The following is a 246,818-nucleotide window of genomic DNA, read 5'->3' as shown; positions in this document are numbered from 1 at the left end:
ATGGGACACAATTGGTCCGTCAAATTGTTTCAGGCATTTTACTGGTCCTTGTCTTCAGAAGGGTTGAGAAACACTGATTTAACAAAAACAGTAGAACTTTCTCTCTCTCTCTCTTTCGATTAATTCAAATTTTGGATAATTCAAATATATATCGAACTACCCCCCTTTTGAGTTTTCTATCCAATTTAATGTTATAATTCCTTGTTTAATTCGAACTTTTTCAATTTCTTTTGAACAATTCGAAGTTAGAGGGAAAAAAATCACGATTTTTATAAAAGCAAATTTAGTTTAGAAAAATTCTACAAGAAGTCACAGACTGTTTTTCTCTATCAAGTTGTTAAACAACAAAATTTTAAAGACTAAAAAAGTTTGAAAATTCTGTTTTTCTCTACTCTTTTCTTTCTTTGATAATTTAATGTGAATTTAAACATTGTTCACCTGGAATGCATCGAGACGGTGTACCACTTGACCCTACTGTGCAAACTGTTGCCGATTAGCAATATCTATTTTAAATGTGTTTCTTTTCTGTATATGTTTGAGACATTCATTATTTACTTTTTTTTTTAATTTTCGTTCAAAAACCATTCATATACAAATACAAATACAAAGGCCACAACAAACAAATTGTCCAGCAAGGTGGTTGAAAAAAGATTCCCATAAAAAATATGGATGCCAAATATAACCAAAATACAGTTACCCGATATAAAAGCATATTATCTCGAAAGAAAAAAACTAATAATTAAAAATGTATAATAAATACACTGCCCATAAAAAAGATTGTGGTTGTCTTATCTAAATATGGATAGCTTCTTGATTTATCCCACTGTGTCCGTCGTACTTGTTTTTAAATGTGTCAATTGTGTTAGAATTAATGACACCTCGGAGGTAAGTTATTCCATTTATTAACAACCCTATTAGAGAAAAACCCCCTGCGACACTAAAGCCTGCAGTTGTCCCTTACAAATCGATACTTCCTGGGGGAGGGGTTAGAACCCAAAAACCACCCCCCTCCCGCCCCCACTGCGTACGCCAATGCTTGTGTCACCTTGTCGAAGGAGTTGATTCACGGTGTAGTAATAACTCATGGTCCATCCTATCCATCTCGTTGAAAATTTTTAATACTTCGATCATATTATAATATTGTAAAAATATAATGGTACAGGTAGAACAAAAATTTGAACACAGACGCAGAAAATTTTATAATATTCGAAAATTGCAAAATTCGAAAACGTGTTTTTTGGAAAATTTGCTTGCACCGACTCCTCTTAAACTAAGATGGAACAAGATTTATATTATACTACAGTTAAAGTCATCAAATTGTCTTTCTAATTAGATACCTACCTAACTAGCTGGACTAACCCCTCCCTGTTGAAAGTTTGGAGAGATGCAAAAAAACCACAAGCAATCACAGCATGCAGAACCACCACTGTCGCTACCTAGTCGACCATTCGTGAACTACGAACTAAAAGTAATTCCGAATTTTTTTTTCTATAGTATTTAGAGTATGTCTTATCGTTTTGGGGCAAAGAAAGATCCCAGTTATTTTTTTGCCGTGGAATAATGGCGTAACATTTTGCTATTTTCTCCATTTGTTGTTCCTCGTTTATTATTCGATTCTGATTCCCTACACCAGGGGTCCTTAATCTATGACGTCGAGACCCAAACATGGGTCGCAGGGGCTTCTAACATGTGTGGGTCGCACAAATTCATTTGAAATTCGTTTATAAATCCTTTATTGATATTATCCTTTTATTATACTTCTGGTTTCAAGAGCATCTTAACGGATTCAACGGACCGGACTGGAAGCCAGACAATTTTTTTCTCGGCGGGGAAGAGATCTTTTCAATTATGATTTGGTGTAAGGATTTCATCCTGAATTTAAGGGGAAATTCGGAATTTAAATATGCATAGCATTAATTGCAAAATGCATTGAAATGCTGGAAAATATCCAAATTAAATAACGAACACATTAAACGAAAGTTATTGAAAATTTAGAATCGATGAGAATTTTAAATTTATAAAAGAAATATAGAGGGTTTGCGCTAATAAATAACATAATTTTCAAAATTGATATTTTCGAAACTATTATACATAATATAATCTGCGATACATAAAAATAAAGAATAACATTCAATGTTGTTTTCAACTTCTCCCAATAGATGGCAGCACTTCCTTAGAGCGCAACGACTGAAATTTATTGAATCACTCTGTTTTTCTTTTTTTTTCAGTTACAAATTTCGAAATGCACGTTGCACAGAAGCAGCGGAAATAACCCTTTGAATATTCTAATACACAAAAAAAAAAATTTTTTTTTTCTCAATGTCACCATTTGTAATTTCTAAAACCGCGTTCTACGGAAGTGCTGCCACCTATTGAGCAAAGTTGAAAGAAAATTTTGAATGTTTTATTTTTATGTATCACAGATTATATTATGTGTAATGGTTTTGAAAATATGAATTTTTAAAATCATGTCATTCATTTCTGCAAACACTATAATTCCAGAATTAATGAAAAAATTTCATTAATTAATATAAAAATATATAATTCCAGAAAAAAGGGTGGAATTAAAAATACTTAATTCCAGAAATGTTTAAAATGTTGGGATTAATGTGAAGAAAATGACAGAATTAATGAAAAAGTCCAGAATTGACGTAAAATTCTGGAATAAGTGAAAAAATGCCAGAGTTAATGAAATAAATACATAATTGAGGAATTAATGGAAAATGCCGAAATTAGTGTAAAGTTCAGGGAATTAATGAAAAAGGCCGAAATTAACGAAAAAATGTTGGAACTAATGATTGAAGAATTAGTAAAAGAAACAAATAATTCCAAAATAGATAATTGCAAAAATTCAGAATTGGCGAAAGAAATGAAAAAATAAAATTAATGGGGAATAAATTAATTCCAGAATTAATGAAGGGAATAATTGAAAATAATTGAGAAAAATGATTCCAGAGCAAGTGAACATTTTCATTAATTTTGGGGGATTAATTAATTAATTCCATCAAATCCCTGTTCGATTCGGGGCTCAGAAACAGTTGGCCGGCGCTGACTGGTTTCGCAAATTTTGGAATTAATCATTCTGTTATTGAGGAATGCCTATTAGGCTATTATAAATTGGAAATGGATCCATGGGTTGCAAAGTTGATCGTGTTGCTGAAAGGTTATCCCCGGCCTGAAAGCTATGAGCATATATTTTATTTCTTTCAAGTTCCTCGAATTTTCTTGTTGGATCTCTTTGAAATTCGGTCTTTGATATGGTATATTTTGTTAGGCTGACAAGTTTTGGGGAAATCGATCCTCTCTTTGAAGAGTAGAGATCTGATCTGTATCCTGTACGTTTGCGTGAGTATACAGAGATTACTCATCCAAAAAGCACATCACCGATAGGTCTATTATTGATTCTATTTTGCACTTTGAAAGTGTGAATTTTTCTACGGAATCCCATGAAAAGATCTATATCTGCTCTTACTATGAATATTATTTTGCTTTCTTGTTATGTCTTGGAATCTTTTGAAATTTAAATCACCGTTCCGGTTATTACATGGGAAACGGGAGCAAGATAAAAAGAGATATGATGGTCTGACGCTGGACGAGGCTTGAGAACCACACACCCACGTAAGTATTCAAACGGGAACCTCTAACATATGGGGGAGCAGCATGTACGAAAGCAGCCAAGTTTTCCACGGGGGCCCATAGCGCCCCGTCCCACAGCGCAGAAACCCAATCAATTCTCCCATCGCATCAGCCACAATGCCCACCCGAAAAGCACGAGAAGGGCCAGAGGTATCGGGGGTTTTTAACAATCAGGGCGATAGCTGAATGCCTGACGAAGGTGGACGATGAAGGTGGTAACACTTAATGTTGGATGATGGCGGACGACGCTGAATGCTGGATGATGGCGGACGACGCTGAATGCTGGACGATGGTGGACAATACTAAATGCTGGACGATGGTGGACGATATTATATGCTGGACGATGGTGGACGATATTATATGCTGGACGATACTAAATGCTGGACGATATTATATGCTGGACGATACTAAACGCTGGACGATGGTGGACGATACTAAATGCTGGACGATGATGGACGATACTAAATGCTGGACGATGATGGACGATGCTGAATGCTGGACAATACTGAATAATGTGTAATGGTGGACGTTGCTAAATGATGGGCGATGGTGGACGATGCCGAATACTAGATGATGATGGACGATTGGACGATGCCGAAAGCTGGACAATGCTGGTTGCCGACATTCACGCCAGGAAAAATTATCATTGACAGTCTTATAAAACTTGTGGCCATTCCAGTATTACGTAAGCAGATTTTCAGCGATTTTTGACCCCCCCCCCCTTGTCAGCAAAAGTCAGCAAAACACTGCCCCCCCCCCGTCAGCAAAATTTCGTCAGCAGCTTAGAATATTTCATATCTTCAAAAAGGGGTGGTTGATGACGTGAGCAATCTTCAAATCCTCTCCCCCCTCGATGCTGACGTAACACTTCAAGGACTGTCAAGACTTGTCCTTTCTTCATCATATCAAGAACCATCGAGATTTTTTTTTTCCCGTAACCAGTCAAGTCTTGTGCTCCATCATGGCGAGTGCTGTTGAAACTTCTCTTCGGCAACTGTGAAAATGCCATTTGTTTTGAGAGTACCACAAGAACATTTTAACGCGTTGCCAGCCACCTGTCAGTTTAATCTGGACTTTAATCAATGGAAAGTATCGTTGAAACTTTTTCCCCCTTTACCATCTGTCGACGTGGACCTCTAGAAGAATTTGTCGATGGAGTTCCGGATCACGTATAAACGAAGTTCACAGTCCTAGATGTATACCAGGAAAGAAAAAGAGGAATTTAGCTTCTCACAATTGGTCGCATTGAGCCGATACCTCACTTATAGAAAAGTACTTGGCGAAGTTGTTGAATACACATATTCAAAACTGACAAAAGGTGTGAGCGATTTATTATACGAGATCTATTTAATTTGAGATCTATTTAATTTGAGATCTATTCTTGATTTTTATATCTCTTTTTTGAGAGTTTATCGGGCAGTCTTTGAGAGTATATTTTGACATAAAATGAATTATTTTCTTTGAGAAACGAATTTACCTGTATTTTTTTATCTCTGAAACTCTATTTTTTTCCAGCGGCTACACACGTGGTCAGCTCTAACTGTTGTCTAACTTTAAATTTTAATGGAAACCCCAATTTATTGCGAATAATCCGCGGCTGCATAAAGTTCAGATATAAGAATTTCACCACTTTGGAAAAAGATTGTTCATCATAAAATCCGCATATGTAAATATCATCCACCAGCAATGAAATTTTAGAGGATGTAAAAAGTTTTTGGTCATATCTTTATAGAGAAAATTTTTGATTTTTTCGACTGGAATTTGAATTTATTTTGTTTAGAAATCATTACTACTTTATAAACAAGATATACAGAAGACTGGATGTTGTGAAGATATTTATTATTTGAGATGTTAATTTTTTAATTTTTTTTTTAAGGAAGGAAAAAAACTCATCTCTGCCTCTACCGGGACCCTCGATTGCCGGACGAGTGCTCTGACCACTAAGCTACAGAGGAGATAGAGATTTTCCTTCGCTAGAGCGTATATGTGCCGAACGGAACCGTGCAATGGACGGTGAACCGATCAGCTAATAGCTCATGGACGACGAGCCACCACATGATCTTCTGTATATCTTGTATTAACAAGTGGAGAGCGACATTCATGTCATATAGTTTATAAACGTTTCTATTAATACAATATTTCACTTTCAACCTCTCGGTGCAAAAAAGTGCAGAAGACAGGCAGTGCGGTATTTTAATCTACATCAAGAAATTCAGAGATTTTTCTAACGTATAAAAATTTATCGATTTTTATAAGTTAGAAAAACGTATAAAAATCGTTTATACGTTTATTATGGTAAAAGAAAAGTGAAGAATTTATTACCATATTATCAAAAAAGAAAATTGTTTCATCTATACGCAAGATTTTTCAGTTTCACAGCATAGGCGTAGATAAAGTGGGTGGGGGGGGGGGAGGGCAGCGTCAAAGGTGGAGTCGGCTGATCTAATGTATAAATGTATATATGGATTGACTTCATTATACATCGTGCCCCCCGAGCAATAATGACCGTGCCCCCCCCCCAGACTTCCAAGTCTATCTCCGCCTATGTTTCACAGTATGAAAGTCAGCGAGCTATTACAAAATCCCCGCTCTTTGTGGCGCTTTTGCTATCCCTTAACAATCATTACGTGCTAATTCGTCTAGTTGAACTAAGAATGTGACGTTTGTGATAACGCTTCCGGATCACCCTGTGTACATTCTTTAGCGGTTTTAAATCCCTCCTTTCACGCCATTTTCAATCTTATAAAAAAGGTAAAATAAGAAAAATAAAAAACACTGATTAATTATATACAACGCAACATGATAATTACGTGTATTATGAATAAATAGCCTAGGTTATATTTAGAATCCTCTCGCCCTATATACTGACATAAAAAACATTTTTCATACCTCAATATCATCCAACACCGACTTGACGAAGCACAAAAACAGCAAGAAAACAAGGCGTTTAAAACATGATTTTTTTTCTTGCAAAAAACTAAGAAACTTGACGATTGCTGTCACTAATAATGAATATAACATGACAAAAAACATGAATTTTTTTTTTCCTTCCACGCTTTTACAATTCGGAAGCATCCAAAAAATAATAATAAGTGTTCCTTGGAGAATTTTAGACCTTAAAGGATCCGATCCAGACAAGATACAAATTATGATTGATTACCTCCGGTTTACTGCCCGCGTTGTCAATAAACATTTCTCTTATATTACCTTCAATGGTGACTTTTTTCTTATAATAATGATTTTTTTATTATTATTATTTATTTCGCAAGAAATCACTGAACCATTCAAGAAAAACTTTCTTCAAGAATGTTTTCCTTTTTTCTTCCTTTCAGTTTAGAAAGTTCTAGAGCAGGAATTCCGGTGTATGTGGAGCGCTTTTGTCAACCACGTTGAAGATCATAGTGATTACGGTGTTATTATGGAAGGAGGAATTTCTCTTAAAACTGGATGGAGGTTTCTGGATTTCAGTTTCAGGATAAAAAATGGGACATATTCGCAAAGAAAATACATGCATTCAACATGAAATAAAAGCAGTACTATTACCGGGAACTGCCTGATATTATATTTGTGATATTCATTACAGCAGTGTTTTTCAACCGCCGGTACGTGGGAATTTCCAGGACCATATTCACTTAATTCACAAAGTCACTGAATAATCTCACATTTAATCAAATATTATATCGTATCTTTATTTGTTTTTATTTCTGCGGCCGTCAGCACAGAGGTCTACGAATTATTTCTCCTTTTGAAAGCAAAAATTTTTGCCCCATTCAATTATTTTTTGCCGGTCGATATAAATTATTTCTCATAATCATTAATTTTTTTAAGATGCTCAAATTATTCCTCCAATTTAATAATTTTTTTGCCGGTTGTTTGATTAACCCTTTAAGAGGTTTTTAAAATTTTCCTGATCCTCATTACAACTGCCACAATTGTTTTGTCGATTGGGCGTGAGCTGATAAATGTCGCCCCCCCCCCAAGCACAGAAAATAATAATAAAAAAGCAAGAGGAAAAAACTATTGTTTTCTATTATTTATGCTGTACACAATAAGCCTACACTACCTAAAAGGGGGGGAAAAAAACATAGTCTCTTTTCTCTTCTGCTATCGGACGCGGAACAAAAGCTGGCTCCGTCCAACTGGCTGCTGATTGACAGGATGGAGGGGGGAAGGGCAACATGTTATCAGGGAAAGACTGTTGCACAAAGATAGCTGAGCTCGTCAATGCCAGAATAAGAGCGTTTTAAGAACCCGAGATACCTCGGGATTGCCAACATAAAGCAGATCAAGTTAGACCAAATATCTCAGGATTGCCATTGTAAAAAATAATAAAATTCTGTAAGTTGTTCTACCCTGTAAAGGGGTCATTCAAGTATTGCGTCAGCATCGGGGGGGGGGGGGTTTGGATTTGCTGACTTTTGATGACAAGGCGGGAGGGAGGGGTTGGAGGTTGCTTACGTCACCAACCACCCTTTTTGAAGGTATGAAATATTCTAAGCTGCTGACGAAATTTTTCTGACAAGGGGGAGGGGGTCAAAAATGGCTAAAAATCTGCTTACGTAATACTTGAATGGCCCCAAAGTAGTAATACACAGAAAGTGACTTTACGGCATTTCCATTGATACTTTGAAAGGGTAGATAGTGCAAAATACCGATGTTACAAAACATTCTTGAATTATCAAAACTGGTTAGATATTTAAATATGCATTGAAGATAATATTGAGTGGAATATAAAAAATATCGCTGTAGCAATTTTGAAATCTCTTAAAAATATATCGTTATAGAGGGATTTATCGTAGTAAAGGATATCGTTTGCATCGGGAAGAGTTCAACATTAAACTACAGGCGATTCCAAATACGATTTGAAAAAAAAATATCGTTGTGGCGAGGTTTCACCGTATTTTACTATCCATCAACGGACTCTCCTCATTAGCGGATTTTTTTTTTCGTTTACATGGGTGTTCATTATCGAGAGGTTCTACTGTAAATGCGATTTTGGAAAATGAAAACAGTAGAAAAATGCTTCTGCAAAATGTCTTTTTGACAAAAATCCTTTAACGCCAATAAGATAACCGCTTTTTTATGTTGCCTTTTGAATGAAAAATACCGAAGCGAGTGAGAGCAAGGTGAATATGCTCCCTTTTCGTGGAAACGACAGACTTTTTACATTGTAATTTCTACCAGAAATACTCCCACTTGAATAAACCCTGTTGCATAATCCCACATAGCTCATCTCAAAGATTCAGAAACTGTCAAAAAGTGCATTTCAAAAAGAAAAAGACAGGAATGCTCCCGTTTTTCAAAAAAAACACCTCTCGACTTAACCCCTTTTAAAATTCCATATCTCTTTTTTTTTGTATGAAGTAGCCATCTTGAGGTGCAAAATAAAAGGGATAGGAATATAGGCTTATTCCACTAAGAAAAATCAGCTTTATAAAAAAATACCCGGACACGCCATCTTTAAAATAAAAGGATTTGAAGAAGACGATATAAGTCGTCAATGCCGGTGAGAAGCTTAATATTGGTTTTATTGTGAAAGAACCAATTCATGTGTTGCGGGAGGGACGTAGACTGGGTTGAAGGGGTGAAGAGAAGAGCTACGCTTGCTCTTGCTGGTACACAAGTCTTGAGATATTTTTATTGACTTGATTTCTTGAATATGTTCACATTGGAGGAAAGCTGGTGTGTCGGAGCAGCACCTCCTAGAGATAGAAGGCATCTGAACTGTTTGCTATAAATGCCATTCAGACTACCTAGCAAGTTTGCCACATTTTGAAACACAGCATCATATTTCGTTTGTTTTTATTTTGGCATAGAATCTTCTTGATTGGCTCACAAATACCGCATAGTGATTGGATGTGGGGCACATAAATCGCCAATTCTGAGCCCGATCATTTCTTTTCCTCACAACGATGATACAGGGAATTCCCCCCCCCCGAATATTCCGAGGGAACATGGACTACTTACTGTTGTCACAAGCAGACTGCGGAGGCCTTCTATCTCTAGGAGGTGTTGGTCGGAGGGACATGATAGAAGCGTTTAAATTTTTCAGCGAGATGGATAGGATGAATCACGAGTCAATGAATTGCTTCGCAAAGGGGCACCAGTGTCGTTCAGTATGAGACAACTCCTGGTTGTAGTTTCGCAAGGAATTTTTTCTTATGGAATTGTTGATAAATGAAACAACTTACCTTCGGGGATCGTGAATTCTTAACACAATCGATAGGTTTATAAAAGAAGCACTATAAACATATTGGGGTGAATCGAGAGGCTATCTATACTGCAACCACAATGTTTTTTTGTGGGCAGTGAATTATGTTTTATCAGGTGTATATAGTTTTTAGCACTTCTAATTGGGCTGCTGTAGTTTAGGAATGTATGAAATCCATATTTGTTATGGACATCTTTTTTCTCAGCCACCTCGTTGGGCATTTTGTTTGTTGTGGTCGTGTATTTATATTTATTCATCGAGATTCATCGATACTTGGTTCCAATGTGGGCACACGAGTCCGGCTTGATACTTGTATGGAAACATCTTGGACGGATAGAAAGAAAACATGAATATGAACTTTTAGCGAGTCGCAGGAGATATAAAAAAAAAAGAACAAAAGATGAAAGCAGACGAACATTCTTTCCTGATTTTTGGTATTTGTTGTCCGTGTCTGACAGTTGGAGAGCAGCGGCATCGGGATTCGTCGTATATCTTTAGCTCGTTGTCGAGTAAACGATATAAGAAGTGAAATACGGTCACAGCTGTAGATGGCAGGCTCAAGATTATACTCCTCTAAACACATTCCAATCCTTTTCTTTCTCTCCTCCTTTTATCTTGTTTTTTTTTTACGTCTAATGCCTTTGTATTTTTACCCCCTTCTCTGAAGAATTGGACATTGGACATACAGTTACTGTCCGATTCCAATATTTTTTGTTCTAAATGGAGTGTCTTCAACGCATGGCCCTCGGGCCAACCACCGGCGGAAAGGTATATATCAGGGCACTTCACCCTTTCGGACATTACGGGCCAAATTGAACTTTCCACGAAGCTCGCGAGACAGCACGTCATACCACTGTATTGTCAGTTATTAAACAGGGTTTGCCACATTTTTATTGACCACTTTTATTTGCTCTGAACTCATTTCTTTCATTAAATTTGAATTTTCATTCATTTTTCAATAACTTATTTTCAGTAATTAATTCCTTATTAAAATCAGAAAATTTGTCCGATAATTCTGAAATTATTCTTTTTCATTAATATTAAAATTTTCATTGATAACGAAGTTATTTCTTTCAAAAATTTAAAAATTTTTTCATTTTCAACAATTCAGGAATTACTCTCAATAATTCTTTCAGTAATTCTGTAACTATTCTTTTTTTAAAATTACATAATAATGACGAATAATTACACATAGTCACCGAATTCGTTTTGATGGTCCTTTCAATGTATCAAATGCACCACTGCTATTGAATCTGGAAAATACCTCACAGTTCTAAATACAGCAGATTCGAGTAGTCATATAGCTCGAACATTTTTTTTGTTTTTTTTGGAATTTAATAATTTTTCTAAAATAGTCATTTTCTAAAAATCTTCGGTGGGCCACAGCAAAAGGCTCGGAGGGCCACATTTCGTCCATGGACTATGGGTAGAAGACCCCTGGTATATATAGTTACAGAAATGTTTAAGAAAAATTAAAAATAAAATTATAATTGCAGAATTCGTGTGTGTGTGTGTTCGTGTGCGATAAAATTTCATAATGAATAATTCACAATTCATAAACAAAGACGTAATTCTAAAATTACTTTCAGTAGAAAAATTCAGCATTAATGGAGAAAAATGTATTTATAATGGGAAATATGTAACTGCAGAAATATTAGAATGTATTTGCACTATAAATTTGATAAACTCTCTAGTGGATGTTTAAAATTTATATATATATATATCTAACTACAATCAAATTAAGTATTCGCTAAATATAATTACATAATAATTACAATTCAATGATCAACTAATGAATTAATGAACGATCAAAATTAATAAATTTAATCCGAACAGTAAAAGCCGGTTTTCAATTTTGCCATCATGAACTTATTAGTTCCGGACGCTCATTAATTAATAATCATAATACATTAATAATTAGCTGAACGTCTATTAACACGTTTTAATATGAATACTTTTGTGATATTCTTTGATACGTGTACTATTCAACCCCTAGTCAGAGGGGTTCGAGGAGTCAACCCCCAACAATGAATGCGGCGAGATGAGTGCACGGGGGCACCCCGTAAGGGAGTGGCCACAGCTCTCACTATAATGATTATATTTATATTTATCAAGTGCTCGCTTAATCTTAACTCTCGGTCGCTCAGTGGAAAAAGTATGTCTGTTCACTTCAAACGTAGTGGTCATAATGAAGCTGAGAGCCTACGTGTGATACGAATGCAACGTCCTGATTGGACGCTTGCGAAAGGGAGCTACCCACCCCGACGTTTGAAGTGAACAGACGTGCTTTTTCCGCTGAGCAACTGAGAATTAAGATTTGGTATTCAACCCAAGTGGGATACTTGGTCAGCGTGTGATGAGTGGTTAAATATTTTTTCCTGTGAAGACGACACCCATTGGTGTCGGAATATTATTAACATTGGTGCGCAATATTATTGCGCGAATTTGATCAACTCTTCCATAATGATTAATAGTAACAATAACTTTATATAGTTGCAAAAGCTCCGTTGAATTTAGTATTCTAAAAAGTGGAAAGTATTCGTTTTAGAAAATATCGGGAGAAATTAATATAATATTTGTTCTTGTGTGCATCATTTTTTTTTCATGTTGAAATATTTTTTTCCATGTTAAATTTTTTTCATGTTCAATAAATTTAATTTATGTGAATTAACTTTTTTCGTGCAAGCAATACATTTGTTATGAATGCAAATTCTTTTTATCAAAGTGGATATAATCAAAACCGAAGTCTCTTAAAGGAAATAATTTCACAATCGGTGAAAAACATTATTTTGCCAGATTTGGGAGAAGAAATAATTTTCTGCGGAAATTATATTTCAGTTGAATATGGATTTTGTTCCCATGAGAAATTATTTTCTCTAGAAAATATTAATTTTTTTCACAAATTTTGAAATCATTTTTTCTATGAAATATTCATTTTTTTCATGAAATTTGAAATTTGTTTTCTTTTGATAAATAGGGAAAAAAATATAAATGTCATTAATTCAAAAATTATTTTTTCAATGATTAGGATTTTCATTAATTAAAAATAATTACTTTTAGTTAAATAGGAATTTTTATTGAATTTGAAATTATTTTTTTCATTGATTGTGGATTTCATTGATTCTTGAATTATTTTTTTATCAAATACGTATTTTCATTCTTCCTTAATTACATTTATTATTTATGAATTTTCATCAGCTCTTAATAATAATAAGTAATTACTTTGAAAAAACCAACTTTAGAATTTAAGAAAGGAAAAAATTTGTAAGTAATCAAGTAAACAACGTTTTAATTAATAGAATAAATAATTTAACAATGAATGAAGGAAATAATTTTGTAATTAATGGAGGAAATGAAATATTTCGCAATTAATGGAAATTTATAATTAAAAGGAAAAATAATGCCAGAATTTGTGAAAGAATTAAATTTAAAAATAATTTTTTTGTGTAAAAAAGTTCATGATTTATGAAAGAAATATTTTTTTAATAGGAGACCTTATGTTTGAAATAGATTAGAAAATTCAAAAAAAAATTTTAAAGAAAAAAATTTAAAGATATTTGGAAACAAATCATAAAATCTCAAATAATCATGAAATTACAAATCACCGTAAAAAAATTACAAATTATCATAAAATCACAAAATTACAATTCGAAAATGAAATTGAACTTATAAAAATTCGATGACATTATGAAATAACTAAAAAAAAACTAACTAACTAATGAGAGAAATTAAATGAAAAGAAACTTTCACTATCTTTCGAAATTTTTGGTCAATTTTAGGAAATGTTCCGTATAATTTCAAAGATATTTTTTCCTTGTGAACTGGAAAAATTAATACGATATTATATAGTGCCCTGCCATCTAGTGGCCGTAAAGCAAACATGAGAAGAAACCGGGTACGGTTTATCACTGGTTTTGAAAGATGATTTATTGAGTTCGATTTTCAAAGATAATAATTATCTCGAAGTTAAAAAAAATATATGTAACCTATCTATATGCAAGTAGTACTGTATTTTATAATTTAATTCATCCTGCCTATAAATATTATTGCGATTATTTTTATTTATTCGTTCATTTCTCTCTCTCCTTTCTACAAATATACTAAAAAGTAATTATGCATTTCATCCACATAAATGCCTTCCCACCTCCATTATTGTGACTTTTGTGTATGTCTATTAATAATTGTATTTGTGTCATTATTTTGATATTATATATTTGAAAATATATGATTTACATAAAAAAAGACTTGTTAAATACTTGTTATATTATTTTTCCTGTAATTGTATTTTTTAGTTTCTGTAATTTTGTTTCGAGGTACAACATTACATGCTTCAAATCGCAATACCCTTGGTGTAAATTGGAGCATTTTTGCCTTTTGAAAATACATACAGTAAAACCTCGTTAAGTCGTCACTCCGGTTAAGTCGTCGTTTTTCTTCAGGCCCTCTTCTAGCTTGCATAGACAGCAATGTTATTAAACTCCCGTTTATTCGTCACTAATTTCGGTTAACTCGTCACTATGAAAAAGTTTGGGAGAGAGGAACAGATTATTTTTATGGCTTCTGATTAAAAAAAAAAGCTTGTTAACAGGTTAGCAGCATTGTTACATGCGTATAAGTCACCATAAAAGCCTATGCACCAACACGGAACAGTTTAAGTAATGAAAGTTACGCTGGAGAACAGTTATCCATTTGCCGACTAAGGTTTTTGAAACATTAGGGACTATTCCAGCTAGACCTGATTTCTCTATGGACCCTACTAATTTAGGGCTTCAAATTTTAACCAAATATTTTTGTTGAAAACCCAGACATTATTTCCGAAGCTGAGGTCTTCTAATGTTTACTTTCCCTGCCCAGGGCTCCCCAGAAGTCAAAAGTGGGTCTTGCGTTCGAGATTACCTTGTATCGTGAACTACTGATGAAGAATTGAAACACTAAAATCAAATTTCATGTTCATGTAAAATTAATGTGCAATAGTTATGCGGTGAAGAAAAGCTAACTATTCTAACACAGTTGCTGTGATTAATCTAAATTAAAAATTACTAGTATTAAATCAAAGTGTACCAGAGTACATTTTACCACAATAAGTCAAGAAATAAGAGATTAAAAAAAAATAAAAATATTATTTTTTTCTTTTGAAATCTATAAAGTTTGTTAATATTATATTTATTTTTATTCATATTTTAATAAATGTCATAATACTTTAAATTTATACGATTTTTACAATATTTCGCATTGAAATTGACGACACTTCGCTTAAGTCGTCATAATTTTTCGATAACATGAGGTGACGACTTATCGAGGTTTTACTGTATTTCATTATTACAGGAAGATAGAAAAACAGTTAAAAATTTATGATTACTCATACAGTATATACGGGGTGATTATAAAAAAACTATCCCGACATATGGGCCCCTAACTATCATACCATTCACAGAAACTGAATGAAATTTTGGCATAAGGTATTTTGAGGTATGCGCTCAAGAATGATATGAAAAACAACAGTGTCACTCAAACAGTTACGGTTACAGTGAGAAAATTTCGAAAATATCAAATGGCAACACCAAGTTTTTTGTATCGGAATGCGATCTCCATACTGAAAAACATTAAATAGCGTTGGAATGGCACCTGTAGCACGAAAATCCCCGGAGCTAGGCAAGGAAAAAGTAAAAAGGCCGTGCACCAGAGCATTAATGTTCGTTTCATTCGTCACACCGTTTCTTCGGCTGAGATCCCAGCCTGATTAGTCCTCCACAGCGTCATGTGGGAAATTTGTGAAACATAATAAAATGCTTTATTTTATGCTGCTTCTCTGTCCTTATTGGTTGTCCTCACTTTTGGCCTATCTACCGCCGGTGATTTTCATGCTACAGTTGCCGTTCGAACGCTATTTAGGGTTTTTCACAATGGAGATCACATTCCAATACAAAAAACTTGGTGTTGCCATTTGATATTTTCGAAATTTTCTCACTGTAACCGTAACTGTTAGAGTGACACTGTTGTTTTCCATATCATTCTTGAGCGCATACATCAAAATACCTTATGCCAAAATTTAATTCAGTTTCTGTGAATGGTATGATAGTTAGGGGCCCATATGTCGGGATAGTTTTTTTATAATCACCCTGTAGATACTAAAAATGAATTTAGTGAAATTTTACGGTAAAGGAGTTGAATGACGTAATTAATTCAAACAGGCGAAATGAAACCTTCTCTTTCTCCCCATATCATGGCTCAACGCAAAAATCTAAATAAAAATCGGTTTTCCCAACATTAAAAGTCTCCTATGCATAATATTAGATGAATAGATTTCATTATATTTGTTATGGGCATCTTTTTCTCATCTACATCGTTGGGCATTTTGCCTGTTGTGGCGTTGTATTTGTATTTGAATGCAATTACGAGGCGAATAAGATATGCAGTAATATATTATTCTTGACATTCATAATAAAGGGGAAAAAACCTACTTGTCCCCTGAATATGAACCAACGCTCCATGAAGCGAATTCAAGCTGAGTTGAAATGTATTTCAAATTTCCTATAGTGATCCGATTACTCTTCTCCATGTCAAGCACGACACATAATGAAACTTCCTTTTTCCTCATCCCAAATATTGGATAAAATGCAAAATACAGGTGAAATTGGCTAATCCGAAGTTTCAGATTACTTGAATTTCAGAAATTCCCGTCTATTTTTATATCCCCCCAGTTTTATATTCAATTTAATATTGAAAAATTACCTGTTTGAGATTCGAATTTTTTTCTTCTTAATGTTTTGCATGATTCGAAGTTTGATTCAGATACGCCATGTGCAAAGTGTCTCTTTTCTCAGAGTTACTGGTTAACTTTTAGTCACCTTTTTCGTTATTCCGTGGTTTATCTGTGTTTTTCAGAATAATATGTAGCCTTATAACTCATAGTTATTAAAAATTTACAATCAACAAAATCTCAATTTTTTTTTGTTTTGACTCAAAGGCCGGAATTCCACTAAAAAAGTTTGATAAAAGATTTTTTTACAAAACTTTAAAAAACAATAAACCTATCGGTCACATCCGACTGGAATGTAATTAATGCGCGTATTAGTTGCATTTTTAAAGTTTTATAAAAGAACATCTATAAAACTTTTTTTTTTATTTACACGCACTGGTTTTTGTTGTTCTCGCTGCAACTGGTAATTTATTGGACCTTGGATGTGTGACGTTACCTGCCAACGCCCTGCAAATGCAAATGTTGCTGGCATCGGGAAATACGGAAATTCTTGTGTGCGGTAATCTTTAAAAGCCGGAGTGTGTGCTGAGAAATCGCAGTTAGTGAAATCAGTTGGAGATACATGTCTCTTTAGCATTATTGCTCGCTCATTTTGTAACATGAAATGTAGCTTGCATGATAATTTTTTTTTTACTCACGGATACGGACTACGTCCACGACATGAATTTTTACATAAAAATTTGAATTTAAGATAAGTGTTTAAATATTTCCTAAACACACATAATTATGTTAAAATAAAACCAATGTTACAATCAATTGTTTTAATGAAGAATTAATTCCATGAACTACGCTGCATATGGAAAAGAAAAGTAACAAATTTTACTGCACCTACTGTGAAAGTCTCGGAAGGAAGCGTTGCGATCTGGAGTTTTTTCAACTATGTTAAAAGAAAATATAATAATATATATATAATAAGAAGTGAATATTTTTTGGCATACATAGCAGTGATGTATTCACTTATGAAAGGATCATTTCTTCCTTCGAGAAGAAAATGCGACTCCAGAATGAAAATGTCGGAGTACAGAATATTTGTTTAAATTTATGTAAAATCAGTTGAAAAAAACATAAATGGCACAATAAAATTTCAAAAATTTTATCACTTCACCATAATTTTAATCACACATATGCATGAAAGATTATTTCAGTGGAACAATTTTATGTAGCTACAGCCCCCTCATATCTTCAGGCCAATTATGGTAGAGAAGAAAAGAAGAAAGGGAAGGAAGAGAAATGGCAAAAGAAAGGCAAGAAGGTGGCCATGCTTGGCTGAAGTGTCACCAAATTCCCCCATGTGCGGAAATGGACTATGCGAATCTGTCACAAAAAAATCTTTTTTTCTTCGTACCAGCTTAGTTGTGATTTCTGTGCTGGCTTTGCCTGGATGAGTCTGAAAAAGATGATTATTCTCCTCAAACTTTGCTTTTGTGGTCAGGAGATCGATATTTGTGAATTAGTCATTTACCATTGGCTGAATGAGTGACTGGAATATTGAAAATGACAAAAAATGTGCTGTGCTGCGAAATAACTTTTCTTACTGATGATAACTTCACATATTGTAAATATGTTTTAGAATATAAGTCGCGTATCTAGATGTTAAACACAGGAAATAAAAATTGAGTTGAAATACAATTTTAAGGTATGCAAATACGTTGAAAACGTCATTTTGGAAGAAAATATAGATTTTTATCTATTTATTTATTTTTATGAAAGCTCTGTTTGTTGTGATTCCAAAACAGTTGATCAATTCTGTCGCACCACGGCCATTTTTTTCACGCGAGGGTTAATTAGACCGGGACCTACAATTTATTGCCTATTCCAAAGGGCAACCTTTTATATATACTCACCGAAAGGTTGATGCGCTAACCTCCCGGGTGTGGGACTCGCTACGGTAGCGATATTTTTCTGTGGGTCATATATGTCGCCGTTTCTGTTATAGCCCTGTGTCAGGATAGTTTTCTGACAAGGACGAGCCGTGTATCACGCTCGCGACACCTCTGAACATCTTTGGTACTTTGGCCGGGTTTTCGCTAGGAGTAGAATTTCTACGTCATGTGCAGCGTGAAAATGCTGATTGGTTAAAAACTTGAAATTCAGGTTTCTTCACCAATCAGTGTTTTCACGCTGCACGCGCCGTAGTAACATCCTCCTAGGCCAACCAGGCTTTTGAGTGAGTATCTTATCGGCCTGAGCTACCGCGTTCGATTCCGAAACAGGCCTAGTTTTGTTAATATGGCGCTTAGAATCGAAGAAGTTACGTTTTCATACACAAGAGTAATGCGTGAATACAAAACTTGAAATGTGTTTGACGGAGAATGCTATTTTTGACATTTTACTTGAGTTAGGAATATATTAATTTTTCTATAATTATTATGTAATTAAATTAACAATTATAATAATTATATATATATAGTTAATAATATATTTATAATAGTCAAAATAATAACAAAAAAATAAGCCTCCAGCCACCTCGTTGGGCATTGTGCCTATTGTGGCGTTGTTTTTGTATAAGAATACCTTAAATTAGGAAAATATTGGGTTTTTTCATTTTTTTGTTCCCATGTACACTTCATATATACTTCTTTTACTTGAGTTTGAACCATAATTAATAAAAATCTATTTATTATATCATTACGAAATTTTTTGATATAATATTCTGATATATATTTTTGAGGCTATGAACCAAAAAATCCAAGATCCATCACATATATTTGTCTGATTACAGTGTTTTATAGACAATATGTAGGATGAAATTTCAAAAAATTCAGACGTACATAAACAGATTTGAGTGTAACTTATCAGCGTACCCATACAATCCTATAAATTTTATTTCAGAACCTGCATCATTACCAGCTGAATGTACTGTGGAAATAACAAAGCATTCCATTCGTAGAATTTTTTTGTAATCGCGTTTTTTGAATATTACACGAATTTTGCTTGAAGGAATTTGACATGAAAATGCTTTTTTCGTAGAAAATGGCATACGTAGCCCAAAATTTATTATTGTTTTCAGCATTTCGAAATATTTTCTATCAAAAAAATGTCCATTAAAGTTCTCTTTAGAACCATTTTATAGAAAAGTGCTTTCGAACGGATACCTTAAATTAGGAAAATAGTGGGACTTTTTCCATCTTTGTTCCCATATACACTTTATTCTCTCAAAAATAATTGCCAAGATATTTTCGATGTGTCTGTCACCTTTATATGTTTAAAACATTTTGTTTTTCATTCTAAGTTCTTGTTTACTAATACAAATACAAATACAACACCACAACAGGCAAATTGCCCAACGAGATGGCTGACTTAAGAACATCATGGATCCCCGAGCCCTTTTTTACCCTACCTACGAGCCCTACCTACTACTGCTACACCACACATGCACCCCGCCCACAACCCCCCGCGGAACCCCCAACGAATCATACATGCGGGAATGTGCGTGTGCGTGTAGTGAAACCTGACGTGAAGTTTTGTTGTTTCTCTGTAATGCTTGTTATGTGTAGTGCTGCCATCTGCCACCAGTTTTTCAAACTATGAGTGAAGTGTTATGATTGAATGAATTTTCGTTGTAGGACTGTTGCTCTCTGTGGCGAGACTTTTTAACGGGGAGATCGGTTCGCATTTGCGCCTTGAAGTTGGGAACCACAGAAAACCAACTTCAGCCGACCACCACTGTGGGGTTCGAACCCGGATCCTCGCATCACGAGTCCGGCACTACTACCAACGGTTGAGAAATTTTCTTGGATATAGACTTTCTTCGCTACGCTATTCTTTGAGACAAAAATTCCTGACAATGACTCAATTTACTGGAGGTTTCTTTTTTGTGATCAGAATATCCAATTTCGTTGCTGACACGTCAGAGGAATGCATGTTGGAAGTGTAATGCGAATTGCAATTTTTTAAGAGTTTTTTCAGCACGGCTTAGAACGTATATCATTTCCATTGCATGTCACGCGGAAACAAGACTCGTGTTTCATTGTTGTCGCGAATCATTGTTCCTTACCCCACGTATTCAACACACACACACACGCGCGCGCGCGCACACACACACACACATACACGCATATACACACGCGGAAATATTTTCATTGAATTGATGAAGTCACGTCAGTGTATCACGGAAGAGAGAAAGTTTTACCAGCTGTGGATCTAGATGTAAATAGAAAAATTAGTGATATACGGAGTGTCGTGTAAGTCCTAATTCGATCATTATCTCATCAACTGCTCGTAGTAGAGGAATGATTCCAATTTAGAAAATGCTCAAAATGTGTTCAGGAATGATTCTGTACCAGTTACAAGAGTGAAAATAATGCAGTGTGCCATAAAATAAAATAACTAAATTTTTTTACGGTTCCCCCCTGCCCTTGAACTCCCAATAAAAAAAAATGTTGCTCTGTCTCTCCAGAGGACAGTAAAAATATTCATGTTTCAATATTCGCTGAGATATTTGAATTCAAGAATCGGAGAAGAGCTGGGAAAGAACAGCATAAAACTAATGGAAAACCCTCCTTTCTCCTAATTTATGATGTTCTTTCCTAACTTTTCTCCGATTTTCGAATATAAATATTCAGCAAATATTGTACTTAGAAACATGGAATTTTTTTTGTCCTCATGAGACAGGGAAACAACTTTCTTATTAGAAAATGGAAGACCGAAAAAATACACTATGCAATGCATAATGCATCGTTTCAACAACCCAATCATCACCATACACAATGCACGATGACCGTGACCGCAGTTGGTAGGCGTTTCAGATTCTAAGAATCCTCCTCTCTGTGTCATCATTGGTGTGGTACTGTATTACATCAACAATGAGATAGCACCACAATGCTATAACGGACATTGCCACTAGAGAATTTACGATGCATCGTTTCAACAAATCACTCACCACCGTATACAATTTACGATGCATCATTTCAACAAGCCAATCAATATCGTGCACACTTTACGATGCATCCATCGTTTCAGCAAGCAATGATCATCTTGCACAATTCATGATGCATCCATCGTTTCAGCAAGCAATGATCATCTTGCACAATTCATGATGCATCATTTCAAGAAGCTAATCATTGTAATACTCTGTATGATGCCAATAAGAAGCCATCTTGTAAATCATCGTTAATGGAAATTTTAGAAAAATCAATCGCTGTCACAAGCGAAGCTCCATTCAAAAACGTTAACCATCATTGGCATGCCAAGGCAAAGTTCAGATAGACCAATTCAATCATCGCTTCTAGGCCTTTTGGACTACGCTAATCAATTCGCCATTCAATACGCATGCTTGCAATGAAAAAGCCATACATATGCTCACAAATACATCATAAATGCTGTCGAAAACTTTGTTGTTGTTGGGAATAATTATATCGCGGGACAACACAGAGCGAAAACTTTAATATCACGAACGGTATTTGAAAAGATTTGTTTTATATGGTATATGACACACACAAAGTTGCACGGCACTCATATACGCTTGCCAGATATCAGGAATTTCTGCAGCTCGCGGGAGATAAATTTGCGTGTGTATAAGGGTGACCATAAGACCCGCACTTTACGGGACATTCCCGTATATATAGCTTTAATCATTCCAACTTTTTTTATAAAATATCCTGTTTTTTTTCTTCACTTGCAACATGTTTTGCTTGAATTTTTGAAATTAATAATCAAAATTATTTTCACGATTTATGAATTTAATCTTGATAATTCAACCACAACTAATTATAATCCTATAAGTATACTCATCTCATATAATTGTCAAACAACTATTTTTATTTGGTGAATTACAGTTTTACCCATTAAACTCGTAGTAGCCCTCTATTTCCTGGCTTTGGCAGTTTTTCAGCAATTTCAGAGATAGATGACAATTTTACTTACTTCTGACAATTTTTTTGGCTGTAATTGAAGACTTTGCTTGCTTCTAACATTTTTTGGCGATAATTGGCGACTTTGCTCACTTTTGAAATTTTTTTTCAGATAAATGGAAACATTTCCGTATGGAGCCGTTCAAGTATTACGTAAGCAAATTTTTAGCCATTTTTGACCCCTCCTTGTCAGCAAAATTTCATCATCAGCTCTCCCCTCTGAATACTAACTCATATTTTCATAAAGGGTGGTTGATGACGTAAGCATTATCCAACCCCCCCCCCCTCCTTGTCATCAAAAGTCAGCAAATCTGAATCCCTCTTCCCTCCCATCGATGATGACGTAATACTTGAATGACCCCTATGAACCCGGATTTCTATCCGCATTTTTAGAAAGGATATATGGTCATTTAAGACATTTATCGTGTTGTGTGTATTGAGATACTTGATATTTTTCTACGGAAACACTTTCTCTTGCCGAATAGAACCACTTGGCGGACTAAATTTGACCCGCGAACCGGAGGGTTGTGCACAGTGACGTATTTTTATTGGGGGGGGGGGGGCTTAGCGTTGTATAGCCCGGGTGGCAAATTTGAGGAATGATCAGCCAAGAAAATTAGTAGAATGGGAGAAGGGTGGCTAAATGTGTACAGTCGAATTCCGTTATAACGAACTCCAAGAGACAGGAGAAATCACTTCGTTAGAACGAAATTTCGTTATAAAGGAATTCCAGGTTATTGCATTGTTTCTATGTATCTCTTATCTGGGAGATCAGAAACATGTTCGTTAAAATGAGATTTTCGCTATAATGGTATTCATTAAAACAGGATTCGACTGTATATATAGCTCTCAATAAATCCACCTCTACCTAGACAGCTATGGGCTAGATCAGTGAGGGACTTAGAAAGTGATCTAGGGAGTTTGCAGGCACATGAGTGAGCAAAAGAGTGACTTCAAGCGTGCGCAAGCGTTCGAATGGCCAAAAGGAATGACCTATAGAGCGAGGGACCAGGCCAGAGAGTGAAGAGACCTAGAATGCGTGCAAACATGTTAATGACCAAAAGAGTGACCTAGAATACGTGCAAACATGTTAATGACCAAAAGAGTGACCTAGAATGCGTGCAAACATGTTAATGACCAAAAGAGTCATCTAGAGCGTGTGCAAACATGTTAATGACCAAAAGAGTCATCTAGAGCGTGTGCAAACATGTTAATGACCAAAAGAGTCATCTAGAGCGTGTGCAATCGAGTGAATTGCCTAAACCGTGAACTAGAGTGCGTGCAAGTACATGAATGACCAAAAGAATGACCTAGAGCATGTTCAAAGTCGCAAATGATGCAAACAGTGGCCCAGCAAGTAACCATGTCAGTGAGCAATCAAACGAGTGAGCTAGAGCGTGTGCAAGCATGTGAGTGAGCAAAACAATGGTTACAAGCATATGAATTACTAAAAGAGTGACTAAAATTCGCGTAGCCCGCAGGCGGAAAAAAAACCATAAATGCACCTCTGGTTGCGCACCCCTCTTTTCCACCAAGGCCCACGTCTCCTGAGACGAACCAGCTTATATCCCCTAGGGGGGCAGAGCTGGGGCCATGGTTGGTCTGGAGGCTCCTGGTTCACGCTATAATTCATTGTTATCTCGATACCATTCAATATGGAATTCACAATTCTTTTATACTTAGAACTTGACCTTTAAGGTCAAAATCGTAATCAATATCTCAGTTAGGATAGATTCAAATGCTTCTGGAACCATTGGACAATTTTCCTACTGTTCGAAAGCCCGATGTCGTATAAAATCTTGAATGGGAGAACAACTACCATGCCAAACTCGGTCAGTTTTCCCGTCCGTTCGCGAAATTTCATTGTCGTGTTGCAAGTCCATTCTCTCTTTTCACCGTCCACAGTATCACAATCCCTCTATGTGTGTGCTCATTCTTTTTTATTCTCATTATTTAGTTTCTCGTGTCGGTTCAAGGACACCATGACGCACGTCCTAAGCAAACAACTTCCTGCAGATTGTGCCTGCGAAGAGCGATTTCATAGCTTTATTTTCTACTTAACGCGTATCCACAAGTGTAACAAGCTCATTATACACTCATTTTTCACTGCGTATCTACCTCAGAAAAAAGTGCAAAAAATAGAAAAACAAATGTCATGAAATGGATTATAATATTCGCCGTCGTTCTGACGTTGATAGCATGTCCGACTACGTGAGTATTAAAACTAAAATTTTTGGTGCTTTTTTAATAAGTAATTATTAGAGCCCGGATTATACGAGCTAAAAGAAAAAAAGTGGTAAAATATGCATTAAGAAAAGCTGAAATATGCGCACAAAAAATTAAGATAAATCTCCATTTAAAAATGCCGAAATATATGAAATCCAAAATATGTGCTGAAAATGGAAACAAATCCACGTAGTAATGCTAAAGTATGCGATTAAGTATGAAAAAATATACGCGAAAAGTATGAAAAATATGTATTTAAAAGTGTGAAAAATGAAAATTGTTGAAATATGCATTAAAAATGCTGAAATATGCCTTTAAAAATTCCGAAATAGGCATTAAATGTAAAATTTGCTTTAAAAATTCTTCAATATTTCCCATGGCTATATTGAAAAGTACACGTTAAGTGAAAAAAAGATGCATTTGGAAATGCTGAAGCTTCCGTAAATAGGATAAATATTAAAAAAAAAGACGAAAATTTTTGAAAAGTTGAATTATAAACGAAAAATATGCACAAAAATGAAAAATATGCACAAAAATGAAAAACATACGCATATAATAGCATGAATATAAATTAACAACAATAATGGGCAGAGTACCAATCCGTGAGGGGTACCCGAGCTAACATTCAGATATGGTTAAGGATAATAGCATGTAAACATGATATCATTTCATGAGATCGTTACAGAGTGTTCATTTAATGAGAGGTATCACGGCATTGGTGTGATGGTCTATTTAATTGCAGGTATCATAAAATTATTAGTGAGTATCCTTTTATTTATATGTGCAATGAAATAGTTAGTGAGGGTCCGTTTAATCAGATGTATCACGGAATCAGTAGAGAGTGTCTGTTTAATTGCGAGCATCACGGAAATGCCGTTATAATTAGTGGCATCATGAATTTCTTACTGAGTGTCCGTTCAATCAGAGGTGTCGAGGAATCATTAGAGAGTGTCCGATGTCACAGGTGTCATGAAATGATAAGACAAACATGAGAGAAAAAAAATTCTGAAGGAGGGGGTGATGTAATAAAAATTTAGGGAAACTATGATTTTTAACGGAAGGTGGTGTCGTGAAACATTAACGTGTTTAATTCATGATACCATTAATGAGAGTCATCACAAAATCATTAGCGAGTGTACGTTTAATGACAGGTATCACGAAGTCATTAGAGAGTGTCCGTTTAGTGAAAGATGTCACGAAATGATTCACGAGTTTCCGTTCAATGAGAGATATCATGAAATAATTAGTGAAAGTTCGTGTAATCTTTCAGCATGAAATTGTTATCAAGTGTCCGTTTAATGAGAAAAGTATCACCAGATCATTAGCAAGTGTTCATTTAATGAGAAATTTCACGAAATCATTACCAAGTACCTGTTTAATAACAAGTATCACAAAATCATTAGTGAGGGTCTGGTAATGAGAGGTATCATGACACAAATATTTTGTTAATCATACTTAACTAATTTTTATGTAATTTCTAGAAAGTGAAACGGTTTTTGATTTAAAAACGACTATATATATGTTATCAGTAATTTTAATATTCTGTTTTTATACAGTATGTTAAAATTCCAGTAAATACAATTTATTAAAAATAATATATATATTGAAATTAATTTTTAAACTATTGTTCATGAATTTGGAAATATTAGTGTTTATTGAAATCGATTTTCATAAATTCAATTTGGAATATACATATATTATGTAATTATTTTATTTATTTCGCTAATCATTTCACTCGCCTCAAAACAACACGACATACAGTCGACTCGACGCTCGTTATGGAGACTGCCCCCCCGTTATAGCGACCATCCCATTACAACGACCGGTAGGATAAGTCGCAAATGTTTTCTTAGAACGACAATCATGTATGTTTTACTTTCGATATACGTCGCCCCCAATATAACGTCCGTTTTTGACGGGACGAAGGGGGTCGTTATATCGAGCGTCGACTTTATTTCTCTATTGGTACAAATTTTAGTTATTTTTATGAATAAAATAAAATTTTAAAAACAGCAAACAATGAATAAAATGTGTAATTAAGTGTATTTTGGAAATGGAATAGTCTAGTAGAATTTTAATATTTTTTAATGTTTGAGATTTCCTATATTACGTAACCTTCATATACGTGTCCTTCATATATTACGTAATTAGAGGATGCAGAACGCAAATTCTTTTTAAAAATTTTGAATTTTCTGTTACAGCAGAACCTCTCGATAACGGACACCCATGGGGCGAAAAAATTTTGTCTGTTAGGGGCCGTTCAAGTGTTACGTGAGCAAATTTTTAGCCATTTTTGACCCCCTATCTGTCAGCAAAAGTCAACAAAACTCTGACCCCCTCCCCCTTGTCAGCAAAATTTCGTCAGCACTGCCCCCTACCTCCTAACGCATATTGGTGGGGTCAGAAACGTACGCGGGAAGGGGAGGGGCATAGGCTCCTCCCCTCCCCCAGACGAAAAAAAAATATTTTTTTAAAAATTAAAATTTCGAAAGAAAATACCTTTATATGTTATTATAATCGATTTCTGTTAATTTCAATGCTATTTGAAAGGTAAGAGCTCAAAATTTCTCTTTAAGAAATTTATTGCGACCCACCCTTTAAGCCATATATAGTAAACCCTTGGCCCGCAGACCAAATGTGGCCCTGAAGGTTATCTGATGTGGCTTGACCCGCCCAAACCTAATTTTGTAAAAATGAACTGAGCGGCACATTTACAAATCGCTTCAATGACAAGTGGCATAATTCCAGAGCATCTAAGTGGCCCGGGGCACATTTTCAGAGCATTTAAGTGGCCCGGGGCACATTTTCAGATCACTAAAGTAGGCCTCGAATGTCACTTTCACATTCAAAGATCACTGAAGTAGGCCTCGAAGGTCACTTTCACATTCAAAGATCACTTAAGTAACCCGCGACACAGTTCCAGAACACTTAAACGATCCGTGGCACATTTAGAGATCCCTTGAGTGACATGCGGCACAGTTTTAGAGCACTTAAGCGGCCCCCACAGTGCGGTTCTACATCACTCAAGTTACCCGCGGAACATTCCCAGATCACTCAATTGATTTGTGGCATAATTACGGATCACTCGAGTGATGCTTGGCACAGTTCCAGAGAACTTAAGCGGCCCAAATACATTTCCAGAGCACTTAAGCGGCTGGGACGCATTTCCAGAGCACCTGAAGGATCCGTGGCACATTTATAGATCACTGAAGTGGCTCTATATGGGACGTATCAATAGGAAGATTGTTAGTTCAGGTGCCCAATAACTATCGAAAGGTTTTTTTTTTTTTCGATTTTGGCGCACCGAATAAGATGCCATTAAGAATATTTCATGTTTCCGTGAAGGGGGTGGTCGATGACGTAAGCATCATCCAAACCCTCCCCCTCCCCCCCCTGTCACCAAAAGTCAGCAAATCGGAACCCCCCCCCCCACCATCGATGCTGACGTAATGACCCCTTAACGGGGAGTGTCCGCTAATCAGGAGATACGATATACAGTGAAGCCTCGTTTATTTGACTTTCACATTTATACAACGTTTGTCTTCGATCGCAATCGGGGTTCCCATATGTTCTAATGTTAAAATGTACGTATATGCTACTGTGTTTACAAATGATGCACCGGTGGTTATACCAATCGTCTCGATACAGAAAGTTTGCTTGAATTTACAGCATTTATCATTTTTTACCGGTGATTATGTATAATTCCCAAATAAAGTTGGAAAGTCTGATAAATATGAAAAAAAAAATTATAATCTTTCTTCTCTTCATTAAACCAATTACTTATTTTTAAGTATACAGGGCACGTGCACTTCACACATATTTCGGAATAAAATTAAAATAAAGTGAACTTTCACATAACGACATTATCAGTCTTGTAATGTTGGCTTTCTTCACACATTACCATTCGAATTCACCATATTGGACCATGGTAATTAAGTTCAGTTAATTAAGTGATTAATTGACGATTTATCATATTTATCAACACGATAATGGGATTAAACATAATCTTTTTTGAATATGATTGATTCTCGATTTACGACCAAAAGTTCATAAATCAGTGTTAGGTAAAAAAATTGAGTTTGCCTGATTTTACTGTCCCTAACGGGAGGTTAAATACCTGAAAGCCCTATTCCGCAGCACCGGGGTTCGGAAAAGTGTCCGTAAACAGCAGGTGCCCGTTAACGAGGGGTGTCCGTTATGGGAGGTTACACTATACTGTATATTCATGAAGAAGAAATATTTTCTGATTAAAAAGATAAATAAATAAAATCACGCAATAATAAGTGAAGAATTTGAGAAAACTGAAAATAATAAATCTGTGTTGAAAAATTTGAAACCAAAACCTAATTCAAAACAAATTAAATTGAAGCAGTAAAAAGTAGAATTTTTTTATGAAAGCAACAAATGAAACATTAAATGAAACCCCCCCCCCTCCCCGAAAAATAATTAAAAAAACTAAAAACCATAAAAAAATGAAAAGTTAATAAATATTTATGGGAAAATTAAGAAATTAGAAAAGAATATAGATATGCTAAAAAACAAAAATTCAGAAATTTCACAGAATTTCAATCGATGGGGAAGAAAATATCGCTTCGAAATTTTACGAAATAAATAAAAGTAATATTATGTTTATTTTCTCTGTGTTTTTATTCTTTTCAAATTGAATTTTTTTAATTTTTATTCCATCTCACGAAATTTAATCGTTAAGTTCATTTGGAATATGGTGAAATATTGAAAACACCACGCATCTTTTTTTTGTCTATTTCAGTTATGCTAGAGGTGGCCGCGGTGGAGGGGGCCGCGGTGGTGGGGGCCGCGGCCGCGGTTCCAGTAGCCGTGGCTCCAGCAGCCGGGGCTCTTCTTCGTCCTCAACGGCAAACAGAGGAACGCAATACGATCGAAGTCGATCCGGCAACAGTGGCAATTCCCAACCCGCTCAGGCAAAACCAATTGACCTACCGAAACTCCCTCCTATCGCCAAACCGAAACCTTCGGCTCCTGAACTTCCGGTGCAGCCCTCGGCCCCGAGACTACCACCGATAAACGCCCCGAACCAACAGCCTGCTTACAATCCAAATTTCAAATCCCAGAATCCTCCGCCGTACCCAGGATCGGCAACTAACTTGGGACAGCCACCAGCCTATCCGGGTCCCAACAGCCCTCCGGCGTATCCGGGAGGAGTGAATCAAAGACCACCACCGTATGATTTCAATCAAGCCAGACCAGCAGGTGGGGCCCCGTATCCTCAGCAACCTGGCTCAGTCAATGCTCCATACCCAAGGCAACCTGGAAGTGCACCATACCCGCAACAACCTGGTTCCGTCAACGCTCCGTATCCGAGACAACCTGGAAGTGCACCGTACCCCCAGCAACCTGGTTCCGTCAACGCTCCGTACCCGAGGCAGCCTGGTTCAGTGAATGCTCCGTATCCTCGTCAACCAGGAAGTGCACCGTACCCTCAACAGCCGGGGATGAATTACGCACCACCTCCGGCTTACACTCAGTACAGCAGTATGCCGATAGGCGGTAATGTCTATGCAAAACCTTACAAGAAGAAAGGCTTTCTGGGACAGATCATGTCCTCTGGCGGTGGTGGCTATGGAAGTTACAAAGCTCCGAAATATGGAGGTGGAATGGGAGGATACGGCGGTGGTAGATCGGGCATGTCCCCAGCGATGTACCCGATACTACCGATGACGATGGCACACAAGAGAAAGAGGCCAAGCTTGTTGCCAGCGGTCGCTGGAGCATCTTTGTTATTGTTCCCGATGATGTATTTCCACCATCATCGCCACGGCTACTGGGGTTCTAATTATGGACCTTACTATGGCATCGAGCACGAGAGCTATCGTAAGTTATGTGAAATTCAGTGTTATATATTGTCCCTAATTATATACATATCTCGGCATCAGGGTTTGACAAATCTTTTAAAAAAATTTAAATGTCCAGTCGGGCGTGTGACTAGAAACAATACATGCCCGCAATGAATTATTTTACATGCCGGAAAATATCACTAAATATCATTACTAGCTTTTCATTGTAAAAACTTTACTCATTGTTCAAAAGAACGAACAAAATAGCTTCGTGTAATAGCTAGTCACACAACTCCCTTCACACAAAAAATTATCATAATGAATAAATCATGATAGAATCTGCCTTATCACTACTAACGAGTTGGGTTGGAAATAAAGGTGCCATCTATAGGTGGCCGCATCAAGTTACGTAGGGAAAACATCTTATCTATAAGATGCTTCCTCCGGGTTCGAACCTGGGACGACTACATTCATGATGGTACACGAGCACCTTACCGCTATGCCATTCGGGATACGCTCTAGAATTGGACTTGGGCGGGTGCGAGGGACGCAGTAGCAGCAGACCGAAAATTACAGGGCGCGTATCAATAATTAAAAAACCCTATTTCAAAGCTGCCTATAGTCGAAACCAGTCATCAGAAAATTGTGAAATTTTATGATTTGATAAAATTCCCATCACTTTCTGAAATCAAAAGGATGGGAATGATTGCTTTTTCACCGAAAATAAAACGTTCCAAATTATTTTTTAGAAGTTATTCTGCTAATTTTTTCTTGGACATTCATTCCTCGAATTTTCTGCCTCTCTGAATGTTCCGCCCTGGACTATAGAACACCAAGCTTTGGTTGCTGACTGACATTGTTCCTTGCATTATGGGTCAATCTTTCGGTCACTCACATACTTACACACACTCTAGGTCAATCTTTATGTTGCTCAATGACATGGTTCCTTGCATTATGGGCCACTCTTTCGATCATTTACACTTTTACGCATTCTTTGTATCATTTTTTGGTCATTCACATGCCTACACACGCTGTAGGTCATTCCCTGACCCAGGGCCGTCATTTCAACTTTTTCCGGGGGGGGGGGGTGAAGCACATGTACTCAATGTATGTATATATACATTTGTGTATATATATACCATTTTTAGTGTATTTTCAAAAGCCAGGAGTGGGGCAACGGTCCCCCCTGCCATCCCCCTAAATGACGGGCCTGCCCTGACCTGTTACTTCACTCTGTAGGTCGTTCATTTGGCAATCACGTGCTTGCCCACACTCTAGGTCACTCACTGACTTGGTCTTTCGCTCTATAGGTGATTTTTTGGTCATTCATATGCCTGAGTCACTGATTTACACACTCACGTGTTTGCAAACCCTCTAGGTCACTTTTTTTTTATCCCTCACTGATCTAATCCCTAGCTTTGTGGGCAGATGCGGATTTATTGAGGATTATACAAGTTTTTTTGCCACCCTTCTCCAACTATACTAATTTTCTTGGACACTCATCCCTCAAATTTGCTGTTTCTCGCAACTATTTTTTTAAATTTTTTCTTGATTTGTATCCTAAACACTACCTTTATACGAAATTACATGTTTTTAAGGGCCACTAGAACTGCCTAGGACTTTTGATGATGGTCAGTCAGTGTCAAATAACGGAACTTGGAATTCGAATTTTCCAAAAACTACTAATGATAAAAAAATTAAATTCAGAGATGAAATTGAAATTGTAAAATACTCTGAATATACCAAGTTTCAAGTTTCTGATCAACTTCAGTACAAAGATATGAGGGTCTAAAAAGTATCTGAGTTGCTTTCAGAAAATGATGTTACGGCCGCGCTTGTTTTGCTCGACTTTACGGGGACACTGCCACCCCCCCCCCCAAGATTAAAGACTGATAATGTTGTTATAAATGTTTTTTCATGCATATTTTAATTTAATTTTTACTGCAAAATACACTCAGTGGCCGAAAAATTAGGAACACCCCTCACACAAACTTTGACTCTTCCGTGTTGCACGTGAGCTGAAGCTATAAACCGAATTTGCCTATAAAAAGCTTTCTCCTGGTCAAAAGCACTAGTTAGCATTGCACTTTGTCTGTTCATGGGGGAAAAACAAGAGATTTGAGTTAAGAGATTTGACGTTGATGGCAAGATCAGTGTTATCAATTACTTATCCGTGGAGAAGCCAGCACGAAGCCATGAATCCAGCATGCCTTATGACAACTATTCAAGCGGCGGAATCACGGTCTGGGGCGCATTTTCCTGGTGTATTCTTGGTCCTTTTTTTTCCATTGGAAACACGAATCCGTCAACGCCAGCGCCTACCTCCACATTATTACACCCGGTTGCACCTACTTACATGCACCCGTTTATGGCCATAATGTTTCCTGATGATGATGAATATTTTTCCAGCAGGACAATGCATCCTCCCACGGTGCAGGAATTATCTCAGATTGGTTTGAGGAACATGATTCATTGAAGCAATAGTTTCAACTGCTTCAATGTAACCCCCCCCCTCCCCACCCTCTCAGTCAACCGATCTCAACCCAATTGAGCATTTTTGAAACGTCTGTTAAAAGCTTCGAAACACCATCTTCTAATCGGCGAGAATTGAGTACTGCCATTTCGTTATCACGGGTTAATATTCCCCCTCAACGGTTTCAGCAACTTGCAGAGTCCATGCCTAGAAGAATATCTGGTGTCACGAAAGCCAGAGGAGGTTTCACACGGTATTAGTCTTAAGTAGCAGGGTGTTCGTAATTTTTTAGCCACTGGGTGTATAATTAGTTCACATATCATGTACAGGTAAAAATAATGAATTGGTTTAATGAAAAGAAGAAAGGCTATAAACTTTTCCACGTTTGTCAGACTTTCAACTTTATTTGGGAAATTAAATTTTATTACAGCAGTATATGTTTCACATGACCACTACTAAACACTATCACACATTGTACAACACATTATGTCTTATCCCCTGTGCTGGTGGTCACGTGGAACACATGCTGCTGCAATAAACGATTTGGAGGCATTCTGTTCGTTATTTGCATATTTTTTCTTTGATTTGTGTACGTCAGCGCCAACTATCGGCTGTTTTTTTAGGTTTTTTTTCTCCTGTCTTAAAAAAAAACATTCCCGTGACCTAGCTATGCTAACCCTGCAAACCGTTTTTTATTTCGGTTATTTTTCCGGTTTTTATGACTTTTTAAAGTTTATAATTCTTGCCCACACTGTATTAAAATATATATTAACCAATTGCGGCCGAAGCTAAACGTCATGATAATGTGAAATTCATATAAACGTGATTTCACTGCATATCGCCCAAAATGAATGGGTATAATGTTCCTGCCTATTTTTTGGTGGTGGTAGTGGGGGGGGGGTGTGCAAAATACAGCCTGAATGGATGCTTATCTGTATCACGATATCACGATGTAAGTGCAAAATCATGAGTTGCTTTTCGTGATTTAATAATATAAATAAATAAAATTTATTCATTGTTATCGTGAGACTATATAATATTTACTTTTTTTTTTCTCAGGCGGAAGATGTGCCAAACCCTTGACGCCAACAAATGGGCTGATCGAGTGCAATAGTACACAACGAGGAGCGTGAGTATTCATCACTTAAGGCAATGGTACCCCCTAGCTGAGTGCCGCGGCGTCCTGGGGTGCTAGGTGCGCCGCGACGTCACTCACAGGTCCCACAAAGTTGAATTACTAATCCAATGGTATGACAGGGCCTTAAAACATGTACTTATTTTCAACACTATACGTATATTGTTTGAAAATTTACTCCTCCAATCTAACCGTACTACGACTTTCTGTCTTTTAAACCAATCACAAGTCCGGTTTATCGCCATGGGCAATTTGCTAGTGATTGAGTTGTGTCGTCGGAAGTGTGAGTGTGCGTACGCGTAGGTCTGAGGGCTTATCTAGTGTTGTGTCTGATTTCTCAGTGAAGCCATCTATATTACAAATTCTGAGTTAAGTGAAATGTTTGAATATTTGTACGTTATAGGTCCAGTGCTTTCTGAGGCGAGGCTTTATAACTGGGAGATCGGCTCGCATTCGTGTTTACCGTACTGCGACTCTTAGGTAAGCCTGACTTGAGGCACCGTGGAAAAAATATTGTTTCACTTCAGCTGCCGTGAACTGAAAATGTTAAGGAACCGCTGGCTCAAGGCGCCCTTGATGACAAGATCCGATTCATTGGACATAAACAATGGCGAAATTGCACCAAGATGAGGATAGAATCCGCCGTCATCGGTAGCGAAGAATATCGCCCGAGACTTCAATAATATTAGAGACTAGCTCTAATACTCGGCACTGCACCGGTTTTCCCCACGTACTGAGAGCATTGAGGAAGTGGTAAATCATTACAAAGACATATACAGGGTGGGAAAAACGTCCGTAGAAATTTTAAAAATTCATAAAAACCGGAAAAATAACCGAAATAAAAAACGGTTTGCAGGGTTAGCATCGCTAGGTCACGGGAATGTTTCTAACATGGGAAAAAATAACGCAAGAAACAGCCGATAGGACGTACACAAATCAAAGAAAAGATACTCAAATTACGAACAGAACGCCTACAAATCGTTTATTACAGTAGCATGTGTTCCCCATGACCACCACCACAGGGGTAACATATTGCAGGCGAGTCACAAATCCAGCAACGGCAGAGTGCAGCAGGTCCAGTGTACACATACTGCTGTAATAAACGATTTGGGGGCATTCTGTTCGTTATTTGCGTATCTTTTCTTCGACTTGTGTACGTTAGTGCCACCAATCGGCTATTTTTTTTAGTTATTTTTCCTCGTCTTAAAAAAATTCTCGTGACCTAGTGATGCTATAAACCCGCAAACCGTTTTTTATTTCGGTTATTTTTCCGGTTTTTATGACTTTTTAAATTTCTTACGGACTTTTTGTCCACCCTGTACATGCCTGAAACGCATTGCTAGGGAACCACGTTAACCAAAGCAAACATTCCAAAAGCCATTGTTGTGGCTCAGGAATCATTGTTGCTCGACAGTTTTTTTTTCCCATTTCGCACATTTCCCTGCTACGATGAACTTTAACAGTAGCCTATCGTTCAAGTCGGTTGCTGTTTAGTATGTATACATGCAGAATTTTGCGACTATCCGCTTAAAATTGTAGGTTTGTAGAGAGAACATAGACACACACAGACACACACACACATTCGGAGACAGAAAATAAATTTTATTTACAGGATGGTTATAAATAAACTGACATTACTCCGACCTATATATATACGCAGCACCACATGTGACTGACGTATTTAGTTGAAACTTGGTATGCACATTGTTTGAACAGTGGGAAAAAGTTAACTGCGATAAAAAAAAAAAAAGCGCGGCTTTTTCACCTGGTTGTCAAAAATTGAACTATTTTTTATTGACTGGTTCTTTTCTCCCATGGTTCATATATTCTATTTGCCATGTTTCGTCAAACTACCTCCATCAGAATGGGTGCTACATACGTCTCAGTATCGTCAGTTTATTTATAACCACACTGTATATAGATACCAGGACTCCCGCTGCCGATAGCTAGTGTACCAAATCGTGATGAAATGTTTTATTTTTCGAGTTAATAAAAGATGTTTTTCGCATGAATATAGACTACCCCCTAGGTGCCTATAAATTGAGAAACCTCATCGTGCTCCATCTTATAGCGGCACAAAAGCAGTCTTTTGTTCAAAGTGAGTTGTAGTCGTTGAAAAAAAATCAGGATAGGGAACACCGATCGGCGATAGCGATAATTTTGAAGTCACTTTTATTTCCAAAATGGCAGATGAGTCAACCCTGGGTGTCAAGGAGCCTAGACTGCCCTAGCTCCAATGTCGCTAGGAAAGACTACAGTCGGTATATGCCATAGTTTTCCAACCTTTCTCGTACCATCACCCTCTTCTTCAGAAATTTTTTTCTCCCATCGCTCCCCAACGCCTTCTAACCCATAGGATCCTATGTTATACCCATAGCTTCTACCCCCCCCCCCCGGAACTTTCCATCGCTCCCAAGGGGGTGTTAACGCCCACGTTGGGAATCACTGGTATATGCCAACCTCACTAAGTAACATGCCAATTTAGCTATTATTTCCTCCCATTTGGCTTCAGCTTTTTGTTGTTTTTCCCGTCCGTATAGCCTGTGATGTGCAAAAACTTACATGTACCAGGAAGGCGTAAAAATGATTTTGAGTACGAATATCACGAATATTTCGACACTGAACTTTTATTTATTTTTTTCCCTCGCCAACAGCAAATGCAGAGCATCATGTAAAGAAGGATATCATTTCGTCGATAACTCGACTTTCAGAGAGAACGAATGTTGGCACATTGGAGGAGTTTGGCGGCCTACACGGAATTTCCCGGTCTGTGAACGTAAGTATCGGAATTTTCCAATTAAATCCTCATGAGGTAAAACAAATATCGACATGCGTGTTCGGGTACTATGTTCAAACTTCTTTTTTTAATTTTACAGCCATTTGCAATAGCACGTGCCAAAACGGTGGGAAATGCGTCGGTGCTAACGTTTGTTCCTGTTCGCCGTCCTATAGAGGCGATGTATGCCAACATCGTGAGTATCATCGCTAACCCAGAAATCAAATTACTAGTTGAATCTTTTGGAATAAGTGTCTCTTATTTCTCTCCTAATGCAACGCACCATGTCAAGGTATTTCTGGCGTTGGCGTAAGTCAATGCTCTACTGCCATTTCCTTCTCAGCCCATTTTGGGTTCTGTTTCAGACAGTTTGAAAGAGCTAGAGAGTTCCTGCGAGGAAATGTTCCGTGAGAAGCTTCTAGCCATTTCAGTCGCAGAATATATGACAGTCTTTAGTTTCTGTTTGGCAGGGGGAAATGTCCAGCATTAATCTGTTCGTGCATATCTAAAGAAACTTGTACTCTCCACTTGGTTTCTATAGCGTAGTTGGTAGAGCACTCGTTCGACATACGAGGGACCCGAGTCCCGGCAGAGACAAAAATTTTTCCAAAAATCAACAACATCTCTACATGAAATCGTCCTAAAAGCCAGTTTTCACACACACACTACATCTTGTAGTTTACGTAATCCTACCCTTGTTCTGTACATTGGTACTTGAGCAGTATTTTTCCAGTATCCTGCTACATTTATCGCACCTGTAGCAATTCTAGATTATTTTTCTCTACTACAGTAAAACCACTCTTTTACGGACACCAAAGGGACAAAAAAATCTGTCCATAAAAGAGGGATGACCGTTTGTCAAGGGTTTGAAATGAATACTTTGCTTATAAAATGGGAAATTATTCTTTTTCCGTAAAATAAAGGTGACCACAGCAGGGAGGGAGGTGACCGTTAAGACGGGTTTTAATGTACTAAACAAATTCCTGAAGAGCTTTCTGGCTTGGTTCCCTGAAAGGAATATTTCAAGTGCACGATGTTCATTGGATTAATTATACTGAGTTATAAACGGAGTATTCCACAATTACTGCCAAAATTAAAGTGGTGATAGTGCCCGTGAAGACAAATTTTTTGCAATGGAACCAATGATCGCAAAATTTATATGGATAATGCTTGCATTACCCCACTTCAGAATTCGTCAAAATATGACAACCTTACTCATACCATGAGAAACAACGGGGGGGGGGGTTTCTAATCACGGGTGAGGGCAAACACTTAGGGAAGAATATGGTCGCTTCATCTTTCAAATCTTTCAGATTGTGTGTGAGGGATATTTTTGCCCTCTTAAATCCCGCAGTCTGTTTTTCTCTTTCTCTTCTTTTTTGCGTGTTTACCTGCGCTGACCAAAAAAGTTGTTTGCGACTTCGGTTCATACTGCAAACTTTGTTTTGGCGTGTACTATCACTCTCTTATTTTGACAGAAGAGTTCCTGGATGCCCTGTATATATCACTCCGTCCCGAATTTCACTGTTGATGTTTTGGTAAGGCTCGGTGGCTGCGACTTTACCACACACCAACTCCGGTCATATCACCATACAACTATTTTCTACCGAACGATGTGTACTAGACTTGAAGGCACCGTTTATCGGTGGTCGACTCAGGCTCATTGGGGAAAAGAACTTGTTATTTGTGTTCTAACCCAGAATCAAACCTGCAGGCTCTAGGGATGGAACTTTGCAATCACGGAAGTCAGGAAAGGTAAGACAAGTGTCATTTTTTAATGTAAATTTTCACTCTGTCGTATCATCTCTTCTTCCTCACGCCATCGAAATTGACCACCGATGATCAGAGCTATGTCGACGTCTTCCCCACGTTCAAAGGCCTCTCAAACTTCAGAATTTATTACCGGGTAAATTGCGTTCCAAGCAAGTAGTCTAACATTTTTAAGCTTTCTCCGGGGTGAGCTAAACACTAACGTAGAATCTGACGAATTTTTCAGAAATGTCCTTAAGACAGCGGTTCTCAACCGGTGCTCCGCGGAGCCGTAAGGGCTCCTTGTGCAACCCTCAGGGGCTCCGCGGTGACTGGAGGAAAATAAAATGAATCAGTAAATTTGATAGATAAGTAAATAAGAGAGGCCTACAAGATTCTGCCATAAAAATTATGTACATAAAAGAGCTCCTCGAGTCAAATAGGGCTCCGCCATAGTAATTATATGCTTAAAAGGGCTCCGCGAGTCAAAAAGTTTGAGAACCGCTGTCGTAAGGCATTCGAATTTTTTCCCTCATCTGTACGAAATATCCTAAAATAATCCATTTACTCAGACGCATAGGTATTTAACAACATCATTTGGCTCCGTTGCATGGCAGGGGAATATACAGCAAAGAAATTACCCTGAGCCATCGTAACAGCATCATAGGCCTTGAAAATGACTATTAATTTATGTAGTCTCTAGAAAATTGTAACTAGATCTCACTGAGTCATCTACAAAGGCTAGCAGAGATCTTGATCTCACTATCATGAGGATCCCCTTGCCTGGGGGGGGGAGGGGGCATTATATTCAATGACAGAACAACATTGCCACCGATATTAAAACAAAAACAACCCTCGCAATAAGCATATATTTATTTCGAAACTTGGAAATTAATAAATCTTTTATTTTATGTGCATTAATGATGGTTGCCTTGGAAAGAAATGTTCATGCAGAACTACATTAAAATCTTGAATAGAAATGTCCTTTTTTTTCTCCTTCTTGAAAATTCAGATTTCTTGAACTGCGACGTCCGTAAATTGGCTGGAGAAAACAGCAATAGTATCGGTTGGTCTTGCAGCCATTTGAAAAACGAAACCATGTGCAAGATCAGGTGCCGTGAAGACCTTGCACATTTCTTGGAAGAGCCCAAAGACGTCAGAAGTTATCATTGTACAATAGAAGGTCGATGGACCCCGGAAACGGTGCCACCCTGCATTTCTGGTAAGTACGCAATAATTCGAGTTTAAGAACCACGCCACTACGTATTCCTCTCACACCACATAATTTAACTGTTTCCTTTCACAGATGAAGTCAAAGATATCGTCTCTTCCGTCGCCTCTGACATCAAAAAAGATCTCGAACCAAAAGACGAATGAAGGGTCATCATCATGCATCTGATGACTGTGTTTATTCTATTTTCATGCAGAGAAAATAAGATATTTTTATGTTGGATTGTACATGATCAACGTGCGCGCAATATCACGCGCACTCACTTGGATAATAAAAAGAAAATTCTTGAATATCGCAATGTTTTATCGATTAACACAGCGGTTCCCAAATATTCTCAGTTTGGATCCCCGGGAATCTTGGTGTCTGCCATGGATCCCCGAAAATACTGGTGTCTACCATGCACTCCCGATTTATAACAGTACAAACTACAGCCATCTATCAATGAGAATGTTCTCGAACAATAAAGGACATCTCATCCAGGACTAGTATAAATGATGGGACAGCAAGTCAATTTACTGGGCAGCAAAAGAACTAAAACCACATTTTATACCCTTATCAACAGCTGTCGCCACAAGTACATTTTTTTTTCAGATCATGACGATATCACTGCTGCAGTCTACCAACGCTTGAAAACCATGCTTCTGCGCACTAATTTAACTATATTTTTCTTTTTAAGTAATTTAATTTATACAGTTGTATAACTTTTTTTCAAGTTAGAATTTATATTTTTTGTTAATTCTACAATTGGGCCGTTGACCTCTGGAGTCCAGACTCCCCTCTTTGGGAACCGCTGGCTTAACATGATCATCAACCCTTCTCTTTTAATTATTCGATCTCCTGATATAGAACACTGACGTGAATATATTCACTCAAATGTTAGTAATACTCCTTGAATATGCGATGTCAATCAACACATCCCCAATACGAACACTGCTCCCGAGCAACAGCTTGAGGATTATGCCAAAGTTAACACACACATGCTACGAACTTCAGTCACCGTTCTTAGATGCTGTGGGAGTCCTCTGGTAGCTATACTCTATACAGTTTAGGCGATTTCCGTGCTAAACTTTTGCTGCGAGACCATTTTAATATTTAATCACGGCATGATATATGTATCATTGCTGTACACCATTGATGTGCGACAGCAGAATCGATAACGCTATGAGTTTTAAAATGGCGACAATAGCTATAGGTTCATCCAGTGGGAAAGAGTCCTGAATGAACCGAACAATCCAGCGGTACATAAGAAGACTAATAACTTGGACGTCGCTGCACTCGTCCTGAGTCCATCTCCGCCATTGGACGTTCTGCTACCAGGTGACGCCGGCAACGTGTAGATGATCGTCCGGGGTTTGCTGACGCTTGTAACTACACTCGTCGACGTCGAGGTCCCGACTTCCATCACATCGAATGACGTCGATACATCATCCTCAGTCGATGTCGACGTTGTCGTCATCGGAGTCGTCAGTGGTGGGAGCGGAGGTGCTATCGGGCACTTATAAGACATCCTGGAAAGTAAAACACCACCATGGTTAGACATTCAAATACAAATACCAACACAAACACTCAGAACAGGCAAGTTGCCCAATGAGGTGGCAGAAAAAAAAAAAAACGTTTAGGATGCAAGAAACCCTTGTTTGCATATCACGACGAAGGGCTTTAATGTTTTGTCTCGACTCTGTATACGGTAGCGAATAAAAAGTGTATCAAACTCACGGGTAGAAAGTGCTGCTGCAAGTACTGACGAGATACGACAGTGAGTGGTCAAGCAGAGCGTGGACCTTCATGCCACAGAACCTTAGCAGAGGCGCACTGACGCAGCTCTTGAATTGACCATAGGCGCTGTTGTAAATGAGAAAATAACCATAATGATACAAATTAGGATTACAAGCTCCTAGGTGAACCCTACATGCATATACACAATACAGGATGTAAAAGAAATAAGCACGTTTACAATTTTATAGGAAAATAAATGTTAAAAAAATACACCAATCTGCAAACTGAACCATCTTTAAAGACCGTAAGCTTTAAACTTGTGCTATTTTTTTTTTTTTATGAAAACAAATACCAACACGAAGGCCACAAAAGGCAAATTACCCAATGAAGTAATTGGGAAAAGATGCCCATGAAAAATATAGATGCCAAATGTAACCAAAATACAGCAGCCCAATATAGAAGCATATATCACGAAAATAATAATAACAATAATATAATACACTGCCCACGAAAAAGATTATGGTTGTCTCATTCTAAGTATGGATAGCTTCTCAATTTACCCCAATATGTTTATCGTACTTCCTTTTAAACGTATCTATCGTGTTATAGAATTCACGACCCCTGAAGGAAAGCTATTCCATTTATTTGCAAACCTACATACCACAACCTGGAATTGTCCCTCACTAAACGATATCGGTGGGCCCTTGTCGAAGCAGTTGATTCAATGTATTAATAACCCGTGGTTCATCCTATCCATCCCGTTGAAAATTTTAAACATTTCGATCATGACACATATGTTCCTCCAATGCAAACATATGTAAGAAATTAAGTATCCCTTCATATCTCAAGCGTTGTGTGTTAATAAGAGCATGCGTAGCTCTTCTCTGCATCCCCTCAGTCAAGTCTATGTCCCTCTGTAGGTATGGTCTCTCTAAAATCTTACTATGCATTTCTAGGGGTAAACAAGCGTCCTATACACTTCAAGGGAAAAAATAAATTGTTTAGAGTAAGTTTGAAGCTTTGTTCCTTTTTCACAAGCTCAAAATGTTTTTTGGTTCACCAGTAACCTAAGAACCCGTTAAGCATACACAACACAGATATCCTAAGCTTCTTAATCGGTATTCGACTCTTTCTGGAAGTTCTTTGTATTCTTTACTGTAATTACAGTACATGTGACACATCGTATTCCCCCACGCTAATTAACATTTTAGCATTACAAAATTAGGGACATAAAGCTCCTTGATAGGGCAAGATCCGGGAAATAAGCTGGTTGTGGAAGTATCGGCATGTGATGTTTTTTGACAGATAATCTGTGACACCCCACCGAGAGACCTTTGAGCCGACGTGTTATCACGATGAAGCACCCACGACTTGGCCTTCCAATGATATGGTCGCTTGCGTATCGCAGAATCATGCAGACGTTGAAGGACTCACGGGTCCCTCCTGGTGGTTACCAGTCACACAGTGGTGGATTAAAGTCGGTCCAGGCCCCGGGCGCAAAAGAAAATATTGAGAACCCTTAAATTAGAAAAAAGTGTGAAGCTGTGGTTTTTTGGAGCCCTTTTAGAAGTCGGGGCCCCAGTTTAAAAAACTTGAATAATTTAACCCCAATAACGTTATCGGTTACATTCAAGAAAATGCAACCGATAGACTTAGTGGTTGAATTTTTCAAGTTTTATAAAAGAAGTTTTATGAAACTTTTATAATAGTGTAATACCGGACTAAGATGCGTTTACATTTTTGTAAAATTCTTGTCAGTGAGAAAAGTTTTTCTTCTGTCATTTTCAATATTCCAGCCAATGGTGAATGACCAATTCAAAATATCGATTCTCTCCTCACCACAGAAGCAAACTGACATGGAAATCATATTCACCTGATTATTCAGGCCAAGCAAACACAGAAATAACAATTTTTACCCAAGGACAAAGAAAATAATATTTTTGTTACATAGTAATCTTCAAAAATTAGGATATACTCAAACTGTACTGAAGAAAAATGAACACAGCCACAATCGAATTTGATTATGGATAAGCTGGTGTTGAGAAACATCATCAGGGATCGAGCACGTGTGTAATTAAGTGAGACTTAATATTTTAGAAAATTGATACCTTCGACATATTTTCCACTCGAGGTCTCAATTTCCTAATAAATTTCCGATCCGTGGAGGAAAAAAAAATCCTAATGACCACGGACACGAGCCTGATTTGCATAATTCACCAGAGGTTAGACAGTTTGCATGTTATTTTTTTTTCTCCACATAGTTATCGATTATGGATCAGAAGCGACGAGAGTAGTTTTTGTGGTTAAGTGCTAATAACCTTCTTAATTAAATAGTTAAAGACTCAGGGATGTAAGTCATCTATTCGTATTTCAGGGGGGAAATTCAATTAATTTCCAAAAATACCATCATGAGACTCGTTAAAATGATAATTATGCAAAAAAAATTGACGGTTTGATATTTCTTTATTAAGATGATTGTTTTAAAAATTCACGTAAATTGTTATATTTGTTTATGTAATAATAACTAGTAATAAACATAATATATCAACTGCGAAAGCCCGAAAATGTCCCCCTTCATGAATTGGAAGCCCATGTTCCGGTCAATGCCCGAAATTTGAGCTTTCGCCGGACCCTATATGTCGATCCCTATACACACTTATATATGGATCACTAAGATATCGATTACTGAGATTTCTTTGACTATTAGGGTTGCCATAGCTAAGTATAACTAATTATGCTTAGATATGGCCAATTATAAATGGTCATAATTAGGACACAAAAAATTCTCGAACATGGCGGTGCCCCCAAATCATAGGGACCACTATATATATGTATATATATGGGGCCAGCGAAAGCACAAATTTCGGACATAGGCTGGATCAACTGGGCCGGCCAGTTTGCGAAATGGCCAACTTCGGATTTGGCATATATATTTTACATATATAATTAATTATGGACATTTTTTTAGCGAATACACTTTGAATTTTGATATTATTATGCAAAAAATGAATTTATTTTATTTTATCAATGAATTAAACTATACTTTGAGAATTTTTTTATAATATAACTGGGACGGTAATTGGTTATTATGCATAATTACCGGTTATTGTGCATACTTACCTTACGTCTTGGTAAGTCTTTTATCTGTGATTATGGCTAATAAACCAATGTCGTAGGTAAATTTGATAAACACTTAAAATTTATCGCTTTTATCTGTGATTATGCATAATACCCTTGTGTGATTGATGAATTTTATAAATATTAAAAAAATTCAAAATAAGTCATGCGTGATGAATATTGTCGGACCACGATATAATGATACAATATACATGTGTGAATATCATGTATAGTGCATCGGATAGTCCGATTTATCATGTTTACCAACGACGCGACACTTGGGTATTTTGCGTAATCGCCGGTTAAAGTGATAATGTTAGGGAAATTTATCAAACTTACCAAAATACCCAGAGATTGCTATACATAATAACCCGTTATTATGTATAAATTGGATTTATCCCATTATTCAACATTGGTAAAATTTATGAAATTGTTTTATTAGGCCAACAAATTAATTTAAAATGTAAAGATGGAAAATTTTATTATTTTCCAATCTTAAATTTAGCCGAATTATTATTACTTTAATAAATTAATGACATTCACATAACAAAATCCAGATTTAAAAAAATTAATAAAAAAAAATCTCACTTTTAAATTTTAAACTAATTTTTGTATAAAAACATTTTATAAAATTGTATTATAAGTTTTTTTTGTCTTGTAATATTATTTAAAAAAATAATAATGTATACTTCAAAAATAAGTTTAATAATTTCATTGCGAGAAAATATTCATTATATTTTTAATTACATTATTTTTAATTATCTATTTATATGAAAAATATATTCACAATGAGAAACATATTTTTCTGAAAAAATGGTTTATAATTTTTCTTAGATACTGCACTGTTTATAAATTCCAGATAAACTTCATAAAACTAACATGTTGAATCTATATTTATTTCCACTCACTGATAATATTATTAATACTGTATTTCAATTTAACATATATATAATATATAAATAGTTAATATATAATGAAACATAATACCAGCTATATATATACTGTATATAGAATTTATATTCATATTCAAATGAATTTTTAGTCAACTTTTCTATTCATAATTAAAATGTTAAAAAAAGTTTATAATTAAACAAAATTTAACTCGAAGAATATGAATTTTAAAAAATGTAATGCAAAACAGTTTCCTTCCATGTAATTATTTCAAATAATAATAATTGATTTTTATGATTGTGAATTAAAAATTCATTCATTACAATATAATTTTTAATTTAATTTTTTTGTAGTATATTTCTGATAGCATGTATTTTAGTTCAGAAAAAAAACAATTGTTGAAAAAATTCAATAAAAGAAATTGGTAAAATCCGAACCAAAAAACAGGAATTTATTTTTCTAAAATCATCACTTTTTTCTCCAAATTATTATTTTTAAAATTCCTTCTCATACAACTCGGTTTTGCAAGATTCATCGAAAGACTGGTTATTTGTGGAGATGAAGATTACAAGGAAGAAAATTCACCACTGCCCCCACGGGGACTCGAGCCCCGGTCACTCGCTTACCGGACGAGTGCTCTACCGTCTAAGCTATGGCAGCAGATAGAATATTTCAACCTTGGAGCGTATGTATACGTTGAAGGGCACCATACATGGACGGCGTCAACAATCAACTAATAGCTCGAGAATGACAAAGGCCAACCAGGTGGCCATATAGATATGCATATAGAAACGTCCTCTCCACTTGTCAATACAAGATTCATCGAAGGACTGGTTATTTGTGGAGATGAAGATTACAAGTAAGAAAATTCATCACTGCCCCCACGGGGACTCGAACCCCGGACGAGTTGATTTTTGACGCCGTCCATGTACGGTGCCTTTCAACGTATATGTACGCTCCAAGGTTGAAATATTCTATCTGCTGCCATAGCTTAGTTGGTAGAGCACTCGTCCGGCAAGCGAGAGACCGGGGTTCGAGTCCTCGAGGAGGCAGTGATGAATTTTCTTCCTTGTAATCTTCATCTCCACAAATAACCAGTCTTTCGATGAATCTTGTATTGACAAGTGGAGAGGACGTTTCTATATGCAACTCGGTTTTGTTTAAAAAAATTATTTCGGTGAATATTTTATGAAGAAAATATCAAGATTTAATATCTTAAACTTTTTTTTGAAAAATTACTAAAAATTAATTGTTTTTTTTCCAATTGTTTGGTAAATTGACAGACGAGACGATAAATGAATGGTAATTATTATTATTTTTTTTTTTTACAAGCTGAGTGAAGATTAGTGACCACAAAATACAAAATGGCCACAATCAACGGCACTAGAAACAGGCTTGTGATTATCTTCTTCCTTTAGGAAGAAAGCCTATGGCTATTGTAGATAATGGCAAAACTGCATTAAGAGTTCACTTTCAACTAACTTTCAAGCGACTTTGAGATGATGGAGAGCAACAGATTTTTTCTGGCTTTTCTGCCGAGTTGAACACGAAAAGAAAAGTCATCCTGTCTCTGCCAAATTCGAACCCAAGCCCTCCTGCTTACCGGACACAAATTTACACCACTAGAGGCACAATTTCTTCCATTTATTCTAGAACAATTTCTTTCATTTATTCCAGAACAATTTCTTTGATTTATTCTAGATCAATTTCTTTGATTTATTCTAGAACAATTTCTTTCATTTATTCTAGAACAATTTCTTTCATTTATTCTAGATCAATTTCTTTCATTTATTCTAGAACAATTTCTTTCATTTATTCTAGAACAATTTCTCTCATTTATTCTAGAACAATTTCTCTCATTTATTCTAGAACAATTTCTTTCATTTATTCTAGAACAATTTCTTTCATTTATTCTAGAACAATTTCTTTCATTTATTCTAGATCAATTTCTCTCATTTATTCTAGATCAATTTCTTTCATTTATTCTAGAACAATTTCTCTCATTTATTCTAGATCAATTTCTTTCATTTATTCTAGAACAATTTCTTTCATTTATTCTAGAACAATTTCTTTCATTTATTCTAGAACAATTTCTTTCATTTATTCTAGAACAATTTCTCTCATTTATTCTAGAACAACTTCTCTCATTTACTCTAGAACAATTTCTCAATCAATTTCTAGATCAATTTCTCAATCAATTTCTAGATCAATTTCTTTCATTTATTCTAGAAACATTTCTCTCATTTATTCTAGAACAATTTCTTTCATTTATTCTAGAACAATTTCTTTCATTTATTCTAGAACAATTTCTTTCATTTATTCTAGAACAATTTCTCTCATTTATTCTAGAACAACTTCTCTCATTTACTCTAGAACAATTTCTCAATCAATTTCTAGATCAATTTCTCAATCAATTTCTAGATCAATTTCTCAATCAATTTCTAGATCAATTTCTCAATCAATTTCTAGATCAATTTCTTTCATTTATTCTAGAAACATTTCTCTCATTTATTCTAGAACAATTTCTTTCATTTATTCTAGAAACATTTCTCTCATTTATTCTAGAACAATTTCTTTCATTTATTCTAGAAACATTTCTCTCATTTATTCTAGAACAACTTCTTTCATTTAATCTAGAATCATTTCTTCTATTTATTCTCGAATTATTTCTTCCCTTTATTCCAAAATTAATTTTGATTGTTTCATTCAATTTTCTAAAAATGATCGGTGGGACGTGACAAAAAACTTCCTGGGTGAAATGTGGCCGGTGAGCCATGCGTTGATGACCCCTGCCATAAGATAATGGTTTGTAATAGATAATAATGATGACAAGCTCTGGAAGAGGCATCAAAAGATGGAACAGACTAACAAAAGACTATGCACTAAGGAAACAGTAAATTAATTAAATTTTTCTCTTGGTAAAAATTGTAAAGACGCAGTGGAAAAAGTTTAAGCTTTTTTTAGAATCGGAATAATAAACTTTGCTTACCAGCATATGTGCGTCTCATCCGCGGCTCGATTGGCCACTTGAGTGATCAACCTCCTGTAATAGAAGCCGCAACTGTCCACCGAGACCCGACGGAAACAGTGGGCACTCGAGAGATAATCTAAGACAAAGACAATCATAATTACTCAATATTATTAATGAAACACATGTACTGTAATGAGGCTTACCGATATGGAGGTACGGGTTTTTCAAGAAGGGCCTCCCACCCCACCCCAACCTTGAAATGATATAGCTTCGAAACAGTGACAGATAGAATGTAGTACATTTGATGGGCAGGCCTAGAATTTTAAATACACCGGTTTGCTAAATTAATTGCAGTTTTAACTTATAGATGCACCCAATCGTTCTTTTTGCAAGGCATCTTTTGGGGGAAGAAGGGGGTATTTGAAGGTCATTGTTTACAGCAAGAAATTTCAGACGCTGTATCAGATTAAAAAGTTCACTTATGAGGCACCCAAGTCGCGGCTTTGAACTTCACTCCCAATTTTTGTCATGTCATTGCCAAGCACACACAAGGCGATCACTACGAATCCATCGTTTTGCGATTTGGCCTGTGTTTATGAAGGGCGGTATCACCCCTGTTTAAAATACGTCAAGATTGTGGAGTCATCTATTAGCCAACGTTATAACGTTTTCCGTGAACCGGCAAGAGATGTCAAGAAAAGAAGCTCTTTATGTGAAATACGTTGAGAAAAGCGTGATTGTGGATCTAAGCAGAATTGCTCATAAAACAAGAATTATCCCGAAGACTAATGTTCATATGTGGCCTACATGATAAGACCTGGCAAAATGATTTATAAGAGTAGTCCCCCAAGTACTCAAATATGTAAGCTGTTACTTCCAGGTAATTACGATTCCTCAGAACAATACTCTCCTCAGGGGCCTGTAATGTTGAGACGATCCTTCATGAAACCTTCCCAAAAGTGGAGATCACTAGATTCTGGCCCAAAAAGTCGAGTTTTCTAACAAAGATAGACTTTTTCAGTAAAATTTTGGTTCACCCTGTATTTAATGAAACAAAAATATTATAATAATTAGTAGAAGGGGTCTCGCTCCTGTATGAGGGTGTGGGGGTCCTGTATAAGACAGCTGGGAGGCACGAGGAGGTCTAAACGAGATGTGGAGGACATGGGCGGAAGAGGTTAAGAAACATTTATACATGTATATACAGCATATAATATATTAATTTACCTTTCTGGTGCCTATCTGAGCTGCATATGGCATGGACCGTATCGATGGAATGACTGACGGCCTTGTTGAACTTCGACCTCTGGTCTTGAGTCGAACATGATGACATGTACCGCCTGACGCAGTCTACAAAATGACTCCATGTCCTGTGCAATTAGATCGTCGAAAAAATTGAAATTAAATTGAGTTTGGACATACAGCAATGTTTTTACTTTTAATTAAAACAAACAACAAGTTGCATGATACAAATACAAAATTTAATATACAAATACAAACATAAATTACACAAAGAAAACTACACAAAATACACATATATTACATGTACTATGTAGCCCTAAGGGACGATAACGTAGCCATATGAAAAACTGGAGATATTCTAAGAACTTCATTAAATTTGTCTATATTCTATCGCATAGGAAGTTATTCAATTTTTCAGATATTACATGTCAAAAAAAAAAAAACCATTGACAAGAAAACCCGATGACCAACAAGTGATACTACTTAACCAAATACCAAATCTAGCCATATCGCTTTATTGCAATTTACTGCCGTTAATGAGATGGGTTGGTAAAGAAGGCACTGTGAATCGGTGGTCGCCTCAAGCTCGTGTTGAAAAAATATCTCATCCATATCTTACCGCGGGTACAGCAACCTTCATGATGGTAAATGAGCATCTTACCACGCCACTCGATTCGAGCGCTCGACGAGTTATACTACCGCATCTAGATTTACACTGTAATGCAGTGGTTCTCAAAGCGTTCATCGCGGCTTCTAGGGTCGCAAAGCTCGGTCAGGGGCGTCGCCAAGAGTTGGCGTATCGATTTGTGCCCGTTTAGTACTGTGGGATGATTGTTGTCTAGACTTTTCTGGGAAGCCGCGGATAAACAATGACAAGGCCAAAGGTGTCGCGTGTGGAAAAAAATTGAGAACCACTGCAGAGTGATGTCTAAACGATTTTGCCCAACGGGACCCAGGGCTCTATATCCAACATGCGGGAGACGCTATATTATTCGGGAAATTTTCTCATTCTGAAAATAAATGTGAATAACGTTACAATTCGATAGTATTTTTCATCAAACATGAATTTTCATTAATTATGATAAATTATTTTTTATAATAAATGTGAATATTCATAAACCCAGGAATATTTCTCTATCAAATATGAAACTCCATCAATTCTGAAATTATTTCATCATAAAGTACGAAAATCTTCGTTCATTCTAAAAATATTTCTTCCGAAAATTCCGGAAATATTCTTCATTAATTCTGGAAATATTTTTCATTAATTCTGGAAATATTTTTCATTAATTCTGAAAATATTTCTTCCAATAACTATGGACATATTTTTAATAATTATTGAAATATTTCTCATTAATTCTAAAAATAAGTTTCGATGATTCTAAAAATAAGTTTCGATGATTCTGAAAATCATTTTAAATAGATCTTGAATATTTCATTAAATCTGAAAATGTTTCATTAAATGTGAAAATGTTTCATTAAATGTGAAAATGTTTCATAAAATGTGAAAATGTTTCATAAAATGTGAAAATGTTTCATAAAATGTGAAAATGTTTCATAAAATGTGAAAATGTTTCATAAAATGTGAAAATGTTTCATTAAATGTGAAAATATTTTTCATTAAATGTGAAAATGTTTCATTAAATGGGAAAATATTTTTCATTAAATGTGAAAATGTTTTTCATTAAATGTGAAAATGTTTCATTAAATCTGAAAATGTTTCATTAAATCTGAAAATGTTTCATTAAATCTGAAAATGTTTCATTAAATGGGAAAATATTTTTCATTAAATGTGAAAATATTTTTCATTAATTCTGAAAGCGTTACTTCCAATTATTTTGAAAATATTTTAATAGTTCTAAAAAAAAATTGTAATTCTGAAAATATTTTTCATTAGCTACGAATTCTCATGAATTGCGAGATAATTTTTCCCACAAATTTCGAAATTATTTCTCATCAAATCTGAAATTATTTCTCATCAAATCTGAAATTATTTCTCATCAAATCTGAAATTATTTCTCATCAAATCTGAAATTATTTCTCATCAAATCTGAAATTATTCCTCTCATTAGATCTGAATTTTTTTTTTTTTCTGAAAGTAATTTGGAAATTATTTCTTCCACTGCTTTTGGAATACAGAGCTTTCTTTCCCAGCATTTCTATGAATTCTGTAGTTGTGTAACAATTTTCATCGGCCGGTCACTGCAAAAAAGCTTCACGTCTTGCTATATGGCTTGCGGGTCATGCGTCGAAGACCCCTGGCATAAACTACTGCATGAAAAGATCTAAGATGGAATGCTTTTACTAAAAAAACCGTTTACGAAAATTGTCTTCTTTACCGATATCTGTCAACCAAACCGAACGATCCATGTGAATTAATTTCTTGTTATAGCATGTCCAACCAGAATCCAGAACCAACTCACCCCCCTCCCCCCCGTGCTATTTGTAATTAAATTGGCATTAAACCCACTTATCGCTGACATCAATAAGATTATATGGGATATTCAACGGCTATTTTATTATGCTTTTTTTGGAAATCAAGTACTCAAACCACCAGCCGGAATTGTTCCAGAATGGATTAGGGGCGGATCTCGGGGCTTAGGCCACTATAATAGAAGTTGGTTTCTCGAATTCCGCTTGACAGATTTCATTGTGAGAGAAGAGACTAGATTGGCAAAGCTGTATAATATCTCTGTTAGTTATCAACTTGCTCACCTTGAAGTGACAAACCGCACACAATAGATATGTTTTATCATTTTAGATATAACCATGGTCACATGAAGAAGAGATGTGTGTGACAGAGATAGCCAGTTCTCACTAAAGTCGGTCACCACCCATCTCTAGCATCATGTGTCCATCTCAAGGTCTTCTCATTAATAGCCTCATTCATCTACATTTGGCCTGATAGATAAACGACAGATACTGGTTGAATTTATCCATGCAGAATTTGGTCAATTGGGCAGTTGGAAAAATTCATCGTCAACTTACTTGCACATGGTATCGACGTCTTCTAGCGAAGTCGGGAACATGTACCTGACGTCGTTCAGCATCGGCCTGACCATTTTGGTGCAGCCGTAGATCTTGTATTGACAAGTGCTTCTGCTCATCGTCATCAGGTCATCGGCAAAACTCGATTCCGCTATGAGTGTAATCATGGTCACTGATGGTGGGAAAAAATAATGTCATTGAAAATGAAAGTGCAAAAAGAAGCTCTTGTTTTGTCTAATATTATCATGACAGTTCTATTTTTCATTCAGTTATCGCTTCATCTCGTCTTATCCTAACGTCATACATGATCAAATTAACATTTTTTTCTTATTCGCCCATCATATTTCTCCATATTACACAGTTCATTTTTCTTCACTACCATTTTAACTATTGTTAAACCAATTCAGACATTTCACATTAGTTGCAATAGCTGAGAAGATTTTCCATAATCTCATAATAGTAGCCTGAAATTCAGGTACTTGGAACTAAATTGCCAAGAAACATAAGAACAAAGTGTTCAGTCAACTAACTATAAGTTTTAGTTCAGGAAACCCCGAAAAATTTATCTACATATTTTTAAAACACGTAGAGTAAAATGATTGATACATAGTGAAAAATAATAAACCAATGAAATCTGAATGTATTAAAAAATTTAAATCCTAGTTTCAAATAACTAACTTGATTTATAATTACTTAACTTGTGTATTCGTGTATGGTAACCGTCTGCGGTGACTAGTGAGAAAGGATCTCGGGTTTTCAATTTAATCCCGAAGTATTATCATGCTTTAATGGGTCCATTTTCACTATTATGATTAGAAAATTCCCTTTTACAACTTTATTTTAAGCATCTTTACTTTGGAATAAATTTAACATATTTCACACATTTATTCACATGATATTTGTACATGTTCAGAAAAATATGTAGAATAAAGGAAATACATATAAAGCTCTAAATACCAAATTATATTAATCACGTATGCAAGAAAAAGGTGTTTTACTGAAATAAAAACTGACATTTTGAAAACGAGCAAAATAAAGATGAAATATGCATTTTTAATCATTCACATCTTTAGTTAAAATTATACAGCACATGATTTTTTCATGATCACCACACACAAATCCTCGACACTTCGTACATTTAAAACTATATTTTTTGTCATTTTTTGGACGCGTGAGTCACCTCCCTTGTCTCGGTATGCGTTCAAATTTTGCTAATCATGATCAATTTTTGAATCTGCTTTAAGCAGTTGTATTGAGCTGCCGGGCTCATGATATCAAAAATCTTCATTCACAAAGAGTTGGCAAGTTTTTGAACTTTAAGCAACAGAATCTTCAAGAAAAGTTCATCCCTCTCATCATCATCTCCACTTCCATTCTACTCTAATATCATCTGAGGATACAGTATTTTCTTATAACTATCTTCCACGCCGTACCACAATAAAGTTTATTTTCGATGAGCGTGCTGCTCTTCGAATTCTAACACGCAGATCATACATCCCGTTTTTACAGGACACGAGCATTACCTTGGTTCCTACAAAATTTTGCTCGACTGTCTTATTTCCAAAAAAAAAATTCAGTTTAAAATCCAAAACAGTTTGTCACTCATTCGAATTCTACATTGTTTTTATTTATGAGTCACAAATTCTCAATTATCGCGATGCAAGATTGTGCATATACGTACATCTGTAAAAGTTCATCGCACCTGTGAACCATGTTGGGCATAGGCAGCGGAACCTAAGGGGTACTTAGGCTACCCCCTCTCCTCTACAAAACACTTTCTATGAGAGCTTAGCCAAGTATTCATATATAACAATGCAATGGGGTTTTTTCTTCAATGCATGTACCCCATGCGAACGATCCTAAATCTCGTACTCGTGGGACATCCAGCAACTGTGCCCAAAGATGAAAAAAACGAACAGAAACACGTTGAATTGTAGTTAACACATAATTGTTATTTTAAGAATGCCTATCATACTAAATTTTGGTTTAGCAGCCTACAAGACCATCATTCATAAAAAAAGAATTGTTTAAAAGTTGGAGAGCTTCGATTGTGGAAAATAGATTTTCTTTTATTTAAAAAAGAAGAAGCAAAAAGCGTTCGTGTGTCACTAGTGATGCAATGGCATTAAACTAGAATTCGACTAGAAAAATTATGTGAACACTACCATGAGTGACATTAAATGTAAAACAGGGTATTAAATCTACTCACACGGCAAAATGTTATAAGTCACGATTTCGAAATTTCACGAAGGCAAATTTCTGTGGTGTTAGGTCAGAACATGATAACTCAAAAATCACATTTTTGAGATATAAGCATTTTCATTATCATTTGAAAATCAGAAATAAAGCATACACACGAATACAAATGAAAATATCATACGTCAGAATGTTGTTTAGCCGTACGCACGTATTTGTGCATTTATCTCACTTCTAATTAGTTATAATTAGCAAGACTTAAACTAGATCAAAAAGACAATTTTTTGGGGTATCATGGTCTGACCAAACACCATAGATTTGTGAAAAATATTTTGCCAAAATGCGATACCGTTGCTTTTTCATTTATTACAATTTGTCTCCATTTTTGCCTGCTAAACTGAAAGAGAAAGACAAAATTTTGACGTATGGGACTCCGGAATGCAAACAGCTCAATCTGAGCACACAAATACATACACGTAAATGTAACACGGGATGAAAATTTGTGTGCAAACGTGCAAATTTTACAACGCAGACAATAAAAAAAGAGCACGTGCAATCACCCTATCTTTTTTTCAACTGAGAGCGAATCATTTTTGACGGAGGATTAGCTGGCCACTCTGTTCATTTCTCTACCCCTCCGATTGCACAGTTTTCGTGGGGCGAAATTTCATGATAGTAAATCCTGAGATTAAACGGTTTTGCTGCGCTATTTTAGAAAAACGAACAGTACTTACCATGTACCAGAAACTGGACGATCCATTTCCGTATCATCTTTTTCACAAACTCAAATTATCACTATATACAATCGGGCACAAGATTAAAATTTCAATCATCATAAGAACTGATCGTTGCAGACACGTGAAGACAACCGAGGACATATCCCTGTCGCTGCTAAACTTCTTCGTAGGATGATCCTCACAGCCGTTCAAACTAATCAGGCGATTTATTAACATCATCCAATAACACCACGAAGTTATGGATGAAACAGTTATATATAATCTAGAGATTGATAAACGTCTGGAGACACTTCTCCGTCGAAGAGGACGATATCAAGACGCCTCTCAAAAATCCTAGGAGACCATTGCCTTCGTCGATCCCTTTCTCGTCGAGCAACTACCAGATCTAGAATCGGAAGCAATTCTGATCCGTTGTTCAATCCAGAAGAATCATTTCCCGGACCATGTACAACACCGTCTATCTCACTACTGTCAGTGTACCTAACTGCTAGGGTACAGATGTCGATACACCACTGAATAGAGGTAAAAAAAACAAAAAAACATGCTAGTAATTGTGGTTTCAATTCCGGCCGGAAATCCTATACAATGGCCATTTATTTTTCTCTTCTCTGCCTCTCCCGTGTTCGGACAATGGCTTGAAAAAACTTCCGTGGATGTGAGATGAGGCTTTTTTTTTTTAACCACAAAGAGATGGATAATCATCATCATCATCATTGGTATGCATATAACAGAGAAGGCTCGATGTGATTAACGTTCTCAGACACTTCCCTTTGAAACAGGTCCCGATAAAACACGAATCGCATCTACAACTAGTGAATTTGCAAGATGGTTTCCGGTTTGCTCTTTTATCATTATTACTATTATCATCCGGGAGAATTCGTTTTTACATACAGTAGGTTTCGATTCTCACTCCTTGGGAGAAAATGAAATATGACTGCCAATGGCCTTTGTACAAATATGACAGTGATTTAAGAGAGTAATATGCTCACCTGTATATTTACCTTTTCTGTAGTGATTTATTCATTTGAATCTGCTACTTGTGACTGTAGGAGAGATTAAGGTTAGATCAGTGACATTTAGAAGTCATGTGAACCTTGGTTTTGTGGGCTGAGGTCAAAGACTCGTTGCATTTCATTCAAACGAATGGATGATAATTTGGAATCTAAAATACAGTTGGCCCCGCTTAATCGGATAACGTATAAACGGATACCCCTCTTAAACAGACAAAATCCTCTGGCACCGAAATTTCTCCTGCAGAGACAATGTTAAAATTACCAGCTAAATATGATAATTTCAACGATTATGCTTCATACGTCAACTATTAATACACATAATTAGAGCACGGAAGCCCAAGTAAAATGTCATAAATGCCTTTTTTACATTTTTTACCTTTTTTTTTTTTAAACTTTTTTTGGGAAAATTTTTAAATTTTTCCTGCCGTAAACGCCTATTTCAATTTTTTTTCATATTTATTCGTTAATTTTTTTTAGGATCCATATTCTGTGGAACTTAGATATTTTTTAGCATTGAGAACTTCAAAATAATGTTTTTATAATCTTAAACCCTTGGGATTGCTTCTTATCAGTATGCCCTGCCCCAGCGGCCTCATTTGAACACAAATAAGTATAAATTCTTGAGAGACAGAAAAATTGGCGTAAAAGTGATAAAGAACTTTCATCTTTCAGATAGAGTGGCAATCAACATACAACCGAATTCGCATCAATACATTAAGAGTTCTTGATGAAAGCAACCCATTGTATAAGAAAAGCTGAGAATAAATTAGAAAAGCTTGTGTCTCCACATGCTTCGCATAACATGTCTTGTTCACTCACTGCATAGCATTGTAGATGAATAGCTGATCGATTACTGTCTCAATGGTCCATGGCTCACATCAGCACCACCTATAGAATAAGGCCTCCGCACGAAGCTTGTGACGTCAATGAGGAAGGCTATTTCTCCTATTGACTTGGATATACTGCAATGGAAGGTAAAGATATTGCATGCGTCGGCCTGCGATATCCAATGGGAATAGGTGAAATGACCTTCTTCAGTGACGTGACGAGCTTCGTGGGGAGGCCTTGTTCTATAGGTGGTGTTGCTCAGACAAGGTGGGGTAGGAACTGGCAGGGCCCTTGGATCAATTTTTTGATTTCATTTTACTGAACCATAAATGCGCTGTAAACAATCATGACATTTTTTTTTTGGATATTCAAAAATCATCTCCAGAATTTGAGAAATATTTTTTCTAAAATCGATTCAAACCGATCGAATACAAAGATCGGTATTTGAAAATTTCAAGAAAAATATGTTTTTATTACGGAAATGTTTTTTAAATAATTTTGTGTAAAAACGTTATACATAGTTTTGATACAATTATTTTTCAATTTCAGCTAACACTATTTTGTTCGTCAGAAAGTTACATATCAAGTGTTGAATCGAAATCGATTAAATCAAACAGCTACCTAACCTTGAAGAACCACAAACTACACTTTTTTTGGCGTAATAATGTCAACTTAGCTGTAAATGCAGTTATTATAATCTATGATAGAATCAGTAGATTGGTGCAGTCAATTTTTAGCTATTATTCGGACCCTTAATATTAATATCGGATCTTTTAGTTACATTTTCTTTATCTTCTATTAATTGCAAATATATTTTTTAGTGCCACACATAATGTTTTTATTGAGTAAAACATTTGGAATTAATGGAAAATATGTTACTAGGATAAGATAACTACATTTGAAAGTAGGTACTGGCCTTCAAGAGTATTCAAGTTGTTTTCAATACGTGCATTCAAATATTTCATTCTTGCTTTCTACTGACGCAGTAGAGGCCACCAACTTTCTTAATGAAGAATAAAAATCTTATGTATTGTGTGATCATTGTAACTAAATACAATTTTCATTCCATTTTTGATGTCTGATTTAGTTGAGAACCTTTATTAATATTGATCCTTCATCTGAGTTTTCAATATTCAAACTATAGTAAAAATGACAATTGAATTATTCCCCGCGTAATGATATTGCGAGCTGGAATCGTTGATATCCGATTAAGTGGAGCCGACTGTACATGCTAAGCTGCAACCTCGTATGAGTTCGGAATGGATTGAGTCTGACGTCTGAGAGATCCTGAGTTTATCATTGTGTTTGAAGTATGACGAGCTTTCTTTGGAAAAATTAATAAGAGGACTATACCGGGGTGTTTCTGCCAAGATGGCAAGACGCTTTGTCGTCTTGTAATGTAAAGTTAGTTGAATACCAAAGCCCTCCATTTGTGAACACTAGGAATTAAAAAGTTTTTTATAATGTCCATGTAGACCATAGTTTCCCAACTTTTTCTGTCCCACATCTCCCCCTTCTTCAGAATTTTTTTTTCTCCCATCGCTCCCCCAACGCAATCTAACCTATAGGATCCTATGTTATACCCGTAGCTTCTACCGCCCCCTGGAACATTCCATCGCCCCCAAGGGGCGTTGACGACCACATTGGGAATCACTGATGTAGACTGCTGACACACATCCCAGTACATTTCACGATCCACAATTTTCTCTAATCCGTTAGCTGTCACGCATGCCCAAACGTTAAAAGGAAGATGACGAACCAAACATTAGTTTATTTTCTTATCAATGCATTGAGCTCTTCTTCTTCAGATGAATTTGTTGTAACCATCTCCAGCTTTAAAGTTATTTCTTGCGTCGTAAGCAATTTTACATAGTTTAGTTTTGAAGTTTTGTGCCATGGGGGAAAAAATATTTTTTTTTTGTGAATGAAAAGCTCGATTTATGCTTGCAAACATTGAATTAAGTGCTCAGAAAATAAATATTTTCAATGTGGCATTTCGCTGAAAATACCTTTGTATCATTGTATGTTGCAGTTTTTTTTTTTTTTTGTTCTGAATATGAGGGATAGATTATTATTTTGAGTATAATCAATCAATAAAACGACAAATATCAGTGATAACTGAAAAAACAAATAGAAAATTAATTTTGTCTTTAAACTGCAGAGAATTGCAAGAAAATTAAAAAAAACCGTGATAATCATGTTAAAATGATTTTAAAATTACCGAATGCTATTATTATTCGTTCATACTTCTCAGCATGTGTGGATCTATATCGTTAATGTGGATCAAAAATAATTCTTAAAAAATATGCACTAGTTTTTGAGATATTTTTTCCAGTTAAATTCACTATATGGACCACTGTGCGGCGGGTCTTACAATTCGATATACAATGGAACTTCGCTTAACGAGCGGTTCGGTTAACAAACAATTCGCATAACGAGCAAGAACTTCGATTGGAACTTGATTCGAAAAACCAGCGATTATTCACGTTACGACCAAAAATTTTGAACTTCGTTTATTTATTTCACGTTGTCGCAACTGAGTTGATGGTTTTTCGCTTTTGTTGTCCACACACGTGCTGTGAAATTGTGTGTAATATTCTCCCCTACAGTCTCAGGTCAGCGTGTCTAACTCGAAAAAAATGAACTCCCGTACGAATGTCGCTGTTTACGATATGAAACTAGATGTAGCATCGTAACCACGCGTATGTGCAATTAAAGAATTTTTGCTATTAATTGTGCTTGGAGAAAACTGTGGGCTGATTGCATTATTGAACGTGTCTTTGAGGGGGGCTTGCGCATGGACAAGGAGAGATTGTGTCCTTGGGGAAGACCATGGGACTGGAGGTTCATGAGCCCCTCATTCAAGATTTAGTGGAAGAACATGGTCATATCCACAGGCGAACTGATAAATGTTAACGGGGAATTCTGTGCAAAACTTTGTAGAAGAGAACCGACCCAAATAAAGCTGTAACAGTGCGATTTCTCATTTCCGAAAAAAAGAGAGAAAAAGCAAGTGACATAGATAGGGTTCCTTTTTAAAGTCACACAAAAATAACACAGAAGAAGTGAGTCCCCTAACTTCTTATTTAGAGTAAGTTAATATGCAAACATTATCGTATTGTATGTTTATTTATGGCGGTGATTCCCAACGTGGGCGTAGGCGATGGAAAGTTCCAGGGGGCGATGGAAGCTACGGGATATAACATAGGATCCTATGGGTTATATTGCGTTTGGGGGGGGGCGATGGGAGAAAAAAATTTCTGAAGAAGGGGGCGATGGGACGAAAAAGGTTGGGAAATTATGATTTATGGCATTATTATATTTATTTTATTTTATTGTATTATTTGTTATATTATTATTGAATGAATGACGTTTTTATTAGCCATTTTCAAGTGAATGAATAATTCTGGAACGAATTATCCAAGTTACCATTATTTTCTTTGAAGAAATTTGATTCGAATAACGAGCAGTTCGGATAACGAAAACGTTGTGCGAAACGGATTAAGCTCGTTAACCGAAATTCCGCTGTATACATCAAGTTTATAGGAATTTTAATAGTAGTGCCACGTCAAGCACATATTGATCATCAAACGACAGGTGCACCACAAGTGTTTGAACGAATGATAGTGAAGACGGTTTCGTTTTTATTGCGTGAGAGAGTCTGGCTCTGATTTCTTCTCTCGCATTTCTTTGCGCTAATTCTTAGTCTAATTAATATCACAGGTGCAAGGAGAAAATGTCCGTCTGAATTTCGTTTGTAACACGTACAACATGAAAACACACCCGATATACCAAATGCAACATCAGGACTTATTCCCATCAACACGGGATTCACGCTCTATGGTTTCCCCGTAGGAAGCCCGTTACGCGCATACGTGATAAGCATACTCATTATCACCCTAAATTAGTGGAATGGACGGACGAAAAAACGGAAGGGTGACAGTATTTGTAGCCAGTTTAAAAAAAAGTTGACATAGTGTGTGTAAAACTATGTCAAATGCTGCATTCATTATCAAATTGGTGCATTATGGTGAGAACGTTTTATTCAGTGAATTCTTCGATGTTTCCATAGCGTGAAATGTACCGAAAAGTTTCGTAAAGAGACCGAGCACCTCATCGGATCGGTGGTTTGGCTGACTATGATCTCTCTCTCCGTTAGCTCAAATAATTTGCGAATCGAACACATTCAATCAGAAAAAGTATTCAAATAACGCGCCCATTTTATATATGCCATTCATTTTTCTAGGGGCTATATACAGGGTGCGTAGCTACCAGCGCGCACCGCATTTTACTGGTGAACCGTTGATCTTAGAGGCTTACTTCCAATCATAAAATGTACCCAAATATGCATCCGAATATTTTTTGTTGCCATGAGGAAAGACATGGTGATAACTTTGCGATTGGGTTATGGGTTTACGTAAACTTTAAAGTGCTAAAAATCACAGGGTGCCCGTATAAAAAATTATCACTTTATTTTAATAACTATACAACCCCTTGCAACATGAACGATTTATCTGAGGTCTACTCGTTATTTGGACACTTTTTCTAATTGCAAGTGTGCCTCTAGGACCATCGATTCGCCAGTATAATGCTGCGAGTGCTGGTAGCTATGCACCCTGTACATTCTCGTACTAAGACGCAAATTTCATTTTTCATACGGCTGTCCCAGTCCTCTAATTACCAATGAAAAGCTAACTCTTCTTCTTCTTCTTAACCAAACATGCACCTCGTACACATTCCTCTGAGCAATTTTTAACGAATCGGTACATGCCGAAATGTGTATTCTGAGTGAATTTGTATGCATGGTCCTGACGTATTTCTGTTGTTATACTTATGTTTGTTACATGTTATTGCTACTGCTGCCATCTCTGTAGCTGACTCTACTGAGCTCCCAAAAAAAATAATAATGCATTGTTTTTTTTTTATTAGATTCACATGCACCTCGTCCGCATCCCTCTGCGGAGTTTCTAACGAATTGGCATGTGTTGGAATGTGCGTGTACGTGTTGCCAACCTAACGTGATGTCTGTTTTGTGCACTGCATGTTATGTGTAGTGTTGCCATCTGCCGTAAATTTTTCTATATATGAGTGAAGTGTAATGATTGAGAAACTGTATCCTTTTAGGCCTGCTGCTCTATGTGGCGAGACTTTTTAAAAGATAGCGAATGCGATAGCCCAGGTCGATAAGGTACTCGCCTAAAGTACCTAAGGATGTCTAGAGGTGTCGCGAGTTCGATACCCGGTTCGTCCTTGTCAAAAAACTTTTCTAACTGTGCAACTTTTCTAAGGGTGCAACAGACACGGCGACATGACCACAGAAAAAATTGCTACCGCAGGGAGTCCCCGATTGTGGGATTAGCGCACCAACCTCTCGATGAGTATAAAAAAACAAGCCTGCCGTTCGGAATCAGCAATAAATTGTAGGTTTCGGTCTAATTAGCCCTCTTGTGCAGAAAATGACCGTTGTGCGACAAAAATGATCAAATGAGAAATCGTCTCGCATTCGGGTCTCGAAGTTGGGAACCACAGACAAACAACTTCTGCCAACCACCACTGTGGTGACACCGGGGTTTGAACCCGAGTCCTCGCGGGGCGAGTACATCACTATGGTCACTCTACCACCACAGCGGCTTCAGATGAGACTGGGCAAGATTTTCTAACTGGAGGTTGGAAATCAGGAGGGACCATTTTAAAATTAAAATTTTGTATTTCAGTAATAGCCACTGTGATGGTCGAGTGGTCCTAGTGACGGACTCGCATCTCGAGGATCCGGGTTCGAACCTCGCCGCAGTGGTGGTCGGCGTGAAGTTGGTTGCCTGTGGTTCCCAACTTCCAGGCGCAAATGTGAGTCGATCTCCCCATTGTCTCGCAACAGGCCGACAACGACACAATGATTCAATCATTACACTTCACATATAGTTAGAAAAAAACTGGTGGCAGATGGCAGCACTACACATAACAAGCATTACACGGAAACAAATTTCACGTCAAGTTTCACTACACGTACATTCCAACATGTACCAATTCATTAGACCAGCGGTCCTCAACCTTTTTTGACGCGCGGAGCCCTTTTCAGTATATGATTTTTATATCGGAGCCCTGTTTGAGTCGAGGAGCCATTTTTTTATATAAGTTTTATGGTGGTACACTGTAGGCCTCTTTTTTTTTCATTTATCTCTCTCTATCTCAAATTTACTTATTTATTTTATTTTCCTTGAGTCGCCTAGGAAGTGCACACGGAGCACCGGTTGAGAACCGCTGCATTAGAGGTTCCGCAGAGGAACATGGACGAGGTACATGTATGATTTAGTACATAGGCGGAGATCGGGGGAACACGGTCATTATTGCTGGGGGGGGGCGGTTGATGACGATGTCAATTCATATATGCATATATACATTAGATCAGTCGACTTCACCTTTGACGCCCAACCCCCCCCCCCCCACCCCCCACCCGTATCTCCGCCCATGGTTTAGTAGTAGTAGTACATATAACGGCTCCTAGCAAAATAAAATGACATTTTTTTCCCACTTAAAATGAAAGAAAGTCATTGTTTTCCAGCCAAGCAAGTAAAAAAAAGAACTTTTTCTACGACAAATTTCCATCGATGTCGATCTAAATATAGATGGTGTGGGAAGTTGTACATCACTGTGTACAGCACTGCGTGTTGAACATATATAGGGCGTGGGACGCGGCACAAAACCGATGAAAATTTGTTATTGGGAAAACGGCAACTAGTGATATTTGATTTGTCAAGCAGTTATAATGACATACTCGTTTGGAAGTGTTGTTGAAAAACACACAAACAATGATCGGACATATCCTTATAATTCTAGAAAAAAGGAAATTCGATGAATCCCATCACTATTATAATCATCGATACATGTTATAAAAGAACACGGAAATCCTGTTCAAAGATGAGAGCCGAAAATAGCTTTTTTTGTTTTTGTTTTTGTTTCCCTCAGCGTTAATTACATTTCCGTGGACGCCCTTAATTAACTTCCCATCAATTACTCATCCGTAAATCACGATTTTTGAGTGATATAATCATATCCATATAGCTGAGTGTTAAACCTTATGAAAAAGGCTTTCATTTGATATACAACACGTACGGTTTCTAATTAATACTGTTTAGAGAAAAAAAAGTTTCAAATTTCAATTTTTCCAAAAATTTAAAATTCAAAATGTTTTAGAAGAAAGTTTATTTGGGGTACGGTAATTAAGATTTTAGATATCCATGTAGTCGTTATATTCTCATCTGATTATATTATAATTGTTTTCTACATTTTTACCTCCAAATATATATTTGATTTTTATTTAAAAATTAAATTTGAAAAAAAAAAATCCTCTTTGAAAATCTGTGGTGTATACCGGATAGAAATTGAAAAAAAAATTGAAATTAAATTTATTTTCTTGCTTAAAATACGCATAGAGTAGATCGAATTTGAACATTTTCAAAAGAAAATTGAAATTTAAATTTGTAAATTGATTGATGTAAAACTAATTAAATTTTTAAAGAAATATTACAGTGTTTCATATTCAATGAAAATTTTTTATTACATAAGATTTCGGAATGAAATTTTATTTCTGCGTTTAGAATATGTAGGCCTAACGAAAAATTTTTTTCAGACAATTAAAATTTTAACGAAGAAATTAATTGATACAAAAATAATTTTAATTTAATTTTAGTTTATAATTGTAAAAATAACTAGATATATAATCTCATAATCAAATTTAGAATAAAATTTCAAAAATTTTAATTAAAAAAATTCAATTAGACTTAATTTAGAAACTTAATAAAATTTAATTTTTTAATTTGTTTTTCCAAGATATTTGAAATTTTAATAAGGATAATTTAAGAAAATAAATTGAAGAATTATAAATTTTTTTTAAAGCTTGCAAATGAAATCATATTAGTTACATTTTCAAAATAAGTCTCAGCAAAGGAAAATTTTAAAATTTAAGTTTTTTAAAAACACTTGATATTTTAATTGAAAAATTAATAAATTTTTTTTCCCATTGTATGATTCGATATATCGAATGAAAACTCTTTTCAGGAATTCTTTTCAGACCACATTGCTTTTTATTTTCAATATAGATATTAAGAAAATTAAATTTAAAATATTCTATTTTTCTGTTTGCAAAATGTAAATTTTCATTGTAAATTAATTTAATTTTTTGTTCAGACTCCGTGTGACGTTACACATGAAATTCGAAACACTTTATTAGCATGAAAATCTGATCAAGTTAATTTCTGCGTTCGAAATAGCTCTCTAAAAAATTATAGTTCTATAGCTCTATAAAATTAATTATAGCTCTATAAAAAAACTCGATATTTCTTTCAAAAGCAAATTTAGAATTTAAAAAAAAAATTTTTTTTAATAATATGCGTAATTCATAAATTTTTACAAATAATATTTTTTTTTCATTGAAAATCTATGCATTTGCTATGTGGGGAAAAAATTGCATTTCAGTAGTAAATTCACAAATTGTTCCGAGTTTTCTTTGGTTCTTCCTTTCCAATGTTAGTGTTTTTCTTCAGGGAAGTGTGTCAACAATTTTTTTTACATCGTTTATACATTTTTCGAGCACCTAACATGATAGAGGACGGCTATTAGAAATGACCATATTGACCTAAACGAATTTTCGAAAAAATGACCAGTCAGGAAAGATCCGAATTCATGTCCATTCATTGTCCTAATGTCATTAGTGAAGTTTTTCCCGACAGAAAAGGATTCATTTGGCCTCTCCTAGATTAAGGGATCTCACACCTTTTAAAATGGTGAAAGACATGCTCTAGTACAGTGCAGTTCTCAACCTTTTTGACTCGCGGAGCTCTTTTAGGTAAAAAAAATTCTATGGCGGAGCCTCGTAGGCCCAGTTTTTAATTATTCATTAAAGTTACTGATTTATTTTTACTATTTAAAAATATTTACAACTATTTTGAAAATTTTACTGTTTTTTTTTTTTTTGATTTCCTCGAGCAGCCGCGGAGCTTCTGGAGAGTGCACAAGGAGCCCCAAGGGCTCCGCGGAGCACCGGTTGAGAACCGCTGCTGTAGTATAAATGTTCTCAACCCGACCATATAACCCTCTTGCGGTCCTATTATATTTCAAGGGGGGGGGGGCACGGGTGAAAATCAGATGAAACAGGAGCATCCAAGAGAAGTGGTGAAGGGCTGTCTTAAAAGCATCAAGTGCTCCCGGGCCAAGAGGTTCTTTTTGAGGCTGTTATGTTGAATTGTCAAAATCCATCATAACATTACATTAACTTAATCTTAAAATAGTTTTAATTGTACAGAAAAGAAAAGATTATTATATTGAATAGATTTTTGCCTTATGTTTTATTTGTACAGTGGAATCTTGCATAATTAATCATTTGATTGTACCTATATTTAATTGTATATATTATGGTACATATAATAATAATAATAATAGTGGAAAGCAAAATCTATTCTATAGAAAGTTTAGGCCTTAAGATACAGTTGTACACGATACTGCTGCCTTGGGGCCCCAGATGAGCAACACGGGTCGAATTACAAAGGGTTGTAAGAGAGTGAAGGAGATGGTCATCGAGCCATATAAGGTAATGTTTGTTTTTCAGGGGGTGTGATTAGGGGTCCTTGGCGAGAAGAATTTCTCCGAAGGTCTTAACGGTCCCCTTAAGATTTTCCCCTTTCTCTGTTGTACCTCAATTCCCCCTCTCTCTCCCTTCTCCGCCAACTGTAAATTAAAACGCCGAATAATTCCCTTCAAGACCTGTACTCAGTACATTGATCGCCAAGGGGCCTTTTTTACATACCCTCTGGGAAAATTTGCTAGGAGTCTCTTGAGATAATTTCTACGCTACTGGCGGGTGAGAGTTTTTCTCTCGCTTGTAATTTCAGTGAGAATCACAACGATGCAACTCTTGATACTTTTCATACTATGAGCGATTTGTATGTTCGTTCGCTGATAATTCGAATTATAAATGTGCTAGTTGATTATTTTTACCTACCGGAAATGTACGTTGTACACGTTTTCGCTCTCCGGTGTCGCGAAAACAGTATGATGTGAAATATCGTAAAATAGTGAAATGTGTACATTGCGGAGCGACCACATGACAGATGACAACTTCCCGAGGGTTCGTCCACGGGCCAGCACCCTGGCTTCTAATAGAGACCCACCACGAATTCACTGTGAACGACCACCGGCGTAAAGACAGAGGGCTTCTTACAAATGTGGAATTCATTTCCCGCTCAGCTGCCATCTCGCCCTACATTCACTCCAAATTCGTCTATCGACTGGTCACCGTCTTCATTATGGACAAACCTCCATGTTACCCTCTTCGAGCTTCAAACATAGTCTGCATAAATAGACATGGAATCTTCTGCGGGTCGTCATCTCTTCGAGAGGGATTGATTGCTCATCCGTTAACGACGGACTCTTACAGAACGATAATATGTAAGTTTTTATCTAAATCATTGTAAAGCTATGTTTTTTTTTGTCTCGGAAAATCTAACCTTCATTTGGTAGATGTTTACATTTATCTGTATAATCCTTTTAATTGTTAAAAGGTAGCTACCCACCCCTATTATTATTTTTAATTGTTAAAATTAAATATTTTCTTTTCCTTAAAATTTGACTCTGATTTACTTGTTCACGAAAGTGTTGTGTTGTTTTCTTTCATCTTATGATTGCTTAACCCCTTGTCTTGATCCTGTAATATTTATTCGAACCTGGGTGAATGGATTCCAATTTTCTATCAAAGAAAAATAAAAATTAAAGAAGAAAAGGATCAAGACAAGGCCCTACCAGAAAAATTCTAGAAATTTTATTTAGATCTCATTTTCGTGAGGCCTGTCTACTCTTGAGGCCCCAGGGTCGTGCCCGGGTGGGCCCATGCGTTAAGACGGCACTGGTGAAGGGAGCCACTGAGAGTTGTGAAGAAATAAAAAGCTTTCAAGTGAAATATGTTGGGAAAAATATGACTGTACTGTTTCACAATTGAGCAGAGTAGTCCATGCCATCTTGACACACGGGGCCTATATAGGCATAGCCCGGGTTCTCATATTGGGGCCCTATTCAATGACAGATCTGGGATACTATGATTTTTGAATGTAAAAATGTAAGCTGTTGCTTCCAGCTAAGTACGGGAGTCCCAGCATATCAGTTTGCCCAGGGACCAATGATGTTGAGACAGCCATGCATGAAATATCCCACAAGAAGTATAAGTTCACTGAAATCTCCAGCCCAGGGTGGGTTCAAACCCACAATAATTCGTCGGGAGAGGCGATTGTGTACATTCCTTGAATCCCCCCGTATTTTAAAAGGCCTATTTTCCCCCCATATAATTCAGCTCTTGAGAGAAATGGTCATCACTCCCACCCCCCTCCCCCATTCTCCCTCTGGGTCCGTGCCTGGTCCAAGGTTCCAGCGAACGAGCTTATTTAGAATATTTTGGGGTTCATTATAAATATAGTTTTGACTAAATTCAATTCAATAAGTAGAAACGATCTCGCTCCGACAGGGTGAGTGACCCTGGGTGAGCCGAGGGAGTCCACGAGACGAAAATATGGCCTAAAGGCTGTGGAGTTGAGAACCACTGCCCTAGTGGAAATATCATTAATACTATTTAACCTAATTTATTAATTAAAACTAAATTTATAGCATACAGAAATTTTATAATTAAGTTTTTTCTCTGGGACCCTGGGCTAGGCACGTATCCAGAAATTGGGTGATCATCTTTCTCAAGAGAAGAATTACGTGGGAAAAATATGTCTGTGTAAAATACGGGACGATCCAACGAACCAACAAAATAAATCAAACCTCCCGACGCATCAACCTGAGTCCAGACTACCCTGGGCATGTGTGGTGTAGCAGTAGTAGGTAGGGACTCCAAAAAATGGCTCGGGGATCCATGATGTTCTTAAGTCAGCCACCTCGTTGGGCAATTTGCCTGTTGTGGCGTTGTATTTGAGTGTGAGTGAGTGAGTGAATGAATGAGTGAAATCGGCCTATATAGGTAGCTCATTCTATCACTCACTGAGTTGCTCCTTTGTTTCTCACACACTCGGTCACTCACTAGGCCACTCACTTAAGGCCCGTTTACACGAGGCAAGTGCTTTAGTTGGCAACTTAATTTTAACTTACCGATTCTTCTTGAAAGTGTCCACACGTAAGTGGCAAGTAGATGCTCATTGGATAATTTTTACGGAGGCGAGCGCAATTAGCGCATGCGCGCTTCAGTCTACTCAAATCCACGGAGAGAGAGAGAAACGCAACGTTAGGGAGTATAATAGTAATAATCTTTTATTTATCTGACATTCAGAGATGTGCTTTTTTTTAAAGCTCATAGCTTTCGTAACGATGGATGAAGATGATCAGGTAGAACTTACGAATACTGTGATCAGAGCCACATTATATAAATATTTTTAAAGAAGAATATAAATTTATTCACTTTCACTTTTACTCAAGAGGGGTATAGTTATGTGGTACACATTGAGGACGATGTATAATTCTGACTCCAATTGAAGAAACGGTTGATAATATTTAAGTTCATTTAATTTAAAAAAAAAACTATTTACATAGGTTAACAATATTAATTCCACATAATAAAAAAGGAGAAACTATATCACTTGCGCGAGAGCAACACACTGAGCAAGAAATAGGTCACGCAAGGAAAACAGTTCGCTTGTCCCCTTTTTTCGCCTCTGCCACCCACGTATCAGGAGGTGCACGTAAGGGGGGCGAGAGATGACGCCACAGGGGAAAAAAGAATACACAGCATATTATAAACTTATGTAAGTCATCGAGAAGAAATATAAGATTTCTCTATTTCTCCTCTAAGTTGTAAATATCGATTATATGATATTTCAATCGAAGTTAAAGAGGAGATAAATTATGAATTACGTAAGCCGAAAATACGGGAGAAGATTCTTGGCATTCGTAGGAATTTCTAAGGGTTAAAAATTAAATAATAAAAATTCATTAAACGTAAAAAATATTTCCAAATTTTCGAAATTATTATTTTTTAAATTTAATCTATAGAGATTATATCTTTATGTTAAATATTTGTGATCACGTATTTTTACAACAGATGGCAGCAAATTCGTTCTGGACGAGAGAAATATTCGAAACCCCCCCTCCAGTTTTTATTATACGTTGCCGTTGCTAGTAGATGCAAAGTACCGAGCACTAAGCTCTCGTCTTCTTCGTCTTGGTTTCTCTACTTAGGTAGAGATATTGATCAGTCAATGGCAAAATGGTTGCTTAAAAACAACCATCAGTACATTTTTTTTTTAATTATATATAACCCTTTATATATAAAATATTCTCACTAATACAAAACAATATCGATATATTGTTAACAATTTTAAGGGGTTAGTTTTTATTATATAAATCCTCCACACCTGATATATATTTTTGAACCTTCAATTTTTTTCAACTCCTGACATCACGTCGACAGAATATTCCATAGCATTTTCCAACATCGAATAATTTTTAGCTTGTTTGTTAAGGTAATTTTAATTTCAATAGTTCAACAAACATTCATGGCGAAGATATTTTTCAACAAACTTGAAGCTTGTGTCCTCTGGCCACCTCACCATCCAATATTTCCGCGGAATTCTAGCGAAACTTCAGGAGACGACGGAGCATGAACAGGTTCACGCTTTAGATCAAAATAAACTCCTCCGTGAGAGAGCAAAATGACCCCTCCAGCGCGACAGGTCATGCCCACTAGCGCATGCGCATAGGTCTACTTAACCGGAAAAAATAGAACCGTTCTTATCTCACTTACCAACTAAATCACTTGTGCACTTGCCAACTAAAGCCGTGTAAACGGCCCTTATCGTCTGCATACATTGTATCGTACTTGGCAACTAAAAATTAAGTTACCAACTAAAGCACTTGCCTCGTGTAAACGAGCCTTTACTCCTTAGGTCATTCCCTTACTCATCACAAGTCACTCTCTCACAATGTCACTCGATCACTCTCTCAGTAAGCCAGCCGGTCACACACTTGATCTTCAGGTCACTCACTTAATCATTAGGTTGCTCACTTACTTCCTAATTCACTAGGTCACTCAATTTGTCATTCACTCACTAGGTGATTAACCATTCTATCATCAACTCACTAGGGTGCTCACTCTGTTAGACACTCAATCACCTTCTTTTTATTATTTAAAAATATTTATAATTATTTTTTTTCGAAATTTACTGGGTTTTTTTTTAATTTTCCTCGACTGGCCGCGGAGCCCCTTCGGAGTGCACACGGAGCACCGGTTGAGAACTGCTGCTTCAAATAAAGCATTGAAGTTTGGCCTAATCTAAGAGAAAAGGAAAAATATGCAGTAAAGAGAGCTAAAAAATACGTGCAAAAAATGAAGAGCATATGCATCCTCAGAAGTACAAAAATATGCCCTAAAATGAACAATACTCAATAGTCAGATATTTCCTTGAAGAAATTTAATGAAACTCGAAAAGGGAATAAGAAGTTAAAAAATAATATCCAAAACATCAGTACAAAGCAATTAATAGAAAAAATGATGAAAATATGCACTTATTTCAAGATTTTGGTGATTTCAATGCATTTATATGCACTAACTATTAAAAAATGCTAAAATTGCGCAATTCCCAATGGATATTTTTTTTAAATTTTTTACCCATCTTTTTCAGTTTTATAGAAATTTCATCATTTTTGAATGCATTTTGTTTTTCATTTCACGTATATTTTTTAGCATATTTATACTTGTCCTTTAGAGCATATTGAAGAATTTTTAGGGCATATATTGAAGAATTTTTAGGGCATATATTTTTAATTTTATGCATATTTTATCACAATTTTCATAAACTTTTTGTTTCATTTTATCGAAACTTTTTTAAAAGCATATTTTTTTTAATTTTTTCCATATTCGTTTCATTTTTAGTGTCATACTTCGCCATTTTATGATAAACAAAAAAATGGGTTTTTGTTTCCATTTTTCGCTCATATTTTTGATTTCATGATATATCTCCGCATGTTTCTGCGTTTTTTAGTGCGTATTTTGCGACTTTTTAAGTGGATGCATATAATCCAGGCTCTACTGATGACTAATGAAATCAACAACTGCAGTGTTATCTAACGCTGAAATCAGGAACGTGATTTCCTCAAATCAGATAATTTTCTGTTAGTTTGTGCTGCCATCTGTGTGCGTGTCTCTGAATATCTAGCCACCCGCCTAAAACTATTATTTTCTTTTTCGCTCACTAGATGACAGTAAAAGTTAGTCAGTCTGCGTACACAGAAAAAATAATCCAGTATTTTTACAATTTAGGGCAATTTTATTTTACTAAGTTTTGAAATTCCACCAGTTTTTAACCCCTTTATTTCAGGAAGGGCACCAAAAATGCAAATCGATTTTCTTAGTTTGTTGCTGTGCATTATATTAGTGGTGCTTGAACTTTTAGGAGCACGATCCCCTTTTGACCGGAAAATTTATCGGCAACCCCTAAATTGGGCTCATCATATGTCCCAGTTTTGCGGTACATTCCGCTTTTTTGCGAATAAATGTGCTGTCCCGAAAGCACTTTTCGGAAACTCTTGTTTCGATTTTAATCAGGCGATATTGATCATCGAGTGTACTTATTACTTATCTAGTGTAGAATCATTTTGAAATCCGATGATTCTTTCTTAATCACTCTGTATTCAAAAATCGAGGACCATACACCTCGCTACACTTCCATCTTGCAGAAGATATACTAAGTACTACATCAAAAAACAATGTAACTATTTACACGATATTTGACAAGTTGATAACACTTGAATCATTATATTTAAAAAAATAATTGTTCAATAAAACGTAGACACATTTTCCCCCGTATATTCACATATTACTTATCATTCTATTCTATGTTTTTAATTTTTAAGACATTTACAATTTTGAAATCGGGCGATTCTCTCTAAGTCACCTGTAAAAGATATTGATATTGTCCACCGGCTAACAGAAGCACGAATGTACAAATTTTCGTTTTTTTTTAATCACCTTGTTTTGCTATCTAAGATGTGCCAACCCTATGTGTATTCCTTTTGTAATTGTACACGTTACAGATCATTTTAGGAAAATAACGTCCGTAGAGTAAACATTGAAACGTCATTTCCCACGTTATTTTTTTGCACATTCGTGATTCTGGCGTGACAGAGCCGATATATTGATTATTGTACAAGTAGAATTTGATAAAATTACGTTGTATGATAAAAGGTAATTAGTTTAGTTGAATACATTCTTTAGTTCTGACATTTTTAAATAAAAATGAATTTCTTATTTGGAAGTTTTTATTTTGGAGAATCTCTCGCGACCCACTGTATTATATCAATAAAAGAGGTAAACAATCTCTAAAAGAGGTAAACAATCTCTAAAAGAGGTAAACAAACTCTGTTCGGGATTCATCAAAAAGAAAACCCTTTTTTTTGGAAAATACAGTTCAAAATGTAATCATCATTGAACTGATTCCGTGGGTACCGGAATCAGTTTTACGCCTGAAAAAATAGAGTGTGGCCTTTCTTTCTGTCATTAAAAAAAATAACAGTGCTACATTAACCGGGGAAAAAACATTGTTCCTAATCATTTTTCACAAGACTTCGAGGTTGCAATTTACACGTATTTACAAGCAAATCAGAGAGCTAACAACTTTCTCGCAAAGTTTAAACACGACTGACTGTTCATCGAATCTCTAAAATCTCTCCTGGAGCCTGCCATCTTGTGAGCGCCACACTATTTATAACCCTGGTAGAAACTTTGAGAAAAAGTACATTCCACAAATTTCTATTTCCTAGTAAAAGGTTTGTGGTGCCACTGTCTGGGGGTAGATCTCTCTGGAATTTTCTCTACACACCCTTGCGCTTAACTGAAACCGGTATCATCTGTTGTTGCCATCGGATTTCAATATTTGAGATCCATAGAATGAATTGCGCCATCTATCGCCTGTAGTTCGTAACAATACTTAAGGCATCAAACGAAAAGGGGCACCACGAAAGAAATCTAATAATTTTTCCCCTTGAAAACTCCCCATCTCGTTGGAGAGGGGTGCAAAGTGCTCATAAGGTGAATGTAATTCCATCCGGTGGTGCTCCCATTAGCCGTAGTAGCCTGTGGCATGGACATTTCTAGATGTAACTGCCCCGGAGCGAGGCAACTTCGACTGTCCCTCGCAGTATCAATTGCATGCCTTCCTGGGAACGTCTGAACTGTCATGATGTTTTCCCAGGGAGCAGAACCGCAGTTTGTCTTTTCGGAGCTTTTTTCTTCGAGCCCCTCCTGATAGAGTTATTAAGCATAAGTGAAAATGTTTTGCCCCCCCCCCATTCGACTCCCGGCGATAGGCAGTGCCCCGGTTGCCCCAGCCTAATTACGGCCCTGCTAGGAAGCTTGAGAACTTTTTTCAAAATTTTGTAATACTGCCATCTGTGAATCATTCTCTCATATATTCCAGAAGACGGATATACAATATATGAATTCTAAATTTTGACAATCTTTTCTACTGAACTTCCGGGAAAAAAGGTAAGACGTCTCTCTGACTTTTCCCTCCAATCTAATTACTCATTTAGTACAGCACCGACATTAGAGATATTTTGTTTCATGAACAGAGTTCATGCATAAAAACATCATGTAAGAGAACAAAGGTCCGAAAATTTAGGATGTAGGCTACGTTGCTCGGTTGTTCATTCTCTGTTCAGGGGCAGTTGAATTTTCTCTCTTTCTAAAACACAGGGTGATTATAAAAAAACTATCCCGACATATGGGCCTATATCTATCATACCAGTCACAGAAACTGAATGAAATTTTGGCATAAGGTATTTTGAGGTATGCGCTCAAGAATGATATGGAAAACAACAGTGTCAATCTAACAGTTACGGTGACAGTGAGAAAATTTCGAAAATATCAAATGGCAACACCAAGTTTTTTGTATTGGAATGTGATCCATTGTGAAACACACGCATGTATAGAAGACTAATCAAATTTTACCTTCTTTCAATTACAGTACCGACATTGAACTCACCCCCTCCCCTCACTAACACCCTCTTTCGTAATCTACATTATGAGATATACTTATACAACTTACTCATCACAACTTACGTTGCTGAAATTTCTTATTACAGTATATACATAGATATATTCACCTTGTGCGTTTTACTTTGATGCAATTTCGGCTCTCTACCTCATTTATTTCATTATTGAATTGTTTTTATAATTTCACTAACACTGTTTGCTTCAAAATGTTTAATAATTTATTTTTTATTGATTTATCTTTCAAACACACGCAGTTATTCATTCTAATATTAAATATTCAACAGTTTCTTTTCACTAACATCCAGTAAGAGCCATCATTGTTGGCTCCGTGGATATGTATAATCTATTTTCCTGAAAAGAAATAAGAAATTAATAAAAAATAAAGATATTCAAGAATTTTCCAGAATCCGTGAATCGAACTTATCGGCATTCCGGAAAATACCGATATTTTCAGCATGCTTGTCTGCCTCACTGTTTCCCAGCATGCCAGCTAGTGTGTGTGTGTGTGTGGGGGGGGGGGAAGGGGTACGACAATTATTTTACTAAAAGTTTTTCTCACTAATTGAATTCAATTACTGTGGCCCGTTTTTGATCGTTAAATTTCTTCCTTAGTACATTATTGTGCAAATAAATAGTATGCTAGGTTGTTTGACCTCAAGACCTGTCAGACCTTTCTATTGTGTGGACAATGGTGCTATTGGAAGATCCGTAGCCAGAAATTTCTTGTGGGTTGGGAGAAGGGAACTGACAGTGCAGTACTTAGTCAAAAGATTCCACAATATATAAGTAAAATTCTGGCATTTAGGGGGATGACTGGCAGTGGGGGTGGAGCTGGGAGTGCAGTGAGTGCTCGAGTACCTACAGTATTCTGTACCACTGATCTGAGCACCCCCAAAATTCATTCAGGGATCAATAGTTTCCATGTAAAGCTCAAGTCAAACACCCACGGTTTCGTAACTCTCCCGACGTATCTAATGGCTGGGCTACCAGATCACTCTCTTAGATGGGGAAAAAGAAGTCAGTCAGTTGGATGTTTCGTTTGTACAATGAGCACTCATTTTATAAGAAGTGAGATAAATGACCAAAAGATACAATAAAAAAATTGTGTTTTATTTTTAAATTTAAATGTACTTTTTTCTCGTTCAATATTGAGGCATTGTGCTTGATGAGTACGTACAAGCTTATTCATGTCCTGTCACATAAGTGTGAGGAATTGATAGATGAGCTGCACATTTTCTTTTTTTTTGTACAGAATGCTTAATCATAAGCCGTGGCTCAGCTTTTACAGCACAATACTTTTTTACTGGATTTTCACCCGTGGCCCCTTAGCATATTCTAGGGTTACTGTGTGGACATCATTCTGGGATCTCATCACGAGCATCCAGGTTTGTACCTCACTGGCGGCAGAGTAGTGGTCTACTGAAGTTCGTTTTCTGCGGTTTTTCAACTTATAAAAGCATTGTCGAACGGTTACAGCAGCGGGTCTCATCCTTTTTGGACTCGCGGAGTCCTTTTCAGTATATAATTTCTATGGCGGAGTCCTGTTTCACTCGAGGAGCTCTTTTTGCATATAATCTTTATGGTAGAACCTTGTAGGCCTCTTATTTTTTATTTATCTATCAAAGTTACTGATTTGTTTTATTTTCCTCGAGTCAACTCACCGCATAAAAAGTGTACACGGAGCACCGGTTGAGAATCGCTGGGTTACAGATTTATCCTGCTTAAAAGTACGAATTTACTTATGACCGGTCAACAATGTGATAACATGCTTATATTTATTTCCACTTCCAACTGCTTTTTTTAAAAATTCTCATTATAACCGATTAAATTAAAAAAAAAAAAGCCACACACGAGTGCCCTTGCCTTATTTATTTTTTTAGAGCATTGCTCAGCGAAGCGATGAACAATGATATAAAAATGTATATATTTGTATAAGTACCGGTACTGGCTGAAAATTATCAACTAAGCAATGAAATGTTGCAGAGATTGAATACATGCGTGGATTTAGGTATTGCAAACGAGCCGCATTCTCGATTTCACTGAACATTATCATGGCATAGTTTGCAAAGCTAATAGAATTTCATACATGTTATGTACGGCTTACCACAAATGTGATGCGCATACGTTCCCATATGCTTTCTGTGTGTACGTTCGCCCAACTCTGGTTCAGAAGTATGGGCTAATCCGGGGGGTATAATGTCTTCATTAGACCTACATGATAAAATTCTGGCACACTATAATTTTCGAAAGTATGTAAATATGTAAGCTGTTACCATGGCCCCCACTAGGGGTGGGCTGGCAAGGTTCCAGCCCTGGGGGCCGGGACGATTTTCATTTTTTTTTTTCACGCTGTAATACATCATAAGAGGGCCCGCGAAAGTCTGGTCCGGGGGCCCCGAAAAAGATCCCAGCCTAGGGCCCTACTCCAGGATGTGGGGGCCATGGCTGTTACTTCCATCCAAATACTGCCCCCCCCCCCCGAATATCACTTTGCACGCGGGAGGGGGTGGGTTGGCGTGATCTTGGAATCACTGCCCAGCGTATAACCTTCACAAGAGGGAAGCTCGCTGGACAGTCTTGACAGACACTATGACATACTTTGTTTATAAAATTTTCGCTTTCACTATAATTTTTAAAAAAAAAGAAAATAGTTTGTATACTTAGAAATGGTTTCCTCTGCTGGGTTGGAGGCCCAGGCAAAAGCGAGGGCCAAAAAAGAAGTGAGAAGAAAACGTGGTCCAAAGAGGGTTACAGGGGGGAGGGTAAAGGAGTTAAGAAACATTGGTATCAATTATGCTCTGCCTAAATAAACATGATACTGTATTTTTTTGGTTTTCTGATGTAGGGCTTTCCAATCACATCGGGTAATTGAGGTTCTGCCGTATCCTACTTGAGTAGTGATAAAGAGGTAAAGATAAAAAAAATGGAAAATAAAATTAAAAAATTTCGCCTAAACTGTAAAAAGTAAAAATCACTGGGAAGCCAGGATGTAACACTTCAGGGGGGGGGGGGATCTTGTTTAACTCTATCTTGCATTCAGTGTTTCGCAGTCAATGAGATGTAATACGATGTAATTTTCATGCCAAAATAAAAGTGAATGCCAGTACATATCCTACAATCAAGCGATAAGAATTTCTATAATAAGCTAAAAAAGTGCTTTTTAGGTGGGGCATTTGTTGCTGAACAGCAGCCTTCTTTATACTTTCTGAAAGTTCCTCTTCGTTTACAAAAGGATTAAGGCTTCTTTGAACTGACTATTCAAGAGCTGCTTGTCAAACGTCTGAATCTGCTAAGTTAATTGAAAACTTTCCCCTCCCGCCGAAGAGGCAGAAGCCATTTTGCAGTTTTCAACGCCCAGCGCTGTTGCGAGTACAATGATTATTTTGTGGAGAAAGGAGAGGGGCGTATGCTAAGCCAGCTTAGTGATTCTTTATGGGGGTTAAACAAGGCAGTATATTTACGGCCAGGACCATTTGGAAGTCGAAAAGTTCACACGTAAAAATACGGCCTGGACCATTTGGAAGTCATTAACTTCACACGTACATATATATACACGCAGGACCGTCAGTCGGTTAAAGTTATATGTGTCGTTTGAATATCTTCGTTAAGGATTACAACCAGAAGGATTTGACGACGACCATAATGCTTATGTGTGACGCGAACACTCGATTTCTTTAGGCCTCACAAGAAGCACCTCGTTGTCACGGTTAGGTACGCGGCCTTGACTGTCATGACGCTAGGTACGCGGTCTCTCTCGACCTTTTCACACCTTGGCGATGACGAGCTCACCAAGTGTACATGAGTGAGCTCGCCGCTGGTGTACGTGGCTGTCCTCTTGTGCTGAGGCGGTCACTGTAACCGGTGCTTTCTGGTTTATAGTTGTTATGATTGTAATGTATATTTTGTAATGTATATTTTGTAATGTATATTTTGTAATGTATATTTTGTAATGTATATTTTGTAATGTATGCTTTTTTATGAATAAATTGCCAGAGGTATCCAGTCCGTGTGGACAAGAACCGATATTGCCATATGGCGATGTGGCCTGGGTATCTTTCGGTTTGACGGTGCTTTCTGGTTCTCACCGCGCCTGTACAAAGGCCCTGGCGTTGAATCAACGACGATAGTGCGCCCTCAATTGGTAGAAGGTTGGCAACCCCTATTTGGTGCGTTGACATATAGTCTCATCAATTGTTGAAAATTTGAGGGCGATGTATTAAGTAGAATGACGTTCTGCCAACAAAAGGTACCGCGCGGTCTTTGCAGCGACCACACACATGTTCTTGGGGGAGGTGTATGAGCCGATTTTGCGATCAGGGTCGAGTACGAAAAATTAGAAAAAAAACCCGCAAATTCATACCTGTGATGGCAATGTCATGGTCAATAACATCAACATATGTCATGGAAGAGGATTTTTTTAACATATAAAAAAACACAACACTAAAAAAATGTAATAGAGAATTTTTAATTTGAAATGGCTTCTGCTCTGATAAAGTAACTATTTTATTTTTATAATTCAATTCCATTGAAATACAAACTGTTTATTTTTTCCGACATCGATAGAGTTTCATCTGCATTTTCTTTCAAATAATTTCTAAGGGAAAAAAAGTGAATATTTCCAATATTTGTGCGTTTTTTCCTTCATTTTTAGTCTCAAAATTCAAAGAACTTTGGTCTGAAAAGAATGAAACTAGCTGTATTATCATCGCTGTGAAAAAAGATTTCCCATCCACAAACTTTTTTTTTCTTTTCGTTGCGTGTTGCAGTTTCAACAATTTTCTTTTTTCCCCCTCTGATATTTCTTACGAATCCCTGCGTATTACTTATACCCTGTGTATACTTTCAGGAGAAGCCCTGAACGAAAAAAAGGAAAGAAGTAGGAAGTATTCGTGGGGGGTGAATCTGCTCCTGGTTTGAAAACTGTTTTTCCAGAGGGTTGTCAAGGCGTCCGCTTGAGTTATGACGCGTCACTTGCAATTTCCGAGAACTTTTATGATGCGGATCTAAAAACGTCAAATACAAGAAGGGAATTTCTTTTCCAAAAGAACGTGTCATCTCCCCAAAAATATACGTTTGCCACCATCTTTCTCTCCCTCGAATGCCAAACACAAGCGATGGACTAGGAATTTCTTTTTGATGTTTCTTTGGCGTCGTATATGGACTGTCTGTAATCATCTGTTTTCCAGCTTTGAAGATGGATCCGGTTTTCACGCGAGTGTTAACATTATGATACGTTCATAAGCATTACCTTGGGGAAGTTCTAATATGTGCAGTGTTTGCCAATACGCAAAATTTAATTGTAATCCTCCAGATTTTGTTCAAGAGTAAAAATATTCCTTCAAATTTTAAGTAGGAATTTTTTCTTAATAGAATTACTTCTGTTTTTTGTTAAAAATAATAATACCCCTCTTTTTTACAAAATGACGCCTTAAAATTTTGGAGAGGAGTGATTACTCTTCAAAATTATTTCTGCGGATAACACTACATGTGTATAGAGTGACCATATGAGCCGCATTTTACTGTTATTTTGGCCGTTTTAAACGGAAATGAATTTTTTATGCAAATTGCCAGCAGAAAAGTGAAAGTCATTAACCTTTGTGTAATCGCCGACAAATACGAAAATAAGGACGATGCCGGATATGACCATTCTACCGACACTCAAGTGATTTATTTATTGCTTGTTTCTGGGTACTCATCAGACAAGACGAGCCTCAACGAAACGGATTTCAATAGTTTGTGATCATATGATCTATCAGGATTTTTACTGGTTTATAGAAAAACTTCCACGAAATCATTTAGGAGGATAATAGAGATGATAAGGCCGGTATTCATCGACATGGTTTAAACTATAGTCACACTTTCTTGATAAGAGATCGACACGGATTGGTTAGATTCAGATTTTTAACCAATCTATATTGGTCCCCTAACCAAAAGATTGCGATTGCAGCTGTAACAATGTAGGTGAATACGGCCCTATGGCACACACATGATACAGTTGATCCCGATAGCCTAGCTTTAAGAAATAACATCTTTCCTTAACATATAATTTTTTTGAATCGAATGTATCCAACACATCTACTGTTAATAAATATCAACCACTAGACATATAATTTCTTATTGAATGAAACATTTGAAATTGAATGGAAAATAAGTTGCTGTTAAGATTTAAAAAGAAATTGGCATCCAAGTGTTCAAGTTGTCACCTACACGTACATTTAATTACTTTATTTTTGTTCCCTGTTGAGTCAATAGAGGACGCTAACTTTCCTATTAAACATTAAAAATATTAAGTATTGTGATCATTGCAATTAAATACAATTTTTAATTTTTCATGTCTGATTTATTCGGGAAGCTTTTTTAATATTGATCCTTCATCAGTCTTCAATATACAAACTACACCACTGTTGTAAGGTAACGGATTCCCCCCCCCCCGCATAATTGGGTAACTCACTTAATCTTGTGCTGGCATTGTTGATATCCGATTAAGCGGGGAACGATTGTACATGTTTATTTCTTAAAAAAAAAAAAAAAAAAAAAAATTCAAACTCAGCGCATTATCAGCCAGGACGGAACTCATAGGACGAACCCACGATGTATTTTCAGACAAATGGGGGACATTTTGGATGAGTCATAATGCATTTAAATTATCGAATATGACATCCTTATTTTAATCCCAATTAAAATCAGTCTTTGATAGTGGAAAATCGAAAAAAGTCGATCTTTCACTGCTAGCTCACACCATATAAGAGTCGTATTATTGGTCACGATGGAGGAGTATATTCCTATTTCTCCTTTGGGAAATACGGAATAAGATTCAGCCTAAAAAAAGGAACGAAATTTAAAGCAGAGATAAAAAGAAAGAGAGAGATACTTTCAGATCTCAGATAGGAAATTGCGATTTCTTAGAAACAAAAACTCAGCCTTTACGAATTTCCTCCCCGAAGTAATTTTTTTTTTCTATTTGATTGCACAGGATTAATTCGCTTTAGTTTAAAAGAAGAGCCTCTCATTGAAATAAGGCAGATCATTAGCTCATGGAGCACTTAAATCACAAGTCACATACGGTTCTCTCCCACAGAATTTCAAGGTGGTTTTGTAAGGATTCGCGGAGAAGCACTTTTTATCTCCCATCAAATTGAGGATTTGTTTCAAAAGTTACGGCTTCTCCAACGAGAATCACGGTCTTAAAAAAAAAAAGAAGAAATGGACTGAACACAAAAAAACCCTCCCCATAGGAACGTCTGAGTTTCCGGTGGCTGTGACGGTCTCTATATCAAGCTAATTACTATCTACTTCGAATGAAATACTTCCATGGAATTCGGAATTAAACTTGGAAACGATGAAAAAATAAATAAATTAGCGAAATTGTGGATTCCAGAGAAACCTTGTTATTTAGTTCAGTTCTTTCACCATGTTATGTTTTGCAACTGCTGCAATAAAATGAGTGCATTGAAATATCAGCGAAATGTCATTCTGGGAATAAAATTGTTGGTGATACAGTGGTTCTCGACCGGTGCTCCGCGGAGCCCTAAGGGCTCCCTGTGAACTTCCAGGGGCTCCGCGGCAACTGGAGGTAAAAAAAAAAAAAAACAGTAAATTTGAAAAAAATAATAATTATTAATATTTTTGAATGATAAAAATAAGTCAGTAACTTTGATGAATGAATAAAAAATATCCCTACGGGGCTTCGCCATAGAAATTATATACTGGGAAGAGCTCCGTGGGTCAAAAAAGTTTGAAAACCGCTGGAACAGAACATCTCTAAGCTGAACACTTCTGCCATTTTTTTTTTTTTTAGTTGAAGACTTTAACATTTCAAGGAAACCACTATTTTCTGGATATTATGCTGAAGGTGATCTCGTAAAGGAAAGTCATCTGTTCTCCGCCGGAACTAGAATACAGGCCCTTTTGCAAACTGAGTAAACATGTTGCTACCAGCTATACCACAGGAGACACGATCCTGCCTTCACGCACTGTGGCGTCCGACGAGGTAGGTGAGGAATTAATAGTCTTTCTTTACTTCTATCTCTCTCTATCTCCCTTTTATCTCTTATATTTCCTGGAGACCATTTGCCGACAAGTTGAGATTACTACTGCCTCTATTTCAGCTCCTCACGCCACACTGCGCGAAATAAGGAAGGTGGGGTAATGACCTCCAGTGGTGTAGATGGTAGCATGGTTGCCCGGTTCGGAATAATGCCTTGGTTCAAATCCCGACGGAGACCAGGTGACTTTTATTTCCTAGTTCACCTCAGCATAATATCTAGAGAATATTTGTTTCCTTGGTGCATTCTGCTGAGAAAAAAACCATCTAATTCACTTTGACGCTTGTTTTTTTGTTTCACCCAAATTCCATTTCTATTACATCAGTCATTTTCTGTTTTTATACTACGTTTTCCCGATGTATGTAGGTATCCAATGCGGTTTTTAGTCTTCTGGGAAGTGGAAACAAAGTTGGCACCTGATGGTCGTTTATTAAGATAGGTAATGAAAATGTAAAACAGTTTTCAAACATTTCTATAAGTTTGCAGTGTTGAACAGACTATCTGTTTTGATTGCTGTTGGCCGGGAAACTTTCCTTCAATGCTTCTTCTACTACGTTTTCGTTGCTTTGAGTCTTCAGTTTCCCGCTTAAGCATCCACAGCAATAGCTATAACAATCTTTTCTCAAAAAGTAGAGCCAATATGACAGAATCAATGACAGATTCGGACTCACACCCCAATATCACCCTAAAATCACTGAATTATTTTTGGCAATGAAATTCACTATATTTGTTTATAACGCAGTTTCAATGTGGTTCGTATGCTACTTATATATTACCATTGAAATATAAATTGCACTTTACCCTAAAAATTAGACGTGCTAGATTTTTTAATTATTTTCCCAGTAATTAGCATCCAGAAAACTGTAGGAAACACTAATTGTTTTTAATAATATTTTCATCATCGTGTTATTAATACGACGTCAATCGACTGCTTCGACAAGGGAACATTAGTATCGTTTAGTAACCCGAGGGAGGATATAAATAAGATATTTTCCCTAATGAGCTTGAGGCAACCACCGATAGACGGCGCCTTCATTTCAAACCCATCTCATTAATAACTGTAAACCGTAATATAGCGATATGTGCCACAGCTGGTGTTTGGTGTAATAGTATCGTTTAGTGAGGGACCATCTCATGATGGGGTGTCGCAGGGAGTTTTCTCTAATAGGATTGTTAATAAACGGAATTGCTTACATCCGAGGGTCGTGAATTCTAACACAATTGATACGTTTAAAAAGAAGACGATAATAATAATTTTGTCCCTTATGTTTTTTAGTATTGATTATTTTCAAGATATTTTTATTTTCATTGGGCTCACTGTATTTTAGTTATATAATTTGAAATATTTTATATATCCATATTTTTTATGGGCACCCCCACCTGATTGGACAATTTACTTGTGGCCATTTTTTTTTTTTGGAAAGGATAAATGCTTCCTTCTGGGAACCCCGTTAGGTGAATCATATTCACCAGATAGGGGAAAATATTCCAAAGTTATCAATCGGTTATTGTTATCAGAAAACCTCAGTCTGGATATATTATTTCCAATGTATTTTAGAAGGACATCAGTCCTGGACTCGTGCCCTATACACGTTGTTTTCCGGAAATTAGATTTTGTGGACTCGTACCCTTTTCGAAATCACCGATTCAATTGCTCAGTAGGGCCCCGTTCTAACGAAAATAACTTGTTACAGGTTCGGAGAATATGCATAATATTTTTTCCCTATTATCATCAACAAATTTTGAGTACAGGTATTGCTTAAAATGACGTGGAAGTCACATATTGCAGAAAATATCATCAAGTATAAGTATTCATTTGGAGACTAATCAGTATTAGCAGATGCTTCCATTCCAACACACACGTAATGGACCAATGGTAAAGCACCGAACTCAGTCGTTATCCGTGTCGTTAACATGACCGGTATTTTTGTGAGCAGCATCTTTATCAAACCTATACAACAAACTTAATACCTCCGGTACGTATAGGCACAAGTGACAATTTACCTCGGCTTACGACACCCAGATGGTAGAGATCGTAGATGAAAAACGGGCACGTTCCTGAATCTTGATGCTGAGTATGAGGGGAATAAGGAAATGATTGCCGAAAAAACGGGACACACAGAGAGAGAGAGAGAGAGAGAGGAGTACGATGGAGAACATGGTGGCATCTGTGTCCAAGAGATTAGCGAGTGGATTCCCGCTAGTCGAAGTATCTACGGGCATTGGGAAAAAGAAAGGATTCTGGAACGTGTCATGGGTCACAAACTCCGGTATTCAAACCTTTTCCTATCACCTCCCCCTCCCCCCCCCGGATAGCTTATAATTTCTCCTCATACGAGGTACATGAAAGGGGGTTATCCGCTAATTGCTCAGTCGAAATAATATACAGAGATTTCCATTATTTTTGGAAATTTATGTGCATGCATACCAGTGAATTGTATTTTTTGAAAATTTAATGTTTCCGGTTGTATATTTTGTATATATATATTCTATAGCTAATCACGTTATAATTAATGCATATTATTCCGCATCCCCTGTACAAGTGAATTTACAGGAGATGTTGACTCAACTTTCCTAAGATTTGGAAATTGAATATCTCAGTCAATATTGCACTAACAAACGTCTAAGTTCTTTTGTTGTTGGCCTCAGGAAAGAAAGTGAAACAACTTTCTGATTCGGGTTTTGAGGACAGGGTGTCTGTATAAAAAGTAAACATTTTTATTTCGATAACTAAGCAACATGAATGACTTATGTGAGTTCTGTACGTTATTCGGATAATTCTTTATAATTGGAAGTAGGCCTCTAAGATCAACGGTTCGCCAGTAAAATGCTGCACAAGGGGAATTACGTGATAACCTTGAAAAATTATGCAGCTAATGCCACAACCATGATCACAGAAAGCAGTAATGCTATTTATCAGTATGGGGAAAGTATTCAGTATAAAGGCAAGGGAATGAATGGCATGGCAGTGAAGAAGGACTAATGTGCGATATGAAAGCCAACCTTCCCGTTAAAAAGTCTCACCACAGAGATCAACAGGCCTACAACGCGGTGCAATTAATCAGTAATTACTGGAGCCTAAAAAAAGTGGTGAAATATGCTCTAAAAATATGGAGATATGCACTTAAAAATGTGAGAATAAGCACTAAAAGTGGTGAAATGTGCACTAAAAAGTGGTGAAATGTGCACTAAAAAGTGAGGAAATGTGCACTGAAAAGTGAGGAAATGTGCTCTAAAAATATGGAGATATGCACTTAAAAATGTGAGAATAAGCACTAAAAGTGGTGAAATGTGCACTAAAAAGTGGTGAAATGTGCACTAAAAAGTGGTGAAATGTGCACTAAAAAGTGCTGAAAAATTCACTAAAAAGTGGTGAAATGTGCACTAAAAAGTGAGGAAATGTGCTCTAAAAATATGCAGATATGCATTTAAAAATGCCAGAATGTGCATTAAAAAGTTGTGAAATATGCACTAAAAAGTTGTTAAATATGCACTAAAAAGTTGTGAAATATGCTCTAAAAGTATGCACTTAAAAATGCCAAAACATGCGTATAAACCTCAAAATATATGCACTGACAAAGTTAATTCCAAAAATATGCATTCAAAAAATCACCATACAAAAAAAAAATGTTTTTTCAAACGGATATGCTATATATTTTTTAGTGTGCATATTCATTCACAAAAAATATACCACATATGTGTATACTGTATAATCAAATACCTTCTACAAATCTTTTATTCAGACATTTTTAATTTCTAGTTTGTTGTACCTGCTCAGCAACGAAATACAATAACAAAATAATTCCAACACCATTTCTAAAAAATAATTCAACATTTTTGACAAACATCTAGGACTAGCTTGACAATAAAATGGTTGATATTTGGAAAATACAGAATTACATACATCTCCAATTAATTCACTAAATATTATGAGTAATATTTAGAGCAAAAATACCTGCACAAATCATGAGCAAGAATTCTAAAAAAAAGTGATTCGGCTTAACGAAACCTTCAAAAATATGCACTTATTCTGAAAATTATTTGATTTTTACGCATTCGTATTTATTAATGCTAAAAAAAAAGCCAAAATATGCAAAAAGATATAATCCGTGGCTCCAATCATTGCACTTCACTCATGATTAAAAAAATTGACAGCAGACGGCAGCACTACGCATAACAACAACTGCACAGAAACAAACTTCACAACACGCATACATATGTTCCGGCATATACCGAGTCTTTAGAAATTACGTAGAGCTATCTATACGAGATGCATGTAGTACGTAGTAGAGAGATGCATGTAGTACGTAGTAGAGAGATGCATGTAGTACGTAGTAGAGAAGGAGGACAGGATTTTCGAAAGATGTCTTGGGTTGAATATGTTGCTGGCCCCTATCACCTATAGTCCCCCCTAAGGAGTACTTATTTTATCCACGGACCGAAATACCTCATCACGCATTCCCGTGCGATTACTGATCACAAACACGCATTTTGTTATTTTGGTGCCGGAATATTTCATACGTGACCTCAATCAGGGGACAATCGATCTCCATCCATCACTGATCTTGAATCCCCTTAAGAACTATTCAGTTTAAATACTTGACAAGGAAAAACTGATCATGATTTTCTAAATTTTATAAAATAAATATCACAAAACTACGATTTTTGTTTAACAGGAAAAATACATACGGTATAATTCATAAATAATTCAACAAACTCTTTAAACTATAATCAAATGCAGAACGGAGAAGAAAATATCCAATATGCTTCCCAACAACTGTAAACATATTAACAAAATTCAATATAAATATGAAATTTGCGTCAGGCCGGGATTACACTATAAAAGTTTGACAAAATTGCTTTTATGAAACTTGAAAAATCCAAGCAATAAGATCATCAGTTAAATTTGCTCGAATGTAACCAATATGCTTATCAGTTGGATTTTTCAAGTTTTATAAAATAACTTTTATGAAACTTTTATAGTGTAATACCGGCCTCAGAGAATGTTTCGAATGAGACGGAATAATTTCTTAATGTGTTTTTTCCTGCAAATCTTTCATGCGTCATCGCGACCGAAGTTTCGATTTTATGCTGGCGCCATCTATTGTCTATAAACTTAGGCACCTTTATTTCTATTTTCGACGGTGTCTTTTTTCATTGATTTCCTGCAATGAAAAAAAACACACACACAAAAAAGAAAAAATTCACAAAAAATGCAAAATTTTTAGGTTCAGCAAATCTGAGTCTGCGTGCGTGCTTACACACACAGACTCAGATTTGCTAAACCTAAAAATTTTCTGATTGGGTCATTAGACCTGCCATAAAATGATATCTATATGGGTATCGTATAGAAATCGTACTATATGATACCCTATGCTTACCAACGACTCGACACTTGGATATTATGCATAATCGCTAGTAAAAGTGATAATTATTTAAGTATTTATTAAATTTACCAACGACGCTTCTGTACTATGCATTATTGCTGGTAAAGGTGATAAAGATAGGTAAATTTATCCAACTTACGAAAATGGACGGCGAGATAATGCATAATAACCGGTTATTATGTACAAAAACCGGATTTATCACAGTTTCCGCAACATACATTTTTGATCGATCATATCTTATTTTAAAAAATTATCAACTTTATTCACGATGATCATCACATAATGGCATCTTCACATTTCTTTATTTTGCATAGCCTATGATACATTGTTACATTTCATTTTTCTAGCCCAAAAAGGGCACAAGAGAAAATCTAAAGTATATTCTATTATACCTTATTAAAATCATTCGCTTAGCGCACTGATGTGATCAGCTGAGCCTCACTCAGCGAGGACCCTCGTTCCACCATACAACCTTTCAAAATTGAATTTCTAACTAATTTGTACATGCATGAACGTGTTGTGTTCGTGTATATGCGAGACCCAAAAGTATCTATGTTGCCTGAGAAATGCTTGCTTCGTGTTCTTGCTGTTGTTTCCATCAGTCTTTATGTATCTACAAGCATCGTGTTGAAGGTGTGGTTGCTCTCTGCGGAGAGAAGAATGAACAATTTGGCGAGATTTACCTAGAAATGTTGATTTTCATTTTTGCATAAGATAATGACTGCTCATGCTATTTAGAGGCGAAAAATGAAATAATGAATGATAAATGAGGGACTAGTTGCACATAATTTTCGTAACAATTAGGAATTCCATTCGATTCTCGTCTCTCAACTCATTTCTGTGTGTGTGACAAGTCTATAACGAATTGCCAGCCATTGCGTTCCTTGAAACTGCATGTGCTTTCGTAGATGTCTTACGGACATTAATCAATGTGATACTCATGTCGCAAGCGACATAAGTTGAGTAACAGATCACTGAGAGGTTTTTGGGGGAGATCAATGAATTTTGCGATTTGCATCTAAATTTTTTCCCCCGATCCAATTAATAAGTCTCGTGGTTCGCACAAAGCTCCACAACTTTCTTTTTATTGAGGGGGAGAAGTTGCTTAGCAGCAGCTTTTTTTTATTCCTTTAAAAAAACGTGAAAACCGGAGCGAATTTCCTTTTTACAGATCGTAAAAAAACAGGAAAGGATGGGTAAAAGGGTTGATAACCTCGCTTATTTCGTTCGAATTCCACCATTTTTCTTTTGCTAAGTTTTCGACCTACCCCTCAAATTCTCTCTCGCTCTCTTCGATTCTGATATTACGGAGTTGAGGTCGTAAAATTTTACAACTAGGTTTGCGAATTTCCTTTTTGCTATATAAATATATGTATAAAAATCTCTAAATTTTGAACCTGGTATCGTAAATATCAAAGTCCCCCCCCCCCCCAGTTTCATTCTTTCCTAAACACATCATGAGGTGAAATTTCTGGTCGGACTCAAAAATTGGCTTCGCACAAAAATAATAAAACTACCAAATTGCAAGTATTGCTGTATGAATCGGGAAACTTATCTTTGTTTAATTCATGCATTCAATATCTATTTTTTTTGGTATACATTTGTGTTTTGTCTTTTATTTGAAGGTATTTTTGGAATTTATATTGCAGACCCTCTAATACTATTCATCATCATAACCATTTTCAATCCCCTGCTGGATGAAGATCTTTAAATTTTTCCATTTTACTCTGTCTGAAGCCTGAAGTTTTTGCCATCCAGTTGACTACAGCCACTTTTCTGATCTCGTCGATCCATCTTGCGTGGAGACGCCTTCTCCGACGTTTAACTCCACGGGAGTACCAATCTAGAATACTCGTGGCCCATCTGTTGTCCTTTCATTTTGCAATATGTCCAGCTCTTTTCCATTTTAAACGTTTAATTGTTTCTATGATATCTATCATACACCTTAGTGTGGCTTCTTATCCAAGTGATTTGTTTTCTGTCTCTCCTTGTGATTCCTAAAATACATCTTTCTATGCTCCTTTGTGCTGTCTAGCTTGTGAGTGCCCATGTTTCAGCTCCGTATGTCAGTGCTGTTAGCACACACCCTGGTTAAATACTTTTATTTTCAACTATAATGGCGCGTGGCTCTTCAGAATTAGGCAGTTTTTGTTAAAAGTGCTCCATCCGATCCTGATTCTTTTATTTCATGAATGATTTCGTTGTTTATGGTGATTTTTTTGTAACGGGTATACATAGCTTTCTACTTCTTGTATATCTGTGTTGTTGAGCAGGATTGTCTTCTTCAAAGCAAAGGAGTTTATTTTAATTCATTTTATTAAGCTTCTTCATTTTATTAATTTCATTTTATTTTAATATATGACATCCATATTTTTATGGGCATCTTTTTCTCAGCCACCTCGTTGGGCATTTTGCCTGTTGTGGCGTTGTATTTGTATTTGTATAACATAACTTTAGTCTTTTGCAGGTTAATTTTCAAGTCTACCTGAATACTTGCCTTTGCCAGTTCTTGTATCGTTTCTTCTCGTTCATAATTCTTTTAAAACAGCGGATAATAACATTATTTATTTATTTCAAGCAATACGACAGAAACCAAAGCAAAACTCCGTTAATTCTGATATCTAGAGATCTGTAGGCCCTCACCAGTGGTTCTTAAAATTTATAGCATACCCTGGAAATGCACAAGAAGCTATCGTATGCCTAAAAATTCGTTGAAAGCACGCGTAAACCTTGAAATGTGAAGTTGGCTTACCCTTGATGCGAAAAATACTTGGTAAGCAAAGGAAAAAAAATGTTTCACGTTTTTAAAAAAAATTAAGGCGTATTCCAGTGGTTTTATCTTGGTCGCATCTTGGGGCCAGTCGCACAGATATACAGGAGTAGTGTTGCTGAGGGTATCGTCCCGAGAGATTGGAAACTGGCTAACGTTGTTCCGATATTTAAGAAGGGTAGTAGAGAAGTGGTGTCTAATTATCGTCCAGTGAGTTTGACGAGCTCCCTCTCGAAAATTTTGGAAATTATCATCAAAAGGCAGTTTGTGAAGTGGATAGACGAGAATAATGTATTGTCGGATAATCAGCATGGGTTCAGGAAGGGGAAGTCATGTGTAACTAACCTCCTTTGCTTCTATGATTACGTGACTAAGGCTTTGGGTAAGAGCAAAAATGTCGACGTTGTTTACCTTGATTTCCAGAAGGCATTCGATCGGGTACAACATGGCAAACTCTTGAAGCGTTTACACGAGATTGGAATAGGGGGCAACTTGCTGAATTGGATAGAATCGTGGTTAAGAGATAGGTCGCAACGAGTTATGGTGAACGGGGAATTCTCTGGTTGGACAGACGTCACAAGTGGAGTTCCCCAGGGAAGTGTCCTTGGCCCCATACTTTTTTCACTTTTTATCGACAAACTCGATCAGGGTATCGATGGAATTACTAGCAAATTCGCAGATGATGTGAAGCTAATGGGGGTAATCGGAAATGAAAGCGATAGGGAGTTGCTCCAGACCAACTTAAACAAGATTGCAGCATGGGCAAATAAATGGAGCATGACGTTTAGCGTAGATAAGTGCATGGTCGCTCATTTTGGTTCGAACAACCCACGGTTCTCTTACGAGTTGAATGGTGTCACTATCCCGGATGCAACTAGAGTCACCGATTTGGGAATTCTCATTGACGAGCGACTTAAGTTTTCTGAACATTGTTCAGCGGTTGTCAAAAAAGCGAATAGAATGCTTGGTCTCATTTTCAAAAAGGTCTCTTCGCGTTCTCCTAAAGTCATTCTTCCGCTTTTTCGAGGCTTAGTTCGTCCTGGACTGGAGTATGCGGTAAGGTTTTGGAGACCATACCTACAGAGGGACATAGACTTGATTGAAGGGGTGCAGAGAAGAGCTACGCGTGTCCTTATTGGCACACAGGGCTTGAGTTATGAAGAGAGACTTCATTTTTTGAATATGTTTACATTGGATGAACGCAGGTGTCGAGGAGATATGATCGAAGTGTTCAAAATTTTCAATGGGATGGATAGGATGGACCATGAACTTTTAGTACACCGCCAATCAACCGCTTTTACAAGGGGAGACCAGTATCGATTGGTGAGGGACAATGCAAGGTTATGGTGTCGCAGGGAATTTTTCTCTAATAGGGTTGTTAATAAATGGAATAGCTTACCCCCGGAGGTAGTAAATTGTAACACAATTGACACGTTTAAAAAGAAATACGATAAACATGTTGGGGTAAATCGAGAAGCTATCCATTCTTAGAATAAGACAACCATAAGTATTCTTTATGGGCATTGTATAATATTTTATCATGTGTATATATTGTTTATAATTTGTGTTAATTGCATTTTTAATGGGGTTGCTGTATTTTTGAAACATATGACATCCATATTTTTATGGGCATCTTTTTATCAGCCACCTCGTTGGGCATTTTGCCTGTTGTGGCGTTGTATTTGTATTTGTATTTGTATTTGTATTTAAGTATTTCTAGCTTCAAGTACTCACTGTAAATGCGTAGCTTTGCTTACCTCTAGAGCTCAACTGTGCAAACATCTGTTTATGCCTAAAAATTCATAGAACGTGTTGCGTACTTACCCTTAGAAATTCGTTAGCTTGCTTTCTTCTAGAAATTTGTAGATTCGCTTACCCCTAGAAATTTGTAGGCTTGCTTACTTCTATGAAATTACAGAAGGCGTGCGCACTCGTAGAAACTTGTAGGCTTGCTCAGTACTGGAAATTCGTGAAAGGTTTGAGAGTACACCTTGAAACGAGTAGACAAGCATACATCCCAAATCTAGGAATACGTCCAAGTCCACAGACACTCCACTAATCAAAATTCCTAAAGGTCTGTGCATCTAACTATTGATTTCCTACTTGCCTAGCTTTGAATATCCCCTTCTCCGGAAATATAAAGGACATTTTCGTAGCTGCTCACAGCTGGCCCGTGTACACTTGGGCATGCAGAGGAGTGCTTAGCTCTTGAAATGCGAAGGTTCTTTGCCCCTGTACATTCTCACGAGCTTGTATATCCCCAGAAAAGCGTTAAAGTCTTGGAGTGCGCATGATGCCAGCGTATCATTAGAGATGCAAATGAAATTTGCGTACCACGTGTTATGCCCAAACTAATGTTTTACTCTCGTTTAATTGATTTATTCGTTTACCTCATCACCGCTTAATAGCATGCCATGTACCTCTCAGGGATTCGCGTGCATCAATGTGTGAACCGCTGCCTATATGAAGGCCACCTCCTGCGAGTGTTTTAACAATTGTTTATTTTGGAATTACTTGTACAGACAAATAGATCATCATCACAATAGATAATCACACGATAAATCATCTGTTTCCTATGGTTTCTTAAATCAAGTGACGCAAATACGAACTTTCTCAAAAATACAAATTCTTCTCTTAATACAACTAAAATAGTAAGCAAATAATTTCACTTATAAAAGTGAACAATTTTGTTTAAAAAAAACTTCATCACCGTTATTCGAACTTCGAGGTTGCTTTCAAATTAAAGGGACAGTTTCTTGTTCGCTAATTTAAAACGGAGACTAAATTTTTCAAACACTGTATACGTATTTCTTTTTCTTGTTTTGCGTGTATTTAAAAATACTACACACCTCTCTCTCTCTCTCTTCCTCTATGTATTTTTAGCAATTAAATTTTCGCTGCTTGTTTACTAGAAAAATGATGAAAAAAAATATATTCGTTGCTTCATGAATCGACGAAATCTAAAAAAAAAATTCTAATAAACAAGACTTGGTTTTATTAAAATATTTTTTTTTTCCTCTCGTGTTTTCCTCGTTCTTATAAAATATTTGCATATTCTTTATTTTCCTTAAAGTAAAATTTTCACTTTTCATCGTAATTGTATAACAGTTTCTACATCCGAAACAAATTTTATAGACAGTTATACATATTTATTTAAGAAAAAAAATGTTTTTTTTTGAGTTACGCAAACTTAATAAAATTTACAGAACCGAAGCGATATTTCAACATGTTGATCAAAATTCATGATTTGCATATTGGTATATTTAAAAAAAAAATTTCTTCAAGCAACCATTTCATAAACTTTATGAAACTTGGTTCGTCGGTAGATTGGTATTTTGTGATTTTAGAATTGCAAATGAGAAACGAGTTTCCGATTAAAAAAAGCGTCAAACGAGCTTCAGATCAGAGCAATATTACGAAATAAATTCATGATTCATTAACTAAGATCAGATTTGGGCACTTTTTATAAGTTTCAAGTAGCAAAAAACTACTGGATATCTATCGAGGAATCACCAGCATGATTTCCATTATAGCATGGCTTACATAACGCACTTCTTATGAATCTAAAGTCTGTATGACAACGCTTCAGGTAAAGTAAAATTCAGGTGATATCTATTCTGATTTTAAAAAAGTGTTTGATAGTCTCGGTCATAAGCGTGGTAAGTATTCAAGTTGTCATCAGTACGTAAATTTGATTATCTTATTTTTGTTCTTTGTTGAGCCAATAGAGGTCGCTAACTTTTCTTGTGAAGAGAAAAAAATAATCTCAAGTATTGTGACCATTTTAATTAAATGTAATTTTCATTTTATGCTTGATGTCTGATTTATTCGAAAGGCTTTATTAATATTGATCCTTCATCAGTCTTAACACATCAAACTATACAAAGGTTGTAAAATGGCAACTGAATTGTTCCCCACACAATCGGATATTGTGCGCTGGAATCGTTGATATCCGATTAAGCGGGGAGAACTGATAAAATACTAAGCGCTATAATGTGTGTGTGGAATATAAAGTGTTTCTTTCAACTGAAATAAAAATAAACACAAAAATATATTGTTGAAAATTCTCTGCTGAAGTTGGAATTCCAGAAAGAAAGTAATTGAATGGACGCTTAATTAGCCGCAAGAGCTAAAAGTTGAATTCAAAGCTGTATAACTTGTGGTTTTATTAAATAGAATTATCGCGTTAATGCTATTTCATGTTCTGCTTGTGTTGACAATTTAGACTTACACCGCAGTCGATCTGGCATGATCACGTGTTGAAATTTATTACCATCGTAATTTTTTATCTGCTTTCATGTATGTTGTCATTACATGCATGCAGGCATCGAGACAACCACCGTTTGGACAAGGGAACGTTCTTTGCTTCACGGAGGACGATGACACCCGAGCCAAGTGCGATGATACCTTACCGCATGATAAATGATTGGCGACCATTAAAACGACTGCGACGACGACGTTTGTAGACGACACGGACACGTTTCACTCGGTGATAAATTGATATTTAACTCTGTTTGTCATCGAGAGAGCGTCAAGGTTGCCGGCAGCGGCTTAATTCTCGCCCCCCTGCCGCAAAAATTACTGGCGAACGAGTTCAGCAGGAAAATAATAAGCGAGTTTACGGTGGCGACAAGAAAGACTTTTAAATGACTTATATTTCCTGTCATTTCTCTCCTTCTCTTGGAACCTTATCGTCACAAGGAAGACACTAGTTGGTGGATCGATTCACCATCTCCGTCAGTTGTTTCACGCCATTAGTGCTACTAGTTGCTACAGATATGAATGAAGTGAGGCCTCTTCTATTTCTTTTTTAAAGGGAAACGGGTCGTTGGAGTGAGAATGGCAGAGCACAAACGCATTATCTTGCTGTGCAATTTACTTTCAAAACTCACAGGATGAGGAGGAATAACATACAATGTGTGTGTGTGATTAAGAGTTTTTTTTCTCCTCTTAAAGTCTCTGTTTATAGCTCCCTGTATATTCTCGGATTTCCAAGTAGTAGACAGAGAGAGAAGAGGGTCGTTGATGGTTCACCTTTTCCCATAAGGCCAGCTTTCACCTTGGCGACACCCACTCTTTTCCAAGGTTTTGCTTCTTTCTCTAACCGCAAAATTGTCAGGGAATGACACCATTCCATTTACGAGAAGTTTTCTCACCGCAGAAGAGTGAAGTGATCCACTTTAAGTAATAAAATAAGTGTCTTCTCGGGGGCTGATGTCTTTTGTTTTTTTGCTATTGTGGATGGATTTACTCTTGAAGGTTAGTAAAATCTCTCGAGAGAGACTGCAGACAACGTTTTCATTCTCTTCCCATTTAGTAATTTTCTTCGTGAATTACGATGGGTGCAGTATTGACCAGAGTGTCTGGTCGCTGTGGAGTGTCTCCATTGCAGCAATCAATTTCTTATTTGCAGCAAAATGTTTAGGAAATCACAGAATAAAAGCTACCTTCCATCAGTCTTCTATCTTCTGGCAGATCTGTTCGTTGGTATGTGTGGTGAGCACAACTGCATATAAGATGTCCTCTCCACTTGTTAATACAGTCCACGCGCTGCGCTTTATGTGATCACATCGGGACTCGGTTTTTTTTGTAACAATAACCGAAAGATAACCTTAAACTAAAATGCATGAAAAATGCGCTAAAATTACTGAAAACCATGGAAAAATATTGAAATTGCTGGAAATCATGCAAAATGTCCGGAAATTACTGGAAATCGTGAAAATAGCGAAATATGCAAAATGCATAAGTAATTCAAAATCATATAAAACCTAGCTCTATTAATAACGGATATGAATTTTCTCGATTATAAATCCCGATTTGGAGACACGGTATCGAAAAGTGAAAATAGAGAGGAAAATCGTGAATATACTTATGCACCAATTAAATATCCCAAAGAAATGGTTTTCATTCTCTGTGAAATGCTTTATTCATGATTCATAACGCGTCCATTCGAATCGAAGCTAATTCAAAATGTGACGCTCGCCAAACTCGATCCATTTTCAAAAGACATTCCGGGAGATAAAACTCCCGCCGACGGTTTCCGATAAAACTCAAACTTGAAAGGCATCTGTGTGTGATTTTCAATACGGTTCGTTCATCCACCGAACGTCAACGTTCGTGAAAATTGAAGAAGCGAAAGAGAGAGAGAGAGAGACTTGATCAATTTTGACGTTTCCAGTTGCGTTTCGGAGAAACGCTGTGAATGAAACGTTATCGGCGAGTGAACGGATAGCGTCAATGGCGAGAATAATATCTTGATCAGTGGAGCATGGATGGGACAGAAACGATAAAATTACACTATTGACAATAAGTTTTTGACCAGAAAGGATCGGAAATGAATTGCATTGGTTTCAAATACTGATGTCTCATGATCCAAAGACACAACGTAGCGTTCAATCATTTAAATAAAGAGGGTTTAAAAGAAAAATATATCGTGGCAGGGGCTGTGTCATAGATACGGCCGCAAGTTTCGATGTGAATACGTTATTTGTGTTTTGAATCTCGTGGTAGTTACTGATATAATGTAGTTGGAATCATTGGATTTGCCTTTTGAAATAGCTGACATACGATATCACTGACTTTTATTTACATTGCGAAAGTTGCTAGGTATAGCGTAAAACAATTTCGTTACGAATGCGGACTGCGAACCTGTGGGTGATCAGACCGCAAGACGTATTAACATCCATATCGTGTCATCGGATTTGTCTATGGAATACACAAGGTGTCCTGTATATTCCAGAGGTAAAGTGCTAACGTGTTATTTATCGCATTAGCCATCAGTAGAAATTTAAGAAATTCTCAAAAGACGTTCAAAAATTACCCTGTAACAGTTTTGATAGTGGAAATAGAGAGTGTAACAAAAGAAATCTAAATTTTTATACGGTCCCCCTGTTCTTTAACTTCCAATTGAAAAGTTGTTGCCCTGCCTCTTCTGAGGCCAACAAACAAATTTAAAAGTTTCTAAGTGCAATATTCGCTGAGATATTCGAATCGAAAACGCCGAGAATTCAAAAAGTTGAGAAAAGACAGCATAAATGAGGGAAAGGAGCTTTGAGTGTGTCCGTCATTTTTTTGCTGTTCTCTCACAATTTTTCTCCGATTAATGAATTCAAATATACCAGCGAATATTGCACTTAGAAACGTGGAAGTCTTTCTGTTGGCATCAGGAGAGACAGGGTTACACTTTTTTGATTGTAAACCAGAGGACAAGGGGATCGTATAAAAATTTAGATTTTTTTAACGCACTATTTCCACTCTCAAAACTGGTACAGGGTAATTTTTGAACACCTTTTGAGTATTTTTTTAATTTGGAATCATACCTCTACGACGCGTAGTTGATGAGATAGAGGCCGCATTAGCACTTACACGACAACCCCTGTGTAATAAACGATACCATTGTCTTCTATTTGTGTTGCGAACCTCCCGAGATATAGCTTGAAACAGTTTCTGTCACGAAAACGGGCTGCAAGGCTAGTGCCGAGATTGGAAGAAGGTATTGAAACTAGATTGGTAGTATTGGATTTGTGTTGACGAAATACACCCGCGATCTTGAAAAAAACATTCATATATAATGAATTCTTCCAGAGATATATGAGCGTTTACAAATGATTTCGGTACGCAAATTTTTGCGAATGCACTCGGATGATTTAAAAGACATGTTCACGTCAAAAAAATAACTACATTAAGGCATGGTTTAGTTCGGCACTTTAATTCGGTGTAATTAACATACCTATCTTATACTATATATCTCCGAACTCAAAAATACTGTCATTATGTAAAGCAGTGGCGCATATAAGGGAAGCAATGACGTTTGGATTACGGGCACGAAGGGAACTCTCTCTGAGAATGAGGCCAGATTTCTGCCATTTATGTATAGGCCTAATTATTGAAAGAGGAAAAATTAAAGAGCAGGAATTGTTTTATTCATTTCAAACTAAACTGAAGGCATTATGCAAATGGGAACAAGGAACGACCGAATTACTTTCGAGGGTAAACGTGACGCTTCATCGTGGGCGATTTACAATGAATGGCGATCACTTATTAACGTAGTTTTTATTAGGTTGCGTGTACGAGTGCCGCGCAACATCAGAAATCCCGGGCTATCTGATTTACGGACGCACTTATGATGGCATTGGTCTCTAATTTAGAAAAAATAATTTTGTTAATAACGGATTGTTCAACAGGAATTACTGATTTTGTAGAACCCTGGGTTGCGGAATCGATCATTTTGCTTATTTTGGGTCACGGCGGAAAAAAAGTTATGAGCAACTGCTCTACATCAATAAATATTCCAAAAAAATCATATTCGTTACAAATTAGTTTTTCAAATATTTATTGCTTTACAAAGGTTTTCAACAGCTGGCTGGTGCGAAGATATTTAGGAAAGAGAGGAAATTCAACTGTCCCTGCGGGGAATCGAATCCACGTCCTTTCACTTTCCGGGTGAACGTACTAGACTACAGAGGCAAAGAATATCGCAATCTCTCCTTGGAACTCGTATGCACTGAACGGGACCGTACATGGATGGTCGGACACAATCCAGGTCAAAAGTCACAATTGCTGACGACGTGATATCTTTCCTAAATATATCTTTGCATCAGCCAGCTGTTAAAAACCTTTGTATGTTTAGTATGGATAGCGGGCAATGTGTGTGTGTGGACGTCATGCTCGGATATGTCGCCATCTGGTAGCATCGTCAGCAATTGTGTGATTGCAATTGATCAGCAATTGTGTGATTGCAATTGATCAGCAATTGTGTGATTGCAATTGATCAGCAATTGTGTGATTGCAATTGATCAGCAATTGTGTGATTGCAATTGATCAGCAATTGTGTGATTGCAATTGATCAGCAATTGTGTGATTGCAATTGATCAGCAATTGTGTGATTGCAATTGATCAGCAATTGTGTGATTGCAATTGATCAGCAATTGTGTGATTGCAATTGTGTGATTGCAATTGTGTGATTGCAATTGATCAGCAATTGTGTGATTGCAATTGTGTGATTGCAATTGTGTGATTGCAATTGTGTGATTGCAATTGATCAGCAATTGTGTGATTGCAATTGATCAGCAATTGTGTGATTGCAATTGTGTGATTGCAATTGATCAGCAATTGTGTGATTGCAATTGATCAGCAATTGTGTGATTGCAATTGATCAGCAATTGTGTGATTGCAATTGTGTGATTGCAATTGATCAGCAATTGTGTGATTGCAATTGATCAGCAATTGTGTGATTGCAATTGATCAGCAATTGTGTGATTGCAATTGATCAGCAATTGTGTGATTGCAATTGATCAGCAATTGTGTGATTGCAATTGATCAGCAATTGTGTGATTGCAATTGATCAGCAATTGTGTGATTGCAATTGATCAGCAATTGTGTGATTGCAATTGATCAGCAATTGTGTGATTGCAATTGATCAGCAATTGTGTGATTGCAATTGATCAGCAATTGTGTCCGACCGGTCAAGCGCCCAGTTGCGGCCCGGTTCAGTGTGAACTCAACGGTCCCGTTCAGTGCACTGTATATTATCAGCACTAAGAAATTCAGATGGCTTTTTTAATTCCGTGGTTTATGCGCTGAAAAATCAGGTGTATAAATTAGTTTTAAGTGTGTATCGACACATTATTTATGTTGTGAAAGTCGAAAATAAATTTCTTTAATTTTGAAAATTTTCTTACCGCCTCAGTTAAGGCCGGTAGCTCCCACACGCGGATGGGTTTAAGGTTTCGTCAATGAATTCTGAATCACGCAGTATTTGTCATGCTATTCCTTGAGAAACGAAAAGATTTCGCGCGCGGTGCTTGGCACAATTGCACTTACAAATTAAAAATGTCATGATACCACTCGGAATGAGAGGCCGATATTGTTACCGTTATAGCCTCGCCGAAAGTTAAGCCTAATAATCTCGATAGAAATCATAAAGCAAGTGAAAAGTTTTATATTTCAGGCTACTGGTTTCATCTTGAGAGGATTTTGTTTTTTTACTGGCAGTGAAGAGTTCAAGGGTTACTGCCTTAACCATTATAAAGGCCTCCATAACCCAAAGGTCCTCCGCCTCATCATTGGAGTATGAGGCTCCTAAAGGGGGGTTTATTCCATATCGTACTCAGAAGAAGGACAGCTTATACCCTTCTTGAATGTAGTAGAAAGTATTTAACTCTCTCGAAGTGACACCCGGAAAGTCACACAATGACAATAGTGTCCTCCCCACTAAAATAAGACGGCTTTGGTTCTTTGATATTTCTACGGTAGGTGATGGGATCACTTGTACTTGACATCAGACACGTGTCACTTACCATCAAGTCGTACTAGTCACTGAAATGAAAATATATAGACACAGATCTTCATTCCTTACTTATATTCATTCTCAAATTATTATTATTATTTTTTGTGTGTGTAAATCGGAATTTCTTTGATGTTCTCTTCAAGATTCTTCGACTGATTTTCCCGTCAGTTGAAGAGAACATCAAAGAAATTCTCTTGTCTCAGATTTCAATCTCACAACGTAAAGAAAATCCTTCATCGAGAAAGAGACAGATTTTTATTCACATTCACAAAATATTACAAAATCGTGCGAAAACACAAAGAGAAAACAAAAATCATCTCGATTATTATAGAAATAGGCTCTCGTGTATAATAGGCTTTTATGTAAAGATATTTATATTTCGCAATATGTATTTCATCAAACACATGAGCTTACAAATAATATTTCAATGACGAAACAAAGTATGTACATTGAAATCGAAATAAAATATGTATAATATATCAATATAAATTTCATGTGATATTACAAGCTCATCGGAAATGTCTTATAGATAAGTAGAAAAAAAAACTTAAGAAAAGCTTGAAGATCTGGCACCAAAAAACAGACTAGTTATTTTTATTTTCTCATTGGTTTTTTTGCCTCTGTCTGAGCCTTTAATTGTGTATTACATAAAGCCGAGACGATTCTAGAATTGGGAAAACATGCTAGGAAAAGGTCAAGCGAGGAAAATCTGGAAATACTGGGAATGAATGGTATTTTATACGAAGCAATTTTGAGTAAAAATGAGGGTAATACGGGCATGATAAGATTCAGTGATTTTTGCTGAGCCCTGTATAATAAATGCTGAAAAACAGATAATGTTAAGAAATTACTTTGAAGGTTGTTAAAAGGAAAAAAAATATCTTACTTTTTCCGTCTCTGATGGTAATATGGCCAATTTATTGTATTTCTTTTTCATTTCGAATGGAAATTGAAATTTGATGCTCTTGCGCTGTATGTTTAGACACAGGACCTAATTCTTTTTTGCTTGGGTGATGCGTAGTTTCCCGACCAATTCGCCATATTGCGCCAGAATCGAGGCGCAATTTTAGAACCGCCCGATTGGTGTAGATGCTCTTCTTCCACTCTGAAGGTTGCCGGCAAGGTCCACGGGTTCGAATCCGGACAAAGAACATTAGAAACAAGTTCTTTACCTACCGAGCCTGGGGGAAACTACCAATAGATGGCGCTTTCATTTTCGACCAAAATTCCACTTTTTGGAAATTGCCGTATCGTGATAAATGACCGGAGTTTGTGTGCGGTAAAAGTAGAAGTGTGTCAATCGGAAAGTCGCGTTGTTATTTTTTTACGGCACATTCGTATTTCCTCTCAGGTTATGAAGTTATTTAGTTTCGTGTCATATGTAGTATTTAATGCTTCTTCAACAACGTTTTTTGTGATTTCACAATGTATAAAATTCTGTCTGTAATGTAGGTTTCTTTGGAATATTTGACAAGTCAGTTTTATGGCTTGGTATGCTATATTCACGTGCAATATCATGTGCAAATATCAAATGATGTTTGTCAGACGTTTCACGTGATCAGGTCTCTATTCCACCCCCGATCATCAATTTAGTATATTGATTAAGGTGGAAAAAATTATACGTTCAAAATGCCCCTTTTAGTTAACTTGAAGTTTTTTAATTTTGGATTCACAATTTTAATTTTAGTTGAAGTAAGTGAGCTTACGAAACTTATTTTCTGAACGAAGTCTATTTCTTTTTGTATTTAATTTTCAATTTCCAATTAAATGTTTGTTCAGTTGAGTAACATTTTAAAATTAATAAATTCTCGAAAAAATTCTTGTTGATTTGCTGAGTGCGTCAAGTCTTTGTCGGACATATTAGCTTCTCATATATGTAAGATGGTCAAGAGGCAGGCACTTTGAAAAAAACGATTTTTTCGTACTTTCCATTGAGATATACAGTGGATAACTTTTTCTTCTTTTAACAGCATTTCAAAGTATTTTTTTACATTACATGTTTCGCCGAATTTACTAGACAGGCCTCAGTAAAAATCATTGACGCTAAGCATGACCATATTATCCTCACTTGCCTTAGATTTTTTTTATAAGATCCCTACTTGGCCATATTCCCAACAGGAGAAGACAATATGGCCAATGACGTCCTCAGTGTACTTATCTCAGCAAATCAACAGGTATTTTCCGAGAACATATTTACTTAAAAATGTTATTTAACTAAGCAACATTTCAATTGAAAATTAAAAACAAAAATACTTATAGAAAATATATTTTGTAATCTTTAGCTATAAAGTTAAAATAATGAATTGGAAAGCTTTTAAAGGAATAAAGCGAAACATTTCGTTGAGATAAATTATTTTTCGTCTTTCTTAGTGAATAGAAATTGGAGTGAGGGCGGCCTTAGAGACCTGGTCACAAGGTATTTCCGACAAAAAAGAAAAATTTATACTCGCACATAATATATGCAGATATAGCAAACCCGGCCATAAAATCAACCTGTTAGGTACTCTATAGAATCCTGAACGATAGACAGAATTTTTTATACAGATTGAAGTTATGATGAATGCTGTTGAAAAAGCATTCAAAACTGCACATGTTATGATTAACGAACTACTACTATTCTCCTAAGCCGTGTAATAATGGAACCTGAGAAGAAATACCAAATCTATCACCTAAGAATAGACGGAATGGGGAATAGATGCTGCAGGTGTCTGGGGGGGGGGATATGATCTAAGTGTTTAAAATTGTCAACCCATCAGTAAAAATCGTCAATCAACTACTTCGACATAGAGACATCAGCATCGGTTGGAAAGGGACAATCCTAGGCTGTGGTGTCGTAGGGAGTGTTTCCTCTAATACGGTCATGAATAAATGGAGTTGCTTACCTCCGGTGGACGTGAATTTTAATACAATTGACGCGTTTAAAAGGAATGCGATAAAAATAATGGGAAAAATCGAGAAGCTATCCATACTTAGTATGTAACAACCACAATCTTTTTCATGGGCAGTGTATTATGAATTATTAGTTATTAGCTTTTTCTTTCTTGACGCATGCTTTTAAATTGGGTTGATTTATTTTCGTTATATTTAGCATCCATAGTTGTATAGGCATCTTTTTTCAGCCACCTGGATTGGCAGTTTGCCAGTTGTGGCCTTTGTATTTGTACAAAACAACAGCGTGTGATTTCTTGAATGAAACTTCCGACATAATATGGTGAGTTGGAGCGAAACTACGCATCACCCAACAGAAAAAAAAATTGCCATGTGTCCAACCAAATCGCTACAAAGCAAAAGAACATCAAATTTTGAATTCCGTTCAAAAATAAATAAATAAATACAGAAAATTAGCCATATTACCATCGGACACCATACCTATTAAATACTACGCTTTAAAAGTCTCGTTGCCTCCATAGGAATGTTCATGTAAACAATCCATTTCGCATGAAGGAAAGATAATAGTAAATTTAATGTAATTTGATAGTTTCAAGTAAATCGGAAAAAAAAATTAACTTGCTCTGAAGAAAAAAGGGAAGAAGATAATCATTTGAAAACACACAGAATATTATTAACGAGGGAATATAAAAACAATTCTGGTAACAAATACAGAATATCCAGCTGGGAAAATTCAAATAATCGTTCAATACAATGGGAAAATTCAAATAATCGTTCAATACAATGGGAAAATTCAAATAATCGTTCAATACAATGGGAAAATTCAAATAATCGTTCAATACAATGGGAAAATTCAAATACGTTGCACACAGGGCCGCAAATAGATATTTCGTCAACATTGAAAAGCTTGGATTTTGGCGTCCCGTGTAATGTGTACGAGTAGAAGGAACAGTTAAAGGGTGAAATTTGCGCTTCCTCTTTCCGCTCGGGGCACTAGTCCACCGCCCCAGTTGCGGCCCTGGTTACTCATTACATTTCGCGATCATTATAAATCGGAGATCTTGATCAAATGGCTATATCAATAAGTATTAAATTATAGAAATTAATGAAAAATCCCTTGAGGCATTTTGAACTACATGCAGAACCAATTGAATAAACATCGTTGACAATTTGTCAACATCGAATACATATAAAATATTTTCGATATTTATCTCAATGAATTTCAACTCATTTCTAGCAAACAAATATTTGCATTTTTTTCATCACGATTCTATTCGAATTGATTCAAAAATTGGGTTATTTGAAATTTTTCAATTAGGCTAAATATAATTTCAAGTTATCAACTGAATGGAATAGTAAAATCAGTGGGAAATCACGGTGTAAACACGTTATTACTTGAATTATACAGGGCGATTACTTAATTCCCCTTGTTGCATTTTGCTTGTAAAATGTTTATCTTTAAAGGATACTTCCAATTAGGAAAATTATCCAAATAACGTGTAGAACTCAGATCCGCCATTCATGTTGCAATTGGTTGTAGTTATTTGAATATAGAAATTAACTTTTTATACTTACGAAAATTATGCAAGTAGTCATTTTTTTTATCACGTATTATGTCAGTTTTCACCTTTAAATAATCATTAATCCGTTTCTCTGTAAATCTCACCAAATTGGCGACAAACTTGGTAAGTCTGGTGATAACGATGATTTGGCGAAGTCATAGCGCCAAGACAAGTGTAAAGATCATGCGAGAAGTGTCGAGATTATTCTAAAAGCTTTTGTTAATCGCTGAAAGTTTTCGTAACGCCCACTCCGCGGAACTAGAAGCAGATTATAGAATTTTATTCTGAAGACGAATTCTCTTATATTTGTAGGTGGGGTTTCACATCACTGCTCGTCAGAGACATTACCCGAAACTATAAGGACACACTGTCTTCAAAAATCCAACTATAAAGCAGTTGCCCCGTCTCTCTTGGGGTCTAAAATAGTTCCTCGTTTCTAAGTGCAATATTCGCTGAGATATTTGATTTCAAAAATCTGAGCAAAGTCGAGAAAGACCAGCAAAAAGTTACGGATACTTACTTTCTTCCTTTCACATTTGTGCTGATCTTTCCCAAGTCTTCGTTAGAAACGTAGATTACGAGACACAATTTTGTATTGCAACAGTATATAAAAACAGTATTTGGAACCGAGTACAATAATAAAAAAAAAGAGAAATGATGCGCGATAATTACATTATATTCAGCTCCACAATAATTAACTTAATTCTGAACTTTATTCGAAAATACACAAACGAAAATATACATTTGAACACATATCTAATAAATATAATAACACTGTTGCTAAAAAATATTTAGCAACTAGTTCTTTTAGTCCTGCTGGAAGGACTGATGTCCCTTGAGGCTATGTCAAAGTGTTTGTTTGTATCGTGTGTGCACGTATTTGTTCATTTATATATTGGAATTTGTGTATTAAATACTTTCACTTGTGTAATATATGTTTGTATATGTTTGTATTAGCCACTTGTGCAGTTGTTTGCACACACGTAGTTATGCACAGAGAGTTCAGTTTTTTCAATATGTTTACATTTGATGAACGCAGGTGTCGAGGAGATATGATCGAAGGATTCAAAATTTGCAACGGGATGGATAGGATGGACCATGGATTATCAATACGCCGTCAATCAACTGCTTTCACAAGGGGATATCAGTACCGATTGGTAAAGCGCAATTCTAGGTTATGGTCACAGGGAATTTTTCTCTAATAGGGTCGTCAATAAATGGAATAGTTTACACCCGGGGGTAGTGAATTCTAACGCAATTGACACGTTTAAAATGAAATACGATAAACATGTTGGGGTAAATCGAGAAGCTATCCACATACTTAGAATTAGACAACCATAAGTATATTCTTTTATGGGCTTTGTATAATATCTTATCATGTATATATATTTGTAATTGCATTTTTAATATGCTGTATTTTAGTAATATATGACATCCATACTTGTTATGGGCATCTTTTTCTCAGCCACCTCGTTGGGAATCTTTCCTGTTGTGGCTTTGTTTTTGTATTTGTGAAATAATAATAATAATAAAACTTCCTATAATTTCTGATTTCAAATATCTTAGCGGATATTGCACTTAAAAACGCGAAATTTTATTTGTAAGTAAGCCTCAGGAGAAACAGCGCAACAAATTTATAATTGAAAGTTAGAGGACAGGGTGTCCGTATAAGAAGTTATTTTTATTTTATTTTAATAACTACACAACCCCTTGCAACATAAATGACGTATATCTGAGTTCTACCGGTTATTTGGACGTTTTTCTCTAATTTGAAGTACCCCTCTAGGATCGACGGTTCGACAATAAAATGTGGTGCGTGCTGTTAGCTATGCACACTGTAAATCAGGAATGGTATATGTGTGTGGTTGATAAGATATGAAGGCAAATGATATTTACACTCTCATACACGAGATTTAAATGGGGAAAAATATAAATAAATTAATGAAAATGAAACATTGAAATAATTGAAGATAGAATCTATGTCTATATATACGAGAGGTGTATTTACAACATTTACATTTTAAAAGTGGTTTGAACAAAACAAAAATTTAAGTTTTTTACGAAATAGTTCTTCTCTCTCACAAACACATTTTGTTTTTCTTGGGTGGCAACACATTGCAGCTCAACATCAAAGATGCATGTTGGAGCCTTGAGGAATGAGGGCGGATACGTAAGTAGGTTTTTTTTCTCGAACCCTTGTGTTCAGGAGATTCACCTAGAAATGATAGAAATAAACGATAGTTATTTTGATTTGACACAATAAAACATTTACTGTAATATATATGGAATTTTGAGTCTAAAGTATTTCGATGAATTTTCAAATGTCCCACAACATGTTGTAATGGATTTTTTACATGCTTTTAATATACAGGGTGATCATAAAATACATTTTACTATATACGAGTCCCTGGCGGCCGCGAAAATAAATGAATTCGAATGAAATTCTAGGTATAGGTGTTTGAGAGTATGCGCTAGAGAATGAGCAGAGAAACAAAAACTACTCTCGCGGCTACGGTTGTAGCAACGAAATTTCGATAAATTCAAATAGCAGCACTCCTTTATGCATTGCAAAATGATCAGTGCTGCAAAAACCCGTTAATGTCGTTGAAACTGTAACTGTAGCGCCATAAACGCCGGAGGAGAACGCAGACGAAGAAAGAAGATTTCACGAAGGAGCTGATGCTTTTTTATACCGTTCGGTCGGGACTTTCTGCAGATATTACCGAGTTGCCCGACTGAGCGGTTAGTGCACCGACCACCCTTCGTGAGACCTTCCATTGTCTGCGTCTCACGCCAGCTTTTATATTTCTATACCGCTGGGTGTCTCAAACTTGTTTTCAAATGCGAAAATTCCCAATTCATGGCTCATCTGCGGCTCCGCGGAATAGTTCAGTAGATATTTTCACTCATAAAAGAACAACGTCAAAGCCTAAAAATATGCACAAATCAATATCTTCAGCTCCTCAGGACGCCCTTAGGAGCCCGCGAAACACAATTTGAGAAACACTATGCTACAGGTACCGTTTGAACAAATACAAATACAAAGGCCAGGCCACAACAGACAAATTACCCAACGAGGTGGCTGAAAAAAAAATGCCTATGAATAATACGGATGTCCATAGACATATAATCAAAATACAGCAACCCAATGTAAAGCGTATATCATGAAAGAAAATACAAACGATTAATACTATACAGCAGCGGTTCTCAACCAGTGCTCCGCGGCAACTCGAGGAAAATAAATTTACGCCATTCAATAATAATGCCCCGATAATTTTGCAATGCACAAAAGGGAATGTTGATATTGGAATTTTTTCGAAATTTTGTTGCCTTAACCGAACAGCGGGAAATAGCGGTTTTCGTTTATCATCATTATGGAGCGCATACTCTGAAACACCTATATTTCCAATGCCAGTAGTTGATTTCTGCGAGAGAATTTAGAATGAAGAGTTATTTTAGGGTGACTATCAGTCATGTTTTAATTCGAATGAACACAAAACACACAAAAAAGTTCGATTTGCATTAAAAATGGAATCGGTTAAATGAATCAATTTGAAGCTGACTTGTAGCCCCAAAAATTGATGACACGAAATTCTCTTTAAAGATAATCTTAAAAAATTTACAGAATATTTTCGATAGTTGCCACGAGGTGTTTAGGCTTTTGACACATATTATTCTTTCTGTTTTTTACCGTCGAGAAATAGTGAAAGCTGCCGATGTCATTAAATCTCGGTTTCGGGGGGGGGGGTGAAGGAAAGAAATAATGCTTCTAAGAGCCGTGTTTTCATTGGTTGTGGAACATGCGGCTTGAACGTATTTTCTTAAAAGAAAGAAATTCCAAGCTGTGGGATACGGCACTTGATGCGAAGGTCCATCGATCAAAATCAAAGAGATTTAACCATGTATTTGTCTCGGATTGCGTTTGACAGATTTTTAGTTGCCGATTCCTTTTTTTGAGCCTTTGAGATTTCACTCTGGAGGGGAAAAAAAAATATCCTCCTACAATTGTTGTTTGTATATAGTGAGGAATGGTTTCGTGTTTTGACGCCTTTTCTTCTACTGCTTTGTAAATATTCTTAGATTTTAGACTCGATGAAATGCCTTTGAAATGGTTTTGGAGTAAGATATAGTGTCGTTGAGCCTCAAACACATAAATGAACATAGCATTTTTAACCCTCTACGGTTCCGTATGTATAAGATTTGTTCGAAAGGTATTCTGATTGTAATTGTTCATGTCTCGAACAAGTTACCACAATTTAATACCTTGGCATATACATTGATCGCAATCTTAAATTGAAGAGTCATGCCAAAATTATATAAGTTTTACTATCTCAAACCTTACTTGAATCAGTCGTTTTTACTAACTCTTCATTAGTTATTGTTTCATTCACTCCCAGGGCCGTCTTAAGAGCATCATGAGCCCCCGGGTGAAGTGATTTTTTTGATGCCCTATTAGGAAAATTCTTGAAAAATTAAGCCAGATCTCATTTCTGTGTCCCCTTTTATTTTGAGGCCCCCGGGTCTGTCTGGGGGTTCTGACTACTTTTCAACCCTGTACCCTATAATCAGCCTCCATAAGAGAATAATTAGAATAATCACAAATGATTTTACTACACCATCACACAATACAACTTCATTAATATCTTGGAATACTCTCTTACATTACGTCAATTGTATTCTTATAAATCTATTCTCATTTTCAAAAGTAAATTCTCCTTGCCTTTAAATACATCTCGATCTTCAAATAGAGTAAATAATATGTATTCACTTCCGTTACCTCTTAAAACACTTTTGAAGAAACATTTTACTTATCCCAAAATTCTACAATACATTACCACCAGAAATCACTCGCAATACTAATTTATCATCCTTTCAAAAATTTGTCAAGCAATACATGTTCTCACTTGATGGTGTAGAAAATTTGTTTTAGTGTTTTTCTGTTGCTCATGTAATTCCTAAATAACGCAAAAGTTTAATTTAATTACATGCTGCATCTAGTTTTTTTCGCCTTTGATTCCAACATCCAAAAAACAACATATTTTCATATGCAGAATGTAGAATTGCTTTTAAATTGCACTCTCTTCTGTTGCCATCAATTTTTATTTTAGTTTGAATAATTTGAATTTTTTAGTTGAATATTCTGTTTTTCATACTAATTTTTACTGGCATTTACCAGAATGAGTCATTCTTTGGATTGAATAAATGGTAAATTTTCCTAATTTTGTTTTTGTACTGTTATATGATGACAGTGAAATTGATTTGATCACCCGACGATACTTTTTCATGCGTGAACGAATAAAGCTTTGGAGGCAGGGTTTGGTGCACGTATTCAGGTAATCCGTGTGCATATGCTTGATATTTTTTTCTGCCTGCAGAGGCTAACAGTCGCCGGCAGACAGCCGATGAATGAGCACCGTTGCATTTTAAATTACGGTACTGCATTAATCGTGGTAGATCTGCTGATTGCCACACAGAATCTCTTGTAGGTAGTACTCCTTGGGAATGGTTGTGCCGTGCGGTGCATACTGGTTATGAATCCCACCACCGGAGTCATAGAAGACGGCCGAGATGAATCTGACATTGCATCTCCTGAAGATCGAATTGTCGGTCAAAAGGAAATGAACGGATTCAATACTAATGCTCGCCTCATCTGGAAGTTCTCTGATCATTATTAGACGATCCTGAATCACTACAGACCTCACTTACTCATAACGATCTCCTTTTTGACGGCCTACCAGCAAGAGTTCACTCAATTGATCTGCGGCAATCGTAGAGGCGGTTGCGTTACTCCTTCATTGGTGCAGTGCCTAATTCTTCACCTCAACAGAAAGTCTGGTGAAACTATCGGGTTGTTTATTTCCCTGCCATTTTGTCAAAAACGACATGCGATGGCGCTTATACTTCCTCACTCATCGACTGTCTGCCAGCAGCAGGAAAAAATTCAAGCATGCACACTGGGATTGTCTAGATACGTCCAACAACCCCCCTCTCCCATCCTACCCAGCTTCATTGGTACAGGCCTGAAAACGTATGGTCAGGTAGTGTTTGGAGAAACCTCGTATCTTAATATACATGGTAAAAAAAACTCATACCAATTCCGTTTGTCAATTTTTTGGTATTTTTAAAAAAGTATATATTTTTTATTGCCATTTCAATACAAAATACGGCTAAATAAGTGCAGTACTTTTTAATCTAGAAAGAGTTGATTTCTTGTCGGTGTCAATTTTTGATAGCTGCTGAAGTTTTACGTATTCGAAGATTTATAAAACCGTAACAAATTCAGGAGATAGGAAATGAAATTCATGGATAAACAACTGTTATCTACTTTTAGACAACAGCGAAACAAAGGAAAACACTATTTTTCCAAGGATGATGTCACTCTCCGTTATCCATACGAAGGTTTCCAACAGCTGGTTGATGCGAAGATGAGTTTAGGAAAGAAAGGAAGTTCAACTGCTATTGCGGGTAACCGAACCCACGTCCTCTCACATGCCGGGTGAGCGCCCTAGACCCCTAGATTACAAAGGGGACGAATCTCACTCTTTCCTAAGAGCCCGTGTGCGTTGAACGGCACCGTACATGGCTTTCGTAGTGTAATGATCTAGTGCGCTCGCCCGGAAAGTGAAAGGACGTGTGTTCCATTCTCCGCAAGGGCGGTTGAACATTCTTTCCTACTTCATCTTCGCACACTTCAATCATATCACCCCGACACTTGCATTCCCTCAATGTAAACATATTCAAGAGATCACGTCTTTCTTCATAGCTCAAGCCTTGTCTGCCAACAAGAGCACGCGTAGGAGGTTAGAAAGTAATTTGTAACCGGTTGCTTTGACATGTTATCTCTCAACATCTCAACGGAGCAACTAAAAATGAAAACAGAATCGATACCTCATGTGTATACTGTACGGTATTTGTACAGCGAACAAAATATTAACGGAATCGACTGAAAATTCCGGAATCAAGGGGGAAAAAAACCATAAATTCCCAAAGAATTTTCCTGTTTGTATTGCCAACCATTTCTTTTTCGCAGCCGTTTATTCCTTAGAATAGTGCCGTAGCAGATTGTATCGACATTTCCATCCATAAAACCTTCCCTTCTTTTTTCAGAAAGCCCTGTTATATCGACTGGTGTTAGCTCGACGTCGACCTCTCCGGTCGATATATTGCATTAACTGCTCAATCAGTTCGTATCAATGAGTCGTTTTGTGTATTTCTGCTCCTAAACCTTAGATTCGATTGGGCTTATTAGATAACTCTATCTCTATTTTTGCCGTGTTTCTCTATCGATTGGTGCATACTTTCTTATATATTTATATAATTTAGCAATTGAGAAAGAATTTTATTAAATTAAGGGTACTTTATAACCTAAATAACGCAGCCTTTTTGTATCGCTTTCATTTGATTATGCAATTTCTCTTCGAGACTATCACGTAGGAATCGGAAATCGATGTCTCAATGCGTCTATGTGGTGTCTCAGCATATACAAAATTTATTATTTAGCCCCAATGAAACGCCTGAAATGTGTGTCGTAATGTCTGAATACTGAACGTACATGTCTAAGTATCAATTACGTTTATCTGACATTTATTTTATTAGCTTACTTCTCAACATTTTTGTACGCTTGCAATAAACCGGCTCCTTGATTGAGTAGGATAAACTATCAAGGCCTTCAATCTGGTTCGGGGTCAGATACAACACCAACTCCGGCCATATAATGCAATTTACTGCCATTAATGAGATGGATTGGAAATGAAGGCTCAAGCTCTCTTTGAACCTGGGACCGTGACAGCAATCTTCGCGGTGGTAGACGAGCATCTTACCACCACGTCACTCGGGCTTTGAGATCAGCTATCATCATTGGATTAAACTTAAAGAAATTTAGTGTAGACATTCCCGGACTTGCCAACAGGATACGTACAAGATTTTGTACGTATACAATCATACCTCAATATAACGAACTCTTGGTAAGTTTCTTTATACCGTCGAATATGCATAATACACAAGTGCCATTGGAAAATTGTACGGGAACTTTAATTATAATCACCCCATCTTTCGGAAGATAAATGTGTGTTAAAGAAATGTCCTGTCCTGCCTGCTTAAAAAACACATTATCTTAGGAAGTAAAGAAGTATTTTCAAGTACTTAATGATTCCAAGTGCCATATCCTGAAAATGGCACATAAGTGTTGTCTTATCAGTGGATCCGGAACGAAAATAAGTTTTTTTGTTCTTTTCTTTTCTTTAGCGTAAAATAAATATTCTTACCAGCATATGATGCATTAAGTAGAAGAGAATATACTCTTGCAAATACATTTTCATAATGGAAGTAACGTTTTGAACATTACTAAAACAATATTAACAGACTAAAATAAACATAACAAACTAAAACAATGATTATCGGAATAATAATGCGTCACATTGTGATCAAGGTTAAAGTGTTAAAACTCATATTATACCACAATATAATTTTCTTTTTCAAATGAAATTGTTTTTTCTATATCAACTATCGATCGAAATTCCCATCGCTTGAGTCATCTAATATAATTTATTATTCAAACTTATAATTGAACATGATATATCTTTGTGGGGGAGACGTATTATTTTGAACGTTCTGATATCGTTCCCACGTTTGATGGATTGGATATGCCTTTTCTTGTGTACGCCTCTGAGTACAGTATGGATGTAGACAGAACCTTCGAAATGCCCTGTACATATAGACTTTTAAACCATACTTATGGTAAAATGTATGCAATTATTGTAACATAAGGTGGTGGAGAAAAATTTCAAGGCCAGCCGAAAAATCGCCATATCTCGGAAACTCCTGGATGTAAATATATGAAAATTTTAGATCAATAATTAAATGTTAAGGTAAAAGTTTTCCCAGTGAAAATAATTTTGATCAGTCATGTAATACTATAGAAAAAAAATTGCCTAAGTGATGGTCAACAACCTGGGAATAACGATAAGCGTGCTCTTAAACCGGGAGGGGGGGGGGAAATTGATCCTTTTTTCTCATGTTGGCGTAACAGCCGAGACTGTTTTGATCAGTCGTGCACTGTGGAACGGAATTTTTTTCTGACAGTGTCAAGATGGAAGAAACAACATATTTATTGAATATTGGAAACGGCAAAATACTTGCTCTCACAGAGAAACTCCGGCGCCTTGCCATGAAATTTCGAGAAGAATTGAAAGATTGAAGACTCTTTTTAGTTAAAGTTTCATGGGCCGGAGAAATTACGGATTGAAAGATTGCACTAGGAGGCTTCTTTCTCTTACCATTCGTCGGGAAAAGATTCAGTTTTTTTACGTGAAAAAAAAACACTCGGTGTAATTTAGAAGAAATAAAACTTGCCTTGAACACATGGAACTGTGCCTAATGTGAAAAAAAAAATTCAAATGTCTGGTATGCAAAACCGAGAATTACAAATTCCCCTTATGAAACATGACGGATAAAAGCGACGTCAATTGGTCAAACAACATGTATTTTTTTGTGCCAAGTGTGGGATTGAGGATATTGTCTTTGATCAGAAGCAATTCAGATGGACTCATATTACTAACGCATGCAATGACAGAGCCGTATTTTCGAAACACGGGCACATCAAGACAGTTCAAGCAGAATTTATATTTTCTGAGGCCCGTCTCTTATTTATGCCTTAAATTCCGAATAATAATAGCTTATAAAGAAAAAAAAAGGCATTTCTTTCTCGATTAAAACAAAATTTTCCCACATAATTTTGAATTGTTCTTATATTTTGTTGTAGGATTTTCCTTTTACCAATTATTTATAATTTTATTTATTATTTCTGTTTACTAATTATTTATTAAACCATAATTTAAACTTTTTTTTCTGGACTAGTGCAGAACTCATCAAAATTATTTCCACTGGAAAAAAATTTAGTCCCACGTGTAATTATCACTAAAATTTTCATATATTTACATCCACACGTTTTCGAGATATGGCGATTTTCAGTTGCCCTAAAACTTTTTTGCACCACCTTGGAAAATCTTGAAAACACGGAGAAATAACAATGCTTACGCATGTACGTAATTATTTCCAGACAAACGGAGCCTCGTGTCACCTCCAGTAAATGCAGTTATGGCCAATGCAGGTTAGGCATAAGAACAGCTCGAATATGATCACGATACTGTGTGAAGGAGATGCCAAATGGTTCGACCTTGACGTTGACGTGGCGTCGTTTTGCACTGCAGCGTGTTTCTCACCTGTAACGAGAAAATGAATAGTATATACACTTGTATGTATTTAAAAGAAGACATCATTGTCATCATGTCAGCAAAATATATAATACGAGGAAGACGAGAAAACACACATTTAGTAAATACTACATCTGCTCGTATGTTCGAATACGATCTCAAGGTCGCAGCGAAAAGTTTTCTTCTATCAATTTTCTTTCTAAGAAAGCATTTTGATGGAAATTTGTTTCTACCTGAATGTAAATTCATTAGGGCTGGTCCGATTAATTGATTTATCGGGTCGGATAATCGAAATTGTTAATCCCAGTTAACAGATTTTACTGACGCTGCATTTGCGCAACGTTTTGAGGCCCATGAATTGGTAATGAATTGGACATGAATTGGAGGAGCGGTCAGAAATGGGTTAACATTTTTAGCTGAGTTAATCGTCTCTTTAATCCGATTAAAATTTGCGTACAAAAGTTTGTAATTTCCTTGATTTATCTAACGAAACCGATTAGATGCCTAAAATTATATGTACCTATGTATACCATTTTAGATAAGTGACCATATTAAACATATGAATCGATATTTTGATAACATTTTTCTGCATTGTGGGGGGAGGGAACACAAGTCGATTCACGAAAACAGATGATTTCAGTTTCAAATTCAGTTCGATGGAAGTTTGAGAAGACAATACCAAAATTTACTGTCTCCACTATTAACAGTAGTTTTCCTATTCTTGGAGAGAAGCACCTGCTTCTCTCCTCAAAATGAACCATTTGGGTGGAGTTCCTAGAAAAAAATGAAAGAGAAATATTGAAGAAATGTTTAATCGCCATGTATTAGTAAAATGAACCTCAGACTTAGAAAAATTAACCCCAGTATCAAGGAAACAGTTATTATCCGAATATGATGCTGAGGTGAACTCGGAAAGAAAAGTCATCACGCCTCCGCCGGGATTCAAACCCAGGCCCTCTTGCATACCAGGCACAAGCACCATCTGCACCACTACACCACTGGAGACCTGACCCTGCCTTCCTTATTCCACGCACTGTAGCGTGAGACGCTGAAGTAGAGGCAGTATCCTCAACTTCAGGAGATGGTCCCCGGGGGGGGACGGTTTAGATTGAGATAGATGGCTTTTTTCTGATATCTGTTTCCTTGATATCTCGGGCTGAGAAAAAAGCCATCTATATCTCTCTCTAACCCTAGTGTTTTTGAATTCTGATTTTCGAAATTTTTATAAATTTTTTTTTCAAACTTTAAAAATTCATAATATTCTATCGAATGATCAGATATTGAAGTTCGAGGTTCATTTTACTAACACATGCAGTATAAATATTTCTAAAAATTTCAGGCGTCGAAAATGGCTAAAAATTTGCTTACGTAATACTTGAACGGCCCCAATTCATAAAATGACTAGTTGTATTACACGTTTCTGACTGAATCGTTGTTCTTACTGTATTTTACTGTCTCCATCGGTAACACCTTCGTCAAGAAACTACCATATTTGCATCCTTCATTGAAGCGCGTAACAGTTTTGATGGAATTTTAAAATGACAGAAAAAAATCTTGTCCTGTTTTTTTGACCAACATGTGATCTAATTCGAAAGACAGGGTAAAAAAAAAACGATCGCGCATTAAAACGCTATGCACCTCCTCTCCAAATTTTTCACTAAACAGAGAAGGGAAAACAAATTACCAAATTTTGGGGAAAAAGTGTTGATTTGTTTGAAAAAATTTCAAATAGATCTCATTTGGCAAACACTTGACAAATTTAGTGTTAATTTTGTCAATATAATGGACACATAATTACACGTAATCTACATGTAATAACAAGGTTATAATATCACACTACATTAAGAGAAAAGTGCCAATCGTGAAAGCAGACGGATGGAATTGGCTTCTATCGGGATTGAATGCTTCAGTTCCTTTTCAAGAAATGACAACCCGCTGCTGGTGGAAAAATTTGCTTCCGTTGGGTGTTTACGCGTAACTACCCGTTAGAATAATGACAAGTTACTGAATTTCAAAACGTTATAACTCCCTCAATATTCGTCCGATCCTAAAACAGTAAACACTTTTCTGTATCAGTTTCTCACAAAGAATTTTGTATGTAATTATTGGGTGGTCGATGGTTACCACCCTGTATACCAAGTTCCAATGAAATAAATCCACCACAACGGGCGTACAACGGTCACATAGGTCGGATTATAATCCAAATAACACTACTGAGCTTAATTAATCGATGTAGCTCCCGTTATGGCGCTAAAGGAAGGTAACTGCGATAAAAACGCCAATTTTTCACCTGGTGGTAAAAAATTTAACTATAATTGAATCTTTCTGTTCTTGGTCTATGTATGCAAATTATCAAGTTTCATAAAAAAGTACAACCATCAGAAGGGGTGCTGCATACGTCTGAGCAGTGTCAGTTTGTTTACAACAACCCTGTATTGACGGTTCATCGGCAGATCCACGCGATGTCCCGGAACTAATCCGCGTTGAATCAAAATACCAATGAAGCATAAAATAATGAAAACGAAATTAATCATTTCATGAACCATATAACATTACCAGCATCGCTCTCACGCAACCGTATAATCATGCAACAAAGCCGACATGTTTGTATATTTTTTTTGGTTGCGGAGCTTATGAAAAGCGTTCGCTTCGGTCTTGGGTTCAGTGGGACGGAAATTCAGCAACGCGACGATGTGTGAAATAAATTTTCTTAAAAGGGGGAAAAATGAAATTTTTTCAAAAAAAAAAAATTTCATTGAAGGAACAAGTAGAAAATGTGTGATAGAAAAGAGTAGGAAAGAGCAATATCCCCAACCCCACCCTCCATCGCAATAGCGGCGACTGCTGTTACTCAATTCGATCTCGCATCGCTGGTTTGAGTTTTCTGATTCGGTTTTATTGAAAACGTCTAACCAATGGGAATATTATTATTTTTTCCTCTCTTCGCGAAAGAGCCGGGGATTTTGATTGGTTGCTGAAAAAAGAATGAGGAGAGAGGGATTGAGATGAAAGAAGATATTATCAATCGAAACTGAGTTTTTGTTCATGTTGGGAATCAAAAGGAACGAAAAAACAACAACAACAAACCAATAAAAACTTATTAAGTAGATAAATTATTTTCGCACCAGGTAATTTTTTGCACACGTGGCTTAATTGGACTGGGACCTACAATTTATTGTCGATTCCGAACGGCAGCTTTTTTTCAATCATACTTACCTAGAGGTGCGTGGGCTAACCCCTATACTACTAAACCATACATGTACCTCGTCCTTTTTAGCCTAATGTACGTGTGGTGAAACCTGACGTGAAAGTTTATTTCTGTGTAATGCTTTTTATGTGTAGTGCTGCCATCTACCACCAGTTTTTCTAACTATGATTGAAGTGCAACGATTGAATAATTGTATCGTTGTAGACCTGTTGCTCTCTGTGGTGGACCTTTTCAATGGGGAGATCGGCTCGCATTTGCGCCTGGAAGTTGGGAACCACAGGGAATCCTGCAGTAGCTACATTTTTGTGTGATCGTGTCGAAGTTTCTCGGTCCGTGAGTCTGGAAAGTTTCTGACAAGGACAAATTGGGTATCGAACTCGCGACCCCTGTAAACATCTTTTGGTATGTAAAGTATTCTTTATGAGCATTGTATAATATTTCATCATGTAATATATATTGTTTGTAATTGCATTTTTAATTGGGTTCCTGTATTTTTGAAATATATGATATCTATATTTGTTACGGGTATCTTTTTCTCAGCCACCTCGTTGGGCATTTTGCCTGTGATGGCCTTGTATTTGTACTTTAGGCGAGTATCTTATCGAACTAGGCTACCGCGTTCAAAACTTACGAATCGATTTTACTCAAAAAATCAATTTTTTTTTCCTCCTTCTGTGATTGTTTCACGTTGGGACAATTACTTATACAAGTTACTGCGATAGCCCGAAATGCGGCCAGTTCGCGAAATCACCAAGAGGTTCGATTTTTAGAAATGATTTGGGCTTTGGCCGGCCGACTAGCAGAAAGGTTATAGATCCCAGACTAAAAATCGATGTGCTGATGTTAGACGGTCTGTTAGGCAACACATCCATTTTTTTCATCGCCAATGTTTCACACTTGGCTATGTATAGTAGCTGAATTAGACTAGCACCATATGACAATGGTTTTTTTTCTATTGAATTTTAAGGAAAAAAATATCGCAGTGTGATAAAGATAATGATGGGTTGCCATAGCTAACGTCGACATAATTATTATGAAATGTTATGCCCACTTGGTGATGCGGCTTAAAGTCCTACCATCCCGCCACTCGGGACATAATCTGGGGTCTGACAATCAACGTTACAACAGGAATCTCCCTCAGTTAAGTTAATAGTACAATTTCTTAAAAGGGGTCAATTTTCAGAATAAAATTTTATAATGACCCAGAATCATATCTTTTATTATCCGAACTCTGGCTAGGGATCCCCCCTGACCTGGATGGCCAAATTGAAATGATCACCACAATTATAAGATTTTATTCATGCCCAAAGGTATGGATGAAGGCGGAAACACACCACACTGACGTGACGAGTAACTAGCCAAGTCAGATGGCAAGGGATCATATCAGACATTATATGGCGTGTACACTGGTCTGATGTTTTAACTGATGCATTAACGCGTGGTGACGAATTTGTGGAATGTTATTCGTGGAAATCCTGTGACGTACATATTATATGACGTAGAAATTCCTACGTCACAGAATTTCCATGAATCAGAATTTACATCGTGTTTGGCATGACGGGAATTCACGTCATGTCAGTGTAGTGTGTTTCATCCTTTAGACCCATATAACATCACGCGACAGCATAACAGGCCATTACCTTTCAAGACGTGTACGAAAATGCTAGCGGAATCCGTATTAGACGGACAGCAAGAATAATTTCCAGAATCTTCAGGTCTGGCTTCCTTGATGTAGAGCTTGCTCAGAGCAGTGTCCTCGGCAGCTTTCTGGAGGCTTATCAGACCAGTGGATTGGTCGTAGTTGATCATCCTCTCGTTGTGATACCAGAACACGAAAGCTGGTGGTTCCGGGCAGTCCGTGATGACGCAGGTCAGGTTCAGTTCACTACCAACGGACACATAGAAATTTGGTGACCCTATGATGCTGACCTTGGGTACTGAAAAATTAACGAAAATTAGTAAAAAAATCAAACTTTGCAAGTTATTCTACTATGAAAACTTTAAATGGATTTCTTAGATTTGATTTCTGTATAGTGATCAAATAAGACTTACCTAGGATTTTAAGATTAACGTAATGGCTGACCGGTGGATCCGAACTGATCTGGCACTCATACACCCCTTCGTCAGCTTGCTGGGGGTATTTTATCTGCAGTGTCCAGTCTGACGAATACTCGTTATAGTTTGTTTGGAATCTATTGTCTTTGGTGTAAGTATAAGAGCCTACGGTCAGTAAATGGAAATCCCGCAGTCTAATCCACGATACCTGCGCCAAAATAGTAAAATAGGCCATAGTTATAAACAATCTATGTAAAGCTCACAATTTGATCTTATAGAATTAGAATTATAGTAAAAGTCTGCTATAACGAATAACGGATTATAACGAGAATCTAGCTATAACGAGTGATTTTCAAGTGATTGTCAAATTGCTAATGTTAAAGATACAAAAAGTATTTAGTTATAGTGAGTTGAAAATTATGAAGAATTTTTCATTTAGTCAAAATATTTCTCAAAATACTAGTTTCTGCTTCTCTATCTTTCAAAGCTGAATGAACATCATGACTCTTATCATGGCACATGCTTCTCGTAAAAATCAATCTGAGGTACTTCCATCAAAGAAAAGACAGATTGTTTTTAACCCCTTCTCCAGTTTTTGGACTTGCCCACTATGCATATGGGATATGATATGATGTTATTCGAATTTGTCACTTCCAGTGACTAATCCCGATCGTCTACTCTATGCGACTTGACACGATAAACAAATCGCTCGCAGTTTTCTGTATTCACTAGACTGATCCCGTATGAGACTGTCGCCTACACTATGAACATCTTGAGCGAGTAATTCCCGGCGACAGCAACAGATGACCGACCAAATCCGATTTCAGTGGGATATTACGCGTCCTGCCTCACCTGCGCAGGCACAGTATGGTTGTTTACTGTTTTTCACTTCACGTGCTCCGTTTTTTTTCTTTCTTCGATCTCTCTCTCTCAGTCCTTTTCCACGTGAACATTGAAGCTGACAAACTGATAATTGCTATTCATTGTGGTTGTGAAGATAAGTAATAATCGAAAAAATGTCATTGTTCATTTGTTAACAACACAAACGCTTTCTCCGAGTTTGCGTCAGATGTGTCATTTAACTATAGACTTCATAAATTACAGGTCTTCGGGGGGATCTATTTCTCAAAAATTATAATTTTTCAATACTTTGTACGAATGAACTTGTCTGCACAAAGTGCAATCTCGCACTGAACACCGTGAAAAGGTTGCTTTCAGTGGACGACGTCAGAACCCCCCTCCCCAATCGTCTGATTTAACGTCGGCTGTTGTCGCTTCTAGTGGACGACCAGCCTAAGTTTGACCACGGAAATAGAACTTGCAGTGTTGAATTGTTCCCGAATGACTGAAAAATTCGTGCTAAGGAAACATTTCCAATAATCGGAAAGATGGCAAATCGACGAAGCCACGGAATTAAGCAATAATTTATGTAATAACTAAGACTTTTAAGGCCGGTCATCCACTGGAAGCGAAAACACGCGGCAAGCTACGCGTGCGACAACAGCCGATGTTGAGTCAGAGGACTGGGGACGTCTGACGCCGTCCACTGAAAGCGCCTTTTACACGCTATTCAATTCACGACTGCACTCCGTGCAGACGAGCGTGTTTGGTGATAATAATTTGAGGATATATTGAAAAACTAAAATTTTTGAGAAATTTATGACCATTGTTTTTATGGTATATGGAACTTAAGGTATAAGGATTTGTGTCTATGTACGAGACTTCAATGAGACATTCGTCACAAACTCGGAGAAGGCGTTCATGTTGTGAATAAATACATTTTTGTAACTAATCGGTTGCTATTTACCATCGCAACCCATGAATGACCATTATCTAATTTTCAGCTTCTATGTTCACGCGTGGAGAGAGAGAGAAAGAGACCATAGAGTAGATAAAAAACGGAGTTAGTGGCGTGAAAAAGAGTAAACACAGCGATGCTGCGCTGCGCCTGCGTAGATGAGGAAAAACGAGTAAAATTATTTAACATTACTTATTTAACTATACCGATTAACATTTATTTCTGATTTGGTCGGTTGTCTGCTGCCGTCGCTGGAAGTTACTCGCTGTACATAATTCTAGTGTATGGACTACGTTCTGCTAGTTTCTGTACAATGGGATCAGCCTTGAGAATAGTGACCGGGTGGAGTGGTGGTAAGAATCTCGTCTACCACTGTGGGGGTTGTCGTCACGGTCCCAGGTCCGAATTCGGAGAAGAATATAGATGAGATATTTTTCCCTAACCAGCTCGAGGTGACCACCGAAAGATGCCACCTTTATCCCTAACCTACCTCATTAATGTTAGTAAATTGCGATGTTGCGATATAGCCCAGAGTTTGTGTTTGGTAAAGTAGTAGGTACTACCCTTGCGAATATACTACTGGGTGCGACTTGTTTATGGCTTCAAGGATGACCGGCGTGATTGTTAAGTCGGTCGACTAAATCGCTTTGTTCAGACTAAATTCTATGCAAAAATGTCTTGGAGAATTAACTGCTGTGAGACCATGACTGTTTTTTCATTTTCATCACTGGAGTTCTGTTCATTCAGGACAGAGCGGGGACCATATTCAAGTCAGGTGGTTATTATACATATTAACACTGGTTAACATGCATATTTACCAATCGTCTTGGTAAGTTTCTTTATACCGTCGAATATGCATAATACACAAGTGCCATTGGAAAATTTGATAAATATTTGAATTTTATAGCATTTATGCCTAATTATGCATAATACCCTAATGAAATTGTTGAATATGATAAATATGCAAAAAGAAAAATCCAAATGAGTAGTACGTGCTATCTAGAATATAGTCGGACCCCGATATAATAACATATTTTGTATCATGTGTAGTATAGAATATCGTATGATTTAACATGTTTACCAACGACGCGACGCTTGAGTACTATGCATAATCGCCGGTTAAAGATATAAATTCAGGAGAAATTCATCAAACTTATTAAAATTCTCACCGATTATGCATAATAACCGGATTTATCCCATTTACCGTAACATATTCAAATATAAATGAATACTGTGAGCGAAGGCAAATCTCATAATTACTCATCACCAGTCATTCCACGGAATTGAGGGGATCTCCGCAGTACACCATAAGCGGCGAGCCCCGGCAATTATCGCGCTACAGCCCCTGTCATTATCCCCTCTTTATAACTCGACGCCCATCAACGAGAAATTGATCACATGTACAGCAGCGGTAATGATCGGAACCAAATGAGAACAATTTCGGGACACCGGGAGCAGGTTGGATGTATGGAGAAGAGCAAAAATATATCGCTCTCATGCTGTCCATACCCATCATTCGCCTAGTAAAACCCGATTCGGCCTAACTCATATCTTTCTCCCCCTGGTATATATCGATGAGATAAGGCTCTACTTTTCCTCATCCTCCCTTTCTGAATATTGAGCTAATCGCGCCTTCCATCATGTTGAAATGACAGCATTTGAGTAACACAAGAAAGGCGTGGCCAAACCAGAATCCTTATGACATAAAATTTCTCGGCACTCAAAACACTTTATGGCTTCTCCTCCTGTTTTTCTCTCTCTCCCCCTTTTCTCCCAATCTGGGGAAAGCTATTCCTCATTTATTATTATTATTTTTTTTTCCATTTTATTTTTAATTTTCCGGAAAATAAATGGTATTCCAGAGAAGACATCAGTGTGTGTGTGTGTGCGTACAGCTACATCCACACTGTACACCAGACGCATTCTTGCCTCAGAGGCATTGTAATAAGCGCAACTTCCGAAAATTCGCAATTTTGTGAAAAGTTTTCGAGGTTAATGGTTGTAATAAAACAGTGGATGAAGTCACGGAATTCGGCTGTAATGAGAAGGAAATTACTCTTGAAGCTTCGTACTGATGTTATCGTCGAAGTTGATTGCGACCAATTTACTTTTGCTACTCACTCAATTTCCTCTTTTTTTTTTAAATTTTATTTTAGGATATTTCCCCCATCAAAAAATGGAAATTTTATTTTTAAATATATATAATATATATATATATATATATATATTTTTTTTTTTTTTTGGAAAATAACAACTTATTTCGTTTGTGGAAAGGTAAACATGTTTTCTCTGTGCTAAGAATTTTAAATTTTTGGTGAAAATTTTTTGGTAAATAATTTTCCGAATATATTCTCATTTGTATTAGAAAAGTTGGAATTCATTTGAAAAAAGAAGAAGAAATACAGTCGAATTCCGTTATAACGAACTCCAAGAGACCGGAGAAATCACTTCGTTATAACGAAGTTTCGTCTCTGCATTTTTCCTGTGTAAACTTATTTGGAGGATTAGAAATGTGTTCTTTAAAATGAGAATTTCGCTATAACGGTATTCGTTAAAACGGGATTCGACTGTAATTTAAAAATTTGTAAATACTGGTTAGATTGGCATATATAGTATTTAATTGAAGATTTCGTTAAGAACAATGGACTGTGGGGTTTTACGCTATATCCACGAAGTCACGGTCTTCTGTTAAATTAGAATATAATTACAGAACTCCAACCGGACAGACTGGAGTTATATAAATGTGGGGTGACCAAATGTCCCGGTTTTTCGAGATTAAATTCACTGTCCCAAAAAAGGCTTCCGAGACGCTCATTTGTCCCGGTTTTTTCTTTGTTCAATCAAAGTTCGAATGAAATGGAATTATTTTCAAGTGCAGTCAGTCCCGCTTAATTGGATAACGGATAAAATCCTCTGCAACTAAAATTTCTCTCCATAAAGACATTGTTAAAGTTCTCCGCTTACTAGAATATCAACTTTTCCCCGCTTAAACGAATACGTTATTGCAAAAAAATCTCGTTTAACGAACAATTTTCTAATCCCCTTAGGTACGTTTGCATAGGGACAATGCTAAAACCTGGAATTACTTTATAACGAAATTTCGTTATAACAAAGTGATTTCTACGGTCTCTTGGAGTTCGTTATAATGGGATTCGACTGTATTACGATTCACACGATAACTTTAAATGTATGTTAACCGCAACGTACGTAATATTTTTATTAGATAAAACATTTGGAAATTATGAGAAATACATTGCTAATTAAGACTTATAAAAAATGTAGACTCCGGAGCTTGGAGTATGTACATTTAATGAATTAATTTTATTTTTGTTCTCTGAAGGGCCAAAAGAGGGCGCTAACATTTTCAATGGAAGAAAAAATCAAAAAATCTTGAAATTAGAAAAAAATGATCGCGGAAAGAAAATTTCTGTCTGTGCAAGTAATTAAAAGTTTTGGATGCAATACAAAATAAAAATCCACCCCCTTCAAAGCTGTAAGCCTTTCAATCCCGTATATACGGGACATCCGACATTGATAACCCTATTCTGACGTTTTACTTATTCTGCCACCTTTGTGTAGATTCAGTATGATATTTTCGTAATACATTATAGGTTTGCAATTTTATACTGTAATGGCCCCCAAAAAGGCTTTTCTAAAATGTCCCGGTTTTTAATTAGGATTTCCGGGATTTGTCCCGGTTTCTCAGGTACCTCATCTGCCAACTCTATATAAATGCTCACTCCACACCTCCAACCATACCATCAAAAACACCCTCTAGGCTAAATTCTTCTATGTCAATCTTGATTGGAGGAAACAGCATCACTGCACAGTGAGAGAGTTCTAAGATTTTTGAATATGAAATACCACAGAGCGAATATTGCATTTGGAAACTGATTTTTATTTCGTTGGCCTCAGGAGAGACAGGGAGACAACTTTCTAATTGGAAGTTAGGAAACAGGGGACAGTATAAAAATTTAGATATTTTTTTTTATTTCACTACACGTTGTATTTTCACTCTTATCTATTACTCGTTGGCAATGAAAAATTAGATTTGGCTCCTACCAGACCGTCTTACATCAGCACATCGAACTTTGGCCATGAGGCAAACATAAGTTATAAGTCATATATGTTAAACCATATGTTTTCATTCATGTGTACGAAAAATTCCATCCATATATATATCATCAGCGATAGCATTCAGTTGAATAAATATCTGGCAGGATCTGGTCAATGCTGACAATCTGAGTCTTACCTATCAGATTTTCTTTTATGGATATTTTACTACTAAAGCCAGAAGTGCGGCTACTTGCGAATGGGCCAGCCTAAGCCCGAATCATTTCTACAAATCGGGCTTTGGCTAAAATTCTCAGCAATTCGAAAAGTAGCCGCACTTCTGACTTAATAATATATCCATAAAAGAAAATGTGATAGGTAAGATTCAGATTGTCAGCGTTGACCAGATCCTGCCAAATATATATTCAACTGAATGCTATCGATATACAGTCGAATCCCGTTTTAACGAATATCGTTATAGCGAAAATCTCGTTTTAACGATTACCTTTCTAATCCCCCAGATAATTTTACATAGGAACAATGCAAAAACCATGAATTCCTTTATAACGAAGTGATTTCTCCGGTCTCTTGTATTTCGTTATAACGGGATTCAATTGTATATGCATGAACGTTTTCGTACACATAATGAAAACATATGATTTAACTTGGATAAGCTCTTATACATGGCTCACGGAAATTCCAGCAGAAATAGAAGAAAAGAAGTAAATTGAAGTAAAAATATCGAAGCAAACAAAATTTCGAAGTAAGAAAAAAAAAAAGGAATGAAATAAATGGCGCAGAAACATTGGAAATCCTAAAAAAGAATAAAAGTGGATTCAGCCGGGCAAAGTAAATAGGATTTTAATCCCTAAATAAAGCAATGATTTCGTCGATATTTTTAGGAAACGCCAGACATTTTATAGGTTCCAATATTTAATATATTTGAACCATTTTAAAATCGTTTTGATGGATATAAAGAAATAAAATTTAGTCTGCAATTTGTGTTTTGATTTTTCGTGATTTATATCGACCATTGAATTCACGTTGGATGGCTTCAAATAGCTTCCGTCAATTCAAAGACACATTACCTGAAAGCAGATGGATTAGGACTGCCTGTTTCATTTGAACCGGAACCTTTTCTCTACCAGTCTAATTGACCACATGGGAAATGACCAGATGGTCATCACAAGACTCGGGGACAAACAATCAGATTTGGATAACCAACAATAACATGGGGATGAAACTTTTGTGGCCATATTTATGACTGCACGTCTTGTCTAAACAAAACTAAACAAACCGCAAACCACCGGGTTCTGCCGCACCAGCGATATCTTGCCGGGAAAACTCCAGCTGGCAGGTCTAACAGGCCTGTTACGGTACAGTTATTCAATCATCACACATAACACTCTACATAACAAGCATCACAAAAAAACGTACATTACGTCGGGTTCGCAACACGTACATCCCGGCATGTACCAATTGCTTAGAAATTCCGTAGAGGAATGTGTACGAGGTGCATGTGCGGTTAAGTAGTAGTCTAACCGGGTAAGCAAGGAAATTGGAAGAGGAAGAGGAAAGAATATAATAATAATAACAAGCAATAATATTAAAATAATAATGCAGGGCTAGTTGTGGGATCTTGACCTCTTTCCTTGTGCTGCTCCGGTGGGCTTTTAACCTCTTTTCTCTTTTCACCGAGTGGTATAAGCGGATCGTAGGCTCTCGATCTCTTTTGTTGTTCTGTCGTGTAGGCTCGTTGCCTGTTTTGTCGGGGTTAAATGGCGGGCAACGTGCCTGTTTTCTCTGTGATCCTGTTAGTGGGAATCTGCCTCTTTTTCCATTTTCTACAGGGTGGGGTATATAACTTCCAATTAGAAAGTTTTTGCCCTGTCTTTTTTTAGTTAAAAAAAAAGAAATCCCACGCTTTTAACTACAATATTCACTGACATATTCGAATTCAAAAACCGAAAGAAAAACATAGATGGGGTGAGTGTTGTTAGTTAGTTTATGCTGTTCGTTCCCATTCTCTCTCTAGTTTCTCAATTCAAATATCTCAGCGCATATTGTAGTTAAAATCCATGGATTTTTTTTTTTTTTTTTTTTGATGGAGTCAGAAAAGACCGAGCGAAAACTTTCTAATTGGAAGTTAGTCAACAGAGAGAGACCGTACGAAAAATTAGATTTTTTATTTTGTGACTATGTATTTTCATTCTCAAAACTAATACAGGTTGATTTCTGAACACTTTTTTAAATCCGAACCATACCGTTACGACGAACGGTTGGTGAGATAAATGCCAAATTAGGACTTACAGGACACCTTCTATAGCCCTGGCGTACGGCCTAGTCATTGATTCTCCACTGAACAGATCCGAGCACCGTTTCTCCCACGATAAGTGAAGCCAACCACGGACATCTCCGAAAACTCGCTCGATCATACACGCCCAGTCTTAAAATCATCACCATAATTAATAAAAATAACAAAACTTGGTCTAAACCAAATTAAAAACTGAGTAAAAATAATTAATTAATTAAAACTTTAAGATGTTCATTTCTTATCCCGGAGCGTATAAAAAACGCAGAGAATTACGCAAAATAATATATATATATAATCTTTTTAAATGTAGTTTCAAGTTCATGAAATGAAATCTCTTGAGGAGAACTTATAAAATTATAAAAAAAACTAAATGAAATAAAACTCAACACGTAACGTATATTTTTCTTCGAACTTCTTCAAAGTTTTCTTTTATAAATATCAAAAGACAGAAGCAGCAAAAACAAAAACCGTATTTTCTTACGATATTTTTCGTAATTGTTCCTACAACGACGAAGCGCTGCTTGCTCTTGAGAGCTTTCAAGTTCGTGTGTTTTCTTTATTTTTTTCATGTTTTTTAATGCACATATATTTCTCATTTATTACTATTATTATTTTCTTTATAAAGCTATCTTCTTTTCCCATTAAGAAGATTCTTCTTTTTCCTGGAACGTCTCCAAATGAACTTCCATGCCTCTCTTGTTTCTTGTTTTTGATTTTATTTTGCAAACGTATATGAAGTTAAAGTCGTATTTCAAACTTGGCTAAGAGACGTAGTGTTGCTTATTTGAACTTCAATTGTCTTCCAGGGACATTGAAAATCTTGGCTGAGTGTCATAAACGCCAGAGAGAGAGAGAAAAGGGAGAGATAGAAAGAAACAAAATGGAAAGAAGTATAATTGAAAGTATCCGTGTATACGAGTGACTATAATAGCTTCTGAATTTAGCTTCCCCGATACAATGAAAGTTACATTCAGTTTCATTTTTATGAATTCTATTATTCAAGGAAAACATGTTTTGTTGCCAATATGTAATGAAGTCAACATTGTTTGCAATATTTTTTGTTGTATCGAGGACATGGATTTATAAATGATTTAAAAAATGTTGATGATATCCATTTCATTTATTTTTCTCTTTTTTTTTAAATCAAAATGTCGCTGTAGCAGAATGTTGTATACAGGAGTGATTCCATTATTCTTCATGCCCTATGAAGGCCAAGAAAATAAATTATAATTTCACAGAGATATTTGATTCAAAAATTGGGAAAGAACAGCACCCAGGTCTTTGACCACTTGCTTATATTTCTCCGTTGAGACAGAGTGGCGGGCTATGTCCCGGTTAGGAGGAGCAAAAGGACAGCATAAATAGTGGGAAGAAGCGTTGTTCGTTAGTTTTTGCTGTTCTTTCTCAACTGACAGTTGTCGGAGTTGTACATACAGTTCAAATTAACCAATGTGTGTGCGTGGAGACTCAGAATTTACCCAATAAAAAATCCAAGAATTGATGAAAATTCAGAATTAGTCAAAGAAAAAAAAATCCCGGAACTGATGATTATCAAAAATTAATCGTAGAATTATTGAAAGAGTTCAGAGGAATTTATTTTATTCAAATTCTCAGAATTTAGTTTTGATAATTGCTTTTTTAATTAGGAGGTTGCTGTATTTTAGAAATATGACATACATATTTATCATGAGCATCTTTTTCTCAGCCAATTTGTTGGGTATTATGCCTGTTGTGACTTTGTATTTGTGTCAAACCCAGAATTGATGAAAATTCAGAATTAATCAAAGAAAATATCTGAGAACTGATGAAAATTCAGAATTAATCAAAGAAAATATCTGAGAACGGATGAAAATTCATTCAATTGAAGAAATTACAGAATTTTTGAAGAATCAGAATTAATCAAAGGAAAAATTACAGAATTGATGAAGATTCAGAATTACTGAATGAGAAAATGCTAGAATTGATGAAGATTCAGAATTACTGAATGAGAAAATGCTAGAATTGATGAAGATTCAGAATTACTGAATGAGAAAATGCTAGAATTGATGAAGATTCAGAATTACTGAATGAGAAAATGCTAGAATCGATTAAAGTTCAGAATTACTCAATGACAAAATGCTCTAGAATCGATTAAAATGCAGAATTAATCAAACGAAAAATCGCAGGACTTTGGTGAAGAATCCGAATTAATCAAAGAAAAAAAAATCACAGAATTGACGAAAATTCGGTATTAATGAAAGAAAAATCCCAAATCTGATGAGAATTCGGAATAAATGGGAGAAGTAATTACAAAATTGATGAGGCAAGTAATTTGGTGCAGAATTGATGAAAATTCCAAAACCGAACCAGTTAGAGCTCAGACATTTCATTTACTACAAGAAAAAATAATGTATTCTCTCTGTCTCGATATTTTTGCATACTTTTTCCACTTCTATTACATAAGTGCGAGGCGTAAGGGCGACTCTACTTCCCGGCGTATTTAGAAAATAAAACCCCTAAAAAGTAAACGTAAAAAATCGGTTCATGCGAGGGATGGCAAATCCTGTCACGTGCTTGAATTGTTATCTGTATAAACTTTTCCCAAGCAGCCTTGTAGCCGCCTGTGCACACATCACACACACACTAAACATATCGGTGTTAGATTCTAAATATATCCGTGGACGCGTTGGGTCAGTACACTTTGACGAAGCTCAAGAGGAGGAAAAGAGTGTTGGGATTTTCAGAGGAGAGAGAGAGAAAGAGAGAGAGCAGCAGCGTGGAAAAATGTACCGCTGTGTTGACACTCACCGAGAAGGTTCTTAGGCAGCAGCAGCAGCGAGTTTCTATTTTTGAGTAGCGCAAATTCCAAGCGGTGGGGGTTCCCGAGGAAAGCATACCACGCTTCTTAACATTCACCAAGCTCCGGTGATGTCTTTGTGCTCTCTTTGTTTTCACGTCATCCTTCTCCATCCCCCCAACTTCATTTTTTTTTTGTTCCTCACAAATTTTGTGGTAGAAAATCTCAGAACACACAAAGAAAGCCATTGTTTTCGAAAGGAAGCTTCCGTGTAAAATTGTTATTAAAAATCCCTTTCATGTTACTAAAAACCGCTTCCTTAATTTTATAGCGCTTAAATTCCCCGGCTCTATTCCGTTCGTTGATAGAGATTAGTTATATAAAACATTTCGTTTGAAACTAGCAAAAATACCCGGCGCGTTGCCCGGGCTTTCCCGCTGCTGGTTGGTTTGTGGCTGTGTGTACGAGTGCGAAAAAAAATATTTGGATACAAGAATCAACCCCTTATAAGAATCAAAATGGCTGAACCGAACGTGATTCTTATAATTCGTCTGACTCATGATTCGTCTGTGACTCTACAACTCTTATCCCTTTGAAGTTGCTTTTACCGCCTTGGCTCAGTGGGCGTGGTCTTGGATCAGGTGTGTGACGTCTCATACAAATACAAATACAAATACAACGCCACAACAGGCAAATTGCCCAACGAGGTGGCCGACCTAAGAACATCATGGATCCCCGAGCCCCTACCTACTACTGCTACACCACACATGCACCCCCCCCCCCCCCCGCGGAACCCCCCAACGAATCGGTAAGCTGCTTTAATAAATTTTAACTAATGCGCGACCTTGAAATCTCGGGATAGCCAATAGCAATTAACTGGCTCTATCAGGGCGATCACGTCAGCTGGTGCTGGCTTCGGCGCGTCATGAGACAGCCCTTATCTGTTGTTAGAAACACCAAAGTGAAAATTCAAAATGTCATTGTTGAGACCATTATTACCTGATAGGTCTTCGCCCATTTCAGGCATTTGCCCGGCTCTGAGGAACTTTTTAAAGTAGCCTATCTTTCGATTCGGTTCCTGTTTGGTATTAATGCAAAATTTGGTTCGGTCTGAAACACCGATCCAAATTTGTAGTGACAGTAGTTTGTGACCTATCAACAATGTGTATATAGAGAGCCGACACACACCCAGAGAAAATTAATTTTATATGTAAGTAGAATTGAAACCACTTCGAATTGAAAATGGCATATTGTGTGCCTGCGGCATTTTAAAAATGTCATTTAACTCATATTTATAATTCCCTTTTCAGGGAAAATGATGATTCTCATTTAAGCAGGAACCGAACTGTTTCAAGCTCTTATTTAGCGACAAATACAGTCAAACTCAGTTATAATCACATCGAGGATTCCGTGAAATTTCGTTGTTGTAACCGAGGTAGACGTTTTCAAAACCCATTTTTGACAAAAAATATAAACAAATGCTGAAGTTGGAATTCCATCGTAATTAGAGTGACCATATCCGATCGAGGAAAATAGGAATCATGAGAGAATATAGGGTATCACCAATTCTTCCCAAATTATGTATATTTGTCACTGCCAACGGACGAAGTATTGGTTACTTCGCGCAGTGGCCAGCCAAATTTACCAAGCCAAAAATCTCAGAAGTGACAAAGTGTAAAAGTGTTGTTCGAAATTCCGGCTTTCGCCGGCCGCTATATATATATGTCATTCCGTATATATCACTATATGTGTATCACTAAGATATTTTGGTTATATTTGACATCCATATCAAGCGAAAATAAAAAAAAAACAACAACGCGATACACAGGTAGAGTTCTTAAGCCTTATTTTTACGTTCAAATGGAGATAATCTTTAGAATACAAACTGAAATTGGCGTTACACATTCGAATCGAAGATAAATACTTCAACCTCCGAAAAAAACAAACTTAAATGACCAGTATTCAAATTTGAAAGTTAAGTAACATGTTACATTCAAATCATTTATTCAAAGAATTAGTTTTTGTTGGTTTCAAGCAAAAAAAACAACACCAAACTTTTATTTGTATTCTTTTTCTACTCCGCCAAGTTTTAGAGATTATTCTAAGCACTATGCCATTTCAGTTGGGGGAGGGGGGGGAGAGGAGAATAATAACAATAATGAAACAAACGGGAAAAAAAACGGGATCCATCCGTTTTCGTAGCGTTACTCCGAGGGCCATTATGTTTAATTGGACTCGAGTGTCCCTAAAGCTGAAGTTTAAGAGAAAGGGTCCCGTAATTTCATGGCAGAATGCAACTTGAACATCTTGCTTTGTGATTCCACTGGAGGTTTTAAGCCTTTTCCTCTCTTTTATATTTTTCCTCCGGCTCTTCCACCTCCAGGATGGTACGTACTATTCTTTTTATTCTCGAGTATTCAGCGTCTAATGGCTCTCGAATGTAAGACAGTGGACTATTATCTCGAACTTTTACTACTCTTCTATTCTGCTTTCTTTTGCCCCTTCTATAGACATTTTAGTTAGTTTTTTTTTGTCATTGGAATTCAGCTCTTGGATTTCGTCAGTGAGCTTCTAGAATTTACGAATTAATCCAGGTTATAAACACAGTGGGATCCTGGAAATTTACCCCTAACATTTGCCCCCCCCCGACACTTCGCTCATGACATTCCGCATCTTAAAATTTGCATTTCGCCCCGGACGTTTGATCACCGATGCTTTCTCCCCGATATCTCACTCGTAGCATCTCGCCATGGACAGGGCCAAGTGAGTGTGTGATTGACCGTATGAGTGACGGAGTGGGTGAATGACTGTTTGAGTGATCACACGATTGACCAAGTGAGTGTGTGAGTAACCGTATCTTACTGTGACAAAATGAGTGGGTGAGTGGTCATATGAATCATATTTAAGTCAATTGAAAAAAAACGCATTTCAATAATTCAAACTTCTGCGCAAAACACATCGACATGCTTTTCACAAACACACATGTTCTGCAACATGTTTTTCTTTTCTATATTCGAAGAAAACCCTCCTGAAAACGCCGGATTATTGCACGGACCACATTGATTAGCGCACGACCGAAATGTGAGTGCACGGCTGGAATGCGAATGCACGCTCGTGAATGCGAGTCAGTCATCCCTTTAGTTGTTAAGGGATGACCTGCTCGCATTCACGCTTCAAAGTTGGAAAATCGTAGAAAACCAACTTCAACCGGTCACCACTATACTGCAAATAGGGTTCGAACCTCGATCCTCAAGATAACAGAACAGCGTATGGAGTGATATAATGTAAGTTGGATCTCAACGGAACTCAGAAAAGTATCCTCTAACGGGTGAACGTCCGTTGTAAGAAGTTCCACCTGTATAAGGAAATACAGAAAATTATTCATATATACAGTCGAATCCCGTTATAACGAACTCCAAGAGACCGGAGAAATCACTTCGTTATAAAGAAATTTCGTTACAAAGGAATTCAAGGTTTTTGCATTGTTCCTATGTAAACTCTTATCTAGGGGATTAGAAAGGCATTCGTTAAAACGAGATTTTCGCTATAACGTTATTCGTTAAAACGGGATTCAACTGTACTACGAAGTGCTCGCAATTATTTTCTCGCTCGTCCCGTGTCTGGTAAGGGCAGCCCTGCTTATAACAAAGTAATTATCCTCAAGACTGATTATGGACACCTACTTAAGAAATGTGTGGTCTTCGAGCCCGGTGACACATCGGCAATGATATCTAGATGATAACGGGAATGTTATACTCATGTTAGAGTATCCTCGACTGTCACAGAAATACCCTAGAGATGATGATAACATCGGGACAAGAACTACCAGGAAAAAAAAATGGAGCTTATGCTCAAATGCGTTCTTTGTTGAAGTCTTAAGAGAATAGGAGGTGTGTGCTTCCGCGATGGCAATCCATCACGAAGAGGTGTCATGCACCCGTCTGGTTCCTCTACTGGAAGCTCAAGATATGAGACATGATGGGAAGAGGGGAAAAAAGAACCACAAGATGTCGAGGATATTTTTTTTTTTTTGGCCGGAACATATTTGAAGTGTCATAACTTAGCCTCATTCCCGAAGCTATTTTTTTCGTTGTCCAAAATCAGAATCGAATGACCAGTTTCTAATAAAGAAGTGTAGGCAGGATCATCAATTCATCTGAATTGTATACGAAAGGATTGGGATGGAGGAAAGTCATTCGATTTAAGGTACTCTTCATACAGGGTGTCCTATAAGTGCTAATGCAACCTTTTATTAAACTAATCATGCATCGTAGATTCCGATTTTAAAAAAATGCTCAAAAGACGTTGAAAATTACTCTATACTAGTTTTGAGAGTGAGATCGCAGTGTATAACGAAATAAAAGAAATCCGAATTTTTATAGTCCCCCTGTACTCTAACTTGCAACTGAAAAGTTATTGCCTTGTCTCTCCTGATGCCAAAAAAAAATCCAAGTTTCCAAGTGCAATATTCACTGAGATATTCGCATCCAAAAATCGGAGAAAAGTTGGGAAAGGATGGACTAATTCAGGGAAGTAAGCGTTGTCCATTAGATTTTGCTGTTTTTTTCATAACTTTTCTCCGGTATTTGAATGCAAATATCTCAGCGAACATCGCACTTGGAAACTTGGAATTTTTTTTTTGTTTCGGGACTATTGAACTTTCTAATTAGAAATTAGAGGACACGGGGGAACCATATAAAAATTTAGATTTCTTATTTTGTTGCACACTGTATTTTCACTCTCGAAACTGGTGCATGGTAATTTCTGAGCATTTTTTAAATTAAAACTATACCTCTACGACGGACGGTTGATGGGATAAAGTCCGTATTGTCACTTACAGAATACCCAGTATATAAATGCGGGTGTACCGTTTTTTACCCGTTCGAATTTGTTGCAATGCATAGAATCCCCCCCGCAAGAGGAAAGCTCTTTGAACTCTTCGCCAGGAGTCCAGAGGTCGACCTTATTTATATAAAGTGACTATTAATCGGAAAAAAAGGAAACAACAATTCAATGAGTAGCTGGGGGGGGGGGGTCTTGTTCCTGGAATGTAATTTAGGCGTGGCTGGATACGGCAAAAAGGCTCATGAGAAGAAATTACGTTTCTTAGGAGGGTCATGCGCACAAATATGTCAAAAAATATTGCTTTATATATGGGATTCCCAACGTGGGCGTTAACGCACCCTGGGGGTGGTAGAAGCTCTCTACGGGTATAACATAAGATCCTATGGGTTGGATTGCGTTGGGAGAAAAAAATTTCTGAAGAAGGGGTCGATGCGACAAAAAAGGTTGGGAAATTATGCTTTATATGATTTACTATGGAAAGGCTTCTTCGAAAAAATTGGATTGAATGTCACAAAGGAGAGCGCCATTAGTACTAAGCCATACATGAACCCCTTCCACATTCCTCTGCGGAACGTCTAACGATTTGGTACATGTTGAAATGTGCATGTCCGTGTTGTGAACCTAATGAGGAGTTTGTTACCGTGTGATGCTTGTTACGTATACTGCTGCCATCTTACATCAATTTTTCTAAATATGAACGGAAGTGTGATGATTGAATAATTCGCTCTAACTCAGTAAAAACGCTACTGACAACTGAAGTCATCTCGAGTTTTGTTCTATTTTTGGACATTGATCCCTTCCACTGATGAGGCGCGTCGTCATCATCACCACAATCGTAGTGAATTACCTGTCTTTCTTGAGAACCCACCGTTAGGTCTTCGGCTGCTCGATCCACGATGCAATGAAGATACGTTGTCTGGCCTATCTGCGTCGTCACGTTCCTGACCGTGGCCGGCTCGACAGCGAAGTTGTTACCGTCCAGCAGCGACGACGGCAAGACCGCGGACAGTCCCGACGTCTTCGAAAATGCGAAGATTCCTCTTTGGAGTAATATCGGAGGTATGGATGGCCTTTCCTTGCTCTGTTTCACTGTGACTCCTAGAGTGAAAAGATAAAGAAACACGTTTTCAATATTTAAGGATCATCAACTCTTGAGTTACACAGACGGTAATTATTTGACTGAAGTTGGTTTTCATTAGGGCTGGTTCGATTAATCGATTAATCGGTGCGGTTAATCGATTAGAAGTTTGTGAATTGAGTTGATTTGATCGAAAAATTTGAAAAAAAAAACCAATTAGATATTTTACAAATTACGTTCTTATACATAACATTTGGGATAAGTGAAAATACCAAAAAATATTCGAAACAATATTTTGATCAAACAGTGATTTTCGACAGGTCGATTCAACGGAAACTGATGATTTCATGAACCTGAGTTCCCGCAATGCGAGTCCGTAACTCTGACCAATCGACCAATATTATATATTGTATGTAATATATCTTTCTCAAACTCAGTAAATAGTTAGACTCCCCGGAGGCACCCGAGGCCCCAGGGACAATGTGATTATATCACCGAGTGTGACAGAGCCTGGGTGTCTCTCGGTTCCTATCACTATCACCAATCGACCACGACAGCGGCTATTTGCGTAACCTTCGGCGCTGTTCTAGATTTGTTTGCAAATCAATGGAGGGGCCCACATTATCCTAAAGCTCGGACGCCCTTGATTTAAGGAACCCTTGGCACATTTCCAGAGTACTTAAGCGGTCCGCTGTGCATTACCAGATCACTCAAGTGGTCCGCGACGGTCTTTCAAACCAATGAAGTTGCCCGCACTCTCCACTAGAAGTTGTACAACCCTTGTTTTAAACAACTTACGAATTTATGGGACACCCTTTATATTTTTGCAGCATGGCCGGATCAACGACACCGGTGCCACATGCGAAGATGCTAATCATTCGGCTGAACGTATGAAGATCGTCCTGATAAGATGTTAGTTATCTAATTGATAATAAAAACAGACCCTTTACAAACCTTTTAAAATAAAACACACTACGGTCTTTATTTCTGCGAAGAATTCCATGAACTAATCTAATTAATCCAGATGGCGTTGACTTTTCCCATGACATTATAGTCACCCAGAAAAACCGCGAACTATATATGATGCAAGTATGATGTCCCGTTTTTTTCACCTTGAACCTCATTTCCAAAGTCAATAGGATAACATCAATTTTTATGATAAGGAATCGTCTTTAATGAATCGACCGCAGAGAAGCTTCTTTTAGATGGGGAACTGAAGAACTGCTCTTATTATACACGTGCTTCCGAATTTACAGCAGCAGTAGCAGCTGTTACATACGCGGACTTCATTTTCGGGTAATTTAGTTCCAGTCGCACCACAAAGCTGTAGCTGTTTGTTGTAAGTAACTCGAAACTGTCCTACTCGTAATGCGATATTCAATGATAATGTACGTGACAGTGATGATGATGTGTCGTTTACAATCTGTCATGTTACCCGTCAAGGAGCTGTGAAGTGAATTCAAAGAAGACGTGTTTTTTTCAACCTTTATCTCATTAACAAGCTATTAGTGTAACCTTCGTAAGGGGAAAAACCCATATATGGGTACTGATGGCTTTCCCAAATTTCCTCTGATTTTGAATTTAAATATTTCAGTGAATATTGCATTTACAAAAAGTGATTTTTTTTTTCTTTTGTTGTCATCAGGAATCATGGGCGGTGATACGGGGTGGGGGGCATTGCCATCTACTCCAGCGTCGAAGGTGGAGCCTACTGAACTAATGTATATATATGAATTGACATCATCATGCCCCCCCCCCCTTAGAATTTCACGTCTATCTCGGCCTATGTCAGCAGATCCAGGACAACAACTCGATAATTGGATTTTTGAGCACAGGGTGTCCGTATAAAACGTTAGTTTTTATTATTTTAATGAATGGCCTTTACAAGGTGTCTTGTGAGTTCTAATTCAGTCTTTATCTCATCGAACGTCCGTCTAAGGCCGAGATTACACTATAAAAGTTTTGTAAAAGCTCTTTGATAAAATGTATTTTCACTCTCAAAACTAGCACAGGGTAATTCCTGAACGGCTTGTGAGCAGTTTTTATTTTTCCAAATTGAAACGATACATCTACGACGAACGGTTGATGCGATAAAAGCCGCAATAGAACATACAGGACACCTCGTATAACCCCCTCACAACATGAATGACGTTTTTGTATGTTCTACACGTTATTTGTATAATTTTTCTAATTGGAAGTATGCCTTAGTATCAACGGTTCACCAGTAAAATGCGGCAGGGGGGAAATTAATTAATCACCCTGTGTAAAAAAAAACTCTAGTGCCGATTGGGAGATTAACCTGGTATTACGAATTTCGCATTAAGCTTTATCTTCTCTTACACATGTTTATGCACAGAAATAGCTCCCAAGGGTCTCCGAAAATACACTAGAAAATTCACGGTGAGGTAATTGAATGACCCGAAGGCAACGTTCTACTTTCATCGAACCATCAAGACATCCCTAATGTTTTCTCCTCGAACATTCTCGTCATCCTTTGAATATTGGGTTTTCCTCGCTGGTATTCGAACCCCTTCATAAAAGTTCCATTCACCTCCGAAAATAGCCTTTTTATTCATTCGTTATTTTTTTTTCCGCCCGTAATAAGGGCAAAGTATTAAATTTTAATCATGCCTCTTCTTTATCCGACATTTAATGGCTGGAGAAACAAAACCGTTATTTCGAGGTAAAAAAACGCTCTTTCCCTCCGCGTATGTAAAAAAGTTTATACAATCATTGAAGGTAGATTTCAAAACACCTTCCATGTAGTCAAACTCGGTTATAACGACATTGAAGATTCCATGAAATTCGGTCATTATAACAGAGGTTGACGTTTTCAAGACCGTGATTTACGAGTAATATGATTATTTGCTATCAAATACTATGTATATCATAAATATTACAATATATATTATATATTGGCGTCGCTTTTTCATGAAAATTAGGACGAGAATGTTGGCGAGAAAAATGCCACGGGAAATTGGGTATATTATACCCACTCATAAATAGGGCCAGGATTTCTATGCCTCTGCATATTGTTTAATGCATTTCGCATATTTCGATATTTTTACGCTAATAGAGCATTTTTTTTTCATGATTTTCAGCCATTTTAAGCCATTTTTTCATGATCTACAGAGTTTAGGGCGTATTTTTGTATTTTGGAGCAATATTTTACGTATATCAGCTTAACAATAATATAAAGAGGGGATTTTTTCCCGCTCAAGCTCTCTGCTCCCTAGCTTCATTTCCCGCAACTTCCCGCAATAATTCGAAATTTTACTTGTATTTGAGACATAGTTTTTGGCAATGACTGGTGATTTTACGGTGATATTAACAGCTATATTGGTAATTTTATGTGCGTACATTTGACATTATTTTTTTTTACGATGATTGCCGATTTCCTGTAGTTTCCCGTATTATTCTCGAGAAAATATGGTCAGTCTCTTTATAAAAGCATATTTTTAGTATTTTTCAGGGCATAAATCTGTGGTGTTAGGTCAGAAAATAAAACTCCAAAATCACAATTTTGAGGTATAAGTACTTTAATTGTCACTCAAATATCAAAAATAAAGCATACACACAAATAAAATATCATATATCAGCATATTGTTTAACCGTACGCACGTATTTGTGTGCATTTATCTCACTTGTAATTAGCTATAATTAGCAAGACTTACTTTTAGATCAAAAAGCCATATTTTGGAGGTATCATGTTCTGACCAAACACCACCGAAATACATTTTTTATTGAGCCCTAGAAATCCTACCCCTACTCATGAATATGGGAAACCAGTTCTCACTAAAAAATGCTGCCAGTAGCCAGCGAAATCGCCAAATAATGCTTAAACATTTGTCGAGTGATACAGCAGTCTACTAAAATATATTTCTTGGGAAAAAATGAACGTGGCAAATATATGGGAGATGAATATGTTCATATCCATTTTAATATAATTTATAAATTATGCATATTACCTTCACCTCAATGCTACTGAAAATTAAGCATTAAAGTAAACTTCAATGCAAAAACTGGAGAAAAAATGGATATTTTTAAAGTGAGGAAGATTAAAATACGGGAATGTTCATGATAAAGTTATAGCGTCAAACATGCAATACATCATTTTTTCAACGCTAGGTATAAATAGAAAAACAGACAAATACCGGCTCAATGTGCTGATCTATATATTTAGGATTTTATTGGCAAACGCTATAGAAACGCGGAACAAAAATCACGGAAAAATGTGTCGTTATATCCGGTGTCTGATTTTTCATAGAAGTTATAAGCAAGGCTCATTTGCACTATTATGTATAGGAAACAGCTCGCTATGTCATTTTCTATGAAAAAGTCATTTTTATGTCAGGTTTTAAGCAACATTCATGTAACACTGTATTTGTAACATGATTGCAAAATATGCTATGAATGGAACGTTTTGTTTTATTTTATCTCAATTTTTCTTCATTAAAATATATACAAATTTTCTTTAAATCCGAAATCATTTTTCCTTCGAGTATGCATATTCTATAATTCTGAAATTGTTTTCTTCATTGAATATGAATTTTCATTAATTCTTAAATTACCATTTTTTCATTGAATACTAATTTTCAATAATTCTGAAATGGCTTTTTCATTGAATATGAAAATTTTCATTAATTCATAAATTATCAGTTTTTTATTGAATATCAATTTTCAATAATTCTGAAATGTTTTTTTTTTTCATTGAATGTGAGTTTTCATTAATTTCTTAATAATAATTTTTTCTCATTGAATATGAATTTTGAATAATTCTGAAATGTTTTTTCATTGAATTTGAATTTTGAATAATTCTGAAATGTTTTTTCATTGAATATGAATTTTCAATAATTCTGAAAGGTTTTTTCATTGAATTTGAATTTTCATTAGTTGTTAAATTATTATTTTTTCATTAAATATGAATTTCCATTGATAAACATTTACTCAATTTTTTTCTCACCAAGTATGGAAATTCAAATTGCTTTTTCAGTTATTTTTTCATCAAATATGAATTTTCATAAATCCTGATATTACTCCCTTTAAAAATCATATTGGGCCCCACGTTGAGCATCACAGTTACACTTGCCTTCAATTACCGAGCTCATTCAGTAAAAGGTAGAAAAGAGAGATTGTGCCGCGGAGCATTTTTTTTTTTTGGTCCCTCACGAATGGTATCTGGCGTCCATTGGCGACAGATGCAGACCGCCAAAAGAGTTCGAGATTGCTATTTTTTAAACGCATGCGTGGTTGGCGACTGCTGCAATGCGAAGTTCCTCGGGACGATTCCCGATGTGTTTTCGCAAAGGGCTATGCATAAAGATGGGTTCCCTTGCTTTGCCTTTCGCATTTCTACTTCAATATGCCCGTCAAATACGAACGCAGCTGCGTCCCTCATATTCACTCCGAACAAAGAGACAATAACTATACATATTTTCAATGCATAGAACTCTATTTATTCTCGAACACAAACGCATCAGAAAAGTTCTTATTTCTCTTTTGGCGCTTCTTTTCTTCAACGAAGTTCGGGTTCTTGGGAATAATAACATGAATAAGGAAATGAGATTCTTTGAAAACCGAATGAAAATATATATTACACAATGCGTTGAGTTTTTATTGTGTTCAGGAAAATATGTCTGTTTGATTTTGTCCAGAGGGTATATATTCCAAACGTCATTTTATAACTATACTTACATCCTATATTTGTAATGACGAATGTAAATTTGAATCGTCTCACCTCATGGAATTTTCTTTTTATCATTCCAAGAAAGATCAATAACATTTCTTTCATGAGTAAAATGCAAATATTTTTTACGTGTTACTGAATCCAAAAAAAAAAAAGAAGCAATATTATTTTCAGGATGCAGCTGATATTATGAGTTACGTTAGATTTTTAGAATTGGGGGAATCCGGTATAAATTTTATGTTGAATATTTTTATTCAATTTGTGTTTGGAAAAATACATAAATCGATTTTTTTTAAGGAATTATTTTTGCATTATTTAGCACGTACGTAAATGTATTTTTAACTTCGCGGCGGTGTAAAATTTTTAGAGAAGATTATCACTTTTCAGATTTTGAGTATAATTTTTGTGTGGGTCTTTTGTAAAATCCACCGAAAATTTTCATTCTTAACGTCACCTGGCGGATGAATTTGTGACTTTTTTTTAATCACAAATAAACCTGTACTTAGTTTATTTCAAATAGGCATTAATTTGTTTCATTCGTTTATAAAGATGTTTTAAAACTTTAAAGAAAAATTAATGTTTTCGTAATTTGAAAAATTTCATAAAGATTAGGTACAGCGAACAGATACTTTCTGGATATTACGCTGAAGCGAACTTGGAAAGACAAATCACCTGATATCCGTCGTGACTTCAACCCAGGTCCTCTAGGACAGTGTTTCTTAACCTTTTTCAGCTCATGGCCCCCTATGGATCACATTTTTCTCTCGTGGCTCCCCTGTGCTATCCAGGGTCCCCTCTACCCTCATCCAAGAATGAGATACTTTCTATTTTTTTTATTATGAATGAAATTTTAATAAATCAGATCAATCTCTGGAATCCTGGCTAGGGACGGATTCAAATGGTGGATTATCATCTCTCCCAGGAGTCAAATTATACTGCAAAAAACGGCCTGTGTAAAATACGGGACGATCCAATGAATATGCACGATAAATTGACCCCTCAACACATCAACCGTTGCTCTGGCGGTCCTCCATACTTAGCTGGAAGTAACAGCTTACATATGAAAAACATAGTACTAGATCCCATATATAGTGCAGTCCCCCTCCCTTCATTATAGACATGAAAACCTGAAGGGTTAAGATGCTCCTGGTTGTATGGACGGATCTGATGAATTCTGAAAGTAGTAATATTTTTCAACCATGTTTCACTTTTAAAGCTTTTCTCTTGACAGCTCTCTATGACTCCCTTCACCACCTGTCGTGGATCACCTTACTTCTGATTTTCTCCCGTGGCCCCCTTAGAACATCCCAGGGCCGCAAGGGGGCCATATGGCCCCAGGTTGAGAACCACTGCTCTAGGATACCGGGTCAGCATACTACCACTTGCACCACTGGAGACACAACCCTACCTTCATTATATATTATGTACAGTAGTGGGAAAAAGCCCAAGATATGCATGTGTAATAAAATTGGAAGATTAATTTAATGTTAGACAGTATATGTTTCTCAGCCACCTCGTTCGAATTTTGCCTGTTGTGGCGTGGTATTTGTATATAAGTAAAATATCCTGTTTTATATAGAAAAACATTATATTTAACCCGTTATTCGACCACATTGCTCCCGAGTGACGGCAGTTTTTTATAGTTTTCAAATAAAGGCCTTGTATATTTTAGCTCGTTTCGACATTGCTGCTTCTAAGCAACTGCTAAACATTCGATTTTCACTTTTGAGCTGTTCATGAAGTTTCAATGATTACCAGCGGAAAGGCTCAGAGGTACACGTCTCCTATTTATTGGCAAGCAAAGCAAAAACTATTTTTACTCGCATTTTGGAGGGAAATACCATTTCTGGAGGAGACATATTGTTATGTATTCTTCAACGATGGTAGGAAAATAAGTTGGCAAACAACTTTAGATATTTTTGTATTTTCCAAATCTATGTAAATCGTATTAATACAGTGTATTCCCCGAAGTCAGAATCACATTTCTTTTTTTTATTGGCCAAAATTTTTCTTTTTCATATTATAGTATTCAGGGTCTCACCTCATTTGCTTAATATAACCTCTCAAAATTTCTATCCTCTAGATCTTGAATGCTTACCAATTAATGCGTTGAAAATAATTTTAAAATTTAGCAGAAATTTGAAAAAAATTTAGATAAAACTGCATAATGAAAAATGTTTTGAAAAAAATAAAATCTTAAAAAATAACTCAATTATGTAAAAACTGCAAAAGTTACGAAAAATTGAAAAATATGGAAAAAAATTATGATAAGAATAAATGCAATGTTCACAGAAAAAATGAATTTTGAGAAATCTGAAAAAATAAAATATTGAAAAATCTAGAAGAAATTAATAAAATATTGAAAAATCTAGAAGAAATTAATAAAATATTGAAAAATCTAGAAGAAATTAATAAAATATTGAAAAATCTAGAAGAAATTAATAAAATATTGAAAAATGTAGAAGAAATTTATGAAATATTGAAAAATCTAGAAGAAATTAATAAAATATTGAAAAATCTAGAAGAAATTTATGAAATATTGAAAAATCTAGAAGAAATTTATGAAATATTGAAAAATCTAGAAATTAAGAATTATGAAGAAACTGAAAAATTTGAAAAAAAATTTGAAAAAGATGGGAAAATCTGAAAAAAATTTAGCAACAGTCAAACTGTAAAAATTCTAGAAATTTATAAAAAAATCGAAAAATTAAAAAAAAAAGTATTGTGAAAGTTTTATAAAAAAAAAAAATTGAGAGAATATATTGGAAAAACTAGTAAAAATCGTAATTTTTAAACAGAAAAATTGACTATTCCGATGCAGAAATTCAACAAAAACCTAATAATTTCATGTAAAAATCTAAAAAGGGAGGAGTAGTACAGCCAGTTGTATCATCTTAGGATAACTTTCTACGTATATATGGGCTGTGAATCACACAAATGAAAAAGAAAACCACCTTGACGCAACTAGTAATTTTCTTTTCATTCTCTCATTCCCAGAAACCACTCCAACACGAATAATATACCAGGTAACTATTTATTATCATCGCATAATATCCCGCGACGCCGAAGAGATCATCACCTACACACACACACACACGCTCATCCGCGAGATGATTCACTCTTTTTCGGGATTACGTAATTTTTACGTGACTAAACAAGCTCAGTCACTCTCATTTTGTACTTATATGTGATATCCTTGTCTATAAACCTGTCAACATCTTTACCTCGATCACACGAATACGACCGTTTCCTGAGGTGGAAAAGGACCACCGCCCCTCTCTTAACACTGTATGCACACTCACTCACATCTAAAATTAAGGGCGGAGCGTGTGGCCGATCTCCAAAGGTTCCCAAGGGAGGAATGAACATCAGTGAATCAGTTCCCTCGACCACAAGGGAAAATAAAAAGCACGAAAAGAGAAGAAAACCGGAACCGTATGATATCATGGAATTGGGAAACAACTGCTGGAATAGAAATAATAATAAATATACTCGAGTATATAACAATAGATGCAATCTATACCGTACTTATTTGCTGGCCGTGTTTATCATGTTTATGGCTTTTGAAATGTCAGTTTCTGGTTGAGACTTTGAATAATAATAATTTAGGGCACACGCGGGTGATAAGAACTATGACGCATGCATGTTGTGTGAGTAACTATATTGCCGAATGTACTGTCGAATATATTTGGTAGTTTGAGGATAGAAAGAATGTGTTTTTTATTAGTTACTTCGAAATAATTGGAGAAATAAATTGCTAAAATTGCAGTCTCTCTACATTGGACGATTCTAGGTAGAACCGGCCATAATCTTATAACAAAGAACATCCCCAATACTTTAACATCTCTATTACTTGGACAGATTTTGATGGAACCATAGGTGTCCAAATTATGCAGGTTTTACTTTACTTTCACTTTTAAACAGAAACCTCTCAACATCTTCTCAACTTCTCAGAAAGAGGGCCTGGGCCCATAATACCAGATCCCAGAATGGACGGGTATTAGGGGAAATGTGCATTTTACTGACCTTAGGAGTTGTGAAATAAAGGCAAAAAAAAAAGAATTCGGGTTCTCTCTTGTCCAGGGCCTGGAGCACCCCAACACCCTTTCACCCTCGTAGTTTCCGCGAATTTCTCGGAGAAGGGATTTTGGGGTAAACAAATTTCAACTCTCTATGTTAAAGATCTGTGATTAATTATGGAAATGCAACCCTAGAAGGAAAGGAAATATGAAGGCTCATCAATGAGAGCTGTAATGTGGTCAAATTGTCTGTCAGAATTAAGAACGTTGAAAAAAATCTTGCCCCAAAAAAACGGGACAGTTTGTTTATAAGCGGGCATGTTTGTTGAATAAACAATGGTGTTCGGATTTGGACTTTTAAAAAGTCAGGTTTTTCAATGAGTCCTATAAGCTAAAGCCCTCTCAGCCTTCCACCAGGGTCATCTTTAGCGGCAGTGGGGAGGCCCGATCCTCCCCTGATCACAGTAGAATACATTTGCGCTCGTCGTGAAATTCCTGAAGTAGATAGTCATATAAAGATATTAGAGATATTATCAGCAGGTGATAAAGTATTAGCTATGGGAGAGCGTAATCAATCATCGAAGATGGACCGGACCCTGAACTACCGAAAAGTGTCTGCTACGTGGGTTCCTAGTGTCATTCTTCTACACGACAATATACGGCATAACATTCCTACATTAACATCTGAGAAGCTATTGGTGGTGCACTGGCCCTCGTGTGGAACGCTCTCCCTACAGTATGGATTTCTTCCCCCTGCAAGTCCCTAGAGTTCACCTCATGGTGTACAATCTGCATTATACTCACGGGCGGATCAAAGAAAATTGAGAGAGTGCCACCTCTATCACTTATCAGTACGAGGCCGTCCTGCCTGTCTCGCCTAGCCAGTTACTTCTGGCAGGATTTACAGCGTCCGGTTGACTATATTTATTTCATCTGGATCAAGGGTGCACAAAATCTACCCCGTGAGCCAAATGCTGGCCTGTCAACGAGTGCCATATGGCCGCAAAAGTTGTTTTAGAAGAAAATTAACAATACGTACAAAACACGATAAATACCTTAGCTGAACATATTTATTTCATAAAAATAAGGAGCATCGCCAAATAAGTTTTCAAGTTAAGTAAAGGTGAAAATTAAAACCTAAAAAAATTATCAAAGGCAAGTAAAGTAATCGTTTACTGCCAAAAAATTTGTTAAAGACAATTAAAGTTGCCAGTTCAGCCAAGAAAAATGTCAAAGGCAGGTAAAAATTACCAATTACAGCCGAAAAAAGTTGTAAAAGGCAAGTAAAGTCACCAACTGTCTTTCAGATTGCTGAAAAATCACCAGTCACTGAAAATGATGGGCTTGACAAATATGTGAGATGAAGATACTTGTATGAATATAATTGATTATGATAGAGCCATAATTATCATAATATAATTCATGTCATGAAAATTAACTTAACTCTTGATTATGTTGAATGAAATTGAATTCTTATATGTGAATCACGCATCTAGATGCGCATTGGTGAGCACTGACCACTCGTACTGCAATTACCACCAAAAATTTATTAGCACATCCTTCAAGTATCCTAGGATAAATAGTATCCTGGTGCTTTGTTAGCACACTCTGATTCCTCAAGGCCAGACATTTTTAAGAAAGCGATGCCGTGATAATCCTTTTACGAAAAATTGAAGTTATTCTCAACCGCACAATCATAACATTCTTGTTGAGACATTTTGGCTGAATCATCACAATCTGATTCCTCAAGGCCAGACAAATAGATTTTTACGCTATGCACATCCATTTGTTTCGAATTCAAAACGAGACCCACTAGATCGTAACTCATTGGAATAACTATAAATCAAAGGCTTCTTTTGATCGCCCACTTTATTTTTTTCCTCTCTCAATGTCGAAGCATTAACGATGGCAACGCTCCAAGACACTTAGCGGAAATCCAACATCCCGCCAGAAATCTCGTGGTATAATGTCTTAGGGCCACTGCCACCTTTCTCTGTCCCTGATGCAAACCGGTGTCTTGTTATTTTTAGTTAGTGAGAGACCCATTTAGAAAACGGGACAGATTGAAGGAAGTGAGTTGTTTAGGCAGAGGACACGGGGTGCTAAAAGAAGAAGAAGAGTGCAAAAAACTCTTGAGATTTCTTTACAGGTGCTCGTTTAGAACCACTGCTGGTAATTTTTCAAAGAATAAGCACATGAAATATGTTCTATAAAATAAGTTTTTCTCTCTCTCCCTTTATAATAAATTCGGTGAATCAAATATGCGAGAAAAATTACACACTTTTTCTCGAATCTTTTGCTCTTTAATGATTTGTTAGTGTATGTTTCTTGGAATAAGCTCTCACTGGGCCGGAAAGTACAGGGTGGGCGAGAAGTCCTGGATACATTAATTAATAACAAATCAACCAATTGACATAAAAAGGTACGCAGTTTGCCCCAATATACTTATCTTGGACTAGAGTTTCTTTTATGATAAATTGAAGAAAAGTTCGAATTTCACTCACAAGTGGCACTCTAAGACGAAAAAATCGACGTGACAAGTAAAATGCAACATAAATAATTAATGTTCATGACAATTTGCGTTACATAAAACTTACATATTTCAACACGAGCACCCTTACATCTGTTTAGATGTAGCCCGAGCTAGTGCGCTCATATAGAAGTATGGTAGTTTTATGTAACGCAAATTGCCATAAACATTAATTATGCAATTTGACTCCCTTTGCCTTCGGCAGGGATTACTATGAAAGTTTTATGAAACTTATTTTTTAAATCTTGAAAAATGCAACCAATAAGCGTACCGATTATATTCCAGCGAAAATGTAATCAATAGGCTTATTAGTTGCAGTTTTTTTCAAGTGTTGTAAAATTTTACAAAGCTTTTATGACGTAATCCCGTCGTAATACACAAGTATCGTTGGTAAATTTGTTTAGATACCCGAAGAGCATTTTAGAAACTTTTACTCGCGATCATGCATAATAACCAAAAGCTGTTGGTAAAATTGATAAATGCTTGAAATTCATCGACTTTGTATGTGATTATGCATAATACCCTAGATAAATTGGTGAACTTGATAAATATGAAAATAAAATCCAAATTAGTCTAAGATGTGCGATGAATATAGTCTAACCCTGATATAATGATAACAAATTTTACGATCCCACCCCGATGCAATGCGCTTTTTATGAATTATCATGTATAGTATATGATATAGTAGAATTTATCATGTTTACCAACGACGCGACACTTGGGTATTATGCATAATCACCGGTAAAAGTGATCCATTTAATGAAATCTATCAAGTTTACCAACAACGCTTTTGTACTACGGATAATTGCCGGTAAAAGTGATGGATTTAGGGAAATTTACCAAAATGCTCGGTATTTATGCATATTAATAGCATTTATCACATTTTTCATAACATTACATACTAATCATGTTTGTCATTATTTTGATGATTTTTTAAATTCCTATACCGTATGTAATTTATATTAATACACAATACTCATTATTTTTCAATTTTTTATTTTATATTTTTGTCTTTGTAATTTTAGTTTGTTTCTATGTACAAGGGTAACTTTTTTCACCTTTTAACATTTTAGCCGACTCTTAAATCCATATCTGTTATTGTTATACTAGAACAGAAAGGTAATTTACATATCACCCGACGTATCTTACAGTATACAAAAATGAATTTAGTGGAATTTTACGGTAAAAATCTGACTTGGAAATTTTAAAAAAAAAAATAACATTCCTCTCCTAGTTATAAAACATTGACATTTTCTGCGGGATTAAAGTCTATTTATTATCCCAGAGGCTAAGTTTAGTTTTCCAATGAATTTTAAATGATTCATACTTCCTATGCATATACTATAAATACACTCTTCATTAAGTTTTAAAAAAATATATCATACATATTTCAGATTTTTAACCACGAAAGTTACATATTTGCTTTATATTTCTCGAATGTTATTACAAAAATGGAAACACGCAGTTTTGTTTCGCAAGTGAGTTCAATTTCGTGCAAATTATTCAAGAAAATTTTAGAAAGAGACGAAAAAATGAGCACAAGTATTTGTATATGTACACACACATATACTCACAAAATTAGAAGATTATTGTTTCCTCCTCTTGTTGAGAGTAAAAGGAGAAAAATCGAACGTCTTGTTAAAGTATACAGCCGGAAGCACTTCAAAAGTGTATGCCAATGATACAAGTTGGGAATTCTAGGCTAAGGATGGAGGAAAAGAGCACCGGTTCATGGATTGAGCAAACAGAAGATGTAGTTTGTTGTTTGTCGGGGGGGGATGGGGCTGTAAAGAGTTGGTAGTAACCAAGCAATATGACCCAGGGGCTGGCTCATTTGTGTGGATGTGGGTTTTCCAGAGGTCCCTTAACACAATTCATTCGCAGGTTGAATTAGGCAACGTGACCGGAGGACATGCCATAAATTATTCCTCTAGGTCTCATCGACGAAATTGATAAGGAATTTGCCAGTATAAATGTTACGAAAAATGTGATAAATCGGTTATTATGCATACTTACCAATCGCCTTTGTAAGTTTGATGAATACTAAAAATTATCAATTTTATCGGAGATTATGCATAATGACCAAGTGTCATTGGTAAATTTGATAAATACTTGAAATATCGCGCTTATCTGTGATTATGCGTAATATCCTTGTGTAATTGGTGAATTTAATATATACGGAAATAAATAACTCGGATGAGTCTAGAATGTGGGCTGAATATAGTCACACCCAGTATAATGATAACGTATTTTACGATCGTACCCCGATATAATGATACAACACATAAATGAATTGTCATGTGTAGTACATCATATAGTACGATTTATCATGTTTACTAACGGCGTTAGGCATGGGTGTTATACATAATATCCGGTAAAACTGATAACATTTTTTAGTTCTTGTTAAATTTACCAACGAAGCTTGGATACTATGCATGATCACCGATACATGATCAATTTAGGGAAATTCATCAAATTTACCAACAACGTTTGTGTTCTATGCGTAATCGCCAATAAAAGTGGTAAAATTTAGTGAAATTTATCAAAATGATCGGTGATTATGCATAATAAGCGGATTTATCACATTTACCGTAACATATACACAAATATTTCAACACACTCAATATTTACACTTCACAAAAACCGGAATTATAAAATTGAGTAAGTCATATATCGCTTCAGCTTAATTGTTTTCCGTAGTTTCAAAGAGTTTAGTTGATATCCAATAATCATGAAAAGGACTAGGATGCTAGCTTTTATGCTAATTAAGCTAGATAGATTCAATAACAGCGTTTTCGTGGTGGCGTTTGTTAGAGAATTTTCACTCGAGAAGAGAATCAATGTTTCACTAGAGTCTCGTACATTTTAATTTATGGCCTGGAACCAGTTTGATATAAAATCGATTATTTGCTTTGTTTCATGAGTTGTTTTTTTTTGTGTTCATTCGGCATTGAAATTTTTGAGGGCTGAGTCGCTGCTGAGAGCTGGGATGGAAATATCTCTGCATAAACGAGATACATCGTGTGTGGTGGCATAATGTTTCAAATAAATCGAATAAAGCGCTAGATAGAATGCTAATTAAAGTTTTTAATTTGAGTAGGATAATTTTGAATAGTGTTCCTGATAATGCCTCTCGCAAGCACTCGGGATGTCAAAGCACGAAGCAATTGAAAGGGCAACACAGATTTATTTTCCAGAAAAGTTATGTACTCGTATTCATATAACAGGTATGTGTCAATAAATGTGTATTATCAGTGATTTGCCAATACACGTTAGACAAAGAGCCCCTGAGAGTTAGCTTCTCACTAATGCACACAAGAGCGTTTTTTCTCAGTACTACTCAGTTTCGCTTTGGGGGTGCTTTTATGCAGGGTAAGAAAATTCGTGGAACTTTTCCACTGCATATACTCGCCAGGTCCTAATTTCTTTATACAAATTTCTCTTTGCGATATGACCTCGCCAAATCATTTCAGTTGTCGCCAAACTCGCCATGCTTATCGCCAATTTGGTGAGATTTGCAGAGAAATGCGTTAATATGAATTTTACAGAAGATAATGATTATTTACAGGCGATAAATGACATACAACATAAAATACATAAAAATACATAAAGGATAAATTAAGTCTATTTACACATAATCTTCGTAACAATAGGGCATATTTTGAAACTAAAATTAAATGGGAGTAAAATGTTATTTGAAATAAAGCGATGCAATTTTTTTTTTTTACTTCTTTAATGTCTTCACAATATTTTTGAGCCCTCCCAATATTTTGAATAACTTCACGACCTCGTAAATTGCACTTGATATTAATTCTAATTTTATAATGCACAAGTCAGTTTTGAATCCTCTGTCTACGAACGTATTCAAATGTACGACCTGTCAGCAAAAACAAGCATGGAAAAAGAAAATTTCGAGTTTTCTCGAAATCCAAAAGGAGAAAAAGAAAATTTCGAGTGAAAAACGCGTTTTTATCTATTCACACACACAAAAGACACTCAAGGTTACATTCTCAACTCAAATCAGAGCAAATACTTGGCAAGGAAAAGAATGTGTGTGTGGCATTCGTATTTCTTCCTTAGAACTCCCGACGTAATATTACGTCAGAAACACTGGAAGGTTTTATAGATGCTAGAAAATTGTAAAAATTTAACGAAATCTTAACCAAATTATATCTGTATTATGCACCCTATTTATTGGCCCATAGGCTACGACGGCTACGTTTCAAAAACAACTTCTATATTCTGATGGCCAGTTTCTGATACAAAAAATAAAAATATTAAGTAATTTACCATGATTATCTTCGTATATCATTTAAATATTAATAAAAATTAAATCTCAAACTATTTAGAGGCGGTTCTGAGCTTTAGAAATTATTTTCTTACATATATCTGTCTAATCTGTTAGACAGATCACAGCGTCACACTCGTGTCAGGGCTGGCCCAATAGCCATTTGAAAATATTTACTTCTTTTATTTGCCTTCCCTTGATGCAAACGAGCACCAGCGGCATAGGTTGGCTACACTCTGGCACTGCTTATCCCAATTTTCCTTATCCAATATTTGCTTCCAGAACACCAATTCGTGTTGTAACTGTTGACTTTTGTCGACCAATGTGTGACTAGGTGGATTGTAAGATCGGGAAGGATGTTGGCACCTTTGACTTGGGTTGGAAGCTGGAAGGTACTGGTCTTTCTGTTCCCACCCCGAAATTTGGCGAACGTTGTCAAAAGTGGTGTGACGTATAATATTTCCGTAGACAGATGTGGTTTTTAAGCTGCGGCGATACATACGTTTAACAATAATTCCCTGACGCCCCCCCCCCCCCAGTTTTTTAGATAACGGTGATTAAACTCATGTGATAGGTCAAGGACTGTGATATAATATATACAGGGTGCATAGGAAAGCCCCTTTGCTGCAAATTACTAGCCAACTGTTGATCCTAGAGGTATACGTCTGATTAGAAAAAGTATCTAGGTTACGCGTCGACCTCAGATGTGTTACTTATGTTGCAAAGGGTTGTATAGTTATTAAAATTAAAAAGTATATACATTATTTTGCATTTGGCCACCCTGTTCTAAAAGCCCTACTTAAGTAAGAAAGTTATTGCACTGTCTCTCTGTTAGTGCACAAAAAATAAGAGCGTTTGTAATTCCGAATTTCTAATTGATATATTCTCTCAGATACTGTATTTGAATTCGAAAATCGGAGGGAAGTTGGAGAAGAACGGAATATATACGGGAAAAAAGCATGGCCCGTTAGTTTTTGCTGTCCTTTCCCATCTTTTCTCTAATTTTTTCAATTCAAATACAGTATCTCAGTGAATATTCAACTTATAAACGTTGAAATTTTTTGTTAGCCTCAGGGAAGACAGGACAACAACTTTCTCTCTAATTAGGATTTTTAGGACAGGGTGACAAAATAAAAAGTTAATTTAGCAGAAACAATAATAAATGAAAAAATGATGATGAATAAATAAAAACAGTAATGAATAAATAAAAACAGTAATGAATAAATAAAAACAGCAATGAATAAATAAAAACAGTAATGAATAAAAGGAATTAGATTGCAATGAATAAAAGGAATTGGATTGTAATGAATGAAATAATCAAAAGTTGTGAAAAATAAAATATAAATAAAAATAATAATTAATAAAATAAATAAAAACAGTAATGAATGAAATAAACAAAAATAGCAATGAATGAAATAAATAAAAATACTAATAAATAAAATGAATTAAAATTGTGAGTAATAAAATAATAATGAAGAAAAAGTAATTAAATCGTAATGAATAAAATAAATAAAATTTGTGGTGAATAAAGTAAACAAAAGTTGTGACGAATAAAGTAAACAAAAGTTGTGACGAATAAAATAGTAATTAAAAGAAGGAATTAAATTGTAATGAATAAAACAAATAAAAATACAGTAAAACCTCTCTTTTGCGGACACGGACGGGACAAAAAATACTCGACCGTAAAACAAGGGGGGTGACCGTTAATCAGAAGTTTGAAATACATACTTTTATTATACAACTGGAAATTATTATTTTGCCGTAAAAGAGGGGTGACTGCATCTGAGGGGTGTCCGTTAAGCGGAGGGTTTTACTGTAGCAATATTTTAAAATAAATTTTTCAACGTTATTTCTAAGCATCCATTCCGAAAACGCATATTTAAATGACAACTTGCCAAAAAACAAAAAAAACCGGCGAATTCAGTAGACCATCCAACATGCACAATGCAGGGAAAAAATAATCAATTTATACCGTATACTGTAAAGGTTAGCGATCGAAGTTAACGTTATTATTGGATAATGGAAATATTAATGATAATAGGAACGGAAATTCCTGTTGATGGGAAAATCACATTTTTCATCGTCCACGTGTGGGAAATATTTCCTTTTTATTTTCGCGACACTATTATGTATTATAATTTTTTTGCTTTTTGTCAGTATTCTGATGAATGCACGGTCATTAAGAAGAGAGAGGATTTTATTATATACTTGTGTCTATTTTTTATATTTTTTTCTACTCTTTTTGCCGTAATTTTCCTCTTTTATTTTTCGGTTGGAAATCATGAAACAAACGATGAAGCTTTCCAAAATAACGTGGAAAAAAAAAAAAAGGGCTTTTCTTTTTTTCCCATCTTTCCTGTTCATTTTCTACCATTGTCTGAGGTTTTGGTTTTATTTTCTATGTTTTATGTGACAGAGTGAGGAATTCTATTCAAACGTATATATATGTACCTTGATGAGGTATTGTGTTGTTCCAGAGGTTCTCTCATACCAATAACGTTGGTAGCAACTTTATTTTTCCAACGGCGACGACGTTTCTCTCTTGAATTGAATGGTAAAAACACATTTTTTTTTTCTTTCTGTCCCTATCCCTTTGATGGAAAGACAAGTGCTTTCAAACAAGCGCCTTTAACAAGCATCGTTTTAATTCTTTCATTCGATATTTTTTTTTTTTTATGCTGGCGAATTGCAGTATGGTTTGCAAGATGTTATTGGATACGCTGAAGAATGAAATTCAGGAAATATAAAACTCGAGAGAGTCGTTCACAAATGATGTGCGAATTCGATGTTTTTCACGTGATTTGGAATATTATGAATTTGAGTAGTTTTCAATGCAGTGAGTAACACGGTCATAACGATCTCGTTTTTGACGACAACTTGGCTTTAACTTATATGTTCTAATGAATCTTGCTTATAATGTCGATGAAAAAGCAATGGATTCGGATATAATGATGTATTGTTTCGTCCATTTTGCTTCCGTTTCGTCACGTTTATCCAAAATATTCTTAGAGTTAGAGCTTATCACGTTGGGGGGAATGTTGTTCGTTTTTCTATTGATGCCTATGTCGAAAAAATATAGTCGAATACAATTATAACATACACCGTGGATCTAACATAAAGTTTTGTAGTCCCTGATCTTTAGCCCATTTACTGCCATGTATTTTTATCTCTGTTATTACGTACCCCGCTTAAAACATACACTGCGGATATAACGTACCAAAAAACACTTGGAAAATAATTCGGATATAACATTTAACAACAACCTGGAAAAATGAATACTAAAACAGACTTATTTGTGTAACATGTATGCAGATTATATCTTGATGGTTTTTTTTTTACAGAAAGCCGCGGGGATTTTTATAAAAACAGAAGATTTACTGTTGAAGTGATTATATTAAATGTAAATAATTTCATTAACACCGTAGTTGTGGTCTACAGATAAAAATCGCCACCAGTAAGTAACTAACAAATCATAGCTATTCTAATATTAAAAATATCATGTGTTATTAAAAACCAATTATAACTTTCTATGCATTTCTGTGAAAACAGCATGGATTATGCGCTCAAAATTGTCGAATGTTTACTTTTTTCTGTAACTTTTGGACCACTTGGTAGACGGCAGTGATAAATGGATGTTGTGATCGGTAAAAGCAGAACAACCGCACTGTTTTAACCCTTTTACCATCACAGACGTAGTATTGCGTCCAAATTCCAGTGGGATAAATTCAATCCAGCTGACTGCTTCTTCATCCCCTACTTTCCTCATCGCTAAGCTTTTTAGTAAAATCCTATGAAACGAAGTTAAATGTGTATGTCCCCTGTTCTCTCCAGCTTCGCCCCACCTCGCCCCTCCTCCACATATCTCTTTCTCAGAACTAATCTTTTAATTACAGGCAAATCCCTTTACAACGAACTCCAAGAGACCGGAGAAATCACTTCGTTCTAACAAAATTTCGTTATATAGGAATTCCAGGTTTTTGCATTGTTCCAATGTAAACTTATCTGGGAGATTAGCAAAATGTTCGTTAAAATGAGATTTCTTTGGCTATAAGGTATTCGTTAAAAGGGATACGACTGTATATACTGTACATAAAAGTGAGAAAAATAAAAGGAGTTGAGGGCGAAAAAGCAATGTACTGTACACATGTCTTATCTCTTTATAACTCATTTATATAATTATCTATTGTCTGTACTGTTCCCCCCACCTACCTATATCTGTTTTTATATTCCTTTCTTTCCCTTTCTTCCTTTTTTTAACGTGCGAACGAGGCTACCATATTTATCGCCAATACGTCAAATACAGATCATTCAAATTTACCGCCACAGCTTGTACGCGAAGGGGTTAAGAACATCGAATCTCTACCAATTGGAAGACTATGCAAAAGCACGTTCATTGACAAGTACAATTCATGAACACGTGTTGCTTATTTTTTTTTTAAGTTATTGTATAAATGCTAACAGCTTTGAATGAATATCATTAGCATATATACAAATAATACCAGTGAAATCAATTGAATTAAGAAGTAAATGTATGCATAGAGTCTATGTATCCTGTGTAAACTGCACTTCAATAAATGTCCTAAATTCCTCAGGAGATATCTACCAAAACAATATCCATGCCATATTAAATTTAATTATGTGCTGCACAAGCTTATTTCGTCCGGGATATTCTCAATGATGCACTTTATGCATTTGTTGCATACATACTGCTATTACTATTTTATGCATGCATAGGTACTGCTATACATGTTAATTTCAAGACATCGCTTATATCATACACGTTGGTTACAACATACACTTCTCGAATCACCTGGGGGTAAGTTATAAGCGAACTCTACTGCAATCACAGTGAAACTTCACTATAGCGATACTCGATATAACGATAAATCATTTTAGAACGAATTTTATTAATGTAATTAATCATTAGAACGATATTTTATTTTTCAGATCTTGTTTGGAATCGCTTATAGTGTAATGTTAAAATTTCCTCGACATAACGATATATCCTTTACTACGATAAACCACTTCTATAACGACAAACGACATTTTTTGAACAGAATTCGAAACCGATATATACAACAACATATATTTTATTTAATATTTCGCTCGAAAAATATCCAATATATTTTTTCAACTCGTCACATATTTTAGTTCTTCCGGAGACGTCTAATAATATCGGTATTCGGTCTCACCTAATCACCGAAAGTGCGCGGCATCACTACTTTTTTTGCGATACAATCAAAGTGTATTGCAATAAACCGTTTTATGGGGGCAATACATCCAGCAGAATTTAGTTTATCAACTAATGAATCATATTTTAACTCAAATGCACATTTTTTGTGGTAATAACATCGCTGATTTTGAAAAGATGCCAACAGCAGCATAAACTTGATGGCACGTGATGATAATGCTGTCTCTCGATATAACGATAATTCCCCCTACAACGATATTTCTTCTTGGTCCACAGAATATCGTTATATCTAACTAGCACTGTATTTATATGACATGTTTGACACTGTGACTTGATCATAGATGTGATCCCGCCAATTTTTTTGAATTTCGCCCATTCAAAACAAAATTACTCGGTTTCGTGTACTCAGGCGGGACAATATTTGTTAGCAATGATGGAAGACTGCAGGGGTAAAGGGTGCTCTTGCTCGTTAGGCCATCCTCTGAACAGTTCTGTCAACGTTAAGACTGATATGAGAAGCATTTAGCAACTCCTCGGGAAAACAAGGAGGGTTGGGATGGTGTCAAAAATGAGCCGTGGCGCCACAGGTTTTATCTGTCACAGGAGAGGACATTTCGGCGCCACCGGAGGAGTTACAGTTAGTACATGATGGGGCACCCCCCATAATAGTAGCATTAGTAAGATGACTGTTCATATCACGCCCTTCCCGTTTTAGTTAAATGAACCACCGTTCCAGTGTTCCGGAAACATACCATTCCGCCCATTTCTACCCTGTTTCTACTAATTCTTTTTGCTGCAGTTAATCAGCGAATGGATGTAATCTTGATTGAAACGCACGGGGACTCGCGGTGTCCGATGTTTACAAATATTTAGTGTGCTTTTTTTTTTTTTTTTTGCATATTTCCTGTCTTAGGAATGTTCCTACCTCAATTTTCTGAAGGGAAACTGATGAGTGTAATTATTAACTGATTTCTACCTTATCTTTGATGCCATGCTGGAATAGTTGTAATTTGGTTTCGCCCTTTCGTACTTTCTTGCGAATCTAATTTCGCCACAGAAATGAGTTGAATGAGATCAAACATGTTTAGGTTAATGTGGGTTGCCACAACTATTTCCTAAAAAATATCTGTCTGATTTACGTAAACATGTTTTACTAAATGCTAAAGAGCATGAAGTTTCTACATCTGCCAATTTAGGGCGGGTCCCAGTGTGTTGCTCCAGCCACCAGCAGTGGAATGTTTACCTAAGAGTGTTTGTTTGGTATCTAATATTGAAATCACATCGGCTATTAACTTAATCAACCACTTGCACATACTTAGTTCTTTTATTTACAACAATCACGCATTTATAAAGCAACATACCTTATAATTTGATTGTATGGGAATTGCATCGTTCCAATCAATCGAATTCCATTTCCAAATTCTTACGGAATGCTTTTGGCTCAGACGAAGTTGGCCGCGGAAAAATAGAAGAATGACTTTTTAGGGGAGGGCGAATGAAGTGAATTTAAGAATGAGTCCGATCATTCCATCCGATTTCTTAAACTTCACGGAACACTGTTCAGATAATCTAAGCCATTTTTCTATGGTCAGTAATTACTAGAGCTGGGATTTTTATGACCTAGAAACCGACAGAATATGTTTCATAAAAAACTCATTCCTGCCCAAAAAGAACTTAAAATATGCTTTTATATAAAGAAGCTGGCTATATTTGCTCGAGTAAAATACAGGAAACTACAAGAAATCACGGATCATTATCAAAAATGATGCCAAAGGTACATAAACAAAATTGTCAATAGTTGCTAATATCAACAATCGTTGCAAAAAAATGATATCAAAGGTAAGTAAAATTGGCAATTTTTGGTAAAATTGCCTACTGCAGGAAATGAAGAGCGTGAGGGAAAATCCCGTTTTCTTGTTAAAATTTGCAAAATAATGCTCCAAAATATGAAAAATGCCTGAAAGTCCGAAGATCAGGGAAAAATGCCCCATAATTAATGAAAATTAAGGAAAAAAAGCCTTAAAATTAATGCAGATCATGAAAAATAGCGAAATATACAAATTGCCTAAAAAATATGAGAAGTCATAGAATTTAAAGCAAAAATAATATAGACTATAAGAACAATAATCATATTATTTCATCATTCTCAAACTAATTTTTTTCTTTAAACAATATAATGATCCAGAATATAATCTCCAAAGCAGAGAAGACCGGACGATTCAATTCGGTTCTTTCCAAGAAAGGTTCTGACGTCACGCAAACAGAGAAAAGCTCTTATTGAATTCCATACATTTATTCAGCCTTCCACCTGAATTCTAACCGCTCTCGATATAAAAGGTACAAATACCCTTTCAATAAAAAGCATAAATTTAATTTCACGTAAACAGCTACGTTCATCATAATTCTCCACCCCCAAAAAATACATATCAAGGATTTCAGATGTATCTGGAACTAATGACAGATACAATCAACCCGATGATGAATCCCTGTTTTACTACGAACCATCCCTTATAATAACATCATATCCAATATTAAATATGATACATCATAAATCACCAATCCTCCTCCCAAAAGACAAGAAACTCTAAATTAATTAAATGAAAACGTTTATGTCTAGCGTTTTTTGACATTTCATTTAATTGAGATTTCTTAAATAAAGGGGGAAAAACAGGTAAATTCAATTCCCAACGAATATAAATTCTTTGAGAGATTCTTTTATGGAAACAATTATCAAGAAATTAATTAAAGAAACCAGTACAATATAATTTTTTTTTTTGCCCAACAAATTTTCTTACATACTCTTTATTCTTCTCAATTTGTTATTGGAGTGGCGCATTGATTATAATTTATCAACATTTTAATCCGAAATACACAAAAAAGGATAAAAAAAAATTATCCCGGTGATGCATTTGGATCTAATTGAATTCCTCTCCTATCACAGATCCAAAAAATACTAATTCCAATACTCCGATTGATTTGAGACATTTTAAACCCCCGAAAAGAAATAAAAAAAAGCGAGAGATTAGCATTTTCCACTAATATGTCTTCACGGAAAAAAGCAATTTCCGAAGGTCCTTCTTCCCGTTACCCAGGGCATAATTTTCTAGTAATGATGATTTCCCCCCCACCCCGTGCTCTCTCCTTCTCTATCTCTCTCTTTCCGTATTTTCCCAGTTATCATTATGGTTTTGTTAATTAGATGAAAATGGAAGATTCACTATACATCGGGGGGTATTCCTCGTTCGTGATATACCCCTAATTGTATACTCGGTAGAAAGTAGGTGCGGTAGGAGGAAATGCTCAATTCCTGATAATCTTGGTAATATACACACACACACAACACAGATTGGGATTGCGTTAAAATCGACTTGGGGAAAGGAAAGGGTTTTTTTTTTAATAATAATGCCTGCTAAGAGTCGACAGTAATTTTCCGTGAGATCTAATCGGGAGGAAAAATGCTAATGAGAAAAATCAGGAGAGATGGATAGATTGTGTTCTATCGGTGGCACTATTAGGTATGTGTATGTGCCTCTCTCTCTCTCTCTAGCTTTCACCGATACTTGAAATTGGGCGAATTCAAAAGATAGGTTCCGGGGGAAATGAGCGATGTCAGGATTGAGAAAGTGGTAGTGGAACGTAGAGCAAGGTTAATTGTCCCATTCCGTGTTTTATATTACGTTGGAAACGTAGTGATTTTCCAGCAGAATTGATGAGCACTAAATAAATAAAGAAAGAAAGGAAAAAGTGAATTAAAATGTAGGAATCTGGCGAAGGAAAAATGATGGTGAATGGGTAGGAGAAAGAGAGAGAGAGAGAGCTTCAAAATGATTGATAGGAAACTGTTAAATTGAGGAAAGTCTTGCTCCTGTGTGTGTGAGAGTGAGTTAATGAGATTTTATGTTTTCTTTTTATTTCTTACTTACTCTCCTCTCTTTCTTCTACCTTTTTTTCTGTGATTGATTATCGTTAGTGTTGTTTTCGGGCGACTAAGCGACAGAACTAAAGTGAGAATATTTCGGACAACATACTGCTCTAGTGAGTATGTATGTAGGGTATGAATATACGTGCATGAATATATCGATCGCCGGTTGGTCCGAGAGACGTGAGGATAATTCATAATGAATGTTACGTTAAATTTCCGTGATGTTACAGTATGGTACTTTTCCAAGAGGGGAAATGATTACGAGTCGGATGTGAGTAGTGGTGTTTTGGGTCGTTCTGGCTGCACCGCACCAAAAATTGTCCCGTTCTGGCTGCACCCTCACAAAAATTGTCCCGTTCTGGCTTCAAATAAAACACGAAAACCACAACTAAACACAACTTTACAAGTTTTAAAGATAGAAAACATTGATTTTTTTATATATGTAAACGAGTAGGCTTGCATTTTTATAAATTATTAGATAATGAAATTTGTTAGATAATAATATTTTAATATTTCTAAAGACTAAAAATTGTATAGAGACAAAAAAAAAAAAACTTACTGTTCATTGTTTCTGTTATCCATTGTTTTCTTTTTTCAGGTGATTTTATTTTTATCACTATGTATGCTAGTACGAGCATAAAAATATTCAATGTCTTTTTTATGCGCGCACTAACATGAAAAGTGATAATTTTATCTTCTTTATTTATTCTTTAGCTTTTCTAATAAAAATACCAGGTACTGAAAAAGTTGCTATAAAACACAAACTATTGATTACATAAAAATTATTTTTATTTAATCTAATTGTTCAATCTAAACTGTCCGAAAAATTAAATGCTTTGTTAGATTTAAAAACGCCGATTAATTCATTTCAACAAATTTTGTCATGTTTTTAGATCTTACGTTTTTTAAATCTGGTTTTTTTTTTTTTTTGCGGCCTCCAACCTCCCCGAATAGCCGCACCCTAACCAACCAGGTTTTTGAAAACAAGGTAAAATATACCTAAAATTTTGTATTTTTTAAAATTTTGTTGTCATTAATTTAAGATTTAGGAGGGGTTCACTTGATAACACTCTACGGAGCTAGAAAAACCCTCCTCTAAAAACTAGCTTGAAGTGTTATCAGTTCACTAAACAGAATAAAATTCATTTTTTTATTTTTATGTGTCCAAATGCAAAATTTTCTAAGATATTAAAAAAAAGTAAGATTTATCAGTGAATGGGTATAATATGTTATCTTATTTTCTTTCAGTGTGTATAAAATATGCTTCTTGGTTTTAATAAAGTGCTGTGTACGTTTAAATAATTATTCATTGTATAAAACTTTTTTATATGTGTTTAAATCATAAGTTTTGAGAATACTTTTTTTAAATTCCTTTCCTAACTGGTTTAAAGGACCGCCTAAATGTTTAAGCATCTTTTTTCCAAGTTTATAATATGTAGCTGAGCAATCCAGTGAAAATCACATTGAATTGATTTTCGTTAGGTTTTCGTGTTTTGTCTATTTATATATATATATATATTTTTTTTTTTTGCGGCCTCCAACCTCCCCGAATAGCCGCACCCTAACCAACCAGGTTTTTGAAAACAAGGTAAAATATACCTAAAATTTTAAGTTTTTTTTTAAATTTTGTTGTCATTAATTTAAGATTTAGGAGGGGTTCACTTAATAACACGCTATGAAGCTAGAAAACCCCTCCTCTAAAAACTAGCTTGAAGTGTTATCAGTTCACTAAACAGAATAAAATTCATTTTTTTATTTTTATGTGTCCAAATGCAAAATTTTCTAAGATATTAAAAAAAAGTAAGATTTATCAGTGAATGGGTATAATATGTTATCTTATTTTCTTTCAGTGTGTATAAAATATGCTTCTTGGTTTTAATAAAGTGCTGTGTACGTTTAAATAATTATTCATTGTATAAAACTTTTTTATATGTGTTTAAATCATAAGTTTTGAGAATAATTTTTTTAAATTCCTTTCCTAACTGGTTTAAAGGACCGCCTAAATGTTTAAGCATCTTTTTTCCAAGTTATCAAGTATGTTTATAATATGTAGCTGAGCAATCCAGTGAAAATCACATTGAATTGATTTTCGTTAGGTTTTCGTGTTTTGTCTATTTATATATATATTTTTTTTTTGCGGCCTCCAACCTCCCCGAATAGCCGCACCCTAACCAACCAGGTTTTTGAAAACAAGGTAAAATATACCTAAAATTTTAAGTTTTTTTTTAAATTTTGTTGTCATTAATTTAAGATTTAGGAGGGGTTCACTTAATAACACGCTATGAAGCTAGAAAAACCCTCCTCTAAAAACTAGCTTGAAGTGTTATCAGCACGCTAAACAGAATAAAATTCATTTTTTTATTTTTATGTGTCCAAATGCAAAATTTTCTAAGATATTAAAAAAAAGTAAGATTTATCAGTGAATGGGTATAATATGTTATCTTATTTTCTTTCAGTGTGTATAAAATATGCTTCTTGGTTTTAATAAAGTGCTGTGTACGTTTAAATAATTATTCATTGTATAAAACTTTTTTATATGTGTTTAAATCATAAGTTTTGAGAATAATTTTTTTAAATTCCTTTCCTAACTGGTTTAAAGGACCGCCTAAATGTTTAAGCATCTTTTTTCCAAGTTATCAAGTATGTTTATAATATGTAGCTGAGCAATCCAGTGAAAATCACATTGAATTGATTTTCGTTAGGTTTTCGTGTTTTGTCTATTTATATATATATTTTTTTTTTGCGGCCTCCAACCTCCCCGAATAGCCGCACCCTAACCAACCAGGTTTTTGAAAACAAGGTAAAATATACCTAAAATTTTAAGTTTTTTTTTAAATTTTGTTGTCATTAATTTAAGATTTAGGAGGGGTTCACTTAATAACACGCTATGAAGCTAGAAAAACCCTCCTCTAAAAACTAGCTTGAAGTGTTATCAGCACGCTAAACAGAATAAAATTCATTTTTTTATTTTTATGTGTCCAAATGCAAAATTTTCTAAGTTATTAAAAAAGTAAGATTTATCAGTAAATGGGTTTAATGTTATCTTATTTTCTTTCAGTGTGTATAAAATATGTTTCTTGGATTTAATAAAGTGTTGTGTATGTTTTAATAGTTTTTCATCGTATAAAACTTCTTTATACGTAGTTAAATCATAAGTGTTGAGAACACTTTTTTTAATTCCTTTCCCGGCTAGTTTAGAAGACATCCCAAATGTGTAAGCATAAAGTTTTGGCTTCAATGAGCAAAATTCTTTAATAGGCTCCCCACATGTTTCATCTTTTAGATACCCTAATCTGTTTTTATTATCGATATTGTAGAAACGGCTATCAGAAGAATAATTACTGAAATCGAGAACATGACTGAAATCTTTTTTTAATTTTTCGTAAACATTCGACGCTTGGATATTTAAGACTAGGTTATCAGTGTCTGTGTAAATAAGCGTGCATTTGTTCTCCCCGAAATATGATTGAAAATTATAATAAAGATCAAACATTTTTTCTTTAGCTAATTCTAGTATAGTGAAACCTATGAAAATTGGTTTATTTAAAACAACTTTTTTTTTTCTATTTTTAAATAAAACTAAGTTTTCGTTGAGAATTTCAAAATATTCCATAGTTGGGTTCGCTAAATGTTTTTGGGTTTGACTTTTAGTTAGAGCACATTTAATGTCCGTTTTATTTCGTACGTTTTGGCAAGTTTTGCCAAAGAATGCATTATTCATTAGTTTATAGAATAATCGATCAAAATCATTTGTTGCTGATTTTCTTTGTGAATTATTAAAAAGCACATAGGGTTCTAAAAAAGGTTCCTGACGAAAACTCAGTATTTTATGTATTTTTATCAGTTGAAGCCCCATTTTGAGATAAAATTTTAGTAGTCTATAATGACAGGTATATAGATGCTTATCATATAAAGTGTTTATTAATTTTTTTACGTTGGAATTGTATTTTATATTTAGATTAGCCAGTAAGTCTTTTTGGTAAGGTGATAACATTTCCTCGTTAATAACTAGATGTTCAGGAGCTAGGGGGAACGAATTGTGTTTATCATGTAATTTTCTACTATATTTCAAATCTACTTGTAAAATATATCCAGTTTCACTATTATCAGGTACATTTAAAATATTGAATTTGTTAATTTCTTCATCACTCAACCAACGGAAATTACCTATTGGTAAACATTGAGTTTGACAGTAACCATAGAGATTATTTACGTCTAGAGAAAGTATGTATCTCTGTTTCTTACTCGGGTCAAAACCATATATTTCTGGGTTATTAGCTTTTACATGGCGATGGTTATTAAAACACATCCCACCTCTCATGGCATCTTCTATGAAAGTGTACATCTGTATTTCTGGTAAAAGTTCAATACGAGCCATCGTGTATTTCAGTCCAGCTACCCATGTGAGGTGAGGTGTTGATAAGAACTTCGTTACTTCTAGACCGTAAAATCGATATATAATCGTTCTAAAATGCTCAAATACATCACTCAAAAGTAGCACATCCGTGATTTGATAGAGCTTAAGGTAATCACTGAATGTCGAACATTTAAAATTATTCCAAATTAATTTAGCATGACTATATTCATCGTCACTTATTTCAGAGTTTGTTAGTAAATTGAAAAAAAATTTTTTATCGGGTAAACGCGAGTATTTTAATTTTTTTTCATCATCGAAGAAAGAATAGGGAAAAACTCCTTTTTTTCTTAGTAAAAATTTATTTTTGGATGTGAAAATTGAATTGAAGAGAGGAAATTCAGTATTGATATCAGCTAGTTGTTCTAATGAGCTCTGAAGAAATTTATACGAATCCAGTATCAGAATCTCATCTAACTGAATGGACGTGAATCGCTCCGAACTACTGGGTATAATTCTTATATTTTTAAAAAACTCCTTGGTTAGAGCATTGATTATTAAATTAGAATCATATCCTGTGAAATTGTGGATAAATAAAGGTAAAAAGAATTTTTTTTTTCTGTTTAAATTGCAGGAGTTGTGGGCAAAACCCATGAACTCACCTGTTGCATGACAATGATCCTTGACGACTGTATCATTATCACCGAAACACTGTCTGCAAATGTGGCAGAACTCTTTGTTAATATTATTTATACTATGTTTATCAAGTGGTTCTATTTCATGAAGCTCGTTAATAAGCTGTTTTTTTAATGTTTTAATTGTTTTTAAAAAAACCTCAACAGCATCTAACCCGCAATAATAATTTAAAAATATTATTTGTTTCTTTTTAACAACAGCGATAGCATAACTAATCGGTACATGTTTTTCTATAACAACAGAATTGTCACTTATAATTATAGTTTTTTTTCTTGTTATAGCTTCAAAATCCGCATACATACAGATAGGGTGTTTGACTGTTTTTATATAATCTTCGAAACTTGTCATTAAATTTTTAGGCAAACTCACGGGGACAATGTCATAGCAAAGTTGTTCGTGTCTTATGAGAGATTCTCTTCTTTTGAAGCCAAGTAGGCATGAACTGCAATAGTGATGTTTACCGTTACTGTTTATGAGTCTGTTGATATTTGTGATTAAAAAATAATGACCCTTAAATAAAAGTAAATTTATTTTTTTTTGTTCCCTTGTTGTTTTTCCTATGTAAAGAGGTGTTACAGATTTTTTTTTATATTTAAAAACATTAATTATTAGATTGTTTGATTTTTCGAAAATGTGTATATTATTAATATCCATAGGGAAATCTTGTTCATTAAATTTCAAGTATTTGAAAAATTTAAAATAAGAAGTTTTTTTACTTCTTACATTTTTTTTGGGGGGGAAGAGAGCTGCTAATACAGCAAACAGAAAACATTTCTGGTCATTAATATTTTTAATTTCAAGTAAACATTTTTTATTTTTTAAATATTTTGGTAACGATACAAATTCACATCCACCCGTCAGAGGTTTATATCGACCTAAACTTAGATCTATAAAATTAATGTTTTCTATAACCCACCCACTACCATTTCTAACAAAATTATCTATTCTATCGAGAATATTAACTAAGGCATCATTCAAAATATCATCTAAATTATTTGAACATATTATTTTAAGAACTTTTGATGCGAAGTAAAATTTGGTTCTTGATATATTACGATATTCATCGTATTTAAAAAAGGATATTTCCAAGCAAATTATGATCTTAATATATGTTTTATGAAATTTTAAAATCAAATTTTTAATCTGGCCCTTTGTTTTTGATAATAATTTATAAGGATCACGTATGGTTGTTACCGCTCGATATGTTTTGATAAAGTTATTGAAAGCTGTTTGTTTTAATGCAAACATTTTGACCACATAATTTTTTTTTAAATATTAGTATTATATTATACGCAAAATATTATTTAATAATATAAAAATTTAGTATTCTTTTATTTTTTTTTATAATGAGTTTGGACACATAAAAGCTAAAAAAAATGATAGAATTTCTGATACCAAAATACTATTTAGAAGTATAAAAATCTAATCTCTTGGCAACGGGGGTAAAATCTGCTAATCAATCATTCAATATAAAATTTTAATTCTTTCTTTTTTAAAAAACCACCACCACCACGATAAAACCTATTTCATACATACTTATATATACATTTAATACACCCTTTTTTTATATTTATACGATAAAATACTTTTTTTTTCCTTTTTTTCACATTTTTTTTGTATATATTTTATAATTTTTTAACATTTTTTTTGTATATATTTTATAATTTTTTAAAATTTTTTTTTGTATATATTTTATAATTTTTTAACATTTTTTTTTGTATATATTTTATAATTTTTTTACATTTTTATATAGATAGTTTATATTTTTTTTAACATTTCATATATATATTTCATAGTTTTTTTATATATTTTTATTGTCTTTTTATTCTAGAAGCTAAAAAACGCTTCATTTAAAAAATATGAATCTTGGCTAACAACACAGGAAGATTATTTTTACTTTAAATGCTCAGCCATGCAATCAAGAGCCTTTCGCAAAGAGTCTAATTGCGTTACAGGAACATTAAATCTATTTTTTATCTCGCCGTCTATTGATCTCGATATGTTTATGTAAGTGTTGTTCCTATATATTTTGTTTTCAATAACTATGCCATTACCTACATAAATAGAATAAGTCCTGGTTTTGCTCTTCTTTATGTGATCATCCTCCAATACGAGATCATATTTTTTTTTGGTTTTGCTAATCCGACGTTCTGTTTCTGATTGGCTATTATTGTCCTCGTCGTCGTCAGATGAAATGTTTGCACTTTTACGTTTTTTTGTTTTTAATGAGTCTTCATTTCTAAATTTTTTATCTACAAAACAAAAAAAAAGAAATCGCCCCCTGTGAATATATAAAAAAACGCGATATAAAAATCTTATTAAGAAATCAATGTTCTTGAATTTTATTATTTAAAATCATAGCGCGAATAAAATAAGAGCTAAGTTGTTCTTTACACGAGAATAAAAAAAATTTCTTTGTAAAAACTTACCAGGAGTAGCCATCTCGTCTTCCGAGCTTTTCGTTTGTGTAATGTGAAATGGTAAGCGATGCACTGGTTTTTATTTTAGATTCAAGGTCAACTCACGCGATTAATCATTCCTGTTAAAACACGATATAGCATACCACAAAAATAAACATGGTTTATATGACATTGTGATGCGTGAAAGACCTGAAGAGAGGGGGTGGTGGAATGTTATGGTTTTCCCCATAATTTAACTTCGGTTTTAAGATAAGGGAGTAGAGGAAGCAATTATTCATAGCTAAGCCAAGAATTATAATTTGATCGTAACCTTCAAGAAAAAAGGAAGATGATTACCGAATATGTGTTACGGAAACAATCATATTGTTTCTGATTTTCATTCACGATTTGACCTTCAAGAAATGAAAAGTGACCATTATAATGTATTAACATTTGTAAAACTTTTTTTTATTTCCGGGATGGTTTTTACGTTTCTAATTTATTATTTAGCGTTTCGCGAGGTTAAGGTAATTACAGTGTAATTTGTTTAACAGCCTTGAATTTTTTATATCCATGAATAAAAAAAACCAACAAACAAAAACTCGAGATATTTATTCTTAAATTAAAATATTTTTTTTATTATTCTTACAAGTTAGATACAATATCATTGTAACATATACACACTGCATACACAATCAATATAATCTTACATATCAATGTTATAATGACAATATGTAATTTTTTTTTTACAAAGATATACTCGAGAGTTGTAAAACACGAATACTAGCAGATTGTTTAATTAATGAAAAGATTTTGTTTTTTCACAAAAACACTGTGAATTTCTGTCACCACGGAATCCACCGATAACAGTTTAAAGTATGCTATTTTAACAGAATTAGTTATCAACGGTAGATCAAAGTCAGTTTCTAAAACACAGTTAACGCATTCCGAAATGCTGTTGTAGAAATTATCGCAAAATATATGTGGAACCCATAGTCCAGCTTCTAGTTTTAAAATGCAAAAACCATATAGTTCATCATCCATCAACGATGTTGGAATGCACTCATCGTGAAGTTTGGCCAGAATTTTCTTGTTATTCATTACTTTGAAATATTTTAGTTCCAATGGACAGCTATCGGGGTAATCAAGGGATACACTCATCGCACTTTTTATGGCTTGAATCATATCCGAGAATAATAAAGGTGTAGGGTGAGATGGTTTTTCGTTCGAGCGAACATAAACGTAACCATATTTCTGGTCCATCTTCAGAGCGTAGAATGATGAAAATTGAGATGTTCTAGCGTTTATATAATCACATTTACAAAATTTTAATTGGTGTATTAAAGCAAGCTCACGCAGTACTGTATGACATCATTTTGGGGGATACGGGAAAACTGTAGCATTTGTTTAGCAGCAAAAGAACACATTAACTTCTCGTTCTTTTCTTTATTGTTCGTCAATTCATTCAGTCTCTTGCCTCGCACGATATGTGTAAGGAAATACAAACAGAAAATGCCACATGATTTTGAGAACGGTGATTGGTACACAGTTTCATTATATTCAGTAACTTTTGAATTTCTACGAATAAATCGTAAGATATACACGTTTCTGCATTTCATTCCGTAACTATCAAAGTAATAACATTTTTCTTTATCAAAAAAAATAGCGATCCAATGAGAACCGGGCTTATTTTTGGTGTCTATATTTACAATATACGCTTTATGCTTCCTTTTCCTTTTTAGCGGAAGTTGATCGCAAGCAAAAACCCCTGCAAACACTGGTGATAGTAAACTATCACCGTGAGCGATTTGAAATAGATCGTTAGAATTCATATTTAGAAATCGGTGTAAATGCTTCTAGATTTATCGATTTGTATCGTTTTTGGGACTTGAGAATAAACAATCAATGTCATCGTCTCTGTTAAAGCTTCTGAAAATTTAATTTCGATAGATAGATTGGAGGTTTCAGGAGTGGAAATCCAATCACCTTCGCTTGAAAAGTCTGGAGTTAAATCCCATGCTATCAAGTAAAAACCGTTAGGATAATCTTCGTAGCTTATTGGGATATCAGTAGAACTGGAAAATTTGTTCAGGTCTGTGAATAATGACATATAATTTCTAACGTAGGATGTTGCAGAAGGAGTGTATGGGTTTGATGGATACGTCATGCCATCTTTTCTTAGACATATATAATTTATGTTCGAATGCCTGAAATTGAATGGATTTTTTCTTTCATCACCACTGAAATTTTTGTTTGGTACTAGACCGAGAATCAGTCTACTGGGAATTTCACTCAAGAAAGCATTTGATATAACATGGCTTTGCAAACCTGCAGAAAGGGTAAAGCTTCGAATCTCACTGTGTTTAATCTGAAGCTGTATATTCCCTAATTCCAATGCTTTAGCATGTCCTAGAAGAACAGATGGAGCTATTTGTACTTTTCGAACGTACAAACTAGCCTCTGTGATTAGCAGCTGTGTGTCTGTTACATCACTCATTAGAACAAACGAATTTTTAGCGCGTTCTAGCTTTATGGTAAGGTCAACTCCATTCAATAAAAGTTTTGATTGGTTGGCTAAATCAAAATGTAATGGACCTATTAAATCCATCTCTCGTGAGGCTTTGCAACGTTCATGACGTTGTTTTAGACCGGAGTTTAAAGAGTTCAGAGGGGCATGGTCATCCATTTTGCCAGCAGTGTCAATGTAAAACAGCGAACTAGTCAAATGAGTTTTTTGTGCTGCACTCGAGGTGAACAAAAGTGATTCAATATATGCCTTGTATGCATAATTAGCGTAGTTGCTTATTGGTTTATCATTCAAAAATACTTGCAACGAAGAAAAACACGTATTCAAAATATAATTTATTGGTGTAGATTTAGAAGTTTCGGGTAAATCTGTCCCATCTTGTTTCACGATTTTAGCTTTCAAATGCAAATAAATATTCGAAGGGTCTATGTATTTCTCAGTGTTACTCCCACTAACTAAAAACTCGATTGGACCTTTTTGTGAGATACTTGCGATTGGTTTTACTTCTACAAAAGTAGAATCATCCACAGCCACTTGAATGAAGGGTTTTTCAAAAATATCTAATTCTGATTTCAAACACGGACAACCTTTTTGTTCCATATTGGAAATAAATGTGATGATATTTTGTTTTAATCATCTATTTTTATAACTTAAGAAAATAAATCTTTTCGCTTTTTCTTGGTTAATTTTTTTTTTGTGATTCTGCGTCGTTTTCGACCTGAACCTTTTTGGATCTTATCAATAACATCACTGGTTATTGAATCACGCATTTGCGTCAATCTGGATTTAGCAGCTGTTTTAAAATCCTGACCACTTATTACATCATTTGCAACGTTAGCAGATGTTTTCAAAATCTGTCGACCCAAATATCGACCACCTTTGGCTAGAAATGGAGTAACATATCTAAATATATTAGAAAAAAAACCATTTCCTCGTTGAATTAACCTGCCTTGAAAATATGGTAAGCCTCCTCCTGTTTGCTGATTGATATAGTAATTGCAACACGCTCGCGCGCACAACATAGTGACAATACTAGATGCTTGTCACTATAATAAGAATCTGAAGAAAAAGGTAGTCTCTTTTATATCTCCATGAAAGATAAGACTAAAAAAACTTTTCCTGAGTGGAAACGAATTTTCGAACCAGATGAATCACGCAAAACAACCTCAATCGATTCGATAAAATTCCTCGATACGGAGCAATATAATGGACTTGGAAAGCTTAGTATAACCTGTTCATTATCTTTTTCTTTTAAGACAGGTATAATTTTAAGTAGTGGGGCCATGGTATTACCAATTAACTGACTGGAAATGATGTCTGTATAGATAAATATTTCTGAAACCCCAGCAAACAACTCGATTTCATGTTTTGAATGATATATACCATGTGGATAGTTTAGTTTTTCATACCCCAGAATATCTGCTAGTTCCTTAGAAAGATTTAACTCATGGTTCTGTGGTACAATTATTCTCGACATACCTTTTTTTAGCATTTGAAAATTAATTTTTTCAAAATGAGGTGTTAGTTGTTCACCTTTCGCATACAAACCAGGAGGCAGAGAAAAATTTTCGGTTTTTTGAACATCTATTTTACGTTTGAATGCCACTTCAGCTATTTCAAAAAAATCTGAATCATTGACATTTACAGAGTTTTTATCATAAACACTTGCTGTGACACCGTGAGAAAATTTTGTAACTTCTCTTTTCAGATTCATCATAGCTGAAAAAGATGCAGCATCCTTTTTATTGATAATCAATTCAAAACCTTCAGAGACTCTAATTTGAACGTATTTCTCAGTTTTATCGAGTGAAAATTCAACTGCATTTGTACCTGTAATCAACTTGATATTCTCATTTAAACCCGAAAAAAATGATAAATGAGAAAACTCATCTTTGACTGGTTTAACTGGAATCATATAGTTCGGGATATCAAAACTTCGTTTATCTACTAGTGTAAAGTATTGTTTACTTAAGTCCCTTTTACTAGGTGACCATGAAAACGTATTGTGTGTTGTCGAAGTTAGAACTTTATCCTCCTGAGGTAAACCCAAAATAGCCATCAACTCAGATGCGTTTCTATCAAATTTAATTTCGTATTCAGTAGGAATAATAATTGTTACTTCTTTTTTTTTCTTTTTCACATTAAATGATATCATATTAGTATTAGCGGTGTGTAATATATTTTTATTAATATTCTCACTAAGTGTAGCAGTGTCATCTCCGGATAAAAATATTTTATATTCTCTAATGCCTGTATCATCAATCTGTTCAAAAAATGTTACTTGATATTTGGAGTTATCATCAGTAATGTTATACCATGTTTTAGGAATTATAATGTCTGTTAATGCGCATTTCCAATTTCCCTCAAGAAGCAACGGATTGAATAATTTTGTGATGAAATGACTCTGCGTATTTTCTGGAAACAAATCATTATTAGCGTTACTCGCGAGCGTTACGAAAAACTGATTCTTCATGTTTTTAAATCCGGTTCCCGTATCCATTCATTAAATTTCGAGCTGTACCCTAAAAATTTCACGTAGAATTCTTTGTTTTTACCAACTTTACGGGTTTTCAATATCTTTTCAATCTTCCAATATGCACTATCAAGCGGTTTTATAACCTTTTGTAATTCGAATTCGTTAAAGCGTCCAATAAGCGGTTCTTTTTTCAAATCAATCAAATCATAAGTTGGTGGTTGAGTTTTATACCGTGCTTTGATGAGAAAAATTTCTTGTGTCCAATTAGGTAGATAAGATTTATGGAAGACTTTCCTGGTTTTTGAAATTCTTACTTGGTCGTTTATTTTGAACTTGAATCTGACATTGTGGCTAGAGCCGTATAGTCTTTCAAAAATTTCTGAATGGTGAATTTTCTTAATTTTTGATGGGGCAAAACCAGTACTACGGTTAACCGAATCGTTGATTGATCTAACTAGCGCAGGTAAAAAGTGAATGTATTTATATTTCGAGGTGTGAGTGAATAGCCTATATATCTTGTCTTTAATTTGACGGATTTTTCGTTCAGCTAGCGCAGCTTTAAAAACTGATTGTGTTGAGTAATGTTCGATATTATTATCCCGAAAGAAAGTCTGTAGTTTTCTGTTGAAAAACTCGGAACCGCGATCGGTATGGAGTTTTTTACACTTTTCTTGTTTGAAAAGCGCTTTGAAAGCATGCAAAACTTGGTCCTGTGATTTGTTTTTGAGGGGGTGAACGAAAAGTTTCCTTCGAAACACATCAACAACAACTAACAAATATTTTACCCCTTTATTGTATCGTGAATATTTCTTCATGTCCATCAAATCGGCTTGCCACAACTCATTAGGCCCTAAAGCTATTGTGGGTCGAGTTGGAAATTTGTATCTGACAGGTTTATGAAGCGTATAAGTGTCCTGACGCATTAGCCAATCTTTCGCTAACCGCTCAGAAATATTCGCTTTTTTTGCTAACTTCTTCACACCACCAAAAGAAGCAGGATTTTCCAAATCGTAGTAAATATCCCCTAATAATTCAGCCATTGAGCACCAGGTTCGTGCGTTCTACTTCGTTTACGTGCACTTCTCTTAGGTTCTTTTTTTTTAAATGGTACTCGCACTGGAGTGAAGTAGCCTTCAGGTAAATTCACCGAACTTATATTGCGTTCATCCGGAGAACTTTTCTTCTTTGGTGTTAGCAGACTTTCCTGGGCCAGTGAAGGAGAGTCTTGTGCAAAAGTTCTTTTAACCATATCATTTTGTATCCATTCGAATGGTATTCCAGTTTTAATCAATTTCATAAAAAACAATGGAAAAGCACTGGGGATTTCAGCTGATCTTCTATTTCTGAGTATAAAACTGAATATATCGATGATATGCGTACCTGGCAAAGATTTCCCGTCTATTAATAATTGTCCTTGTTCATTCCAGGATAGGTTAGCTTGCATCATTTTATCTATAAGTGGAAGAACATACTTCCTTGTTGTTTGTGGAATTGAAAGATATATCTGCTTAATTATCGGATCTTCGTCCACTTTTTTAGGTGATTCGATAACTGTTTCAGTTACATCAATCGATTCCTCAGGTTTTTGGATTGAAACTCTGACAGGGTCGTACGGAGTATGAACCAGTTTTTTGTATTTAGAAACGAGATTATTAAGTATTTTCACTTTGACGTCATCAGACATGTTGTTGGTATTCAAAAGATTTCCGATCTCATTTTCGGTTTGTGACTCCTCAGATATTCTCATTCGCCGAGGTAACAAATATTCTTCTGGAACTAAGGCCATTTTTTTAGCCATTTTTAACGCTGGAAAAGACTGCCTATTGCGCTGATCACAGAAGGAATAAGATATGGTAGAAACGCTCCACCTGTTTGATTAGATAATATCCGTTTCTTGACGTGGTTTGAGACCTTCTTGTCAGCAAGCTTTCTAATCACTGTCTTATATTTCTTAAGTTTAGAAACATTACAGTTCAGGTCCTTGTTATGTAGGGCATTATAGCATACTTCACATATAGAATGCAATTGGGATGGACTAACATTTTTCAGAACAGCACGACGTTGAAGTGGGGTTGCTTTTTGTAAGAAAGCAAGCATATGGTAATTTTTACGTATTGACTTCATTTTGTTGGAACAAAAACACAGTAGACACCTTCTGCGTCCGAGAAACACGAATCTCTCAAACGAAGCGCTTTGTTGCTTAACGGATGACAATCAACCAGCAAATAAGCATACGGTTTCTCAGTGCTTTTTTTATAAGCATCGATGAAGTATTTCGACTGACCCGGGAACATCTGACGAGCCAAACACTGAATTTGACTGCAATCCCTGTTGTTCCCAAATAAAATAAGATAATGAGTATTAAGGGAAATATTTCGAAAAATTTTATTTTTAGGAAACAGATTTTGAGTTAAAAGTATAACACTTTTATTGCCGTGATGAGATGTTACTGTAAATAAACGTGATACTTCATCATTTAAAGATTCTAATAAATCATCAAGAACCACGACATCATAAAAATCATCAAATGCTTCAGGTATGCCTTGGTAAAAATCTATTTTTGATTCTTCTATAAACCATGGCTGGAACATTGAATAACACCATAAGATATTGTTAATATCTCTCCCATAAAGATTACACTTTAATAACTTTCTGACTAAAGTTGTTTTGCCACTTAATGTGGGTCCAACAACTAGTGTAGTGGATGGGAAACGAAAATGATAAAGATCATTCATCACTACATCTTGACTGGCAAAGTTTTGAGAATTCATCTCTATTCAACTGCACACCGACAAAATATGGAGCTAGCTTCCCTTGATTGTTTTTAAAGAAATGTCTGATATCAAAAACACTTTTATTATCCTTTAAGCAAACATGAAAAAAGTAACTTCTTCCAAGATAAACCGATTCAAAACAAGATGAATTAGTGAGATTGGGCGTTAAAGCTTCTTTATCATGATTAGTGGTAAACAATATCAAGAGGAAAAAAAATAGCAGGCAAATAATGCTTATTACATAAAAAGAAATAAATCTTGTATGCCGGTTTTGAAAAGAGAGCATCGTTTTAAATAGCAACCTTGAATGCCGTGTGACAAGCTTACAATTGCGTTATCTTAAAGAAAAGTTTTCTTTTATTCAGGTTAACAACAAAGCAGGTATATTATAATGAGATACGGAAAAACAACCTTGAGAGGGAGAGATTTTAAGTAATCGGACTTGTGATTTTTGGGTGTGGGGATTTTCGTGTTTTATTTGAAGCCAGAACGGGACAATTTTTGTGAGGGTGCAGCCAGAACGGGACAATTTTTGGTGCGGTGCAGCCAGAACGACCCAAAACACCACTACTGATGTGGATGCCTTGCTCCTTTACTTACGAAGTTAAAACAGGGAGGTCGTATAGAATATGATGCCGATATACAAGTTGCTTATGGTCGCAAAAATCTACAAATGCAAATGAAGTTCGAGGTACAGTCAACGTTCGTTTTACGAACTTAATTAGTTCCTGAAGTGCGTTTCTAAACCGAATTGTTCGCAAACGCAATACTTTTTCTGGTAGGAATCAATGCAAAATGAACTAATCCGTTCCTGGCACTACGGAGATTCATAGCGTGGACTTTAAACAACAGCTCCAATGCATATAACCAATAGTTATCATTAAACCCACACCGAAATGTTGCTATAATTCGAAGGAGATGAAATGCAAACGGAATGAAAACGATGCCAAGTCGGAAATCTGGGTTCGTGAATATGTATCATCTATAATCTCAGTTTCAAATCCCTCAAAACCTCCACTTCCAACACTATCTGGTGGCGGAATGCACTCGAAGCCAAATTGATGGTTTTAAAAGACACTCGCTGCCAAGATTTGGAGATGAGGCCTGTGCAATGTACGATTATAAAATAATGTTTCTAGAAACTAACTGACTGTTATGTCAGATATTATTGCAAAAAAATCGTTGAAAAATTTATTTTCTCCAGAGTTTCATGAAGTTTGAAACAACCTGCTGATCCATGGGCTAGAAAAGATTCCTCAACCAAATTTTTTCGAAAAAAATTGTAATCTCAATCCTCTGAAATATGCTTTCTCCGGGATTTAGACCATGTTGCGTGCTCGTAAACCAAGATTAGTTCATAAACCCAGTTGTTCGCAAACCGAGACGTTCGTAAACGATGGATTGACTGTATAGATGTTTCAGCGTATACACTCAAAAATGAAGAGAAAAAAAATTGTACTTAGGTCTAGTGAAAAACTCCCCGAATGGCGTTGGAACGGTAACCGTAGTACCATAAATGCTGGTGCAAGACGCAGACAAAAAAGACCTCAACAAGAGATTGGTGCACTAACCTTTCGCCGAGGAACTTCCGACGGCAGTAATGTGTTGTAAATTGTTGTATTGGTGTTTTCCACGCCATCTTTTGTCAGCGTTCAGCACTATCTCAGTTATAAGACGAATTCATGCGCTCCCGGCCAAAGATATATATCATAATGATGCTATAACTATGCTTCACTTAAACGCGTGTCTCACATATGCGTGGGTTTCTTTGTCCCGTGTACCGACGTATAAGCGAGAGATCACTGTATATCGACTCTCTCACATAATGAGATTAAATCTAATGACTTAGAATCATTGTGTTTATAGGAATATGCATTTAATCAACGCATTGAATTCATTTGCAGCAGCACGAACTACAATTTCACGTTTTTCACTCTATTCAATGACATTAATTTTTGCTATAAGTGTTATATCGGACCACTGGAAGAATATGACTCACGAAAGAAAGAATCATGTTACTGTTTAATTTAAATAATATTTAATCAAACAAAAAAAAATCATGAAAACAATTTCCATTTCGAACACAAATATCAAATTATTCAAATAATTATCGATGCAAAAATTTCAAGTAACATAGGAAGGAAACAATATATTGTATAAATTTAAATTTCAGTAATAAATCTGAATTCGATGTTGGAATTGAGTGACGTTGAAGAAGGAAAAAAAATCTCATTGGATGCTAAATTACCTTATCGCCATAAAAAGTTTCCCAATTCTATTTCCCATATCACAATTTAAACTGAGGTATATACAGTATAAGAACCTCTTTCCTGCCTTTTTGTCCATCCACTTTGTGTCGGATTTCCCCCAACGTCCGATGGTAATTACAATGTCTGCAAAACAACCACTTAAAAGCTACCTCGTTTTTTCTAACCTTTTTCTTAACTTGCACTCGTCAATCTGCCTTGAATTTTTCAAAAAATTCCAAAAAGTAAAGTTTTGAGGGGTACCAATCCCCTTTTTCCCATTGGTAGTCCGGTTTAAAAGGAAGATCCTTCTATTGGGTGATGAGGATTACGTAGCTACAAATTAGTATTAAAATTAACATCATTGGTCAGATTCACCCACTACGATCTTTGAAGCGTATGGGAGGAAACGATTTTTTCTGTGGGGTTTGCACAAAAAAAGAGAAGGAAAAGAAAAGAAGAGGGACAAAGAAAAAGTCAGAAAAGACACGTATTCCCACGGAAGGGATGCGCAAAATAGATGAAATAAAACTATAAAGTCAATTGCCTGCAGGTGGCAATACAATGGTCAAGGGATAGGCTTCAGTATTAGGGAGAGAGAGAGAAGAAAAGAAGAATACAGAGGGGTTATTAGGCAATCTTTGAAGGTGCCCTTTAAGAAAGTGGCCATAAAATTAAGGAGTGTTGATGAGGGAGGCAAAAGAGGTATAGTGCATGTTTTGTACATTTAAATGGCTATAAAAGCCACTTTTCCTTTTCTCTTTATTATTATTATATTGGACAGGAAATAGAAACCCTCTCGCATCTAATATGGTAGCGATGGCTATCGACGCAAGGGCGTAGCGAGAGGGGGGACTTGCATGGGGGAGGGGGTCTGGTGCCCCCTCGAAATGTGAGAAAATGACCGAAAAAAGGAAAAAAGATAGCCAAATCTATTGTTCTATCACTTTGGTCCCCCCCCCCGAAATGAAAGTGTCCCCACCCCCGAACGAAATGTCTGTCTACGCCCCTGTATGGACGCCATAGCACTTAGTGACAGAGAGCGAAGATTTTTTTTATCAGTGCCGGCCTTATAAAACAGCTTAGAATCATGCGTGAAATATACTAGCACAACCAGCAATACGTGATTTCAGATTCTGAACGGACATCAGAGTGTTGCCAAACATTAACAAACTTTAACTCGAAATTTCATTCAAAAGTATCGAAGTATGAAAAATTTCATCAAATATTAAAAGTTGTGGTGCCATCTAGTGAGCACAATTCGAACAAAAACTACAATTATTGGTGTCCGTACAAGGGTTTTAGTCCGATGGTAGGAGTAATGAATGGTATTCGTGGCCGTATCTGAGGATTAACCGTGAAAAAGTTGTTCGAAATACATTATGCAAACAAGCTTTTGGCAGAAATGTTTATTTACGCAAATTAGGGGTACCGCATCTGAGGGGTGATCATTGAGAGGAGGGGGTGCTTCATGTGGAACGTAAGTGAAACTATTTACGGTTTCTGAATCAGAAACGTAAATTACGTTTCTAGTAAAAAGCAACATACTTCAAGGATTTACGGAAAAGAAAAACTAGTTCGATAACCCTCCAACGTTCAGATACAAATTTGGTGGTTCCACGTCATTTTTGCATTTTGGCGATTTTCCATTTTCCCAATGTGTCAGAATATCGCCCCCACACACACATAAACAGTACTGGCGTTATATTTCTTCTTTGCTTCCACTGATTCAAAAAAATCAGTAAGAACGTCATCTCGCATCATCAGATGAGGTAGACGCACCGCATCACAGAAGTTAGGGCTTCCGGAATCTTAGACCAACTTACCTGCCATATTTGTACGGAGTGTGACGTCAGTATTATCGCTACAGCGGGTCTTTATTCCCTGTGTCGCTTTTTTTTAACGATTAGACGTCACTTTGAACAGAAATCTGGTTTCGCCACTCTAAGATGGGTGGATTATGATCCAGACGTCTCAAGATAGATTGATTGATTAATGACCGCTCACACCCAGAGCTGTCGTCTCAAGATAGAGGACGAGGACGATGAATACGCTCGGTAATCAAGGCTCTTTAACAGAAAACATTACGGGCTATTGTGAAAGGGGAGTGGACTTGAAGCAAAATGGTACTAGAAACTGTGCGAGTGTTAACGAACAATGTTTATTATTTTGCTCATTTGAAACATTTAAAATAGGACATTTCTGTACTATTTGTTTCACGAGGTGACTTCAACTATTTTTTCTCGGAACCATTTCAGTAGATCTACGTACGTTAGTCAAATATTAAATATCACTCTGTACTATATTTGAGAGTGAAAATACATTGCCAACATATAATGAAATATAAAGTTATATACGGTCCGCCGTCCTCCAATTCCCAATTAAAATGTTGTTACCCTATCTCTTCTGAAACAAAACAAAAAAAAATCTATGTTGCCATATTGCAACATTTTCTGAGAAATTTGAAATGAAAAGTCTCTAAGAAAAGTAAAAAATTAACAGCATAAACTAATGCGGACAATACTTCTTTCTCTGGTTTATGCTGTTCTTCCCCAAATTTTGTCCGATTTCTAGTTCAAATATCTTAATGAATATTGCACTTTGAAAGTGGAATATTTTTCGATGGGCTCAGGAGAGACATGACAACTTTGTAATTGGAAAAATATAGAACAGGGGAGCATATGGAAATTTAGATTTTAATTTTTTGTGACGCACTCCATTTTCACTCTCAAAACTAGTGCAGGCTTATTTCCAAACATAATCTGAAAATTTTTTTAAGTATTTAGTATTTATTTATTTATTTATCACACAACCCAGTAGGCAGATGCACTTACACTGAAGGTGGAACCCCACCTCTACTGTGAACGGTCGATGAGATAAAGGCAGCGTTAAGACTTACCTGACACCCTGTATGGCTATAAGGAATTCTATGCCAAGTTCGGAACTTCTGGATCCTTCCTTCACCAAAAATTGAACAAGTTTAAATAACATATGTAGTTTTGATGTTTAGTGTAGATTAGTTTTTGATCGGAAAAGGGCCCACCGTTCGTGTCTCAATGAAGAAATTTTAGAAGGTGGTCAAAGACCAGTTCCCTCCCTGCTGGGAAAATTCTCAGAACCAATGGATGTTCCCGTAATCGATGAACAATTATAAAACTCATTTTCAAAACGCAGTGAATATAAACGGTTTCATGATTAAGAAAAAGATGATCATCAAAAAATATAACTTATGAGAACAGTCTTTTTTTCCAATGAATTTTCAACATTTCAGACTTTCTACAGTCATCCTTTATTGTGCAGGGGATTATAATTCACTTTCTTTTGATGATAGGATTGAGTCAGAGATTTCTTTCTTATTGAGTCGAACGATCTTCTCTCTCCAGAAACTCATCCCAAAACTTTAAATCGTTGCGAAGTAAGAGGATTAAAGGGAGGGTGAGAGGATTTCAATAGTTCCAGATTCTGTGATGCGATCCATCCTCACCGTCCATCCAAACCCCTTCGTCATACAGATGTGCTTCTGTGGTACGGAGTTCTTTGATTTTACAGGGGCACCTTATCCACCCGCCCTCACTCGTCCTAAGATCCTCGTGACACAAGACGTTTAATTAAAAGATAACTTTTCCCGGTGAGTTATTCTTCCTCCCGAAATCGCGACTGTTTGCCCAACCGTAAACGTTTTCCCGTACTGAGTAAATAATAGTGGCGATAAAAGTCCCGAAATATTTACATATTTAAAGTGGCTGAGTTTCTGCTTTGGAGTTAGTCCGGCGTGACTGGTGTGTGTATGTATGTACGTAAAGAGTGTGTGTGTGTGCAAAAGGAACGATGGTGGGTTGTTGGTTGTCTGAGAAGTTCGGCTCCAATGTACCACCGAAGGCAAATTACAAGAAAGCAAATATTTGAATGGGAAATTTTCCTCGGGAGAAAATAGAGAGAGAGAGAGAGAGAGAGAGAGAGGAATGCAATTGTATGGTTCGAGTGGTAAGCACATGGAGTCATGGAGATTTGCTTTGGTGACGGGAGATGGTGGCGGGTCGTTGTGTTAAGAGAACGAAGAAGAGATGTATATATAGTACCTCGAGTAGTGTTCTGCTCAGTGGAATTCTGTTAGCGGTTGGATTCGGTTCCGTAGGCCGGTGTGTTGCCTTTTGCAAATGAATAAACATTGACTTAACCCTTTTAAATGTCTAGGAACATCACTCATTAGCGAAGCAGATTCTTAAGTATTTTCCAAGTACGTCTCATATAAGCGGGCATTTTCCCAGCGACGTTTCTCAAGCAGTAGTGCAACTGTAATGATGATTATGAGAGCATAAGCTTCAGTAATATTTCTGCGATTATTTATGCAAGCATGAGGGGAAGGCTCCTGACCGCATGTGATCATTGCCAAGAACTAAAATGTTATTCGGATTGCTTTGCGTGTCTTTATACTAGTAATTCAGTTCTTCTTGAAGCAGAAGTCTTCAAGTTTTCTGAGCGGATCAATTTAAAAACTTCCATGAAGCAGGTGGTCCATCCTTCATTCATTGAAATCGAGCACAACTCCGACCTAACGCCACAGGCAATTTACTGCCTATTTACTGTACTTGGGCCTGAAGTGTTAGTGTATTCCCCCCCCCCCTCAAATTTCCTAGATCTCCTGGGACCCGAAACCCCTTTATATATAAAGTGTAAGGCCACGAAAATGACTATATACAAATCATGTCAATAAACACGTTTTGTACCCAGATGCATCGCGACGTTTGACCAATCGTGGCACTGCCTTGAAAGTTCAGCCGGTTCTAGAGCAGTTGCCTACTTGGTATGCAGCTGTGGTTGTCGAGTGGTCGTAGTGACGGACTCGCGTTGCGAGGTCCCGGGTTCGAATCCCACCGTCACCACATTGGTGGTCGGCTGAAGTTGGTTTTCTGGTTTTCTGTGGTTCCCAACTTCAAGATGCGAGCCGATCTCCCCTTCAAAAAGTCTCGCCACAGAGGTTATATCCCCATAACCAGAAGTCTGCCGGTGTAAAATCTGGAGACCGAGGAGGCCGTGGGAATCTGTAACGCATGCTAATGATTTTGTCTTCACCGAACGTCTGTATCAGGAATACCTTAACCGGAGTAGCAGTGTGACTAGTCGCTAAATCTTGCATAAATGTGACGGTAGAAAGCGCATCTCTTTTACGCAAACATGGCACGACCTTCTCGCGTAGAAGCGTTAAATTACGCTAAGCATTCACCGTAGCCGTTTTCCGCCCATTTACTGTGCACTGCGTTTCAAAGGAGAATCCTATGATGAACGAACCTGTAAACACACACCACAGTCACTTTTGGGGAATACAACAGTTTCTGCGTGTACTAAAGTGGATCAGACGTCGCCCAGATTCGACAGTTATGGGTATTAACGTTGTCATGAAGCGAAAAATGAGTTTTATCTGTCCACAAAATGTTAAAGACCCATGTGGGATTCTGTTCGATTTTGCAGAAAGCCCACCTCACAAGTGAAGTTCATGGCACGACTGCAATCTGTATGGGAACAGATCAAGGATTACATGAAGAATATTGTGTATCGAGGATGGTGGTAAGCCCAAGCGTCTGGAAGCTTCATGAGCACTGCTGGTCCCTGCAGCTAATTCGGACGCTAACGCTTCCCTTTTGGCTGCAACATGCGGCGAACTTTTGATCCTTCGCTAATTCCTGGTTCACGTAAAACAACTTTAAGAACAAACCTTTATCCATCGCACTCAGCATCCTTGTTCCCATACGCGGTTTATAACTGTGAATTGGTTGTGGATTAGGAGAGCAAGTTCGTATAACCATCTCATTTGCATGTTTCCACCGAAGTCGTTCGTACACACGCCACCTATTGGCTGTTTTTTTGTTATTTCTTTGTTTCGATCTTAAACAATTCGCGTGACCTCTAGCGATGCTAATCCTGCAAACCGTTTTTTATTTCGGTTATGTTTCCGGTTTTTATGAATTTTCATTGTTTATACGGACTTTTTACGCACCCTGTATATTGAAATATCTTGTCTGAAATGAGAAATCTGATTAAAAATAGACCAGCGATTTACGATTTTAAGTAAATGAATAGAGAAAATCTAATAACTCTGTGATAAAAAATTCGTTACATTTATAAGGTGAGTAATAAAAGAAATATTTTAAAGTAAATTCTCGGAACAGCTTTATTTTAATGTTAAAATTTTTTCGATACTTAACATAACGTCGCCGATTATTATACTTCAAAGGGTATTTCAATGATATTCTCCGTCTTTCTCCCATCTCATATTTTGAAGAGAAAAGAAAAAGGTAAGAAAATGGCAATCGATGAGGAAGAAGTGGCTTAACTGCTCATTTCTTGAGAACTTCATCAAATTTTCATTACGGCCGTCGATTTATAGAGAGGTCCCCCTATTTCCCCTTTAGCTCATCACATCTTCATCAGATGTGGTAGGTAAAAGCCTGGAGGGATACGAGTAAAAAAAAAGAAGAAAATGCTAAATTGACGTTATGGAGGAGTGTTTCTTCGGGATTGCGGAGGAAATTGCAATTTTTCCCATTTTCCTCGTATCCTATTATTCCCGTGTAAATTTGGAAATAATTTCCTACCAAGTGTATCACGCTTATCATTCGATCATTTTTGTCACTTGATAGTCATTTTTATGCATACGAAGGCTGATTAGAGCAGGGACATGCAATTCCTAGTCAATTCTGCACGTCTATTCTTTCATGTCTCTCATGCATTTGGCAGGAATGAATCTAATGCCCGTTAACACTAGAACGATGGATTGCCATCATTTTGACCGCAATAGAAAATTCTTAAAACAGAATGTATTCAGTCTTTTTGACTTATTTTTGCAATAAAACCCGGTCCATGTATCTTTTTTTTTTTGGAATTTTGCACAAAAAGGCTTGTTATGACAAATATTAATCCTGTGTATTGTTACTTTAAAGAGAGGTTTGACTATGATTTTTTGAGCTCTTGTAATTCATGGCCTCATTTTCACTTGGCAGTCCACTGACAAGGTTTGACGTATAATTCACTTAAGATTAAGAAATTTGCTTAAATTTTTCGCTTAAGAGATTGCATGTGGGGAATGAAAAAACAGTGACTAGCTGCCAAATCCTGAGATATCTAAAATACATACGTAAGATAGCTTATCGATGTCGATCGCATTGTGCACTGAATGAATTTATTTTTGTCGAAAACATGAATGGCACTCATTAGTAGAGTAGGAAAATTTCATAATTTGTCTGGCAGGAATTTCCCTTGTTTACGATTTCGATTTTGTGTGTGTGTGTGTATGGTACTCAAGACCTAGATTCTATCTGCGTACCTACCTGGAGGATTTTTTTTGCTCAGTCGAAAGCATGATATGCGGTAAAATAATGGTTCCTCACATCATTCAGGAGGGTCACCAAAGCTGAGATATTGATGGGGAATAAAGTGAACTTATAATGTGAAGAAACATTCGGCCTAACAGGCTAAAGCCCTGTCTATAGGAGAAATCATGAAAAAATGGAGATTCTTTTCGCCGTGTGACATAGTATTGTGCCAGCAAATTCAATGCAGTAAAAGCGCAAGAATTCATTGAACGCTAAATGAATTGAATAGCCTACAGTGACGAACTTCTTCCAAGCGTACCATTGAATGTTACAAAATGGGTTTTAGAGAAAAGCAAACACCACGACAGAACATCTGTTCCCTTAATATTAATGTCCGCATGAGAAGAATGTTCATTTGAGCATGTTTAGTAATTACATTAGTTATATCTATAGCGGTAAAAATGATCACTGCCGTCGGTCTAGGTAGAGCTTCATTTTACCACTAAACCAAGAAATCTCGAATATCTATATTTTTAAGAATCAAAGAGCCTTAATGAGATGAATAAAGTCTCGAAAGTTTATCAACATGAGATAAATCGCTTGGGTGTAATCGAATATGAAAGTATCTTTTGGGGTTAAAATGACCGCACCGGTCTTTTTTAAAATTTGGACTCGACAACATACGTGGGGTCTGTTCAATTTAGTGTTATTATTTTGTACTGGGTAATGAATTTCTTTAGTTTTTTTTTCGAAACACCTACTTAAACTTATAAAAAGTTATTTTCGCTTGAATTGAGTTCTATGCCCTCCTCAGCCGCTCCATCATGTCGTAAACAGCTAGTTAGGTTATAGTCGCGGATAAATACTGTATCGCTTACTTTGGCCTTGCCTTCGTATGAACCAATTTTAGCAGCCAAAATGGCCTTTCACCTCTACATTTCATCCTTAAAAGGACTGGCAATTGGTTCTGAGCCAATCTTTAGATGCATATTCTGAGATTTACGAGTAACCTAGCTTGATATTTCTAGAAACAAAATCGTTCCCATCTGAAGCTATGAATTTATGACCAAATTGATACCTTCCCTTCGACAGCACGATGAAAAGGTAACGAACTTAAATTCAGCTACTAAAGAAATGAAGACGCTCATGTGCGTGGGTTGAAAGGACGAGTCCATTTTATAATTAGACTAATACTGGTACATGCTAATGAAACTGCAAACAATCCTTTCATACAGTAAACGAATCTTGTTGGGCTGACCTTTTAATCTCTCGGTAATTCAGTCAGCTCATTTTTCGCATGTCAATGCAGTTGGTGGTCTAGGTGGAGTGATGATGACCAACGAGGCAGAAAAGTCTTTCAAATCATAAATAATATCAAAATCTTCAACCAAACATATATTACAGAAGAAAAACAATTCGATATAGTGAGCCATTTTAAGATTTAAAACCAAATAATGTGCATGTGGGGAAAATCGGTACATTTTTTCACTTTATTTGATCCTTACAACCAGCCCCCCGATTAATCTGAATAATTTTCATGTCTGGGAATGTCTCAAGTACACACTAAAAACCGGGCTGACATCATTAATCTTATCAACCGTCATACATTTGTACGTCCCACATTTCGGAATCGCTTTGGGTCAATTCCGAGATGTATCGTACCAATCCACTAACACACAGTGATTCTTGAGCTATGTGTCACGACCAAAACTTGATTCGCAGGGGTTTCCGAGATGTGGGACATACAAATCCTGGGTCTAAACTTTAGACCCAGGATTTGTATTAAGGACACTTTAGACTCTAAAGTGTCTTTAATACTTTATTAATTAATAAATTATTCAAAGTCACACTTACGTTTCTATTATTGGAAAATACCTATATATATATATATTCTTTGAATACATTTTCTTTTCAGGTCATTTTGATTGAAAATGCACATAAAAAATACCATAAAATTTATCGCTTAAAAAAGTGATAATAAGTATTTTTTTCACAAGTGTGAGCTAAGATATTTAAATGTACATAAACATTTTTTCCCTACTAAAATCCTATTTGGTTTCAAAGTATATTCTGTGTGTGTGTATTTTAATTACATTTACTTTTCTTACTTAAGCATCTATTCCTTCTTAAAAAGTCAATTAAAGTCGGCACAAATTAAACGTGAGGACGAACAAAAAAAAAAATAAGAGTTTTTTTTCCCATCTCCATTAAATAAAAACAAACTTTCTATAAATTTTTTGTTTTTAAAAGTATACTGAATGTTTAATTTTTCCCCCCGTTACTATTAATATATAATGTGATTGCACTTCATTGAAGTATTTTTGAAACGAAACGGAAAACAACTTTTTTTTATCCTGGAGAAACAAGAATGCCAGAATGATTTATATAAAAGTAAAGTTTTTTCCTCCAAAAATTTTGTGGAAAAAATATAATTGTACTCTTAGGGATTTTTGAATTGCTTTTTTCAAATAATTTGTCATTACTTTGAAAGTAATTAGGTCATATATAAATTTTAATTTTGGCCGACTGATTAACAATTCAAGAAGTAATCGATGTTGATAATAATTTTGATGAAGAGAATGATTTTTTTTTGCATTTGTTTTTGTTATAGTGGGCTTGTAAATGCAGATTATCGAGAAGTAATTTCTGCTCTTCACAGCTTCAATTAAGATAAAATTTGTACTACAGATAACTCAAATGATAAGTATGTCATTTGTTAAATTTAAAAAAAAAGTTTAAAAAATTCGTTAATATAATGGCGATGGAAAAATCACACATATAAATGCTTAGTATTCCCAGATTTATAGAAGTCGTGTTGCTGAGGGTATCGTTCCAGGGAAGTCGAAGCTTGCTAATGTGGTCCTGACATATAAAAAGCCTAGCATGTGTGATGTGTCCAATTATCATCCGGTGAGTTTGACGAGCTCCCTCTCGAGAATTTCGGAAATTGTTATCGAAGTGGAATTGGTGAAGTAGATAGACGAGAATAACGTATTGTCGGAAAATCAGGCATGGGTTTAGGAAGGGGAAGTCATTTGTAACAAACTTCCTTTGCTTCTATGATCACGTTATTAAATGACAGAAACGTCGTCGTAGTTTATCTTGATTTCCATAAGGTATTCGATCGGGTACAGCATGATAAACTCTTGAAGCGTTTCTATGAGATTCGGGACAACTTGTTTAATTGGATTACAGAAAATGATACTCAAGTCAACAACAAACAGTTAGCTCCTTGACTTGGCTGCGGCTTCCGTCATCTCATGCCGACCTCGATATAAGAACTGTTATTTAATGAACTTCAAGATGTAATGAAATCTCATTTAACAAATAATTCCTTCTTACGAATTTTTGCAAGTTTTTGTGCGTATACAGTCGGACAACAACATAACAAACTTCTATTTAACAAATCGTACAATCGGTCGCCGATATAATTATTCCCTATTTGAAGAATTATAAAATCGGACCTGGATGTAGCGAACTTCCTTTTACAAATTTCGCAATCCAACCCGGGTATAACGTATTATTTTATCGAATAATCATAACTTACAATTATTTTGCATTTATCAAATTTATCGAAATTCAATCGGTTCTACCCATAACATCGCCGGTAAGAGTGATATATACTTTTTATTTATCAAATTCCCCAACGACACTTGAATACTATGCATAATAGACGGTAAAAGTTATAAATGTATCAAGCTTACCAAGACGATTGGCGATTATGTATGGTAACCAATTTATCACATTTTTACTGTAACGAATACATTGTTTCTTTTGGAATTCAGTGTAAAAAAAGCACGATGCGGATTTTTTGCACGTCTTCGCCGTTAGACTTCTTTTTCTTTCATTTATGGAACCTTTTTCGGAAATTCTACGACTTTTTTCAGCAATAAACGAAATAAAAATTTTACGTGGGTAGTTTCAAATAGGAAAAAGATAAACAAATATAACCGTAAAAACAACCGGTTTTTTTGGTATAATTCTACTGATTTATCGAACATTTTATTACGAAAAATAAAAGATTAAAACGACTCGTTAACTTAATTACCTAAAACACACAGAAAGAAAAACAAATGGAAATTAGAAATAAATTAATCAAGAACTTCAGTGTTTTTCTTTTCAAACTTGAGAGTTATACCATCAATTAGAAAATGAAATGTACATACATGTAAATCGGAAAATCTTATACAAAGTAAAAATTTTTATTTATATAATTCTTAAAATCAATTTTAATAATCGTTTTTAGTCAAATTGAATTAAAGGGTTAATATATATTTTTTAATCCATTATAAAATAAAAATTGGTTAAGAAATACCCGGATTTAATATGTAATATTTTTTTTTTTGCATAGACTGATTAAAAGGCTTATGAAATTGAAATAGTTTAACTGATAAAAATTGTTGAAAGATACATGAAAGCTAATATAATTTCCCATATAACCTCTTAAGTAATATTAAATATTTGAACATTTTAGAATGAAAAAAATATTCTGATTACGTTCGGATCTTAGGTACTCAACTAATTATTTTCGAAGCATCGAAATTAACCATTTATACTGTCCCCGGCCCACCTATATTCTGGAAAATCCTTCTTCCATTTAATGAGTGAAACTAAAAATATTCATATAGAAACTCTTGAAGCGTTTACACGAGATTGGGATTGGAGGCACCTTGCTGGATTGTATAGAATCGTAGTTAAGAGATAGGTCACAACGAGTTAAAGTCAACGGGAATTCTCTGATTCTGATAGGTGTCAAACTGGGGTCCCTCAAGGAAGTGTCCTTGGTCCCAATACTTTTTTTTTAAACTTTTTATCGATAAACTTCATTAGAGTATTAATGGGACTGTTAGCACATTCGCAGATGACGTGGAGCTAATGGGGTAGTGAGGAATCAAAGTGATAGGGAGTTTCTCCAGACGTGAACAGGATTGCAGTATGATCAAATGAATGCAGCATGATGTTTAGGGTTGACAAGTGCATGATTGCTCATTTTGGTTCGAACAACCCACGTTCCTCTTACAACTTGAATGGTGTCATTATCCCTGTTGCAACTAGGGCCACCGACTTGAGAATTCTCATTGACGAGCATCTTAGGTTTTCTGAACATTGTGCACGGCGGTAAAAAAAATTAAAATAGAATGCTCGGTTTCATTTTCAAAAACGTCTCTTTGCGTTCTCCTAAAGTCAATCTTCTGCTTTTCCGAGGCTTGGTTCGTCTTGGACTGGAGTATGCTGTAAGGTTTTCGAGACCATACATGCAGAGAGACATATATTTGGTTGAAGGTGTGCAAAGAAGAGCTACGCGTGTCCTTTAGAGATAAGATAACCATAAATATTTTTTTTATGTGTGTGTGGGCATTGTATTATATTCTATCATGCATATATGGTTTTTAGTTTTCATGTTTTCATTTTTAATTGGTTTGCTATATTTTAGAAATATATGACATCCACATTTGTTATGGACATCTTTTTCTCAGTTACCTCGTTGGAAATTTTACCTGTTGTGGTAAAGTATATGCATACCACGTCCTTTAGTAGGAGATCGAACTTATTCTGAAACTTTTTCGCAAGAATTTACTCAAAGAATTCCATTCAATAAGTGAAGGGGGTCTTGTTTGTAGATGGTGATTGGGGGGAGGGGCTACGAGAAGAAAATATGGTCCAAAGGGGGTATATAACGACAAAAAGAGTTAAGGAACAACGATCAAGCACACCCACATCGATGGCGAGTGGACGACGATCCAATTCCTCGCAGAGGCCTGCGACTTTTCAAAAATCATCACTACATTGTATCCAGTTGCCTATATATCGAACGTTGAAGATTTTATTTATGTGACCGCTATATGACATTGAATCGCTCTATTAAATTATGAGAAATAGAGATGAAATCAAAGACGAAAAAAAAATATTTTCTTCGGCTCAGACATTCCAACGAGATGAACAACTCTGAATCAAAATCTGTAGATATCGACTACTTTTTTTCGTGGTTTTTTTTTTTTTAAGTATCCGATGAGCTCTTTTCATCGTAGGTATCCCATGTGGTCATTTCAATCCCCAAAGAACTAAAAAAAAAAAAAAAAAACCAACGTTCAAATCCAATACTTCGTGAAGGCATTCCTCGAAATCGCGGAAGTGGTTTATATGTTAGGACGCAATCCGCTGTATCCGAAAATGACTCTTGGGAGAAGAAATAAAAATGCGAGAGACTCGTTTTCGACGTATCTATACTTTCATTCAGTATACATCTATTCCTTTTTATTTTTATTTATTTTGCTGTCCTCTTCGTCCTGTCTTAACGTCCAGCATTGACTTTATAAAAACGAAACACAACTTTCAGTTAAAAATAACGAGTCGAAATAAAAAGATACTCTCTTCAGTAAAAAGAAATTACGCTTTCTCGAAAGTTCTGTCTCTATTTTTTTTTTCCTTGTTCCCGTCTGAGCCTTGAGGAATTCATTTCAAGGAGAAAAGACATCGTGAGAAATTTCTTCTTATTTCTCTTTCTTCAATTTCTGTGTCCATGGGAAGACAAGAAATGCCGACCTGGTATGATCGAAATTCAGAAATAGAGTACAACTGCTTAAGAATAGAAATACCGAGCTGTCATTCTGTCCGGTTTTTGGAATTTTCATCACCCACTGAATCTTGATTTTTTGAAAGTTGACAATTTCCGTGACTTTTTATAATTTGACGAAATAAATATTCATTTAAAAAAAATTCATTTAAATTGGATTGCTGAATTTTGTTGTTATATGCTGAATTCTATTGCTTAATTCTGAATTTTATTCGTAAACGTTGTTGGATTTTATTGCCAAATGCCACTGAATTCTATCTAAATGCTGCTGAATTCTATCTAAATGCTGCTGAATTCTATTAATAAATGCTGAATTCTACTCATAAATGCTGAATTCTATTAATAAAATGCTGAATTCTATTAATAAAATGCTGAATTATATTAATAAAATGCTGAATTATATTAATAAAATGCTGAATTATATTAATAAAATGCTGAATTATATTAATAAAATGCTGAATTATATTAATAAAATGCTGAATTCTATTAATAAAATTCTGAATTCTATTAATAAAATGCTGGATTATATTGATAAATGCTGAAATCCTATATCTCCTATACTATGCATAATTGCTGGGTTGCTTTTCATCGATGTTATGAGCAAGGTTCATTAACACTATTGTCTATGGCAGTAGTTCTCAAACTTTCGTCACCCGTGGCTCCCTTGCACAATTCATGATTCATTTGCGGCTCCATCTTTCCATGCATGTGTAGTGGATATTTTCCTATACAAAAGAACTATTTCGAAGAATGAATAAACTAACAAACCAATATCTCCATCTTTCCGCGTCTCCCCCTAACAGCCCTAGGAGAAGCAACGAACGCACACTTTTAGGAAACACTGCTCCATGGGAATCAGCCCGGACAGCCAATTATTGACATTATAGCCGTTGTGTCTTTGCAACTGAAGTTGTTATAACTAAGTTTGACTATTTTTAAAGTGTCTGTATAATTAAACTGAAACTAGTCATGTGCATTGTTCGTAAAAACGTTTTAAAACGTAAGGATACGCATTGTCTACCCTATTGTGTTTATTTTATTTTTTCGACTAAATTTTTCGATTGGTTCAAAACTTCACGAATACGTAAGGTCAATAGCAAGAGAAAATTCCGATATCCGATGAGAGGAAAATGCTCGTAGTGAAGTTCAAAATCGATTCAGTTTGAGTACCGTCTATTCTGGTAAATGTTTTACATTGATCGGAACCCCTTATTGGTTTCCTTTATTCCTGTTTGTTTGCTTATTCTAGTGTGTGTGTGTGCTCCTAGTGTATTTTTGTGACGTAAAACTGTAAACACAATTCAGTGAAGGTGAGTATAAATGCTTAGTAAATCACTGACGATTGTGTTAATGATGTCTGAAGTTCGATACGAACTCGTATCATAGAAATAGTTAAAATTTAGAAATCTGCGCTGCTTATTTGGTGATGGAAACTTCTTTTTCCCCCCGTGGAATCCGTAACATATATACGTTTAGTATTAACGTATTTATAACGTAACCCTTTTAATTTTTTTTGCCCTTGAGGAGCCCTTGAAAATAAATCCACATTAAAGTATGGGTTATGAAACGTTTGTGCATGGACCTCCGGTGCTCCACAAGATATGTTGTAGAATAACGAAGAAATTAGAATGAAATATCATAAAATGCATACACAATAAGCATATAAACACTCTTTATATCTGAAGGGGTGTGGAGTGGTATTTGGGTGCACAGATACAGGTTCTTCGTACAGGAACTGAGGGCGGATTGTGAACGGGGTGATAGATTTTAAAACTCCATCCTCCTGCATATCTTACCACATCATTCTTTATTCTTTATAAGTTATTTGCTCGAAACTATTGTCATGTTGAGTGATATTCATTCTCGTTTTGACCGCGGTAGGGAACAGACATGTTATATCACGCTCCGCTGGCCGGTGAATAGCCGTAGTTCCAGCCGGGATCGTTACCGAGGGAGTATCCGTGGCGTCTGTGCACCATTTTGGTTTGCTTCGGGTTCTTCTGATGTATAAATTTTAGCGTATTTATTTATTTATTTGGGTCCAACTCTTCGGTGTTTCTTTATTTTTCTAGATTGTGTGTTTAATATTCTCTTTAGTTTGATTTCACCACTAGATTTTTAGGTCAACTGTTTTCGGATAAGTGATTTGTTTTTGGATTTTTTTATTAATCTCTACTTTTTTTGTACTAATTGTGCGTTTTTGATCGATTTAAAATTTTTTTCTTGGTTCATTTCATTTTCATTACACTTTCGCCAGATTTTTTCCGTCCAATGTCGATTGACAATTTTTTTTTCTGCCCAGAAGCTTGTTTAGAAGGGAATACCTGTTTTTTTTTTGTTTACTACAATTTTGGTGTTTTTCCCACTTCTTTGATGCACTTTCGTGGGTTTTTTGAGTTTTAGTGTTAGCAAAGAGTCTAGACATTTCAGGGTTGTGATTAAAAGGAATAGTTTATCTGCTGGGTTATAAATTGTAACATAATTGACAAGATAAAGAAGAAATGCAATAAACATATTGGGATAAATCCAGGAGCTATCCATAGTTAGATTAGATAATCATATTTTTTTGAGCAGTATATTTATATTTCATTATAAATATTAGTTTTTTTATCACTATTATTAGGTTGCTGTATTTTTGATATAGTTTAGTCGAATATATGCTCCATATAGATGCCGAATATATATATTCGACATCCATATTTTTATAAGCATCTTTACTGGAAATTGCCATTATCTTATGCAAAAATTAAATTTTACGCATTTCTCTGTAAATCTTCTAAATTGTCGACAAACTTGGCGAGTTTGGCGACAGCTCCGATGATCTGGTTACATCATTGCGCAAAGAGAAATTAGTAGGAAGAAACGGAAAGAATGGGATATTTTTTTTGGGGGAATGGTGGAGAATCTTCTCGACTTTTTCTTTTGTCTCTAAATGCACCTACCAAAGCAAGACTTAGTAATTGAGGGAGAAAGAAGTATAAAATATTCAAATCGCATATTATAGTATTCACGATCACGGATTGTTCGTGAAAAATAAGCCTAATATATACAGGGTGATTCTAAATTCATAGGACAATCTCTTAAATGTAATATAAGACTCCTAACTAAACATTTTTTGTTTATGGAATGTCCGGTCGAATCGCAATAGCAGAGGAGGTAAAGGGGTGTTTTCAAGAGTGCACAGCAGCACTTCACCAAAAACAAATATATTTTTCTATCGGATTCACTGTGATATATAGTATCAACCATCCAAGGGTGCATATGGTTCAATCATAATGAGGTAGATCCATTTTCGCTGTGGAAAATCCTAAATTACTCAGCACTACATTTCTGCTTCAAAGGCTTAGTTACGCCGAGCTCATTACAAAGCACCCGCACAACATATCTGCTCTCTGTCGACTTCTTTTTGTTAGTCCATATCTCCCAGGAATCGCGCACGTGATTCCTATTTACATTTGGAAACCTCATCGCCGAAATTAGCGTCATTCATATGTAACCAATGCGTTTTATTACAGAGCATGTACCTTGAGATTTCATATTCGACCACACATTCCATGACGGAAACGCTTTTTAGGTGAGTTCTATCACTCATTTAAGTTTTTCCCATGAATCCTGAATCACCCTGTATAGGAAGCACATCTTAGTCATGCCTAACTAATATTTCAAAACAATATCTGAAAATGTATAGTGAAAATAATGAAAACATTCCCCGACCATTTCATTTATTCATGGTGAAATAGACGACTTTCGAGTGATTCCGTGGGCATGGGAAATTCTTGCTGTGATTGTTCATTGAATTTAAAAGAGTAATCAACATGAAGGGGAAAAGTTTGTTCATTGCTTTCTCTCTGTTTCTCTCTGAGCTCGAGGATTCGTGTCAGAGTGCAAATGCGGGGCAGTATCCGGCACTATATAGCCAGACACGAAATTACTTTACTCGTAATTAGGGTTTAAAACCGTTGTTTTCCACCCACCCACTGATGGATGAACGTTTTCTCGTATCCGTCAGTTTTCCCCTGGAAATAATGCCGGAAATCCTTTAGCCTTTCATCCTGGAGAGAAAGAGAGGATTTCGAAACGGTTCCGTTTTTCTAACTTTAATTCGAAGAATTATTCTGGGAATACAATTCAGACTTTTCCGTAGCCTACGGTTTTAAAACTATTTTATCTTGTCTTTCATTGAAACTTATGTAAGGGGTGCGAACACATAGTGCACACTGGTTTCCGATTCTGCAAGTCCGCGGTGTTACGTATTGGTTAAAAAACCAGGAATTCAAATTTTTATCCAATCCGTATCAGTGCGGATTTGCAGAGAATCGGAAGCCAGCGTGCACTATTTTCACACTCGAAGGTGTCTGATGGTAATATGGCCATGGCCGATTTTCCTTATTTTTTATTTATTTTATTTCGAACAGTACTCGAAATTCCATGTTCTTATGCTGTGCAGCTATTTTGATACATGATCTTGCTTGGGTTATGCGTAGTTTCGCATGTTTGCCATACTGTGCCTAAAGTGTCATTACGGAAATCATGTTATTTTCATAAACTTTGTATTTCTTCTCAGTTTCCATTGTCCTAAAATTTAATTTTAAATTTATTGCGTTTTTAAATTTTAATTTTATTTCGTTAGTCCTGACATGTGCAGTTTTTAATACGTTTTCAACAGCGTTCATTGCATTTTCACCCTGTATGAAATTCCGTCTTCCGTGTAGGTCTTGAAAGAATAATTGACAGGTTGGTTATATGGACAGGTATGATATATTCGCTGCGCATGTGCGAACATCAAATGTTTTTGTCAGAAATATCATGTGACAAGGACTCTAGGATTCGACTCCCCTTGCCACAATTTCTATTAACTAAGACGGAGGAAAAAGGATTTATCTGTCCGAAATGTCTGTTAATTAACTTCAAAATATTTCAAAGACAGTTTTGGATTCATGATTTTAATTTTAGTTAAAGCTTACAAAAGTTATTTTCTGGACGAAGTATATTTCTCTCTGTATTTAATTTTCAACTAAAAAATTGCTTAGTTGAATAAGTTCTCGTGAAAATGTCTGTTAAAATTTGTTGAGATATATACGTTGAGGACTGTATTGGCGATATTACCTTCACCAGTTGAGAATATGGCCAAGCAGTCGACTCTGTGAAAAAACAACAACAACAACACATATCAATTTCTTCATATTTCCCGTTGAAATATACATGGATCATTATTTTGTTTCTTCTAGCAACTCTTCAAATTATTTTTTTAACATTATCTGGTTTTTCAGGATTGATCATACAGGGGTCTCAGCAAAAATTACTTAAGCTTAGCATGGCCATATTAATTCCACTTATCTTATTTATTTACATATTGTTTGTTCACTCAGAAATTTTATTGAGATTTTGACGTGAATACGTTTCCTAAATCTATCCAAATTACAAGTCCATCCAAATAATAAAATTACAAATCCATCTAGCAATATTGGATGCATTTGTAAAAAGGTGCGTAACGAAATTACTAAAACGTTCATATCTCAGGAAGTATTCGAAACATATCAGTGGTTTTGATTCCTGTAGGTAAATCTGATTCAGTCGAATTTAACGACATCACACTGGTGTTATCACTACTTCCGGTCTGGTACTACGCTCGCGGTCCGAATTCGTGTGACGATATTATTTTACGCTATATATTTACGGAAGCTCGCAACGCAAATAGACGACAATGACATCGTTTGATGGAAATTGTAAACACAAATCCGATGACGTCAATTTCATCAAGCCAGTACGCATTTTGGCATTCCACTCCCACCTTGAAATATTGAAGTAGAAGAACTACTTCCATTCTCATGTAAAAATTTCTTTCTTAAAGTGTTATTGTGACTACAGTACTGAGATTAAGGGGCGTCGGAAAATACCATCAAATTAATAATATGGAAAGCAACTGATATATGTGGTCACACATAGTTCTAAATTGCCTTGAGTTACATTAAGCCAAAATAAGTAAAGCCATATTTATATCGGAAAACTGACTGATATGTGTATGTTATCCTTCAACCTTGCAAAACCTTACATTCTGAGAAATTTCAGAATCACGAAATTCATAAAAATCGAAATAAGACAACACAAAACAGTTTTTTTTCCTCTGTGTGCTTAGAATGACTTTGTCGGTACGTATGTATCTTAGTATTCAGGCAGTATAAAATCTGGAAACAGCCAATACACACACACACACAAATAAAAAATAAGAGGAACAAACCAAAAGCTTTAACAAAAAGCACGTTCCGATACTATTTCTAAGAAATAACACTACACGGAATACGTACTGCTGAAGAAAATGGTATTGAGTGAATCTTGGGAACTGGTTTCAAGAAAATTCTCTATAAAAATAGAAAACTAAGCGATTTCTTTGCACTACACGTAGTACTGGGATCTAAGAAGCGGAGGAGGTAGGAAAAAAAATATAAATAGAATATCTATAGTATATGCCATGAGTTATGTGGATTTTTTTCGCTTGGAAATAGGTGTTGCCGACCTATCCTGTTTTTTTCCCGTTCCACTTTCTGTGTTTTATTGCCGAGTTAGCTTACGGAATAATGAAAACTTACTGTTATCCTGCTTACGGAGATATGGAATGTTCCAGGGGAAAAAAGATAGGATAGCATTTCTTTTTGGCCGTTGTAATAAATGGAAATTACCGCTCCATAAAATGAGCTATATGGTACTAAAATGTGGGAAATTCTTTGTTATGAGAGGCTTATGGCGAATAAATGGAAAATCAGAGGTTATACAGGATGATGATGTAATAAATACTAATTGCTTTGGAATGCCAATGGTTTTTATGAATAGTTTTAATAACGATGAATGAATGCATCAACGAGATAACCTCACGTTAGGCAGAAATCTATTCTAGTAAGTACGAAAATGTATTACATAAAAACTAGACGATTTGAAACTTTGATATCAAGCTGTTTGTATGGAAAGAAAAGATGAAACAGGAAAATAATGGAAAATGAGAATGAAATGAATGTAGACAATGAAAATGAAATGAATGTAGACAATGAAAATAAAATGAATGGAAAATGAAATGAATGTAGACAATGAAAATAAAATGAATGGAAAATGAAATGAATGTAGACAATGAAAATAAAATGAATGGAAAATGAAATGAATGTAGACAATGAAAATAAAATGAATGGAAAATGAAATGAATGGAACATGAGGCAGAAATGAAAATGAAAAGTAAAGCCAAAATGAATGGAGAAAGATTGAGACATTAAGGGCCGTATTCACCGACATTGTTTAAACAGTCACAATTTTTGGATAACAGATCAATATAGATTGGTTAAAAACCTGAATTTAACCAATCCGTGTCGATCTCTTATCAAAAAATTGTGACCATAGTTTAAACCATGTCGGTGAATACCAACATAAATGAAATGATTTAGGCAAAAATGAATGGAAAAATGATACAAAAATGAATGGAAAAATGATACAAAAATGAATGGAAAAATGATACAAAAATGAATGGAAAAATGATACAAAAATGAATGGAAAAATGATACAAAAATGAATTGAAAAATGATACAAAAATTAATGGGAAAATGATACAAAAATGAATGGAAAAATGATACAAAAATTACAAAAAGAAAAGAAAAAATGAATGAATTATAAATCAGAGCTGAACGAAGAATAACACCGAAATGAATGGAAAACGGAAATGAAGGTAAAGCAAGAAAACTGAACGAAAAATGTAGTTGTTATGAATTAAAAATGAAGTCGACACATAGTATTATGAACTGAAAATAAAACCGAACTGAACGTGGAATAAAACAGGAATGAATGGAAAATGAAACCGAAGTGAGTGAACGACTGTAATCATTCTGGAAAATTATTTACGCGAGAGAGATAAGTATTTTTATACAAGGAGTTTTGTAAAAACACTTTCTACAAGTTTCTGGTAAGTTTTCATTAGACCTATGAACCATTATTCCCGTCTCATTTAAGGTAGTGGACGTAAGTTGCCAGCCGCATCAGTCCGGGGATGTGAGTGGCTTTATTTCATTTATCCATTGATCATGTACATTCAGCACATAGAAGCTGCTATTTAATTGAAATTGCTTATGATGATTGGCATATTTATACCGGGATGGGTATAATAATTTTTACCTTTTAGTAGTTTAGACATTATTTTTTAATTTTAGAATTTAGTAAAATACTTAACATTCCATAGACATTTCTTTTGTTTTTTCTACAGGCTTTACAAATTTGAAACAATTTTGAAAGAATGGCTATTTGAAACTGGTTTCCTTGTTTCAAACCGAGCGCTATTTCTGTCTATCGTCATGGGCAAAATTACTATCGAGTTAGTTCTACCGGAAGTGTAAGTATATGTGTGTGTACCTAACAGTCTAAATGTGTTTGGTGTTGCATCTGATTTGCAGTGCTGTGATCTATATCTCAGAAGTGTAGTGTGACGATTGATTATTTGTACTGTTGTAGGCCTGTTGCTCTGTGTGGCGAGACTTTTCAACGGAGAGATCGGCTCGCATTGGTGCCAAGAAGTTGAGAACTACAGAAAACCAACTCACTCCAGCTGACCACCACTGTGTCTACAGTGGGGTTCGAACCCCGGACTTAACGATGCGAGTCCGTCACTACGACCACTCAACCACCACAGCGGCAAAAAGCGGCCACAAGTTAAACTTGAAAGATAAAGTGTCAAAATATCGGAAAAATTCCATTTTCATAATTTGTTTCCTCATTTCGCACCCTGGGAAATGCTTTTGCACCGGTTAAGAGCCACTGCTTCAGATCACACAAACAGCTTGTAAAGGGGAAAAAAAAATCTTAGAAAGCGTATGAATTAAAAATAAACATACCATGTCAAAAACTGTTATTTATAGATAGTTTTAAATAATTCCATGATTGGAAAACAAAACATCCTGGGAATCCTACAAGAAATAATAAATGTTACGAACTAATTAATATTAATGTTGTTTACCGATTTTCTGACCCGTTAATATTATTAACGTCAAAGTGAAGAACAAAAAAGAAAACAGAAATAACACATTATGCAAATTAATGTATCTTGTTCAATGTTGCGACTTTCATAACATCTCTGATATTCCAGCTAAAAGAATGCCGCCAAGAGAATCTCGACTTTCTTTTCTGTCGTGAATGTTGCGTGCGTAGATAATTCAATTGCTGGTGTTTCTGTGTCCGGTAGCGATGAAGAAATCTGAACACACACATATATATTCATATTCGTGCCCAGCAAAAAAAAAAATTAATAACTAAAATAATAATGTACAGTCCAAGGAAAAGTTATAGATAAGAAAAGAAAACAAAGTGAAATTGCAGTAGTGGTAAAATAAGTCTTCTCACACGCAAAGAAGAGGAAAAGTGAAAGGAAAGAACAAAAAGTTTTTATTTTCGGCATTCGTTGCATGTTGGAGACACATTAACTGAACTACTACAAGACACATAGCTTATTGCATAGGAAAAAAAAAATACTCCAAGGAGTATTGTCCTTGAATGAAAGAAACCTGATCCATCACCGACGTTAATTGTAATTTGTAGACCTACAATTGCTTCGATACTGATTTGTTTCGAATAGTGTACCGTGATTTGTGCATCGAACCACCTATTGCTAATTGTGAGATAGAGTGCAACAAAACAGTAATTTATTTTACACACGATGACATGAGGAGTTGTGCGTGTTGTGTGGGTGGTGGTTATGCTATTTCTTGGATCCCTTCACAACTTTTTTCGGCGGTTATTTAAATATTTATCCGGGATGCAGAAATCATGACAGTACCAGTAGATTTAAATGAGTGTGCGAAATGTGACACTGAATTCCACATGTGTAATGTAAGATATTGCGCGAGGACAATATCAATTTTCATATGCCGTACTATATTGGTGTAACTGAAAACTTTCCTGAATCTGACAATATTTCCGTGTGCCGCGATCCGCTTCCGGTATTGGAAGTGACAGTAGTAGATGCCCTGTGCCCGAGTGGCATGGTGGTAAGATGCTCGTCTACCATCGTGAAGGTTGTTCTCAGGGTCCCGGGTTCGAACCCAAGGGAGGATATTGATAAGATATTTTCCCTAACGAGCTCGAAGCGACCACCGATAGACAGCACCTTCACTTCCAACCCATCTCACTAATGGCAGTAAATTGCGATATGGTCAGAGTTGGTGAAGTAGTAGTAGATGCCTGGATTTTCGTGTTACTTACATATCGCGTGGAGGGTCTCCCTGATTCATTGAAAAATGATACAAAAATTAATGGAAAAATGATACAAAAATGAATGGAAATGATGCAAAAATTACAAAAAGAAAAGAAAAAATGAATGGAAAGGGATGTAAAGCAAAAATGAATGAATTATAAATCAGAGCTGAACGAAGAATAACACCGAAATGAATGGAAAACGGAAATGAAGGTAAAGCAAGAAAACTGAACGAAAAATGTAGTTGTTATGAATTAAAAATTAAGTCAACACATAGTATTATGAACTGAAAATAAAACCGAACTGAACGTGGAATAAAACAGGAATGAATGGAAAACGAAACCGAAGTGAGTGATGTAAATCAACTTCACCCGACCACCAATGGGCTGCCCACAGTATTCAAACCTGGATCCTTGTGATCCGAGTACTGCACGGTGCTCACACGGCCGCAAAGAATCCGCCCTCTAGTATCGAAGGAGATAGTATCATCGAACCGCGACTAGAAATACCTCCAAGTATTCATGTGCTTCACTTGCTCAGAATGTTTTAAATACGCATCTGCTAATGATGTTTCAAATATATGCGTCTGCGATCAATATAACTACATTTTTATTTGTGATCATTATTTTCGCATTTTCATCTGCAATCAATATTTACACATTTCATCTTCTCAGGCTATTTGGAATATACGTCTACTGACAATGTCTGAAAAATACATTTGTTAACGATGTTTAAATCATGATTCCAATAAAAATGTATTGATGTATGCATCTGCAATCAATACTCACTGATTTTCCATCTACTGGAAATATACAAACGCAAAGCCACAACAGACAAAATGTCCAACTAGGTGGCTGAGAAAAAGATGTTCATAACTAATATGGATGTCATATATTTCTGAAATACAGCAACCTCCAAAAAAATTGAATAAATAAATAAATAAATAAATACATATAGGGGAAAGTGACCTATAATGAGATACTTGCCTAACATGAGACACCCCTTTATCTTTTTTGTGCGGTTGTGACATCTTTTTTTGAAGGTATGCACTATTAGCTCGACGATAGATGAAGCGGCCAACAGCATAACCTTACTCATTTCCATGCGACTCCAGCTTCAGGAGCCTATTTAACTGCGCAGCCTGCCCAAAAGTTTTTGAAGTTATTTTTCGACGGGTTGTACAACGCACAATGTAAGTCATTTTTAAACATTTCGTTATTAGTCTTAGCATGACATGTAGTTTCATATTCATGTATCGATTTCTTAAATCTTTTGCTTATTTCTTGATTTATTCGGTGATATTTCTTAAACATTGGTTTTGCCCAGTATGAGATACAATGAAGTCCCTAATATGGGATATCTCGTATTGAGACCTCATTTTGTAGACGCCTAAAGTACCACTTCTTCTCATTTATTTCCAGTGATCTTAAAGCAAATTAACATTTTTATGATGGCTCCTGTAATGCGAAAGAAATGGTCCCGGGAAGCGATAGCGGAAGCAGTTAATGCTGTTAAGGAGAACAGGATGGGTTACCTACTACTACACCACACATGCACCTCGCCCATATTCCTCTGCGGAACCTCTAACGAATTGGTACATGCCGGAATGTGCGTGTATGTGTAGTGAAACCTGACGTGAAGTTTGATTCTGTGTGATGCTTGTTATGTGTAGTGCTGCCATCTGCCACCAGTTTTTCTAACTATGAATGAAGTGTAATGATTGAATAATTTATCGTTGTAGGCCTGTTGCTCTCTGTGGCAAGACTTTTAATGGGGAGATCGGCTCGCATTTGTACTTCGAAGTTGGGAACCACAGGAAACCAATTGGTTACCTCAAGGCTGGAAAATAATTTGGCGTGTCAAAAGGCACAATTGAACGGTCAACGAAATTGTCAAAGATGCAAGATCGGTCTAGGAACTCGAGTCAGGTTCGGGAAGAAAGACGGCCTTCACTGCAGAGTTGGAGGAACAATTATCGCAATATTGCGTTATTATGTCTGAAAACTTTTTTGGTTTATGTTGTGCAGACATAAACATATGACCTTCCATCTACTTGTGAGGAGCTATCCCCTCAAGCCTAGTACATCGTCTTCTTCACGGTCGGGTTCAGCAATATTGCTGACCAACTCACCATACAAAAAACAGCTTGAAGAAAAATAGTGAGTCAAGCAACAAAAGGAACACAGAAAGTACAAAGAAAACTGGGGCTGACAAGAGAAAAAAAAAACAAAGAAAGCCAAGAAAGAGTTGGTTAAAACTAAGAAGAAAGGACAAGATTCGAGTGAAGACGGAACGTGCGATGGCGAAGAACCACCTCTACTGGACCAGGTGATTCAGATTTTAATTACGTTGAATCTAATCCAGAATGCATGTTCTGTTCAACCCGATTTCCAGAGAACACTCATGGACGGAAACGGGCAAGATGTATGCTATGCTCTCGATGGTCTAACGATGGAGGATTGTGGAGAAATAAGGGGGGGGGGGCAGTATTTTTGTGCAATGATTGTTATTCATAAAAAAAATTAATTTGTTATATTATGTTTTCAATTTTGACGATTAATTAAATACAATAAATACATTTTTTCATGCAAATGTTTCTTTCTCAGTGTGACTGTACAATATGAGATAGTGTCTCATATTGGGCAACCTGTTCCAAAAACACCCGATTCGTACAGTTTAATAAAATCATTTTTTGAGTATACTTGCAATATTTTTTTCTGAAAATGCTATCAATATGTTGAATCAGATATATTTATAGTGTACCCAATCAATCTTAGAATTACGAAATTGTTCATCAGGGAATCAGAAAAGTTATTTTAGAAAAAGTGTCTCATCATAGGGCACTTTCCCCTATATTCCATTTCATATTCATATTCCATTTCTTCACAACCCTATTAGAGGAGAAAAACTCCATGCGACAATACAACCTGGAATTGCCCTTACCAACCTATACTGGTGTCCCCATGTCGAAGCAGCAGTTGATTGACGTTATATTAATAACTTACGGTCCATTTTATCCCATCGACACCTGCGTTGTTCCAATCTAAACATTTTCAAAAGATCAAGTCTCTCTTCATAGCTTGTGTGCAAACAAGTTTACGCGTAGCTCTTCTTTACACCCCAAACCAAGTGTTTCCCAAACCCTTCAGTAGGTATGGTGTTTAAAAAATCTCGCCACAGAGAAACAGGGCTACAACAATGCAATTATTCAATCATTACATTTCACTCATTCTAAAAAAAATGATGGGTGATCACAAGACTCAACAAGCATTACACAGAAACAAACTTCACGTCATGTTCACTACACACACACACACACATTCCAACATGTACCAATTCGTTAGAAATTCCGCAGAAGAATATGCACGAGGTGCATGTGTGGATCAGTAGTAGTAGTAGTGGGTAGGGTGTCCAAAACCATGCAGCATAATCCAGCATGGATTTCATAAAGCATTTTCCAGCATCGCCCAGTCGCTAGGTAATCTGCTTCAGAGCGGAGGCCATGTTTGGTGTTAGTGTTTGTGGTCCATTGCGTGGGTCGGAGGTCCAGTGGCGCAAAGCCGTTCGGCGTTCAGCCCGTGGTCTTGGTGGCTGGCTGGGCTTTTTTCTCTTTTCCAGCATGGCCCAGCCGCAAGGCAGACTGCTTATATCCCACAAGGAACAGAGCGGGAGCTATTTTTGGTGTTTTCATTCAGCATAATCCGGTCCAGCACTAACTAAACCTCAGAAAAGCGGAAGAATGTTTTTAGGAGAACGCGAAGAGACGTTTCTGAAAAAATGAGATCTATATAGCGTATCTACTAACAATGATTCACCCGTTTTAACCGTTTGAGTATGGGTCCGTTTACATTGTTTGATGTACGCATCTGCTATCAATATTTACACATTTTCATCTGATGTGAATGTTTGAAGTACGTATCTGCCGACACTGTTTAGAATATTATTATGTTAGTGATGTTTTAAATACGCATCGGTATAAAAGTGTTTGAACATATGAATCTGTTTCTCACTTCATGTTAATGTGTACCGACATCCAACATTATTGTAAAACATGTAATTGAATCATACAGTTCAGAATTTCAAGAGCAAACAGTTGAGATATCAATTCTGATATCTGCACGGAAGTAAAAACTGACATACGCGCGTTAAAAATTATTCCGAAGTAACTTAATATGACATTGTAATCTCCTTTTTCCGGGAGTTTCTATTCCTTAAAAAAAAACATAATACATCCGAACAACACTATTTTTTGCGTGTCATATCGAGAGCGTAACTCAATAAGGTAGTATCTACATCTGCAAGAAAAATTCGAGTACTCGTGCTTCGGAGATGCCGTGAATTCCGACAGCAGATACATTGAGAGCTTACCTATCCCTAAAAGAACAAAATAAATAAAAGCGTTTTCCCATCCAGAAACTGACAAAATATGGAGCATATTCGTATATCTTGAGTGCATAATATGATATTCTCAAAATACCCGACATTGCGAAAAAATATATATACACACACACACATACATTTCTCGAATGCAAAATGTATTTTCTCTCAAGCTCCTCGGATACCTTACCAAACACCAATATTTTTTACATCTATTCCTCTTTTTTGGAGCTTCAAAAGAAAAACTGGAATAATTTTTCTTTCATCATTTTATTTCAAATATTACTTTGGAATGTACTCAAATAATTCGTTGTCAAATAACTTTTTATACACTGCACTTTTATCGTAACCGAAAACTGTATAAAGGCTATTTCTCAACGGTGAGAAATAAATGGGTAATGTATAAATAATATAAAATATGACACATAAATGTTTATTTGAACATACCTATTGAAAATATGTCACACAAATAAATACTGTACTTATTCACAGTTCTAGAAAAAAGTAATTTTAGAACGTGTTTTGTAAATTTTTGCCAGTTTCGATTTGTTCCAACAAATTCCGGCTTTACTTTGTCCCCGTCTGTCTTTCTAATATTAAATAATTAAAAACAAAATACGGAGTTTATTTTATGCAATTTTCTTTTGTTGTTAAATTTCATTAGAAACTTTCGGATTTTAAACTACGAAAAAAAAATTGTCTTATTTTTAAAAAGAAATGTCCAGAAAAATATTTTCATGATATATTTTTTTTTTACAGAATTTTAAACTGAAAAATGAATATTCAAATTCGTTCATAAAGTATTCTCTCATAAAATATGTATTCTTTTCTAAAAATAAAAAAAAATATTTTTCCCAAGAAAGTTATGAAAATCTTAACGAACCATGAGCAACATGGGACATAGAAAAAAAAAATGTTGACTTGGAAAAAGAGATGCTTTATGGAATTTACAACATAATAATTCAAGAAAATAATAATATCCAAGTAACAAGTAGCTTCGTGAAATGATCTCATTTGTTTCAAGTCAAATTTTTTTTGCCCACACCGAAAAAAAAATTCATATTAAAGCGGTATAAAAAAAAATGATTCTACAAAAAGTGACGAAAAAAAAAAAATTCACGTGAATTTCTTTTTTTCTGTTAAAAAGAAGTAAGAGACGTGTAGCGATAGCTGCAACAAAAAAAGCAATTATTACATGGCATATGTAAGAAGTGGGAAAAAAAGAGAATAACATGGGAACAATAACTCAACTCCAAGACATCACAGACGTTTTTTCCATTAATGTTCCAAATGAATGAATCTTCTCGTGGTCCCAACACTTTCTTTGACTTGGTCAATTAATATTCGGAATGGGTCCCCACTCGGAGAATTTCGTGGTACCAGCAGAGATTTTCACCACGTGATACTCGGGAGTTGAAAAAAAGAAGAAAATTATTTCTAGAAAATTCTACGACTAAAAAAAATATATTTCCAGAAAATAATAAAATTTTATCGCCATGGCAACTAAGTTTGTTTCGTGTAAATATCGGGTTCACGATTCCGGCACAAAAATAAAGAAAAGAGGAAAATTTTCTCAAACTGCAATTTTGTAGCGTGCGTGTCTTTATTTTTTTTTTAATGATTTCTTGTAAAAATGTGTATATATATATTTACTGTTACCCATAATGCAATTGAACCACCCCTTTCAAGATAATTGCTAACTAGAAAACGCAGAAAAGGAGTAATCATTTGAGGTTTATGCGCAACTTGGTAAATGTAATCATGGAATGGGAACTTGCGTGGATTTATTTTCGACTCGAAAATACTGAATGTCTTGGAAACAAAATAGACATCTGAAACTTTTAGTATATTTTAAACGTGTATAAGCGTTAAATGAGGTTCATTACAAAAGTTTGTGTCGTGAAATCTTGTCAGAACGTAAGTGTTTACGATGATATGTCTCATCGGTGTTCCATAGTAATTATAGATTGTGTAAATATTACTTCAGTATTTTCTGTGACTTTTCTTGAAAACAATGCCAACAAATTTTGTTATATTACAAACCTCAGTTGACTTTTGCATCCAGATCATTAACACTTTGCTATGAATTTTTCAGAGCAATAAAATGTGATGTTTTGATACTGGATTTGATACGAGAAGAGAAAACGGAATTTAAATAAGGAATATATAAAGAAATCACGTAGTTAGAGTGCGTTCGACAAAGGTACAGGAAAGAAAGAAAACGAAAGATAAAGATAAAAAGGAGAAATAAATTGAAGCCAGAACTAGAATTCACACGACATAATAATACGCTTTATTCTGGAACTACATTAAACACAGCAGCCATAGGGAAATGCTATCGATTTCAACGGCCGCCAGGTACAAAATCAGCTCAAAGCGAATAGCGCGCTTATTGCTGATCTCGTGCTTGTTCTTTGTTGCCTATACGCTATCACAAAACGAAACACATATAAAACACCACACCTTCCCTTCTAAAAGAAACTCTGCACTGTAAGCGCGCATATTCAGTTACGCAAATCACACACCCAGTCTTTCAAGTGGTCGCCTTCGACGTTCTGATCACCTCAGATGATGAGAGGTTGGATCACAAAGATTGATTGTAATGCAGTGACCGTGGCAGCTGACGATGTCGAGGCCACCGGAATAGCTTCCAGCTACTTGGCGAACAATTAACTACTAACAAAACGAAGTGGTTATCAAACGGGAATGCATGGTCGATATGAATTCTGCTGCAAGGCTCCGTTATGGTGGGTTATGGTACCAAGTTTGATAGAGCAACGGAAGCTTCAAATTGACAATCGATGCACGAACGTATGAAGTCTTCAAGGTCTTTATCGATGTTCGAACACCGACTGTCTAGCTAAGCCTTTGAGAGCATCCATGAGTAGGTGACCTCCCATGAAGCTCCGCAGGACATTCTTACTGTACTTTGGAGGCATATATATTCCATTTGCTCGTAATATACGTAGTACCGTTTTCCACTGACAAGTCAGTTCGGCACAGCCAGAAAGGATCAATTCCAGCCGTTACACGTCTGGGACAGCCTTGTACAATGTACTTCTTCACTTTCAGCAAAACAGGATCAGCATCCAACTCCTTCTCGAAATGAAATCTCGTCACCGCACGATCATCCATAGATTCCAACAATAACATCACATCAGCAGGCTTTAGAGAATCAGCCACGGTTGTCGGCACAGGTAGCCTACTGAAAATATCAGCATTAGCGTGAGATGATCCTTTCTGATACACAATGTTGTACGAGTACGCTGATAAAACAAGCGCCCATCGCTGAATTCGAGAAGCAGCCATTTGAGAAACCCGTTCAGTCTCTGAAAAAAAGCTTATCGGAGGCTGGCGATTCATTACCAAATGTGAACGTTCCCCCAAGCAGATATTTATGATAACGTGAAAAAAGAAGAAACAATATAAGAAAAGAAGGAAAGCGCGAATGTATAAGAAAAGAAGAAAGAAGAGCAAATATAGGAAGAAAAAAAGATGGCAGAAAGAGGAAAAAGAAAAGCAAAAAGAAGAAGGAATGAGGAAATGTAAGGAGAAAGAGAAGAAGGAAAAAGAAGACTAAAATAACAGCAAAAAGAAAGAAAGGGGAGGGGAGAGAAAAAATAAAATATAAAGGAAATAAGAATAAAGAAAGCAAATGATTGTAAAAGAAAAGAAAACACGGGAACAAATAAAGAAGAAAGATAGAAATAAGATTAAATAAGAGAAAATAAGAATAGAAAGACAAAAAAGAAGTATGAAGAAATACGTACCCGGGGTGAGGATGAAAACTTGAAAAATAAAGTAAATTTTAAATAAGTGCAATAAAGAAAGCAGGAGCAATTCACAAAATAATAAATAATACGAGTTAGAAACGAATAAGTGCTTCAAATATAATCATGATAAATGATCAAATATTCGCGAATTAGAGAACGAAGAAAGAAGAATATATCCCAACGATCATACAAACGAGTAGAAAGTTAGTAGAAATCCTGCAACAATTACTGTGTGCATTGAAAGATAATCGATTTTTGTATCATCAGTAGTCTTTCATTAGCAATATTTTTTGTTTCCAGTTCTACCCGAGGAATACGAAACTCAAGTAACACGCTCCTACCAAATCCGATGGGGGAAAATAAAACAGGGATTTTTGTTTAAATAATCAAGCTGGAATTACCACAATTACTTTGAATTTCGAAATCAGGTGAACTTCACGAGACAGATTAAGCAGAAAATATGGAATTGTCTTGGGTTTCGTAAAAATAACTATATATCGTTGGCTTATTAAAATGGAATTATTCTTGCATTGGGATTTTTAATCCTACCCAATTATAAATCTTCTAATCTCCTCTTTTAAGCGGTGTGTTAATAAATTACTACGTTTGGAAATTCCTTCTTTGGTTTGGGATGATACTTTTTTGGATCTCAATTATTTCCACGGATTTAGAGCCTTTCCCTGGGAAGTTTTATTCCTTCGAAAGAAATGACTAGAAGACCAAAACCATAAGCTAAATAGCTCGTTGGTTGATATTTTTGTCTTATTTCATCGACTTAATTTGGACCGGTAGAGCTATTAAGTTGTGCATAGAACAGTTGCGGTGATGATTATTAATCTCCAAAAAACAAGTCTCATTCATCTTCGAGCTAATTCAACGTTTCGAACGTTAATTAAAAGGTCTCTTCCGTTAGGACAAAAGCCGATCTTGTTTCTGTTTGTGAGTATTATATGCTAATTAAAATAATTAGCAGCCTAATACGCAGAATGAAGGGAATGAAAGATGGAGACTGTCAGCTTATTACGGAATAATTAATAGGATCTGTCCACCATACGGAAGGTGAATTAGTATATTTCACGTTTTAAATGATTATTTTTTCCTTTCAAATCAAACAGATTCTCGTGAAAATTTTGATGAAAGATTTAATGAAGTATTTTTTTCATTTCTTATCGGTGGAAGCGTCACACGAGAATTATATTTATGATAATAAAACTCACTTCCCTCGAAAGTAGCATAAAGTATTCTAATGAAATAATCTGTTCTATTTTGACGTCTGACTTTAGCGGTTGTGTACGTATTGGCTGTTGTTTCTAAGTGGAATGAAGATATTACCAACATTATTTTGAAAAAAAAGCAATATACGTAAAATATTTTAGAATTTATTTGTGCAATATTTTAGAAGTTGACTATTTATACATATATTATTTTAGAAGTTGCATAAACTGCTGAGAAAAATGCTTATAAAAGTATCTAAGTTGGATAATGACTATTATTTTTATTCGGAATCAAGCCAAAGATTTATTCCAATGCATATTCTGCAACACTTTAACGTGCTTTTCAGTAAAAGTGATTGAGAGTACGTAAAATGCATATATGTTCTAAAAGTTGAAGTTTCAGAAGTATTTCGTCACACCACTGGATCGATGTAACTGCAATTATAATCAATTTTTTGAAACTATTCATGACTTAAAGCAGTGGTTTTCAAAGTTTTGTCTCTCGTGCTCTATTTTTGTTTCACCTGACTCCCCAGAATAGTTTGTGCATTTATAAGAGAACCCCTTCAAAGCATGAATAGCGACACATAAAGTTTTCCACCTCCTCGCGATGCCCCTCAAGAAAAGGTTGGTGACCCTCCTAGCACCCGCGTCGCTCACTTTGAGAAACAGAGCCTCCTTACCAGAGGCAAGGAGTGGTGCGAAAATAATTTCGAGGCCAGGTGCGTCTCAACAAGACACCATAAATGTGTAGGACCACCCCCCCCCCTCCCCCTGATTTTATATATTTTGTGGAGAGAAGGGAATCAACATCTATTATTTGAGAATATAGGCCTGCTCTGGCAGGCTGAGAAATATCTATATACAAGTAAATGTAAATTAACCAAAAATGGACAAAAAAATTCAGCACTGAAGGTAATTTTGAACAAATGAGAGAAAAATTCCCGAAAATAATGAAAATTTTAGATTTCATAAATTAAAAGGAAATTCAAAGAAATAATTCCAGACTTCATAAAAATTCAGAATTAATCAAAATGATAATGTCAGAATGAATGGAAATTCAGAATTAACAGAAGAAAACGAAACTCCGGAATCGATAGAAATTCAGAATTAATTAAAGAAGTAACTACAGAATTGATAAAATTTTGAATTTACGGGAGAAAAAATTTCCAAAATGGACTAAAATTCAGAATTAATGAAAGAGGAATTTCAGAATTAATGGAAGAAAATTTCCGGAATTTTAACCGAAGAAAAATTTCAGAATTTATGAAAATTCAGAACTAATGTAAGAAATAATTTCAGAATTCTTGAAAGCATCCAACAACTTACCATGGATGCAGGGCCGTTACGGCAGGGCCCGATGCGACCGCAACTGTCCCACACCCTTATGTACGGCTCAGCAAGTCCGACACGACAGATGTCCTTCATGTAATTTTCAAAATCGGAAAGAAGACCCAAAAGTATAAATCAAAACATGTTTCTCTGGTATGACACACATGTACCATTCTTATGATTTTTCTAATTCGAGTAAGATGTTCATGTACAATAAATAACGAAACTCAATTCAGCGTCGGGAACGTTTTTCTGTGCGGGCTTTGTGCATTGAGATAGAGATGAAATAAACATAATATCCGTCTTTGAAATGTGCAAAATCACACGAATGGATAATTTTATAACGTCCTGAAGAGAAAACATAATAAAAGTCATGTAAAATAATAACAAAGAATTAAGGCGTAAAATGCTTCTACGTGCTTCAAATTAAAAATATCGCTGTAAAATCGACCAAATAATACAGGGTGGGCAAAAAGTCCGCTAAATCTTTAAAAATTCATAACAACCGCAAAAAATAACCGAAATAAAAAACGGTTTGCAGGGTTAGGATCACTAGTTAACCGGATTTTTTTTGACAGGCAGAAAAATAGCTAAAAAAAGCCGATATCTGGCACTGGTATGAGTGACTTCGGTGGAAATATGTAAATGAGACAGTTATAATAACTTGCACTCCTAATCCACACCAGTTCACCATTGTAAACAGTGTGCATGGACCTGCTGCACTCTGCCGTTGCTGGATTCGTGATTCGTCTGCAGTGAGTTATTCCCTGTGGTGGCAGTCATTTGCAGCACATACTGACGTAACAAATGATTTGGAGACATTCTGTTCGTTATTTGCGTATCTTTTCTTTGACTGGTGTACGTCAGCGCCACCTATCGGCTGTTGTTCTAGTTATAATTTTTCCCTATCTTAAAAAAAAATTCCCGTGACCTAGTGATCCCAACTCTGCAAACCGTTTCTTATTTCGGTTATTTTTCCGGGTTTTATGGATTTTTAAAGTTTTTGCAGACTTTTCGCCCACCCTGTGTGTGTACTACCATTTGCGTTGATTTTCCACGTATGTTTAGATTCCCGTGAATTCCCGTCCTTGGACGCTGAATAACGTGGCATCCACTTTTAGAGAATCTGAGAACGTTTCTTTGGAATCCTGAAACTGTCATGGCCTTAGGACGATGAATGGGCAGGTTTTTTTTTTTTAGGTTTTCTTGTGTTTTTTTATACATATATATTTTATTATTTTGTAGTTACTCGCTCGCGTAGCCTTGAGGTCATGTCAACATACGATTCTATGTTTCTCTCTCGACGCCGACGGCCGAACTTGCTACCTACCGGCCACCAGGAACACATTTATCTTAGTTAGTGAACATGCGTTCATTTAGTTCTTCATTTCGTGCTACGTGTATTTCCTTACTTGGATTTTTTTTTTTTGGTGAACTGATTTACGATGGCTTTAACCAAAAGAAAAGATTTATTTTTTTGTTTCCCAGCGTCCAGAATGTGCTGTTGTTTTTTTTTTAGCCCAGAGTAGAAATTTATAGCGTAAGATGTTGCTATAAAATATTATTCTAGTTGAAATTAATGGGGGTTACTTTTTTATTTGATCACCCAACGCGGAATACGGAAAGTTTTATGAATATCGCTGACGTCGAAACTCTTTCGGGAAACTACTGATTGATATGCGAAAGTTGAATTTGATTTATTCATTAAGTAATTCGCCAATTACACTATGATATTATGCATAATCGCAGATAGAGGCAATAAATTTCAAGTATTTATCAAATTTACCAACGACACTTGTGGCCACCGGTAAAAGTTGTTTTCAGTAATTATCAAATTTATCAACGACACTTACATATTATGCATATTCGCCGGTGAAAGTGATAAATTTATCAAATTCACCAATACGATTGGTAAGTATGTATTACCAGTTATTATCTATAAGGGGCCGTTCAAGTATTACGTCAGCAAACTTTTAGCCATTTTTGACCCTCCCCCCGTCAGTAAAAGTAAGTAAAACTCTGATCCTCCCCACTTGTCAGAAAAATTTCGTCAGCACCGCCCCTACCTCCTAACACATATTGGTGGGATCAAAAACGTATGCGGGAGGGGGGGGCATAGGGGGCTTGTGCGCTTTTCCCCCCCAGAACAAAAAAATATTTAATGTAAAAGAGATTGAAAAAAATTAAAATTTTGGAAGAAAATACATTGATATGTGTTATTATAATCAATTTCTCTTAATTTCAATGCTATTTGAAGGGTAAGAACTCAAAATTTCTCTCTAAGAAATTTATTGTGTCCCACGCTTCCAGCTATATATGGGTAAACAATTGGCCCGCGGACCAAATGTGGCCCTGAATGTTATCTGATGTTGATTTCCCCCTCAAACCCAGTTTTGCAAAAATGAAATAAACGCCACATTTACAGATTGCTACAATGACCCATGACAATTCCAGAACATTTAAGTGGCCCATGGCACATTTTTAGATCATTGAAGCAAGCCCGTGGCACATTCAAAGATCACTTAAGTAACCCGCGACACTGTTCCAGAACACTTAAACGATCCGTTACAGATTTAGACATCCCTTGAGTGACATGTGACGCAGTTTTAGATCACTTAAGCGGGATTCCCAGTGCGGTTCTACATCACTCAAGTTACCCGCGGAACATTCCCAGATTAGTTTAGTGATCCGTGGCATAATTACGGATCACTTGAGTTATGATTTGCACAGTTCCACAGCACTTAAGAGACCCGGATACATTTCCAGAGCACTTGAAGGATACGTGAAACATTTAAAGATAGCTGAAGTGGCTCTGTAAGGGATTTATGATTAGGGAGAATGTTAGTTCAGGTGCCCACAAATCAGAGAAATATTTTTCTCGTTTCTGGCGCACCGAGTACGACGCTAGTAAGAATATTTCATATTTTCATAAAGGGTGGTTGGTGACGTAAACATCATCCAAACCCCCTACCCCCTTGTCATCAAAAGTCAGCAAATCGGAAACCCGCTCCCATAGACGCTGACGTAATACTTGAATGACCCCTAATAATAGATTTATCACATTCACCTTATACAGTCAAACCTCGTTAGTGCGTCACCCGGTTAACACGTCACTACGCTTACCGGGTCACTTTTTGTAAGTGCAAATTGTCCTCAGGCAGGAATTGGCACAGCTATGGCTTACTCCGCTTAACGAGTCACTCCGCTTACTAAGTCATATTTTTGCTCTCCCGAGAGTGACTCATTAACGAGGTTTGACTGTATATAGTAGAATAAAATACAAGAGAAATGAAGATAAAAAATGAAGAGGTAGCGAAAAATATATTTTCAATCACAAAAGCGCGCTAGTGGCTGCTCACTTTCTTCTTCTTCTTCTTCAAAAAAAAAAAATATATATATATACAGTGAAACCTCGTTAATGAGTCACTCTTGGGAGAGCAAAAATATGACTTAAAAAGCGGAGTGACTCATTAAACGGAGTAAGTCATAGGTGGCCAATTTTCCTGCCAGAGAACAATCGGGACTTCCAAAAGGTGACCCGGTAAGCGGAGTGACGTGTTAAACGGGTGACTCACTAACGAGGTTTGACTGTATATAAAAAAGAATTATTTTAAGAAAAAAGAAAACGAGATTGAATTTTATTAGAGTGAAATAGAATCTATGCAGTGGGTCTTCATCAGGGGGAACCCCATGCACGGTTCGAAAACTGTAGGCGTTTCTGAAGGGTGGCTATGCCTAATTGCCTTAAAAATGCCAGCCCTTGTTCCCCGACGCCTTATATTCTGAAGCTCTGTATATATTTTTCAAATATTGTATTTTCTAACATTTTTTCATAGTCTTTTTTTTCGTCCAACATGTTTTGAGAAGGCAGGTGTCGGGGAAGAAAGGTTGGCATTTTTAATACAATTAGGCATTGCCACCCTTCAGAAACGCCTACATTTTTCGAACCATGCGTGGGGTTCCCCCAGATGACGACCAACACTGCATAGGTTCTATTTTACTCTCATAAAATTCAATCTCGTTTTCCTTTTTTCTTAAAATTATTCATTTTTGTATATATATCCGGTTTTACGATACAAAAATGTCTTTCTAAAGAGAATAAACTTCATCAGATTAAATGAAATATTAATTACTCTTTGTCACATAATTACTTTGGGACCTACGGGAAGATGTTATAAATGTTCAAAAACAAAACCAAACTATAGCGTAGTAGATGGTGTATAATGTATCATTCGTTCTTATTTTATTAAACGAACTTTATGTCCCTTCCATGCTTCACTCTCGATTATCGTGAAAAAAAAGGTTCCCTCCTTCATTTTTTACCTTCACGAATAGCTCGATGGAGATTGAAAGTGACGTTTATGTAAATGACTTCTTAATTGATTTCATCTTCGGCAATTAACGTTGACAAAATTCCTTAATCATCTCGATGAAGATAATGATCAAGTGGAACAGGATAAGAAGACAATATGTCAATGCTGACACATGTGGATGTGAATAGGCGTCCTTTCCCCCCCCCCCCTCTCTCTATTCTATTTTACAAGATAATTCCTAATTCCGTCATACGCGAGAAATTCCGCACCATACAAGTGTCAGCTTCGAGAAAATCCGTCACCCATAAGTGATGTTTCTTAAGACATAAACGCGATAAAGGAAAAAATGTACTTTGCTTTTCCTTTTTATTTTTTGTTTTCACTATGGATTTATATATGAAAAAAATACAAGCGGTCGTAATTTACACGCTAAGTATCCGAAAGAAAGTCCGTTAAACCGAACGTGACTGCTGAGTAAGAGCATAATCTTTTGCATAATGTACTGAAACGAATATATATACGTATGTCTTTTTTCTTTCTTTTCCTATCTACCATCGTTTAAGGAAATTATGCTTCTTCAGCCATGATTCCATTACATTCCCCCCCCCCCCCGTATATAACGAGGCATTCCATAAATATTCTCAGATTCAATCTGCATAAACGTAAGAAAGCAGTCGCGTCGTTTATGTAATTCAAATTCGTTTGGTTTTTTTTCTTTATCCCCGCACAAAGGAAACAGGTGAGAGACAAATTTAAAAATAGTAAAAAAATATCGTTTTTTTGTCGCAATAACGACATTTCCGACATTCTAATATCGAATTTAAGGAAAATAGGGAGATAATAAAGTATTATTGAATTTTATTTTTTAGTATTATTACCAAATTTTACGATAGTATCCCGATACAAAACACGCGTATGAATTATCATTGTATAATAGTCTATATCGTATAGTATGATTCATCATGTTTACCAACGACACGACGTTTGGATATTATGCATAATCACCGGTAAACGTTATAATGCTTTAGTACTTATTAAATTTACCGCTTAGGTACTGTACATAATCGCGGTAAAAGTAATTAATTTAGGGAAATGTAATGAATTTACCAAAATGCTCGGTGGTTATAAGGTGTTTATTCATCTATCACATTTACAGTGGCATATATACGACGTATAAATATTTATTTTTAGTTTGTAAACATCCATTACAAGTAATGGCTGTTCACATCTTCATCATGAAGATACAGGCTGTCCCAAATTTGGAGCAGCAGATATCTCTGCAACCATTGACTCAAATATATTTTCAACTACAAAATGCTTTCAAATGACATGCGTTTACTCAAAATGCCTTAAATTTCTGAAGGGGGTCGTATACATTAGGTGTGATCAACACGGCTAGCTAGGTGACTGTGAATGGATTGGATGGAACAATTCGCAGAGGAAACTAATTTTTACGCATTGCATCTAGCTGGGAACTCAACCGTATGAACAAAGAATATGTTTATGAAGGTGAAAGGAAATTCAATGCCAGGATAAAATTTTAGCGAATAAATTACCCGTGTTTCACCATATTGCTTATGGGGCGTATCACGAATGGGCGAGTTTTTTGGGTCATTTTACTAGTGCTGCTTACACTCCGGAGTGACATCCGTAATGAGACCTACGACGCTGCAGCCGACCCTGTCGGCCCTTGAATAAAAAGAAGTTGTTCACCATTAGTATGTATAACAATTATACCAAAAAAATTAAATAAATAAAATAGTAAAAAAATAGTAGATACTGTATGCTAAAACTCCCAAAAAATAATAAATGCGGCTCTGAGAAGTCATTTACAAAAATATTTCATTTTTTTAAATGCAATTTTAAGGGAAATATTTGACTTTGAAGACAGCATTTGTCACTTATGATTGAGGGTGTTGTTCACAAATTGCAAAAGGTAGATAAAACTCTGTAATTGACGAAATGATTGTCAAAAAAAATAATTGCTTAGAATTGTAAAAAAATAGAATCGTTGAGTTTATTCTATTTGGGTAAAATCCCTTAAACTTAGCGAAAGAAAACTTCTGATAAGTTTCGAAAACATAGGGATTTTATACATATATATATTGTTCAGGAAAAATTTCTCTCACAAACACTCGAAACGGCAAAACTCGAAGCAATTCCAAGGACAATACAGATGGAATATACATAACTACTTTTTACACGTATTCGGAAGCAGCAATTTGACGAAACAGGCTAACCACAGAGCGACTTCTCTCACATACATACAAGAAATCTCCTGTTTAAAATCTCAACAAAACTGCCTAAAGTTCCGCTTTGGCGGCACTTCTATATAGGGAGAAAAAGTCGGAAAGCTAATGGAAAAATCCTTTGGCGTCATGACATCGCCAAATCATCAGAGCTGTCGCAAAATTCGCCAAGTTTGTCGTCAATTTGGCGCGATTTGCAGAGAAATGCGTTAATGACTCTTTGCAGGTGAAATATGGCATAATAAATGATAAATAATGACTATTTACATAATTTCCGTAACAATATATTTAATATCTACATAAATATTGCATTTAAAAATATTTTATTGCAAATGACTCTTTACCGAAATCTACATTTCAATAATTGCAAATTTCAGCACACAAAAGACTGTATAAACAGTAAATTCCTTTATAGTTATTTTTATGTATATGTCATCTCAGACAAATTTTGAGATTTTAAGTAACTCTGCACATCATTTGAAAACTTCATTTTTATTAAAAGTATATTTAAAAGTCAACCGTTGTATGGGGTGCATCTGCTGTGCTAACAATATGGGGCATTCTTTATATTAATTTGATAAAATTATATTTAAAAGCTTCTTTTCAACGTGTAGTTCTGATAAAACGCACATAATTGTTATCAACTAGTTTTAATACTCGGAAAAAAAGGAAAAAAAAATACGCTGAAGCACATGCAAACACGGCAAGCAAAAGATAGCAAATAGTTTCCGCTAAGATAAAAATGGTAACATCTGGAGAATAGTATACAAATCAAGAAAGACGTTAATTAACGCATGGTTAATTAACTCATTAGTATTACACAAAAGTCCCTTTCAGTAGCTCCCGATTTATTTCCGCTTCCCTTATTCTTTTCAGAGAATGTATCTAGCCGGAAAAACAGGATAAACGGGAGAAAAAAAAGAAGTTACTATTGCAAGGTCTATTGCATTCGAAATGGGGCTTGTTTGTATCCGAGAGACCTTACAAAGAATGTATCAGTGTAAAGTCATTTAGAATCCTTGATTAGAGAATGGATTTTCTTCATTTAGAGTTTATGTGTAAGAAAAGCCTATAACCTCTTAGCGTAACTGTAACGATAAAGATAAAGAAAATGAGGAAAAAGGTATAAAATTTAAAGGTTATAGAAATATGCGGAGGAGAATTAAGCGAGAAAAGATGAGAAACAAAAATTGTGCTGAAAATAGTTGAGTACCAAGGTTCCGAACATATTATAGTCGAATCCAGTTTTAACGAATACAGTTATAGCGAAAATCTTGCTTTAACCAAGACTTTTCTAATCCCCCAGATAAGTTTACATAGGAACAATTCAGAAACCTGGAATTCTTTTATAACGAAATGATTTCTGCGGTTCGTTATAACGGAATTCGACTGTATACCGTAAGCAATTATACAGTATATGTCTTTCAGGCCCGAGCATTCATTTTTATGAATTTTCAATATGTTTTTGCATTATCGAAAATAATACTTAATAATAATTATAATACTTAAAAAACATAAATAGAGGTAAATCTTTGTTTTTCTCAAATTTTCAAAATTTTTATCGAATTTCAGGATTTTATAAGTTTTATATATAAGTGAATAAATAATTCACCTCAGTCAAATTGTTTTAGCCAAGATGCATGTTAATATTTACTTTTATTTTTCTTTTGGAATTGTATTGCTAAATTTTATGTGATAAATTAGTTTTCCCGGAATCACTTTTTCCTGCAAGCTATCTTGAAAAACATTAAAGTTCAAATTCAAGTGTTGCGCTCTGATGAAAGTCTTCGAAGTTCATATTCACTATACTGCTAACTCAAACTACAAGCAAATCATTTAAGTTAGGGCTTAAGTCCTTGAGGTTGAAAAAAAAAAATGGGGTAGGCAGTGTGGTAGACACGACCGCAAGTTTTGACGTAAATACGTTCTTTGTGAGTTGAATCGCATGGTAGTTTCTGACATAAATTAGTATCATCGGATTTGCCTTCGGAATAGCTAACATACGATAATAATGACGATACAAAAATTTTGCATTGTGTACTTCTCGGGATATAGAATAAAACAATTCAGTCACAAATTAGTGCCGCGTGCCACTGAGCGTTTAGAGAGTTTCGTCACTCAACTTTTGCGTATGCTCCCAGTACCGTCAGATGACTTGAAAGACGTATGCATGTCAAAATATCTACAGTGGGAAAAAGTAACCAGCACGTTTGGGTGGCTACAGGTTCTGAAAGCGATATAGGAAACATAATGGGGAGATATGATGCTACATCGATAGATTGATGAAATCCTTGTAGCAAAAGTGAAATTCTAATCATGCAGTGATTGGTGATAGAAAATAGAGGGGGAGGGGCAAAATGAAATTGGACGAACACAATATGTATATTAACAGAGATAAATGAAAGATTTGAACAAAAGAACGAAAAGTCGGAGAATAAGGGAATGAAAAATAAAAACTCGGTTAATTAGGAATACTTCATGAAGAATGATAAAGGAGAAATAGATGCTCTTGAAAGAATTGCAATTCACAAAATGAAGAATAGCAAATCGGAGATGAATTCTGGACCGAAAATAATAAAACAGACATTAATTCAAGATACGCATTAAAGCAGAGAGGAATTCTGGATAAAGAATGAAAAAGAGATGAATGCTGGATAAAGAATGAAAAAGAGATGAATGCTGGATAAAGAAGGAGAAAGAGATGAATGTTGGATAAAGAAGAAAGCAGAGAGGAATTCTGGATAAAGAACGAAATAGAGATGAATGCTGGATAAAGAAGGAGAAAGAGATGAATGCTGTATAAAGAAGGAGAAAGAGATGAATGCTGTATAAAGAAGAAAGCAGAGATGAATGCTGGATAAAGAAGAAAGCAGAGATGAATGCTGGATATAGAAGAAAGAAGAGATGAATGCTAGGTGAAGAAGGAGAAAGATATGAATGTTGAATAAAGAAGGAGAAAGAGATGAATGCAGAATAAAGGAGAAAGCAGAGATGAGTGCTACATAGAGGAAATTAATAAAGCGGAGATGAACGCTAGATAGAGAAAGTGAATAAAGCAGAGATGAATGTTGAGTGAAAAAAAGAGAAAAGCCAAGCTGAATGAAAAGGGGAATAATGCAAAATATAGACATGGATTATATTACATTATCGAGATGGATACTGATTGATGTAGTAAAATAAAAAGAAAAAAAAGATGAATGTTCTAGATGAACAATGATAATTCAACAGAAATCAATGCTGGATGAAAAAGAACAAATCATGAATGAATTCAAAATGAAGTACTGCAAATCAAAGGGGATCGTCAAATGAAGGATAATAAATAAAAGATGAATGTTAGATAAAGGAGAAGAAAGTAGATGTGGGTGGTGAGTGAAAAGTACAACAGAGCAGCGTTGAGTGATGGCTGAAAAGAAGAATAAGGTATGCTGATGATAAATGTGGAATCAGAATAAAACTGCATAAATAATTAAAAATAAAAAGAATTATAATCTGATACATATGAGCTAAACGTTAAGAAGGAGAAATTACTGAAATATGATGCTGATAAATTACAGATATGATGCTGTTGAATCACATAAATGGATGGATTTCTTTCAGCAGAACTTAAATTGGAAAGATTCAATGATTAATGATAGGAAAAGGAGTAGGAGAAACATGGAGAAATGAGGACGAATAAAATATGTATATTTACAGAGATAAATGAACATCATGGAGGATTTAATCAAAAGAGATCTGAAGCGATAGAGATTTTAAAAAAAAGGAACTCGGAAAATGAGGGGATGAAAAAAATAAAAACTCGGTTAATTTGGAGTATTTAATAAAGAACGATAAAGAGGAGAAGCATGATTGAAAGAATTCCAGCTCAACTCAATCTGTAGTAAATAGACGGAATGAAGTAAAACTGACGAAATGACCAGAGTTGTGGTATTAAGAAGAAAGAAGGAAAGAAAAGCGATGAATGACAGATGAATAATAATTGTAAAATAGAGATCTATGCGAGACGATAAAGAGCAAAACAGAAATGAATGCGAAATGAAGAATAGCAAATCAGAGAAGAATTATGGGAGGGAAATGATAAAAGATAGATGAATAATGGATAAAGCAGCAAAAATAGATAGATGCTGTATGAAGAAGCAGAAATAGATGAATTCTGTATAACACAGAAAAAGATAAATGCTGGATAAAGAAGCAGAAACAAATGAATGCTGGATGTAGAAGACAAAAGAGTTCAATGCTGGATGTAGAAGACAACAGAGTTGAATGCTGGATGTAGAAGGCAGCAGAGTTTAATGCTGGATAAAGAAGCAGAAATAGATGAATACTGTATAAAGCAGAAAGAGATGAACGATGGGTAGAGAAGGAGAAGGAGATGAATGCTAAATTAAAGAAGCAGAAAGAAAAGAATGATGGATAAAAGAAGAAGAAAGAGATGAAAGCTGGATAAAGAAGAAAGCAGAAATGAATGCTGGATAAAGAAGAAGGCAAAGATGAATGATAGATAAAGAAGGAGAAATAGATGAATGCTGGATAAAGCAGAAAGAGATGAATGCTAAATAAAGAAGAAAACGGAGTTGAATGCTAGATAAAGAAAATGAGTAAAGTTGACGAAAAAATCATCTACAACCATTCACCATTACTTCAATCATGGAACGAAAAATTTCACCATTACGCAATTCATCGACATCATAATTCCCCGCGGGGAGAATTCACCGACAAACAATCATCGACAAAGTGACATGGTGCGTAAATGGATGAGACAGTCAGCGAGCAAGTGGGAGATTGTTCAGTTGAGTCAGGAAGTTGGTTAGTGAGCAGACGAGAAAATTAGCTAGTTAGTAAGTGAGTGAGTCTCTCGTACGGCCACTCACTGAATAGCAGACTCACTCGTTATTCATACTGTCACTCAGCCACTAATTTTGTCACTCATATAATACCTGACTCGATAAATCACTCACTGATATGGTGAATGATTTACTCACTCTGACTTTCTGACTTGGCCACTCATACGATCACCAACTCACTTGGTCACTCATACGATCACCGACTCACTTGGTCACTCATATGGTCACTCATACGACCACCAACTCACTTGGTGACTCATATGGTCACTCACGCACTCACTTGGTGACTCGTATGGGCACTCACACACTCACTTGGTGACAAATATGGTCACTCACTCAATCAGTGAATCATTCCCAACTTGATCACTCATACAGTCACTCGCTCACTCAAATCGCTCAATTTTTCGGCTGCAAATTTTCCGTAAATTATTGAACAGCGACAGATGAATATTAGCATTACAAACACTAACAGGTCGTTTGAAATAACGATTGTTGAGGAGCAAGAAAATAAGACATTGAAGCCGATAGACATATGGAGAGACAACAGAGCAATTAAAATGTACACTCAACTCTTTGGGTCGATCAAGTCTATGGCATGCACATTAGTATTAGAGGTTGCAAGTCTAATGACTCAAAAGGAATTGGCTCAATTAACACAGGAACGCGCCATCGGGGAACTTTTAAAGCTATAACAGCGATTCCCAAGGAGGCTATTGCTTTCTTAAGGTCATTATTTTCACCTAAACGTCTCAATGCTGATCCTACCAAAGTGGTTGATGGAACTGGCCTCAGAGAATAAACTTCAGTATACGGATTGAAAAGGTTCCTATTATAAAAGTATCACATTATCAATATTTTTCGCAAATCCTTTCAGGGGCGGTTGTTTCCCTGCGTAATCACCTGTCCAAAACATTCTTTTCTCAGCCAGCCGATGGTTTTTGGGGATCCAGTTCGGAGAAATATGTTTTCTAACATTTACAATAAATAGAGAACAAAAGAACACACCTCACACGCACCTCGTCCATATTCCTCTAAGGGATTTCAAACCAATTGGCACATGCTGGAATGTGCGTATCCGTGTTGTGTACATAACGTGAAGTTTGTTTCTGTGTAACGCTTGTTATGTATTGTGCTACCATCTGTTTTTCGAAATAGGAGTGAAGTGTAATGATTGAAGATTTATACAGTTGCAGGCCTGTTGCTCTCCGTGGCGACTTTTTAACAGCGAGATCTGCTCTTATTCGCGCCTCAAAGTTAGTAACCACAAAAAACAAACTTCAGCCGACCACCACTGCATCGCCATTGGGGTTCGAACCCGGGTCCTTGCGATGCGAGTCTATGACTATGACCGCTCGACGATCACAGTGGCGAAAAATTTTAGCTACAGGAAGATGAAAATTTTTGCTTTTTTCACATTTCATCCAAAAAAAAGTGATCAATGCAACCTGCACAAAACTTATAAATTTTAAAGCCACATTCTCTATTATTTGATAAAATCATAAAATCAACAAATATATTGGCAATTTTTATATTTGCCAGATATTTGCAGATGTTTGCTAATGTTTGCAGACCAAAAATTATGTATGGAATGTTAATGGAAATGTTAATGTTAACAATTCTTGAGGAATTATTAACATTAACATTAATGTTATGAAATATTAATGAATTCTTGAGGAAAAAATACGTCAAACAAATATAACTTCGACTTGTACACATTCCGTAATTTTGAACACATATTTGTATACCTTTAACACATTACAATGGCCAGAGCAGTGATTTGGGCTGTTTTTGATTTTAAAACGCTCTAGTCTCGACAGTATTTGCCGTATACACTCAATTTTTGATGAGGAAACAGATTTCCATTCACAGTGTGTAAAAATGACTGAGAAAACGGACGTTTTTGAACAGTAATAGTATTTTATCGTTACTAAATGACGTTTTGGGCAATGGATGTGAGACTGAAGAGAATTCCGATGCAAACTCTGATAATGGAAATCGGGATTTTCCTACTATATCCAGCAGAAAGTGGTGATTCCAGAAGTAACTTATTTTTCAAAGATAATACAGATGCAAAAGAATGAGGGGGTATATTTAATTCGTATACTCTTTACAAATACAATTTCTGCAATGAAATTTTAGAGTTGTGTACTTTTTTACCAATAGTGAATATTTATGGTGACCGAATATTTTTTGTCAACCAAAGCGTGCGCGAACAAATAAGTAGTTCTATTTATAAAAGAACGTAATATAAGTACTTTAAAAAGATAGACATCATCAAAACGGAGCAATGTACCATGTGATGTAAATGCAATGTTTATCTTTCTTTCCTTTCTTTTTTTTTGCAGGGAAAAACTTGTGAACAGTTGTCTTTTATAGTTTCATATTCAAAGTTGGAGATTCATTTTGCGGACACCCTATATACTTGAGAAAAAGAGAACAAAATTTCTTAAAAACTAATAAATTGACAACAATGCTTGTTAATTTTTATTGTAAAAATTTATTTTAATTAAATATGTTGCACTAAAAATGAGCATGGCCTCATAATGACACGTATATTGTATAGTCTGGCCCTAAGGAGGATATGAGGAGATCTTGATAAATTTCAACTTAAAAATAGTCTTTTTTTTTTTCTATTCCAAGGAAAATTTATGAAACAATGTTTTTGCATTTTCCAGAATTCTTTCGAGAGAATTCTCATGAAAACGGTAACATATCAACTGCCAACCCTCAACGATATATGTTTCCGAAAAAACACCAACAACTCTCTCATATTAACCAAAGAAGTCAACAGCCTATACGCCTGTAGCGAAATGATTTCTTGCCTCTCTTTTTTACCACATCCAGATGTGAAAAAGTCCTTATATTTTCTTTTGAGACTTACAGAGAGAGAGAGAGAGTAGTGAGACTAAAAGAAAAGAATTTTTTTTTTCTTTGAAGGAGTATAAAAAGAAAGATATTATTCCCATGTAATCTGATAAGATGGTTTTTTCTCTCCGTAGGATACATCTTACTCATAGATTATAAGAGAGTCTGACAAAATTAGAACCATTTGTCTCTGTAAGTGAAGTTTCTCTGCCTACCAATTTTCGAAGTAATGAGCGAGAAAATTTGAAAGATGAGGCTCTCTTTCTTGCCTTTTTCTACTTATTCTTCCCTTTTTCCCATGGATTCTACTGATATTATGTATTATTCGAGTAAACCAAAAATAAAACGCGTGTGAAATAAAGTAGAAAGTTAAAGGAAAATATCCAGTTAATTTTCCCTTCAATTACCACTAAGCGTATGGAAATGTCTCAAATTCGGAGGTAATAGCTGGATATTCTTTCTGGTTGTGCCGTATTTCTATACAGAATGGTGATATTAATGTTATTGCGTGTATGCTTACATCACAGATAGTGTTCGACATCGATGCACGAGTAGTTTCAGGTCCGTAGAAATGATAATGTCGGAGAAAGTGCAAGAAAATGTATGAGTGAGAAAATGTGCGACGCACAATTTACAATCATTTAAAGTCGGATATCAACGATTCCAGCGCGCAATGCCTGATTAAGCAGGGTATCCGACTGTGCGAGGAACAATTCAATTGCCATTTTGCAACGTTAGTATAGCTTGCACATTGAAAACTGACGAAGGATGAATATTAATAAAGCTTCTCGAACAAATCGGACATCAAAAATGAAATGAAAACTATATTTAATTACAATGACATCGCAGTACCTAATATTTTTACTTTTCATTAGGTAAGTTAGCGTCCTCTAGTGGCTTAATACAGAATAAAAACGAAATAATTAAATGTACTTATCGAATACAACTTTGATACTTGGTGGCCTGACCTTGCTATCAAAAGTATTTATCTTAACCTAGTGGCATATTTTCCATATTAGCTCTGAATATTTCTTTCAATAAAAACATTATGTGTATTGTTGTTGATGTGTATTAACAACTGACGTTTGAAGAGTAACATTCGATTAAGCGGGAAAAGTAGTTGATATAAGCGGGGAATTTTAGCACTGTCTCAATGGGAGAAGTTTCAGTGTCACGGGATACTATCTTTTTATTGGAATTGTAGTTCATATCAGAGGTTAATCAACATTTTGTGCATAATGACACACCTTAACTTAGTATTAATATATATAATTTTAACAATATCATTAAAATAAAAATTATATAAACTTATCATGCTCTAAAATATGCATATCAAATTTGAATTTCAGAATTTATCATGGACAAAACAACATTTTTTAGTACACATATTTTTTACTGTATATCTAATGCGGTAACAACATCATATGATTACGATATACTACTTTTTATGCAAGTATTTATTCACTCAAATTCCGTTTTAATGGTGTCGGAATTGCCTCAAAAATTTGCCGTTATAACCGAGGAGTCGTTAAAACTAAAGTTGACGTGTCCAATCCCTTGTTTCGTTGAAGATGCAATCAAATATTGTGAATAAGGTTGTTGATAATTATGATTGGGTGGATATAACTACCTCGGATATAACTACACATTTTCGTTATTTTTGATTCCGTTTTGAAGGAGTTTTTTTTCCAGGAAACTCACAGAATGAGTGATCGGCACAACGAGGAAATGTTTGTTCTTGTATTGATACTTCACGTAAATAATAATAATAATTATTATTATTAAATGTATAGCGGTTCGACTTGCTTATTGACATTTCCCATACATGGGGCATTCGAGTATTTTCCCGTAACTTTGTATTTCTGACTTGTTTAAAGAAAAATTTCCCGTTTTTCCAACTAAGCTTACGTAATTTCGTAAATTCGTAATTCGTAATCTGAAGGTAATTTGCATAGTTCACAGAATGTGTTATGACTATGACGTTAAATATTAATCGCACATATTCGTTTTGTGGTATTGTTTAACTGTGAAATGTATTTTAAATCACTAAACAGGCTTCCTGTAGCACAGTATTTCTCGTCAAAGGTTAATTATGGGAAATATTTAGGCATTTAATTGGAAACATTTTTGGCGATGTCCATATTAACCCTTCAAGTGTTTTTTTTTAAAATTCTCCTGATCCACATTATAGCTGCCACTGCCACACACACACACACACACACACACACTGATCCCAATCCTGTATTTCTATCGATCAAATATGGTCACTTCATTTCCAGTGTTTGATTTCCTCCTATTATGTTTTAGCAACGAAAGCTTTCTTTTTACGACAAATTTCGTGAAATCCTCGTTGTCGTTATAACCGAGTTTGACTGTACTTCGGAAATTCTCATGAAAGTTCAACAACGGAAGAACAACTGTATATTTGGCCCCAATAGCCTAAGAAAAGCTACTTATTCTCCCTACAATAGAGAATCTGCTGTGTTTTGATGCATCAGCTGATGTGTTTCAGCAACGCGTTTATGTTGAAAGCGGATGGGTGCCAACGCTAAGGAGCAATGACTGCCAAGAAAGAAGCGGCACCTTTATTAACAATGGCCGCAAGTGAGTCACTCACACCAGCGAAATAGGAAACGGAAATCGTAAAAGATAGAGGGGGGGGGGTTCGAAGAAACTTTCTAAGTGTGTTGTGGTTGTGTGGAGAATATTGTGGTGTCACGCTATCCACACACAGCGGACGATAACACCCAAAGAAGTTGTGAGTGAGTGGGAAGACGAACTAGAGAGCTCCAAGAAGAAAAACAAGGGAGGAATCATCCGATGGAGGTTGGAGAGTAATCAGAGGGAAAAGATTCTCTGAAGGAATAGAATGTTAGTTGTGGCATACCATGAACCTTTCCTCAGCGCCAATTTTTGTTTTTTGTTTTTTTTGTTCACACTTTAGTCCGTTAACCGCTTGATGAGGAAACATGGACTCATTGCTGGGGGTCCCTGGTGTCTTCGACCTGTTTGTTACATTGTTGTTCACCCAACGATCTCATTTATTTTTCATTCCAGCATTCCCTTGGGTGGCTCGGAGTGTAGGAAACCTTTTGTGGATTTCGTGACTATCATTCCCTTAGTTTGTTTTTTAGGCCCAGAAAACGTGGAAAAAAAGCTTGTAGAAAGGATGGCGATGTACAATCGAAATCAAGAATTCTCTGATATTTCGTCGTTGTATCCGAGGTTGACGTTTTCAAGACCTCTTGTCTGAAATATAATCATATATAATCAGATACAATCAAATTCTGTGCCTGGAATCTGGAATTGGTATTTTATAAGGATTGGAGTGACAATATTTGATCACAGAAATGTACTAGGAATCGGAATTTAAATTTGTACGTCAAATCACCAATTCTTGCAAAAAAAAACACTTACAGGCGAAATTGCCAAATATTGCTTATGAATAGGGATATATATTTTTCGTATTTGCGAAATATATGCGAAATCTGCCGTTTTTGATGAATAAATGATTGAAAATTTGATAATTAGCATTCCTCAGCGAAACTTTGACAAATTTACAATTTTAAAAGTGAAAACACGTAGTTATTCTGCTGAGCACTTGAATTATAGAACTTAGAAGTACTGCAACCAATTGCAGTGATTCAATACTTTGCCTCGTAATCAAAACTATAAAAGAATTGTGTCGTTACAGATTTCATTTTTACGAATGAATGAAATATTTTTGATTTGGATTTTTTGGGAATGTATGCGAAATCTTTGTTTTGAAAAAAAAGTAAAAATTGCGGATGAATGTGTGCTATTTTTTATTGATTTTTTTTTTCTGCTGATGAAAGAAAAATTTTTGGTCTTTTATTTTTTTGTGAACACAAAATTTTTAACATGAAAATTTTTATTTTTACGAATAAATGCGAAATTTCCAATTCGGGTTTGTTTTTATTTGCGAAATCTACGTCTCTCTACTTATGAATCTGCCTGCGATGATTTGAAACGTATATCACGAAAAAATAAAATTGGATACGTCGAATATGTGAGATTGGGGGAAGATTAGCTACGTTTGACACGTTTTTCGTAGGCGTACGCTCGCTGGGGTAAGGGTAGTTTTGTGGGTGGGAACGAACCAGGTAAGAGCAAATATTAGTGAGTGTCCATCAGGGTACCGGGACTTAATATTGTCCGCTCATAAGGGGGGTTGAGATATCTCAGTGAGTGAGGCATTTAGGTGTAGGATCCAGTATTTCAACTCAGGCCTAAAGGATACCTGTTCCTTTCTTGAGGTCACGTTTTTGGAGCTTCCCGGCTTCACTGATGGCTGGCTTTGTTCGGATGGGAATCACCTGTATAGGAGGAAAGTCTAGGATGTTCACGGATAGGCTTAGGCAAGGTTTTACACTACCAGATCATAGAAAAGGAATGTGGGTTAGTTAAGGATAATAACAACATTATTGACGGGGAATTATCCACTTGTGACTTGAATTGCTTCTCAATTGACAATTAAATCACAGGGAAAATTAAAATGTGTGCTACTAAATTCCAGGAGCTTAGGCAATAATGAAGATTTTTAGAAAATGTGAAAGCTATGGAGAGAGGGCCTAAACATTATATCCATACCGAATCGTGAGAAAATGATTGGGATGAGTCATTCTTACACATCTCTGGATACGGTACTTTTTGAAGAAATAGATCTGGCAGAAAAGGGGAGTGTGGAGTCTTGATTTACGTGACATCATGGTTGAAGGTTAGAGAGGGTAACGTACAGAAATGTAATATTGAAACTATATATGGATTGGCCTTGAAAATAAAAATTGTCATAGACTTATTGTATGAGTATGTTGTGATCCACTGAATAGAAATCTGTACTACATCTCTGAGCTTCATGATGAAATTTCCTACATGTCCTAATCATAAGAGGTTTGCTGTTTTAAAAGATTCAATTATCCGGGTGTATCACGAAAAGGCATAGATATACACAATGTAAGAGAACCTATCGCTTTCTCAAGTTGGTTCTCGATTACTTTTCGTATCAGCGGCTATCAGAAGCCACTTGGAGTATTTCTATTTTGAATTTAGTTCTCACTAGTTTTGAAGATCTTGTTAAACATGTTTCTGGGGAGGATGAGTTTTCTTCTCTCTAGTGTCGTTAGTTTTCTCTAACTTTTGTTCGGGTAAAGCTGAAAACAGAATAATGCTTCCTTGTTTTCGAAGAACCAATTGCGACCTTTTGAGAGAAAGGTTTGCTGGAGTTTTTTTAAGACCGGTTGGAATCAGTTGATGAGGTAAGTCAATCGGAAGAACTTGGGGAAAAAGTATCATCTGTTTTGCATGACATTATACCCTTTGTTTGTGAAGAGTGCGTTTGTTTGCCACACATCCTTGTGTCACGGAAAAAGTTCGTATATTTATGTGGAAAAGAAAATGAGATTTAGAGAGTGACTGCTGTTTTTTTTTTTTTTAAACCATGGCGAGAAAATATTTAACCACTTTACGGTTACGGGCGTAATATTATGTCCAAACTCTTGTGGAGTATATTCATAACAAGCTCTGTGTGTTTTCTTTTCTCTCTGTTTACCATCGCGAAGCTTTATAGCAAACCTGTTATCTGCGGAAGATTTTTTTCACACATATAATGTATCTTTATATATATATACTTGTAAGAGCGAAAGAGAACATGCAAGGTCTGAGGGAATTTAAAAAAAAAAAAAACCCTCTCATTTATTAGACTTCTCCCTTTTATATATTTTTCTTTCCCCTTCTTATTTTTCTAATGTGCGGTTTGGTTTGAACAAGGTTACCATATTTATCGCCAATTCGTTGAATAGAGATAATCCAAATTTTTTACCAAACACTTGTACGTATAGTGATTAATAACAAAATTTTAGTTAAATTGTTGTTGACAAGTATATCTAATTCACAAAATCGCGTACCAAGTGTGGAAATCACCGAAATTCATCCATTCAGTGACTCTAAATATATCCGCTGATTATATCAATCAAATGCTTGTTAATACAAAGCCGGGACTGTCAATTATTGGCGTCATAGTCGAGGTATATGATCAATCACGAGACTATATAACTCAGTCGTATCAATGCAAAGCTTGTTAATATGCAGCCGGGATTGTCAGTTATTGCCATTATAGCCGAGGTGTCATTATAACCGAGTTTGACTGTTGGTTGTTTTTTATTTTTATTTTCCTACCAAACCATGGTGATAAAATCAGTATTTCATAGCAGAATTTTAAATAAATTATTGTTGACAAGCACAGCTGCGTCAGAAAATCATGTGCGGTAATCACCGACATGCATCCATTTAATTCAGCTCCGGATGGGAGAAGAACTATAACGTTCCGATCGACTAGAACCTCGGACCATTTTATCCCAGGCCATCTAGTAACGGCCATTAAGACTGATCACTTCTCTTAACGTCCAACATGGTCCGAATATCGCAGCTTATAAGGCCTGGATCGATATTAACGAAGGTCGGAGAAGGGGAGAGAGAGGGAGATAGAGCGATATGCATTTCTGATATGCTCTCTCCTCAATGTAGAAAACTGATAAATTACATAGGCCATTTGGAACAAGATTAAAACATTTAACGATGCAAGGTGGAATTTAGAATTCCATGGCTTGACAAACCGAGCACGGGCCGTTAAGCGAGTTCGTTTTACAGGGTAGTGAGTATAGTGAATATCCCTTTAAATTGAAAGAGTTTGAACCGCTTTCGGTAATGTCCATAAAGTTATTGCAGCGTTAATATGCATAGGAATGGGTTCATGTAATGTTTTCGGAGAAGAAATATTCCGCTTTTCGAATATGATTTAGATCACTGCTCTTCAGCCTTGTTACAGCTACGGACCGGAGAATTATGAGAAATGATTTGAGGACCGCCAAGAAATAAATAAATAAGACAAATAATTTGTGGACAGAACCAAATAATAATAATAATGAGACCTATTTTAAGACCAGATAATTCGCGGACCAGAAAAAAATGAAAGAGGGAAACGATTTGCGCAAAAGAAAAAGAAATGATTGAGATAGAAAAGTCACAGACCGCGTTGAAAAACAAATTTGCGGACTAGAAAAAAATAAATTAATGACAGATAATTTGGGACTAGCAAAACAATAAATAAGGGATAATTTAAGACCTGCAAAAAAAAACTAATGAGAGAAATAATTCGTGGACTGATAAAAATTGGAAAAAATATTTTGTAGGCCCGTAAGAAATATTTTGTAGGCCCGTAAGAAATAATTTGCGGACCAGAAGAAGTAAATAATTGAGAGAAATGCATACATAATATAGTTCGCAAGTTTGCTACTGGCTAAAACAGAAACGATTGATTGATTTTATTTACATGCATTGGTTACAAACCATTGGCAAAAGACAAAAGTTGATAACACGGAAAAACTAAAAAGATATTAGTAAAGACAGAAATATGGAAAACTATATAGAAAGATATACAGGGTGTTTCAAAAAGAATCACCCGATTTGAAATGCGTATATTACGAAAAATATTGAACAAACACTTAAGATTAATTTTATATTACATGGCTAGTCAAAGTTTTTTCACGAACGGAATTAAAGGTGCTCAATATGTCAACCTGGCGATTCACGGAATTCGTCTATACTGTAGTCAAATTCGTCCTAAACTTTTGCGAGCATGTTTGAATCCACTGCGAGTAGATTTCTGTGGACTACGAGCGACACTCGGATGCGCTCCACATTTTCCTCTGTCATGCGTGGACGGCCAGGGGGATTTCCCTTTACACAGACAACCCTTGTCTCGGAATTGTATATACCATCGCCTAATGCTCTGAGCGGTAGGAAGTTCAACACCAGGGTAATGTAGGCGAAAAGCACGATGAACAGTTGTTACTGACTTACACTTCGCGAAGCTTGGAACACAAACTGATTTCTGTTGCGCAGTCTCCATCTTGACAAACACTGAAGTTGCGGCCGAAGGAAGAGCGTTGTCGCAACTGCGTGAAACTCGAGATTTCCTTGTTTCTACCTATACATTATTCAGTCAAAACGGATTAAAATCTGAATACTTATTGTTTTTTTTTTATCGGATGCTCTTTTCGAAACACCCTGTATTATAATATTTAAAATTGATATATATAGAATTTTTTCTTATATTGTGGCTATATGTATTGGTCAGAATGCTTCGTGGACCGGCAGAAAACTGTCATTTACCGGCACCGGTCCGCGGAACTGCAGTCGAAGAACACTGATTTACATTCCCTTAAGTTAACACTACCCACAACGTCGGAGGAAGTGATAATGAACCATTTTATAAACCTTTTGGCCCTTAACATTTTGTAGCCCGGAGCGATCGCACCCTTCTCACCTGCCTAAGGCGGGCCCCTTATTAGACGTGTAGTCGATGACACGTATTCATTATAAGAGACATGAAAATATGAATAGAGACTAAGAGATGGATCATTCATTTAGAATGATAATGACGTGCCGGTGATTATAATGTGATTTGTTGCGCAAAGATAGCCGGTTCGGACATGCCATACCGGGATGCTCGTCAGCTGTCAGTGAATGCGCAGTTTTGGATAACCTCTTGGTAATAATAATGACCTTATAATTATAATATAAATTCATTTCAGTGGTTGGTATTTTAGGGGAATGAGTATATATATAATTGAAACGAATAACCTCATTAAATGTTTACCTTTTTAAGAATAACACCGATTGATGATTGTGCCCGTAAAAGTTCAAATATTTGTTTAAAAAAGTGTATTGTGTGTGTGTTTACGCGGCTTGTTAAATAATTAGAGTTTCATTAATTAGTTAAAATATAATTAAATTATATAAGACTAATATCTTACTTAATTAACTCATTATATGTCATATGCATACATTCACAAAAATTCAATTCATATTTTAATATATATTATTTTAGAAAATTTCGAAACTCTTTTGGTAAATTATGTTCGTATATAATTAATTATATAAATTCAGTTAAATAATTTAATTTTTCATTCTGTTCGCATGACGAAATATTTTTGTTATGCTTATTCATTCGTTACTTTATTTATATTTATGGTTTATGTATGATTGTGTAGTTAAACACACACACTATAGTATATACAGCACGCTTAGTAACAAATTATTTTACAAATGGAGAAACAAAGAAGAAGTTAAATTCTCGGGAAATACGGAATTCATATTTCCGTATTTTCCCTTTTTCTCCGTTTTTGAGTATAACAGGCAGAGGATTGCATATTTTACTATCCGGCTTCACTTTAAAAAAAAATTCCGATAATCATAATCTTTTTACATAACTTTTCAGTGATTTTGATAATTTTATGAGCTTTGATGACATTTAACCCTTTATCTAAGAAATTATGAAAAGTGGAAAAAGAAGAAAATGGTAATAACTGCAAATACAAAGTGAAACCTATGTATAATGACACTGTCTACAACGATAACTTGTCTATAACAATATTTTTCTATGCCCCCTAGAGTATGGTTATAGACAGATTTTACTGTAAATGAATAAATAACAAGAATAAATAGTTATCATGTAAAATTATTTTGTAGGTCATTTTAATTCTAATTGAAGACAAAAAGAAAAGAAACAAAAATGGTTTTTTTTCAAACAATTATTAAGTACGATAAGAAATTTTGCAACCTGTTACTTCAAAGTACCGTTAGCAGATGAAGAGTTAATGACTTAGGTATTGCCAGAAATAATTATTATATTATTTAAATTATTATTTAAATTTATTAATTATTTATTAATTATTTATTATTAATTATTATTAATTATTATTAATTATTATTAATTATTATTAATTATTATTAATTATAAATTTAAAATTATTATTAATTATAAATTTAAAATTATTATTAATTATAAATTTAAAATTATTATTATTTAAATTTAAAATTATTATTATTTAAATTTATTATTTATATTATTAAAATTAATAATTTATTATGATAGTTATTAATTATTGAAAAATTATACAATAACAAAACAGTTTTTTAATAATTTTTTTTTTCACCTTAGTTCTTATTAACTCAGTAAACTTCGTTAAATTACAGTAATTTTTTTGATGATCATTTGATACTCTTGGAATCTCCGATAAATAATCTTTGACGATTTGAAGAACAACTTGGGAATTATTTTGGAAAATATCATAATTCATCATAGCGCTAATAACTATTTGGATGAACGTTTGATTGCGAAAATAACTGATAACACAAACAATTATCAAATTACCTAGCAATTATACAATCTTCCCATAAAAAGCAAAAATAGTTCTTCATATATCAGCAATTTTTAAGCTTTTGTTAATCTGAAATCTTCGATAATTATTGATAAAATAAACTCTGATTGGAGGGTCTTTTTCATCACGTTAGATTTACTGACATACGTTTATAAGTTCAATAATATTTCTGATTATAAAATCTCAAGAAAATAATAATTTTACGAAAAACGTGATTAATATAACATTATAATTCAACGGTATTTGTACATTATTTAATAAAAGAAAAAATATATATGACATACCTGCTGCGTGAGTTATCAGAAACCAAATGCATAAAAACAGTCTACAGCTGATTAGTTCGTAACTCGAAAACGTTCTCTTCACAATACGGAACATATCAGTATATTTATCCATGTCGATTCAGTTTAATTCACAATAAAGTCCACAAATCACACAAATCAAATATTATCTTTCACAATGAAAGTCTATAGAAAAAAAAACAAAAAACAATCAAATTACGTATTGATCAGATGCACGTGTTCAACGAATCCGCTCCTCACGTGGAACTTCATTTCAACAAGTGGATAAATTACTAATTATTTAATAAACAAATTTTGAAAAATGATCCCCAAAAAATCCTCAGGAATATTTTCCCTCTTCTCTTCTCTCATAAATCATTCAAATAACGTCCGAAATTCCCGCCAATGCAAATCCTTTGCTTAGTCTTTTGTTTACCCATTTTTGGATTCCAACCTCGTGCGCGTAAACTTCTGGAAATTTCTGTATTCCTGCGCAGGAAAAAAATTTTTTTTCTTTCCAATTTCTTCACCAACTCGGAAAAAAACAAAAAAAACAAAAATAGACAGCAACAGCTGTTGATCCAGTCGATCTCAACACGGCTCTAATATAATTGGATATACCATATATATATTTAAGGATGTTACAGAAATCCGAAGAGGAAAAATATCGTGTAACCGTAACCACTGCCGGCAGACCGAAAAATGGTCGTGCAGGCTACTACTACGACTACTTGTAAAAGCACGGCCGAGTGTGTGAGCGCGTGGAAGGGGGGAAAATGATGGATAAAACTAGAAAAGAGCGCGCGGTGTCACGCGTTTTGGAAACGTACCAAAAAAAATAAATATATATAATGCTGATGATGATAGTATAGAAAAATATATAAAAAAAAAAAGACACCGAACATCACGTACCAACTGAAACACGTCATGTGACAAAGAGGCGCGGTCACAGTTAAGTTCTTGGTATTTTTTTTCCCCTTGTGAAAATCCCTCTTGTCTCAGTCGTTCCCAACTTTATCCACCCGCCACCAAAGACCCTATATGACGTCATACTAATGATCCCTTTGCATCGGGAATTTCTTTTTAATCCCCTAAAAAAAACACGAAATAATGTGTATAATTATATATGAAACTATTAATTTTTTTTTTTTTTTTCCTGGAAAATTCTAGTTTTCGTTTCCTTTGAAACGCAATTTTCCATTTCTTATTTAGGAATAGTATTTTTGTAACAGGAAATGATGATTGTGACTGATGACGTGAGAATTCTGGGGAATATTTTGTAATAATTATTATTTTACTTTTGGAGAAAAAGTATTTATGGAGTAGAATTTATGATTTTTAAAATACGTTTATATGTTTTTCTAATTTGAATGTTTTTTTATTATAAAATTTTTTTTTTTTAATATTCTATTTATGTGTATATTTTCCTCTAATTGGAAGATTGTAATTACAGTTGTCATTCGTTTCATCTCCCCTCATTCCACAGAAACTCGACGTTATATTAAGAGGTTATCATATCGAACATTTCAAGATAAAAAAAAGATTCTTAGTATTATCACTACAGCCAATCGCTGTTTCTTATCCAATCCACGATTTCCAATCCCTCACCTACGTGAAGATCTCCAACAGACAAATTTTCCGAACGACGTGACTGAAAGAAGATGTCCGTAAAAATAAAATAAAGTTGTCAAATTAAACAAAAAAAATGCAGAAGCCCGAAATAAAAGCATATATTACGAAAGGTATAAACTAATAATCAATACTATACAATGTACTGGCAAAAAAAATGGTTGTCTTATCTAAGTATGTATGGCTTCTCGCTTCGCTTATCGTACTTCTTTTTGAACATGCCATTTGTGTAATAATTCACGACCTCCGGGTGTAAGCTATTCCATTTATTAACAACCCTTTAGAGGGGAAACTTCTTGTGACATCATAACCTGGATTTGATATTTACCAAATGATACTGGAGTCCCCTTGTCGAAGCAGGTGATTGGCGGTGTATTAACCGCCAACCAACTGCGGTGGTGATGACTTATGGTTCATCGTATTCATCCGGTTTCATATCTCCCCTAGACACCCACGTTCCTCCAATTTAAAGATATAATGGTGTTTCTAATGTGAACTAGTATCGGTATACCGGTTATTGTACAAAGTGTTGAAGAAACTGTTGAAGAAGGATACAATGTTAAGGTGAATTTTTGGAAGGGAAATCTACAAGCTTCCGCCTGTAAATTTCTCTCCTTGAAATTCGTAGTGGTTAGAGTCTCTAAACTTGTTATTTGTTCAAAAATAGATGACAAACCTCCTCTCTTTTATAGGAGGGCCATTCTCACGAAATTTGACAAAAAAAGATAAATAAATGGCCGCCTGAAAATCAGGAGCAACAAATTCTTAGGGACACTTCTTTGCCTACTAATGAATCATATGCAGTCAACAGCGGCATTTGTTCAAAATTAATGGTGAGAAAATAGATTTAACCAATTTAGATTTAATCATGTTAAGAGATGGGTAAATCCGACGTGGTGCTTTGCCTATTTCAGCACTGAACTTGATATTTAAGTGTGACACTCACCACATTTTCCATACATTTTGTTACTTTATTTTTAACATGGACGAACACTGATACTCTGAGTAATTTTTACGTCAATTACATTTTTGTTTCTATTTTTATTTGTTTATCACCTGTTTTTTTCGTCCGCTTTATTGGGGCAACATATTTCTAATTTTCCTTTGCTTCGCTAGATCACGTGATACATTCTCAAAGTAAAGTTTTTAGATGAAACCTTAATGCAGCTAATAATAAGCAACCATGAAAACTGAGGATTTTTTTTTTCTCCTTATAACTTATGATCAAAACTTCCTTCTGTTTATTTAGTGTAAAGAGAAGACATTTTTATATGTTTTTGAAACACTGATCAAAAATTAAGCGTATTGAAAAACCAAGTACTTTTCAGAAATAATAGTAAAATGTATTTGAAATGAAACACGTGGTAAAGTTAAAATAATTTTCAATTACATATATTTCGTAAATAAAGTAGCCAGGGGAAAAGGACATTTATTATAAAGACACTCGCCTCTTTTTTTTCTGCATAAATCTAATTTGTGAAGTAATTTACAATTTTAATTGATTTAAAAGGATGTTCAACTGATGACTAAATTTTCCTTAACCTTCTCAACTCAGTACAAAATTTTATAGTTGGCAACTGGTCTTGTAAGACTTGAACCACTGTTTTCCAAAGATCACAAAGGGGAAAAAAGCTGGGGGGGGGGGGATTTTCATTTGGCTATAAACTATCGATAAAAAAATATTTAAAAATATAAAAAAGATGAAATATGATAATATACTGGTCCTAAAATACATATTACTGAAAAAAGTAATATACTTTTTCCCTAAGATAGAAAGTTATCATTTTAAAATTTGAAAAATGGGCTGGGGCAGCCAGGAAATAATTAAAATTTCTTCAACAGTCTAATTAATTTCGCTTTAAGCGTAGTTTGTTCCAAGGAATTTAACTTAATGTAAATGTTCAATGAGATATTATCGCTCTAATTTCATGATGAGATCGTTTTCTAATTAAAGCTCTTTAGTGGTATGCAGTCTTTTGATCGACCGGCAATGGAAAGTTCTAAAATTTGTTAATTAAAATTAGAGATTAATTTCAATTAAAAGCAAGATAAAGTTGAATTTCTTGACTAAAAAGAATTTACCAATGCCTTTGTGAGCGGATTCGAACCCCACCGGCGCCACAGTGGTGGAAGTTGATATTCTGTGGTTCCCAACTTCGAGGCGCGAATGCGAGCCGATATACCAGTTAAAAAAATCTCGCTACAGAATGCAGCAGGTCTACAATGGAACAACTATCCAATCATTACATTTCACTCTCTTCATTTCTGAAATATAGATAGTAGAACTACAAAATCAGACACAGCACTATTTTTAGATGCACTCAGACTGTTAGACATATGGCGAGATAACGACACCACAAATCAGAAGCACACAACACCATGCCAGGCTGTTCAACTATTTAATCAAAACTTATATAAATGAAAATAACAACTCTGTATATTTCATATTGAATGTAAGCGATTTAATGCAAAAGCACAGTCCTTTTTCGGCAATTCTATCCCGATCACTTCCTGATCTTGTAGTGCCATCTACGTGCGTGCATACGCCACATACTTCCCTCTCTGTGTACCAGTGGTAGGCGGAAATACACTTTTCTTTCACTCCGCGTATGGGGAGGGGTGTATTCTGTATGGTATAAAATCACTCCTGTAGGTATTTGCTATATGAAAGCGTATCAGGTCACCCTCACCAGACGCGGGGCCTGCCCAGTGCGAAAAAGATTTCGGAGCCCTCCCCACAAAAAAATCAGATTTTATACATTTTGGAGGGGCTTTTTAAAATCCATAAGAGCATAAAGTAATGCTGGACAATTTTCGTTATAAAAATAAAAACACACAATTGCATGTAAATTAACACAAAAATGCGAAAATTTCGAATTAAGGAATATTTATAGAAGCGGAAAAAAAATTCAAATTTAAGATGTAATTCCAAAAATGATGAAAATTAAGACCTAGTGAAAAAAATAATTCGAGAATCAATGTAAAGAATGGACAGAATTCATCAATTAGAAATGAAAATAAATAATCTGAGCATGTGTTAAAATTCACAATTAATGAAAGAAATAATTCTACAATTGATGGAAGTCATAATTTTAGAATTGATGAATAAAAGGGTAATGCTGAATTTCAGAATTAGTGAAATTCCTCAATAGTTCAGGGTTCCCCCTATTTGATTCGATCTCTTTGTCTCTCTTTGGCTTACAACTAGGCATTTAGTAACCCGTGCATCATTTCATTATGATAAACTAGAAGCTGATCGTGGTCTCAAAATCTGTTCCCAAGAGCATATGATTTAATCTTGATGTAAAGCAGATAAATTTATCAAAATAAATGCATACATTTCATCCGTTTCAAACTCCATGTCTTTACCCTTAAGATTATGCATAAGAAAGATTGATAATGAACTATTCTAGAAGTTCAAAGTCAAGAAGAAGATGACATGGACCCGTCTGAAAACTCCGGTTCATCTATTACGACAAGAAGGGAGAGAGAGAGAGAGAGAGAGAGAGAGAGAGAGAAATGTGCATTAATCAAGAGCTATTCTAGGGGAAGAGCTAGCAACTAAAGGCGATGAGAGACAAGACAGAGTGAAAACTACCTAATTTCGTCCCTCGTGTAGACTTTAAATTA

The 246,818-nt window shown here is 35.7% G+C and overlaps 3 protein-coding genes across 5 annotated transcripts; 1 reads left to right on the top strand and 2 right to left on the bottom strand.

Moving 5' to 3' along the window:
* Positions 1-24,492: 24,492 nt before the first annotated feature.
* Positions 24,493-40,152, top strand: LOC149071780 (uncharacterized). 2 transcript variants are annotated; one of them, XM_089247620.1, is made up of 8 exons: positions 24,493-24,670; positions 29,454-29,998; positions 30,032-30,535; positions 34,031-34,100; positions 36,761-36,882; positions 36,983-37,078; positions 39,644-39,853; positions 39,938-40,152. In XM_089247620.1, exons 1-8 carry the CDS (start codon positions 24,615-24,617, stop codon positions 40,006-40,008), a joined length of 1,674 nt encoding a protein of 557 aa, XP_089103746.1. In that variant the 5' UTR covers positions 24,493-24,614; the 3' UTR covers positions 40,009-40,152. The 2 variants fall into 2 exon arrangements, with proteins under 2 accessions (XP_089103746.1, XP_089103745.1); XM_089247619.1 differs by having other exon boundaries at positions 24,494-24,670; positions 29,454-30,535.
* A 111-nt stretch (positions 40,153-40,263) lies between these two features.
* Positions 40,264-56,188, bottom strand: LOC149071779 (uncharacterized). Its single transcript, XM_089247621.1, has 6 exons — positions 55,718-56,188; positions 52,788-52,959; positions 49,785-49,927; positions 48,576-48,693; positions 41,579-41,704; positions 40,264-41,370 (listed from the first exon to the last, which is right to left on the bottom strand). The coding sequence occupies exons 1-6, from the start codon at positions 55,752-55,754 to the stop codon at positions 41,049-41,051; spliced, it is 918 nt and encodes a 305-aa protein (XP_089103747.1). The 5' UTR covers positions 55,755-56,188; the 3' UTR covers positions 40,264-41,048.
* Positions 56,189-108,131: 51,943 nt separating this feature from the next.
* On the bottom strand, positions 108,132-242,308 carry LOC149071778 (zwei Ig domain protein zig-8-like). Of its 2 annotated transcripts, none has more exons than XM_089247748.1 (6): positions 241,563-242,308; positions 138,635-138,885; positions 121,999-122,209; positions 121,587-121,883; positions 116,563-116,747; positions 108,132-108,742 (listed from the first exon to the last, which is right to left on the bottom strand). In XM_089247748.1, exons 1-5 carry the CDS (start codon positions 241,672-241,674, stop codon positions 116,602-116,604), a joined length of 1,017 nt encoding a protein of 338 aa, XP_089103874.1. In that variant the 5' UTR covers positions 241,675-242,308; the 3' UTR covers positions 108,132-108,742; positions 116,563-116,601. The 2 variants fall into 2 exon arrangements, with proteins under 2 accessions (XP_089103874.1, XP_089103875.1); XM_089247749.1 differs by having other exon boundaries at positions 138,656-138,885.
* Positions 242,309-246,818: the final 4,510 nt, after the last annotated feature.

The sequence above is a fragment of the Pholcus phalangioides genome, unplaced genomic scaffold (genome assembly GCF_987345545.1).
Source record: "Pholcus phalangioides strain wild (caught in Gottingen) unplaced genomic scaffold, Ppha-v1.0 ptg000018l_1, whole genome shotgun sequence".
Taxonomy (NCBI): Eukaryota; Metazoa; Arthropoda; class Arachnida; order Araneae; family Pholcidae; genus Pholcus; species Pholcus phalangioides.
The sequence above is the reverse complement of the archived record's forward strand: the minus strand, read 5'-3'. Positions and strand labels throughout refer to the sequence as shown.

Bases quoted from the DNA above. Each gene is read 5' to 3' on its own strand.
- LOC149071780 (XM_089247619.1), top strand. From the start codon at position 24,615: ATGAAATGGATTATAATATTCGCCGTCGTTCTGACGTTGATAGCATGT. The intron at 34,101-36,760 runs GTGAGTATTCAT...CCTCGCCAACAG, and splicing joins AATAGTACACAACGAGGAGC to CAAATGCAGAGCATCATGTA. The intron at 37,079-39,643 runs GTGAGTATCATC...TTGAAAATTCAG, and splicing joins AGGCGATGTATGCCAACATC to ATTTCTTGAACTGCGACGTC.
- LOC149071779 (XM_089247621.1), bottom strand. From the start codon at position 55,754: ATGATACGGAAATGGATCGTCCAGTTTCTGGTACATG. The intron at 49,928-52,787 runs GTAAGTTGACGA...CTAATTGCACAG, and splicing joins GACGTCGATACCATGTGCAA to GACATGGAGTCATTTTGTAG. The intron at 41,705-48,575 runs GTAAGCAAAGTT...CATTTACAACAG, and splicing joins GATGAGACGCACATATGCTG to CGCCTATGGTCAATTCAAGA.
- LOC149071778 (XM_089247748.1), bottom strand. From the start codon at position 241,674: ATGGATAAATATACTGATATGTTCCGTATTGTGAAGAGAACGTTTTCG. The intron at 122,210-138,634 runs GTAATTCACTAC...ATTTTGGCGCAG, and splicing joins TGGGTTCTCAAGAAAGACAG to GTATCGTGGATTAGACTGCG. The intron at 121,884-121,998 runs GTAAGTCTTATT...TTAATTTTTCAG, and splicing joins CGTTAATCTTAAAATCCTAG to TACCCAAGGTCAGCATCATA.